Below are 265,571 nucleotides of genomic sequence, written 5' to 3'. Positions count from 1 at the left end.
AACAAATCAAGGATTTTTGTGAGGAAACTCATGTGGTCCTGTGGAGCAAGAAGACTTGTAGGAAATGTCTTTGAAATCAAAGTTTATGAATCACTAGTGTCTATAAAAATTGCCTGCAGATGTTATAAAGTGCCCCTTCTGTTTTGATTGCCAAGAAGGTAAACTGGAAACACAATATATGTAAAATAAAGGCATGCAAAGCTGATATTACGTATGGAGAGTAGAAAAAATTTAAGTTATTTTTATTAATTGTACCATCTGTGAATGCAACTTCTGCAGCTGATGTCAAAATACAGATATAGCAAATTACCTCTCGATTAATGTTAATCTTTACATATACATGTTATGATCTATCAGAAATAAAAATTAAAAGAGTTCCTGTCAGCATCTGTGATCCTCTCCAAAACTGCAACCTACTTTGTTAGAGCAGCACTCAAATCTCTTCTCAAAGCCTTGCACTACTCCATGCCTTTCTCTGATTTTTTCTGGTTTTGTCCTTCTCACAGCTGATTTTTTGCTTTCTTCTTTGAATTTACTTCCCTGTGCTTGGGCAAGACCCTTTTAGCCTCCTTTTTCTGGAAACAATAGCTAACAGGTAAAAATTTCAAAAAAGTATTACAGAAGGCAGGGAGCACTCCTGTTTTCCAGCCATGATCTTACTGCTTATACAGAGATTAAAATGCACTGAAAAATTCCTTATCTAAGTGTATCAATATTTTAAAAAATCCTGAGTTAGCTGGTGACACTAGCCTTTAGGGTGCTGAAGCAGTGCAAACTGTCTGTAATGCACACCAGGATTTCCCTTTTCTGCCTTTTGTTAGCCTAGCTAGCTGCTACTGAATGCCCTGTGCACTGATACTGCCCACAAATAATATAAAATGCCTTCTTCCTGCGGAAACTAGTTCTAACATCCCTGCTTGATAACTTTTTTCAACCCTGAAGATATTGCTTCAGCTGACTGTAATAGATCTTCACTTTCCTCAGTTTTCTAGGTCATATATTTAGGAGACAGGAATCATCCCAAGAGTTCAACTTCAGTTTAAGAGTTAAACAACTCTTATAGGCATACTTTTTGTGATAAAAGCACCAAGAAAAAAGGTGTTTTCCATTCATAGTTAAGAAACAATTTCTTTCTACAGGACAAAAGGGGACAGGGGAGAGATGTGTGTTTCCCTTGCTTTGCCCCTCATATGGATGGTTAGGTACATCTGAAAGTAAAATTTGGCGGGGAAATAATTCACCGAGTTTAAGTAAGTGATGAAACAACATGATGTATAGACTTAAACAAATGGTTCAGGCATGTGCATATAATGCTTCAAATATGTAATAGGGCATTAAGGAATCTGGACCTCTTACCAAATAAAAAATATGGTATATATTACTAAGCCACTCCCCTGAGCATCTGTATCAAAGACATTGCTTTAAGACTCTGATTTTCACTTACCCAACTGAATGCTGCGCAGATACAGAGGGGGAGAAGTTAAGCTCAGCATTTCCTGTCCTTGGTTATTTTTAGAAAGCTGAGGTACTGTATACGTCTGTGAAACTGCTGAATCTATACAAAGCACACTGTGCCAGGCTGCTGTAATATTGTGTTCAGAGGGGGCTGAAGGCAGGGTCAAAGCAGGTGATCTGCTCAGAAAGCTTTCCATCTGGCCTTAAGTGTGAGGGAAAAGGGCACAGTGTGATACAGGAGATGCAGGTGGTGTAGAGACCAGGAGCACGGACCCTTTTTCATTTTTTTCCTTTCTTGGGCTCCATTTGCACTGACGGAAGAGTCAGAGTTTTGAACAGTCTGGGCCATTTTCCAAGATGGGTTTAGTGATGTGGATGAAACAGTAATAGTTTCAAACTTTCTTTGATAGTACTGTCTACTTCAGCTTCACAATGCTGAAACATTGTGCTCTGTTTGAACATAAGAGACAGGCCACAGGAAAAAGTAGTAAAGCATGAGTCAAATTGGAACAAATTTCTTAAGCATTAAAAAAAAAAAAAGTCACTTGCTATTTCAAGTGTATTATTATTTTGGAAGAGAATCATTTACAGAACACCAAGTGAGACAAAGGCCCCTGGGACAAGGATAACTAGATATCTAAAGAAAGAGATTTCTCTTGTAATGAGGGGCAGCAGCTTTTCTTTGGACTGACAACTGATTTTTCTCCCCTACAGCTGCAGAAATCTAGTGCCCTGAAAAATATAGGTTAAAGTACGCATGGGTTCTCATCTCACTGAATATGTTCCTTCCTGTGTTCTCAAAGATCTCTATTCGAAATTCCAGGTGATTGCGAGAACTTTTCCAGCCCAGTGATTATTTATTACTGATGTTGTGAGGCTCTTCCTTTCACATGCACCCCATCACCGAGTTACCATAAGCCACCTGAAATGAAATTGTCCCATGTGGGAGCCCAAGGGCACAGACAGTGGGATCTCAACCATCACCTGAAGGATGATGCTTTTCCCACCCTCAGAAAGAGTCAGAATTTCCACTCATGAGAGATGTTGATGATTGCTAACACAATCAACCTAACAAACCCTATGTATGTTAAACGCCTACTTAAATAAGCCATGCTTTTCTCTTCAGTTTACAGTGGTTCACCTTCTCTTTCCAAAAAGGCTGTCAAAATAGTCCTGCCTTCCCTTTCACTTTGCATAAGGGAGTTTTTTAATTCCTTATTCACTCATTATAGATACTTCCTCTTGTTCAAACCTTCCTGGTATGCCCAACAAACTACACGTGCACTCACAAATGTCCCAGAGATTTTTCTAAACCCTGAAGTCTCTGATTGTGTGAGTGTTATCTTCATACTTGAATGAATGTATGCTGAATATCAGCTTTCCCAAAGACATATATTTTTCTGCTAGTTACTTTTATTTGTTGACATTGTGGCCAGATCCCTAGAATTAATTTCTGCTATTATCATGTGTGAGCTTCAACTACAGCCTGAACCCAGTGAACTGCTCTGTAACACTACAAAATGTGTTGCAAAGTGATTTTCCTTCCACAGAAGAGAAAGGCAAATCATTCCTAAACCCTTACCATAGCTAAATTATCTGATGTTGGCAATAGATCAGAAAGAAACTACAAACAAAATTATAATCACTGTGCCTTGAGTTTCCATAGGTCTGGCCAGAAAAGATTTCACTCCCAGGCCCTATCCCATTTCATCTCGTTTCCTTTGTCTTCAACCTTTTACTCTCTTCTCCATACTTAATTTCTCACACTCCAATCATTTTCTCAATTTCCACTTTAGTTTCCTCTTCCAATTATCATCCATCTGTTAACAGCAGTAGGTGCAATAAAATTCTAAATGAATCAGATTTGGTTCAAGTTTTTGGATTTTTTTTTCTCTTCTAAATAAAGCTTAAGTAGGTATTAACGTCTCAATCACATACACTAAATCTTTCATACTTGAGCATATGAATGTTGGCTCTAAATAAAAGTGACATCTAAATAAAAGTGTTTCTTCAATGATTTTGATCATCTACAGTGGCCACTGAAGTGTTACCTGCTTAAATTTAGACACTCACCTTTAAAATATTATAACTGCAAAATTTAAACATTTGTGATAGCTACAGTCTTCCATACGTGACCCACCAATCTTGGCTAGAAATAAATGCTTCACACTAATAAAGCTCAGACTGCTGTATTCCATCCCCTAGTTATTCCACTCCTTGAGTAGGTCAGAGGAGCAAAGAACAGCAAAATGCAACAGTACATTTTACATTTTTTACATTCCAGTCTGACCTGTTTCTCCCTTATGTGTGCGTAATAAGGAACTTTTGAAATAATTCCATTGATTTTCAATAATTCTAATGCTGGCATGAGATTAAAATGGACTGTAGCTTCAGTTAAGAATCAGATACTGTTTGAAGAGACCCCTGTGATGGCAAGAATCAGATTACTCCCAACATAGACCCCACTCCAGAACAAGCCTACTGCAGTCTCCTACAGCATTGGCAACATCCAAGATTTGTTATAGTAAGGCAGCAAAAAAGGTGCCATCGATGTGGAGTGACTTTCCAAAGCACTGTGATGGATTTGCTTCTTTTGGGGTTTGCATCAGTTGGTATTTTAACATTGCTGTCAATAGAGAAAACCAGTGAGCAAAGCTGAAGCTGGGAAAAATCCACTCCTTTTTTTCCAAATCAAAGTTCATGGGCAGATAGGAGACATACAGTGTTTTCAAAAGATTGTTTTTTCTCAGACCAAGGCCTATTTCATCACCCTGGTAAGCAAACAAGATGGAGACAGTGCAGAGACCTTGCCTAAGAAAGCTGATTCAAATCAGAGTGCAGAGGAAGATGAGACAAGCTCAAAACATGTTTGGGAGTTTGGCTGTTTTCCATACAGATATAGCTCTCACTTTCCTTTTCTTTGTTTTTTTTTTTTGTTTCTTTGGGGGCTTTTTTGTTTTTGGTTTTTTTTTTGTTTAAGAATCGAGCAAGGACAAATGAAGACCAAATGTCAGGCATGGCTAGTCACTAAAGGCCTGAGGCAATGTACTCAGACTAACAGAGTGAGTTACTAACAGAGGAATACAAATTAAGGACTACTGATTCATTGCCCCATTCTGCGGCAACGCGGCCCCTAAATCTCAACAATGCTCTTACCCTTGCAACTTTAGTTTGAAAGCATTTGGTCCATGATGTCAGCATAAAGACTTCAGCATAGGCACCTATCTGCTGCCATGGCCTGAACAGGAATGTCAATTATGTCACATTTCTCAAAATACACTTAGTTAGGTGTTTCTTAGTTAAAGTTTATGACATAAGGATTCAAAAGGAGCTGCAGGAAACTAATTAATAATAATTCCCATTCTAAAGAGTATACAGAAACTTGGGAAATTAGTATGGAGAGAACTATTGGTCTTCCTAATCCATGCATGTTCTTTGGACTGCTATTCACTAACCATGCCCCAAAGTGCTCTTCACTCTCTGCTGTTCAACTCCACGCTGTTTGAATCTCCATCTTCTCTTAGACTTTTCAATATCCTATGTTTCTAGTGAAAAATCTCTCACTAAACTCCAGCCTAAACTCATTTCCAATTTCAAGTCACAGTGGAAACAAAACAACGGCCATCTTACAAAGTTGGACCTTTCTATATAACATTTGTCATGTAGACACTGTTTTTCAGACTACAGATATTCAAGCTCTGCACAATGGCTATAATATAGCCAAAGGCTATAGTACCAAATGATTTTCAGCAGGCATCTTGAGGGAAGCTTTTACATTTGGAATCTTCTTTAGCCTATGTTAATTATTTAATTGTTTATGACTTCATTTTTTTAGACGAGCTAGAGGCATCTCAGTCATATGGACATCAAAAAGCTGCCTAATGCCTATGTGGGTTTTATACTGCCATTGGTAAATGCAGAGTTCTGGTTCCTAGATCCAATCTCCCCCTCTGAACTAGGGATCAAGATGGATGTGCGGAAAATGCAGGCAAACTGCTTTTGCTCATTGAAAGTGTTGAAGAACTTCCTTATACAATTTAAATGCCCTACAATGCAATTTTCTTTGTAAACATCCTGTTGGTTTGCTTCGATGAGTGCTAAATTGTCTTATCTGTACCTCAAGGGGAAAAAAACAGTTGCCTTTGTAATCTTGTGTTTTAGGATGTTTTGAAAGGCTCATTTAGATTATGAGGAAGAGGTCCTCTGTGGCAGGTTCCTTAGCTCTGGCCCCAGTAATGAGCTCAGAGGAGAGCACATGCTGGAAACTGATGGAGGTCCTGTCTAGGCGCAGCACTCATGAAGAGTAGGGCATGGGAAGAAGGCTAAGGCCACTACAGATCTTATCCTGAAATGGCCAAAGCACTCAGACCAGGGAAGTGCTCCTGCGGTGGCCCAAGGCAGTCATAATGGAAGAACTGCATTTAAAACTTTTAAACGGGGGCAAATAGAAACATTAAATGCTTCCAAAACCCATGCTGCATTTGAAATAAAGAACTATCTTCCCACAGCCCTCCTGGCAAAGAACTAAATCTTTAGTACTTATCTCTTGTGAACATGACATCAGATGCAAAGTGTACACAAGGGTTTAGTAGGTAATAGCCTCAAGAATTTTGAAATATCATGAAGGAATAAATTATGCTATGGCATGCCAATTTAACCAGTTTCCTTGGAACAACGCATCAAGAAATGCTAAAACCAAACCAGTTGTTTATCAGTAGTATCAGTATTTTGACAGAAACCCCCTTGATGCTCAGGACGTTTTAGGTGCTGGGGTCTAACATGGTCCCTGCTCTTAAAACGGTAAATATATTACAGTGTACTGTGCAAACTTCATCATTCTGCATGTTTACATAGACCTCTTGTCCATGTAGTTAGCCTACATTAGATTTTGTGCACTTACACAGACCTTTTAATAGGATTATAGTTGCACTGTATTTTTGGTTTTATAGAAATCACAGTTTCTGTAACAGCAGATGTAAGCTAGCAGACCCATTCCCCAACTGACATACCTAGATGAAGTCCCAGATCACAAGTTTGTTAAGATCAGCTTTATTAACTAAAAGACAGTGCAAAAATCCTCATATATTGCACAAAGCCTCACAGCAAACAAATGCCTGGCTTTTTTCTACAAGCTAGGAAAGACATATCTTTCTAAGTGATCTTTCCTGGATATCTTGCCACTCTGGACATTCCCCAAGCATTTAATCCAGGCTAAAAACATTTGTTCTTTACTTTGTTCTGATCCCTATGACTTAAATATATCATAAGCTAGATCCCAACAGAAAGACTTTTCCATTTCCCAAAACCAGGATAGGAGCCTGTCTTTAAAGAGCAGTCAGCAGATAATCACATAGGAGTTGAGAAGGTGACCTTTCATGTACTTTGGCAAATATAACCTCACAGCATCCTTTCCTGTGCAGGACTAAAAGCTATAAGGATAATTAACCATCTTAAAAGATCTATTGGAGACTTTCTCTGTCTTAAGAAAACTAAGCTGACAAGTTAGGAAACTGGTGCAACTAAAGTAATAGAAAGTTTTGACAGTTGCCCAACAAAATCATGTGTGGGGTATGAAGCCCAGGACAAGAATTCAAATGAGACTGAAGTCAGTCTCACCAGCTCGAGATGCCTCATTTGATGGACCACATCCCTAGTAACATGCACTCTTTTTGCTTGTGGATTGCTATTAAAAAGAGTATTTAAAAGTATTTGAAAGAGTATTTAAAAAGAGTTATTAAGAAGAATAAAAGGAAATAAGCTCAGGAGAGCAATAAAATAGGATAGAAGATAGGCCAGTGCCAAAGGATTATGTGTATTTCTGCCAGTGTTACAGCCTGCAAGCATGGAAAAATAAAGCAACAAAACTCAGTGTTGGTCTCTAAGTAGCAGGACACTACTGCTGGTGTAAAACAGCAAGTTTTCTCCGAATTTAATAGTTGATACTAATTGTACCGAATACAAAATGTAACTGGGAGATGGATGCAACTGTAATAATATTGTTAATTAATTTGTTGCTTAATACTTAAAATAAAATTTCTTTATTATTATTTGTTGTCTTTGGGGAAGGAAATTATAAATGTGGACAAACAACACAGTCTTTCTGAAGAAGACCCAAATGGATGGGTCCAACATGTTTGAACATAAATCTTCTATGCCTCTGTGCCTTCTTGAAATTCAATAAAGAGAACCAAAAATGCACACTTCCTTTGGGACACAAAAGCCTCAGCTCCACAGTTATTCTCAAAAGTGATCTTTACCCCTACTTGACACCACAAAACTAACCACACCGCTAGTGGGGCCCCAGAAAAATCTTTCCTGCAGGCTCAGTCTGTCCTCACAAAGGTGGTGTAACCCAGCCATGAGCGTAGCCCAAAGCAAGATGGGGGAGGTGGAGGGAGGAGGAGGAGGAGGAAGAGGGACGCTTTCCCCGTGCAGCAGGACCGCCATGGTTTTCTCATGCCACACAGGTGCTATTGCCCCCACCGCGCTGGTCATGAAACAGGCATGTTGCCCCATGCCAGCTCATGCGTTGGGCCGTGGCCAAAAAGAGGCGCACAGTCCCAGGCTGGAGCAGAGCACCACAGCCGCCTCCTGCTCCTGAGCCCGCACACCAGCTGCAGCTGGTGGAAATAAGGGCCAGATGTGTGAGCTGGATGCATAAAACATAAAATGTGAGCTGACCTGTCTGCTAACGTCCTACCCCCATTAATCCACACTATGTAAATCCCTCAGTAAATCCACCCAAACTACGGCAGCCAAAACCCACTTCCATCAGCATTCGTTGCACCTGAGCTCTGCTGCCCGAGCAGCACAGGCCAGCCTTGGGTGCCAGCCACGCTCCACACCTGCAGTCCCTCACCGTGTGATCACCTATACATCCCTTGAGGAGAGCCGAGAGTCACACATCCTTAAGCAAAAATCATGAGTATAAATTCTGCCCACGTAAATCTCTTGATGCTCATCCTAAACAAATAATAGTATTCCAACAGCAGTCCTAGTCTTGGCTCAAGAAACCAGCAAATCCTGTCCTTGAATGCTACTACTCCATGAATTCGTTACGTGACTCCAGTACGCTCCATTCAAAAGATAGTGAAAATAATTTTTTTTACTTTCCGAACTGTAAAATCATAAAGATTTATTTAACATTTATAAATTGATTTGAACATATTCAATGCTAGTGATTCAACACTTACCGTTATGACTAGGCTCCTGGAAGTCAGTTTTGCTGCTGATTCAGATGAAACTTTAATTTCTATATTTAGATTATCACCAGACATACAATCGCATCTATTTGGACTTTATACATATTTTAATATTTATAAATATTAAAATATGCAGGATAGAAAGTGATCTTTCTTTTCTCCACTGCCACAGGTCCCTCTTGCTATTACGTATGTAGAGACATCTACACTCACACATAAAATCATGCATATAGAATGCATGATACAGATTTTTTGTTACTGTGTATTATATTCTTTTCATTATAAAAAACCACCTCTTTATTGGATGACTCTAAAGAGAACATGAACTCTGTGTTGTGATCTGAAGGGCTTGCATTATACATTTGCCTGGAGCTTTCATTATTAATAGACCCTCCTTGAGCACCTCTTAGCTAACTGACTTTCATTTGAGACCACTGGATTCCTAAACTTCCCTGACCTTGCAGTGTTACAAGATTCATGGTCTCAAGTAGAATGTATAAATCAAATAAGATATTTTTATTATGATGGCTCAAAAGTTGCTAAGTTGACAGCAAAACAGACACATAAAATTATATTGAAAAATGTTTCTCTAGAACAATATGTCTTTTTATTCCCCAGTTTACCATATTTTCCTATTTTTTCAAATACAGGGAGACCATCATTTATGCACTTCTAGCACAGTGATAGTATTTTAAAGTAAAAAATAGTGATAACTTAATTATATTGTTTGTAGTCAAATCTGCATAAAAATATTTAAAAAAATATTTTCATGAATATTTGAACAGTCATACTAACTCACAAGCTTTTTACAGTAGCATTAATATTCAGCAGCTATAATATGTCAGTCAGTACAACTGTAATGCGAGACTCTGGTAGGGATGGGTATTGGATTTGTTTTATGTCAAGGCTTCCTTCAGAGTTTTCCATAGACTTCCTGCCAAATGTATTTTTCTTTTTTAACCTGTCTTGGATCTTGCCTCTGTTTTGAGTCACTTATTCTAAGCACCAGATTCCTTTGTTTCTGGCACTTTGAGAAGCAGAACTTGAGAGCAGACACTCGCAGAAAAATCCCGGCCCCACTGCGGACAACGGCAAAATTCCCTTGGCTTTCAGTGGGTCCAGGAGGTTTCCCTCGGCAGCTTGCAGCTTATACAAGTGAGCATAAAGTCCTGCTCACAGCTCCAGGAGAATCTCGCTGGTGAAAGTTCAACACTGGGTATGATAAATCAGAACAGCTTTTTTAATAGCATTGATGTTTTTGTTGCCATGCAGTCAAGAGGAGATCTGTGGGAAAAGATGGAGAAAATGGAGCCCTGAAACAAATGCCATCCTCTATCTAGGTGGACACATCTTTTCATGGGAGCTCTTTTTAAAAGCTGTGCTGGCAGAAGATGCATAAACTCAAAGCCATGTTCCCAGTGGCATGCCCTGAAATCCTCACATCTGTGTCATAGTACCCCATAGTCTGTGGGATAGGAATTTCTCTTTGAGGGGTAAAATACAGCATGTTTTCAGAATTACAGGGCCATCATTTTATTGTCAATATTATCATTTTTTTAATAGATTAAGCAAAGGGTATTTCACCTATACTTACATTTATAAAGGCACTGTAAAAAGAGAGATGATAAACAACGCGTAAGGGTATTTGTGTACATAAGCTTTCCGAATTTTCCTTTGAAAACCAATAACAACCCAACCAAAAAAAATGCAAATAAGAAGAAGGTTGCATCTAATGTACCACCTTAGGAATCTAATTTAGGTGGTTTGAATATATGCCTGGAAGTGTCTTTTCCCACTGACTACAGAAAAAGTCTTGGGTAATTACCTTGGCTAAATTATTCACTTAAGTTGGATTCCTTAACTTTGTCAGAATGTCTCTATTGCCAATTTATTTTATCTTAGACAGCTAAAAGTGGGCAGAGAGCTGGGGACATAAAAACATTAGTAACCACATCTGGACAAAGAGTGAGAAAATTCTGCCAAAATATTTACAAAGGAACATGTCACTATTTTTAATTAAAAAATCCTTTCAATGGTTTTGAAGATTTGTCCTACTGGGAACAATTTCTTTGCCCTGTTTAGAGAAGGACATTGGCTCTGGAAATTGTACCTCTTTTGAATCATTCAAGATGAAAATGTTGCTTTCATCCAGAGGTCTTAGACATCAGAGAGCAGTTCTTGTGTTCCATGATGGATTGCTGAAACCATCCTCTAAATGGGCCAGGCTGGGCAATTCAGGATATTCCTGTACCTGCTCGCTCTGTGTGCTCCCATGGGCACACACTAGTCTGTGGAAGAACTCGGAGATGATCAGAAAGATAACATGAGAAGCTGTGCTTTGAATTTACCCAAGGCAGGAGGTCATGTCAGGAGGTTTCAGGTGCTTTTGAATGTCCTGAAGCACTTAAAGGGGCACACCAACTTGCAGAGAGTTTGGGTAATATTAAAACAGCACAGAAATACTTAGCATCTACAGTAATAACTCCCTCCCAGAAATGATAAGATGAATTCTTCTTTTTGGATACTGACATATGCATGTGTGTGGCCACCGACTGCCCTTCTCCCTCGGAGGGTGAGACAACTCACCTTCCTGCTGCAGTGAAGGTTCAGGCTAAGCAGTGAGGGTGCAAAGCAAACACAAAGGCAGGAGCAATACCCATTGCCCTCGCACAAGGAAAGCTGGCAAATGTGGCAGTCATTGCAAACTCCAGGCTGCAGGGTAGACCTGAGAAGAGGATATAAAGGGCTTTGCTCCGACCCACTTCCAATGGAGAATAAACTACCAGGCTTGTTTGTTTGTCTCTGGAAAAACCAAAGGATTCATCCCACAGAGAATCAATTATACTCATAAAATATGAGGCATCAGGTAATATAATTAGCTCAATTCAGATGCACTATTGACGTAACACTAGTGCTTATTATTAATGAATACACTGCTAGTGAATCATTAATAATGGGAGTATCTAGCTATCATGCTTATCAATGCTTTATTGTGGAAAGGTGGAAAGTTCATTGAAGTTGTAGGATTTTGTGGGCATGTTATTTATTTCACTTTTGCCTTTTTTGATTTGATTTTCTTAACTAGGTTTGTGAACAAAAGGAAAGAATATGCAGACTTTTGAAAGAAATAGGGTGTCAAGTGTAATAGGAATGTCTTCAATGCCTTCACTATATTTTGTTTATGTAATACTTCCAAATTATCAACGAGCAGACCTGAAAGAGGCTACACTGGACTTGTTGGAAGAAGTGCACTTAAACATTCAGAAGCAAAGGGGACATTTTTATAGGTGATTTACAAAGACACAAAAACAGCTGCAGAAGTGCTGAAATATGAAGGAAAATGACTAGGAATCAGAGTCACTGCATGAGCCATACCCTGATCCTCACTAAGGCCTGATCCTAAAAACTGGATCTACTCCAACAGCTGCACTTGTAGGAGCACAGACTTTGCCTGTGAGCAGGGGTGCTCCACAGGTGTGTTGCATGTTTAAGGGCTGAAGATGACGGCTTCAGATTTTGGCCAAGCCTTGCAGAAGTTTGTTAAGCTTCAGCTATAACTTGTGACACTGGAGTGTTAAAAGTAATCCTTAGTGTGGCAAACTGGTGGCTTCACAGCAGCTCTATTTTTCAAGTCAGAGTTCAGGGAGGAAACAGCATTGTTTTACAAAGATCCTGATATCCCTTTCTCCCTTCTTCACTCCCCCTTTTTCCTCCATTAAGATTGTTTTCCCATACTGTGCCTCCCAATGTTTAACAAAAATATAGAGCCATGAAATCTCAGGTCTACTTTAGGAGTTTTTATTATTTATGTCAGTAAATCACTCTTTATTCCTTTCCATCGTTTGCACTGTTGCCCCTTTTCATAACTACTTTAGCGAGGACCAGCAGAAAGGAACTGCTGTTTTCTGCCATGCAAAACCAGTGCAGTTTGTAGGGAGGTATGCAAGCTACAGTGGGCAGGAGATCGCAGCTGTTACTGCACATTAAAGACAATGAGAGAAAACCCTAAAAGTCAAACAAGGAATATGCAAAAGCTCCCACTATGTTTTACCTTTAGCTCTCAGAAATGTCCTTGAGGCTGACTCTGGAGCAACTCGTTTGCATCCTTGGAGAGGAGGGAGAAAGCTGAGGACTGTGTACTGGGCTCACACACAGTTGTGAGTGCCCTTTGCTTCTTTGGGACCAGACCCAGTGCCCTCCGCGCAAGCCGTGGCAGTGATGGTTGACACTGGGCAGACATAATAGCAGAAGTTTCTTTTCGGGAGGGTGCCAACACTGCCTGCACAGCAGCAAACAGGATTTGCAATAGCCTCTTGCTTCATTGCTTACCTTATTGTAGGACCAGGTAGTCCTACAGAGATGGACCCGTGGAGCACTCTGTGTTGCAGGCTTTTTTCAAGACTTGCTGCTGCATCTGGGGAGAGCTGCTGTTTAATGAAATAAAACTGATGACTCCAGATGCATCCAAATTGTATGCTTTTACAGAAGCACTAGCTGGAGCCTGACCAAAACCAGAATATTTTGCAGTCTTTTCGGAATGTGGGAGGGAGAACAGGGAGATGTGGGGTCTTATCGCAAGATAGCTCAGCTTCTGATTTTGAAGAACTCAACTGATGAGGTTTTGCAAGGCCAGAAGCACCCCTTATTATGCTCTTGCTAACTGACTGAAGCTGGTCTAATATCAACATTTTTTCCATGCAAAAATGAGCTCCTTTTTGAAAAAGAAAGTCTATATTATAGGAAATACATTTTTAAATAAAAGAACAAATATATTTCTCTAAATTTCTACATTTCTGCTATTTTGAAGTATGCAAAGTTACTTCTTCAGTTCAGAGCCCAGGCCACTGGACAGGCATCCTGACAGATACCTTCCCCAAGTAGCCATAGTGTAATCTCCAGTAGTTATTTTGCATTTTTATAACAGCCCAAAAATCTATCCTGAATTTCTCAGTTCTATTCTACTGTGTACTTCCATAGCCACTTAAGACAAGTCCCCTGTGAACAGGTCACATGTAGGACACTGCTGAATGTCAGATGCATGGAAATTGCATAAACATCATTTTAAAAAGAAGAGTTTTCCCCTACAGCTACTTAGTTAATGGAAAAACAGCCTTTAACAGGGATGCACCAGGCACAAAATGAATAGCTTGGAGGAGGACGACTTGTAGAAGATTTTGTTTTAAATAGCTCCATATCCTTTGTTAAATTTCCAGCTGAAAAGCAAACAATTCTGTCATGAAACAAAATTTAATCTTATGTTTCAGGTTTGTGCATTGTTTTTTCCCCTGAGATTCACTATTTCAAGAACAAATCATATTTGTTTGTGGGTAATCTTTTTATGAGTTTACAATTACATTTTGTCCTGAATTCTTAAGTATTTATGTGATTTGTGTGAGCAGAATTACATCTCCACTGTAAGCTCACCAGCCAAAAGGACAAACTAAGTCTCAGTGTCAAGTTATTTCCTGACCTTCACCTCTGCACTTGCTTTATTAGTCTGCAGAATCAAACCCAAAATAAATGTACTCAGACTTACTTGGCCTTTCCAGCTTGGCCTTTTCAGCTCAGAGAAAGAAGGTCACACCCTACACTCAGCACAGTCCCTTTTGCAGCAGTTTTCCTCCTCTTTCTTAAACCAGATTGGCCACGTGAGCAGTAGGAACCCAGTGACTCTTTATGTACCAGACCCCAAAAGCCACACATTGTTTACAATTTAGGAATTCAAATAGTTTTTCTTTTAGAGATCATTCACTTAACAGGTAGAACAACGGCTTGTGGAAAAGCCATCGTATGTAGTTGCAAAAACAGAACCATAGGTGAACGTGTGGAACATTGACTTTCATGGACTGCATGTTAGTTTAGCACAGTATATGAATTTGCAAAGGAAAATAAAGAGACTCCATGAAGCAAGCATAACTTGTACATGATATCCTAGGTTCTCTTTCTTTCTTGAATGAAAGTAGCTTGGAGGAGACTGCAGATGATTGCCAGTTCAAAAGATGGATGTTGAGGGTCCAGTAAATCTCGTGGAAGTCAGGACACTCTCGGTTTTCCCTAGCATGCTGTACAGTAGACAGAACACTACAATCTGGACTGCAGCTGATAAAATACTCTCAAAAATAGGAGTCTTGCTCTCCATATAAAATATATGCGTATTTGCTAGCACTTGCCATGATTTTCCCCAGCAGAATGTTGCTGTGCGAATGTGCAATAAAAGGTCCCAAATCTCCAGGCAGATATGTGCATGTGAAGGGGAAAATCAACAAGGCTCTGCACAGCCTACAGCCCTGCATCTACTCTGTTGTCACTCCAATTTCAGAATCAATGCTCTAATTATCCCAAACTTGAAAAGCATGCTTAAAAAATGTTTTTTGCCAAAAAGCGGAGAAGGAAATGGAAAAGCCATTTCCAGCATGAACAGACTTGTCTATGCCATAAAGACAGTTGGAGTTAGTTTCAACACAGTTGTCAACTGTCACTGTCAACCCTGGGAGTGTTTAACCACTGTGGTAGTGATATATCCTTAAGCATGGGAGGTGCTATTAAGGTGCTGTATTTCTTTTCAAAAGCGTCTAACAATCTCCTTTCTTAGAATGACTGCCCTGGTGTTACGCAGCTGGAGTTAAGAGCAGGCATAGCACTATCCAGTATTCAGACTTTCGGTGGGTATTTTCAGCCACTTGCATCACACTGAATGGTAAAAACTTCAGAAAGGTCTGACACATAGGGAGGGCTATGTAGTCCCAAGAGTGCCCTTGTTTTTCTTCCAGACTTCTTGTCTTCCTCATCCAAGCGTCTTGTTTATCTGCGTTCTGCTCCCCAAATGCCAGATATTTCCACAGCGTGCACAGGGATGAGCTTTACAGCACGTGCACAGTAAATTCAATACTTCTGTGTCATATTAGACCTACTGCACATGTGCACAGACTACTTCTATGGTAAATGTGCAGCGGGTCTGACGCTTATTTAAAACAGCGTCCTCCTGTGCACAACATTTCATAACCTAAACACGTATATTTCTTCATGGCAAAATGCCTCCTTCCTTCTCCCTTGCTGCTATCCACAGCAGGAGACTTTTAAAAAGAGCTAAGTTTCCATTTAGGACCCCAGTGGCGGAAGGTGCATTACATGCTGACTTCCTGTAGGAACCTGGCTGCAAACACAGCATTTTGGGGCTGTAGGATATGTTGAGCTCTTATGGAAACTTGGTATCTGAATCTGGCCCTACCAGCAGATGCTGAAACATTTGCAGATCTGGCTCACAGTGGGTGTTTTTCCATCTCAGTAGCGACACGTTTCGAACGAGAAAGTTAAATAACAATATTGGAGAGGAAATCAATGCTGGGCCAGATTGCGGCTCTGCAGCGGCATCAGCTGAGCACTGGGGTTGCCGGGCCAGGGTCTCCCTGAGAGGGGACCCATCTCCCTGCCACCCAGTCCCATGCAGCAACCCCCTGCCGTGGCCACCCGCTGCCACCCTGCGCAGCACGGCCCTGTCTCACGGCGCCGTGGCCTGCGTGCAAAGCCTGGCGATACTGCTGGACTGATCTTTGCACACCTGTTTGGCAAAGAGAAAGCTCAGAGGGCTGTGTATTTAAATATCTGGATATATGGTATCATCTAATGTCATTGAAACATTCCCTCTGTTAAATAACTATGTGGAGGAGTAGAGAAATAGCCACAAAGCTGACAAACGCAATGAACCTTAGAGCTTAGTTTAATAAATTTGGGAGAATTCACTGCACTGATTTCAGAGCCGTGAATTCTGTGCTGCATTCACTATGCTACATTTCAGCACAAGGCAAATAAAAGTATAAGCTTTCGCATAACATTCTTAGGTTTTTGTAATCACGTGCTGAAAGGCAAACCAGGCTACTGACAGCAGAGTTTGGCTGCAGCAGTAAATAGTCCTAAAGGGTTTCATATAGAGTAAAGTTTACTACCCCCAACACTTGTACAAATCACAGACATCTGCATATTTTTCAATCATTCCCTGAATATCTCACATACTGCAGAAACCAGTATCCGTATTAAGCATATTGTAAATTGTAAAATAGTATTTTATAATCTTATCAAAAGAGAAAGACTTCTCTCAACTGCTTGCCCTCCCCCCCTTTTTTTTTGGAGTCTTTTGTGAATGGCTGGTAATTACAATGGTGATAAAATATAATTCTATATGTAATTATGCCCATATATTTTGAGGCATAGCTACAATCATTCAGTAGCTTTCTCATTTAGAGTTGCATTGCTGAGTACTCTTAACATTATGTGTGTGTGAAAGGTGAATATTAAGGTAAGACAAGTCTCTCGGAGTTCTGTATTTGAGAACTTTTATATATTTGTTTATAATTTCAAAAAACTAGAGTTTTATGAACCTTCTATCCTCTCTGCCCCCAGATTTACATCGACATCTCGTGTTGTTCATTACTCATGGTGATACATTTCAGTGAAGAAGACAGATTTCTAGCTAAGCAGCAGCCTGTGTGATGGTTTTGTGGTAGAATAATATTCTTCCAGTCTTCAAAAAAATGCAGGTAAGCTCATACAAATTGGTGTGGTCTAGGTCTGTGATGATTATATAATAATACAGTGATTCTCTAGCTCATTTTTTTCTGTGGCATAGCTTAATTCTACTGAAAGCAGAGTTTTCGCTCAACTGAAGCTGACTTAAAGCCTACTTTATAGCTAACTTTTGATTAACCATCTTCACTATTCCCTCTTTTCTTTTAGTCAGTCCTCACCAAATAGAAAATGGAATAATATTTGTCTTTAAGCTCATTTCTCAAACCTATCAAGTTCAAATTGGTTTCAATTTGGGGAAAATGAGTTCCTACAGGCCAGAAAAAATGGCTCCCCTAGAGAAGCACCTAAAATTACATGTGATAATTATTTTCATATTATCTGTACTGTAACTCTGCACTGATATATTTACTGCCTGTTCTGGCAGAGATATAACAGTACTATGTGGGCAAGTACATGTCTGACATGCCTGTATTTGTAATTATGGTTCCTTGCATATGCCAGATGAGCTGAAGCATGGCACACGTGCCTGTGTGTTTCTTCAGCCTAAATCCACGCACTTGCTGTAAGCTCTTACCAGGTTGGCAGAGGGATGAATCTCTTGTATTCAGCCTTTCCTCTTAACAAGCATACAGAAATTTTTATTAAATCACAAGAGTGATGAAACGTTGAGACCATCTTCTGCACATCAGAAGGCCAGATTAGCTGAACTAATGAGCTTAAACTTCAATGACATCCTTTTATGGATATAATATTCCTTCCTGGGTGGATAAATATTGGCAAAAATTGAGACTTCATTTTTAAATTATACTTGCTATGAATGAATGTGACATAGCTGTAACAGTAGGAAGTGAATCCAGTGAAACTGTTATGTACCACAAAGGGTCCTACCAGGAAAATCCTGGTTCCAATGAAATTAATGGGAAATCTGATGTATAGGACAAGCATCAGAAATATGGTGCAAAACCACAAGAATTCTTGGGCATATGCTCTTAGTTAAACGGTTTAGAAATTTAACAGAATTTTACTTCTTACATAAAATTTAATATTAAGAATATTTTTGTTAGCTTAGAACTCAAATCATTTGAAGTGCTCTTCATTTCAAAAGATCAGTTTTCATATTTTTTTAATTTGTAGTATAAAAATTTGCTTCCACTGCAGAACATAATTGTGTTCTATGTGAAGTAGTGTAGGTGAATTGGGAATATGAGATATTTTTTATAATTAAAGACAGAACTTTTGCATAATTAAATCTGAGTAAGGATTTCAAAACTTGGGTCTGACAGATTTTGTGTGTGCGTTAATTTTATTGTGGCAAATAAATTAGATTCAGTCTTATGAGGCTGCAGTCATTGCAAGATGGGAAAACAGGACCAAGACAACTTCGTCTTTGCAGCTGTTTTAAACTCCCTGTGCAAGTTAGTAGTCTCAGGCATATATTGAAATAATGTCCGAGTGCCTGTGTCTGAGTAGTTCTGGAAGCTGCAACAGAGGATCAGAGTTGCTCCTAGCTTTCCCAGCTATAGGCTTATCTTCAGATGTGACTTCTTCAGAAAAGCCTAAGGAGACAGGGAAATTAGAAAAAAAACAGAGAACACTTGTTATATGTGCTGCAGATTACAGACATGCTTTTTATATACCTTTTAATAAATATTGGAGTTTTCCTTTTAAAAAACAGCCAGAAACTATTTACAATTATTTTAATTTGCCCATACTCTAAACAAATTTACTCACTAAAAACAACTGAGAAATAAAAACAAACATACTCAACCATGTAAACCAAATGCAAAACTTTACCAGTCATTTGTGAAAATGGTTTCGATTTGCCTATATCTAAACTGGTAGGGGCATTTTTTTTACCTCAGTACCACTGATGTGGTTTTACATAAGGGGCTTAATAAAATAGGTGGCATTAGTGAAATGCAAAATGTGTCTGGGATGTTAATACTGCTTAATAATATTGAGAAGAAAGAGCAATAGACATTGTTCATTTTTTCAAATCAAATGTTTTCCATATCATCTCTTATAAGAGGAAATCTAGAGCTATGGTGATAGATGCTCAGTATTGTGTAGTTATTTATCAAAATAAATAACATTAACTGTACTGTAATATTCTGCCTTTCTGATGGTACGCAAGTAGTCTGCTCTGCAGTGAGACCAGTGAAGCAAAGTGCCAGGCATCATTACATATTAATACAGCAGTGCCGAGAGGCCCCACTTGCCATGTCATTGTTATTAACCAAAATAATAATATAAATACAGCATCTTTTCCGTCTGTGGGTGGAAGCAGAAGCAAAATGGAGAAATGAGGGGATTTAACAATGTATCTGTCTAAAATAGGACTTGTGCATCACAGTTGACCACTCTGGCAATGCACTGAATTCACTACTGATAGTTGCCTGAGCCTGAGCACCTCATGACCAGACTACGAGGCTTCAGGTGATCTTGATTCTGTAAAGCACACAGTTTATCGGAAGTAGAAAATACATCTCTCACATCCAGGAATAAACACTTGGTTTTCTTATAGTTTAGTTAGTACTTTTTTCTGAGTGTGAGTTGCTATATACTTCTCTGATTCATGGTAGAGACGGGATTTTGTTACTACAACAGGCTCAGAAAGTGATATCTCGTTATTTGTTACTGGACCAAAAATAACAATGTCTGAAGTATTTAGTGGCATGAGAAATGCTGGTAAATTTGGGCTCCTGATGGCTTTGACAGAAGACCAATATTTTTCATAAATACAAATATCACATCTCAAATCAGATATTTGAAATGGACCATTTCATTTCTGAAAACTGACAATGGTTCAAAACAAAACAGCCCGTCTCCAATTTTCTCAACAAAAATATCATTAACACATAATAAGATTCAATATTTCCTAGGAAATATTTTTCATTTCACCAAAACATCATGTTCTGTGGAGCAAATGCATTGGTCAAAATCTTTCAATCCCCATTTCAGAAGTCAAATTCAGAACTGTATCCAGGCTTTTCCACAAAATGCGATGGCAGTTTGGGCTTATTTTGTGCCTGCTATCTGCAGTTCTAAAACTTTGTGGCTAGCTTTCATGACACTTTTCCTGCACAGTATGTTAGTCAAATTAGAGCAATATTTACTTAAATACATTAACATAGATAGTGGGACAAGCCTGCACAAACCGGAACAAGCTTCACTGACTGCCAAGGAGTTCATAAGGATTTACATTATTACTAAGAGAGGGCAATATTTGGCCCTGCTTCTTTGCTGTATCTGCATATATAATTTATAAATCTCAGCTCTGGACTCTCTCAGCCTCTCTCTAACCATCTGCATAACAATGCTTAAACCTGCTCAGGGAGGACATGCTGCGGTTCCTGGCAGCACCGGCTCAGAGTCCCATCAGGTGGTACTTGCTCTTCCATCCGCTGGAGGTAGGTGTTGAGAGGTACCAGCACTTTACAGCACGTGGCTCTTCTGGAACTGCGGCATGACATTATAGTGCTAGAGGAGAGCTGCTAGCCCATTCCCAGACCTTTTTGCTCCCTGTCCAAGCACATGTCCTCCTTTTATGGAGTAGGTTCTCTCCTAGGGACAGCGGGGGAAACACCGGTGCTTAGGATTCGCACTGTGTCTACCAGCTTGATCCAAAATAAAATCATGGGCAGCCCATAACTGCCTCTTTTCAGGCTAGAATGGATTTAGCTGCAATTATGTTTACTGTGTTTTTAAAGAGATTTACATATGTTTTCCTGCTATGAAAAAGAACATTGGAAAAATTGTAAAATACCACGGCCCGTGAGACAAGCAAATCCATTCTCCTCCAGCATCATCAGTGACTTCCAGCCAAGTTAATGCCCCGGTTACATGTGTCTGCAGTAAATCTTCACCTTCTTCAACACCTCCATACAATTTGCTGTCTCTAGGTACGCTGACACCTTTTCTCATGTGAGAACTTTATGACTTGATAACCATAAAGGGACAGCTGGCTCAGTGGAGTTGTTACTACTTAATCTCACCTCCTAGTTAGTAGGAATTTAAATATATAGAAATGCTTGTACAATTCTCTCTTGTAACTTGATCTACAGGAAATGTTCCTTTATGTATAAGCTTATTACTGTGGGGATATGTGTCTTACATCAGCAGTGGCTGTGTAAGTCCCTTTTTAATAATATAGCAATTAGCAGTGGGCTCAGTCTGAACACTCTTGAACTCCGGAAAAATCTGGATCCAGTCCTGAATCTGACCCAACAGATCGGGCCTATTTCTACTTCCACCTGCTTCTGCACATGCTGTAGAGGAAGGAGGAGGAAAAAAAAATCTAAGGCACAGGTAGATATTATTTAGAAAAAGCATGACATTTTATAAGACTGTTATACCTGTTTTTACAATATTATTTACAATTAGCTACAACATATGTTTAAAATCGAAGGCTGATGTCAGCTTAATGTCAACAGAAGAATCATAACAGAAAACCATAGCTATGAAATCTGGGGCCTGAACTGTATTGCTTGTGCTGAAAGCAGTTTGTTGCTGCTTTTGTAACTAAGGAAAAGATCCAGGCTCTCTTCCTTTCTCAGCATTGTGCTGATTATGTTGTATTTTGGACATGGCGTGTTAGGTGTCCAGGTCGCATGAAGCTGAGATGCTCTTTGTGATTCACTGCCTGCAGGAGCAGCAGACTGTCTTGTAATTTATAGGCAAGGCAGACATGCCAGGACAGTGACTAATTACCCCATTTATCATGCTCCCGAGCCCTCTTTCAGGTAATCCGACTGGAATCTCCTCTCTGCCAGCCGCCCAGGAGACCTCTGTTTGGAGGACCACCATAGAAAAGTGCTGAGGTTTCGGCATCAATTATTGTTCTGGCTGCTAAAATACTTAATTGCTGTAATGGAGAGGGACTAAATTGCCTGTGTGTCAATTGCTATTAAAACTTCATTCTTCAGTGTTACCTTTAGAAATCTAAACTCAGCCACAGTTTTAGGGTTGTGGTTTGTGTTCCTGCGTCTCACTGTGGTGAGAAAGAATAGATAAAATAAAAGATAAAATAAGATAGATAAAATCTGTCACTTTTAGGTGGCCAGGAAGGGAAGGATGAGAGAGCAAATAGGAGCATCTCCAGGTCTGCCCTGTTGCTCTTGAACCGTCGCAGTGTCCGCAGCCACTGATGAGATTTCCCTCCGCTCACGTCCCTGAAGAGCTGTACGTGACATGGAGAGGCTGGCCACAACGCAGGTGTTTTGTAGGGACATAGAAATTGCCCTTCCTCTGCTGTGGCGAGGGGTGCACGTACGCACACACCGCAACGGAGCAGCGCTGGAGCACCCTGCTCTGGTTGTACCCCAAGCGTTTTCGCTGTTGCTACCTTGTGGCTGACTGAACCCTGGGGAATCCTGTGGAGGGGGAGGAAAAAGAAGGAGTCTGAGGCAACGAGACTGAATAGCTAGAAGCAGCAGCTGTTGTGTTTCTCAAAAGTCAAAAAGCCGACCACATCCCCCAGCAACTGTAGCGACACCCCGTAGTGTGAAAACAGAAAACTGCCTTTTCTTGATCGTTTCTATGATAAAAATTTCTACAGTTGGACTCCTCCTGACATTATTTTGAGCAATTCCTTAAAAATTACATTTTCTGCCAAATTACTGGTATATCGTCTCAAAGTTTGTCACTTGCCGGCTTGTTTTTTGTTTAGTTCAAGATGAAAAAATATTCTTTTTTATTTTCTATCCCACTTTGCTAAAATTCTTCCAAATTCATGGGATGTGCCATTCTGCAATATGAAATAAATAATTACTTCATTAAAATTTTAAGCCCCGTGCCCCTCCGCTATTCTTAGTAAAAGTCACAGTGCTCAACGCAGACCCCTGGAACGCCTTATCAAATTCTTTCCTGAAATAAATGTTACTTTGTAATTCCAAACACTTAGGAAATGTGTGTATGCACTTGAAAGCAGAAGACTAAATTTGGTGATGCAGAAGACCTTTTTAGGTCTTACCGTCCTCTGTTTTGAATTCCTTTATTACCATTTTCAAAATCCATCCAAGACTAGAATTTATCTTTAGTAAGGGAAAGTTGTATTTTACTGTGCACATTCTCTGTGCTATAGTTTTGAACTTTTTCCCCTGAAGTCCCAGGTGATTTCGGCACAAAAATATTATGCATAGGAAGATGTCAGTTTGCAGGCATAAACATGAAACTATAAAAATAATTTTTTCCAATTGCAATATTCCATAAAAGAAAAAACCTCCAATAAAATTGATTTTTGTTTAGACAGTGATTTTATTTTCCTATTTGATACATTCTTGGAATGGAAAATGTTGAATTGGTCCATTGACTTCCATAAGGTCCTAAATTTCCTTTATTTAATGTTCTAGAGCTCTGCTAAATATATTTTCAGCCAGATCAGTAGCAGTGTAAGTCTATGGCTTTGCTAGTCATGTGCTGCATGGTATTGTGTTACCTTGATAATATATTTTGTATCCCACACACATACATTACTGTACAATAGGCAAGTACTTTAATTTTGGCTATTCTCTCTGGGATATTTCCTTACACTTACAACTGACATCCTCAAAACACTTATACTGTTTGTTAAACATATTTTTGTAATTTAATAATACATTCCAAGAATGATCACTTAGAGCATCAGGTACCTGGAAAGTACGCAGAGCAAAGCCAGCACATTCTCGTACACATTTTGTGACCTTCTGCTAGCATATACAGTACTTTCCTTGACTCATTCCTTGCTTTTACAGCTTATTAAAGTAGAGCTTTCCTGAAATAAATGTTTCTTTCTAGGGTCACTTCACTATTTGGAATGTATTTCTTTGAACCAATTGTTAAGTTCATTCTACAGATATTAGTTCCTCCTTATACAAGTTCTGCACCTACAACTAGAAACCGAGTCCAGCCACGTAACAGAATTCACTACTGTCTCCCAAGCCGTTTAGGTCTCACACCTTGCTGATTCGCTGCTCACGGAGGGGTAGGAAGTGCTTGTTTCAAACGCTGCCTTGTGCTACACTGAGTAGTAACTATTCTAATGCAATACAATTTATGTTAAGGCTCTGTTGTTCCCAAACTTCTAGGTAGGAAAGAAACCTTGCAACAGTTTTCACAATAAGGATACACCTCAGAACAGTGACAGGAATATAACCTCGTCAGAAGCGAATGCAAAAATATCCCTCCACAGGCAGAAGCAGGAAAAAAAAAGCCTATGGGAATGTAATTAATGCTACAGTCCATTTAGAAAGATACTTTACTATCATCTGATCTCTTTTCTCAAACTATGATACAGCCAGAACTCCTAAACAAAGTTGAAGCCAGAATACCAGTGAAACAAGACCAAAATAAAATAAAAATCCATGTACAATGTGAGACAGTAGTAAAAGCCTTTGCTAAACCTGTATTTTATTTAATTTACTACACTATTCTTGACTACAGGAGTCAGTGGGCTCAGGCACTGAAGTTATATTTCTGCTGGGAAAAGAAACAAATGGTTAAATCTGTAGAGGAGGAAAAAGTTATGTGTTCACAGTAACCTGCAGTAAAAAAAGAAAGGTAGAAGGCTTTTTGTGTGATTCTGGGACTAGTCAAAGTTTTACTGATTTTCAAAGAGGGAAAGCACTCACATGCCACCACCTCCGCTGCCAGCCCAGGGCACGTGGTTCCCCGTGCAGCGGCATGTCACAGGTGCAGTGGGGCAGGAGCACTTTTGCCTGCGCTGCCGCCTGGGGAAGGGCAGCTCCCAAGGGGCAAGGAGATGCCTTTCTCGGCTCCGTAACCATTTTTGGACATAAAAAAAGTTTGTTCAAAATTGGTCAGAGTAATTCTAGTAGTTAGACGGATTAGGAAAGACGGATTAATGCATAGAAGCAAGGTCATAACTGATGCAAACTGGACTTTATCCCTGAGGTGGGTCTCTAGGTTATCAAAGTGGCGTGCATGTTTATGGTTAGTAACACCGCAGCACTCCTTCTGCACATAGATATTATTCTCAAAGCAAATATATTTGGTCTGATTCCAGAGCCCTGGCAGACAGAATGAGCATGGAAACTTCACATCATAAGTAAATGCCTGTAGTAAGGCTACTTTTTTTTTTTTTTTTTTTTTTTTTAAGCAAACAAAAGCAAAACGAGAGGCGCAGGGTAGTTTTACTTAAGGATGCTCAGCAGGAAGCTGCGCGCTCCTTCCAGCCGAGCTGAGCCAGACCGGCACTGCATGTTGTTTTTCTGGGGAGAAACCATGACGGCACGCTGCAGCTGCTCCCCAAGCAGCCAGCAAGCAGCAAGCAACGCAGGGCCTGCCACCGCAGCGCGGGAATTTGGCCCAGAGACGAAGTGGCTCTGGCCAACAGCAAGGTCAGAGGTCCTGGAGGCCCAGTCCATCATCGACAATTTGATTTGAATTCACCTGGCACTTGACTTCTTATGTAATTGGCTGTGCTGCAGGGATAATCCACACATATACCCCTGTAATCCATGGGTCTGAGATTAAAGACTATTACATGATTTCTTCAGGCTAGAAAATAAAAGCATGAAGCCATGTGAACACCTTCAAAGACTGTGTTTCAGGGTGCAGGTTGTGTCAGTAATAATTAATTCTACCTTTAGGCACTATGAGAAAATTTTCTACTATAGAAAAGAATTAGCAAGGCAAACTTTTTTTTTGGGGGGGGAGGACATTATCAAGGAAAAAAAATCAACAAGTAGCTGTAAACATCCTCAGTTTGCTGGCGAGATATCTGAAAACCACCTGTTGGATGACAGCAGCATAACTATGAGAGAACTTTGCTCAAATTACCCCGTAAGAAAAAAATAATTAAAGGCAGTATGTGACTGCCTGTACCCTTTTAGCATTGTCAAAGAGCTACAGTTAATTAAACAGATTTGACTTGACTCTATGACTTGTGTTATCTTTCAAACCTATCTTTTTCTTGCCAAGAAGATTTTATTCAGGAGTTTGTTTATCAAACTGCAATTATTTTAACATGATGAGCTATGAGCCATCATTACGTTAACTACAGATTTATTACTATGATAGACAAATAAAGCAAGTGCACCAGTTTTCCAAATAGCACTCCGTGTGTGCACTTAATCATCTTGCAGGGTTCTGCCAAATAATTCAGAATAATTCATTAGAAGAGTTTCTTAGCATTGCTTTAGCTTCTTATATCATCTTCAAACTTAAAAATAGATTTTTTCTTAAAGGTTCTATGGTGCATTTTAACACTTTTCTGTGCCTTTCTGTAGATTTTTTTTCAATGCTACTTTAAACTTAAAGCATCTCAAAGCAGATATTTAACAGCTTTAGTTCACCAAAGCTGTTTGGTGACTAGCTCACCTGTTGTAAACATGTGACAATTCAATAAACATTTTGGGAGTTCAGGATGATCTGAACCACTTGACTTTTGGGTTGTGCAGACATGAAGAATATATTTACTCAAAAGGGGAAACACTGGCTTTTCATATGGAAGAAGGCCACTGAGGCCTCAGGCGAAGGTAGATCAAAGCAGGGGCAGAACATCAAGTACGTGAGCACTTCCATTGACTACTGTAGGACTGTTCCAGACCCGATAGTTAAATGAATAGTTAAAGGCTTTTCAGGTCTTGTGCTTTACATCACACAGCTATTTAAGGCATGATTTCAAAGATATGTTTAATTTTTTAAAGCATTAAACAACACTTCATGGTATTGCAGGTTAATATAGCAAGATAGGTTTACCTTTTACACCAAATTAAAACATAAATCTGCCCTCAGTTTTGACCTGAAGTTGACATTTCCCTTGCTCTTTTGCGTATAATTGTAAAGTGCTAGCCTAAGGGAAGGCGTTTGAAGAATTCTGTGTTTATAAATGGTCTATATTATATTTTATATGTGTAGGCAGCAACTATGGTCTTTGCTTTTAGGCCTGGGGGGAAGCCAATGGTTTCCTGCATCATGGAGTCCCAGCTCCTGTCTGTAAGCAGGTACACAAAGCTCCCTTTAACTTGCTTAAAATGAGCGGTGATATGAAACATGCCCACTGATGGTTAACAGATCTGTCCCTTAAGACTGCTTTTCTCAGAACCTGGCATTTGTTTACACTCAGCTAAAGCTTTTAGCATTTGGGGGCCTATAAGAGGATTTGCTGGTAGCCCTGCTGTTGACTGTCATATTCCCTAGCTAGAAATGCCAGTTATCACTTTTCTTTCTTCTTCCATTCATTAAGCTTTTTGTATATTTTCTCTGTCGTTCATAGGAATTAGTGATGACAAATGTCATTTGCATATTACTGTAGTTCTTCCAAGGGATGTGACTGCACGCAGAGCTCGTGGTTTTTAAACCAGTAGGGATTCCTTGGAGGTGACTTGGAGGTACACGATATCATCTGAATATTATTTGTAGCATCTTGTATATGGAAAACCCTATTGAAACAAAATAAGAGTTGTTCAGCTATTCCTCTACAGATGACAGAAAGGCACTTCTAGACACCTATCACAGTATAACTAACCAAAAAGGTCATGCAGCTAAAATTGTTTAACCCATCCTTTTATTTCCAGGTACTGCTCAGTCTTCAACACGGCCAATTTCTCAGATTTCCCATTAAAGGACTTTTGCTGATAGCTATTCTACACTGTCTGCCTGAGAAACTGGAATTTCTCTACTCCTTCCATACTTAATATGGAATTTCTCTACTCACCTCTTGTGCTAACCCATAACATATATGACAAAACTGCTCAACCTATTTCCTTAGAAAAGGAGATCTTTATAACATACAGAATCTTCTTTAGTACAGGGCCTAGGCTCAAGCCCACGGAATTAAAGCTTCAGTCATGGTCAGATGATGTACCCCAGTGGCTGCCAACTCACCTTTGGTGGTTAGCAACCTAACTCCCTCTATCCAGCTGCTTATTCCTATGGGGATGACCTCTATCATCTGTTAACTTTTTTCTCATGATCAGCCTGGTTCATGCACAAACTTAGACTAAAGTGTGTCAACAACCAGTAAAACCAGCAGAATTGAGCGGGCCATAGCCTCACAGAAGAGGGTAGGAACAAGCAGCTGGGGATCAGCAGCAGTTGACTGAACATGCCTACCCCAGCTGCCTTCAGCTTGTTGCAACATTGAACTGGAGGGATTTGACTACACTGCTGGAGTCATTTAACTTACCTTTACCTAGCTAAAAATTAGATGTGAGCTAAGGTCCCTTTAGAGTCCAAAAAAGAGACAAGCACTTCCAGAAGGAAGTTCGTCTGGGTCTTAAACACGTATCTCAAGTGCTTTCAGAGTGCATCATCCAACTCAGTCTCCATTGGTGATGGTGAAAGCACAGATTAGGGCAACCAGACTATTTGGATTGGCTTGTGACATCCTGACATCAAAGAAATCCTTCAAACCACCATTCTGACTGGGGTTTTGGTAACACTGTGCTGGACCAGTGAATATGCTGTGAGTGATTCAGCTAGGACGTAAGTGTCTTCCTCCTTGAGATGAGTCCTAGATCCCTTATTTCTTTCAGTCCTACAGGGGGACAGCAGAAGACTTATTGCTGCAAGCCAGCACATAGGCCATTCCTGTTATAGCCATTATTCTGTGTAAATTCAGGCTATCCTACCCCAGATGACTAGATTAGACTATCTGCCTAACCAAAAGTGGCTAAGGTCTATTGAAATGAATTGCATTTTTAAAGGCTAAAGATGGTACAGAGAGAACTACACTGGCTGTAAACTAGTTAGCTCATAAAATGTTAGCATTGCAGTTACAGCAGCAGGGAGATCAGCCCAGGCTGCGAAATTTACCCTTATCAAAAACCTTATCAAATAAGCAAGCAAGCAAGCAGCCAGCACTGAGCTCCAGTCAAGTAGGGCTGCGCCCATAACAGTATGCAGTAGCTACTCAAAGGTTAAGGTCTATCACACAAGTTTGGTGGTTCTCAGCCGCAAAATGAGACTCAAAGCATTCTTTAAGAAAGATTCTAACCTAAAAGCGCTGTCATTTCTTAGAAGACACGTAAGTTATTCCAGCTCAGTCTGTGGCTGACCCTTGGCTTTTATATGTAATGAATTAGAAAGTGGACTGGTTTCTCCTCAGACTAAAGGCTTCATTTTTCTTTTCTTTTTTTTTTTTTTGAGAGAAATTCCTCTCTTTCAACCTACAAACCTGGAAAACATTTCAAAGCCTGTCCTGTTCATGTGAATAGAACGGTGTTTTTAAAAAGTTTCAGTTTTCTGAAGCACATATCCTGGCCACTTAGGCTTGTTTCTATTTGTACCACCGCTGGAATTTCAGTGACTACTTATTTGATCTTAACTGGTAAACCAGTGTAACTAAATTTCCAATAACTTGGCATCCAGCTGAACATCTACATCAGCATGAATACTGCAAAGAGAAAATCCCTTCTGATGAGATCTTTATTGAAAATGGCCTACAGGAACTTGAACAAATTGCAAGGTACAGATGCCTACTTTTTAAAAACATACTTGTTCCTCAGTTCCTAAGTCAGTCACTCAAGGAAATATAATGGACCTGCCATTCAGATACGGCACACACAGATTTCCGTGGGCACTCATACCATCTGAAAATAATTCAGGTAGAAACAGGGCATGTGTGCCTTACTCAGTGGAGATCTCTGATGTAGCAGCAACCTGAGCTGATGCTGGAGGCATTATGTGGAGGACTGTGCCCAAGCTCATTAGTCCTCCTGAACTGATATGTCCCATGCTTTTGAAGGAAAAATTATCTAGCAGCCAATAGTATTCTCTCTGTTTCAAATGCTCTGTTAGATATTTCTCTCAGTGAACTAGGCTCTTTTGAAAATTCTCTAACTGTTCTTTAATCATAAACTGTAATGTGAATGCTAGGCCGTACATCCTCCTATTATCCTCTGGATAGTCCGGTGAAATCTCTGCTAGTCACTATAAGCAATACAGCAACAGCTGCTGTCGGATTCAGTTTCATTAGCTGCTTCCTGCCTGCTCTGCACTATTGCAGGGACTCCTGGCTATCCTCTGTCCTGTCTTTCAACTCACTCCCTGCTCATTTATTCTCATCAGAGTCATATACTGTAAGGTACATCAGCTCCAGTGTCTGTTCTCAACAGTTTGTGAAAGAACTGATACTCTTAAAGCATGCACAGATGAATGTATCCAGTTGCACAAAAGTATACATAAAGTAATTGGAAAGAGGGGAAAACTCAGGCAATGACCTCAATGCCAGCAGGTAGCAGAATTGCGTTTGTAGCTTGCATATCAGCCTATTTTTTACACTGCCTGAAAGTGTGGTGAAACACTGGCACAGAAGCAAAGTGAATGCCATGATTTTGGAGCACAGGTGCTCTTTCTGTGAAATTCAAAAATGAGGGCATATGCTGAAATTGGCCACATTCTGCTCTCCGATGTATTCTGCAATTATATTAAGTTGCACAGGCTTAACAGAATGTAATTTGGCTTGCTGTATATCCCACAGTAAGTTGTTTTCAGATGTTTGTTACATTTGGGCAATGATGTTGTACCTGGTCTTCTGTATCAAAGTGCAGATGTTTTTTTCCATGACTGTACAATATTAACTCAGTGGAAGTGGGGGTTTGTCAGTCCTATATGATAAAAATAGTAATGCTACTAACTTAACAGGTGCTTAAGACTGCCTAGCAATTTTCTCCTTTTATGTTATTATTGTTTTTCTTAAAATTTCACCTTTCAAATGGAATTAGCCTTCTGAAGGATTGTTTTCTTTTGTTTTGTTTTGGATTCTTTCATTTGTCCTTTCTTCATTAGTTAGGAAAATATGGTCTTAGTCATTACAGAGTTCACAAAATAAATTTTTTCTTTGTTAAAAATATTAACACTTTAAAAATTTTGGAATATCTCTAGCATCTATTTCATGGGTGAAGACTTGAATCTGGCACAGAAATATACTGCCATGGTCAGAAATGTTCCAGCATTTCAACAGCCTTGGGAAAGTCTATTTTAGTTTGTCTAGATTAACAGTTAAATATATGCAGCTGTTGAAGAAAACACAAAGTGACTGTTTTCCTAACTATCTGCCTATCAATCTTCTCCTGCCTTTGTGCATGTGTAAGCCACCTGAGATGAATGTTCAGCCTCTGAGGCTACAACTATTCTAGTAAATTAAAAAGTGGCAAGGAACATTCCCAGGTGCTGGACTTCAATTGCCTATACTGCTAGATTTTTTTAAAAGTCCCTGGGATGTTTTTAGCTTATGTCAAATAGCACTCTCCTGGACAATGCCCAGGCATGGTCTAAGAAACTCTTTCCAGTGGGCAACCTAAATGCAGGCGCCCTGTCTTGGAAGGTAGGAGTTTAATGCGAATGCAAATGCCAGTTGCTCTCAGTGCCAGAGAACGGTTCCAAGCACATTTAGTTTATTAGTTTAGATACAACTTGAGTGGTATGAGGGGACCTCTATCTCTTTGATATTTGAAGGACCTATAAAATATCCTTCTCATTTCAAAGGAACTGTTAATGGACCCAGAGAAACTTTGATGTACCAAGATATTTAAGCAAGTAAGTAGTTCTGTGACCATCAGCACTGTAACTCATATCCTTGAGGTTAGCTCCATCCTTGTCACATCTCTGAGTCTGAGCCTAAAGCATGAAAGCTTTGAGCTGTCTCACCTCACTGAATTTGAACCTTCAGAGGACAGTCTTCTCTAAAATCACAAAAAAAATCTCAGAATAAACAAGACAAATTCATCCCAAATTCAGAAATGAGACCTTTTTTTAGTACCTCCACTCTCTTTACTCATACTGACATGTTCAGTTTCTGGCCACTGTACTGTTACTCTAGGTTTAACTTGCACAATATAAAACACAGAAAGACATTAGATGATGCTCGGTGCCTCCTGTCTCAGAAGATTGATGACAGGGCCCGTGTTGCCATCCAAAGGAGCATCCTCAAAATTGTGCAGCCTAGGAACAATGACCATATAAATGAAGACTGACCTGGCTGACTCAAAGCTGATAAGTGTCATTCACATTTTAAATTGTAAAGCAGAAAAGTTAGTGCATTTGTCACTTTGATGAAAAGGAGGAAAGTTTGTTTCACTTAAATTTGATCACCTAGAAGCTACAACCCTGATTTAACCTAGATGAGGTTCCCTTCGGGAGAGATAAGCTGCTCTAAAGGGAAATTTTAGTAAGTAGCTTTAGAACGAAAGGCTTCTGAAAGTACCTTGAAGTCAATATAGATTAAGCACTTGACTTTTATACTGCTGAACTGAGGGATAACTACAGTGAATAAGTGAGCTTTGATGAACATCTATTCCCACGAAACTCCTCTGGATATAGTGCCGTCTCTGGCAGACTCAGAGTAGTCAAACACTGCAATATCTAAGCAGTACAATTCTGATCAAAAACCAGTCATATTCTCCTAGGACAGATTGGAAGGGTATGTGATGAAGCTGACAGAGATATAAAGACATAAACAGAAGATATAAACATTTATTTGTCACCTATCAGCTATCACAGTCCCCCCCAAAAGTGAACTGTAAATCCTGAGTCCCCAAAAGGGGGGAAAAAGTCTGGGACAATATGTAACCCACAGAGAAGTCTGTAGGTTAGGACCAAAGGCAAAAGGCTACTATGAAGAGAGGGCAGACCGAACACCTGTGCCATGGAAAAGTGGCCAAGAAGAGAAGATTTTGGCTGCTTATTCAGACCAGACAGTGTGAGCTAATGAGATATCTTTGTGATGACCAGGCTGGAGACACAACCTTAGGGCTGTACAGCATGTCAGACGGTGTTCTGCTGTGGTGTCCATGTGACAGTTCCTGTAGCACCAATTACAATAGTAACAAACTGGGTAGGATGCATAAAGGTTACTGGGCAGTGTACCAGGATAACCAGTCCAGCCTGATAGAGTGACAAGCAAACAGCAAATTGCCTGAGTGCAAAGGAACAACACTTCCAGAGCTGTATAGCTTGATTATAAATAGCTGCATGCATGGACTTCTAGTATTTACTAAATACATTTTCCTTCTCCTTCTGCTTTGGATTAAAAAACAGTAACATCTTAGAAAGAAGTCCAGCAACTCAGAGAGACAAGATTTTCTTCAAGTCCGGAGAGTGCAACAGCCTCAAAGTGGGAAACACAAAAGTTAATTACTGCTTCTCTTCTACCCTTTCCCCTTGAACAATTTGTCATACCTGATTGAGGCTGGGTGATTTTACAGTGTAGATGACAGGTCTAGGCAGGCAGCGCTGCTTGTACAGTAGAGCTAGGAGGGAAGCCCAAGCAAATCTGTGCCAGCTCATGAAGTTAAAACAATTTTGCATATAAAAAGGAAACCATAACTGATTAACACCAGGCAGGTGGTCTAACTGGAAATCTAAAATCCAAAGTAGGTCACAAGGGAATATGGGACTTGGCAGACAAAACTGTAACTGAAATCATCTCCCAAGACCAGCCAAGTGAGAGCAGAGCCAACTACCCTTACGAAAAAATATGCCTGTGCCAGTCATTTCTGGGAAAAACAAGCCAAGGACAAATGACTGAAGCTCTCAAAATGAGTGTGATTACATTTAGACTTCAGGGCTTTGTTTCTAAAAGGTTTTTTTGTTAAATGCCAATCTTATTTGGTCAGATTCACAGTGAGATCAAAATCAGGCTTCATGGTGCTTTAAGAAAATCAGCAGGGAAGAAGACTGGGGGGTGTCCAATATTAAAACAGAGGAGGGTGTGAAAGTTTATGTTGAATTTAGGTGGAGCTTGGAGGAAGCAATATTCCCTGCTGAGTTACAAAAGTAAAAGCAGATACCAGCAAAGTACAGAGCTGGCTAGATATCAACTACAGTATCAGGGATTCTGGCTGTTACCAGAAGGAGGGAAAGAGTTTTTGCCTGGAGGAAAGAAATGGAGAAAGTGAGATTTGTGAGGTGAAAGCCTCAGCTGTTACACTGAAAATAAGGACTGATCAAATGCAAGTATAGTGTCTTAAAACTTACCATGAGTAGCGTATGTGCTTTGGGAAACTGAACACCCAGATCACATTTTCAACTGGTGGCCCTTAGGGATGCAGGAATTATTCCCTCCCCTCAAACTCCTGAAATGTAATCTTATGACTCACCTAAACGAGAGAGCAGACTAATGGGGGCTTATCCGCAAGTTAGAGAAATAGTTGATAGGTTTGGACTTTTAAAAGCTTATGAGAGCTTGCAAATGTGTAATGTAACATAGTATGTACAAACCCACAATTTTTTCTTTGTTTAAGCTAGATTCTTCCATTCACCTTACTAGAGCAGTGGCCAGAGTATCTGTAGTTCTGTGTGTGAAAAGCCTTACTGTGCATTTAATGCACAGTAAAAATACAGACTGTGAGGTCAATTGACTGTAGTTTAATGGAGTCCTTTGGCAAGCAATTCAAGGAAGAGCTAATTGTAATCAGTGAGCAGGAAAGCAGCTCTTAGCTTTAATCAGCCTCATGGCACCATTTATACGTACTAGCATAAACACCATTATGGTAATTCCACAACAATTCATGTTCATCTTTTGCTAAGATTATGATTGTTCTCCTTAACATTGCAATGCTCACATGCAGTCTCTCATAGCATTATACACATGCCTAAAAGACAAAGGGCCAAGCTCTTAGCCAGTCAGTGTTGGTGTAACCTACTGATGTCAAGTGGATCCCACAGTCTTGCACAAAGTCCTGCCTGTGGATATTACTCAGCCATACTTAAATAAGCACAAGGCAAGGCATAAAGTATTAAGGAATCGGGTTTTGTCTGTGAAGAAATTTAGGGCTTAGGACAATGTCTTCTGCCAGATCAAACTGGAGTACTTGAAGTCCTAACTGTTCCCAGTTTGCCGTTGCCCACTGGCTGGAGCTTCTCGATCTGCGTGACTTGGGCCACTCAGTGTAAATATAGCCAGATGAACTTCAAAACTCATCAAGGTGGTTTGAGCTAATCCACTAACCCTGTGCTGAAGCAGATTAGGAAACACTTGCCACGTTTATTGCTGAGGCTATGTTGGCATAGCAAACATCTGGCATGGTGAGTAACATCTAATGCCACCACAAGATTTGCAAGGGGTGTTATGCATATGAAAAATGCACCCAGTCATAACAACTATTTTTCCCTTTAGGCAGACAGAAAGGAGACTTGGTTTGCCATAGAAGAGAAGAGGTTGTTCCATCTAGCAAGCAGCAATATGAATGAGGAAAAAGTTAAGATTGGGAGGACATGGAAAGGGTAAAGCAGTTAATGCTAGAAGTTGGAGTGGCAGCATGAGAACACATGTTATAGGACTGAATGACATAAGATCAGCTGTCAATCTTCTGCACCAGGCCAGGAATAGACTGTGCAGGAGCTGTCATCTATTTCTTGAAGGAAAAGTGAGAGTTTATTCCTCTTTTCTTACTAATTAGCTATTCTCAAGGCACTGCCCTGTTAGCTGCTTTTCTTGTGCCATAAAGAAAAACCTCAGTTCGTAAGGGTAAAAAATAACCTGTTCAAAAAAGAAAGAGACAACTGTGTAATCCACATCTCTTTTCTCTCCATGTTTTACTTTAAGCAAAATACTGTGCTTCTTACAGGCCATAATCCTTCCTGAATGAGAATTAAAGCAGCAGAGTACCATTATCTTATAGCTCCGTACCATCAGTGGCTGGCTGGAGGAAACTGTATATGGTCTACTCAGATTGTTTAGGAATCTTGTCCAGTTTACGCACACACAGTCATTGTAATCTCTCTAGAAACATTTCTCATCTGAATCCTTTAAAACCTTTATTGCTTATATTAAAATTATTCTCTTGGACAATTATCATACCTGTTGATTTGGGCATTGAGCTGAAACGGAGCTATTATAAAATCACCCTGAGGTGATTTCTGTAAAAGTTTTAATTATTGATTTAAATAAAACATCAGTTGTCTTTTAATGAAATACATCAGTGCATACAGCCGTTCTCTTGGGTTTACCAGGTGTGTTCAAAAAAGCACTTAGAGACAGTTCAGTTATTATCATTATTACTTTTATAGTGCCAGATATGTACCTGTTATGTTCTAGACACAGAAAGATAGTAGACTAAATATGCTTGGACTATTTAGTAATATAAACGAAAATCACAGGAAAAGAGGTTCTTAGAGGATGAAATAGAACAAAGTCATGGTTTGGCTTCTACAGAATAAAACTTTTAATCTGTATTGCAGTGGAAACTAATATTGCACATCTACAGAAAAATCTGGGTGCTTTAATAAGCATGTTAATGAATGTGCTCATTACAGGTGACAAATAGCCAAATGTTACAGACTACTCTGACTAATTTCATACAGCTGCCACACCCAAAATACTCCCAAAATACGGGAAAGCAATGCCCAGGGTTGGACTGTTACTCTTCCAGGATACCACTGCTGTTCATGTGGCACTGAGCCCAAGTGCCCCGAGAATCCCGTTATGGCTCCCGTTATGTGCGTGGTGGCCGGGGAAAGAGTGTCCAAAATGCCCTGGGAATCACATTGTGGGACCTCGTGAGTTTTGCTGGAAGGCCTTAGATGCTCCCCATGCCCATCAGGGCACACGCCAGCTGCGTGCATGTGTAGTCCTGACTGCCCTGGCGGGGGCAGGGGCAGCACAGAGAAAGCCCTGCTTTGCAAAGCAGGAGTGGTCCTTGCCAGGATGAAGTGCTTTGCAGAAGTAAAGCATCTGCACTGTGTTTACCTAGCAGCACAGTGGCAGGGCTAGCATCTTTGCTGTCATAGTGGTGGTGTTCTGTAACCAGTTAAAATTAAACTAATGATACCCACAGAGGGAAGCAATATCCACTTCAAAATACGCTACTACTGGTCTTGACCTAAAGCGCACTTTGGGTGAAATCAGAGTCATCCCATTGACTGCCGCGGGATTTCAGCGATGCCAGTTTGGCTCCCTGACTACTAGGCACAGTTTGTACTGTGCATGCAGGTTAAATTGTTACCTTTTTCATCTTGATCATCTCTGCCAAAAAACAGGAACCTGGAAGGTTGAAATTTTTAAGAAGAGAAATTCATGAGGGAATCAGGTAGCTTATATGTAGTTCTCGCAGGCTATAAGCCCTGTTTTCTTGAACGTAGGCAGAATCAAGCAATGAAAGACAACTTTGTTTTTAGAAGCAAAGTTTTTAGGGCAGCTTTCAAACAAATGGTCTTGCTTCCCTCTGTATTGTGTTGGGCCATGCTTCAGCTTCCTTTCCACTTTTCGAGCTTTCTGTCACTGAATCTGCACAGCCTTTTGTACAAGAAGCAACAGCAGCAGCTGAGTCCAGCTCCTTCAAAGAATTCATGCACAGCCTGTTTCCAAACCTAGGTATTGCTGTTCCTCAGACCGCGTGATTCTCCAAAGACTCTGCTGTTCCTACATTCGGTATTGGATTTTCTGCACATTTTTTATATCTTATGCACTATGAAAATCAATAAAACAGATTGAACAATAAAATGCTAATGAATAACAACTGAGAAACTGCACCTGTTTCATTTTAAAAAGCTTTTAATCCCCATTGCCATAGCCAACAGCGTGCTCTTGAATGACAATAGTTACCAAGACAGACATACTGTCCTCATCATTAACGATAAATCGCCAAACAATCCACCCAGCTGCAGTGTTGCTGTGAGTGATGTGAATCCATTCAGCAAAGCTGCTCCTCTGAAATCAAGGAATCTCTGCGCGGTATCAGTTTCAAACAGCCAGATCCATGGAATTGTTCCATGAAGTGACTAACCAGCGCAGTCCAGACGCTTTCCATGTCTGCAGATCTGCCTAGGGACACTCGGGAAAGTTAAGGCAAATCAGCTCAAGATGGGAAGTCACTGCACATAAATTACAGCATGTTAATCCCTTCCACAGATGCTCTCATGTAGGTGTAAAATGGCTGAGGTTATTGAAGTTCCATGCCACCCTTAGCAGGTTTTATTTACATTTCCTGTGTGAGACTATGGTTTGATGTTACAAAATGGTCAATCAGTTAAAGAGAAACTCCCCCAGTTTAGAAAACAAAACAAAACACCAACAATTTTTTTCCACTGATTTATTTTTCAGACGGATCAGCTCCCAGTCTTATTCACAGTGAAGTCACACAAATAGTTGATAGTCTGTTAGAATCTCTCCTCTTTTCAGATACAGTTTGTTCAGAATACGTTGAGGTCTTATGCCCATGTTTAACCGTAAGCAGTTATGGGTAGTCCCATTGTAATCAATCTTGTTGAATTATGCCCTACTTACTAGCATACTACTTGCAAAGGTATTTTTTAATGAATAATCTGTATAACTAAATATGTTTGTGCATAATGAAGACATAAACAAAGCAATGTCCGTTCACAAGTTTTCCTCAATTCATGCTTCTGCAGACCCCTTAAGTACTTGCACTGTTGCAGTGATGTCAACATGCAGAATCAGTGAAAAACCATGAAATCAATGCAGGCAACCTCTTAGTGAGGTATAATTCATGAAGTATAAAGTTCACCTTGCTGAGACTGGTGTGTCAGGTCAGTGGGTGCATGGATATGTAGTATCTTAGAAAGGCAGGCTACCTAACGGCATGTACCTGTGCTGAAAAATTTGGCTGGGCTAGTCAGGGAATGGCAGGAAATGGGACTAGAAGTGACAGTGGGTCTAGGGAAGTTATATAGCAGTACATAAGATATTAAGTCTCCATAATCAGTCACCTAGTCTAGAGACCTATATGGAAGTAACAAAGTTAGAGAAAGAAGAGAAGAGTTGGAAGCAGAGTGTGGGTAAGTCTGTAAGAAGTCGAAGGAAAGTATGTGATGAGACCAGCTTGGAGTGGCAGCCCTTGAAATCCATTCAAGGGATTCCAGAAAAAGGGCCAGGACTTGGAAATCTTAGGAATGAGATACAGAGACTATACACACCCTAACATGAGGATAGAGAGGAGCTTCTTCTGTAGTACAGAAAAGCTTATTATTTCTATAACAACACAGCAGAAACTACCAAGCCACTATGGCCTAACTAGACAACAGGCAATGACCTCTGTTCTACACTTTGCTATGTTTGGATACACTGCAAAAATTTTGGGAGAGCTGTAGATAAGGTACACGGGACTATTCAGGAGTATTAATCTCCATTGCTAAAAAATGAGTCTACATAATCCAGGCGCATTTGAAAATGTTTTCAACCCCTACTTAAAAATCCCCTTTCACTAAACCTATTATCTATTTAGGATTATTTCAATGTTAGCCAGTAACATTCTTTGAATAGTAGACAAGTTCCAGCCTCCCTGGCAAAACTCACCTTGATCTGTATTATCATTTAGACTCCATCTGAAAACATCATTAATTTAAATAAGCAATAGAGACTGAAATAAAATTCCATTCATGCTTAACTCTCCGATGTGGTTTTGAAAACCTTTCTTCTTTAGCCAGTCTTATGTTACATGCTGGATGGTCTTTGCTTTGACCACCTCATAAAAAAAGGCTCATAAATACTTTTCATGTGTTATTTAAACTAGCGCTGCTCCCTGAGGCACCATGCTCTTATTTTTAAAAATCCTTTGTGTATTCCTAAAGCATTTCTAAACCAGTAGCAGAGGTAAATATATATTTTAACCCAGGAAAGCCATGTTCTGTCAATATCAGACCACAAATTTTCTTACTCCATGCTGATAAGAATAAAACATTTCTAGCAACTGCCACCAGATTTATGTGCTTTCCTTCTAAAAGTCATCAATTGTTGGGTATGAGTAAAAATAACCGAAATGATTGTGCTTGACTAGATGCTTTCCAAAACCAAAAATGCATTCCTAGGATCCTACCACAGGCACAAGGAACAGACCAAGAATCTCTCCCCCTGCAGTCACCTGGGAATGCCCCAAATGAAGGAGTGTTGCATAAAAGCAACACCTGGACTGGAGGCGAGTTTGCCTGGAGAAGAGTGGGAGTAGTAGAGATGTGGTGGACAGTGGCCCTGGGCCTGTAAAGCAGGTGGGTAGACGGGAATGCAAAATTTCGCCTGGCACAAGAGATGTTTTATTTTCCTTGGCTGACAAGTGTAGATATCACTAGAATTGAGTTCTAACCCCCAAGGCAGCAGAAGAGCCTGGATTAACAGTAAGTGTTGGAAATGAGAAATATAGAACAATATTGGAAACATATTTCATTTACAATGATCAAATGTAAAGGAGGATTAAAACAAAAGAGATTAGAAACCAGATAGGCAGAATAGGCATTGGGCAATTGAATAAATTCAGATATTTCAGAAAAATCTAGTCTGGGTTTCTCATGTGCAGTTGTACGCCACATTTACCTTTCAGCAAAAGAAACCCAAAACCAAACAAAAAGCCTAAAACAAAAAACCTTCAAACTCACAGCACAAGAATATTATTTTTTGCAATTTATAACAGGTAAGCTTCCTTGTATTACTGTGAGTGAGGCCAGAAATGACATCATCCTGAGTGACTGAGTGACAGGTGTTGTCATTGCAATCTCCCTGAAGGATCCAGGCTGTGATGCCCACACAAATGTGTTGATAATAAAACCAAGAGAGACAGGAGAGGATTTCTGAGCTAAATCTTTTCCCTAAACACTGCTGCTGCTGCTGTGTCTCCTTCAACACATGGAGGTCAGCTGGTAGTACTGGTAACGTCTGCATGATTACTCATAGAGTTTGTAATCTCTGCCAGGACCTGACAGGGCTTTCAAGGTTCACATTTCTTTAATGGATAAATCCCTATTAAACAAATTTGCATCCTTCAGAAGAACATGCAAAAGCACTAGCTCTCATGGAAAAAAATCACTAAGACCTACTTACAATTTTAGACCTAGCTGGCTTTCTAGTTGCAATATTTGAAAACAAATTTTATAGAAAATTGTTTACAGATTTTTAACACTTTTTTGTCAAATGCTTATACTGTTCAGACTTCCGTGGATCTTCATGCTTTAATAAAAATTCAGGAAAACAAAACACCCAACTCCCCCCACTCCTGCCCCAGCCTACCCACTTGTTTGATAGAGAACCACACATGAAAATTCTGTGGATGAAAAAGAGATTTATGAGGAATTTAGGATTATGTTTGGTAAGGGAGAGAGAAAGAAGTGGGATCATAAATGATCTAATAACACTGCAACTGAAGGAGCCTTTTTTCCTTATAAATATTTCTTCCTCCCTCTCTCACACTCTGATTATACCCTTCAGACGAAAGTCTGAAACGACTAACCTTTCACGAAACTGTTACTATTTAGCTGGCACAGTAGCTTTAGGCTTCAATTCCACTTGTCACAAAACATGAGAGGCTGGTTGAGCTCCAGTTACCTGGTGCACACCTTCCCCATGGCCAGTGTGGGAGCAATGGAAAGGGCTGAGGTGCAAGCACTGCGTAGGGAAGGATTTCTCTTCTGAGCATCTTGCCACATTTGGCAGGGGAAGAGGTTTGTCCCTGCAGAGCCGTCGGCCTGGAGTTTAGGTGGGGAGGGACAGCAGGAAGCATCATCTCTGCATACTTTCGCTGCGTGATTGCCAGGGATGACTGTTTTCTCTACCTCTCATTGCCCCCACACACCACAAGGAAAGCCAAAAGTGGGAGACAGTGACACTCTCTCAAGGGACATGGAAATTCAGGAGAGGAAGAGGAGAAGGACTGTCTCACAGACATCAGGACATCTGGCTGACCTACTGAGATCTGTGGGGAGTAAAGAAAATAAAAACAAATGAGATAGAAGTAACATTACCTTTAAACTGAAAGTGTACAAGCAGCAAAATACTGACATACACTGCACACATTTGACATTTTTTGTAGTGTCTGAGAAGTGCACAGTGCTTCAGTACTGTTAGCATGCTAATGTCCTAACAGCTATTTTGCATATATTTTCTTTAATTAAGAGGCAAGAGACTTCAGATAAAGTTTATAAGTCATTTACTTAGCATAACACAGGGAATCTGAGAATACAGCCCAGACTCCCTGGATCCTGGAGCTGCATGAATCATTCTCCTCCTTCCAATATGCTACTCCTGACTCACAGTAGATGTCACTGCTTGATATTCTCTTCCTATGTGAAATAATACTTTGAAGGTTGTAGTCAATCTCTGCCCTTCAAAAGTCACTTTTCAACCCTCAAATCCTCATGAAGTTTAGAAGAAAAATCTAAGGTTTAAAAGACTGTGCAGAATTTATGCTTTGTAGCCTTTCTGTGCAACCAAAAAGTTTGGACAGCTGCATTAAAAAAAAAAAAAAAAAAAAGCAATTTTGAGTTCACGTAAAGAATATTAAGAATTACACTTCTGGATGCTACATTGCACTTTTAGTGTCCAAGTTCCTTTTTGGATCTAAGTTTATTCTCTCCACACTTCACCTTTCCACATGGAAAATGGGAATTATGGCACTCCCCTGCCTTAAGAAGGTGACATGAAGATAAATCCAAGTGCTATCAGCTCTAACTGGAAGCTTTTCTTCCATGAGATGCTTTGGTTTGGGGAGGAAGCTTTTGAGGTAGGGGCTTGTTGATGTTGGCCATGTTCATGCTTTGCCTTCTTATGGGACTTAGGCAGGTGTCCAGGGCATGTGCATACCGCACAGTTCTGCGCAGTAGTCAGTATTTTGCTTTTGCTCTAAGGAGGCCTGTGCACACCCGCACGCACGGCAGAGGTGGGTGCACACCTCCTTGGATGAGGGAACGCCATGCTGTGGATCCACCAGCCCCAGCCGTGGAGCCCTGCCTGCTCCCTTTCCAGCTCTGGAGCGAGGTGTGTGAAGCACAAGCTAAACTTGCATGAGATAGTTCAGCTAATATGGCCTTTAAAATTAACCATAGGTGCTGGCACGGCAGGCAACAAGCTCTTTAAGCCAAGTCATTTCTCCTAGTCTGGCTGATCCTATCTCCCTGACTGCTGCCCATCTTTTAGTTTCTGGGAGATAAATAATGTTCTGTCTTTCCATCAGCTGTATTATTCAGCCCAAAGCATTTATTTATTATGCTACTTTTCATCCTAGCCTAGCCTAGCCTAGCCTAGCCTAGCCTTTAATTTCATTTTTGAAGATCCAGAATGGTCTTTATCTCCCAAGCAACCTGGACAATTCTTAAAAGAAGGAATAGTAGCATAATTGCAGACCGATTCAGTCAGCATCTGGCAAACTGAAATACCGTGGCAAAGTCACAGAGATCACAAGCTAGGTTTGTGGGTAGAGGCTGTTACCATTATCCTATTTGTTTTGGGGGGTTTGGGGGGTGTTTGGTCTCTTTCATCAGCTGGGTCAATTAGCATTACTAAAACATGGTTCTGTAGGATTTGCTGTCTGTACTACAGAGCTGAGGATATAGGAAGTTCTGGTGGAACAAAATGTCAGCACTGATGGATAAATAAAATGACACAGCTATAGGGGTTCAACTTTGGCTGAGTGATTTCAGATCATAGCAATACTTTTCGATTTAAATTTTTTTTGCCTACTGTTTTGCGGCAAAGGAAACTGCAAACCACCACATGTTTAGAAGAAAATGTGAGGATGTCAAAGTTGGTTATAATCTGGCCACTAGGACTCCATAGTTTATTTTTTCATGGACTATATCATTAATGGCATGCTTAGTCCTTGTTTTGGAGAACCTATGATTAATTTTATTTACAAAATTAATGCAATTGTTTTCTCCTGGCATTGTTTAGACAGGTTTAATTTTGCATGATACTATTAAAGAACACTTTAGTGAATTTGAAACAAAAATCTTTTTTCTCTCCATGAAGATAATTAAATGATATTTTGGGGTTTTTTTTGTTTGTTTGTTTTTTTACCCCAAGGCACCTTTGGCAAACACTGAACATAAAGAAGAAATGGAAAATTTTCTTTCAAGTGAAGATCTAAAACGTGAGAGACATGAGGACCAGACACTTGACTCAGTAACTTGGCTTGAATTTAATAGACAGAAATCCAATCTGCATAAAAGATCCAACATGCCATAACAGCAAGCCACAGCTTTGCCAGTTCACACTCCTGTAGCGTTACTACACTGATTCTGAATGTGGCAAATTCATATTATGTAGTACCAAAAGATCTGAGGAATGTTCTCTGCAGATATATGAAATACTTCTGTATATGAAATAGCTTGAACCCAGCCATGACAGAGCACTACCTGCATATCCTATGTTGAAGCTATGAATAAATAAGATGGGTATGGACACACACACTGCTGTCTCTGTCTCCTGGAGTCTCACAGGAGCAAAAGGGAAGGTGAATAGTGGCTAAAATACTGATTTCTGCATATATGTAGACTCACAACAGGGTCTATCCGAGAAGTGGTGGGAAGGACTCACAGCGGCCCTGGGTCTGCCTGGGAACTCCACATGCCAGCACTGATACTGCCTGTGCAACTGGTGCTGAAAGTGAAATCCAAGTAACTGGGAATGGCAATGCACTGGTTAGAGATCTAGGCCATAATTGCTCCACGTGTTTAAGTGTGTTCACATACCAGTTCAGCCACAAACATATTGTGTCATGGCTAACTTTTCACACTGAGTTATCCTTTATTATATTAAAAGCAATGTCATTTTGTTATAGATGGATTAGTAAATCAAAGGGCCCACATCCAAATCTCAGTCTCTCTACTGAATTGTGGAAATAATTGGATTGAACCTCAGACTGAAGTTGTCCCTCAGTTTTTATTTTAAGTAAGATTGAAAGGGGTCTACTTTCCATTTCCAGATAGAAAGGAATGGATTAAATTATTTTTTCCATCTGTGAGAGCCAAAATCTCGCAATGCTTTATGCCACTGAATTAAAACACAAATCCTTGAACCTCACCTATAAGTCTAATACAAATCTAATGCTCAAATTTTAAAGCAGATTTCATATCTCATGTTCAGATTTATGTTTCATAATGAAGCATTTCTAATAGTTTATTCCTCTTTTACATAACAGTTAGGTCATCATTTCAGATATGATTATTATTTCTATAACGTTATTGGCAATTAGTTTGTCATTTGGATAGTAAAACCATCTGTCCAGAAGTATTCCCACCAGGAAACTGAGGGTTTAGAAATCCCATGTACTTCAACGCTTTAGAGCAATACCACAAACATTCAGCAGAAAGCCACTGTCTAAGAATTAAACCGGTGTCTTGTGGAACAGACTCCTTTGCCAGCATGTTTTCAAAATTACTAGAATGGTTTTAGAAATCAGACCAGAGACAACGTAAGTGTTCGCAGTCCTGCCAGAGACCTACACAAGGTTTGAACATCAGTCTATATTTGGTACAGATGAAAGAGCAATTAGAAGCCTGTGGAAAATATTAGTAGCTGAACTGTAACTTTTCTGCACAATTCAGGTACAGTATTCTCCATCTCAGAAAAGAAGGAAATAGATTATGCACTATTATGGAAGCATTAAATAGTTTTCGTCTCACATGTCAATGTTTAAAACATTGGGGTATAAAATATGGAGGAGGACATTGCACCCAGTTAGAAGAAGTTAAAATGGTAAGAAGACTATAATAGATGTGCACTTTATAGACAAATGAAAGAGAAAAGATGGTTAAAAAAATAAAAGTGGGGTAAGGATCTGCTGTCATCACCCAGTGGCCCAGCTCAGGACTTGGACTGCTCAGCAGGAAGGAGCAAATAAAATCAAACGTTTTCAAACAAAACAAGGTTCATGAACCATATAAAAGTCTTAAGGAAAAGCTCTGGCTCAGAGGTTACTATAGCAATAGTCTGGCTTGCCTATTTCCTATTCCTAATGGAAAAAATGAACAATATTAACAAAAAAATGCCAATAAACTTTGAGGGTTCAGTTACAGATCTTACAGGATGCCCATAACTTTTATAGACACCAATGGGTGTCCCAATGTCTGGGATTTGTAATAGGTAGTTTAGATGCAGGTTTTGATGGGAATTTAGTCTTTGACTGTAATAGAAATAAATTTAGCCACTGCAAACCAATTCTGCTTATCTGTAAGAAAGGGAAGTACAAAAAATAGGTCATAAATTGTAAAAATTATCATACTTCTCTCTAGGCACTCATCTTCTGCCTTGGGTTTTCTACAGGGAAATTCCCTGTAGAGAGTTCCTCAGGGAAATCTTGAGGCCTGCTGGTTGATACAATAAGTGGAGCAATGGGAGGAGGAATCATGCTGCAACAAAGCAAGTAGTGAGCTACATCAGAAGATTATAGAAGGATGGATCACAACTAGATTGTAAGAGCACAAAAAGAGATCACAAACACTTGCAACAACCTATTTTTTCCTTACAATTTCCATATCGCAAAAGGGACATTGTAACCTTGATTACTTCCACTATCATTTTATTTTGCTGATCTTTCTTTGTCTTCTGGAAAGCTTAGTATATAATTTAGGGTTTTTTTTCAGCTGCTGTTCAAATATTTTCTGTCTTAAAACCAAAAACGTCCAGGAAGAATGTTACTAGGGATAAATCTGGGCCTTTTTAATGGCTTTCAAACTCTCATTTCATAAGGAGATAGCAGCAGCAGTCCTAGAGAATTTACCTGCTATGTAATGGAAATATTACCGGAATAAACTTCTGTGACCCCCCAAATAAATGGCAAGTACCAAATGGCAAGTAAGTAGACCTCTGATATCTGTGACAGAGATGCACTACTGAATGTTGAATAACATGAATACTGACTGCACAGATAGATAGATTTAGAAACCTGAACTTGAGCTTAATGCAAGGTTACTATTCCCTTCTGGAATTACAGCATTTATTGAGGTAAAAAGGAATGCCATTATTTTGTTTCATGGACTGCATTCGCTCACTTTGGAGAGGAGGGAGAATGGTTATCTTTACTCTCTCCTGGTGAATTTGTTTCAGTATATCTAATAGATTTTGCTAAGGAGGGTAAAGAGCATGATTATAATTCAGTGGCGAGAGCACAGGCCTAGTAGGTAGGTAAGAGCTCCGAACTGTTCCCAGGACCTTCTGTACTTTGTATTAAGCAGCTCTACAGAGGCAAGATGTTCTGTCTCTACAAAAACCATTCTTGGGTGCTTGTTTGAGAGCTTGCATGCTCTATCTCCCTCCCTATTTTATTCTTTCACTCCCACAAGAAATATTTAATTCATTGAGAGTATTAACAGCAAGGAATACGAAGCACAATAATCTCTAGTCCTGTGTTTAGGGTGGCTTCCCAAGAGGTGCCAAACAGAGATTTGGACAAGGTAGAAAGTGGACTTGAATTAAAGTCATGTGTTTCCTGAGTGAGTTTTCACTAATTGGCAAGCTTTTGCACAAAAATGAGCAGGAGGAAAGGAGTAGGAAATGGAGCACTTCCCACCAGGTGCCTTAGCACCGGAAGCCTCTGCTCCCCTTTGCTTAAGAAAACAAGCAGACGGCTACCTTTGGGAAAGAGCTCCCAGCTGTCAATCAGCGCACTGAGAAGGGCCTGAAGCTAGACGCGGTACCCAAGCTCCCAAGGCAGGCAGGATTTCACACACTGCTCTGGTCCTGGTAGCCGACTTGGGCAGCCCCCCACCACAGCAGCCAGCGCCTCCAGAGAGGGGACACAGGCCTGGCCGAAGCTCCGGATGTCCCCTTGTTCTGCTGAGCCCAAGTCCTTTCAGGACAGGGGCCCTAATGATGTGCCCAGCGAGGGGTCTGTGGCAGAGCTGGGAAAGGAAACTTGCCTTCTTAAAACTAAAGCTACTTTCCTCCATGCTGGACGGCTCTTTGTTCTTCCCCACCCCTTGCTTTGGATTATTTTTTCCCAGATTTATTATCTTACATTTTTTCAAATCAAATTACATTTCCTCTTTCTCTTTCTAACCACTCTCCATGTCCTCTGCATTATTTCTTCTGTCTCTGCGGTCTCAACTACACAGTTTAGTGGTATCTTTAGATTTCATCTCACTTCCACGTCAAATCTGACATGAGTTGGCAATGAAGAAAAGGAAGCAGTCCAGGGTTTCCTTTGCAAATGCCTCAATTCCCACTTTAGAAAAGTAATGCTGCGTCTGTACCCAAGACTGGAAAAAGCACAGTGTCAAAGGCCAGCCCCTCAGGGAGTGGTTGTCAGCAGTCCACGCAGAAGATGTCAAAGAGCAGGTGAGAAATAAAGACTTAGTCACAAATACCTCTTCCCAGAAAATAACTGTCAGTAAGTGGTGAGACAATGGAAGGGGCATATCACTTATAATATACTTGTTTGTTGGGCTGACTTCCACAAGGTGTTAGTTGGCAACATCATGTGGCTTACATGAGAGCTGGCAGAGTGAGATTTTTTTTTTTTTCCTTTGGATTTTTTGTTTCCCTTCAACAGTTATTGTAGCACCATATATCACTACAGAAGAAAAAATACATTTTTCCCCAGTGTATCAGAGTGTGAAAATTTATTTGCACTACCATAAAATGAAAAGTTGGCAAACAGTTATAAAGATGGATGATTTGTGTAGGGAAATGTAGTAGTTCTATTTATCTCTCACAACTCTGCTGGAGAATGAGAGTAAAGAGCTTTTCCTTTTGCAAACTATTTGCTTTAGCGGACCAAGTTACCTAAATGACACAGCCTTCTAGTTCTCCTGTCATAATCAAGCTTGGCAATATTTCTATATATTACAAGAAGGGTCACACAGTTAATACTCATTGGACTTCAGAGCATGTACTGCACACGCATTTCCATGTCATGCTGCGGCCCCCCACATAGGGTGAGAGCTGTGCAGAGGTGAGGGGACAGTGAAAGAGGATCTCAAAGAGCCAGGAAAGGGACTACCACCAGCATCCCCTTTATAGACACACTCCACATCTCAGGCCTGTATTGAGCTGCAGTATGTCCTTGTGAAATTCCTCCTTGCCCTGGCCAAGCTGGCCATCCACACCATGATGCTGATAGGACAGGGTGCCTGGAGACTGTGGGGCCTCTAACCAGTTCCTTGCCCGCTCACATGTCTGGGCAGAGCACCATGCAGCTCCAGGGTCACCATCTGGCCACGGTGGGTGGTCTGCTCCTCACAACTCTTCCCTTTTTTCAACCTGGGAATTGACTGTTTTCCTCTGCATTTTTCCTTTTTTCTTCTAGCCTTTGCCTTAACCATTGAGCTAAGAGGGATTTTCTAGAGCCCGTCCTGGGCTAAAAGGAGCCCGACAAAAGCAGTGGCCGTGCCGCCTTGCTGCTGACAAAGAACAGAGGGAGATGTGTGCCTCTCCCTTGTCAAATGACATGAAGCAACAAGCCTCTTGACACCCATCCTCTATTCACATTGCAGGACAGAATTCAAGAATCACAACACTGAGAGAAGCAGAAATTTGAAGAAACAGACAAAGGAGAATTTCTAACAGTATTTATTGGCCTTCATTGTAAGCATTTTTGGGGCAGAGATACTGCATACTAAGCATGCTGTCCAGTCATGAAAGACATCAGTAATAATAATTACTATTACTAATTTCACTTCTTGGCCCTACCCCAAAATTACTTAGCTCCAATGATTTTGATGTGTTTTATTCCCAGAGCTAAAGCTTTTAAACCTGCACATTGTTATCAGTGAGCATCTAAGAAACAGAAACTTGAAGCAGTATCGATGTTCCAAAAAGCAGATCTTGAGCAGATCTCTTGCTTCCTACATAACGCAATGCCCTTCACTCTATATGAAACCCTGTTCACTTTTAGATTTAAATAGGGCCTTCATATTAAGTTCCTTTAAAAATAATTGTCTTACATTTATCATGGGCATAGTTCTCCCCATTACCACAGTTATGGGCATTGAGGTGCTCAGAAAAGGCAGCCTTGGATTTCAGAGGGGATTTAGGTGATTTTATCTATGGACTAGTTCCTGGAGTCACTGGTGCTGCACTGAAAACTCATAGACAGAACTTAACTCTAAGCATCTAACTTCCATGATGGTGCCAAATATAGAGAAGCAGTTCCTTGAATGATCTTGCTTTTGATTTCATTTGTTAGGCTGTCAGCTTTCAAACAAAGGGAGGGAATATAAACAAAAAGCTCAATTTCATCTCCGTGTTACAAGCAAAAGTTTGTACTGCTGTATTTGTGATCTGTTACTGTAACCTCAATGCTTTAATGGATTACTACAGAATAATATATTGCATCTGGCTTTTCTTGCCTCAAAAATATCAAGAGTACTGTACGTATAATCATTTTAAGATGTGAAAGTTTTAAAAACTGAGGGACCTGAGGCAGTATTTTTTTAATAAGAGTATGTGTATTCATGTATCAAAGGAGGTGATTCACAGTGCAGAATATTTAGGCTACATAGCCTCCATCGGTAATGTCAAATGATGTAAACCTACAGGCTTGGTAGAGTTCTGGAAGCAAATGTTTGGAGCTAAGCAACACTTGCCACTTAATGTTCTTGGTTTAAGTCTAATTTGAGATCAGAAACAATCATGAAAGAGGATGTCTTTAAAGTATTGTGATCTCACAGCAGCCTGAACGCCAAAACAAACTCAGCAGAACAGACAGCACATTTTCCTTGGGAGTACACTCAAGCACCTCATTCAGTGCATCAAGGGAAGGAGATTACTTTAAACTTGGCTTCTTAAAGCACGGCTAGCTGGCAAGTGGATTCAGTCTCCAAAAGATCTCCAACCTAAGACCTAGTAATCACAAGAGAGCAAATCTTAGAGGCTTTGTTCATCACCTGCAGAAGCAAATTGCAAAAACTCACGAAATGACAACGACTATACTTGTTCCAGAATATGCTGAACTGTACTATTTAGAAGAATTTGTTTAATTTTTCTGTAACAGAGAAAAACTCCTTCTTGAGCTTTTTAAGGGTAAGCAGCTTCCTAAAGGAAGACAATTTCTGGCAACAAGTGGAACAGTGGAGCTGACAGTCCTTCACTATATAGCAAGACTGCAGATCTTGCAATAAACGCTGCCAAAGACAACACTCTGCAGCAAAACCCACGTAAGCATTTGTTGGAAGAAAGGAAAAAGGGTAGAAGATACAAAAAAAAGGTGTTTGGCACATGCAGGTTGATAATACTACAGCTTAGCTTGTCGCCATACTAGCTGTTATTCAGGTCATTTCGACATCTTTTTCTCTTCCACTGAGGCAGACACTGAAAGCCAGATATAGAATTCAAGTTACCTGAAGTGGGACTCAGGTGGGCTATATGATGAAATTGTCATCCTGTTCTTTACGTAAAATTCACAGATACTGCAGTTTTCAAAGTTAGAGCTCCTTGCATTTAGACGTTTGATCTCTTTACATACCCAGTCTTTGTTCCCAGCTCACTTCCAGTGTCAGCAGAGAGTTGGAAAGTAGACATCTCTTCTCCTAGATCTGCTAAGGACTTGATTTGCCAGGGACTTCCAGGGCCTCAAATACCAGTAGGATCAAATCCTTCCAACAAGGCAGACATAAAGTAACTCTGTAACATTCAGGCAATAGGTGCAATGTACTCCTTTTGTTCAACACTATTGTAATGGTACAATTAGTTCAAGAAAGAAGCTATGTAGACTGAATCCTTTATCTCTCTGAGAAGATTCAAGCCCTCACTTGACTAAGCCATGCGTTTCCTAGGCTGAGACGCTGTCCTTTGCTCCATTTGAAGCTGTGTCGCAACACAGCAACAAAACCAGGCCTCCCTGGACTAGAAAGTGAGCACAAGTGCCCACTAAGTGCCTGCCCTTCCAGGTTCTCCCTCATGGGGTGGAGGAGAGAAAAGGGTTCTTTAGCAGCCATTGTACCAAATACATACACGATTCATCGGCTCAGTTTCTCCTCTCAGCTGATTCTGGTTTTCCCTTCAGTACAGTCATACTTGCTCTTTGGCCCACTTACTTCTTTCATGCAGTCTCTGTCTCGACTAATCCCTTTGTGCAGGGTGGCACAGCAGTACCAGGAGGAGTGGAGGACACTTCTCAGGCAGACTAGCTTAGGATGACCTTGTGGAAGGTGAAATGTGGATTTGGGCATACCTGTCCCCCTCATTAGAAGAGTGATTCAAACCCACTTTCTGGATCAGCAATTTATGGGTCTACTATGAAGTGATCTGGGCCTGCTATAAAAAGGTGGACACTATCAATCTTTCCCTGATTTAAAGGGTAAGCCTTGTTCCGTGCTTGCAAAGAACGAATGTAAGTGCCAAGTTCCCAGAGACATTCAAGTCTATAGATACTCTGAGAACAGAAGACTTTCTGTAGCCCTAAAATGTCTGAATGATGGGATTTTCAGCTTGCTTTCACCCTTTGCCTGTTCCATAAGCAAAACTAACTTTAGAAGTTCTCCATTCAGCAAGTGAATTATTTTGGATCACATTCTGAAGCACTGCAGCACCTAAATTTTAGGCATTTACTTCTATGAGGAATATACTTCGGCACACATTTCAAAGGAAGAGGACATCATATACTAATTCCCACTCACATGGCCTATTATGCACTGACCTTCTCTAGCTCCTCCTGTTAAGTGAAACAACTGCTGACCATCTAGCTCAGCCTTTCGTAAACTAGATGCAAAAGTTTTTACTCTATCTAGCTTCTCAGGTGGGCAGCACAAGCAGGTGAAGGGCTTCTGCCTTGGGACAGCAAAAAGTGAGAGATGTCTTCTCATTCTTGACTTATAGGGGAGAAATATCATACACTTGCATCCAAGAGGATTGTTTAATACGTTCACAAATCAATTTTATTAATTTAAAACAAAATTAATGAAGAAAAAATCTGTACACAATTGTGGACACAACACACTTTTTTTGTACAATAAGGCCAGATAAACTGTTTTTTTCAGTCTGCAAGTGACTAAAAAATTTAAAAGCGCCCCCCCAAAAAAGAAAAGACAACCAACTCCCCATCACTGTCTACTTTCCTTGAAGAAAAAAAGGCTAATTACAGTCTCCATTCTAAAAACTACCTACCAGGTGCTTTATGTATGTATGTGAGTACCATGTGAATTCCAATACTCATATTGTGTAAAGTAAAGCACATGTGCAAGTCTTGGTAGGATAAAAACCTCTTTGCTGGTTATAGCAACAAATAGAGCAATCTGCAAATCCACAAACATTGAATTCTAGCAATCTGCAAATCCACAAACATTGAATTCTAGCAGCAATATGATTCCTCCAATAGAGAAAGGTGTTGCTTTGAAGCTACGTTGGTGCTTTGTAGCTTTGCAGGTAGCTGTTTCAAGGCTGGTGTTTTTAGCAAAAGAGAACAAGAAGAAAAGCTGGAGAATGAACTCACAAAGCCAAGGTTTCTTTTTAATGTAGAGATTTAAATCAGGTAAAGGGAATTAGTACAATTCAAGCCAAAAAGTCAGACTCACAGTTTATCTGACCAAGTAGCTCATGGCCTTCAGGATTAGAAAAGTCACAAGTCACAGACAGACACAGTCTAAGGTTGTTCTGTAAATGGATATAGACGAAACAAATTTCAGCTCCTTGGCGATAACTATTTCAGTATTTCCATTGCCGGCAATGGATGTTATATCTTAGGAAAATCTGACTCCTGGTGGAAGAGGATTATAAGACTTAAATGTATAGATCAGGATATGAGTATTTCTTGCTCAATCTCTCGAAAATATTCCCAATTTCTAAAAATAAAGAGGATGATAATTTCCTTTGTTTTTGCACGAGACAAAAACTATTTGGTACCTAGATTCCAGTTTAAGTCATATCTTAAAATATATTCGTGTTCTCTATATACTTCTTTATGGAATGAATCTGTAATTCATTTTTCAGTACTCTAAAAGCGCATTAATATGTTAACATTAAAAGAGAAAACAGAAGATATCAAGAGACTCCTCTTCACTTATTTGTTTTATCTGTGTTTGCTTAGTGGGGGGATAGAAATCAATCCTTTCATAGTCAGAGTAGCTGAGAGATAAGAAGGTAGAGAAACAGCTGAAAAAGAACAAAACCCAACTCCTATTGACACTTGACATCCATGCTTTTGGTCTTGACAAATTTATCTAAAAAATCCATTATCTACATATTTATACCCAACGCATTGATAAGGCACTGCACAATATTTTGTGCATACACGGCCTCATTCTTCACCAACAAGGCATTACTATCTTTCAATAGCATTTACCTTAACAATATGTAAAAGAATCATTCATTATTACAAATTTACACAAAAAATTCTTCCTGTACATGATTGTCTCAGTGATGTACCTATTACTTTAAATTAGACATATTTTAAACTACTCTGTAATGTGCTAAAATCAAAAGTAGTTGCTGTATCATAAGGCAAAGGCTTACAATAGCCTTTAATCCTATTATACATATCCTCAGTTATATGATGCCAAAATATAGTCTGTTCATAAATAAGTAAAGATGTACAGAGTACCCTGGGTATGAGAAACCAAAAAGTAAACTTTCTTTACAAGAAAATTACTCCACTGGTATTTTGAAAATCTCAGTCTTCATTGTGCAATCAAGTTTGCTGTGTTGAAGAAACGGTGTGTGTCACATTGAAGAGTCTAAAAACTACAAAGCATTTGCAGGTCCTTTTTTTCTTCACAGGTATGAACCTTTTATTTCCTTGTCTTTCGTTTCTACTTCTTTTTGGTAGCAAATATGGTAAAGATGAGTTGTTAAAACATTCGCATGGCTTATTTTCGTTGGACTCGCAGTACCAGAGTCAACAGCTGTTCTGAAGAAAAAGACGTGCTCCTCCGTTTACTGAAAGGGCAAGGGTTAAGACCAATTGCAGCTGTACGTCAACATGCTGAAATCACAAAGTTCTGTAGTCCAATGCTGACACAAGACACAGGCATACTGTCTGCGGGCACAAGGAGGTTCTGGGGTTTCAAAGTGCTGCTGAGCTGCTACAAGTACTCCAGTTCCAAGGCATGATGAAGGGCCATAAGGTCAGAGTGGCTTGAGATCCTCCAGAATGGCATAGCATGCTGTGAACAGCACAGACAAAATGTAAAAATAACCCCAAGCATTCTGGTATGCAGACCCACCCATTGTCTTTTGCAAGAATAAGATGATACTGCAAGGAGAATGCAAGAGTAGAAGTGCCAGCCCTTCACATTTCTCTCTCGTTTACCTAACCCCCCCATTCATTCAATTCTCAGTAACAGCAAATTTAATTAACAGCAAGAAAAACAACAACAAACATCTTAAGGAAGGGAGGGTTTTCTCATGTCTTTTTCAGAAAAGGATTTCAGCACAGCGCAAAAGAAAATATTATTTCTAGAAATAAATTAAGTAAAAAAGTCTATGCACGAAGCATGTGGGGAGCTTGAAGAAGAGAATAATACTTGGTTAAAAATAAAAAGAGAGGAAATGAAAGTATTATTTAGTATCAAAACCAATTTATTCCTTGTGGAACTATTCCTGGCAGGTGAGTTAAGAGCATACCAGTGATGATTCAGAATAGCTCATATGTTGCTCACATCACTTGGAAAGGAATTTTATCCCAGTGGTTCATATTATAATGGTCATTGTTAGCACTGATCTTAAAACATCTTTCCATATGGAAGAATTTTAAAATAAATTCATATTTTTTTCCTATTAGCTGTAATAAGATCTCAGTCTGCAGCACAAATATGTTTGCAAAGAACCTGAATAAACCAAAGACACAAATACCAGGAAAAAGCACACATTACCTCATCCATGAAGGGTAAAAAGCTGATTAAGAATACTCACTATCTTTATATTGCAAAACAGGGATTATAGTATCAGCAAAAACTTTTTCATAAATAAAAGAAGATAATTATCAGCTTTCTTCAGGAAAATATTCTACTGGTCCCATGGGAAAATAATTTCAATTCAACAATATTCTGAAGCCTAACTTGATCATGCTTACTATGATCAGTAATTCAGCTTGTGTCTTGGCACCTTTAGGATGCAAACCACAAGCAATTCACTATCACAATAGCTGAGGTCCTCAAGCATTTTATCTACAATTTCTTAGATAGGCCTCTTTCATCCTGCTTCATCAGCTCCTGAGTAAATTCCTATTTCTATGAAATCATTGGTAAAATTCCATTTCTTCTGATTATCATTTCTACGCTGACCTCCTTTTTTCATCCACATCATCATTCCCAAAATTTAAATTAGAGAATAATATTGAAAACTAACAGGATACCAATGTGAAATCAACACCAATGTGAAACCTTCTGTTCCCAGGTGTCTGTTTTACTGTAAATGTTTAGAAATTACTGTATCTTAGAAGACAAACTCCTTGGCACAGAGCCTATGATAAATTTGTCTTTAGAAGCTAAGGTAAACAACAGGTACTGCATAAGCAGTAATTATTTTTAGGCTGCTTCAACTGATAACAATGAGATGATGAACTGAGTTGGATTTAAGGAATAAAGCAGAGATTTTGAAAAGAAATATAACCAGCTAAGTAGACAAGTCTCTGAAGTCAAATGGCAACTGTAAAGGAGCAATCAACTTTTGCCCTTGTGAGAGATAGCAGAGATGATGCTGAAAAAATTAACATAAATCAGCAAGACCTCGCTAAAGAGTGATATATGATCATCAATGGAGCACTAGAAGCAAACTGGAAAATGCACACCAAATACAGGACAGAATATGGGCTAACAGAGGCTGTTTGTCCATTAGCAAGTCCTGTTGCACAACAGGAGTGGATTGTAGAGTCAAAGAGGTGGTGCTGAGCATCCACTGTCCACAGTATGCACATTTTAGGGTTTTCACCTCAGAATAGCTCTAGTCCACTATCATATCTGCAGTTGAATTGCACCTGGTGAGCACCTGGACTCTACATTCTTGGTTCGTTATGTGGATGCATCAGCAGATATCCATATTCAGATAATGCCTAGCTTCTAGAGCAAAGAATCTTCTTTACGAAGAAAATAAAACGACCCACAAGGAAACACCACTGGAACAGTTTCTGATTTGTTTTATTTTATTCTAGATTGTCACAAAACCTAGAGAAACAGCTAACTGAATCTCAGCCTGAAAGACAATGGGGGAGCCACAGCTGCTTACAGAGAGAACTGAATGCTTATCTTTCTCGGGGAAAAGTTCAGAGACAAGTGAGATGATGTTGGAGCAAATGCTTATAATCTTTCCAAAAGACTTTTCCACGTTACTCCCTTCCTTAACAAGGAAGTGTTAATATCAATTGTGACATCTGCTATCTCTGCTTCTTTGATCAAGACTTCCATTGTATTGTTCCTGTGCTCCACCAGCAACAGAAACTACGTGCAATTAGCTCATCAGGTTACATATCCATTTCCCAGTGTCTTTCCTGCTACACTGTGCAGATAGTCTGTCCTCTCCGCTTTGTCAAGCCAGACACCACTGCTTTCCAGCTTAAGTCTTCCCTAAAGATTCATTTCTTGCTTCATGTTCAGGAAATGAACCAACACTAGCAAAAAGAAATAAAAATTCCTATTCGTGGTGCTCTCTGGGCTCTCCAAAAGCCTCTGCATACCTATCTCATTTGGGCCATACGATCTTCCTGGCAGAGTCTGTAACATCTGATAGGGGTATTACATCAAGGAAAATATGGGCACAGGCTGGTGCTTGCTGCAGGTTGTGCAGCACTTGCCAGGCTGCCTGTCCATGGCTGGTGCTGCTCAGCAACACTGCCTCTCGCTTCTGTGGCTGCAGTTTCCCTCTTAGATAGCACTGAGTTGTTCTCCCTGGTACCCAGCCATAACTCTGCTTCTCGTGGTCAGCTTGGTACCAGATCTACTTGAACCACTGCGTCAGAGATGTAAATAACATACGTAAGATGTGGCATGGTGAAGAGCTTGGTGGACGTCTGCCTTTGAGTAGTGTCTATGCACAAGCCAAGAGTCAATGACATGGAAGCTGTCCAAGGTCATACAGTGAATTAATGAATAGGGAGAACTGTAGCAGTAAATTCTTGGCTTGCAGCTCCCACTTCACGGAGCTCCCGCATTATACTGCTTCCCTAGTAACAGCCTCAGCATCACAGAGAGTACACATCAGGCATCTAGGGTGCTTACAGCACCTGATTGATTTAACAGAAGGTTAAGCTTCTGCTAAATCAAATCACAGTGATTCTTGTTAGATGTCCATATGCAATATCAGTTTTGGATTAGTCTCAGCTGTTTACGGTCAGGTTTTAACCCAAAACTTTAAGTGGACATTATTTTGGCTGTACCTTTGATATTCACTTAAATGTCCTTTGCTTTATGTTCCCTGTGAAAGGAGTATACCTCCGTTTACTAAAAGGAGTGAGGTTTGGAATGATTGGGCCTGGGGAGTCTCATGAAAAAAAAAAGGTTGCGTAAATCTTAAGATTACAACTATTTTCAGTTCTCCTGCATATAGGTCAAAGGGCCAATACTACACTCCCAGTAAATAAAACATGCTGGGAATGCAGTTGCTGCAAGGGAACCGGAATCTGCACAAGGGCTCTGCGCACAGGTCTCCGGCGGCCCAATCAGATCTGTATCAGTTTGATCCTACGGCACATACCGCATAGCTAACAGGAGGGGAAACAAACTTGATACTTATCTATATATATCTATGTGTGTATGTGTATATATGTACACACACGCACACACAAATGTCTACATATATTTGTGTATATTTTGCATGTACAAAGATTTTAATGTTATTTAAGATAACAGAAATGATTGTACAAAACCTTACGCATTATTGGTTTATTAGCAAGCCTCACTATCTGCCTTGTCAAAAGTGACAACACAGCCGTGAGACAGTGGCCCATTTTTCTCACCGGAAGGTTTCTCACAGGAAGAGTTTCTTTTGATAGATATTTGCCCAATATTGCTTTTAGAAAGTCATCCCTGCCAACACTTACCACACATCTGATACAGAACAGGTGCCTTCTATTCTGAGCACACTGAAAAACAGTAATATCTCACTTACTACTGTGTGAGAATGGATGACAAATGCTAACTGCTAATGACATGCAGTGTGACTGGATGCATTAGTGTATAATGAAAACATGAACAAGTTTTTCTTATTGCTTACTGGAGGAATGCATATCCAGACTTGTGGTAAAACAACAATTTTCTGTACGATTTTAATATTGTCCAAGTAAATCTGGAACTGTCAATTAAAAACATGAATTGATCTGCAGATGTTTAACGACACACGATACTTGATAATAAGTACATTTATGAACTGTTTAATGATTTAATTTTGATGACATTTTGAAATTAAATATGGTGGGAAAACGTTGAATTTGGTTTTGTTTGGTGTAAAAAAACATCAAAAGTTCACTCTTTATTAAATTATTAAAACTAACAGTTATAAAATTATTAAATAACCGTAAAATTATTAAAGTATTTCCTTCCTGAAATAAAAACAATATTATTTTTACAGTGTGTATTTACTAAAAGAACAACCCCCCCCCCCAACTATTTCAAAGAAAATAAAAGAAAGTGTTTCTATTCAGTATGTGTGCATGCAAAACAAAGCTATTTTTTGACTGGGCAATACTGAAAAGTGCAGACTATCTTCCTTCCCTTAAATGAGTACATTTTTATACAAAAATCTTACTCCTGAGATTTGTATCATATCTGAGTAGAAAACTCACAAGTTTCTGTCACCTTTCCTGGTATTTTTGTTGTCTTTCTGCCAGATTTTGCTAAGCAGTCGTCTTTACTTCCTATCACAAACCTGAGCAGCACAGTGTGACTGTGAGCTTTAAAACAGTGGCATATTGGATACCTATTTATATTCTATTTATTGCTCCACAAAGATTCATGATTTTTCCTCCCAGTTTCCCTCCCCGGCAGAAAAGCAGCCTGACCACTGCAGAAACAAAGGCAGAAACCGCTTTGCCCACGCTCTCCCAAACCACCTGATCTAAAGTCCAGCTCCTGGACATAGAGACCCTCCTCCCTCACCCCACCTCCCGCACTCAAAATCCTGCAGAGGACTCTGCGAAGTAGAAAAACTCGAGAGGTTTTTTTTGCTTTACGAGTATTTCACGACTTTGTTTCCGAACGCAAACCAAAAAAAAAAAGAGCAGAGCCCAAGACAACGGCGTTTCTGGCAGAGAAACCCAGCCAGCGCAAACTTATCCTGCTGATGGCTACGTCACCCGAGAGGTATTCGGGGAGAGTGGCTCTGCCAGGCGTAGGCGTAGGGAGCCGGGGAAGGACGTGCCCCTCCGGCGGGGCGCAGACCCCCGCGCGCCCAGGCTGCGCCCCGTGTTGGCGCCAGCAACCCCCGTTTCCCTATGGGGCTTTCGCTTGTCCCCTCTTTTTGGGAGGACACGGATGCAAAGGCAGCAACCTCCCCATGAACTCGGGAGTTACAGCTGCCCTGGCTGTTCGGGGAGCCGAGCCAGAAGGGTACGACTTTTCCGCAGTCTCTAAAGCAAATGTCCTGAGAGTTTTAATTGTCTTATACAATATTTTGCAGGAAATGACAGTTAAACAAAGGTGTTGATACCATGGCTTGTCCCACGTTACGTGAAACATAAGAGTGTGCAGTTTCCTCTGCGTATTTTATTTATTTTCATCAAAAGAGGCACTATTCTTCTTTACAAAAAAAAGTCCAGCCTCAGAAGATTTCTTAAAAGAGCGTAATCTTTTAAACTGTATTAATAAATCTATATTATTACTTTTCTACAGCAACAACAATAATACAAAAGATTCTCAGTAAATAATGGACATAAATGAAAATCTTGTTTTATGATGAAGCAACTGGCTAAATTGTTGGTAAGTTATTTGCAATAACAAACCTTAAATTCCTTACTTCCTAATCTGGAAGTTCAGCACTTTTCACTAAAGGAACACAGAATAAAAACCTCGCAAATGAAATCAGCTTGAATTTATACTCTCACTTCTTCAACAATATTCATTATGTAGTTTATATGTAATGAATGAAGTGATATTTAAAGATGAAAAAAAGACAAGCTCAGTGTCTATGTCCTGTGTAGTGTAAATAAATCTACATAAACTAGGGGCTTCACCACACAGCAACCCCCTTTCGCTAGGTGCTGTAGCAGGAGAACAGCTTGTGCATAGGAAGGAGCGAAGGAAGGAAGCAGCTACCATGTTAAGCGAGGCAGTGGGGTACTTCTGTGGGCTGTTATATCAGTTCGTGTTGGTGGGTTTGGGATTTTTTTGTGGGAGGAAATCCTCTATGTTGTTGGTACACTCCCTGGAGAAGCGCTAGGCTTTTACTGTACTCTGATAGAGTAATGCCATTTCTTTGCTGGGTAGGGCATGTGTTTCTGTACTGAAGCATGATATACACCGGCATGCCTTCCCATGCTTGCTCCTCCTAGTAATGCTAAAAACAATCTGATGAGCAGACAATAAATAAGGCTTAATATGAATTGGGAGCAGCTCCTGGTAGAGCATGGCAACTTGTGGTTCTTCCTCTTGCATTGCGTGAAGGCCAAAAATTAAAGGCAAATCTTACTTTCACAGTTTGAAATACTAGGGTCTTTTGAGGTGGAGTAAGCAGCAGGACGAGAACCACAGAAGCATTTTCCTTAATCGAATTAATAGTTTCTGCAGAAAGTATACTTCTGCAGGACTGCTGGTATACTTACTGACTTCTCTAGCATTACTGTAGCAGAAAATTTAATCCAGAGCATCTAACATTCTTTAAATCTGAAAATTCCTTCCACTAAGAAAGAATATACAGAAGTAATGGCACAAAGGAACTTTCCATGCTGCTACTTCTCATAGCAACTGGAAAGGCTCTTTTTCTTATGCTTTTCTGAATCATGTTTCCTGTTGAAAAAAGTACCAAATTAGATAATGTTACTGAAAGGACTACTCCCGCCATTATCATATACAACACTATTTCACCGAGAAACAGAAAAGGAACAAAGAGAAGACTTTTTTCCCCTGATCTTAAATGCAGCTTTTAAAATGTAATCATTTACAGCGGGAAAACATTTCTCTGCAAAGATGAAAGGCATTTCTGAAGGAGAAAGGAGCAAACTGTTCCCGTCAGCCTGCCAACGGGATATCTGAAACTGACACTCTTGCAAAGTGCTGAGACGAGCCGGGGACCTACCCGGAGCCCTTCCAAGGCACAAAACCCCGCATTTCACGAAGCAAAACCAGTCAGAGGCGCATCTTGCAAAACGCCAGGTGGACTGCTCAGTTGCACTTCTCCGTTTAGAAGGTTACGGTGGAAACAGATAGAGTAGCATCAGAGAGATTTTAATGGCACAAAGAGAATTTGTGTAAAAGCAATCTACCTGTAAAAGAGAGCAAGAGCAGAAATGCTGTTTTCCTACTCTTTCTCCTGTTATTCAAATAGGCAAAATTATGCCTCATTCCTTCAAGTAAAGACTCCTCCTCTGCTTCACTTGAGTAGAATAGCAAGTCTAGGAATATTGCCTATTATTTGCCATTGCTTTTTCAGGAGATTTGCCATTGCTTTTTCAGGAGCTCACTCCACATTGGGAAAAAAAATGTGATTTTCTCCTTTTCTTCCAGAAGAATGTGAAAAAATATTAAAGACATTTTCAAATAGTATCCTCAGCTCAGTTAACCGAGATTGTGAGTGCTGGACAAGCCATGAGTATTTATCTGACTGCAAAATTCAAATCAGGGACCAACAAGAAAACTGAAATTTATATGTGATTAATCCATTCTTACGTACCTTTCAAAAGTGCAGCTATTTCATATAGTCAAATAGCACAATGTCTTCGATCAAAAGAATCACCATTTTTTGCTTACATTCATAACACCCTATTTGGTATTTTGGGATGCCAACAAAAACAGAACTATTAAATCTTGGCACAAAAGTCAGGGTCCATTTTTCTGGCTCCTTTTTGAACTAAATCAAACATACATAGCTAACCTGAAGTGTCCTTTGGAGAACAGCAGGATCCATAATTATCTACAGTTTTATGCAGTCTTCTACCAGATATGACCAAAACATTATATTTCATAAAGCAAAGATAAAAAAATCAAATTTCAGCACATACTACACCATAGCTAAGAAAGGACATTTTTGCTTTCAGCCTTTTGAAATCAACCTGCACTGAAAAAGGGCCATTACCTTTTTTGCGCCTTGTTCTTCTTCAACACCATCCCCTATAACAACATACACTACTTTTCTTCCAAATCTTTGAATTATTCGCTCAAAACAACTTTCCTTTCCTGAAAGAAAAAATCAGACTATTCAGGATAGGTGGTGATGGGATACAATTAAATCATTCTTTTATTATTTTAGCCTGGACCTCCCCAACACTTCCAATATATAATCAGCACTACTGAGAGAGACAAGAGGGGAGCCTCTCTCCTGCAGGATGAAGAGGAAGGAGCACCACTGGTGTGATGACGTGTAGAGGCCCACTGCAGCTTTACTGCTGCTAGAGCACCTGACAGGCAACCTTAAAATCTGCTCAGTAAGCTCCTTTAACACACACGACATGGTAGAGAGCCACAGTATCACCTTTCTTGTCTCCTTTACTAATCCGAGACAGGTTTCAGAGGGAATTTCACTACCAGGAGAATTCTCTACTGGCTATTTACAGCCAGGATCCTGAACAGAGCAAATTGATTGAATCAGTAGAAATTCTAGCTTTTTCTCTACGACCTGTGACAAGATTAATCACAGCTCCTGAAACAGTAGTATCCTGACTTAGAAGGTCATCAAAAAGATTTAGATTTAAATGCCTGTAATCCAATACATGGACAAGGTCCTTGATCCTGCACTGGGATCCATTAATGTGGCTCATTACTTCATTGCATAGACCTAGCAAAACGAATCCCAATACTCTAACTCTACACATAGTTCCAGGTGCTGATACCAGGAATCCAGAAAGAATGTAAATGCTTACAGTAAAATTTTCTTAAATGTTCCCATTCTGAAAGATTTCTTCAGTCTGCTCATAATACATGCTTACCTGTGTGTCTACTGTATGTCTAAAGCATCCAAAAGGAAAAATAGCATTTCAGACACAACTTATTTCTACTACAGGACAATGCCAGCTCAAGAACAAATAGGTTGGAAGTTAAAAAAAGGTTTCTAACCAACAAAGGAACAAAACTATTCAAGAACAGCCTCTAATAGTAGTACAAGACATAAGAAACGTCCAACACTAACTAGGTTAAGATAGTGCCTGAAAATTATAAATCTTTTCATGTTACAAAAATCTCATGATTGCCTGTGACAGTCAGTGACTGAACTCAGTATTCCAAAAATAACCTTCTCTCCTGTGCACTTAAAGTCACAAATGAACATTTATCAAAAAAGTTTTAATTAAAATGTATATCTAAAGTACTATAATTCAAAGTTTTAATTTAAAGTTCCCACAAACAGTACAGCAATATTTCTATCTAGGAAGTAGTTTTAAATCTTTTAAAGCAATGCTTTCAAATTTCTGCATAAAATTCTCAACCAAATTTTTTAAAAGCAAAAACAAACAAAAATAACCCACCATTTTTTCTTGGCCATTTGAGCTTCCTGTATTATAGATATTTAAGAACACATGAAAAATGTTTTCATGTAGCCCACAATTTTGAGGAAATCTGAGACAGAACAGATATGTCATAATCATGTTAAAAACTAAAAGCACCCTTGCCATATGGTACTATGTACTTCTACATGCTCAAAATAACATCCTTTATACTGAAGCAGAAAACAGAAATAAACATTTGCCTGGCTGAAGCTTATTATATTCAACATGCATGAACTTAAATAATTACCTTCTGCAGCAAAACATTCTTGCTTCTGGTAAATTATTTATCAAAATTTGCTTCATAGCATATGGAAACGAATGCAGTCAGGGCTTACCATTATAGAATTTCCTCAGTTAAGCTAGGATTACTTGAATGTTCTGAATTTACAGCCTACTAAAAATTATCTAAACTGCTACACAGTCTCACAGTTCTGAGAAATGATGTCAAAAAGCTATTGTATTGCTTCCTACCAGAGGCTGCCTCAGTGGTTATAGAGCTGTATGAAGTCTTCTGTGCTGGACCATGACATACACTTATAAAGCAGATTTAGGATGCCTCAGTATGAAAAGTGTTTCATGAGATCAGTTATTATTACCCCCATGTGCTACACTGAATATATGTTAAGAAATAAATGTAGACTACCATAGCTTTTTATTTAGAATTACAATTTCAAATATATCACATTATAGAAATAGCTCACCTATTTTAGTTGCACTGTAAATATTCTCTATGGGAAATACAACCCCTAATCCATACAACAGAACTTTTGCCAGAGCTGGAATAAGCTGAGTAGTTGTTACGAGAATGTTCACACAATTTGTCCTGTAGAACAGAAAACAGAAACATCCTTTTTAACAAGACAAAATGAAGAACAACTCAGGCCTCCCAGCAGAAACCCTCACCATTACTACTGCCACCATTTCTTTTCAAAGAAGTTAGTTTTCCTCACCTGGGAGGAGAGCAAGGCACTAAGTGGCAAGGTCAGACTAGAACAGGGAATAAGGAGAAGGTCCTCCAGTTTTGACGTTTTGTCCACCAGAGCTGGCAGCCTCTTCTAAAATATCAGCAGACATCCGAAAGTTTCATATCTAGTCCTTGCTCTTGGTACTCACCTCGAATGAATAAGTGTGAGTGCTTTCAGTGCAAGCGTCAACCAGGAATCTGTCAAAGCTTCAATTTCTGCTCTTAGCTGTAACCAGGCCTCTCTCTTGGCTGGACCGAGAAGACCTGTGGAATAGATAAGGCCATGTCTGCACTGAAATTAAGTAACATCCTGTCATTTTCCTTTGCTTTCATTAGTTCAGAGAGAATTTTACACACAGTGTAAGCTAAACAGCTCAAAAAAAACCCATCACCAAAGGACATTACAGAACATTACAAAAGGAATAGAAAACAAGAGGAAAGTTTTTCCTTTGTAATACTTCTAATTTATCTTTGTTATATACTCCATAGTCACTTGCCTCCAACATTATTTTTGTAGGTGTTATATATTTCTTTTACTCGTCTGTAGCGGAAAGCCAATTTTCTCATCCAGTCCACTCCTCCACGCACACCCGTTGCTAAGCACAAATTAGCACTAGTGGCTGCTGCAGGAAAGCCGTCCGTTCCGAAGTTATAGGTGCTATGTGGATATAAGAAAACCCCCAAATTAACAAAATGTAACAGGCAAAGTTCAACCATGAGCTATTCACAGCTAAGTTGCAAAGGCAAAGATAAAAAGACAATGGGCTACTGTAAAGCTTTACAACAGTTTAGCACTTTCCCAGGAAAAAACTTGAAAAGCAACATTTTATCTTGTTCAGTTCTGTTGTACCTTAAATCTTGACCGTTGTCATCTGAAGATACGTCATCAATGTGAACCTGGTCGCATTCCTGAGGTGACAGAAAGACATTATGATTTTCTGTATCTTGCAAACCTTAAAAAGCAAGCTATAAAAAAATGAACAATCTACTCATCAGGATTATTTTTAATTGTGCAAATCAGTAGATGGCAGTCTTGTTAAAACAACTATTTTACCTTTTCCTTGTGCTCATTTCTTAAAATAAAAGCACACTATCATTAACAACTACTGTTAAATAGCTTTCCAAAAACACGTTTTTGTGTTTAGAAAGGAAAGTGGTTAAAAACAATTAGCATATGTGTTCCATAAACGTTCTTGTAGCCTTTCAGGTACCTTAAAACATCATGCTGCTCAAAGCTGATTCAGTCAGTGCATAAGTGTAACTGAAACCAGACATTTCGGTAAATGTAACATATTAGAAAAATTAAACCTGATGCTAACCGCCAATGAAATTATGACCTCTGATTGCTGTTGAGCCACACACCAACACAGCCTGAGGCCAGTTTTTCAGAGGAGTGCAGACAAAAAATCTGTTCCTAGTTTGCCATTCATTTGAGAGTTGTGAGTTTCCTTCTCTCTCTTTGCTCCGAGTGCATGAAAGCAGCACGAAAAGATGAAGAAAATCTGAACAGAAATAGCCAAATCAAATTGTCTTTCTTTAACGACTTGTACACAAACTAACATGGCACATTTATAATTAGCTTTATCACTAAATTAAAAATCATAATGCATACTGTTTCTCCATTAAAAACCATTAGAACATTACTACTAACAATTTGACATTTGGCAGGAAAACAAATAAACCTGTGGCACTGTAGATCAATTTCAATCCAATCCTTGAAACAACAATGGATTGCAATTATTTTAATAATTTCCTCTTCTCTCTCCTAATGTGAAATCTTATAACAAACATGGTATATTTTAAAAATGAAAATATTGGAATCCTTTATTTTTGTGTTACTGCTCTCCCCTGAACAAATTTTTTTCTCTCCATGGATTTGTGAGGAAGGGAGGGAAGATAGAAGTGGAAAGAAACTCAAACCAGCTGTTCCCTAACAGAATTAAAATCATGACCCTCAACCCTTTTTCTAAAACATCTATTTTCCAGCCAACCCTCTCCCAGCAAGCAGCAAGCTCCAAGGAGGAAAAGACTTTGACCCTGTAACCTTCTCCTCCTCTCCTGAGGTCAACGACCTCAGATAAGAAAAAAGCAGAAGTCTATTTGGCCTCACATGATGGCTGTGGATTCTAGATTTTTAAAAACATTGGTCTATGAAAAATACCTCAGGAACTTTTCAAACTTTTTTGGAAGAACAAGGGGTGGTCTTTTGGTCATGTCCTTAATCTTACTGTAATACACACTGGTTTGTATTTTATAGAGCAGTAGTTTGCATTAGAGAGAGAGAGAGAGAAAGGAAAGTCAGACTACTAGGATAGGAAAGACCAACAATCAGGATATGAAAGACACTACTATATTTGCTCATATTCAACCATCATCAAGTGAATTTCCTTCTCAGGCAGAAAAAAATGGATTATATGCACAGACAGAGCAGAAACTATGAGTGTGAATGTATTAAGGGCTTGAAAATCAACCTGGCTAAGAAAAGCAGGGAGCGTCTGCAGCAAGTTATCAAATTCATAGAAATTAAGTTTTTTGTTTAAAACCAAAAGGAAATTCCCAACCTATATGCAGGCAAAGTTAATGACTCAAATATGAACTGAGAATATGTTAATGAAGTCACATCCTCCTGAGCCTGCAAGTTTCCCATTTCAGCGTCTCTCCTACTGCTCAGTGATTTTTCTAAGTCTCCAAAGACAGAAAATTTAATCTTGAGTTGTCACCGTAGCAATGAAAATTATCAAGTCAATAGCTTCCTCTCCCAGCTTGGAAACGATGAATGACCCCTGGAACTAGCTGTTAAAGAAGAGGATTCAAAATTAAAATTAGGGAAAGAGACACTTTTTATAGTAACCACAAAAATAAACCAAAAAAAAAAAAATCATCTTCTCACAGGAGATCCTGAAAGAAGGAAGAACCCTAAAAATGTCCTAATTCAACTCTCTTGGGCAAAAGGTGGAAACAGAGAGGAGGAGACTGCTGTGTCTTTGATCGCACAATTAGAGAGGGCCAGAGGACTTGGAACTTTAATTTACACTGCAACATCTTGGGACCATCACAAATCTTGGGACATCATAAGCTTTTCCCCCTTTTGTCTAACTATGCTCATTTTCCACCTGCTTGTTAGGTAGAAAGTGAGAACTGAAAGGATACATTTGAAATAGCAATTATGGTACTGAAAGAGAGAGAGGTTTTTGGAGAGAAAAACCCAGAAGAGAGATCAAAGACTAAAAACTGGTGAGGTAATGGTAGAGAAACTGTGTCAAGAACGAAAGTGAAGTGAAGAAAAGGTCATGAACATCACAAATTTCAGGTGAAATACTGAATACAGTAGAAAAGGATACTGTCATCTTTTGGAAGGGGTAAAAGAAAAGAAGAGTTAAGTCAGGATGGGAACGAGGAAAAATAAAAGCACAAGAGATACACATTATAATTTGAAAAGGATTAAAGACAAACGTGATTGACGCTACATTACAACTAAAGGAAGGTCACAAACAGTGCACAACTGTTTCGCACCTCTTGAGTGGCAGGACATGGCTTTGAGGCTAAACCTGAGATTGGAGTGCCAGGTATTTTTCACACTGTCTGGCTGACCTGGACTTTGGCTTGGAGAGTGATAGGTGTGTTTTTCAATCCCTGAACATGGGAAGCAAATACATTCATCTGGCAATTCCTCTTCTAGCAGTGAAGTTATTTAGCAATAACTCTTATCAAAGAAGTCAATTACCTGCCCACTGTTAATGGACTGATACCAACTTTCCATTTGAACCCCCGTCTTTGCTTTCACCTGCTTGCTTTGCGTGGAGCATTTTGTTTATAGGCAAAGGCAACCATCTGAGGCACTGTTCAGTGCCTTGATTAGTTATAAGCAAGCACAAACAAGTTGAAACTTTTAAAAATACTAGTTTACTCAATGTGCATCACAAACAGGGGTATGCTAAAATGAAGCTTGACACTGACTGATAAATAAGATATGCACTCCCAAACAGTGTATTTTTGCAAAGGTATATTTTAATAAAAGTACAAAGACTCAGAAAATCCTCCAGTACTTTCCCCAAAAGCTCCTGTGACTGAGAGCTAAGTTAGAGCTAAATTATTCAGGAAAAAAATGGTTTGTCTGCAGATTTACCTTTTTAATCCTTTACTTCGTACTTGATTATAAGATTTTCATAGGAAATACAGTATTAGTATTCTCCCCCTAATTTCTTTGGCAAAGTGATACCTGAAACTAATACTGAAAGTCCCTTTAGAAACACTATAAATACATGCTATTTAGGCAGATGTATTTTATTATGATAGAATCAGTTTAGCAGTCAGCTGTAAAGCAGCACATTAAAATTGTTCGATTCTCTTTTGAAATAGGTTGAATTGGCAAGTGAGGAGCAAAACAGCCTGTGGCTGATGTATAAAGATTATGCAGCAAGCTGTGTTTTGCTCCTAAAGGTGTTGACCCTGCAACTTCAGTGCATCTAGTTTGAAATCTTCATGAGGAACAAGTGATGACATGTTTGCAGTAAAGGTTTGGATTTCAATCAGACAGGCTGAGATTCAACTCTGCACTGTGACAGTAATCACAGGAAAGCAAAGTGCCCTCTGTACAGTTTAGGGATCATACTTTCAGAAGTGCAAGGAATGTCAGAAGTCTAAACCTCATTCTTATATAGGTCCATCTAAATTGCACTGATTTTAATCAAACCATCTCTGATGCGCTTTACTCACATTTGAAAATGGGATTTGGGCTCCTAAAACATACAGAAATTTGAAAAGATGCTATTCATGGTGTCACATGCACTTTCTGTAGATGAGGGGCAAATATAAGACAGGACAGGTAATCACAAGAGGTAATTTAGTTAATCTGGGGAAGTGAGGCTGCTCTGACATCCCCCCCTCAATGGAGACAGACTTGTTTGCAGGCTCAGACAGCCCAAGCTGGACTCGCTCTCAGGTCCTCTGCCCAGAGGAGTTTATTTCCCTACAGTTACAACAGTAGAACTAATCAGAGGAACCAGCAGCCTTAGATTAAAATTTAGCATGAGTAAATAACTTCCGAGACAGTCAAGAAGGCTGCTACCATACCTTTACTTGGCATTGCAACTGTACACCACGAGAAGGAGAGAAAACGTCCCTCGAGGGGAGGGCACGCTGCTGCCCTGCTCTCCCCCAGGGCTCAGATGCGTGTTCCCCTGCCTCCCTCACAACGGAGGCTGGCAACCCTGCGGTAAGCTGCTCAGAAACCGGGATGGACTCTCTTTCTTGCTTGCTCTTCTGTCAGATCCGCATGCTACACGGAGCGCCACTGTGGGAAAAGGCAGGGCGCGGCGGGGCGGTGGGAGCGGGATTGCCCTTTGCGGCAGCAGCCCGTGGTGACACTGCACCCTCAGAGAGCCACGTTCAATAAGTACGTGCCATGAGCCAGGGAGCTTTGTTCAAAAGGCTGCATGGAAAACTACATTTTAAGAAGGAATCTGGGGCAGAGAGAAAATTCATTTTCTGCAAAGGGCGAGCGCAGGACTTTGCAGCACAGGAAATGGCAAGAATGAAAGAATGAAAGCCACGAAAAGTAGGATATAAAAGCTTTTAGGAGGGAGGCCTGAACAAAAGCTATTGTCATGTGAGAGAAGGGTGAGATTTCCTATATATCTTTAAAATAAAAATGTGGATGAGGAGAAGGCACTAGAGAAGGGATCTGAAAACATCAGTAGCATGCTCAAAGCAGTCCAAAAGAGATGTTAGCAGTGGTCTGGGGGCTGTCTGTGGACTTGTTGATTAGTCTAGGGGAAAAGGAGAGTGTTGGCACACGTAACTTAGCAAATCTACCCATAGTAATTTAAGAAGTTATTGTCCATGCTGTCCTTCTGCTGGGACTTCCTGTGCTCTCAGCAAAGTTGGCTGCATGGGACCACACGCTCGTGTCCTTCAGCCACCTCAAAGCCACAGCTGATAGCTTCGCTTGAAACACATCTGCAGCAGTTAAAATTAAACCAACAGACTTTGCACTTAATGATGGAGATTTACTTTTCTATTCCCTTCCATCAGCTCTGCTTTGGGGCTTGAACCAACAGGAGATAGGTACCGGCAGGAGCTCCTCGCTGCAATCATTTGCTAAGTGAAAAAACGTCTCCAGTGAAATGCAGTGAGCCAGAGAAAAACAACAATCCAAAAATGAATGAATAGATGAATCTGGCGTAAGACCTGTACATGGAAAGCTTGTGTCTTCTCCCTCCTCCATTCCCAAAGCGTTTGCTAACTCCTTCCTGCTAACTTTTCCTCCTTCTCTTTTCTGTTTTGCATGATGGGCCAAAAACTCCCAGAGATGCTCCACAGTCATCATTCACAGCTCTTAAAATGCCTGAACCTATGTAGACTTCTGGACTTATTCCTTTAAACTAACTTTGGATCTTTATAGAGATTCATATGCAAAGCATTAAGTTATGGCAGAAACATTCTGCAAATATTTATATTACTTTGCTCCTTCGCTACCACCCGTCAAATTGTGCACTTCTGCCATAATTATGTAAAATTTGCCTTACTACTCAATTTACTGTAGGAAAATTAATAATAATAAAAAAAGAGATTAAGGCTGTTGCAACAGTTCCTCTTATCTGTGCCAATAACACATGCCAAGTGCAGTGATGTAACGGCTAGTATGCTGATCCTCTACATTTCTGTGTTACAAAACTAACAAAAATAAACCTAGTAATTCTGCTGTCTTTGAGTAAACACTGAGTATAAGATAACTCTGGACAAGTTTGCACATTATGAAAAAGAATAATGTGAATAACATTATGAACATGACCTCAGAGGATGCTGAAGTATTACAGTCCCAAATCTGCTGATTATAGCTAAAATACATTTCCACATTTGCTTAATCTTCTTAATTTACTGTGAGAAAACTAACACCATGCTGTCAACTAATTGTTTCAATACCTTAGTCTACAAAGTAAAACGAGAGGAAAAAAAAAACCCTTCAGAACAAGCTATTTTCATTTTGCCTTTACATCAGTGTGTCCATTGAGACGACCTGGAAGTTAGCCAACTTACAGGAAATAATTGCTGGGATTCTCTGTTCCTCTCATATCTGTCATTATGCAATTATATCCACTGCTTCATTTTCCCTACTGAACAGTAGAGAAATTTGGTCATGTACATGTGAGAACAGATCTGGCATAACAAGTTAAAGCTGCAATCCTTTATAAATGTGATGTATCTGGAAAACCCTTAATTAAAAAAAATCCTCGAGTGTACACTACTGTGTTTGTTGTGCAGTTTTTTTAGGAAAGGAGTATCTCTGTGTATATCTGTTCCAGAAATCTGAAATACACCCCTTCAGATGAATACCTACTCCATAAATACTCCTCATTTCTATAAACCATCAGAACATGTTTCCTTGGTGAACACATGTTCACAGACTGTCATGGGATGTTTTGCCAAGCAGCAATTGAATAGTCCAAAGCTAGTTTGTGAATGTCCATTTTTTGTTAAGAATCTATTGGTTTCTATATCTTTTTTACTTTTACTTATGATTATCTTTCTGCAAAATAAAAAGCCTATTACTCCATTTAGTCTCTATTCTAAGTTTAGAAAAATAACATGAAAGGATCCTAACATTTTTTAATTCTAGTCAATAAACTTCACAAGTAAATCTCCATTTTTCACTTGACTAGAAAGATAGCAAAATCTCCAGTATGTGCATGCAGGTCAGAAAATGTCTATTAAATAGAATAATGTCTATATCCCGTATATATGCACAGCCTGTGCCAAACGCTCCTCTACTGTACTTGCTAAATATACAGAAAAACCTGCATTACATTTCAACCAGAGGCAATAAAGGCTTAAGTGCTGAACTTCCTAACCCATCATCATGGAATGCCTGTTAACATACGACATAAATCCATGTGAAAAAGCAGAGACGACGGTTCGCAGGTTCTCAGCACTGGCAGTCAATTGGCAGGACCTGTCATCTCTGTCTAGCCTGCACTTTGTGACCCTAACATTTTCTCTTCTTTCCCACCACAATTATTCTGTGCTGAAGAAAAAGGTGCAGATTACCTGTGGGTCAGGCACAGGATATGAAGAACAAAGAGAGTTCTTCAAATCCACTTCTTTCTGTCTGACAATTTGTGGATGAACAGTCAAGGAATTAAAGCAGGCTGTGAAGGCTTTCAAAACTCTCCCATTTTAAACTTTGAATGTAAAGAGAAGCTTATATTGTTAAAAAAAAAAAAGTTTATATAGCACACCAAATAAAGAAATAAGAAAAAGATGGAAAACTAATATTCTAAACACTGAGGACTTAGAACTGAAATAACTTAACAAACCCATTTTTCACAGCCAGTGACTTAGGAGTGCTTTACTGCCCTGAACATGTAACCCTTTTAGAACTCACATTGGATCCCATTCTTTTCTACTAGAGAAAGTGATTAAAATCCTGTTTTGCTTGCTCACAAGAACAAGTGCATTTGGATTAAACGTACTACTCCCAAAGTAAACAGTATTTGTTCCAAAATAAATACAGATCTAATTTTGCAATTTGTGTTCATTGGAGTAGCTACACTAAAATCAGGGTTTACATTTTCATTTCAGCTATACCTTGTAACTGGAAGAATCCAATTTAAACTAAAATTTTATTGATAGAGCAACTATAATGCGTGAGACTGAACTGCCATAAATTTTTGCCAGTTTCATTCCCACAGCAGAGGAAAATTCTGTTTTGCTAGTTTTCTTTATCTCTTTAGTGTAAGGAAGCAGATACTTTCAGAACTGATACGGTCTTGATTCTTTTCTAACATTACTTAAATACACCCAATACATTGAAATCTTTCTATTTTTTAATGAAAGGGAAGATCAAAATGTAAAATCGTATCTCTAGCATTAGACTGTAGCTTTATTATTCAGGTTCCAGTTCAGAGATACTCCCTATCATCCTGAATATGTTCATTACATTGAAACTGTTCAGATAATATAAAATATAAAATTATTTTATTTCTGTAATGTATGGTTTTACTCAGGGAAGTGATTTAGAGTAACAGTCTAACAATCAGTTCTTGTTAGAATTCCGATAAAAATCACTTGTTAGTCTATTTTTATATATTTTTGGGAGTTGGAAAAGGGAAGGAGTGGGTGTCAGAAAAATAATTTTAGCAATAGATAGAAATGACAAAAAGCCACTCAAGCTTATCTAGTTAAAGAGTCTGTTATGCCTGGAAAGGACGGTGTTAGGTTTAAATGTCAAATTCACCTTATTTTAAAAGTTCAGCGCTTCAGATTGTAAATACCTTCTTTACGACATGATTCATGTTATCTGTGGATATATACTTTTATAAAAAGAAAAAAAATCTGTGACTAATGAAAGCCAGTGAAAATAAAATACAAATGTGTTTAAAGAAGGAACAAAAGCCATGAACCTGGTCAGTATGGATGAATTATTCCCAAGTGTACTAACTTGAAAGTATACTTTTAGGAACATATACATTTTATTGAAACTATGTACTAAGGTTTGTTTACATATATTTAAATTATAAACAAGTTTAAAATTAAACCTATGAAAAGACTGAACTTTCCATAGAAGCTCGAAAACGATGTCTCATATCTCAGGAAATGAGAGTATTCTTGTGGTTCAAGTGGAAACTTTTCACAAGAAGATGTAAACTCTCTTTCATTTCTGTGTGACCGAATCATTTAGATTTGCTGTGCCTTGGTGCTGTTTGCTCATCTCCAAAATGCGCATTTTTAAAAGCAAGCTATATTGCTTTGGGCTAGTGAGTGTCCCGTCCTTGTAATTATCAGCTAATGGGACAAAGACTGGGATTAAAATTCTCTCTGCTAACCTTTTCGGTGCAGACTTCAAAACTTTTGCTTCTACAGCTTGAAGAGCTTTGCATAACACTTTGTATGCTTCTCCTTCCCTTTCTTTCTCTCCCCAGATGACGTGGGGCAGATGCAGACCCCTGTCACACTGCTCAGTGCCAGAAGTAGGGTGCCAGCTGAGATTACACTACCGTTGCCCAGCTGAAGCAGGTGGCGGTGAATGCCACGGCTGGGCACGACCAGTAGCTAAACATTTTGTGCCATGTTACAGCTCAGCCATTTAGAAAAAGGAAGAAGCAACAGGCAGGTAAATAAAGTGGATGCTGTCAGCCTGGCAGGCTCCTGCATATTTCAGCTGTGCGAGGTCTGTGCGTAAGGACCACTCCAACTGATTTTCCTGAGAAAGGAAATCAAAAGGTTTATCTCCAGTGACACCTAATATGAAGGTGTGCATCACTGGGAAACAGGTGAAAGGAAACAAGTTATGTGGTTAACATGTTGCATAAGCCCTATAGGAACAATCTTCTTGAGTGAGCTAACAGACTTATCTGTTATTATTCGTAACTCCAGGACTCATGAACCGCAGCCGCACATCGCCAGGCATTGTGCACTTGGGCTGGGTCAAAGCTTTTAGCTTTCAGCTCATATACAAAAGCAAAGCCACAGCTTCTGCCTGTGAATACCAATTTTGTTTTGCTTTTCTGTTCGGTCACCTGCAGGTACGTGGGCAGTGTAATTTAGTTCCATGTTTGTGAAGTGCTCGTTTTTATGGTTATATTATTCCACTGAGCTTTTTGCAAGTTGCCCATGGTTGTAGTGTCAAGCAGATGAGAAACTATTTCCTGTCATTCCCTCATACACATATCAGGGAAAATTCCTCACCATGGTTTCTATTCCCTTTCTTTTTGTTCCTTCCTTCCTTTCTTCCTATAGGGAAACTGAGCTGTTCTTGGATTGTTACTGGGGAAAACCAAATGCTAACAACACTGCTGCACTGCCTGCTGGAAGGGAGTCCACAACCACTGACTTGTTCATTAGAAAGCAAAATCTGCTATACGACTTAAAGAGCCTTAAAATTTAGGATTACATCAAAAACTGAATATAGTGATGTAAAAAAAAGCATTACTGAAGCTTTCGGAATAATCAGATTCTATTTTCCCAGAATTGGAAGGTCTGCAAGTTCCAGTTACAGACATTGCGAACAGTAGGATGAGGTACACTCCTATTTCAGCTGGAAGGATAAAAGGCATTTTTGAATAGGTATTCCTCTGCAGGACCCAAAATGACGCAGACTGTATCCGGGATTAGTCCAGCGGACATCCTTGCACTGTTTGGGGATGAGGGGAAGATAGTTCAGCTAGTTCTGTGTGGAGTTTCCCTCTTCCTACAGCCATCCCTTGCATCTCACTAGGAATAAAGCTTATTGAACAGGCTTTCCGGTAATTACTTTTTTTTAGGGGGGGAAGGGGGGGGGAGTTTGATGGCCCAGAAATCTATTTTCAATATGTTCCACAGTCCTTCCTGCCTGTTTTTTGTAACAGTTGACTACAGTTGTTGCTTATTCAATATCCAGGTACACTTGGGAAGTGAAGGATCAAAGGTCTGCCAAGACTTTCTAGGATCCATCTTACAATCACAGGCAAATCAGAGTAACTTTACCAAAACCAGACAGGTCCTTCATGAAAACAGCTATTTCTCACTGTTGCAGAACCAGACCTAATGTTCATTGCTAAATTAAGGTCATCTGGCAAAACCTGTCATTTTATGACAAGCTGGACTGTTAAATTCTCAACTTTTATGTTACCAGCAATAACTAATCACATGACCAACATGAATGATCTCATTCAACAACCATGAAGAGTTAATTCTGTTTTCAACTACATCTGTACTACCACGCTCTTTTGAATATTATTTTCAAACAAAAAATATTTCTCTTAGATTGTTTTTTAAATATTTCTAATGAAGATATTTAGAATAGGTAAGAATGCACTTTTTTTCTTCTGGTCTGAGAGAATATTAAATGTAATGGCCTTGTCTTTGGCATCATCTCAGTCAATATTCACTTTCGGGTCAATAAAGCCATCTGTTCAGCTCAAGAGAAATTAATCTCCACCTATCACCAACACTGTTCTTCTGTACTTGATAAACATTTTTTTCTGACATCGGCACAGCCAGGCTGATTTTCTTCTTTGCTGGTACATCACTGATGATCTCAGCACAACAAAGGAAATTCATGCCCCAATGCTACGCTGAGGTCTTGTAAAGCTCTGTGACAGGTCTGCAAATGAAATGGTTTAAATAGAACTGGGGTAATTGTGCATGAGAGAAGCAAAGAGCGGGAAGCATTCAATGTTGCTGTGTTTATCCCTTAAACAGCTGCTAAGTATTTCTTAAAAAAAAAAATCCTAACCAAAACAGTAACAAAAGAAGATAATTCAGCAACTTTATTTATGAATGAGCGAATGATTAAGACCCATGCAGTTGCTGTATGGTTTTGGGGGAATCATTAAATTCTATGTAACTTTGTAACTCCTCACTTTAAATGAAAGATAAAACCAGTTATCACGGAATTGCCACTAACTTAATCAATTGTTAAAAGAGTATTTTGAAAGCCTACGACTAACAGAACCTAAACGCGATACAGTTAAGTTAATACCAACTAAGTTCATTAATATACTAATGTGTCCTCTATCACACTCTCCCTCTAGTAATATTTCAAAATACATCAAGAAGTTTATAAATAAAAAATTCATACAAAGAATACTTTAATAAAAAATCTAATCAAATCAGAAGAATTTTATCCTAACTCATACATCTCAATATTTTATGTTATGAGCCAGACTGTTATCTCAAGGACAATGGTATAACTTCGCAGTAACTTTACTTATTTCTGAAGAATTACTTTAGACTACTGCAGATCAAAGCCTAAAAGTCTTACTTGCTTTATGGCTAAGAGAAATGGGAGCTATTAAACAATGCACATGATCACAAGTAACTTGTTTTGGAACAGCAGTACTCAGAAGAGCAAAGCTCTGATTTACTGTTGTTCTGATTTCTTCTTTTTCAGTGGGTTAACCCATCATTCTGTAAACATAATTTGTCACCAACACCAGCCAGAGCTCTCTGTAACTACTTTTTGCCTTTCTTTTAGATCTGTTATCCCTGCTGAGAGAATCTACTAAAGAAGAATTTTTCATACTGACACCAACTGTAGTCTTGCTGTGAATAACCACATTCCCATAAAAATCATTCCATTTATTGCAAAGTTGTTGGCAGACCATAGGAATAATAGTCAACTCAGGAAACCTTTTATCCTGAAATCACACGGCTTAACCCTTTGTATGACCATATAAGTTTATATATAAAAGCTATATTACTGTATTGCTGATTTAACTTGTTTTAGTAAATGGGTTTTTTTATTCGCAAGTTTTTAAAATCATCTTTTCACAGTATTTCATTTTTAATTTAAAAAAAGACATAAGTGGATTCAAACAAGCAATACTCAGGGTTCTTTCTTAGTATATAATACTATATTTTAAATTCTAGATCCTTTCCCCAAACCCAAAATATTACATTGGCATAGATGCTTGAATCTATTTCTGAAGATAATCTAAAAGTTTCCACTCAAATGAAACTTTTTCTCCTGTGTTCCTCCCTTCCTATGATAAGAAGCAAGATGTGTATGTTTACAACATAATGAATAATTAAAAAAAAAACTTTGCTGTAAGAGTTTTGTGAAAGATGTTAGTCATTATATTTGCTTTATTAAAGAATAGACTAGTGTAGATTAGATTCAGGAAAGACACATTTATTTTGTTAGTCAGTCCTCTTGATAGTTTGGGAGTCAGAGGTTGCTTGTATTCAAATTTATGTCTGAATTTATTAAAGTGATGGAATAAAAAAAAGCCAGTGTATGTTTTCATTGTCTTTTTGTTCTGTTTGTCAACCCTTATTTATAAGCAATTATGGCTTAATTTATGCCAAGCCACATCCATAATAGGAATTTGGTATTTGTAACTACCCTTTAAATATGTAATATATACGCACACACATTTTTGTCCAATAAATGAATATTAAAATATTTCACCAGTATTTTTAAACATTTCAGTCAGAGCAAATACTTAGAAAACCTCCCACTTGAAGTTTGCTGCTACAATTGGCTCTTCTCTGTGTCTACCAATGTTAAGAAATGAGTTGTTATCTCCCCGTGCATCCATCTCTTACACTGCCGATGGGAGTTATTCAAATGCACAGAGAAAAACAGGAGATCCTTCAACTGACAAACGATTTTTTAGCTTTCTGAAAGCATCATTTGTTTAGATATATCTGATTTCTTTCTTCTTGCAGCAACAATATTTTAGCTAAGTTCAGTACTCGTGTCAGCAGTCTGTATTCCACTGTCACGGAATATTTAATAGTTCTAGTCTCATATCTGCATATTAGTTAAAGTAACATTCAGAAACGGTGCAGAGAGAGAGTCCCTGCCAGGACTGCCCTGCTCTAACTGGACAAGGATCATGGAAAAAATAAAACAAATACTTCATTACTTCAATACCTCATTGTTTTGTTGCTGCTTTTCATTTATATTTTTAAAATCCTTATTAAATACTCATGTTTTAATAGCACACTTTAAGATAGCTTTGGTTCACTACAGAATAACTCAGGTTCACAACTATATCTAAAGACAAACTTTTAAAATACAGACAATTAACAGAAGTCATATTTTACTTTAAAACATAGAATATAAAAGTGGTACCACAAGGAGTAAAGGGTAATCCCCCTGCCCCTTCTTTAAAGTTTCATTAGACCATTGAACGGGATGAAATTCACATAGAGGCCTTATTGTAACCACACTGAAACAGTAGAAATCTCCTGAGACTGTGAAACTCAAACATTTTGGGAAACAACTTCAAGCACTACTTTCATGCTTTTAAAAGAAAATGAATGAAAGACACTTAATTTTTCTCCCTGTAGCAACATTTTAATACAATTCCTAAAAAAAAAAAAAAAAAAAAAAAAAAAAACAGCACAAACAAATCTGCTTAAAATACATGTATGTGCATATTTTCTTACAATTTAAACTACAATCACAGCAGTCACAGCTAGGCTCACCACTGCAAACTCCATGACAGCTCTTGAGATGCCAGAAAACTGCACCGGTAACACTGCAAATTCATGCTAAAACCAAACCTAGGCTGAAGAGGTTGATAGTAACTACCTATCACACGTACTACTAAGATGCCCACTCTGTGATACCCAATCTTTGTACTTAAGTCTTAGGATTGGTTAATGTGATCTCACCCTGAGAAAGTCATAAGAAGATGACACTTAGCTTCGTCAAGCTTTCCTAAAATAAAAGGCACAATATTTTCAGAGACTAATCCACTTAAAACACCAATGTGACTAATGCAAATCTATAGTTTCCTATCTAAGATGGAACCTAAAGCAATGTGAAGAGATTTTTTTTAAGGTGACTGTTACGCTCTCTTCTCTGGTTTATATTCTGTGTTTTGCATTGGAAGAGTCTGTTAAGGAAAAAAAAAGTTTGCCTCAAAGTGGTGGAATCAGCACAAAATAACTGCTTTACATGAACAGAAAGGGTGGGCTGGGAAAGATATTTGAGTGTAAATTAATGTTGATCTTAGCTGGAATAACTTGAGCTCTTCAGCATATGCAGCTGCACCAGGGAGTTGACTGGCTCTATGAGATTTTACACATCTGTCAGCTAAATCAGAGACCCAAACACAAAATCTGTTGCTCAGGAATGTTATTTGAATTTGTGAAGCTTCTTAGATTTTTAGGTTATAAACCAATAATGGATTACTTAGAAAACTTATAAATGTGTTGTATAGAATGAGTCATAACTATAAAATTTACATCTGTAGTAGATAGATATCTTGTTCCAGCGGTATTCATAATGTTTAAAGAAAATGTAAAAAACACTTTGTTCACGCCAGCTCCCTGAAATATTAAAAGTCAAAGAGAAGCCTCTCTGTGCAAAAATAAAGTGAAAGCAATACACTAATTAGTAGTAACATTAGCTGCTTGTACCGTGAATATCAACTAATTACACATTCATTTGGCACCATTGTTTTACTATTACAGACTACTGGGCTGAGTTACATAAAAAGGGCCTATTCAAATCTGAAACGGCACTTCCGGCACTGAGAGGCCTTCAGGATGAATCACGTCATGACCTGGTTTGGGATCTAAAGTGTACTGAGCCATCACGGATCGAGTCTGCATGTGATATTCATTAATCATGTTGCTATTTTTATGTTACAATTCAGAGCCCGAGATTGCAGCACAGCAGCAATGCAATTAAAGCAACCATACCCGGGGCAGATTTGAGATCCCAGCAACAGACTCTGTCTCTGTACTTCTCTGATGTGGGACTTTCAGGTAGTACCTCACCACTGCCCTTCAATACAGTATGTCCTAGACTGGCAGATCTTTAAATCTGATGCTTCAGGCTCTACAGAACCTAGCTGTCATGTGGAGGTACCCATGTTGCTTCCCTGAAAAGCATGTAAATTTTGGTATTTTATTTCCTGGGAATGGGACAAGAACTTTTCAAGTCTTTCACTTGAAGGAAGACCTCTGAATGTGCAATTTGGTAAGTGGGCAAAACACGTTTTGTTTTCTGCTAGAAATTATTTCCAAATACCATCTTGGAGATGGGATTAATACCACTAAAATTTAATTTGCTATCTATCACAAACCCTTTTTCATTAGCATGGATGCCACCGACAAATGCTCTTTACTATATTGAGTAATTTGACATACCAATACATTTCATCACTAAGTGTGCCTACCTACTCTTTTGGCTCATTTGTAATACAGCAAAATCTTGGGAGTCCCAGACAGCCCCCTCTGCTCTCCAAACAGTAGACTACATGGACTTCATAGTGATCACTGGGCCACAGCCACCATCACCTGAAATACTGCAATGACTAATGGTGGTTTTTAAAAGAAGACTTCAAATGGTATGCATGAATAACTCAAACTTGAACAACTCCAGCTTATCAAAAATCATCAAAAATGAAAATGAGATACAATAAAAAACAAATAAATAAAATGCAATAGAAAACTGGGAAATATTCTTGGATGACTATTTGCAATAATTTTTGTTACTTTAGATTTTTTTGTAAGTTGATTGTATCCACAAATTTTCTAATTGTGTCAGCATGGATGGTATTCATGCCAGTATGTCCCTGAGGAGTAAGATGTTAGAGACTGAACTGAAGCACTCTTAGCAAGTCAGCTACAACTGTGCACCGTAAAAACTACTACAGCCACCAGGCTTAGCATTTACATAGCTTCCCTCCCCCTTGTCTCCTTTCCCTCCTGAGTACTGTGTGACATAATTAACATCCTTCTATCTGTCGATACCACCCTTATCATCATTATTATCATCCTTTCTGTAGATGAGGAGATGAAGGCATAAAGAGTGAAAAAAGGACTGATCAGGATTTACAAATTAGTGGCAATTACAAAAATGGACCCTGTATCTCTTCATTCAACACATGTATATGCAAAATGCGTACACCAGGACCTGCAAGTGTTTAACTTGTTCAGAACTTGGAGCATGGCCTCAGATACAAAACAATTTTGAACTGATGTTTCTACGCAGAGAAGTTCAGAAGACTTTTCTTTCTGGCAATTGTGTTTTAACAATCCTTTTTCTCCTTGGCCTTTCTGGCTATATCTGTGCTGCTCTGCCAGTTCCCATCACTGACTATGGGTCTCTGTGCAACTTGGTTAAAGCTTGCATCCAGATGACATCAGACCTGTCACGCCTGCCCAGAACTGGATCTATGGCACTTCCACAAGGCGTGAGAGAATATATGATGCAAGGGTACTTCCACATGCTAACAGTGGCCATCCTGCTCTCCAGCTTGCTCCAAGCCTGCACTTATGTGCTAGCTTGCATCCAAGCAGTTCACTTGTTAGACTGTTTGACTCCAGGACAAGATGTGCTAAAACACTTTGAGAAAGTCACCCTACAGTGACTGTGGTTCTGTGAGATGTGCAGCAATTTGCACACAGTAAGAAATCTGCTGAATGTTATTATTCAATAATATGGGTTATCATAGCGCCTATGAACCCAGATCGGAGTGCTCAAAGGTATCAACCTGTGTCTCTGGCATACTAAAGTATTAAGTCTGAGAGGAAGCAGATTCCCTTCATCCTTCAGATTAAAGTAACAGAACATTTATTGCTTCAAAAGCATTCCTACAGGGCACCGTGTGGGATACTGAGGACGTATCTGTGTGCACGGTCACTGAAGGACCTGGGAGGGGAGTTCCTTAGTGGAGACTGTGGTGTTGCTGAGAGACCTACAAATAAGGGAATTTGCAGACTGAAGATGAGAAGCACACATGTCCCCAGAAGTGATTTATATGGTGCTTTCGCTTCAAGTAACAGGGAGCCTAGTTTCACACATAGGAGTTGAAGCCAAAGGGACTAATGTCAGGAAAGTTTTGCTCTGTGATCAGGCTTCATTGCAGCTGTGCTGGGTTTTAGTTGTTCTCCTTCTAAGGCCTGCAAAGTCCTGTTTTGCTATCGCCAAGATCTGCCTGGAGCCTCAGTCCGTGGGACAATCCCTTCCAACGGCCAGTGTTAGCATAGGAGACATCGCCCACTGCTTCAGTGCCAAGGGGGTCTACTTTCGGGTCTGACTATCGCAGTGTGGGCCTTAGAGAGCCCGTAAGGGTTCCCTGGGGAACAGAGGGACTCTGAATACTGCTGGGTCTCAGACAACCCAGTTGCATTTCAAGTACTAAAAACTGCCCTCCACACTCTGTCTTGAGGTCATAAGGAATACAACAGAGAGGTGGTCTTGATAAATACTGATAGACAAAAACTGAGAGCTACAAACAACAAGCATGAATGTAACTTATGCAGAAAACAATCCACAAAGGGAAGGTTTCAAAAAAAAATAACGTGCAGTTTATATCTCCCTATCATTCTCTACATCTGAGTAAATCCAAGCTACCAATTACAGACCTACAGGAGTCCCACACGGATTTGTCACCGTATCGGTAGAGGGAGGAGGTCTGCAGGCCAAACGCAGACTGTGAGAGTGCAAGGATGAAATTGCTATTTATTCTTGGCTTTAATTTTTCAGAAGTGGCATTTACATAAGTCAGTATCTGGATGTTTTGTGAGAGCCAGGTACATTATCATATACTAGTGAAGATAGTATAGTATACTATGTAAAGAGTAGTATTTTTAAAAGATATCAGGATTAATCTAACTTTATTAACCCTCCAACAGATTGAAAAGGCGGGAAGGTCAGATCAGCACAGACTGCTGCTCATCTGCCACTTCTCCGGGGGGGGCAGCTACACCGCCAGTGACAGCAGCCGGCAAGGACAAGGGAGCAGCAAAGGTGCTCAGCAGCCAGGCCTGGGGAGCGAGCCATTGCATCCTAGACTCCAGGCTGCAGCTGCATCTAGCCTGGAGTACAGGTACCACTGAAATTACCTGCAGCCCTAAAGCAGGCAACATTTGAGAGGGGCCGTGCACAATAATACATTAATGCAATTATTTAAAAGTGAATTAAACTGAAGTAACACAAAGCTTATGTTTTAATCATAAAGCAGTTATGCAGCTCTTTTCTAAACATAGAAGAGACTATGCTCTGAACATCCATCAAGAGCACAGTAATGAACATCTGGGTGGATTTTAAGTAAGAATCTGAGGAGAAATGAATATAAATCTCTATTGTATCTCCAAGCTACTATCTATCTCATGGACCTTATTTCTTCTTTAATTTTATAGTTATAATGGCAAATGTAAATGAAGTAGCCGAGTTCAGTAATGCTAATTGTTAGAATATAGCATTAACTATCTTTTATTTTTCCTGAAGAACAAAAGTTAAGGCTTTACGGTAATGCTTATTAGTCTTCCCTCTTCTTTTTACCATTAAGAGATACTAAAGTAGCCAAAAAACTCATACTATACTGCCATTCATACCAAATGACTTTCATAAACATATCATCACTTAGCATATGGAGACTGCACAAACAAAAGTAAATTGCAAAGCCCTGATTATGCATCATGTATCCTTCACTAATGGAAGAAATTGAATGCCAGTCATCATTACTGTGCTGTTATGCATTGTTTCCTTTCTTAGAGGTGTCAAAATGAAATTATTTATAGTTTAATAATATACAAAACCTTATTTTGGAAAAAAAAAACCTCATAAAAACCCACACCAAAAATCTGAAATGAACAAAGAGAAATAAAATAAAAAGTCTGAAAGAGAAAAAACAAATAATTCCAAAAGAAAACTACAAATTAATTGGATTTCTAATGACTGTAACATAATTCAATACTTAGATAAACAAGCAAGGATCTTATTCAAAAAAAGTATTAAGTAAGATTTTTAAAAAAAGGCTTCATGAGCCTGGGAAATGAATAAAGTGATATTTCCAGCTTCAATAAATAACATTATAACTTTCTAAAAGAACAGAGCCAATGAGACATTGTCATTTTAGAATAGGGTTTGCAAAGCACTGAATTCACTTTTTTAAAAAAGGTGTTCATAATTATTCACGAATAGTAATTCTTCCTATAACATATCAAGCTGTAATGTGCATCTGATATGTCAAAGAAATGAAAAACCAATTTTTAAGAGGGTCGATATAAATACTTAAATACATAGAACCTTTAAAAATGCAATAGGTAGATGCCACTTTCAGTTCAATCATGAAATTGCTAATTTCCATAAAACACTTGAGCATACTTTCTAAAACACCTAATACTCCATACCTATCATAAAAATATTATATCTTATGCTCCCCATCACAGCATATTTCTAATTGGAGTGTAAAATCAGACATGATTCTGTGGTGATATAATTCTAGTTCTCTTGAGAGTATTACATCGACATATTTATTCCCTCCTGTACACCATTAAAAAGCTACTAAAGGACAGAGTATAGCATATTTAAATCACGATTTTCAATACTGAGAAACTAAACTTAAATTTTTCAATCTATGCTTAGCCACATTTACTTCCAACAGATGCCTGACATTTTTCAAAGTGAAGCTGCCTATTCTGGATCCCAAAGATGGACTTCAGAGTCTATGTTTGAAAACACTGTACTTATTTTCTACTTTTGTTTAGTCTAGTATAGTTCCATAATTCAACTATAAAATTGCAATTAATACAATAAATCATTGCTTGTGAGTGTACTTAGTTCAAATTATACATTAGTAAAAATTTTCCTTTCAGTACGTAAAATACTTGTCATACACATTTAACACACTGCATAAGAATTTATAAATGCTACTTCAAGATTTGAAATTATTTAATATTATATTGATTTGGAATTGGTTTAATTACTCCAAAGAAATGAGTACAAAGTGAAACAAATAATCCATCTCTCCCTTTTTTTAAAGCAATAATAGAAGAACTAAAACAAAGTGAGGTGCAGTAACTAATTGGAAATCTGAATATAGGTCATCTATTCATATACCGAATGATTACTTCAGAGCTAGAGGGTGAGATCTGACTAAATTTTTTCATCAAGTTTGAAAAATACTAAGCAATGGATTAACAGATTTTTATACACTAAAATTTGGGATATTCACAGAGAACAAAAAAGTTAACTTCCTTAAAGCACTTTATTATTATTATTATTATTATTACTACTACTACTACTACTACTACTACTACTACTACTACTACTACTACTACTACTACTACTACTACTACTACTACTACTACTACTTAAAAAGCAACATACAGGAAATTAGCTAATTCATTTACCTGGCTGTGTCCCTTACTAAATTAAGATGGATAAACTGGAGTTCTGAATGCCACCGATATGCTTATTGGCATTGATTCACTTTAGGCAGACTATAGAATGACTGCTGAAGTTTATAATGTAACCTAATAAAATAAGATGAATGTCTAGTTTGAGATATGAAAAGCCGGTTAAGTAAGAAACAAATGAAGTGATTCTCTGGCGATCCCTACTGCAACTCTGCCCTTTGCATTCAAAATATAAGGCAGTCTTTAGCAGGGTATAAGAGGACAAAATATTTTCCCCCTAACTTGGGTGACAGAAGTACCATTCCAATTAGAGCCTTCTGGAAAGTGACTGATGGAAAGAAGAGTTTTATTAAAAAAATAGTAATTTGTGGTGTCTGGAAAAATGTGAATCATAGGCCAGAGTTATGACAGATGACTGTCTGCCTGTAAGCCTGTCTGCCTCTCTGTATGCCAGGAGGGGCTCCCTGAGAGCTCGGCGGCAGGGGCACCAGCTCTCAGGCTCCCTCTTTAGATTATGCCTAAGCTGAAAGACGTATCTACACTGCCGGTTAGACATGTTCTCAAATCCAGATTTGCTTATCTTCCACACTGTTTGCAGGCAGGAATGCTCAAGCTCTGGGGCTGGTGAGTGGAGTTACCTCTCAGCCCACAACAGCCCAGACTCTGGTTCATGCAGACAGGACAGATCAGGCCTGAGTGGGAGCACCAGTAGATGTTCCCAACTCAGTCCTTCACCAGCAAGACAGATGCTTCGAGCTTGAGGCATAGCCAAGATGATAGCCCACAGTTTTGATGGAAAGCTGTCAAGCTGTTGGGGAGCCTGAACTTCCAAGCCATGGAGCCAAGAGCTTAGAGTGGCTGGGGTGGATGTGGGGAATCTCCTCCAAAGCCACAGGGCCTGAGGACTAGGCAGGCCCTGCTAATAATGGTGACACTCACAAGAACGACAATCAGCAGCTCCAGGAGGGTACGTTCTTTCAAAAATACCATGTGTCTGCAAGATATTTCAAAAAACTGAAATTTCCAGGGAAGTGAAAGCCTCAGTCTTTGGCCAGGTCTAGGCCTAACGTGCTGCTTCCCACATAGTACAGGCTCTCCTCTTGCTCCTCCCTCCGTACTTTTCTGTAGACCTATGACAATCCATAAGCACAACCCCACTCTTCAGCATGCAGAACCTGCTCTTCAGTCCCTTGGATAAGACATCATCTTTCAGATTAGAGTTCACGTTCCTCAGCAATAAGGCAGGCAACTACATTCCCCATGTCTTATCTTAGTAATGAAACTTCACTGGGGTTGTGTGGCCACCAGGGAGTAACATGCACATTTCCTTTCTCCATTTTCCCACATGCTCTGTTATCTATTTGTATTGTCTGAAGATCTCAGATGAGATCTGAATATTACCATCCTAAAAGCTGTAAGAGATCAGGAGGATAAGACAGTTGCCACGACGCCCTGCGGATCAGCTGATCACACAGGAAGGATGGTTTCCTTGGTCCCCCTCAGCACACCCAGGACAAAATCCAGAACTTTGTCTTGACATATCACCTGACATGAATACAACTGCTCACTTGCACATGGGCCACATATGAAGAAGATACTGTGCTATATCTTCTCCTTCATTTAGACTACTATACTTGTGACTGGAGATGTCAGATAATTCCCTCATTACCAGGGAAATGCAAAGAGCCGAGATCATTCTATGAGCTCCCACGATTTAGCAAAGTACCTGCATCAGTAATTTTTCCATACATAGCTTCAAAGTTCTCCAGTGAATAAGCTGCTACGATGTAATGTTAAGGCCATAACATACCAATTTACAGAAGATAATCTACTCTCCCTAAGATGTATATGATTAACTTCCATTAAAGTCAGTGACAGTTACATTCATGTATCAAGAAGTAGCTACATGTCTATTAAATATCTGGTTATGCACAACAAATGAAAACACTATGAACTTTATTGAACATGCTGGTAAGATATGGTAGTATTTTCTCTTCCTGCTCTGGGTAAAATGCAATACAACCATAAATCAGAAACAGATTTGGAGAATAACTAACATTGTTATTCTCTTCTACAAGTCTGAAAATCAATCCTATACATATCACTCACTAATGGTATTATTTATATCCAAAACAATAACATCTTTACATACCCTTAATGAAATAAAACACTTTTTTTTAAATTTCAAGAAATCATGTCTTTTATTGTAAGTATAAAAAATAAATACTTCACTAAGGAATGGAAGAAAAAATAAAGCATATTTAAATAATTTCATTACATTGCAAGATTCCAATTCATCTGTGAGTGGTTTCTTTTTAGATGAAAAGAAATCAAAATATAGGACAGATGTTAGACAAACCACATTTGAGGTCTATCGCACACTGGCATTTTTCAAATGATTTTGGCTCATCTATTAAATAAGGTGTATTTTGCTTGATTTTGAAAAGGGAAACATCAGGAAATATTTAAAGGCCAATTGCTGCCAATTAACTTTGATCAGCAAAAGTTGCATTTGAATCTTTTAGATTCTTTTGCCTGTCTGGAATAACACACATTTCTAAATTCTAGCAAAACAACAACTTGATGATTAATGTGTGTTGGCAGCCCCACCACAAGCTTGCTTAACAGTTGGGTTTTAAATAAACAGCTGTCTTCATAATGATGGGAAAGAAATCTGACTGTTTTCATGTTTTCTTGTTATTAAAATATGATCAGAAATTGCTTTTTCCCTTTCAAGATGAAACAGCCAGGCATTATGGTGACAGTCTCTTTCAGCAATTCAGATAGTTTTAGAATGATCTCACACGAGTCGCCAAACCAGAGTCTGTGTAGGCTGGAAAAGCCCTTGGCATGCCGACACCAGCAACTCACAGCATGCCGCAGGAGAGAGCCAGGAGTAACACAGAAACCCGAGCACATAACAAATTGTACCTGCCACTGGGGAAGGCAGAAGACCCAGTGTAATGAGCCACTGAGACTGACAGCATATACAACATTAATGATTTCCTTCGGGTTTAAGCTAATACTTCCTCACAGTGGGACGTAAGTGAGAAATCTGTACCCAACCATTAACTGTTTATAGAAGCTGAAGTTTAATATTTAATGGCCTGTACAGACTATTGAATTCTAATGTTTATAGATGGGCTTGGTGTATCCACTTCTACAACTTGTCTACTGTGGTCATAAATACAAAGACCTGTGAGGACAAAAAGCTACCGTCCAAACTACTGGAACCTTTCGGTGCCAAGGTGGACATTTTGCATAGACATTATTATATATTTTAATGACTAAATCATATAGGGCTGTTTTCTAACATTTCCATAGTAAAACAACGAATCCAAAAATGTTTTTCCAACTATCTAATAACTCCTAATCAGGAATAAATGTTAAATAACCATTATGTGTTTTAAAATAATGAACACTTACTTCTAAATCATTAAAGAATAGGTGCGTGTCTGCCAAATTGAAAATCATCTCTTCCATTCGGAGTCCAAGGGAAACTGAAGTGGGTGGATCCTTAAGGAAGAAATTAAAAGAGTACACCGTCACTACCATTCATAACATATACACTAGAACGTACACTAGAGGAACTATGTTTCAGGAGAAATTATTTAATATGTTAAAAGTAACATCCACACGTTCGGTTTAACTTCAGCTGCTCTCCAACTCTGTAGTAAAACACTTATCACTAACACTTTGAAATCTGACTTTGGCTTACAGCGTGATTGTGCAGCTGGACCTCGGCTGTCACCCGCGTGTATTCATGCACAGGTTTACTGCCCTCAGTGTAGCACTGCAGAAAGGGAAGGATTCCACCAGCTGCAAATCCAATTCACCTAAAACTTCTTCAGATTTTACAACTGTTTACCAGTTTTATGATCAGCCAGGGGCATGATAATGGTATCGTTACTCGAAACAAACTCTCAGTGGCCACAGTGAAAGGAGTCGATCTTGGGAGTACCCATCAACTTTAAAGACAATCTCCATTAATATTTTATTTACAAATCACAATTATATTTAAAACCACTCCTTGATTCTCCACAACACCATGCTTTAATTACTCTTTCAGTTTGGCCCACCCATGCAGAGTGAACAAATCTATTGTTTGTTATTAATACATAACACACTTTAACTTCTCTACAGAAATTACCATAACAACTTATTCCTTACTGAGCTAATAAACTCCAAAAGCATGTTCAGCATTGTGGTTACCAAATGCATTACAGATGTTTTTCTTGTTTTGATTTTTTTTGTGTGTTTTATATATTTTCAATCTGAAAAATTGAAAAGAAAGCCTAATATGTATATTTGATATACAGTTTCTCATTTATAATGCCAAGTACATCCAAGTGCACAGAAGCACGAGCTTGAAAGAACATGTTATATTATCTCATGATGCCCTCCACTAACAACATTAGTTTGTTTGGAATTATATTTTAAACAGAACTGCAGAAGTGACAGTCCATACTTTACTTAAAATAAATGAATATTCTAAAACTGATGACAACTCAAAGTTAAAAATAAAAGATGAAATCTTTAGTTTCTTTTTCCACCTTTCAATCAAATTAATAGGTGTTTCAGCACGATCTCTGAACTTTCAAACTTGTTTCTATAACCACTGGTTAAAAGGAAAATCATAACAGTAGCAAACAGTTGGAAAAGTGTGGTGATTTGTCAGTCTGTCTGTCTTCTGGAAATACCCAAAACAAAATAAAGCTAACCAGAAAAAGAATTTTGGAAAGAAGCATTTAGAAACAGAGCTACATGGCACAGAGAAAACATCTATTCTTGAACTGACACATGTTAGGAGTAAACAAGTTTTCTAGTATCAAAAAATAGCCCTTAAATAGGACAGAAAAAGCGTGTCATATTATTTTGTTGATAATAAGGATTCTGCCCTTAAAAATAAGTCTTCTATTTAAACTGGTACCACCAAAAAATAGTGTTTGGATTCTTAATTCAAATGGAAAGACTTTAAAATATGAATAAAAGTATTCTGCCACTCTATTTTAATATTGCTATATTTGTAGACCTATGTCTTGCTTTTTTTTTTTTTTTTTTTTTTTTTTTTTTTTTTTTAACTTTTGTAGGCAAGTGAGGTGGAAAGCAAGTGACATTTTCTCAGTAGAGACCTGAGGCTACTTTTCCCTCTCACATTCCTGCATATCTTTTTTGCCCAGTTACAACCCCAGCATTAGTCATTTTTTAAACTGATGACGAGAATTTGGATTTCTCCTGAGCACTAACAGAAATCACCCAACAGAATTCTCAGCTCTAGTTATTAAAAGAAGTTAGATGCTGGATGAGGTGTCTAAGATGCAAATGAAGATCACTGGCTACATCTCAATTATCGACTTCTTTCATGATATTATGGACCTAATTCCATTCTGATTTTCCATTAATAAATATGAACATTATTTTGAAAAGCAGGATAGACTGGCAGACAGTGCATGATCTTTGTTATGAACCCATGTGGTTCATTTTAAACAAATGCCTGTAAATACATTTTAAGTTTCAATTTATACAAGTTTTAAATTAAATACTTTACTAAACTTTTTTATCACACATGTGGGTCTGAAAAGATGGCTTTTTGTAATGCCTTTTGTGAACCATTTTAGTCAGTTATTTTTTAAATGGTAGACAAAACAAAACGAGGATTTCTCCAAAGTAATATTAAAAGAATGTCATTTGCTAGGTTAATTTAATTAGGAGAAAAACAAATAAGAAAATCATTGGCACCTACTGAAAACGTCAGATTAAATGCCATAAAATCTAAGAGAAGAAATAAAACAGGTTTCTTTTCAAAGAAACCTTAATTCCTTCATTAAATGCAATCTCGTTGAATAGAAAGTTCCACTTAGCATAAAAAATGTGTTAAAATGAAGCTCTGGATGCCCACATGCTTAACAGAAGCAAAAGCCTTAGGGTTTTAACTATCTATGTAGTTAAAATCTTGCTACTGCTCCAGTAAAATGCACAATCTACAATTCAGTGCCCTAAGGCACTGCGGTGGATTAAATTCTGATGTCGGCAGTGGCTGAAAACTTTAATGAAGACAAGGCTAGAATAGGGTTAAAAAAAAAATCCCATGCCAAGCCTTCTTTTGCAATTTTAAGCCACTAATTGCTAACTAATTATTGTAAGGTGTCACACAATGCGAAGGAAAGCTAACAATCTGTTCTAGTTTATTGGGATTTGCAGGTTCAGCTGGAGTGTCTTTGCAGGTATGGTCAAAATCAGGTACAAATCTCTGAGGGAGGTACGGTTTAACTAAAGAAAAGAAATACCAATGTCAAACTGCTTAAGCAGGCCTCTTGTTTTGAATACTGGTATTGGAGCCAAAACATTGTCTGTATGTCATTTCTAAATTCTACCCACTTGATCTCATTGTTTCGTGGAGAAACAAGAAGCTGAAAAACAGGAAAGTTCACTTTGGGTACAAGGCTTATTTTCCACTTAAGCCTACAGGTCACAAATGAAGGGTTAAGTGAAACCAGGCTTTGTTTTCCTCAATCTCTAATATATAATAAAACATGTTAAAGCAGCTTATAATCTAAAGGAAAATTCCTTTAAAGCATCTGAATATAAATGTCTTCATGGAGAATGGAAATTCATAAGACCACAGTATTCTAGTGCCAATATTCAGAAATATTTCCACCTGCTTCAAGATATTGACACTAAATAAGGCCTCAACATTTTCCAAATTTCAAAACATTATGAATAGGCATCTGGCTCAAAACATAAGTTTTCATAAGTGTCTAAAGCATTAATGTCAATTAAAGTAACTGATAACTTGAAGTATTTGGTCAACAGATCTCTCTCTGTACATACATAAAAAAATTTTTCCAAATGCTAATAGAAAAGTTGTTCCCATTTTTTTTTCCTGGAAGTACAACATCATAGTTCTAGAGTAGATTCATACATTTCCACGAAATTCACAAAATTTAAATCAGCTGCAAATAAAAATGTAGCAGTTTATACTATAAGCAGGCAAACTGAAAAATAAGGGTATTATTTTGTTGAAACAATGCTGAATGACAAAAGGAGGAAGAAAACAACACAATAGCAGCAAAAGGAAAGAAAAGACGAAAGAAGGAAGAATATACAGAAAACAGTGGCAAAAATGAGAAGTTAGGAGGAATGAGGGAGAGAATAAGGAAAAGAAAATCTATCCCTTCAGGAAAAAGGCTGCTCATCATTTGTAGTCAGTCATCAAGAAACTCTTTCAGGCATTATGAAAAGAGCTGAAAGCCAAGTTGCCAAATCCCCACTATTTAATTAGGATATTTTTGTTTGTTTGATTCAGCTTTTGTATTTTAACGGTTATGTGAGCAGCCCAGGTTTCATTTTTATAAGTGCGTAGAGAAACATGAAAATGTGATGTTAGATGTTAGAAGACAGGTGAAAACAACCAAAATTTCCCTCAACAATTTTTGCTCTTTTTTAGACTGACTTACGATTTAGGACTTCTGATTTTAAAGTTCAGAGATCAATAGGAAACTCTCTTTAAAAAACTGTACACCTCCTGTTGCTGCAAATAAACCCTAGAATTCCTATATGACAGATACATGTTGTTTTAGTATGTTTACTTAGTACATTTGACACTATCTTCCTCTGATGACTATGGATGTTGGTAACTATTGCCTGAAGCTGTGAATAAGGCAAGAGAAATTGTGGTATGAATGAAGCTTCAGGGAAGCAAAGCAAGAACGACATATTTTTTTGACCAACACTGTAAGCCAAGGATGGGTATGTTTCTATCCCTATCTGAAAAGACCTAATATTTATTCACAGTGCTCCATGCATTCACTCCCAATGGAAGCAATCGTCCTTTTTAGCATGAAGCATGTGATGTCCAGTGTCGCTGTGTTATGTATATTTGCTTTGCAGTGCAGCAACAAGACTCCATGGAGCAAATGCAGAAGCATTCAGTCACGTGCTGCACAAGTGGAGGCAGCTGGGCTAAAGCTGCACCTCAAGCACAGAGCTTGACAGCAACAGGACTGCAAGCAGGAGTTGTGCACCTCCTGTCAATGCACGTATTTATACCTCTGTGGGGCTGAATACCAGCTACTGTCCTCAATCTCATGAATCCAGCAATAAAGGTGTTTATGTTCAGGCCCCAATTAATGAAAACACTATTGGGAACTACTAACAAATGGAAAAAATATGCTGGCACAAGCACTTCTCGGCAGGGACTAATTGCATGTTTCCAGCACTGCTCTGCTGCCCAAAAGCAAGTGGTGAGCTTCTGTTGGCATGGAGCTGCTCATTAAGACTGGCACTTTTCTCCTCATACTGAACTGAACTGAACCGCCAGATTTTTGGGGGATCTGCAAAAGCTCTTCTTGGAAGGAGTTTGTCATCTATTAAAAAAAAATTCTAGCTTATACCTCACGTGATGTGAATTTTGAAACAGCAAAACACAGATTTTGGTGCAAGCTGAGACATTAGCTTTCAAAAGTACTACCCCATAAAGCAAGATCTGATTTCACTAGGGCATTCCAATCATAAACCATTTTTATTCACCTAAAATTGTTTTTCTCTTCTGAGAATTACTGAGAAAAACCCAATCTACAGACATTTTCATAACTTTCATTATGATTTAAAGATCGTGCATAACAGAAAGATGCAACACACAAGCAGGCTTGTAAAAACATCAATCAATAGGGAGATTAAAAAAAGATGAGGAGAAAAACGTTGGACTTATCTGTCTGTGTCCAGAAGTATTTTGCCTTTTTAATACACAGTATTCCAGTACCAACTGCTAGAATTAAAATGTTATTTTAGAGCTCACTCCTGAAAGTTCTTAATTTTTTGAGAGGAGCCAGGCCTTTGCAGATTTTGGTGATATCAACAGGTTTTCACAGGCACTCTACCTACAAACAAAACCTCAAGTGGTTAAAGTATTACTCCCAATGATATTTAATTATTTATTGCATACAGCAGCTGAATAAATGCAAAAAAATGGAAATGTGAAACAGCTTAACTCTTTGATCTTCTTATGTCTTGAAAAACCAGTACTAGTATGTCTCTGGAAAATTAGCTAATGTTTTGGTCTTTCCATAAAACAGTAAATACTACTGCAAATTAACATCAGTTTCTTGACACTTACCCTTCCATATCTGTTAGCATAGGACCCTGTAAGCAAGGAATGGAAAATGATGATTGTCTCATCCAAATCCCAAATGAATACTCTCTGTAAAAAGAGAACCAAATCAATGCATTCCTCTGTGAACTGATACTTCAAATGGAAAGTTTAAACTTGAATCAGTAAGTGCGCAAATAAGAAAATTGTATTGAAATGGTTATGTATTAAATAGTTTCCTTGCTATTTATTTTCAGAATTAACAAGTTTCTTCCAGAACAGTGTAATACAATCTGTTATATTTTTATTACAATTGCTATTATATTGAATTATTCTATTAGAATGAAATTACAGTTATTGTCAAATACACACAGAAAATGATATTGTACAATATATTATTTTAAAGCCAGATGTGAGATAAAAACTGAAATATACGAAGAAAAGCCTTTTGAAATTAAATCTTTTGGGTTTTAATTTTGTCTTTCTGCAAGACTTGCTCACAAAACAAAGTTCATATAACTGTTCTTAAAAATGAGTAAATTCCTGCTAAGTGCTTAAATCCTGTTAACCTGGACTCATTTTGAATGGGATTTAGGCACCTGTAGGATGTAAATGGTGAATTTAGATGCTACATATGTCAGAACCCATGGCAACAGTAAATAATTCCTTCATTTATACCCGGCTTGAAAATATGTATGTTTTAAATTTGTCCTCTGACCACACACAAAATGATATTTTAATGAAAAATAAAGGGTTCAAATATAAGTATTTTAAATCCTGGAGGGATTGTATTTCCCATGATGACTAATGGGCTAAGCTTTTGGAAAGGAAAAGTAATGCAGTGTGGACCTTCATAGCTGTGGTGTGTCACTGGAGATGTGTTCTGAACATAAAGTTTGGTCCACGCAGTGGAATGTGAACATAGCATGAGTGAACAAAAACCGCTATTGTGCTATAAGTGTCTGCTGTCCAAACTGAAACCTTTCTTTGACTTAGGAAAAGCTTTCTTTTTTGTCAGGAGGAGAAAAAATCCCATTGTTTTTCAGAGAAAGTAGGTCCTCTTCATGAAAAAGGCTGCTTAGGTGAAAAATCCAATCTTTCAGGAAAAAAAAACAGAAAAAAATCTCAGTTAGCTCTAATGCCACTAAATTTTTGATTTGTATATAAAATTTCTCTCTGCAAAGTAACAGTAAAAATAGCAGAGTCTGTAACAAGTGAAAGACATCTAGTATAACATACCTCTAGATCTGAATCAGGTGGCGGTGAAGGATTATTGTTTCTTCTGCCACGTCCACGTGATTTCCCATCTGAGCTGCGACGCAATCTATCTGAATCCGAATCTTTAATTGGTGTTGATGGACTGTGGATTGTACTGTACTCTGCTGTAGTAAAGAAATTACATTTTTTACCTTTCAGTTTAAACTTCAAAATGTTCAGCTTACTTGCTTTTTGGATGTAACATTAAAAATAGGATGTTCATTAAAAAATCCTAATTAAAATAATCAAATCTATAACTGCTAACTGGCAGTAGTAATAAATAAATTAATTAATTCAATCAAGTACATGTTATATGTAATCAAAGAATTATTTATTTCAATCAGCAGATAAAAAATGAATCTATAACATCCTCATTCTACCAAATCATAGAAAAGATCATATCTCTTTGCACTCTTTTTAAACCCCAAATGAACAATTTTAAGGGATATTAATTAAGAATACTTTTTAAGCTACTTTGATTTCATTCTAAGTCAAGTTTTCAAAACCTTGCTCTAAGAGAGAGAAGACATTTTTCTATTTTTAACATCTACAGACTCAGTAACAGTGAAGTGACTGAACATTAACAAAGCAGGTATCCATAGCAAACTATCCTTCCTAACTCATTTCAGGACATGTGAGGTGCCCCTCAAAAAAGCAACAATACATTTTTTGAAGCTCTCTTCAAGACTTCCTTTCACAGTCTTGAGTTTCCAGAGAAAACACTTTCTTTTGTTTCCATGGCTATTATTCAACTTTTTTTCTAAAAAACCCCTATTTTTGTGAAGCTCGCAGGCATCTTCTGCACACAACATATCTGTTGATTTCACTTTTCAGTTAACATAAATTACTCTTTAGAGTTCAATAAATGCATCAATAATTCGAATTGATACCAATTTACTTTTTAAAGCAGTCAAGGCCACGGTGTTCCAGTTTGAACAGACAGGTATATTTCTCACAGAAGTTATCCTTTCTCCTAAAAAGCATCCTGCTGAGGTCAAAGGGTAGATTAAGGTTGACACCAGGAGACTCGGGACATCTGTGTAACTTCACTTATTCAGAATTTCTCGAAGTAATAAGGATTGCTTGTACCGAATTTAAAAAAAAAAAGCCTTGAAATGATTATTTTTTCCCTAAATATCTCAGGTTACATTAAACAAAGCAGAAAAACTAATTACTATGTAACACCATGTAAAAAAAAGACTCTTCAAAAGAGACTCAACCTATACCTCAAAGAATGTTTTTGTGCATGTGCTGAACAACAAAACCATTCTGCCATCTCAGTCTACACAACTAACGACAGAAGAGATTTAAACAAAAACCTGGAAGCCATTGTAAGATACTGTTATTTAAACTTAAAAGACCATGTACATTCTGATAGCATATATACAGCAGAGTGTGGTGAGGGCGGGGAAGAAATAAGAGACATGCAGCTTTCCACCTTCACAAAGAACTTCATTTCAGTACATTGCACTCATTCTCCAACACAGGCATGAGTCATTTGTCCGACCAGGCCAGCTCCTCACTTGCTGCAACCACTCATCACCCTGCCTGGGGACCCTGACTTGGCTGAGCACACGAGGTCATTAGCCCACCTGTATCAGCATCATTCCCAATAGAGATTTGGCTAACTCGTTCTTACAGATCTCTCCAGGCAACCTCTTCTGCTGCTTTAATAGCCATACCATTAGAAAAACAGTACGCAACCTCAGCGTTCCTTGCTGCAATTTAAGTTCAATCGATAAAAGCAGATACAGCAGTCACTGTATCTGTATGCATTTGAAGACTGTTACCATATCCCCTTTGTTATTAGGTTAAGTAACCCCAATCCTTCCTTGACAATCCTGCTTTTTAGGCTCTGGTTATTGTTCTCTACAGTCTCTGCAAACCGGACACACTGCAATCCAAAGCAAACTGTTGAGCAGAGCAAAGCTTTACCTCATGTGCCTTGCGAGCTACCCTCTCCCGGGTACCACTTGGTGGGGGGCATTTGCCTTTTCTGCAGCATTTTCAATAAATATTTATGTAACGACCCCTCGACCATCTTCTGAAGAAGTGTCACCTAACTAGTTGTTTCTCAAAGATTAAATGCTAATTTAAGCTATAAAAATACGAAGTTTAGCTGTTTTAGCTATAGAACTGCTGGGACAGAGGGCTTTCAATCTACCAAAAGAGTAATGGAAATCTATACAGGCATCTACCACATTTTCTGAGGAAATGAGAAGATGGCCAAATATTGCATATGAACTGGACACACAGCACTGCTAACAGCTGGAGCTTCTGAGCATACTTTGGAGAGAGCTACAGCGATCAGTCAGTTACAGATGGTAGTAACCAATGGGTGAAAATGTGATACAGTGTATAAGAAACTTATTCTATGTACGTAAAGAGAAACCATAGCAAGTATTCTTTGGATTAAGGCTGCTTGACAGCCAAGCCAGTTGCTCTCAGGTCTTCATAAGCAAACCCAATTAAAGAATCGAGTATCCATTCAAGCTCTGAGCTTGGACAAGCCCAAGTCTTGTCCCTGACAAATTCTGGAGCAAGAAAAACAACAGCGGGTGAGGGTACTTGGTGTGCCACTAATATCTGGAGTACTGAGAGTGGTCTGCAGGGAAAGGTAGAGGCTGGAAGGAGCTGCCAACATTCCCCATCCCACATTTGTGCAGTTCATCATTCCTGCCTAAATGTATACCTCACACCTGCTCCTGTTCAGATCAGATCTGCATTTTTTGAGTTCTCATTCTGTCCCCAAAGAAATTGCAGCCCCTCTCAGCATGGTGTCCTCCACGTATTTAAAAGGCAAACACATTCTGTTCCGTCATCTAAATGACTAATTAAAATGTGGTCTGGTACCGGGCCTAAGACAGATGCTGAGGAATGTCAGTGTAGCTGTCCTTCTACTTTACCGGTGGGCTTTTACTGGCTACTCTCTGAACATGGCTTCCTAAACAGCTTTGTGTCATTCTTCTAGACCACTTTACCCCAGGTCGTTTAAAAGATTATTAAGTGAAAAGGTATAATTGTTGGGGCAACAAAAGCCTTGCTGAAGTCATCCTATATAGCCACAACACGTTAGTGGCATACCCATTGTTCTATATGCGCAAAGCCTGCTATACGAGGAAGTTGAACTGTTCTACCTCAGCTGACTTCATAGTATAGGACATAGCATAATATTAGCTAAGGGAAAGTATCATGTTTCTAAAGTATTGAATTTACTTTTATTCTCCTCTTGAGCATCACAAAAACAGGGATGTGCAGGAGAAAATCCAAAACTCTAGAAAACCACGAGCAGAAAAGGTGGACAGGATCAGCTCTTCGCCGCCTGTTCCAATATGAAAAGCACCACGTCATCAAATGAAGCTAGCAGAAGCCAGGTCAAGCAAAAAAGGGGTTTCTTGCCAAAGAATGCTGGGTTCACACTAGATGACACAGGTTCAAGAGGAACGTGGAGATATCCTCAGAAGGGATGTGTTCAGGGTTGCTACAGCCGTGCCTGCTGTAGCAGGTAGTGTTGCTGGTCTGTAGGACCAAACAAGTAGTGCCAACCACCACCAGGCCACACGCCACGCGTTTCTGGGAGATCCTTTCAGCCTAGGTCTAGCCTGGTGGCCTCAGGGCCCTCATTAGTGGCTGGAGGAATTAGCTGCTCTCCAGGAGGACATCATCCAGCTGATGTCCTCCTGAAAGGCCCCAGCCGGTGTGCTCTGGGACACTCTGCTGAGCCAAAGCGCAGGGAGAGGGACAGACTCCTGGTCCAAATTAAAATGCTAATGTAGGCACACCCTAAACAGACAAACAACATCAGCTTAGGAAATCTCCCGAGAGGAAAATATCTGGAAGCTGGAAAAGTGCTCAGGGCAAGTCTTATATAAGTTGAGCCTGTCCTCACTGCTCCCTTAGCACCTGCATACAGCCACACTGTGGCAGCCAGGAGAGGGGCTGGGTGCTACCTGTGTCTTCACAAAACTATACTAATATTGTAGCAACAGTTATTCTTTTGCATCTGTTAATGGATACACGTAATTTTAGATCTCTCTACTGTGGTACCTTTCCACACTCTGCCTTAGGCTTTCTAACACCAAATGTTTAAGCTTGTTTCAGCTTCACAGACTCTTCCTGTATCTTGATCAAATCTAATAAACTCTATTTTCTCCAGTTAATAAGAAAAATACTTTTAACCCAGATTCTATTAATGTATATCTCCTTTCCCAAACCAGACAAAAAGTATACTTAATTGTGAAAAATAAAATGTTTTCATTCTGTTTTACACAAAAGATATGAACCATACTGTAGCATGATTTTCCCCTATGCTGCAAAGCACACTACTGTTGCAACTTGCCATAAAATGTCATAGGCAAATACTTGCCCGTTATACATCACTGCATGCAGTTTCCACAGCATTGTGTCACACAGAACAATTTTCCATCATCTCATAAATTAGAATACTTTTACTATTTTTGAATAGACAATAGAACCACAGAGATACCATTTGCAACATCATATTTAGTAATTCCTTTCTTTGTTACAGAAATTCTCCCTTTGTATTTCTGTAAGAAGAGCAACTATTTTCATTTTTAATTAAGTACTAGGAACTAAGTAATTGTTGTATTTTCTTACTATTGACTTCAATGTACTCTACAGAAATAATATGAAATGATCAACTTTGGGGAAACCTAGCTGTCCCACAAATCCAAAAATCAAGTGTAGCCCATCTTTCTTGGTAACTCTGCTTAGCCTGAGGGTAGAGTGAGGCTCTTGCTGTTGACCAAACCATTGCAAATTTCATCAGACTTTTTTCTTACTTCATTAAAACAATATGTAAAAAATAGTAGAAGCATGCTATCAAAGTAATCCTATCCCAGCTCACAATGTAAATCACATTGATGAGATGGTCCTGGTATAGCTTAGTCAAATGTCTCTGCAAATAGGTATATACAAATATTTTCCATTTAGATTATGCCCTAATTCATGGTTCTCCACAAAACTTTTCATTAAATTTGAATAAATATCTTAAATGCTTAGTCCAGTGTTATTTCAACTTCTGTACACCAAAATAATAAAAAAGCAGTTCTAATATACCAGTCTCATGCTATTATTTTCTTACTTTTGTGTAAATAAACCTAAACACAGAATCTCATTAGCACCTAAAAAACTTCTTCCTATACTACTCTTATGTATATAAAATTGTATCAGAATTAACAAATGCAGCAGAATCATAGGGGTATCTGACAATTTTTTTACTTCTCTATGAAAAAATATGTTATTACTACATTAGTAGTAAGAATAAGTAAGAAAGAAATGCAATAATACCTGTTGACAGGATCAGAGAGGATGTCTTCAGTGTCATTTTGGAAAAGAAAAAGGTTAAATCTCTGTTTGAAAAAACTAAACGGATATTTGTCTATTGAAGACTACTAGAGTATTATTGTAACTTTGACAGAAACCCTCAATATTCTGATAAAAGAAGCTATTAGAAGTATTGGCAAGAACTCCTATTTATTTCAAGGCTTGGGTGACTTTTGATTTAAGATAATATATTCAAAATAATGACAAAATAACATAATAACTGTATGTAGTATAAATAAAAGTGTAACAGTATATATTGGCAATATAGCAACAACTATACTAACAGACTCTGCAGTGGTCCAGAATTTTTTTCTCCAGCTTTCAATATTGAAGAAGAAAACAAGGATTAAGCAATCCCATAATGGACAGATAGTACATCTCTCCATAGTAGGCCTTTCTTCGCAACTCACTTTTTGTGGTTTGGACACTTTGAAATTATTATTACTTTTAATCATACTGAAAAAAATGATGAACATTCCATTTATCTGCTTTAAAAATTATCTATTAAAAATGTATTGAAAAGTGTTTCATGTTCTTGGCCTCAACATATCGTGCAACAAGGAGTCAGGTTATAATATTATTAAATAAAATTCAAAAGAATTACAAATTGTAGACTCATTGCCTTCAGTGTAAAAAATGGGAAAACATCCAATATTAGAAAAGCAAAACCAGTCCTGTAATTTATGCCTGTCATTATTACATCCAATCTCATTTCCATTTTTACAGAATTTTTATTGTGCCTCCTTTCTACACAATATACTTCTTATTTACTTATCATTTATATTTATGAAAAATAGCAAATCTAAGAACACTACTAATTATTGTAAATACAGCATACAACTGCAAACTAACATGTTCCTGTACAGGTATTAGTCAAAAGTTGTCTATATAGTCTCTCTGCTCAGTTTCACTTTACTATTTTGATTTACTGTGATGAAATATAAGGAGAAAGCATAAAAGTAGCTTTCCATTCTGCAATACTAAATGTGATACAGTGTTTGAGGAAAAGGTAGTTTAGCCTGTAAGAGCAAAATGGTGACCCATGACTGAGAACAATTTTTGTTGAGTAGAACAGATCTTGTGGGGCTTTTAGTCTGCATTGTAAAGTACGTGAGTAATATGAAAAACAACTTCTAGTAATGTTTTAAACATACTTGTTAGAGAAACCAAGAAAACAGAGAGATTAAAACTGAAGAACAATGCAACTCTCTTGCAAGAAATCCAATCTAATAAATCATAAATACAGCTTCATACAAAATAAAAGGATAAATTTGGATTTGTTGATTATATCTCTAAACCAAAATTTTCACAAATCAAAAAAGTGTTATTACCAGCTATGATGATAGAGATGACGTATTTCAAGAGAAAATTATTACAGCTTTAGAAAAAAAAATACTCATTTTCTTCATCAACTCTTAGAAACACTAATATCGATGTTCCTCAAACTACTTTAGAACACAGAGTCTGCCATAATGGATTAGGGAAAAATTCCATTTAGTCCAGGATAAATTTCAACACCGGCCAACAGCAAGTAGCTCAGTAAGAGAACACAAACAGGACGAGCACATATAGTGCTAATTCATCCAGCATCTCCAGTGATTTTTCGTATCAAGACTTCTTGAATCAAAGCTGGTATCTGTGTATGTCTAAACTATGAGTTTGTCTATGCAATGCTCAAATCTGCCCTTTTAGACTCCACAACATCTTGCAGCAAGGAGCTGCACAGCTGAACCAAATGCAGCCTGAAGAAACACTGCCTTTTGCTTGCTCTGAAGCTACATTCATTAACTGTCCTCCTGTGTGAGCATTGGAAGGGATAGTGAATTATTGCCACTAGCCAATTTTCATTATTTTTTGTTGTTTACTTATTATTACGTGTCTTGCATACTACAGCTCAAACGATGCCTCAGAATCTTCAGGCTTCTGTGGAAATCAGCAACTCGCTGCTCATACCTGGGATGATCTGCTCAAGCATGCACTGAAAGCTCATCCCAGAAGGAAACTGCTATTGTACTGCTACTCTGAAGAAAAAAATTTTTTATTGTAAACCGAAAGTTAGAACTTTACAAGCAAAAAAATGATTTTAAAATTCTTACTTTTGATAATAAAATTTTCTGTGAAATCTGAAGCAGAGTACAATCATGTCATACTAAGTTTTATTATACTATTTAATAATTTTATGATTGCTTCTATTTCCACTAGCAAAATTACAGATTTCTGCAAAAAATAACATGAAAGAAAATAACATTAAATTGTATAGCTGATTTTTGCAGAAGGGGACTACCAACCTTTGCATAACCAGGAGGCTTTGTCATGAAATCTCCAAGGGCAAAACTATTCTCAGTGCAGAAACTCCTCTCCAAGCCGCACTGAAACACGCACGCTTTAACTGAGGTTCACGAAACGCCTTTTTTCAGACCCTCAAGGAGAAAAGAAACGAGAACTACTGAGCATGGAAAATCTCAGGTTCTTCTGCAAGCGTTTCTGCAAGTATCGCTGTATGTCCTGGAAAACCTGGACATCCCTAGCATGGGGAAAAATTGCTTATTTAACTAGGGACTGTGGGAAACCATAAAAGGATTATTTTATATTCAGACAAGGAATTTAACATGAAGAAAATTATCTGAGACTTCTGAGTCTGCAAAATCTACTAAAATATCACAAGAGCACAACATTTCTTTCTTTCTTTTCGCATGTTCCTTAACAGACTGCTCTGTTTCACTTCCTGGCCAAATGCATAGAACCACCAATGTCTGTGAAGTGACTCTGGTGCCTCTGCAAAGTCTGAAAGCTGCTCTGTGCTTGTCCTGGCATAGTTCAGAACCACACAGCTTTTCTTTTCTCAAAATACAAAAGATGTCTAGGGATATTAACATCTAGTAAGAACAGCTGCAATTCAGCAGCTGCAGTCTGCAGTCCATCCTAATAAAGGGGTATAACAACCTAACATGATAGCTCCGCACTGCTCTCTGCCATCCCTCGTACACAGAGTTCAAATTGTGGAGCAAAGAAGGGAATCGTCATTCTAACTTGACCAGATATGCTAAGATATTCCACAGGAATCTGAATAACTGTAATAAACTTAATCACTGTTAAAATTTGGTTACTTTGCTCATTTGTTCTGTGTTTTTGATCTGTGAATTTCATTCTAATGTGCCTTTCACTTGTCCCCATGCCGTCAGAATTGCTTTCCTCTGTGCTGTTCCTCCTTTTCTTTGACTCAGTCCTTGCTTTTAGCTCTCTCTTACATTCTATATTCAATACAGGAGCACCCAAAGGAATGCTAACACATCCAACCCAACAAAGCCTCACTTCAGATTACAATTTATTAATTTGTTACTAGCTTTACCCACACGATGAAGCTCATTGCCAGTCCTGAAATTACCCATGTACCAAAGTAAGCAATGCCCGTATATGCTTGCAGATGCAAAAACTTTGACTCCTTGAAGATCTGGAAAGAAAGATCTCTTTTGGGGAGATCTTCAACATTTCCTTTGCTTTCTAAAAGACCCATCACACTTGTAGTCTCAAATGAGTTATTTTAAAAATATTGTGTATTTATACACATACACATACATACACATATATAAAACAAAGCTCTACTGAGCAAGAAGAAATTTAAAAAATTACTTTGTCCAAGGGAAAATACCAGGCACAACTCTGGATTTACTGACTGGTTTTTGGTTCCCTTCTTCTAGGGTTCAAGGTCTGCAAGGCACAGAAAGGTGCTATATTCTTCCCACCTAATTTTAACATAGGAACATAGCACTGGTGGGTCAATCAGCTTAAACTCCTTTCATACCAGTGGAGAGTCTGGCATCTCTGGATTAAGAATGTAGTTAAATTGAACTCTAAATATTGCTCTAGAGCTGCTTGTCTCTTTCCGCTGAGGAGCCTAAATGGGTATGTTCTTAACTTAGGTGCCTCATTTAGGTGCATAAAGACAAATGGGGAAACCTGGGCCTAACTATGGACCTTCTGCAACCATTTCCACATCAATTAAGTGGAAGAGAAACACAGCTTCACTCCTACCGTGCTCCTGCTAATTGAGAGTGGTCCACAGGAGGTACTCTCCCAAATGTGCCCTTCTCTGATAGACCAAGATAATCCACAGCCACATTAAGTCACTTGTTCTTGGAAAGGCTTAGAAGAAACTTCTTCAGAATTATTATATCAGTAACATAAGTATCTCCAGGACAGAGATGCCAGTCCCAATAATGTAAGACTAGATGTGCACACAAAAAAGGAAGGGGTATGTGTAAATGGAGCAGTCGTAAGACACTAACATGTGTATAGATTTCAATACACAAGAGAGAACTCAAATTAGAAGAGGGTTTTGGTCCAGGACCTATCTGTGAGAAAGTCTTCCAAATTATTCAAGTTTTTGGACCAAACAAGAATTTACCAGATCTGAGTGAGAAAAGAAAGACTTCTCAAAAAGGAACTGATAGAAAAACCCAGTGCAGGCTTGTGTTTTTCCAAGCAAAAAAAATTCTCCTGTTTCCACAGAGAAAACTATTTAAATATGAAGACACTGACTCTTTGACTCAGCTATTAAGTTTGAGCTTGAGAAAAATATTCCTCCTCTCCCCATACATAACTTTACTGTTGCTTTTAGAAAGCATCAAATAGTTCTTTAAAATGCATACATATGTATATGAAGATTTTGCAAAAATCAAGACCCATATGATATAATAGTTCAATTTCAGTCGCCTTGATAACAGCTAAAACTGGACCACATTTGTTTGTTTGGAGTAAGAGGAATTTATTGCTTCCAAATGAAAAAGAAAAGCAAACAAAAACACAAGAAAACAAATCCAAAAAACTAAAAGCAAAATGAAAAGCAGAGTAACTATGCAGACTCCAATACGCATTCATATATTTAAAAAGCTTCCCTTCTCAAATACACAGATGTACATATATGTGACTGTATGCGCATACACACATGCAGAGTCTGCCTTTCCTATCCCATTTACTATCACCAAATGTATCAAAAGACACAATACCAGGTATATTTTCTTCAGGTACACACTCATGCATAAAAACAGAATGCTAGCAAATGATATTAAAAGCTCATGTTGCACATGCATAACAGGTCCTGTAAAGTACTCAAAAAAGGAAAAAATAAAAACAACCCCTGCCAACGAAGCGCCAAAACAAAACCTTCTCATAACTTTACCAAATCATAACTGCTTTTTACCATGTAACCCAGAAACACATCCGCCCCCAGCACTTTCTCTTTGACAGATTTCAAGTTTCTGCCATCTAATAACTGCTGATGTGCTTGTACTGTTTTTTTGGGTTTTTTTTTTAAGAATGGGAAAGGTATTTTTCAACCTTCATTTCCAAAAAACAGCTGGAGCAGTTTGGCCTAAATGTTCAAAAAATATCTCAACTACTAAAGGACTGCCAAATTCCAGCAAGAAAGGTAAAATGACTGGGAAAAAAATACAAGCCACTGAAAATCTTTTCTTAAAATGGAAACACTTGTGCAATCTCAACTACCCATTACAAGCATTATTATGTCCTTTGAAAGTGAAAAATACAAAAGCTCTCTTTCAAGTGGATAGTCGTACTATGGTCGAGTTCAGCCTTGCTTAGGAAAAGCCAGAGGAATTGATCTTAATAAAGACAGGGCTTAGAAGTGTCAGGTTTTGGTTTGTTGTAAAGACTTTCCCATATCCTGCAAATTTTAACAAAAAGGTTTGCACATCAATACAAACAACCTGTATTTTGCACAAGCCTTAAACCTCTACTGATCTCTGTTTTTCTTTAGTCTATGTTCTACTAGAATCTGTGCAAAGACGTGCCACAGACCCAGGATTAAGCAATAATAATAAAAAAATCAACAACTAAACAAAAAAAACTCCAATCGAAACCCTTTCAACTTGCAAAAACGTGCCTCATAGGGACTGTAAAATCCATGTAATTACCTGCTGCAGGATCTGTAACCGCTTGACTGGTGACGCCAGATGGTGGTTCTTGAAGCTGGTATGTTGCATTTGCGGAGGGTGTCGTTGGGCTGGTGTTGCTGTTTGTCATGTAATGTGAAGGATACGGTGAACTATTATAATACTGTGCATATTGGCCCTGGCCAAAACTGGGATAAGAGGGATATTCCTGCAAGACAAAAAAAAAGCAACTGAATAGTCTATCAAAGTTTTGCTACTTTTTCGTATGAATTCCAAAATATAACTGCAAACATACGTCAGACTTTCGGCACGTATGCTTACTGGACTGTATGCTGTAGGACTAAAACTGCGAAGCAGTAAAACTAAATCTAAATTACACATAACTTAGCATATCTTCTCATACAAATAGATTATTAGACACATTTCTTAAGATGGATAAATAAGAACATAAGATAGACAATTAGCTTTTTTATTGGAAGATGACAAACTGAAGAAAAACATTTATAAACATTCATTTAGCTTGAAATTATGCTAATTCTTACAAAGAGCTATTTGACAAGTAAATTTTTTCCAATAAATGAGAAGCCTAAGTTTACCAAAATATCCTCAACTCCTATTTACAAATTTACCTGCTGTGAACTATTAAATCCAGTAGAATTTGTGAGTGAATTATTTCCAGCGTATATTCCTGATGATGTCGTAAAACTGCTGCCTGAAATGAAATGAAAAATTATATGAATTACTACAACACATTATTGGAAAATAACTTCCATCACGTAATTATATCATCAGGATATGGCATACTTGTAATATTTCCCATATGTTGATTGATTTGGTTGTCATCAGTTGTATAACATGTCAGTATAGGGAAAGTGATAATTCATTGTTCCTATAACCTGTGTTTCATCATTTCAATAGAAAGAAAAACTGCTTTCATGGAAACTTGAAATTTAGAGTGGGATCAGAGCCACCTCAGATCTACACCTCAGTACATTTTGCCTATCAGGTTCCAGGTATTCTGCCCTCCTTGTCTTCCTGCCCCTCTGGATTATCCCCAACATTGTGGAAGTCATGAGGGTTTTTTCACTTGCATTTTTTGTTCAGCCATAACTGCGAGCCTTGCCCTGAGAGATGCCATGTCCCCTTGCTGAAGCCCACAGGCTGACTTCCTCCTACCACCATCCAGAACTGGGACCTCTCCTATCCCTGAGCCGCAGTGCTTTACAGCAACAGGAAGCGCCGTAATTCCCTGCTCTGAAAAACTCCATCCGACTGTGAAGCCATTAGGATTCACTAATCGATCATAGACAGCCTTGGGCCACAAACCTCCATCTTCTCTGATAGAGTCTACCAGGCACGACACAAAGGAAAAAAAAGTACCTCTCTTAAAAGCGAGACCAAAAATTGAATTACTGTCTTCACCCCCCTCCTCCTCTCACAGCCCCCCCTCGCAGGCCGACAAACATAGACAGATGGGTCTCTTGTTTAATACCTAACCTGAGACGCCGTTCCACAAAAGGGCAGTAACCCCCTTTCAGCTGTTTTGCCCTTGCTGGTTGTAACCCAGGAGCGACACAGTTACCAGCTGAGACATGGATGCACAGGGTGAAACCACATAAAGCCACAAGAAAGTCTGCAATGAGGCAACCTATTGAACTCCTGCAGCAGGAGACAACCAGGGAGCGAGAAACTCGCATTAAAGCACACTGCTTGTTTACAGCCTCCCTCTCCACGGAGACCTACCTTAGGACAATGATATACTGAGATCTGTGGAGGTGAGCAAAGGAGGTAAAGAGACCGACAGGGATGAAAATCAATAGGGAGCCAGGTGTACAGATTCACTGATCCTCTGATATGCCCAGCACAACTCCATTAACAACCAAATCCTACAAAATGGTTATGCATTTAGAAAAGCAATGGTCCTTGCAAATCGAAACTGCAAGGAATGCAGGGCTGTATGCTTAGTACAACCCATAAAGGGCATTTGTGAGCCATTTACTTTTTTAAATTAAAAAGAAAAAGAAAGAGGCATCCTAGCTATAGGAAGTCAGATTGCTTTGACTGCAAAAGTCACTAAAAACATATACAGCTTAAGCCTCAGAGTAGATGTGAAGTATGTCTGACAGCAGTGGGAGTAAAAAAAATGAGCCTTAAACTTAACATGTGATAATGACTGTAAACATTTCTCTTCTATTTGCTATTAGTGCTAACGTTCTGTGGTTGTTGATAGATGCTACTAATCCTGTGGACTAAAATCAGATTACTTCAGCAGAAGAGTTGACATCCAAGTTTAGCAGATAGTACAGATAAATAGTAGTAATGAGAAAAACATGTTGTTTTAAATTTAATTTAAAATTGGAAAACAGATGTTATTTTTCATTATAACAAAGCCCAGAGCAAAATACAGCTGAAAAATATTTTAAATTGCAAAACTTTGAAATGCTATTTTATTTCTAAGAGTGCTTTGGCTGGAAAAATGTAAGTTACTGTCTCTTTTCATTTCTGTAGTTATTTCTGAGTGATGCAGTAATACATTCAAACATAATGTTTATAGGTGTGTGGTATGAACAGTTCTAAAAAGATAGAAAAGATCTCTCATAGTTGCAAGGGAAGAAAAAAAAAGAACTTTTCTGGATGAATACATTATTTTTCCACTGAAAGTTTAGCAAATAATTTGCAAGAGCAAATGAGAAAAGTAATTACATGCCAGTCAGCATCTCTGCCTCTCAGACAAAGACACACACATACTAACACACAGATCTCTCTCTTTCATCTTATGGTCAGCACTGGCTCCTATGGAGGAGGGGTAGGGGTCTCCTAGACCGTAACAAACATGAAGCAGGTTTCTCAGAAACTGCTCCGTGGGCCACCCAGAACTACTGGCCGAAAGCTGTTTTAAAAATACTTCAGTTTTGCCTTTTTTCTTTTTTTTAAATAATCAGCTGCGAGATGGCAGAGAGCTGCTCTTTCTGTGTTAGCTGAACTCACGCGAAAATAAGAACCTTTATGAAACACGCAAGTTTTACTGCAACAAGTTGGCCAACTAAGTAGCTTTTAAACGTGATAAAAGCTGTAAATTGCAGGTCAAAGGTCTATTTTGCAAAGAGCAAGGACCCACATTAAAGCTGGGAACCTCCGGCAGCCCAGGAGGAATGCTGAGACCTGCTGGGACTGGCAGGCGGCTCCGGCGCGCGGGACGCTCTGCCGGGGCTCCGGTGCTCTGCAAGATGTACTCCTCCCCTGTGTATTTTCCACAGAAGTCCATTTGCTTTCCTAGCTCCGACACTTTGCCATGGGCTATGTCTATCATCAGGGTACAATATATGTGGCAGAAGTTTAGTGCAGCTCTCTTGGGAGAGCCTAAGGAGGCCAGATGGGCTATTTAAACTCAAGGTTTCTTCCGTTCGCTTACAGTGTTTAAAAATCCTTGGCAAACTCCCCTTTGTTGTCCTAGTAACTGCTTAGCCATCCAGCACAATATTTTTATACTGTATAATAATAACCAAATACCTTAACGTTTACTTCTTATGGATGAATTCCCAAACCGATCGGTTAGTATATTCTGAAACATAACAATCTTTGTAACTAAAACAATACCGGTGCTCATCACAGGTTTAGTGCCCTTCCAGCGGTATGACAGAGGGATGCGTGGCAATAACCCCACTTTTATCACAACAGCAAGGCGACTCAAGCAGACAGCTGCAAATCGAGCTCTTGCCTTGGTTTTCCCCTGCCCCCTCTCCACTCCGCTTATCCTCACGGAGCATTCCTCACGACTGTGCCAATATAGGAACAACGGCCCATTCCCACAGCCATTAGTCATGTAAGTGGTCTTTCAACATCTATGAAGCAGCTTATATGAAAAACAGCTTAAGGAACACACTCATTAAAGTGCACGTCGGGGGAAAGGGAACAGTGCAGCTTCTCTCCCTATGCTCTCCCCCCCATTACAGGGATGAAACACTCACAACAAACAAAAAGCCAATTACCAGAATAATCTTAGTAAGGAGTCACACACAGTGACTTTCCTAACGATTTCCGAAATTTGGCCGTCTCTCCCGCAGCCATTGCTCAGTGACTAATCACGCTGTAATTTTAGCAGGGCCGGGAAAAGCATCGGGCTTAATTGGCCGCACACGCGCGACAGTGCAGTGCCTCTACGTCTGGGGGAGCCGTCCGCCCCGGGGAGGTGAACTGGAATAACTCCACGGCTTTGGAGCGCGAGGTAGCCCCGAACCAGGGAGCACAGGCACAACAACTGCTAGGCTGCTAGGAAATCCCGTTTACTATGGGCAGGAATGCCAGCAGGGCCTCAAGCACGCTCTCGGTAATGCTTGTTTATGATGTAGGTTGCGGGACCCAGTATCTTCATTTAGCAGCTTGGCAGCCGCACACAGGAGATGAAGAACTGCTATTGCAGACCCTGTGATAAGGCTGAATCTGCACCCTGCCCGTGTACTGCTGGAGGCAAAAGGGAGCATAAGCTCATTTCCCGCACTGGAGGCTTCCGCACAAACAACTGAACAGCGGCAGCAGCACCACCCTCGTTTCCTGTGAAGAGAACGAGTCCTATCCTTGAATAAAAGTTCAGACTATGAATAGTTTCTCCTTCCAAAATGATAACTCTGAAAGGGAAACAAATGCTCCTGTTTACTTTTAACGTCTGTTCACTCAAAAGGAGGAATTAAGTCAATTTAAAGTTGTCTGAAATACAAAAGTTAGCTTAATGAAAGTATTAAAAAAGGCATATATTCTAGTGTATAGTATAGGTATATACTGAGAACATTTAACAGCAAGAAAGACCTGGTTAGCAGGTTTTCTCCTTCACCTTCTTCTACCTCTACCAGTATTTCATTTGAAATGCCCCCCTCGTTTCCATTCTTATATTCTCTAAGGTTTCTACAGCAGACCAGTCTTTTCTCCATCCATACGCCTCGCTGTTCAGAGAACATTGCATTCACGAGCACGACAGAATGGGCATACGCATCGCGGGGACTCCCAGACCCCCCCATCGCTGACCTGCGGCTCCTCTGCCCAAACCAAACTCTCGGTTCCTCTATCTGCTACCTTCTGCGGACGCCAGCTCTTAGCCTAAGCTCAGGGCGCAGGCTGAACTCAGACACAAACGACGTCCTCCTGCAGCATCGGTCAACAGTACTACCATGAAATCAATTATTTGGTGTTGCCGTTGTCCCTCCTCTTTTAAGGCTTCACAACTGGGTAGGCTTTAATATGTTTCTTTTGTATAATATTTTTAGATGCCAGTCTTTCAATGTGTATAGCTGAAATGCTTTCCAAGACCTTACTGTTCCATGTCTTGACAACTGCCACCTTTTTATGACCTTGACAAGTCTCATCTGACTTTTATTTTGCATATTGCATAAAAGAAAGCAATATCTCTTATGGCAAGTCTCTATGTAGTCCATTGATGAGTCCCAGCTTTGCTCTACTAATGCCAGAGTTCACTGCTTACTCTTCAGATTTTCCAGCAAGCACTCTCTCACATTATCCCATGCTGCTCCCCCTTTCCTCTCTCCATTGAATGAGTTTCCCATAAACATCTGCAAAACCACTTCATTGTCCTCCCTAAAATCCCTTTTTAGTGACATCCCTCTATTCTGAATTTTACAAAAAAAAAAAAAAAAAGAAAAAAAAAAAAGAAAAAATCTTTACAATTGTTAGATAACCAATATGGGGTGACTATTGTTTTTTATATCTAAGCAGCATCAGCTTTATTGTTACTTTAGGCTCTCCCAGCCTGTGTGTTTTACTTCAGTCTCCAACTTTTGTTGGGACTATATTTTCATATGGCTACGTAAGTTAGAACAATAGGGTCCCAATACCTGACTGTGGCATGAAGGCACTGCAACAATAGAAATTATAAACAATACAGACATGATTTTTCAATGTCTGTATTTCCTAGTGACCATGAATATCACTTCCTTAAAAGCTGGAATGTCTATCCAGGAGCTCCTCACAATCACTGGTAAGCAGTTTTGGCTCTCTCCTACAGACAATCCGTGTGTGTGTGTGTGTGTGTGTGTGTGTGTGTGTGTGTGTGTGTGTGTGTGTGTGTGTGTGTGTGTGTACACACACACACACACATATATGTATATATATCGTGGCTATGAGCAGAAAGCAAAACCTGGTTTTGGTCTGGTTACAGTTATATCTACTCAGACGAGTAGAAGTTCACTCTTAATCAGTGGATAGATGAAAGGTAGCATACTAATCTTGTATCATCCTCCTCTTCCTTGCCGAAGTGCACTACAAATAAGCAATACTTCAGATGTCAGATGGTCACTTCTACCATACTGAGCTGCACAAAAACCACAGTTCAAAGTGGGGTTAAAAAAAAAAATGAAAAGGTCTCTCTTGTGTCTGAGCAAAGGACTGGATCAATATACCCTTAAAGCTGTGGAACAAAAGCAAAACCTCATTCACTTGATCTCTGAATGCACTTCTGCCTCAAGACATTTCATGGAGTGTTAATATGATGATGTACAGTTTAAATGAAGCAGATACTATAGAGAGGAGCTAAACTTAAAAAAAAAAAAAAGTGGTCCAATTCTGTGTAAAATCTGGAACCTGCAGAGCACTTATTTCAGCAGTGCTAAAATCTCTATCTGCAATGTTCTCCAATTCAGGGGTAAAGAGTCCTAAAGTGGACATCCAAAATCAGCTATTTGTATGAAAAAAGATTATTTAAATATTTGCAAAATAATGAAAATCCAGAACCAGGCACACCCAGGAGTCTACCAATATGGAGGGGTAGGGAGGAAGATGAGAAAGAGTAGAACGAGGGGGAAAGATTTTTAAAACATTAAGTAAACCAAGCAAATAAGTAAGACTACAAAATATAATTGATAATAACAGCCAGCATGTACAAAGACTTAAAGCTTTTAAATAGACCTTAAAGCTTTTAAATAGACTTCAAACAAACAGACTCCAATCATTACTTAGCTACCTCCACAGCTGCAGGAGGTATTTTTATCTTCTTTTCCCTCCCCAAACACACTTAGGTGTCAAATTATATTTGGCACGTCCTAAATTCATAATCCTGACACATTTTCCAGGACTCACTTTGTCACATTCATTATTTTTTAAACTACTGCTATTTGGAGAAACAGTTTTTGCTTTAATAACACTAAAACACTTCAATATTAAAAAACTAATGAAGTCTCGAAGTGAGGGATCTCCCAAACTGCTGAGAGCTGGCCTGTCGCCGCTCTCAGCAAAGGCAATCATTATTTCAGCTCCAGCTGCAACAGCATCAGAGGCACGCCAGTGCTCAAGCAAACATGCATTTTTACTCTAGGAATGTAAAGAAATTAGGAAAAAAAACCACACACAGTGTTAACTATATCTAATTAATGGTAGTATCTATTTATACAGACCTTGCATCTGGTAGCTATAGGGAGCCTGTCCAGGTTGAGGTGTGCTAAAGCTTGCACCATAGCTTAGAAATCCTGTCTGTCCAGGTGACTGTGACTGTGACAATCCACCTTCTGTCTTGATGCCTGCCCACAATGCACCTAAATCAGTTAGTGACAGCAAATCTATTTGTTCATATTCAAACAGGGTTGGAAAATTAAATCACTTCATTAACAGCACTTTTAACCACTGCATGCATGACAGAAGGAATACTGAGAGTTTACATGAATAGATGGGGTAAAGGCAGTCTAAAAGTACACATAAAACTGAATTTCACCAGGGAGAGGTTAAATTCAAAACTGTGTTTCCAATAACTGCAAAAGAAATTTATACATGAACAGGAAGTTGCATTATTCCTTTTTTCCTTTCCTGCCAGAGGCTAACTTTTCCATATATTCATGACATTTCACAGAGGTAGATTAGCAACTTTATACAATTTTAATGAAGCATAACACAACCAAACTCTCCTGCCATCCACTCATTAATGACATAGCTGAGATTTGCATTGTATAATATTCCTGCATCAAAATTACGTGGCTCCAAGTTCCATGGCATTTTGAGGAATTAAGTACCTCTTTAAAAGCAGATGAAAAGAACTACCAGCATAAAGCACAATGCGGATTTTCAAAGTTATTTAAAAACTATAGAATACATTCAATCTTTTAACAAATAAACACACATAGACATGAAATATTCCTGAAGCAAATCTCCCAGACTGGGAAAAACATAGCAGTCTCATTAATCTGCACTGACAGGGAAATCCATTACACATCACCTTCTCTTTTCCAAATTCAGTGATAAAATAATCCAAAGGCCAATTAAATGGATGACTTGCCTCCCAACTTCAGTGATTTTTGCATAAATTTGTAAATGAGTAAGCAAGTAAATATCAGCAAATGACATACTGAGGAAATGCACACAATTCAGCCTCTGTCATTTAGTTTTATTAATAACAATGTCCCAACATGAACTATTATTTAAACTATTTTAAAAAATAATAGCCAAAGAAATGCAAAAGTAACATAACACTTTTATGCTTCACTGTGGGGTTCAGTGATACCTCATTGTTCAGAAACCACCATTATTTGAACTGAATTAACTAAGTGTGAATTAGTAACATTCCTCTGAAAATGACCGTTAATCCAAGTCCATTTCCTGGCTGGATTTTTTCTTTATTTTAAACAATGTTCTATAATATTTGAAGGTGGGAGAGGGCTTAGAAATTACTGTGTTTGCAAAACTTCAGTATCTCCCTGCACACAAATGGAAGCATATTTTCTCGTGGCATTTAAATGATATTTTCCAACTGGGGTCATTAATTATCCTTAATTCCTGCTGCCACACTCGCTGACTGCCAGACTAACCCTGTTTGCTTGTTTTTCCCTGGTGCTTACTCTCCTCTTCTATTTCATATTGCAATTAAACAATCACACTGATGAATCTGACACCTCGTTTCCAATGGGAAACTTCTGCTATGGATGTTTTGGTATCAACGATTCCCATTTGTTGTCTGTTTAAGGACCTCTGAAATGCTAGTTAAATATTGCTTAGAGAAAGTTTAACTAAATCAAGCTTTACAGTGCTAGCCCAGCTTTAACTGTCTGATTCAGTGCTCAATCCCAGATGAAGCGAGGGGAGACGATCAAAGGCGGCGGCAGGAGGATGCTGCTTGAGTGAAGACGACTTTGCACGGACGTGCCCTTCTGCCAACCTCCAAACCGTGAGGAGCCTTTCATCTCTGAAGACCTGCTCTGCTCACCTGCTCTCCTCTACAAGGCCTTCACTCGCTAAGTTCCAGTGTTTCCTCCTCCTTTTCTTTCTACCAGCTCTAATATGTGCAAAGAAGCGGGAAGGGTCAGTGTAAGAAAACCTAATGGAACCGCCAATATCTAGAAGGAGAAGCTGGTAAACGAGGCCTTTACGAGGCTCCTGCAGGAGCGGGCAGGAGGAAGGAGCTTCAGGAAATTCTCCAGCCTCCTCAGCAGCTTTGCAGATGAAGTGGAGCCAGGAGCGCCCTGGCAGGCAGCTGTCCCTGGCATTCCCCTCCACCCCCTTTCCTGCCTTCACGACTTCAGCATGGTCAAGGTGTAGGAGTGGAGAAACGAACGGACAAGATGCATTCAAGAGAGCACCTTCCCAAATTCTGCCCTAAAGAAAAAGCTTGAGGGAGGTTGGTATGTGAATGTGTAATTATAGGTGACATTAAAAAAGAAAAAAAAAAGAACTTTAAAGAACATTCTTCCCCCTCAATTAAGTCCCAGAGTCAAGAAACAAAAGCATGAGAATTCCTCCCATTCCAATTCAAAGTTTTTCCTTTTACATAAATCTCCTCCCTTTATACCTGCTGGAACCTTTTTACCTGGAAGAGAGAAAGGCAAAGCATATGATACAGGAGATCTATGCTACAGACCCAAGGGGAGAATTTTGGCTCTAAACAAGGTTCCACTTCTTTTTTTGCTTTGTGCAAATGAGCATCTCACTGTTCCCCAAGCAGTTTATTTTGGGAACGTAGATTATATGATGAGCCTTAAACATGCAAGAATATATATGGTGATAGCTCCTAAAACCTTTTAAAGGTTATTTGCTTTTAAATATCGCTGCTAGATGACGAAGTACACCAGCAAGAAGCACCTTAGCCCCTGTCATAAGGCTCCGTCTGAAGAGACCAAAATGCATAAAAACCCATTTGGCTCAGCAGCAAAAGCAGCTCTGCAATGTAAAAATTATCCAAAGTCTTAGGCACAGGGGATGGACTAGGTAAAAATCAAAACAAAACAAAACAAAAGAGCAGGCAGGCATGTTAATCCCCAGCTAGCAATTGCCAAGTAAAGCAACTCTCAATTATAGCCCCGACGACAGGGAGACAGCTACGCTGAAGTAGTGAAATCAAGGCTCTGCTGAAGTCAGTGGGAGTTTCGTAGCTGACTTCAGTGAGGTCAGGATTTCATCCAGAGGAACCAAGCAAAAACAAAAAAGTCACTGTTTGCGCTAGCCAAGCCACCAGACAGCCAAATATGAATACGAGGTGTCCACAGGACAAATGTGTCAAGAAAAGCATTGTAGGGAGAGGTATTGTCTGTTATGAGACCACCTGATACAGCTGGAAAAAAAAGACAAGCACTCATCAGGAACAAAAGCTTTCTTTTTGGGGGGGAAAGAACCCCCATCTTCTTAGTCTTGAAAATGTAGTTTAAGTATTTTTAAAGAATTTTGTTTGTGTAAGAAGTAAGTATGTAGAACGGAACTGAGACATCCAACTAATGTTTATAACCATATTTCTGGCACTAAGTAATCAGGATTGAAGCCATAGGAAGAATGTTACTTTGGGTCATAATTATTGACGATATATGATGAAACACATATTTTGTAAAGTCAGGGAATACAATAATCTATTTATTCTACCTAGTGTCCACAGTAATCTGCTGTGACACATGCTTATGCCTCTGTGGATTTCAACTTGCAGATTCAAGATGAAAGATTCACCAGTCTTGCACCTAGACCTTTTAATAATTTTAAGGTGCACAAGCCTACACTGTGAGTTCTGTCCCCTTGGTATAAAACTTACATTACCTGAATGTATTTTTACAAAATATGCTGCTAAAAACATGTGGATCATATGTTTTCAATATATTCCCCCAGAGGAATATAAGACCTATTTTCTAATAATGCATCTTCGCTGCTGAACTGCTATGTGGTCTGCCAGCAGACAGTCTGGCAGCACAATGGTCTCACCCACAGCAGCTTGTTTTTAAATTAAATTTTTGGGGAAAGATTTGTTACTTAGTACTATCTTCTTCATCATACAGACAGGGCTTTAGTGGCAATTTGCCTCAATTTTCACCTCCAGGGAGTTCTGTAGCATTGCAAGCAGGATTTTGGGAAGGTCTTTTGAATCAGGTCTTCATTCCATCAAAATCACTGCAGCTTGACTGATTCACTTGTCCTGTAATAATCTAGGTCAGCCAAAATTTATTTACCAACTTACTCTATTACAATGCTGGAGAACACAACTCCTTGGAAATTACCAGGAGCTGTGCCCGTGTAATGGAAGTCCCTAGATCTGTTTCCCCATTTCAGCGCTGCTTTTTTATATCACCACTAAAAGCCCGACGAATTTCTCTCCTTGATCCATCAGTTTAACTCAAACAGAGCTTCTTAGTTCTCTAACACACAAGTTAAACTGCACTCACTCCAATAGGAAAACTATATATCACTTTTCCACGACAAATGTTCGAGAGCACGGCTGTCCCACTAAACGCTGATGCAAAGGCCATGTAATCTTCCTCTAAAAAATGTTTACCTCAGGAATACAGTAATATGGATGTGGTCTCTTACCATACGAAGGGATTCCATAAGGCTGGCCTGGCTGCGGGTAGGTGGCATAAGCGGTAGCTTGCTGCATCCCTGTCGTAAACTGCGTCTGCCCATATGCAGCCATCGTTTGCGAAGAGGGGGTAGGGAGAATATGTGGATATGGTCTGCTATTGATTACAAATGACAGAAAATAGGACAGACACTGCATTAGACAGACATGCAAGTACTTATTTTTAGCCTTATTATAATCCTGCTACTTCATTAACACATAATCGTAGGCTGCACTAGAGAACAGAAACTGTAAGACAAAGACAAAACAATAATCAATAATAAAAGAATAAGTAACATAAGGACTTTTCCAAATATTTTTTTCAAATACATTCTTAGCATTAAAAAAAATACATCTTTTTTCCTAGAAGCTGCTGTGGTTTAAATTATGACTTAACAGATGGACCCAATTATTATTTTAAATGAGGTTAAAATCTGCCTATTCCAGTTATTATTATTACTACTATTATTATTATTTTTAAAAGATATCATACTTGGAAGGGTAAATCTGTGGTGGGGAGAACTGATGTGTTTGTCTTGGGCTGAAACCACTGCTTCCAATTGCTGCACCGAGGAGAAAAGAAAGCACACAGAAGTGTAAATACACACACCAAAGATAAATATTATTTTTCCTAATAGAATTTCAGAATATTAACAAGACTTTAATTAAATTCAAATATCATTGATACCTGAGGTAGAAAATAATATTTTATCAGGAACTATGCAAGGATGCTTAACATTAAAATCTTGATTACAAATTTCAAATACTAAATTGCCCCTTTGTACAACTCCAGAGCAATAGTTGATTCTTTGCTCGCACACAGACAACATTTTCAATGCAAACAATCTACTTCCTAATGGAAACATTTTCCTTCATATTTTCAAAGGATTATGATATCTCAAGTGCAACATTTTATTAACTTTTAGAATTTTTAAGATCTACATTTTATGAAGGAGCTTTATGCATGCCTCTATTGAAAACATATGGTCAGCTTCAGTGCACGTGCCTCTTTTTAAAATAATTCCATAATGCATAAGATGCATTACCATATTGCACCTCCTTCTCTTCTTCCCCATGTTATCTACTTATTTCTAAAATGCTTTCGGACCTTCAAAACACTCAGTATTATGCAAAGATATCACAACAAATGTGCAAATTTTCTTAGTGAAACGCTTTATACCTACAAGGCTAAATAGTTAACTTCTCTTCCTGCAGTTCAGACATTGAGGGTTCCCCAAAAGCAGCCACTGCTAACACGTAGTTTTTGGTAAACCCACATAAAATTCCTCTGGTGTTTATGGGCGCTGACGCGAGCGTGTGTCGGATGCACTTGTGTGCTCTGCTCTCATCTTTGTTTTCAGGAGCTCCCTACAGAGAGCATTTTCCTCTCTGATTACCATTTGGGTGCCATTTCTCCTCTGTGTCCCGGGGTTGATATCGAAGCCTTGGCCAGGAAGGGGTCGCTTGCAGGTTATGAGACTACTGTAAAATCAGACAGCCAGAGAAACAACAGGCCCTATTGCTAAGTCCCTGCAAATAAACAAGGCACAGATAATTGCCCTTTGCCAGCTACCCCTTTCCTGGCCAACTACAGGGAAAATCCATCATCTTTACACTCTTGGAGTGCTTGGAAAGCGCGGACTAAAGCAGAGAATCGCTCTCTAGTCCTTCCACACTTGATTTTTTTTCGTGGCCTGTGAGGCTGTAGATATTTCAAATGTTATGGCTCGGGCTTTAGTCACATCACGACAGACCTATGTAGCTACTATTAAGCATACGACTTCCTCTTCTCTTAGAGATTTAAAATATTCCAGAAACCTCATTTGCCTTTAAAGGTCGACGCTTTCATACTCCACTGTGTACGCAGAAAATGGAGACTATCCCGAGATCAGGCAAAGGCTGGTGGCTTGGAAGCTTACTGGTTGCAAAACGTCAAATTGTGCTACTCTGGAAATGTAATCCCACTACATATTATTAGATCCTTTTTTATTTGATTTGTGCCATAAAAACGATGTGCTAGAAATACCACAGTTAATCCGAAGGTATGCAAAACCATGCAAACATCTTAGGATTTTCTCACAGTATTTGTCTCATGAATGTTAGCAGCTAAGATGTGTTTGACTTCCAGTAAGAAAAAAAAGAAAGAGACTGACAAAAAATACCTTGATAATAACAAATTACAACAAATGAAAAAGACCTTCACCTCAATTACCACACAAATCACAGAGGCGGATATGTTTACTCACAGAAAACAAAAGAGTAATTACTTTGGGCCAGAATACTCCCCAGCTCCCCAGCGAGCCTCTTAATGAAGACACCAGTGGACATCAATAAGCATGATACTGTATGTTCCTCGCTCAGGGAAAACTCTTACTGACTTACACTGCCTGAATAAGATGAGCAGAAATAGGTATAAGCTGCAAAGTGCACAAAACTTTGTAGCAGCTGTGCACAAGTTTAGACCATATGGGAAAAGAAAATAACAAATGAAAAGTTGCTGAGCATAAAAACCTTTGTTTATTCCTTACCTGATCCTGAGAAATTGTCTAAAGACCCGTCTGTGGTAGTAGTAGTAGCAATCTCACTGCTGCTCATTGGTTCTGTTTTAACTATAGAAATATAAATAAAATATATTCTATATGCACCTAATATTCTTCTACGCACATGCACACACGCTCACAGTCACAAATTCAATAAAACAAAAATCTGCCAAAAATATTTAAATCATGGCTATCGGTATTTTGCATTTTATGTATTTGTGTGTACAAACGATGCAAAATACTGGCAGCTATGATTCACACATACATATAAAATGATTAAGAGGGTTATTTCTGTCCCCAAGGAATAGGAGCCACTGTAACAAACGAAAAGTCCCCATGCAACTCTCTGCACCTGTCCTGACTCCTCTTAATCCTACAGACCCAACAATAAGGGGCTACATTTAGATCAGATCACAGAGACATTTACAAGCTTGAAACACAATGATTTGAATAAGATTTTTAAAAAAGAAATAATTTTTAAATGGTTTTGTCTGAGGGCTAGGCAAAATGTTCCCATCCAAATTACTTTTCAGAGGAAAAATTAAAATTTCAAATAAATTAAAAAAAAAAACCCTTTCCTTGCAGTGGATTTCTCCTCTCAAAATAAAAAAAGACTTCATATTCAGCAACATTGAATACACAAAGGGGGGACAGTCCTCAGCAGATACTTAGATATTTTACTAAAAAGAATGCTTTTACTTTTTATTCTCTTTGCAGCAGAGACTCAATGCTGCTGCCAGAGACTAAAACAGGATGAGAGTAAGAGAGATTCTCTCCTGGCTCATGCAGTACTGTAATTAATTGTTGATTATTGACTTTTAATAAAGCCTCAATGCAATGAACAAATTTCACTTTCTGTTTCTACAGTGTAATGTCAATAACAACAGTATTCCCATCCACAGACCAAAGATAGGGCTGATCTGGCGTGGATTTAAGCAGGTGCAATACCTATTCCCAGGGCGTTGTTAGAGCGGCGTGGCAATTTCTCAATTCCATTTTCACGTACCCAGCTTTTGGAGTTACGGCACACAAAAAGCAAGGATGAGGATGGTGTTTCACAAAACAACTGAGCTGATTTTACAATCCACATCCCAAGAAGGATGCAGAGCTTTTGCTCTTGTTCACATACAGTCACTGCTTCCTACGCACCAGAGTGGGCGCATATCTGACCTTTCAGTGGTGCAGTTCAGTTCAATAAGATGATGAAAATGAATCCAGGAAAAATAAGGTAAACTACATCCTATTTGACACACAAAGCCTTAGTGTCACCTTGACACTAAGTGTGTGTGTGCCTGTCTGTGTAGGAATATATATAGGAATATATTCAGGAATTGCAACCATCATTAACATAAACCCTTTTGGTGCTGGATTTGCAAAGGGCAAAGGAGGAGATCTTTTCCCTTTTGACGAAGAACCTTTCTTTTTCTTGCCAATACAAATTCTCACTTCCGCATACCTCACTATTTCTTTCACCTGACCTCATCCAAGGGATTTGCATGCAGCCTCTCAAGATTTTACTAATCACCCACTATTCTCATTTGATTCTCACGCAGGATGTTTTGTCTGCACTGGCTACCTCAGGAAGCCAATATTAGCTCCACACAGAATTCAGCTACGGCTACATTAGCAAGAAATGCAGCCCAATGGGAAGAGATCTGTAGAGAGAAACAGTCGGTGCAGAGAGTCCAGTAGCCACCGCATGGGTGTTTTAGAGGGGGTGCTTTACTTCATACGAGGTCTAGCCCTGTCCCAAGGATGGAGTGCCCACCAGCAGCTGGAGCACACTGCCTACACTCTTGGTTTCGTTTCATTTGCAAGGAACGAAGGCCAAGGGCTGTCCCCAAGGCGAGCCACACCGCGGTCCCACAGCTAGTCAGGAGGTTCCCTCCAAGAGAGCACAGTCTAAACTACAACTCTGATCCAAACCTATTGCCTAGGAACACAAAGGATCTCATAAGGTATCCAGACACCCATTGATTACTAAATACTTAAAGTCTAATACACAGATGTGACAAAATATTTGAAGTGTCTAGTCCAAGCCATTTTCAAGAAACTGCCAAATTTTACATTAAATGGAGAGATCCAGAGTTACACCTACATTATCTTCTGCTTTTTCTTAAAAGAAGTTTTTCACCACTACATTTCACAGTCAGGCTCCAGATTACTCCATCTTCATAGATTACTCCAGCTTTCCCAAAACTTTGCAAGTCTTCCTAGCCTAATTTCCTTAATGCAATTATACTTTTGGGAATAACCACAAAGGATGTTTTTCTCTATAGCTGACAGCTGAGAGGGGGGGAAGAAAGGAAGTGAAGAAAAAGCAACCCAGTTTGGGGTAAAGGTACACAGGAAAGAAGATTTCAGTATCTGCCTTCTCCCAACTCTTCCCTTGTTTCTTGGGGAAATGATTTTTTTATTCCTTGTAAAATAAAATATTATTCTTTTGGATCGCTGTAAACTAGCAGCCCTCGAACTATGCTAAGCCACCTCTAACAGTACAGAGACCTATTGTACAATTTGCCACTTATCTGGATCTCAGACCTTTGTTAAAGATACCAGCTGGGGAAAAACCCAATCAAAATGGAATGACTCATGAGCAGTATTTTGGTATAACAATGGTTAGAACTGAACTTTGTTTACTTAACGTACTGCTTCTTAAAATATAGGGAAAAATATATGAAATACACTGCAGTGCCTTCTTCATGGAAATTAATTCTATTTGCTGATTGATGTGCTCACAAAATTTTGATAACAGCTGCTCCGTAGTCCTCCTCCCTCAACTGCTGTATTTCCTGAATATATGAAAAATAGGACAAGAAAGGCCATCCATGTTGTTCCTGATTTGGATACACGTTAGTAAGGTCATAATAAATAAGCCCTATCATTCCTTCTTTAGAAACGACCGTGACCTTAACAGACCTTTGTGCTGCAGCTAGTTGAGAATTTAATAAAGATGGATAGAGACTGGAAAACCCTCCATTCCCCAAACACTTTAATCAAAATGCCAGAAACCAACTATATATTTCCTTCTGTCTGCAACCTAAAAATATTTCAAGAGGATGAAAGCTTGCTACACAAAGAAGTGAACTAAGAAACAGCCACAGTTTTACCCATCAGAAAAATCTACCACATGGATTCTCACTGCAAAGGAATATATGTCATTCACCCAAGACAAAAACTGACCTGCAACATAGCAGATTTTCCCCCAGAACCACGGGGAAAGAGAGCTGTGAAAGTAATCCATATCTCTTATGTGAAAATATGGAGCTGTCCATGCAAGCACGGCTTTGGAAGGCCACAAACTACGTTGTGTGCAGCAAGCACGGACCCAACCCTTCCCTAGCACACGTCATGTCTCTTCCCCATGGCCCAGTAAGACACTCCTTAAACACGCTCTGGATTTTAGCTCTCCCTAGTTTTCCATGACAATTACATTTCTGCAACATGCTCTAAGCTTTCGCAGTATGACACTGGTAAATCTGTGCCACATCTACACAGAACGTGTTGCAAGTTTTCCAGTAATTTCCAACAGCATGATTAACTGTGGCAGACACCAAAGAAAGCAAAGCAGAAGAGTTCCCATTTCTGCTGCTCCATTATCAAAGCAGAACTTTGCAGAGGCACGACATCATCAGACTTGCATTAGAGGGAGACTTAATTTTATCAATATGCTACTAAGTTTTAATGCTAGCAAAATCACTGTGTAATAAAACAGAATATCAACAAGAAGTTCAGTAAGAAATCTGATGCATTCCTCATCTGCTGCAAAAATTAAACACTTAAGAGCTACTAATTTAGATTTGTTTTGGAGACTTAAATATCTGTGTCACTGGAGAGAGCTTTTTCCCCATTATTTTTTTCTTCCTAGTTATTTATGAGATTTTAAAAACAAGATTTAAAAAGAGACTGTATAAGAAAACAACACAACAGAATAATAGGGAAAAAAAAGAATAAAAAAAACCCAGGACTAGCAGATAATCTATAATACACATCTAGCCCTGGAAAAAAAGGACAAAAATTCTGAGATAGCATAACTGCTGATCTAGCATTAAACTGGTTGTCAAAATACTTCATCTTAAGACACTTTTAGAACGTAAGTGCCAGGTGCCTTGTTTTGTCAGCAATATTGCAAAAGGTGGTTAGTAATGAATTACAAATTAGTTTCTGAACTCCACTAACAGAGAGTACTTGATATCAGAACCCACAAGTTCATGTGGTTATATTATATGAATAAATGAGCAAAATGAAATCAGTCCTGGCTGACAGCTCTCAATATTCATGGGGAACAAAGGTCTCAACAAAATAAATGATGCGATTCATTTATACACATACATCTAAATACAAATCTTTGGCCCTATTTTGTTTTGTCTCAAGGTCATATGGTATGTGAGAAGAATTGCTATAATATAATTGAACTAAAAATCAAAAGTTTTGAACAGTTTTAATACTCTCTAACGATGTGATTCCGCTGTTGGTTATACTCAGTGAAAAAAAAATAGCACTGGTATGTCTAGACATTACAGAATTTAACAGCATCATTAAAGCCACATAAAACACATCCACCTTATATTCTTCAGATTCCTCTGATATTCCAAAGTCATTTTTTTAGCAGGGTAAGTTACAACACTTAGATAGACTGATCTATTTTTAAAATAGTATAGTTGCAATTTATATTTTAAAAGACCCTAACATTTTGCAGTTCCTCCAGTCTGCAGATTTTATCCACTAATCATGGCTCCATCTTATTTTCAGTTTCATCTGATAATCTGATTCTTTAGCGACTCTCTCACCTTCTCCCCCTTTTCTGGCCCTAGCATTAAGCTAGTGCAGCTATTAAATGTATTACTGCTTAAAACCAGAAATTTTCATAATGCTCACAAATTCTCAATCTTCAAACAATATTAGTAGCTAAACAGTACGTCGATACAGGCTTTCACCTTTTCACAGCCTTGATAGATCTTGATGAAGTATTTCATATGTCAACTACTAATCGTACACTATTTTGCTTGATACTATGCCCTTTCTGTACCCAACAGAAGCCCAAAGCTCACCTGAAAGTTCAAAGATCATTATTAGTCACTAACAACAGCACAAAAATGCTACCTTCAATTTCTAAGCCAATGAGGCATTCCAGTATTTTATTCAAACTCGAAACTGGAGCTGAATCTTGCAAAATTTGCATAAACAGGTTATCATATTATACCAATTGCTACTGAGGGCATTATTCTCTCCTGTTGTCACAGACAATCAAATCGTCAGCTCTTGGCCATGAAGCCTGATAAACTTACTTTCTCCTGCTTCTCCAACCAGAAGATTCCTCGTGAATCTCATTTGTCTGGGAATTACCAGAAGGTAATTACTACAAGGTAATTTCCAGACTAAATTTACGTTCAGTTTTCAAAGAAAGTCCCCACCCAAAGCAGCACATTCTAGTTCAAGCCCAGACTACATCCTGCTCTACCTTCCTCTGATGTGAGAAGTCTTCACGAATCCTGTGGTATTCTGGCTACTGCTAGCCCCTAGCTTTCACTGCACACGTTTTTCCCCTATAAGCCTCATCTTCTTCTTATATTATGCACTGTAACTGAAAGAGCCTTAACTTTGTTTTTGCAGCTCATCTAGGAGCAAAAAATCTTGAATTTATGAAGAAATGGTACCACCAGGACAATACAAAATCTTAAAGAAAATTCAAAACCTGTATTGGATGGAGGCAAGTTTTGATAATATCTGTAGCTGCTAATCAAGTTTTAAATCTGAATATTTATCTGAGAAGCATAGTCATGAGCTAAAATAGTTTCATTCACTCTGGCTAGGAAATCAGAATACCTGAATCAAAATAACATTCTTAGCCCTTGATATTCTCATGTCAATTTATACCAAATAATTGTATCACCTCTCCTGTCCAAATGGAGGCAGCATATATCCATAAACAACCCTTTTAGAGGCGTTATGTTTTTTTTTTTTTTTCCTTATTAAATCCTCTGTTGTGAATCTGGCCATAGAAACTCCCTTACACATGGGTAATAGTTTGTTCCACGTGTGTGTAAAATATCTGTACTCTTTCACCAAAGCCCGATAATCACGCCATAGAACAACCACGCAGGGTACCTACCGCAGCCATCAACAGCAAAGGGGGTTCACTTCAGCTACCTTGCAGAAGCCTGAAAGGCCTTCAAGCAAACAGAGGGCCTCATGGGGAATTCAAGCCTGCTCTGCCTTTTTGGTGTACAAGATGCATCCCTGAGACACGAAGCGCCGAAGCAGAATGATGAAGCGGGCAAGGCCTTTCATAAGCGGAAAATCATTTCCCCCACCCTTAGCCAGGCTCTGAACTCCAGAGCTGACGGAGCTGGAGCCAGATTCACCCTGATGAGGAGTGACAGCATCAGCCCACCTTCCCCTCCCGGCAGCAGCAGCAGGAAACTCCCAGGCTATCCAGTCAAGCAAGGTGGCACAGGTACTTCTCGCCAAGTTTCGGCACTTGCTGGCTATCAGACGATCCACCTAACCCTCAAGTGCAACTAAGCTTCATCTTTTTTTATCTGTCTATGATAACCAAAATCCCTCAGAAGACTGCAAGATCCAAATGGAAGTACTGTAATGTCCACAGGGTCACAGGTCCCTGAAGATGCTACCACCCTATTTTCTATCAAGGTGGGATCTTTTACCCTACACTTGGATGTCCTGTGCCTATTCCCTGCAGTTTCTCCTGGTACACACAGAAAGAGGGGTTTGGATTTCCTTCTGTTCTGTATTATTGGCCATGCTTATGATATTTCTATCTTCTGCTGTGGAGGGTAACCCACATTACAATGTGATTGCATGTGAGCAGATCATGCATCACAGCCTAGACACGTTGGAGAGATGCTGCACCTAATGCAGCTGTGTTGTGGGCATAGTTTTCAATCAAGCAGTGAACGTCCTCACAGGTTGCTGGCAGCCCACAGCCTGTGCGGAGCCACCGTGGCTTAGGGACCTCACGCACCCTCAGCAAGTGTCTCATGCCTCTACGCTCCACCCACTGTCGGGAACAGCACACGCTGAGAACAACATGCTTATGAGAAACTTGTGAAAAGGGCTTACATTAAAATAATGACACTTCCAAGATGCTCCATTCATTTTTCTTTCTTAAATAGTTTTATTATTTGGAGTGCTTTCTTTCTCTCAAATGGCTCTGGGAACCAGTATTGTTACTGGCTTTGTTTTAAAGCACTCCTTTCTTTCAGGAAAACATTACGGGGGAAAATAAAATGGTGACGTTTTCACAAATAGATGCACATACATGCAGAAAAAGTGATGAATATGTAAATATTTAGAGGCCAGTCTCCTCACTCAAGACCTTGCAAAAGGAGCTGCTGGACTGAGGCAACAGAAAAGTTATTTCATTGGCCAAAAAGCCATGAAAGAGGAATAATAGAGCATTATGCTACAAGTGCTCAGAATAGACGGAAGGACTCTCGGGGAAGCAGGAGAACAAAAGCACAGATAAGACAAAAAGTCTGGAAGGAAGCCAATGTAATACAGCAGGAAAAAGGTAAAGAGCAGGGAAGAAAAAGGCTGTCCAAGTCACCCCCTTGCCTTCACACAGACAGACGGAGTAATGTGTATCTGTTTTCCAGTTTCCAGAAGTGGCAACAGGTCAAAGACTAGCCCCTACAACCCCCCAAGCTGCTTTTGCAGGGCTGGTTGGACGGGGACTGCTTGCAGTCTTTGCCTCTTGCCACACAACCGCCCTCTTGTGCTCTTCCAGAGCTGAACAAAGACACTCCCAGACCAATAGTTCCTGATACTAACACCCTACCCTGAAATGCAAAGATTAGTTTCATCTTCATAGGACTATTTATTTCAGGATGTCCAAATGTGGAGGTGCCTCAGTTAAAATTCTCACACCATTGAGCCCTTCCTCACAAACACAGGTCTAGCAACTTGAACACATGTAATTGGCAGTAACTCCAGAAATGAGCAGTTAAAAGATACCAGAAACCAACCATCTCCTAAAGGAGGATCATTTTGTCTGATCATCATCACCTACCACAACTCTGCACCCTAAAATATACAAGAAGTTGAATAATTACTAATTCTTAAAAAAATGAAAAACGATTCATTGCCAATGCACAGGATTGACTGCAATAATAAAAGACTATTTTGAGTGCTGTAAAGTGTCATCAGAAGTGCAGTGACTACCCAGCATCTTTTTTACTTGTAGAAATCTACATAATCATATATAATCAACACGTGCCACAGTAACAACCAGCTCATACCCTCTCTACGGATTTCAGTATTTTATTCCACCAGTTTATTACACTCCTTCATAGGGAGAGCCTCACAGAACTACACATTTAATAAACGATGTAACACCTCAGCAAGCATACATTCAAAAATAACATCCGTTACAGAACCAAACAAGGTGCTGTAGTTGTCCAGATAGTGAGTAACTCAGGAGAGAGATGAAATGATTAGTTACAAAGAATTAGGACAGGTGCATGGCTTGAATAGTTTTGGGGAAGAAAACAGAAATCTTTTGGCTGTTTGTTGAAAAATGCTGTAAATTATAGCTTCCTTTTTAAATGAAGGCTTTTGTTTTGAATATGCTATTGACTTTCAAGCATCTTCTGTATATGTAAACCCATTTTACAAGCATTATTGTAACATTATTTTCTTCTTTCATTAAGGAACAGACAGACTTAAGAAAGAGCACACAACATTTTTTTTGAATGCAGATGAACAGTTGTACTTGCAGCTCTTAAAGCTGTCTAAAATGCTGCACCAGGCCCAATCTGATATACCCTGATGCTCATTAGAGACATCTACGTAACTTCACTGCTGAGTATGGATCACAGGCACAGCGGGCTCATGTTGGTCTACTGAACAGACAGACACAAAAGCCTTCAGAAAGTTGCCACTGAAGCCTTCAAATTAAAGATACCTCTCTTTTAAGAGTTTCTGGGAAAAGACAGGTAGGATTTTTTTTATAAGTCCTCAGACAATGCCTAATACAAGTTCCCCTCCACTCTATAATATTACAAATGGACAGCAAACATACTGCACAGTGCTGCCTTTTGAACCCTGAAGACGGATTTACATTCACCAGAGTTAAGGCAACCTTTCTAATGGCCACCTGCCTGGTAGTCACATGGTGGGGAACTCTGAATGCCTTTGTGTGGGATCTCATTCTCATGTTGCAGCAGGTACTTTAAAAGCAAGAACTTTTTTTTTTCTTTCAAAAGGAATTTTGATGTCCAACTCCCTTTGAAGCCTCCCTTCCTATTTATCTTTGAAAATCTGATCTTCAATTTGTTGTTCATCTTCCCTTCCCACTTGATATGAAAATGCCTTCTCTTCTTCCTTCTATATACTCAAAAATGAGGGTTGAAGCACCTCCATACACCTAATACAAATTAAGTGTAGTTGCTTGGAAAATCACTCCTCCTTCTCCCAGTCTTCATCTATTCTTTTCCATTATAGTTGCATAAACCACCATAATAATGGGTCACAGGCTTCTGTTTCTCACTATATGGAATCCAAGAGAATTGATTCACATTCTTAAGGTAAAAGTAAAGATCATTCTAAGTAGAAATTGCATGCAATTGGCCATTCTGGAAAACAGCTTTATACGTCCTTACAAATTTTTGAACTACTCCCAGCCTTTCTCCTCAAAGTCGACCCTGTTGTTGGAACAGCCAGGAGCTGTCTGATGAAAATTAATAAATGGCAATTCAGTTATTGTTTCTTTAAGTCATTCTGTACCAACTCACCACAGCAATTTGCTGACAAAGTAAGTTTAGAGATAAAGCATGACTTTTAAAATTTTGAGCCATACTTTGATTCTCTACTTCGTTCCAGATTTTCTTAGGCAAGTCATGCAGGGTCAAATTTTTGAAGGTGTCTAGAGCGTCTGCTGTTCCCTAAGACAGAGGGTATTTTGAAAAACACTTTAAAAGATCATGAAACATTCAAATACCGCAGTATTTATGATAGACATCCTATCTCTCTTGGCATGCCAAGACTGCTTTTTTCTGAGTATTTTTAGCCAAACATTTTAGTGTTACTCTTCTACATTTGCACTTGGGAAATTACTGACTGGGCAAGATCTGTAATTTCCCTGTTACTTCCCCATCGCTGGTTTGAAGACCATGCTGCCTGACTGACCCAGAGAAAAGGAGGAAAAAACAAACACTGGCAAAGTAATTTCTTATTATTAGTATTTTCCTGTTATTATTTATGCTATTTTACCCAAAATGCGAAGGAAATTTTATTTTCCCCTCACCATGCAGATGCCCACAGCTATGAAGACCATCTCATGACCTGAAACAAGCTTAAAAGAAGTTTTGGTTTAGAGAACTCACTATACTCTAAAAGAATCTCATAGAGGAACTGCTGTCCAACACAAGAAGTAGTCACTTTGATTTGTTTGGAAAATTTTAGATAGAAGGAAACAAATAGCAATTGCCTTAAAAACCAGAATTTCTCCAGTTGCAGTCCTTGGATATCACTACCTGGTCAGTTCTGCACTATAACAATTTTGTTCTACCGATGAGAGATTAAGCACACCAGAGTTACATAAAAGCTCACACAAAGAGTTATATAAAAGCTGCATGCAGAGATTAAACTAAGGTTCGATCACACAACTAAATCCCCCTTCAGTGCTTTGAAAATTTACCACTAAGTGTGAAGCTTAAAAATTTAGCTAGTAACAGTGAGCTATCTTCCAACCACATCCTCTTGTAGAACAACACCAATAAGAGACAAGTCTGAAAATGTGCCTTAGAGGAATCAATGAACATTTGTTTGAAACAGGGCCATTTCACTTTGGGACAGATTTTTTTTCCCCCCCTAATCTAGTGAACATATTCTTCACTTTGGGGTATGGAAACCTGCCTAAATCAGACCCAGAGTCAAATCGAATTTAACATATCTTTACAACACATTTATAACATGCAAATACGTATATACCTGGAGGCCCTGTTTCTCATTCACATGACGGCCCATGTGCCAAAAAAGGAGGGCTCTTTTATATTAGCGAGAATGAGTGCATCAATTAGAAGTCAGTTTCCCATATTATATTTAACGTGAATGTTCAACAACACACATTTCCATTCCACATGCAACAGACAAGCAAACCACACTGGAGCATTTTAAGAAAGGTGTTTGGCAACCCCACACACGTGCATCCTTATAATGTCATTTGCATTTCAGCGGGATTCTGCTTCAAGAAATTCAGAAAAAATAATTTTTCTTCACCCTTCATTAAAAAAGAAAGTCTCGCTACATTCACTCCATTTTTTCTTAAGCTTCTTTAGCAGCTAGAAGAACCCAAACCAAACATTTTCTCAAGATAAAACAGATGATTAACAGCAAAATTCCACCTTTGGATTCTTAAGCATTTACTTAGCTCATACAACGTGGCTCTTAGCACACATCTAATTCAGAAATGAATGATTCTATTACGTTTCTTCCTGTTTTTTTTTTTTTCTCATTATTTGCCTCTTCACAGCAGCCAGAGACAGGAATTGTAAGTTTAAAAAGTTTAGACCAGATTCATTGAGCATGAGATATTCCTCAGGACTCTTTTTGGACAACATCTTAAAATGCATGCTAACAGCACACTTCTGGTGTGTTCACCACAGCTACACAAACCTGCCGCGGTTTGTGTGCTAGTACTTAGTAACCAGTCTGCAGTGCTGAGGAGAATCATGTCACCTGGGGGAAAATTGCAAACAAAAGAAAACTTTGGCTTCATCTCTGATGGTAAACGTGTATTTCAAGTTATATTTTTCTTGGTAGAATTTATGCAAAATGAATAAACCTGAACTTTAAAATTCTAACGTAAGAAAAATAATTTACTATAGTTTAATTTACATTCTTCAATAAACTTAGATTGACAAGTAGGGACACTACTTCCACAATTATTTGCTACATAAGGTCAGTGCATGAACAGATACGATATATAACTAATTTCTTGATAAAGTAATATCAAGAACCCAATGGTCAGAGCATATGCCTGCACACAACAACTATTGGGAACAAAAAGAGTAGCCAGATGGTGAATGTCTTTCAGTGTTCCAAGGAACACTTCCCATTTCTGTGCTACTAAAGAACCTTCAAGTTACATGGAAGGTAAAAAACTGATGAAATTTACAGCAAAGGCCTTAGCGATCAAGAGGGATTTCAATTCAAAAGGGCTGAACAATTTTATCCTGATACTACAATATAAAAATATAATAATACACTTGATACTATAAAGGAAAAAGACTCATCTGTGGACATGAAATATTTTTCTGCTTAAACGACGTTAACACATTAAGCACTTTATTTATTCTTTGAAAAGCTACACTTTTTTTTTTTCCAAATTGCTTAAAATTCGGACTTGCAACAATACTTTTACAGCAATAGCAAAAGTAAGTTATACACAACTCTGGCACAAAAGCCTGTTAATCTGATAACCCATAAGCCCTCCCAACTACAGAGGACTCCAATTAGAATGAATAACAGAGATGTTTTGGGAATTGAGGGGGGACGACATCTGTTTGATTGACATGTGCCTTTCCTGGAAGAATGCAATGCATGTCCAAAATCCTAAACAGCCTGACAGCACTAATATGATCCAGTTTATAGAAAAAAAGGCATATCTTTGCTACAACAATTGCTTAACTATACATTTATATCAAAAAGTTGTATTTGATGCATTACTAGTAGAGTCATGCTTCTTTAAAGTGTCCCTCTATACAGCTAGCCAAAAATCATATATGATCTTTCCTATCATTGCCAGAGCAATGTTACTCTAAAGAGCATTTTTCAGTGCTTATTATATAAATCCTTCTGTATTTCATTATATGTCATTACTGGCAAAGCAGATAGGTTGTTCTGCTGTTAGTATTCTACTGAGAACAAACATAACTTATCAATCGGCTGACTGTTTCTTGAAAAATAGGTATCAGTTTACCCCATTGAATTACTACACCTGTTTGAATTTTGGCCACTCCATCAGAGCAGCAAGCTAGCCCTAGGAAATTTCAACACTCAGTTTTATTAGCCTACTTGACAAAGCTTTCATAGCCTTGGGAGCTTGCAAGAAGTACAAACATAAAGAAATACTGAAATAGTAAAAAAGATTGTAAGTTTGCATTTTATAGAAAAGACAACTGTAAACACTTCTGTTTTTCTCTTCACTAAAGTATCTTTTTGGTTTCTCTAGAGGGGGGTTGTTTTAAGCACTGCGCATACTACCTACTCAATGCATTCAAGCTGCGTGAAAGGAGCATAAACCTGGAACGAGAGCTATTGCGGAAAGTTGATAATAGTAACTACTGATAAACATTGAACATAGCTTCTATACATCACAGTACATAACAATGTAACGCCTAAAATAGTAAATTATCTTTTCTCTCTCTAGCTTACTGACTGCAGGAACATCGATGGAATAAGGAGAAAGAACAAACGATGAAACACTAAAAAATATGGTAGCTCACCTTCTGTGCCATTGGGTGTCATGGAATTATTATTTAGATGAGAGTTATCAAGTTTTGGACCACTGGGGGATTCACTACTACCACTTAGTCGGCTATGTGGGCTGGCTAGATCCTGCATTTCCATAGACCTGAAAACAAGACGCAACTACTTTTAATGACATATTCAACATGGATTAGAGAGGAATTGCCTATAAGAAATGCTGCCCACCATTAATGAACGTCCTAAAAACACTTAGTGAAAAATGAACAGCCTCTCCCAACATGATCTCTTCTCCTGTTAACTCTTGTGTGGTTGCTCCATATACACAGTTATTGACCAGCTATCACGACTCTTTTTGCAACTTCTAACAGAAAGAAATGTAGATAGAGTGCTGAGCTTTAGACATTCATGCCACCAGATATTTTTACGGCATGTACAAAGACAGAATCACCAACATATGAAGAAATACATTCTCTTAAAAACAAATTAGCCCTGTGCTTCTTCATGATTTACTGCTCAGTGGCAATATAATGGGCCTCCAAACCAAATAAAACACTTGAAGCAATTGTTGAAACCTATCGTCTAGTGACAGGGAATGAGATATTCCTGATGTATGTGTTTACTCTGGCAAACTACTTAATTGTTCCTCTGTTTCCGCTGAAACAAATGCAGCATTAAAACATTATTACGTCTGCTCACTTGTTTGCTTTGCGGATTACATAAAGTGTGCCCGATTGAAAAGGGATATGTCCATTATACAGTGAATCCCTATAGGTGTTAGTATGCCTTAGCACTCTGCACTATCTCAGCTGTCATTTAGTCAAAATAGTAAGAGAGTAATTCAAATTCAGCGCAAAAGTTAAGCATTTATACAGCACACGAGCAGCTGAATATTTCCGACTCGCGTTTTTAATAGCCTTACATAAAAAGGCCAACAGCCATCACCACCATGACATATCTCTTGGTTTATGTCTGGGAAGCTTATAAATACAGTGCCCCATACTTCTGTCTCTTTATACCTAAAACGTCTGATAATGTTATTTGATGTACTTATTCTAAGTAATTGCTCCCAGTAGAAATTTCATAGGTTACTGTGCCTCCAAGGCATTTGAACCAGTAATTTTTCTATTTAAATGAAATGGTTAGGCTCTTTTAAAGACTTATTAAAATTTATCAAAAATTCTTTCCACAGTAATGGTATAAATACCCTTAAACATAAGTGTCACTTCAACCATCCAGTTTTCACCTTGAACTGAGATTTTTATCGTAAATGCTAGACATAAATCCTTAATTTTATATTTCATTACTTAAAACCGACCTAGACATGAAAAAACAGGATGATTCCACAATGAGTTAAAAAAGTCAATATCTTATATAAAAGTAATATATTTAGGGAAAAAGCGAGTATGTTCACATTTTACAGACTTTGCTGCATGTATTCAAGTACGCAACCCCGACATTCACAAGTTTGCTTGTGGTGGGAAACAACAACAAATATTTACTCATCACCTGAATTAAAAAAGAGGAGACTTGCAGAAAACCAGCCGTTTTTGGTCATATCCTTACCTGCAGCTTGAGGAAACAGCAACATCTGAACTGGCTTGGGACTTTTGCACCTGCAAACCAGGGAAACAAACAGAAGCCTCTATTACTCCGCTTTGACGCGAGGCCTTCGCTTAAACAAAGAGTATCACTGCGGATGACAGTCCTGTCCTTTAAACCCAAACGAAGAGGAGGAGGGCAGGGCGGCCGTGAAAGGCATATTGTCTTTAAATTGAAGGCTCAACTGTTGTTCCCTCGGCAGGTCTCTCTCCCTCCTCCCCGGGCTGGGAGACGGCGGCCAAATGACGGGGCAGTGATTCATCAGGGGCCTGTGACAGCTGCGGAGGGGCTCCCTCCTCCCCTGCGCCGCCGCCGCCACGCGCCCCCGCCGCGGTGGCCCCCGGGGCGCGCGGGAGCTCCCAGCCGAGCCCTCCCGCGCCGGGGCCGTTCCGGGGGGCCAGCGGGGGTGAGCGGGGGAGATGCTACCTGCCGCAACGCTCTTCGGCGGGCGAACGGCAGCGCGACGCCGCCACCTCCAAAAGGAGCCCGTCTCCGAGCGGGCGGATGGCAGTGAGGAGCGCCCACCGGCCACGAGGGCCGCCTCGTAAAAACTCCGGTCTCTAATGAGGTTTCTGATAACATGGCTTGAACGAACACTTGTGGTGACACAAGCAGGAGGAAGCCACGACGCTTACCTCCAAGCCAGCTCATCACAAAGGGTGTCTGGTCCCACTGGAAAACCCAGTAACAATTTCCCAGGTTGATAAAACAACTCCTTCCCCAACTCAGGTGGGTAACAGACTCTCTCATCCTATTAGCCAAACACTGCCGTATTTGCTTTGATAACAGACCCTTCCCTGTAGCCTGTGAGGACTGTCAGCAGGTGATAAAACTCAGGTGAAGCTACACTGGGAGCTTAAAAGCATAGGCAAGGCTCTCCGGGAAAGGTATATATCGTCTTAACGTCCACATGGAGAATCTTTCATGTGTGCTTCCAGTCAACCTGAACCGACATCTTCTAAATGATCACAGAGCACAGACAAGAGAGATGAGGCATTTTAAGTGCCATAAAAATCGTCCAAGCAAACCCTGCTTATGTGTCTGTAGTTTTTTGTTATTTTTAATCACAGACAGAATTACTACTAGCAAGAGTAAACAACTGTGAGGGGAAGCCAGGCAATGCATAACATCACAAATGATGTCAAGAAGCATGCAATAACGCATGCTGAAAAACATCAATCCTTTTACAACTGGGTACTTAAAGTACTGCATAACGTGCTTTTCAATACATCATAGCATGCCAAATCAAACCAGAGGAGCAGACACATTCAAAACTGTGCATTTTGTTTTGAAAAAAAAATTAAGATGTAAGGGGTTTTTGGGTTTTTTTTTTTTTTTTTTTTTTGGCAATTCTTTACCCCAGAAACTGCAGTAGAGTGCCTTAGGATATGTTTCTGCTCTTACTTCTAAACACCTGGAAAAAATTATAGGTGAGAACTAAGTTTGCTTACAGAGCTATCTTCACTCCCTCTTGCACAGGATCACTTAAAACATATATCTTATACTAGAAAAAGCTTCCTTTTTCACCTATATATTTTAATTAGTTGATATTTTCCAAAGTACCTTTTAGTATTATTCACACTACACCAAACTCTAAAATACATTTAATCCTCACTATTTTATCTATCCAAATTAAAAAAAAGTAACTTCCATACATATATATATTTTTATGTATGTGCATGTGTGTGCATGCATGTGTGCGCGTGTGTACGTGTGTGTGTACAGTGAGAGAGATTTAATTTAAGGATTCATGGGAGAGGGCAGAAAAAAAATCCAGCTCATTCCTAGTGAATTAAATATATACTTTATATGTCCTTTTACACTCTATGATTTGTGAAAGTTCATATCCACAATCTTCATTTTCATTAGACATATTTTAGATATATTCCTTTGTGTCTCAAGGATTATTTAAACCATGTGTTGCACGTTACCATATTTAAAAATGACTCTTTAATCAAAATAACTTTAAAACAACTAATCCTCACTTAGGCTGGTCAGCTGAATCCACATAGTGGTCCAGGAAAAATAAATCTGCTCTCAAGAATGCGAATGCAGACAACAATTAGACACAGATGTGAGTGAAATTAGTTACAGTTTACAAAATGCTACACTTCACATGCTTTCAGTTTTTTATGTGTAGTACAAAATTACAATGTAGTAAGAAACCACACTTATGACGACTAGTTCTTAGAATAAAAACATTTCTGGGTGGCGTGTGCTTGTTCTCATACATTCTCCTATTTTGCCAACAGATTTCTGGATAATTGAAGTTCTGCAACGTAACTCACATATCAAACAAAATGTGAAAAAAACACAGTGGCCCTGCCCGTCCAGTCAGAGAGGCACATAAAACAAAATTCAAAAAGAGAAAAAAGCAGCTGCCACTCACACGTGATACTCTGCGCTCTGCTTAAACTAATTAAACTAAAAATGCCCGAAATGATAAGGGATGTACACATTCTCCTCAATACATGAAAAATATGACTTTGTATAATTTGATTGTTTCAAGTAACATTCTCATCTTTCTCTTTAATACAGTCTGCAGATACTGGCGCTAGGTAGTGTATGACCAGGAAAAAAGGACAATGACAGCAAAGCTACTTAAAATTCATCCACGTAAGAATCTTAAATCAGTAACATCAAATTCAGATTAGTTAATGAGGTCTTTTAAGTTTGCCTTTTTTCTAATTAAATTTATAATTCTTCACAGATGTAGGTTTTGTTGATGTTCAATTTGTCTCTCTCATTTTGTTAAACCTCACATAGTACTCCACCAATCCATTGAATAGCCACATTAAATCTGTTAATACCATGCTCTTCAACCCCAGAAATTATTTCCAGAAGGCAAACTTGCTTTGAGAGATCATCAAACAAGACTTAAGGTACACATTTTATCACATTTTCCCTACCACAGAGCTCAGGATGCGGAGGAAAATTCATGACTTTTGCACTGTTTATTATACTTTGCTAAATTACAAATCAAAAGCATCTGACAGAAGATCATGTATGAAGCCAAAAAGTTAATAATGTTCTGTGAAAAGTAAACTGTAAATGGGAAGGGATTCTAAATTTCAGCAGCACAGAGCAAATAAAATGTAGGTGCTTGTCTGGATTACAGATTTTCCACAGTATTTTTGCTTGCTAGAAACAATTTTTTTAATGGCTATAATTTAAAACATTTTTCCAATTGAAAAGAAAATTTTTAAGTGAAAAGAAATCAGTTAACCCAGAAAAATACAGCCATCATAAGAGCTCTTTTTTGAAAACACACTTTTACTTTAAGGAGTCAAATCTCAGAGACAATCACAATTTTCTAATCAGAATATTTCTCCTTAGGTGGAAAAAAAAAATCCCTGTCATTTTTAACCGGGGGTGGGGGCAGGGAGGAGGGCAAGAGTGTTTTTCCCCAAACAGCATTCTTTTCCGCCTTACAAGCGCTATGCAATCAGTATCTACACACAGAATGGTTTCAACAGCTAAAATGTTAAGAAATGAAACTACAAATTGGCTACAAAAAGGCACCTTGCTGACAATGCATAAAACTTCACAATACTTTCCCTCTCCATACAATCACATTGCTAAAGTGCGGAGGTAGACCTTTCTCACTAGCTACTTACTTCAAAGACAAATTGCACTTATTAAAACAGAAGCAGATAATTACAGTTATTTAATTTTTAATTACCAGTTTAAATTCTTCTGAAAGTACTGTCCCCTATGCTCCATCCGTGCACACGAGTGAAACGGCCTGAGACGTGAAGCAGCTCTTCAATTTAAGCAAGAAGTGCTACAATGTGACAAGGCTTCCGTTATGACCCGAAATTTAAGAATGACTTTCTGCTTTTCCAAGATATTTTTGGCACCCACAAAATATTTCATACTTATTGAAAGTCAAACAAAATGATTACTCATTCCCTTTTCTGTGCACTCCAAAGACCAACCGTGACTCACACGGTCTGTCACCGCACAGCATTTCGGAGAGGGGATGGCTGCTCATTTACAGACCCTACCCAGGCCTTGGGAAAGCTCATACGGCAACGAGGAGCTGGGCTAAATACTGCACTTCACCTAGTTGTGAACATGTAAAACAGTGTGCGTGTGTATGTATACATGTGTGTTTATATGAAATACATACACACACACAAACACATATTATTTATTTATTTTACACATCAAATCGGCAGCCTGTGTCCTGGCAGGCACTTTCCAAACTGTCTCAGTACGGGATGGAAAATAAAAGATTCTTTATATATGGTATCTAATGGTAAAAACTTCCAGTGATGCACTAAATATTTACACTTGTCTCTCCAAATCCCTGCCATTATTTTAAATTCAAACAAATTACATGAACTATGCTAGTCTTTCTTTCTGAGAGCTGGTAACTTTTCCGCTTGCCTCTTGAAGATTTGCTTACCAAAAAAACCCCAAAAAACAAAAAAATCCCCCCAAAACCCCAACCACCAACCCCCCAAACTTCCAAGAGACACTTTTAAATGCACTGGCACCTTTACTTTTCCCAGGATAAACCTTTTATTACAAAAATCAGTCATCCCTCTTCTTGATGTTTGTCACAAACACCTAGGGAAACACGTACTAGCGAATGCTTTGGGGGTCTCGGTTGCTCAAAAGCAAGATGTAAAGTTTCATGGGACTTCAAAAGATCTTTAACTTCCTAGCTCTGAGCTTGTAGTTCTAAATAAGCCACCTAAAACGTCAATAAATGTCAAATATTTTAGTTGTGTAGATGTTTATTCTGTCATCTTGAAAAGTTCTCCTTTGGGGATCTGTGTATTTTGCTTGGTGTTTGGAAAAATTAAACATATTAAGCAAAAGGATTTCCTGCTTCAGAAAGCGCTGTCAAAATCTCTGTCATGCATTCTTCCTTCCAATCTTTTTATTATTTTTCTCACGCTCTCCCGCCTCTTGTAGAAAGATCTATACATTTCCTACATCACGTATCTTTTCTTTTCTCCATTTAACATCTACATCTCGCCATCACGCTATTCACATTCAGCGAGCCATTAGCACTCTAGGAAATCAAACAGGAGAAGCGAAAACCTGGCTGAACACAACAAACAGAACCCCGTAACATCTGCTTTGTGGGAAGCCTGCAAACCCGCGCCTGAAACCCGGCCAAAATTAACTGCTGGACCTGGTGATTTATAATTGCGTATTACTCTTATCAGGGGAGGCAGCAACTACCGCTGCAAGTCCGCGCGAGGTTAATCCCCGCAGCTGAAGAATTACGGGCTGTTCTGCAACTCGGCTCTTTCCCCCTCTCTTTTTCTGGCTTCGGGGGTTTTGTTCCTGTTGTCGTTTTCCGCCCGCTCCTCCGCCCCCGCGCTGCCCGCCCGGCCGCCGCGCACCGCCGCTGTCAGCGCCCGCGCCGCCCGCTCGCTACTCACGGTGCCGTCTGCGCGCTGCCTCCGCGCTCAGCGCGCCGCGCCGCCCATGGCGCGCAGGGGCAGGGCGCGCCCCGCGCCGCGGGGGCGGCCGCTGCGCGGAGGGGCGCGGAGCGGAGGCGGCCGGGCCGGGCCGGGCCGGGCCGGGCGGCGGCGGCGCGGCAGACAAAGCGGCGGCGGCGGCGGCGGCTGCAGCCCGCCCGCGTGTTTGCGCAGCCGGTGGGTCTGCGCGGGCGCTGCCTGGGGGCACGGCGGCTCTCCGCGCCCGCCCGCTCTCTCTCACCCCCCTTCTTTTCTTTTCTTTTCTTTTCTTTTTTTTTTTTTTTTGAGGTCTTGTTTTTGTTTTGGTAACGCAAACAGCAGCTCTTCTCCTGCCCCAGCCTTATTGGTTTAAAAGCAGCAACTGCAATGAGGCTCTGCTGCCTCAACTCAACCTTCCCGCCGCGGAGAGGCGGCGCGGGGGCTGCGCGGCCGCGGGAGGCGCGCCCTGCCCCGCCGCAGCCCCCGGGCACCGCCGCAGCCTCCCCGCAACGCGCGAGCGGAGCCTGCTCACGGCCAGAGCCCCTCTGTCCCCGCCGCTAAGCTGGGTTTAAAGAAAAGCCCTGCTACTAGAATAACCCGAGTTAAACCAACATCATATCAATGAGAGAAGCTAAACCAGGATACTCACGGCGGCTCGTAAGCGCACGGCCAACATGCACGTCTGGACATGCCGTTTTGATTGGATATGTAACAGATTTGTTCTCAAATATCTGAGATTCTTGCAACCTTGTAAAGAAAAGGTCTGCTAAAACTATTTAAGCCAGCCTTCTTCAATTTAAAGGTATTTAAATAAAGTATCTGGAACTTTTTAAATAGTTTAAACCACGCAGGTATTTGAAATATCTGTGCTTCTAAAAACAGCATTATAGGCAATTTATATTTCAAATTGCTGTTCTTCAGCTATCAAGATTAAAGCTCTATTATTTAAAACTGTGCAAAGGCTATTTCCATAGACCTTAGAAATACTTCCAAAGATGAGAGAAATGGCTGCACAGAGTTAAATTTGAGCATTAACAGGAACTGTTAAAAGCTTCGCTTCTACCAATCAATAAGTAATTAAATAATTTAATTAGTAAGTCATTAAACTAAAACTGGTTTATCATACATTTCTATTACAGCACTTTTAGTTGCTCATAATTCAAACCACTGATTTAAGAAATACATACGCCAAGTAAAAAACGTTAACTATAACACACACAAAGACTAAACTTGACCAGGGCTCTCTGGAGCATTTCCGCTTCGCACAGAGTATCTTTCAATTCATGTAACGCTTATTTTTCTACACTTTTTCAGTACACGTAATCCAAATATGATGAGGAAAACAGTCTAATGATTTGCAGTACCAAAAAAAAAAAAAAAGTCTTAATACTATGCCACTCTAATGTACTAAATAAAAATAACTCTACATTGTATAAATAGATTCAAACAGAACTTTTTTCTTTCAAAAATCTGACGTTATTCGCTGCTAATATATCCTTACCTTCAACAAACTAATCTGTGAATGAAAGCAATACTTCTAGAGGAGAAACATCTTCTGGCTACTATATCCGCGTAAGTGATACATTATTTTGCAGAAAGTACATTGGGAATACTTCAGGAAAGCAGATCGTTTTGCAAAGCTACAAGTCAACCTCCAGCTGAAAATGCACCTAGGATTTCATTTTGTTTAGAGCAGAAAAGGAATCTCGGGATAGTCACATACCATATATGGGAACTCATGTCAAAATAAGCAGATTTCTATTGGGCCTGTCCTTGAAGCCAGCACAAACAGAATTCATTTACTTCTTTATATTCACAAAACAGATCTCATGCCAAAAAGACTATTTATGATGTTCTATATTAAACTGTGAAAGAAATACAAATTACTTCTTATGAAGTTACGCAGTTTTGTCAGGTAAAATTCACTGAAATTTGGAAATAAAAGGAAATGTAATCATTCTGAACTACGTACCTTTTGGAACTGCCGTGATCCCCTAAAGAATACTTACCTCTGAAGCATTCACTAGTGTTAATTAGATCATTAAAAAACAAAAATCTACTTAATCCTCCATACATTCAAGCACATGTCCTCCTTCAGTGTTTCCAGGCGCTCCATCCACTCATGCAAAAAAATCAGGCACATACTTTTATGAAAAAGAAGCTCAGTGTCTTCTGAAAAAATATCAAAAATTAATCACATTGTTGTGACATACTATCTCACACTGAAAAATGTAACTCAAAACCTCTCTCAAAAACAGTGCTATTTAAATGAGGCTACGGAAATGCAAAAATGATTTAAAAATCAGTGACTGGGACTTCCGTCAAAGAAGATGAATTTTTACAAGAATCTACTTCATTGTATGTTTGAAAAAAGCAAACATCACAAATATATGCATAAATTTTACGATTTCGAAACTAAAGCTTACTGAAACAGGCTTACTGTTGGAGTTTGTAGTCCCTAATGGAAATTTTGTCTAAGTAATAACTTTAGGAGTCTGCCCAGTCTCTGTATTTAATTAAACTAATACAGATCCCCCTAAACACATACAGAGCTTGATGATGTGATGATAAATATGGGATGAATTACACTGAGGCTGAGATGATCAGAAAAAGGGTGTTGACGATGCAGTGCAAGAGAAGAGTCGGCTTTGAATTTTTAATCTTTTCTGTAGTATGGCATGTGGGTAGTATGGGAACTGAAGCCATATAAATGGACTAGATGGAGGAAATAAGATAAAGTAGGTCCTCTGTGTTTACACAGCCATTAAACAGTGCCTTAAAGTTCTTTATCTGATGTCTGAAGATTGGACGTCAGATTAGTCTATATCATTACCTCATGGCATGGTCTAACCTATGAACTTACCATATAGCTGATACCACGGACGAGATCCTCATTTGGGGTAAGTGAGTGCAGCTTTTTTATTTCCATAACAATAAAGCAATTATGCCAGCTGAGCACTTCACCTATTTGAAACCAAGTTATGCATTCGTTGTGCCGAAAGCAGAGATTTATTTACTTGGCTTTTTGGTTTTGTTCTTCCAGCTAACTGAATACCAAATCAGTGCAGACTGGGTTGTTTACCACTGCCACCCAACATCAATTTTAAACCACAATTACACTAACACTGGGTTTGGAACAGAGATTTCAGGGGGATTTGTATATGTTTACATCAGGTCTGAATTTGCCCTGATTATGCATTCCAGTGGACTCAGCTGGCATCTCAAGAGGCACAAGAAGTAAAGGACCAGGCCCATTACATAATATCAAGTGTACAACAAGCTATTGGGTGTATTTTTATAACTATTACTCATGCGATACAGTTTTAACTGCATAAGCGGTGTCACCAGTTTAACACAAGTTAAATGAGTCCATTCTGAACATGGTATTTACTGGGTATTTAGATGCCACAACTACAGATGTACTAATAATTTTAAAAAAAGGATATAAGATTGTGGTATGGAATAGTGGAATGCAGTAGCTGAACGTTTGTCTCCAAATAGGAAATGCTACTGAAATATTTAACATTAAAAATGTGCGCAAAAAGACCACACTTTATTAAAGCAAAAGGTGCATTCTGATGCTCATGGAAGCTGCTATGAGGCTTTTCCCATAACAATTGTAATACAGCGTCGAGCCCTCTGAAACAGGCAATAGCTTTCCTATGTCTCCAAACAAGTTTTATCTTACACATAGCAGCTGTTGCCTAGATACGTGCCTGGCTGTAGCAGAAGTCCGCAACATTTGACAGGAGTCCTTATTGTCTCCTGCTACTCATGTGAGCAGAAGTAGGAAGACCTTGGTAATTACAAACAAGCAAAAAGTGATAGAAATCAACCATTTAAACCAGTTTATCTAAAAAATATCAGCATGATTGAGAAGGACAATTTTACATTTCAGGTTATACCAAATTAAATTAATAATGAATTAAAGTATAAGTGTAACATATTATAAGAAAGTGTGCAAACTGCTGCTCATAGTCCTTAGTCTAAAGGTATATGAACTGTTAGCCTAAATTACATTTTCACTATTTTGCATGGAAGTATGCTTGTTTTAAGTCAACAACTTCAATATGAAGTATGGGATCATTTCATATAATTTTAAATAGGAAATAGTAATCTTTATTATCTTCAAGTAGATATTGCTTTAGTTTTTTACAGGAATTCATGACTTTATATTCTGAAATAATCAGATACACAAATTCAGAGATTTTACTCCAAAGTAACAGTCAAACTCTGATAGCAATACATTGGCATTTCTCAATTTTTCACTTTCCAAAGTCTAGGTATGCATGGTTTTTCAATACATTCAAAGCGTCTTAAAAGCACTATGTAACAAGAAACAAAAATACATATACCTTATCTATATGTGTATTTATACACACAAACAGTGTAAAGTATAAATATACCCAGTATTCTAACTGAAAAATAAATAAGCAGCTTGGCAGTGGGAGAGGAAGGTTTCCAACATGAATGTAAGTTTTATGTGTGTCCAATACTGTCCCATTTCTTTTGGTCCCTTGTCACACCCAACTGAGCATCTCCCATATCACTTTTCTCTTCTAGAAATCTCATCAAGGGAATTATGCTTTTGATTCCCACACAAAAATACTGATTAGTTTTTGTCTCCAGATCATCTGAAGCAGATGCTCTACCCATAAGGGATGGCATCGCTTTTCCCTAAAGACAGAGAAGACCAGGGCTACAACACGCTGCTGGCACAGCAGTGAGATCAAGACTCGCCTCCTCATTTAGGAGTCATGTTGGTGTAGCTCTGCTAACTACAACAGCCTTTACTGAAGCAGTGTCTTATCAATTAAATTGAACTACTGAAAATTATTTACCATATTCCAGTTCAATAGCCTTAGAGTACAATACTGAATACTGTTTCAGGTACCTAAGAATCAGAATGTCACTTTTTTGAACAAAAACTTTAGCTTGAAAGATGCATAAACATATTAGTAACTGTTTATAAGTCACACTGAAGGCCATGTGATTGTTGCTGAAAAAAGGTTATATGGAGAATTAGATGTTTGCAAGATAGGGGATGAAACAGGAGTACATTGGAAACTGTGAGCATCCTTGGGAAAGGGCTAATTTTTCTCATTTACATTCAAGCTCTTACTCCAGCTTCGCACAGAAACATAACTGCAAAAAATTCAAAATAATCATCCTTCCCTCTGATTTGTGAATAATAATTCATTTTAAAAAATGTGTAAGTCAAATCAAATGCATCAGTGATGATGAGGAGTAGCTTGTTATCGCTCTAATGGGTGATAAAAGCTATAATCAGTAGTTCCTCAGAAGACTAAATCGTATGAAACAGCACAGTACTAACGAGAGATTACCAGTTAGCTAACAAAACAGCTGTTCTGTAAAGACTATAAAACACATCATTTCACACACATGCAATTTTTCCATAGTTTATCCTCCCACAACTATTTAAGCCTTCCTCATCTTTCATTTAGTGCTACTAGAAAAAGATAGAATTAACAAATCATTACAAGTTTGTTCACAGCAATAACTTAAACTTTGCTAGCCGTATAAATACAGTACACTGTAAAGCATGAGTCAGCTCAGTAATGCTAGACTGTCTTTTCTGCAACTATTTTCCATTAACATGAACAAAACTAGTTTTGTCAGCACCTCCCGTAAGGTGAAAAGGGAGATGGAAAGTTCCTCTTTGTGTTTCAGCTCTGAATTAAAGTCCAACTCAGAATTCTTAATTCCGCAAGAAAAATATGTTTGTTCACTAACCACAGAAACAATGGGGTTTATTTGTTGCAAATTCCATTTTGTTATTATACCTAAACATGTTCCATATTTTTTCCTGAAGCATTATTCATGTCACTGTTCAACAGTAGATGGAGCAGTCGATCATTACTGTATTTTAGTTATTTGTGTCAATTATTGCATAATTTTTCAGCTGCTGACACATGAGACTAGTCAAGCAAATAAAATAATGATATAGAGAAAATAATAACAAAGATTAATTAAAAACATTTGGAATTATGAAGAAAATGGATAGGACAAGAATCGAAGCTCACTCTGACAAATGGTTAAGGAAAGCCTGCATTTATAACTTAATATAGATGATCCATAAACACGCATTCAGAATCACAAACCTTGTGTTAGTTGAATATAGCATATATGTACGTCCTTAACCTTGAAACACTCATCACACATATTTTTCTTATGATGCTCAGGAAGGGTGAAGTATCTTCTAAAAGTGTTCATAAATATTCTATATTTTGAGCCTTGTAATGAAAAGGAAAAAGTGCAAGTCTAAGTTAAAATAATCATTACAAGGGCAATTTATTTCACACTTGCATCAATGGCTTGTCCTTTAAACTGTTTATATGAAATTTACCACAATAAATGGTTTTGAACTTTATAGTAATTATATCCTGACCCTTGTTTGTTCAGCAGCGGTTAGATTCCTCTCACCTAACTGTAGCCACATAAAATGAAGCGTTTAATTTAAGATCCTCATCCCAGCCCTTCCCTTCCACAGAGATACACAGACACCGCCAGGCGATGTGTCTAGGGGAGGCACAGTTAACTTTGGGGTTTCGTCCCTCCATAAACACAGACGATCAGCTTAAACTAGACTTCAGGTCTGGATGGCTTTGGCTCCTCCAAACACCCCAACTTATCCTTTGAAACCAACAGTAAAATTTCCCTTAAAATCACTGTAAGCAGGACTGGATCTCAATAGGAATCGCATCCACAACATTTCAATTGCTGCTTACTCTATTTTGAAACTTTGTATAATTACTTAGAGTCAGACTGCCAATATTTGTTGTTACAAATCAAGGTCAGAGGAAAACTTCTCAGATGGCTTCAAAGTCCCAGTTCTCATCTACAAGCCCCCTTCCCTCCCCCGCTTCCTTCCAGCAGCATTAACTTTTTCTCTGCAATCTCACAAATCGGAAAAAGAGTAACCTCTAAAGCTGTTTTAGACTGAAGGTCAGAATTCAAAGGATTGGTAACTTTATCCACAGAGCCCTGCAATCACATTGCTATTGGAAACACACCCAGAAGCACCAGTACTTGAGATGTTTTTATTAAGCAATGTCAATAGGTACAAAATTTGAAGTCTTTTTCCATACTGTAAGGTTTATCGAGACTCATATTTGGAAGAGATCAGATTGCTTTCTGCCACCGATTTTTAGTTTAGTCTTCTCTGTGGTAAGGAACCTGGGCTCTGCATTACAGGCTAATGAAAACAGCAGCTTCGGTTTGTTTATCTAAATACTTAAAGAGAGGCATCTCTTGCAGCCAAAATGTAAACAAAGCTTAAACTCTTTTTACTGCTTGGATACTTCCGGGCTACTAATACTGATTTTTTTTTTTTAATTAAGTGCATCATACAGACTTTCTACCTTTATTTCCTGCTTGACAATATACCTTTCCAATGAAATGTTTAATTCCTAAACCAATTATACGTAATTACACCTATATTTTCAGTTGATGAACACAAGATAACAGATCCCTTTCAGACTTAGGCTCAGGCAAAAAGAAATCACAGAGGGCAGTCAGTAGTTTTGTTTCTGGAAAACCTTTAATTAATTTAGGGGGAAGTAGGATAGAATAAAGATTTCAAGAGGGATTCACAAGAATTTAGGAAGGGTCAAAGTTTGCTTTCAATATCTGGAAAAACAAATCAGGTATGTTGCTGCTCTGTCGTGTGCCCATAATGCATTAGACAAAGGACTGAAGCAGTCGCATCTGCCCAGCAAATCACCTGCCGAGGTTCTGAAAATTTGTCTTTAAGGGTGTCTCGTCTTTTATAGTATAGGAATTTCTGTACATGACATACTCCATTAAATAATATTGCTAAATTATTATTTCAGAGAGCCACAGAAAAATGAAAACACGCCTTACTCTGAAACAGCAGAGGTACTGTAAACCGAGCAGAGGCAGAACGCTTTTGCACTCATAATACCAGAAGAATGCAATGGCATGATCAAGAACAGGACACACACATACGAAATAGATCAAAATCGTTTGAAGAACTTGAAACAGAGCTGAATGAGCAGAGCTCAATAGCTTTTAATTGTTATACTATAATTTGATTTTAAAATATTGTAATGTGGCCACTATCGGTATATGTAATGAGTTGAGTGCCATTCAGGAATGCTTATTTATCTGCTGTGCATCTATTACCACATTCTTCTATTCATAAGCAAAGTACCTTTGTATAGGTAGGCTGATTTTTAAGAGTTCTTCTGGGTCCCAACAAAACCAAAATTAGAGACATCTACGAAAATTTAGCCTAAAATGTATTCCACCAGTGTATTTCACCATCCTTCAGTTTGTTTAAGACTAGAAAGAAAACCAAGAAAGCACTTACTGAAAACATTAAAACAAAAACCAAAAAACAGAAGACCGCTTATTGAAATAAAGTCAAAACTATACTGATAGGGACTGATTGCTTCAAGTGATTCATTACAGTCCCTGGGAAGCACACAGCGGAGCCAGTGCCCTGGGCAAGGAGCCTGGTGCTGCTGCCATCACGCCAACCCCTGCGGCTGCTCCGCAAAGCCCAGGTTGGCTGGGGCCCCACAAGGGAGCATCCCCGTCCTGCCAGCCGCTGGGAACTGTACCCCGCTGGTCACTGCAGGGCAGAACGGATGTCCAGGAAGAAGGCTCCACCTGCTGAGCCTTCCTCCACAAAAGGGAAGGATTTTGAACTCAGTAAGAGTAGCAGGAACTATCTGGTGCATACCAGCCATCAGTTTAGGTCAGAAGGGGAAAATCCAAGGGCTGGAGAGTGACAGCCCCACAGCTGGGTACAACCCTGCCAGCATAAGGCTCTGTTCCCTCCACGAGACCTGCAAGACCTGTCACAAACCACCACAGCGCGTTCCTCTTTCATCCTGCTTCTCCCCCCTCATAAAATTGTCATTATTATTTTTCAGTTGTAATCTTTTATCAAATAAGAAAACACTATTAATATTTTCACCTTCCAAATGCTATAAAATATCATATATGCATCTTGAAGCCTTAACTAAAATAAGTTCAATTTTATGATGAGTTTCCTTTTATGGAATGGGCCTCAAACGTAAGTAGTGTACCAGGCACAGCAGGAGCTTTATCCAAATCTTTCTCTATTAATTGGTGAGTTCTGGGATTTGGCTTTTGTTCTTCTGGTCAATAAGTAAATAAAATATTAGTTATACAGTATGCATCATAAAGCAACAATTGGCAGATCAAATATTTTCTACAATCACATGATAAGATACAATTCCGCTGGCCCCAAGTTACAAGGTTCCCGTCGGCCAGTGTTGGGGACTTGAACAGAAAGAAGAATCTGCTTCAGCTGTGGCCACAGTCCTGCAATCTGATCCAAAAGGTGAGCGAGTGTACCCATTAACGGCCCTTTTGACCTCAAAAGGACTGTGTGCCAGTGTCAGAGCCTTCCCCCACAGCTCAGATGGCACAATCAAGTCTAGTTATCTCTTCATGTCTGGATGCACCAAAGTCTGCCAAGATGCTGGTTTCTCAAAATTTGAACGGGTACCATAAAATGACCCGAAGTCATGACTTGAAGCAATGAAAAAATAGCTGAAAGTTAATACGCAGTAAAAATATTTCCTATTAATTTAGTAAGAGAAGTGGACTTCAGAGACCCTGAATAAGAGATTTGAGGACTACTGTTTACATTTGGCTTAGAAATTCATGACTATGAGTAAAAAGAAGAATAAATCACAGTGATTTAGGAGATTGGTTTAAAACACTGATTTGCTAAATCTTTGCCCTCACCTAAGCTTGCTTGTAACTTTGTAGGACATAAGTTTCTTTGTTTTAATAAAGCTGCACTGCACAGTTTAAAGATACATGCTAAATTTCCAAGTTTAGCTGCTGGAACATCAAAAGTTTAAACACATACACGACTTATCTTGCTAGAAAGATGCATGTATAATACCAATATACCTTCCCTCAAATGCCTGAGAACTAACAGTACTCAGAACTATTAGTAATTAGAAAGCAATGCTGTCATTTAGCAGTCAAAAAACATGAAAGTACCTGCGGAGATATCAGTGGGACATAATAAATAATAAAAATGGCAACATAAAGACTTTGTAAGATTCCCACTTATCAACATGGCATAAGCACATAGGTGTCACTTGCTCAAGGGAATGATTAATTCATTTAATATCCCCTTTAGCTAATGAAAAATGTGTCTCTTTCCTCCCATCCTAGAAAAATTAATAAGCCACAGGCATTCTTTCCTGTCTAACAACAAATGCAACTATGTCCAGATTAACACCTCCACAGGGCTGATTCTACTGAAAGCAGAAGTAAATTGAATAAATTTTGCTTGCTTCACTGGATCTTGGATGATCCCCATCATTTGAAAATCCCAAAGAAGGAATTTATTCCTTACTCTGATTTCTTTCTGAAATGTGCAAATGGATTCACACACACACACAAAAAGTTTAAAATATCCTGTTCTAAAGTCTTAACAAAAACATGTATGCTTTGAAATGTTCAAATTTAAGTTCAGCTTTTAAAACTGCTTTATAATACCTGGTATTCCAGTCACAGCTGGAATGCCAGGTAAAGGTTAACATCTTATTAACGACTGTCAGCTAACAGTTACAATCAAAAATAAAATTTGTGACAAGTTATTAAGATTTTGAGTAATTACACTGGCTAATTATAAATTGGGTCAATAAAGTGAAAATATTTTTTTTTCTTGTTTGTCAGAAGAAAAAATATCCCCAAACTACTCCAACTCCATGAATTGGAATTAGTTTTTGACCTAACTTACAATTCAACCAAAGCAACCATATTGGACGACACCTAGGTGAAAAGAAGGAACTAATGATGTCAGGTAGTATCTTTTCCAGTGCTTAAACTGTGCCACTGAGTATACTGAATGCCATTTCTCTTCTTGCTGAGCTGAACATTGCACTTGGGCTACCATTTTTTGCTGCCTAAGGCTCACTGGGATTCAGAAGGCATTGCAGTGTCCACGTCCTCGAGCAAATCCAGGTTGCTCAGCACAAACCCTGCATCCCTCACGGCACAGCAGAGCGAGGGGCGAGACCCTCTGTGCCGTGTGTAGGACAGCGCAGGACAACACAGTGCCGAGGGGCACCTCTGGGACTCAGCACCTCAGTTGGACTGAGCAGCCTTCAAAAGCCACCCTGTGCTATCTGCGCTGTGTCTTGCACTTCCCAGAGGGGCACTTCGATTACTCCTCTGTTTCTGGGAGAAGCAGCAGCAGCCTGCCTAAATGAAGGACCCAGGCTCAGATCAGAAACCTTGTTTCGTGGGGAGGCTGCAGGGCAGCTCTCGGACGTGCACACAGCAGAAAAGCCTGCAGCAGAAGAGCACAACCTCTTTGCAGTTCAAGTAGACTTCTGGGATAGGGAAGGGTGCAGAATTCAGCCCAGTGAGAACTTGTGCATCTTCCTGATGACTAATAAAGCCTGCCTTTAATCTAGTTTTTAACAAACATGGCTGATTTTTCCCCTGAAAAAAGTTTCCTGAAGAAACTGAATTTCACATGAAATCATGAAGATTTTTCTCACCTGGTGCTTTCATAACATTTTCACAAGATTTTAAGCAATTTGTGTTTGATCAATACATTCACTAGAATGTTTATCATACTTGTTAGAATGTTTATCAGAGTTATTGAATATGACGATGGTAAAAACAGAACAATAAAATTGTTTTTAAAAAACAGAAAAATGAGCTTTTCCTAAAGAGGTTATTTTCAAAATTTCTCATGAATATCTTTTCAAGCATTTAGGCTGAAACACACAAAATCTTAACTTCCTGCAAGTCTAAATGAAATAGAAAACATAAATACTGATTTATTGTATAAAATCTGTTCATTTTCCTCACCTGCCTGCAATCACAAGACTGGCATCATCAGTTGAAATCTGCTAAATGTATCCCAGTCATCTTTTCATAACTGCACCCTGAAAGACTGTTTAATTTCTTCAGTCTCGATCACCTTATCTGATTATTTCTCCATTTACATAATTCCCTGTTAACTCCAAAATTACTTTTCAGACAGTGTTTACCAGAAAAGTCAGTGCATCATTCAATGTGATGGTGTCTAGCCCCTAACCACATTATAAATGCTTTCTGAAGAGTCAGTTCTCCCATGTAGAGGTGACTGTCTTATTGAGTTGAAGCTTATTCCCCTTTTCTTGAGTCTGAAGATCAGAGAAGGGAGTGGACGTATTTATAGATCTGTACTGTGTTCACTGCATCAGCTCTCTTGATACGAATCACCAAAGTACTAACTTGCAGATATTCTGAATTATATTCACAATGGAGACAATCTCTTGACAGTACATGCTGGCTGGCATTTTTTCATAAGAGATTCTACTATCCAGGTGCTGAAGAGCTAGTGATCCCCACATTTACCTAGCAGGATTTTCCAATCCTTTCTCAACTCACCTTTTGGCGAATTGCTTTACACACTGTGTCTTTCTTTACATAAGCTATTTGAATTCTTCTTCAGAGAAGAATCAAACATATTTTGCAGGGCAGCTACTTAGATTCTTAGATTTTCCACAGAATAGAGTGTGTGCTCAATTTTTGCTTGAGACACATATGGGAGGATGAGGACTTTAGGATCGTACTCTCTGCTGCTGATCAGTTTGCTCTATGCTTCTCCTCGCACGTTAAATCATTACTGTGCCTGGTCTCACCAGAAAGGGTTGGAGCAGCTTGGCCATACTGGAATGAGACTCAGGAGACATGACTGTTTCTTTTTTCAGTTTGGGGTCTTCGGAAGGAATTTCACTGCTTCGCAGCTTCAGGAGAGGATGATATTTGGGTTAAGGCAATGTTACACAGAGAATAAGCATAACATTTCTTTTCTCTTGATCTTTGTTTTATATCCAGCATTCAGTCCACAGCGCAGAGAAGTTAAGATAAACTGACAAAGCCAGTGACAGACTAATTGGTGATGGAATTATTTTGCGGAGGATCATTGCTCAGTTTGACAAGACTTCAAAATGTAGGAACTATTTGGCAGACAGGGAAGCACAGAGGAAGCTGCAGAATATCTAGTTTTCCACCTGCAGCCATTTTGGGAAAGCAAAGGTGGTACAGTAATACTAGTAGCTGAAATTAGGTCGGGGGGTCTTCAGTTTTGGATGGGGTGCAGGCAGCTTAATTTTATTCAGACATAACTCTACTGCTTCATCTTTCCCTGAAGTGAACTGTTGTATCAGGAATCTGGAATTAGTTACCTTTCTTTGCATTTATACTGTCGAATGGAAGATCAGTGGATAATAAAATTAACACCATTCATGATCTGATCAAATATTAGCAGCCTATGTGTTTTAGTAAGTCAGTGGTAACTGGTCAGAGGATGCTGTAGGTCCTTAAAAAGAATGCATACCCCTTTCCTTTTACTTGCTCTCCTCCTCCTGTACCTTCCTCTTATAATCCTTGGCCCGCTTAATGCAGATACAGTCTTCAGAATACATAAAAACAGCTTAAATCACTGTTGAGATTGCTTTAGACTCACAGTATAGTACAAGAAGATTGTTTTAACAGGGGATCTGACTGACATACCTCTGCCCTTAAGTGATGCAGTCATCTGTCTTTTTTTTTTTTTTTAACATACTTTAGACTATAACTTTTAAATATTTTTGTTCAAAGTGCAAGCAGGTTTAGTGGCTCCTTTAGAAACTAAAACAGAAAAGCATTACTACTTCTAGTAATTGCTGAAACTAGTTTTTTTGTGTTTCTTTCTTCAGTCATATGTATATTTTATTACTGGACAAAAGTGTACGTTATGTAAACAATTAAAACGTAAATTCTGTGATCACTTTGTATTTACATTGGTTTCGCTTCATTGTCTGCATTTTATTTCTGATTGCATAAATATTCATAGCAAAACACCTTGGGAAATTTTCAAAGTGGTGCACAGAGACTTAACTATGCAGTTATTATTAATTTAAATGAGTCACTTGGTTACATTCTCAAACTCTAATTTGAAAGTTTGTCTCCTGCTTTTCACATCTAAAATTACTGCATAATTCCAAGTATGCACTGTTTGCATCTCCCACTCTACAATCTTTGAATGTACAAGATACATTCAGTCTTTTCATATAGATACTGATCAAGAGGCTCCAGCAGCATTTTGTACCCAAAGAAAAGGTCCCCAGCCTAGTCAGAGTTACAAAACTCCTCATGCAGCTCTTAATCCTTGTCTCTAAAGAGGTTTTCATTAATTCCTTTGCTAAAATGCTTATTTAGATACATTGCAAATTACTATCCTGGGAACCTCTGACATAATTAAAAGTACAGTTACCAAAGAGTAAGATCAAAGATATCCCTAAAACCAGAATAAGACATAATCAACCTGATAACCCACCAAACACCCAGAAGCCATGTTTTGACATTTCTCCTGCCAAAGCTAATGACAGCAGGTTATAAATGAAAGATTTTTGCCACTTGACTATATTTGAACTTTTCTCACAACATGCCAGAAAGGCCAGACAGGGTATTTTAGAGCAAGGCTGTCAGTAGACAGAATTATAAGCTTAGAGTTACTTACAAGGTCTTGCCAGAGATTCCCTCTATTTCACAGCTCGCAGGCTTCAGTTTTCACAGTTGCTGCTTCTTACCAGCTATTTTACATCTCCTGGAAGCTGAGAGTGGTGGCAGAGGAAGAAATTTTGTTTCCTGCACAGAAAAGCTAGTGAGGTCCAGCGGGCCTTAGTGACCACGGAGAGAGCGGTGCTGAACACCCGCAGCCAGCAGGAGCACAGGAGGCTCAAAGCAGCGCTTCCACAACAGGCAGAAATGAGGTGGTGAAGTAGCTGCAACAGGTTTGAAGGATCTATGTTGGGAAATTTGAAGAGAGGATTGTGGGAGGGCTCAAATGGGGCATAATCAGGAGGCAGAGAAGAAAATGAAGTCTGCAAATGAGGATGGTGTAGCCCTAAGTGGAAAAGGCAGGGCTTCCGGGATGCGTGTTGCTCAGAAATGAGATCTCTGGGCTGGGAAGCACTGGGGATGTGTGGCTTGGAGTGGGAGTTGTCGTGGGATGACTCCGCCATGCACCTTTTCCGAAACCCCAGTCTGGGGAGAGGGACACACAAAGCACTGCCCCACCAAGAGCCCCCAGGGGCTGAGGAGCATCTAGCCTGAACTGAACACCCACACACCTCCAGCCTTCCTGCCAAAACGGGGCAGCCCTGTCTTATGGATTCTCAGCTTAAAAGACAAGTTTGTCATCAGCCTTTCTCTCAATCAAGGATGTCTAGGTGCCTTTCTCCATGACCATCTGCCTGTTTTCATAAAACTTGTAGGAGCATAATATTGTTGAAACTGCTAACTCTTCATTGGACTTGGCTGAGATTACCCAAAAATCAAAAAGTTAGATTTACAGCTAGAAAGACATGTACCAAGAGTGTAAATGCAAAAGCCCTTTCTTCTTTAGGAAACCAGATTATAACAAGAAACTTCCCAATTTCCGTTTCCAATTTAGTTATTTTAATGAACTTTTTCATTTTGCTGACATTCATTTTGCTGACAGAGCAACTTCATTGTATCTAGAAAGTAATTCCCTGAGGGTAAGAGCTGTCAGATGTCAAGGGAAATCCTTTCAGTCTCTACCTACATAAGCAAAGCTGTAGCTCAAGAAATCAGATTCATTTTATAGAGCTACTGAAGGAAGGAAAACAATACTACAGAGAAATCCTCTACCCTTTGGTTGCTCTTTTCCTGCTGTCAGAACCCAGCTATGTCTTTGATCAAAAAGCTGCTTCTTCCATATTACAGATCATTTCAGCTTCTTTTTTCGGACCAGCATTTCAGACTTGATTTTGCACACAGTTCTGACCAACAGCAGGACTGTCCTGTCTCATATGCTGGCCAGATTGACTTTCTCTTCCTCACCACGTAGCACGTGGTCATAAGTAAGAGTGATATCACTGAAGAGGATCTTCCTTTCTAACCCATTCTTTCGATTTACTTTGGAAAATAAAATCAAAGGCAGCATAGGAATGTAGTGAGGGATGAGACCACTAGAAAAGAAGTAAAAGCCACAAGAATGACACCATCTATGAGCTATGATGGCCTTATTTTATATCAGGTAGTTGTTGAAAGAGCTTTGGTAGACAGCCTACTGGAAATTCTCAAGGCTATCAACTTGCTTCAAGGCAAATGAGAAGTGCTGTCAACCTGAAGCCTGAAAATGAGGAAAAAAAGCTTTACACAAGGGATAGTGAAAACAGGATCCTTTTTCCTTGACTTAATGACCTGACATCTTGGCAATTTCAAGCCATGGTTACTATGTTGGGGAAATTAATGATAATCTGTCAAAAAGGAATCTTTTCCTCAGATGATCAAATCTCAGACCAGAAATCTTTTCCCCCAAACAAAAGTCTCACTTATCTAAAAAATACTTAAAAAGCTGAAAGAATAAAAAAGCTGAAGAATTTTTGCATTTAATGTTTCCTACAGATTTTATTCCATTCTATAATTTTCTGAAAACCCAAGTTCACTGCCATTGTTAAATGATTTTTTCCTTTTTAGCATAATTTCCATGATACACCATATTTTTTCTCTTAACCCTTCTGCAGAAACTTATTTCTAGTCAATGAGCTACAGCAGAGGAAAGCAAGGAAAGCAATAAAGAAGCAACAAAGGTTTCCACCACTCTGGGCTTCTAATTCAAATTTCTATTTAATATCCTTTTAATTTTTCTTTTAAAATATTTTAAAAATAATATTAAATGCAGAACCATACTAAGTCCATGTTGTAGCTGTCCTTTACTAATTAAGTCCAGACCAAAGGTTACAGCAAGCTTAAGTGGGCCACACTGTGTAGATGTTTGCACCGTCAGTGCAAAAAATAAAGCCTGAAAAAGGTACAGAGTCCAAATTAATAGCTTTTTAACATTTTGAGACCTATTCAATATCCTATTAATGGTCTTCTTTATTAAATATAACAGCCACAGGATGCTAATGATATTAAATATAACAGCCAAAGGATGTTAATGAAGGTTTTTATGCCTTATGTTAACAAGCTGTGAATTAAAAGCTTATAGCAAGTTTTTGATATCAATGTTGATATCATACCATTCTATTTTTCCTCATAGATCATGCCTTTGCCCATATGAAACTGTTGAAACTTTTACCCAAAGTACTGAAAAGCTGCACCCAAAAAACTTGTTCCACAATATAAGCTGGATGTACAGTTTCTTTAGCGTTTCAGCATTTGAAGCTCTTAGAAAGCTCACCTTCCTGGTACCACTTGAAAAACAAGATATTGTCACGTGTAAAAGGAAAAGAGAAGCACCTGGGGACTTGCAACCACTGCCAACTTACAAACACTGAAATCTTTAGTTTATACAGGATCGAAGACTGAGAACACTTACCAGTGCATCAGTCCTGACTGGGTAGCTACAATTTAAGCAGGTGGCCGAACACACACATTTTCATGCCTGAGCTCTTCATTTCAGCTTATTTGCTAATATGCAGTGATATGTAGCCTGCATGTTCCTTAAAGAAGGCTTCAAAATAAAGTTCAAAGCTACCAAATAATTAATTAATGGAAAAAATGGGAATAACTGTTGTCAGTTTACCAGCCCTCAACATAGATTAAGATGGACTGTTCCACAACTGACAGTGCTAGCAGCCAGCCAGTGCCATATGCCATGCATTTCAGAGCGCAAAATATAAGGATCATCAAGTCTTTGCTAAAGTTTATGTGTTTTTAAATACTAGTCATTCCTAATAAATCAATAGTTAGGTTTATTTATCTTCATGAAGAACTGTGGTCCAAATTAAGAGTTCTGAATATAAATGTATGTACCATCCAGATACTACTCACATAAGCTATAGAATAAAGCCACCCAGCCTTCAATGGACTCTACTACCACTTCTTGTTCTCTCTTCCAGACTCCTTAGCAAACTAGATTTTTGTTCTCCTCTACCTGTAGGTTGTAAGTATTTTAAATGACATCTATGGAACTGATTCCTGACATCGACTCCTCTTCTTCTACTCAGTTTCTCATTCCCAGCTGTTTTCGTATTCTCAGCCTGGGCTGTCCTCTACTATTAACTCAAGTCAGCAGAGTTAAAATGAAGTTATTGCTGTAACTCACTGGAAAAATATATGAAAATATGATTTTAGGATGAGAAGATGTTGAATATAATTCACTCTTTCACCATTCAATTGTTGGCATATGGCAATCTCATTGCAGTGTAACATGACACAGGTTTTGGTCTAGATACTATTTTTCAGCTTCATTTAGAGGTTTGACTCTGTGGAGGACGTGTCAGAGGCCAAAACTACAAGTTATGGCACTGCCACGGGCTTGGTGTATGATCCTGGAGTATCGAATGGGTCCAGGTTTTTCAGAAGAAATATACTTGTATGTGAGCACTTGCCAGTATTTGCGTCTATGCAAGATCTGAATTTATATGTGAGCACATCTATATAAGCACAGGATGGGTGCATATTCTGGAAAATCAGAGCTAGATCCTTAGCTGGCAAAGGCAGCATACCAAGAAGTAAAATTCAGCTCTGAACATCATCTGGAGACCTGTTCTAATGAATATAATGTCTCTCTCAGGAATAAAACTATCTTACCAAGCCCACAAGGGTGCTCTGAGATTTAATTAGCAGTCCTGGCTCTCAGGCAGAAAGTGCCAAATAATAAAAAAAATTGCCATTGAAAAAGTCATATGTACAGGCTATGAATGTTTTTGCCAAATACAGGCAGTACTCTTCTATTGTTATCAACAGATGAAGCATGTCTCACTCCTTGAAGATGAGGACGGAAATTTTCAGTAAGTAATTTGTCTGAACTTTGGGGCACATTTGCTGAAATCCTCTAAAATATGCAGTCTGTTTGGCCAGTGAATTTCAAATTTAATGAAGCAAGCATCCTCTTATGTTCAGAAGTGAGGAAAAAGGGACATAAATCTTCCTGTTTGACCTCCACTCACATTAGAACACGAAACATGAGCACTTTTAAAGCAGGGTAAAATTTTCTAATGTATTAAAAGCATCTGCTAAAGCCTACTGCTACTAAAAAGCCTACTGCTCCTAACTTTATCACTGCATTGCATATGTCACCTAGCAGGTGTCCATGAACTTTTATACAAATGCTATTTCTAAATGAGAAAAAAAGGGAAGAAAAAAATGTAGAAACATTATGATGACTATGCAATTTGCAAAAGAAAGCTCTTTGAAATCCTGCCCTGAGCCACACAGAACTCCAGCTGAATAATTAATTACATATTGACAAGGTCTTATAAAAGAAAAGCTCAGAGCTGTATTGACGTTTATGTCTTCTTCTTAACATTCATCAGAAAATGTCATTCTACTTGAAACAATTATTGGTAGATTATATGTTTTTTGACTCTATATCCAAATTCTTAGGAAAGATATTTGACTGATGATGTTTTATAGGTATGCACATTAATGATTTCCCTACAATTTAATCTTTACGATCAACTAATTTCATTAAGAGGTTATTAGTATCTTCAAGAAATTCATAAGAAATTCTTCTATGTACATAGCTACAAGCCTCGGGTGTCACAAATATTTTTTGAACTATTCTATTTGAGCACTGCATTTGAATTTCTGTGCATTTAGTAACCTTTAACTAACCTACATGGAAAATACAACCAGAAAAAAAAAGAGACAGTTCATAAACTTTTTAGCTAGACTGACAAAAGAGCAAATAAACCAAATAATTACAAAATCTGCAATTCTGTCAATGTGCTGTATTTCAAAATGAGAGAGAATACATTTTCATATCTCTGTTTTCCTATTTCATTTGCTATTAACTGAACTAGGATGGCATGCACATTTCTTGTAGAGCCCCTCTGTTACAGTAGTTCAGATGCACTTAATAAATTGCACCTTCCATGAAAAGAAAAGGTGATGGATTGAAAAATGTTTAGCACAACCATGCATAATTGATAGGTTCCCTAGTGCAAATAAGTGTCTGATAAATAATTAAATTTAATCTCATTATAAGAGTTTTCATAATGGGATAATTTAATTAAATGAAAGCCAAAGGGTTTCTAGGGGTTGAAAGATGCTGGTGTTGCTATATTTGGCTAATGGTCTGGGGATAATATAGTGAAGAAGGGTAATTCACATGGGTGCATGCATTATTTAATGAATCCCTCTGAGATGGAGGAAAGGACAGATCAATGATAACTTGTCATTTTATCATTGCTTACAATGCACATTTAAACAACCTGGGAAATGTTAAAAACAGAGACAGGGTCTTGCAACTCTTTGAAGGCATCAGGCCTCTTTGCCATACAAATACTTTGCTTTTTCTTTTGCAATACACATTTTCACTTTCATCTGACATTGTTAATTTTTTTGTCCCTTCAAACTGTAAATAAGAGCAAAGCCTTACAAGCTACTGTACAGTTAGGGCAAGCCTGCCCCTAAGTGAAAGTTATAATGGATACAGCATGTATATCTGATACTAAAATATTGATAGCTGTGTCACGTGGGACCCATTAACAAGCTTTTTGAGTGGGCAGAGTTTTGAGCTTTAAGTCTCCAGAAGCACTTAGCTAGACTAGGATACTAAAACCATACAAGTCTAAGTAGTTAGCTCATTTGTAGGTGATCAGTTATGAATTAATATGAATGGTGAAGGTTAAATCTTTTCAGATAAGACAAAAGTGTCATCTTGCACAGAGTAAATGTGCAAGATCCAAAAGCTAAATGGAGTGATTTTACCGTCTACACTGCCCTTTACTAATGACCTGTAAAAATAACCATTTTCTCTTTCAGAAATTGGTATCCTTATCTGTGAACTGTGAACATAATGACGACAGCAGTCTTGTGGTTTGCCCATTCTAGAGGGTCTCATCCATCTAATTGTACCAGATACTTACCAGCAAGATACAAAAAGCTCTTCTAGAACAACTATGGAGAGATACAATGGGCCATGGTTTTGCCTTTTAAGATATGAGAGCTAGGTAATATTAAAAAAAAAATCATATTTTCATGAGTGCTCTTGTTACATGTCTCATCCTTGTTAATATTCGATTAAATCCTTCTGAACTTACAAATACATTTCTCTTTTATGGGTAACACAGGTTAATTACTTGCACAAAAAACATTTTCTAGTATCAACTTGACCATTTTCATCTTGGACTGGTGCCAGGCTCTGAGCAGAAGTGGCAATGAGGTAGGCACAAGGATGCCTGAAGCCACCCAGAAACTCCAACCACAGCAGCTCATGTGATTCTGCCAAACATAGTTTACATTATATTTGCCAGTTCTACCAAGTCCCATAGGAGTTTCTCCCACCTTTCTTAACCTTCTTCACCAAAATTATCATGTCTTAAATTTGCCACTTCTCTACTCATTCTATTTTTTAGTTCATTTATCAAAGTAATTGTAGTATAAATGCTGAAGAATGCTGAATATTAATTTCTATTCTTTCCTTATTATCTGTGCCAGTTTTCAATCCAAGCAGAAATTTAGCATAAACACATTTCTTGAATTACTTCTTGTGTGAATCTATAGTTTTTTGAAAACCCAGATATATTGTATTTGTCTGGGTTTTGTTCACATTCTCAGGGACACATATGAGGAATGCAGCAGTCTTACTGAATCATATAAAAGTTCTCCTAGGTATTTATACCTCTGTATTCACTATCTATCTCATACAGAAATATGGCTCAGTGCTCTGTGCTTTCCAGAATTGCCATTCTTTTGTTTACTCATTCCCTTCTTAAGCTGAACAAACACAATGCAATTTGGCTTTCTTGCTGCTGTTCAATTAGCTGGTTTAGCACCTCTTTCAGCACTGTAAAAGCAAATAGTTCCTCAGCTTTGTATAAATAGTAGCTTTCTAATTATACACTAACATAAATGAATCATTCATGAATCATTATAAAGATATAAGGCTTTTCCCCTTTCAACTTTTATATTTACTTTCTTAAGTTTAATAGCCTCACAGATTCTTGTTTGGGCTTTTATAAAATGAATACTGAGGCTTTTTTATTTTAGTGGGAATTAGCAAAAAGATCCCAAGAAAAATGACTCTAAATTAGTTTTCTGTTGCTTATAAAAGGTAACCTCGTCCATCTGTTTCTCTACAGGCAAAGAATATATCATACATAACTTGAGAAAATACTACGGGCCTCTCTTTTCTGACTTGGATGCCTAAAATTCAGTAGCCTGATTTCTATGAGAGCTCAGTATTCTCAGTGCCTATTAAATGAGTTTCAGAGCCAGTGGACTGAAATTAAGATGTTCTTTTCTATAATTCTACTTCCTCAGGCACAGTCATCTACTTACATCTCTGGGAGGATTTGTGTACATTTTATTACAGCTTATTTAATTCACACAGCTGGGAGGTAAGATCTCTGCTGATTATTCAATAATCTACTTCGTTCTTCAAGAACTAATGAAGTTCTCCATCTAGTTCTCTGCTTCTCCAAGGAGACCTCCATCTATTCAAGCTAAAATATACAAGCTTTATAAAATTAAGATTTGCCATGCTTTATATAAAATACAGGAACAATATAAAACACACTTATTTCCTCCTTTTATAAGCATTTCCACAATTATTTGATGAAGTATACCTTAATTCTGACTTAGTCTGGGCAGCGTTCAAACTTTTAGGGGTTGGGAGGAATGTTGGGATTTGTTTGTTTAAGCGGGAACTTCTATTTATTTTTCCTATTGAAGTTACAAACTCCAATTCAAATAACTTTTTGTCTCCCCAGGAACTAGTATTCACACATGAAAACCTTAGCCAACAGCTATATCCAATGTTGCCATGGCTATCATAATATAAAATTCTAAATATAAAATATAGATTAAAATCTGCAATTTCTACTCCCTGTTACAATGCCTTCCCAGACAGTAAGAGAAAAATCCAGTGAGTCATAAAAAGGATAAAAGAGTCAAATGAGAAAATAAGATGGAGGTTGGTGGGAAATCAAACTATACGTATGTCTACTCAGTATAATTCCCTTTTTCTTTTCTTTCTTTATGACAATTCCTGCCAGCCACCTTAAACTACTAACTTTGGCAGTCAGTGGTTTCACGCAATACTCCTGTATATTCAGAATTTAACACTGCCATGTGGCTGAATAATGGCTCCATGTATTCTAAAACACAGTAAAATAACCACAGCACAGCATGGAAATACTGTAACTTCAGCTTGCAAATCCACTTTTTGTAACCAGTGGTTCTATATGTCAACGTCTTCTAGAAAAGAGTCAGTATCCAGCACTAATGAGTAAACCAATAAATGTTTTCATAAAGCTCTGCTTTTTGCATACATGTGTTACTGAAGCTCATGTACAGGCATTATGAGGGAACAGAAGAAATATATGTAATATTCATCCTGTTAAATGTATTCCAAAACGCATTTTAAAAACTACTATTGTACCTAAGCTATTGTGCATTTGGGGCATATTTGGTTTATGTAATTTTTCTTCATTTCTTTTGAAATGTAAACATAACTTTGTTGTGCTACTGTCACTTAAAGTAGGAGTGAATCTATTTTACGATGACACTGTGATATACTTCGGGTGACTTATTCAAAGTATATAAATTAAATCTGAAAATGACTTCCCAGATGAGCAGTCATTTTACTACTTTCACAAAATTATGTGAGTCAGTATCCCAGCCTGGCTTTTATATAAAACAATGAACATCAGCACACGAATTTACACTTTAAATTGCTAGAGCTTAAAATACAAGAATGACCCCAAAATAATTTTCTTTTTCTCAAAGTACCAATTCATATCTCAAAAGTGTTCTCACCTAAACGTAAATTTAATAGACCACAACGACCAATCAAAAGCTACAGTTTTACTGCCATTTCTGGATTCCTTCCTGCTGCTGTGAAATCCTTCCCCAGCCGATTTCCATGACCTCAGTTCTCTATGAGACATAGTAGTTGGCATAATGAACAACAAAACTTCAGTTACACTGGAGACAAAGTCTACTTAAAATAGAAAGAAACCAAAACACTAATATTTTTCCTGCTTACAGCCTGGGACACATGCTCTGAATAGAACTGTTCAAAACCTGTGGAACTTGGATGGCATCTCACAAACCAAAGCCTCCAACATCGGGATGCTATCAAGCAAAATTCAGCACATCTGCTCAAAGAGCTATCTGTTACTCTATGCAGCACTGTCTTCTCCATCAGTATCTATAACTAAACCTAAATGAATTCCTTCCTCACTTTTCCTTCTATTCAAAAGGACCCAATGATCTACTCCCCCCCGTTCCCGTACTTTTCTATCCATCCATCCAGTACTTCTTTCCACTGAATTTCCTGGAAGTCTCTGAGGATGAGTAGGAAATGCTCCACCCATAAATGCAAGAAAAAAAAACAAAAGAAAGAAAAGCTTTCCACCTCTACTTCTAGCCAAAGTAAATTGGGCCTTTACAGTAGGAATACTACATATGATGGGAAAAAATCTCCAAATACTATGTATAAAACTGTCAGGGAATCTCAAGGAATTCCTTATGTGTCTTGCCAAAAGTTTATGCTCTAAACGCTCTGTTGAATATACTTCACTAAGGCTTTATGAAAGCTTCAGCCTCATGAATCCCAGCTACAAGTCACCAGTTCCCCTAGAAGGATACAAACACTGAGAGCCAAGCATAAAGTTGTGACAGATGAGAAAGGCTCTGAAAATAAGTATGAATCTGGTCTTTCCAATATTTTACACACACTGATTTCTGGTGTATGAAAACTAGTTAATAAAGCTGAACAAATCATTTCCACATTCTTGGAATATTAGCCAGTAAGTGACAGATTTACACTTTTATCTGTAGGCGCACACAAGATTTCTTCTTTCAAATGCAGCAAAAAAATAGGAATACTATAAACAATGCTTATTTTTGGTCAGTTTTGGTATTTTGTGAGGGGCTCATCTTTGAGTCCCCTTGGAGAACGTGAGGAAATGTCCCCAAGTACTCTCTCTAGTCTTGTCTTAATACAGCTAGAGGAACAAAATAATTTTGCATGCAGAGTAATCAAAACAACTAATAGCAACTTTGTAACACATTCTCAGGAAACTGAGATTCATTTGTTTGTAAAAAAGAAACTGTCCATCAAAACAGATAGACCACTTTTCATAGTATGAACATTTTCAGACACCTTGCACTGAAAATTAAATGTCACTAAAGAAATGCAGAGCAGACTATCTAAGGCTCTAAGAAAAGAAGAGCAGGTCTTCCAGAAGTTTTATGAAAAATCTTAAGTAGTAGGATAAATGTTCTAATTTGGTGAAGATAAGCTAAACAGAAGTTCTCTGAAGAGGAACTTGTGTTCACAACACCTTTGTGAATCTGGCTTTCATTCTTCTATTCTCAATCTTTAAATTTAAAACCCATTTTAGAGCTAATAGACCCTGCAAAAGGGCAGAAAGCAAAAAGGATGCAAAGAAGAGGGTATGTCCCTCTTCTATAATAGACTAAAAAGTTGAAACAAGACAGGAGAGGAGCAACCCACTGACCTTTGCAGGAACCTTGGGTGACTAGTGCAAATAACAAATTACTCCCATTATATGAAGAGACACTCAAAACTAAAACCCTCTGCAGCCAACAGAGAACACTGAAAATCCACAACCTCAAAAAAATAAAACTACATTTTAGTTCACCCTCGTTGAACATCTGGGCACAGTGTGCACAGAGAGGCACTGCACTAACCAGTAAAGAAGATGACAAATAGTCTGAAGCATCTAAACATGCGTTAACAGGGAGTTGTTTGAAGGGAAAAACCTTACTCCTCAGAATAACATGCAGCTTGTTCAGGGCGTTAAATTAGGCAAATTTAACCAAGTTTACCAAGCTTAAGGGGTACCTGAGAGCAGCCTATCTACAAGGAGGTTATCAAGAAGACAAAGCCAGGCTTCTCACAGTGGTACATAGTGGGGGGATGAGAGACAGCAGGCAGAAGTGGAAACAAGAGAGACTCAGACTGGATAATAGGAAACCTTTTTCACCCTGAGGTGAAACCTTAGAGGTTTTTTAAGACCTGACTAAATGAAGCCTGCACAACCTGGTCTGACCTCATAGCTGACCTAGCTTTGAGCAGGAGGTTGGACTAAAAACTTCCTGAAGTCCCTTTCAACCTGAATTTTCCTATATATCTAAGATCATAAGTTATTAACTATCTAAACAGAAAAATAGTTAAATAATTATTAATTAGAGATGAATTAATGCACAAAGTGAGACTGCGTACCTGTAGTATATTGTGTGGCATTAGCCATAGATGGCAAACTAGTCTTTCAGGTCTATTATAGCATTATATCACAGAACAAGTGTCTTGATAAGCTCTTACGTAATATATATTAAAAGGTCAGAAGAAAACTGTCGCAATTTTTTAGTAAATAACCCATAAATTAAACTCTCTCCAAGTAGACCTTGGCATGATACGTTACTTTCTCCTTCAGTAGGCAGGTTGTAATGATTCATATGCCATCAGTGATCCATGCAATATGCAATAGGCACACTCCTAAGCTGTGTTCGGACACACTGGAGAGGGGCAGCTGCAAGAACCTGGCTATTCCTCCCTGTTCTTGGCTTCCTGACTGAAACAACAGGGAGCCTACCTACTTCCACTGATACAGTCCAGTGAATGATAAAGCACTGAGAAGTTAGCTCCACCATGACCTGCCTCTGCCTTCAGTTCCACTTCTCCTAATAGGAAAGGTAACAGATGGCATAGGAAAATTACTTACATCCTTTCTAGGGCAGAGCAGGGATTCACATTATCTACCAAGAATTCAGCAGAGCATGCACCACATGCTGCAGCAGAATCTTATGACCTAGAGATATCACTCCTAAAGCAAAATATTGTAACTTTCCTGCATCATTTCTGAACATCTCTGATTAAACCCTTTCCTTAATGTCCAAAGATAAAATTCATTATTTTTACACCCCAGCAGTGTCCACGAAGTTCTGCTGTAGGATTGCAGATCCACGGGCGTAACAGGAACAGCTAGTACCCTCACTTCATTGCTGCACGTACTTTACGAGTCAATAAGTATTTAAGGTCTAGAGTTTATATACAATATATTGTATATACATATATCTTTCACAATATATCTCTGTATATCTAGGTATATATTGATATAGATACACATATAAACACTGCAACTAATTCTTCCACAAATTTTTAGTTTCCTGCCAGTGATTGACTTGTCAGACTTAAGCAGTCGCACTAGAACCTTAAGAATGGATAACTATAAAAGGGTATTCACCATCTATTAAATCAGAACAGCTGAAAAAACTGTATTGCTTCTGGTGCAGTGAAAGGGTAAAGAAATAGTTCTTTTTTGTAGTTTTTCAGTAATTATTTTGCAGAAATATTTTCTGTTTACCAAGCAAATTGTGTTACAGACTTTCTTAAATAAAGAACAGTACTGTTCAAATCATAAAATTATGGTGCTACAGGTTGTTATTCATATCAGTGATGTTAAGTATGCCATAAAGTTTCAGAAAAGTACAGGAACGTACCTCCACAATATTACCTATTAAACATACAAAAAACATGCATTGTTCTTGGAAAGAGCTCAGCTAACCTTGTTCCCTGTCCTCAACGAAGGTACAGTTTCCTCAATCTGAATAAAAGGGTTACTACTGAAGTTAACAAAGAACATCTGTTTTTCATTTGAGGTTCATTCAAGTGTTCATTAAAGTGTCCTTACTGGTCATTTTTGGCATTTTTTTCCCTGCTTCACAACGGTTTGTCTCCTAATACTGTGGCAATTTCAATGTGTTACTTAAAACAGTCATTGTCATTTTACCATTTCCTTTGAAAAATAGCAAGAGAAACATGAAAGAGAACCAGAAATGGATCTCATCTGATTTCTATGTAAAGTGTAAGAGCAACTTCTACAGTTCACCTTTTTCATACTTCCTAGGGGTGTTTATTCTTTGCAATTATTCATCTAGGCTTCACTGAACTTGAATACTAATAAATTTTAAGAAGTGAAACTAGAAGCCTTCATGTTGTCTGCAGGGAGGCACAGAAAAACTCCGAGTTAGGCTGTGAGTTATTAGTATTAGCACATTTAGTTACAGTTTTTTGTTACTTTCCATAGCAAGCCAGATCAGGAAAAAACACCTGAAAAATAAAACAAAATACAAGTTTGTTTTCATTGAATACATGATTATCCTTTCATGCCAAATGTAAAATGAATGGGCTCATTATAATCTATAAATATTTTCTTTAATTTGTGTTGTCATGCTCTGTAAAGTTATTGGCTGCATTTTATAGAGACCTGAACTGTAAAAAAAATCTTTACTTAAGTTTTTTAGTATTTTTTAACTGTATTTGGGGACAATTACTAATTCTTGCATTTCACTGTGTGCACTATTTATATTTTTGGGTTTAAATTTAAAGAGACTACTTCTGTGCTTTAAGGTTCTGTATTAACGCTTGACTAGATCAGGTCAGGATCGCTGAGCAGAGTAACTGCATCCTGAGTAAATGAACTTTGGGCGGATTACAAAACCACAGGCAAGCATGACACTAGACAGGCAAGTATAAAGACAAGATTGCCTTTAAGCCCTCATACATCTCAAGTTAGACTGAAAGCACACTGAAATGGGCAAGAAAAGACAGTAAAAATTAAGAGGATGTAAATGGGGGCTTTAAATGCAGGTAGGATGAACAGTCCTACAGTTTTTTGAAACTAAGATTTTAATAGTTGCACAGGTGGTTCTGATATTCAATAAAGGTAATCAAAGCATTGTCTGAGTGACCTGGACTATAAAAACACTTAAAAGGCCTTGTAGCCTGTCAACAAAAGGGTAGCAAAGACATCTGAGAACAAACGGCTTTCCAACTTACACTCTCTTGGCTGCTAGAGCCTAGAAAACTCAAGTATTCATGGGCTTTAAATACTAGGAAACCAAGTTCCACAGCAAATTCCAAACAAAGATCTGCTAAAACAATATATGATATATAATAACAAAATATATATTACTACCTATTAAAGAAGAAATGTGTTACTGAATGTTATTTTTCACATATGCTGTTAAATTTTATTTTAGCAAGTAAATGAAATCAAATTCTAGGTAAGATGATAGCATTCCTATAGAATCTAACCACTATATATCCCACTTGAGGTGTTCATAGCTTTCCCAAGCTTAAGCTGGTTGCTGTGAAATGTCATGTCTGGCAACAATTCGATCAAAATAATTCAGCCATTTCTAAGAAGGATAAAAAAGAAAGTACTTCCATCCATATTCAGAATAATGACTGGGGTTTTTTTAAGATGAACAGAGCAAGACCATGAAATTTAAGTTAGGGAAGTGATTTTGACCTTCCCTATGAATTTGGTAATAAGTAATTAAACTTGGAAAACTGCAGCTCATGGCAGCTGCATGACTTAGCAACAGATTACATGTTAGTAGGTTAATGTATGGATGCTTCTACCCACACTTGGTGTGCTGTTGGGAAGTCTAAGTAGGATGTTCCCTAAAATTAGGATACTGCTGTGTTTTAAACTTTTTTTTAAATGATCTTTCCCTTCGCTTCTGTTTTTTTACATTGTGTCCAGAAGGACAGAGAAAGAAGCTGATTTAAATGCAAGGAAACAAGAACTGTTGAGAGAGAAAAGAAACTCTGGGGCTAAGAAAAGCATGAAGAACAAGTGAGCAGGCAGAGGAAGAAGAAAGCTAGGAATGACTAGACAAGGATGGAGCGATACAGAAATATAACAGGCCACGTGAGAACTGAGATTAGATGAGGGAAGATGGAAAACCTGAGGAATGAAAACTAGAACTGACCATGCAAAAGAAAATGTTACCAGGAGGACCCATCAAGGGAGAAACATCAGGATGACCTGAGCGACAGTGCTGAGATTGCTGGTTGACAAAACACAAGGGGAGCCTAGGGGAACAGCTCGGGGTCAACTGCAGCCTTCCCGGATAGACGATGCCAGTGGACGGCAACTGTGCACTCACATTACAGTGTTTTCCTGGCCACCCCGGTGATACAGTTATGTAAGCTAAGGGCAGGTAGGAAATAACTCTTTGATAAGCTGTTATTAAAGCAGACAAACATATCCCAACAAAGCAGTCAAGGAAGGAAAAAAAAATCTGACAAGAGAGGATAGCATGGGAAATACGTGCATGATTCCAAAAGAGGGTTAATGAACAGAAGTCCCATTTGTAGAATCTACCTGTGATTGCTGCAGTCAGGCTAACTGAGATACTTGTTTAAGGTGGAATCACTTCCTAGAAAAAAAAATGGCTTCTGCATGAGCATAAGACTGTTTTGCTCAGAATAAAGCCCTTTCTGCATTGTTCACACTCTGGCTACCTCCCGTCTTTCTTTCACCTTCTGTTTACTTGATCTGACATTATCCTTAATATACAAAGTGCCAAACAGGGACAGTCCAGAGATCATGCTTTTCAAGTCTTTGACAGCCCTTACCTGCAACAATATCCCTATGTTTGTTGAATGCACCACTTATTTAGGAACCCTTTAGTAGCAAAGATTAACGTATAATAATGTAGTATTTTTCACTGCAATTACTTTAACTCATTAAATCAAGTATCCAAGAAAATTTCATTGCTAATGGTGATCCTGACCAGGCTAAGTGATCTATTCCCCTAAGCAAAGCCTCATTTGCTGTGGTTACTAAGCATATCACAAGACCAAGGTTCCCATTAAACAAACAGCTATAAATGCCATCATTCACATTTCTGTGTGATGCTTTTTAAATAAACCATACTTAAATATATATTTTAAATTAGCTTTTAGTTCTTGCAAATTCTACATAAACCAACTATTTAATTTCTAACTTACATGTGATCCATGTAATATGGCATAGTACTGTCTGCCTAAACACTCCCATTTACTACAAACAGAAGAATAATTTGTTTAGCTATATAATCAGCAGAGAGGCAGCACACAATAAAAGAAAGCATTCTAGCTTTAAAATGAATAAAAATTGATTGTATCCCTATAAAAACTAAATTGGCAGAGTGTTAATTGCATTTCACATAAACATCTGTAGCAGTCAGTGACTCGTTACTGTGCTGTAATGCAATACAGGACACTTAGGAATAAATGCATCCTCCAGATGAGTTCATAGAGATTTTCTAAAAGCGCCTGATGAGATTGTAAAAATCTGATTAGTCAGAACTGCTAATGACAGTTAAAACAAAGGGAAATCTTTAAATAAAATTATTTTTTCTTTTCTCTTGATAAATTATATGCAAATTACTGTTGATTGAAAAATGCCTGCCTTGAAGGGAAATTCATACTAATGAAGGAAAGGTCATCAGACAACAAAAGTATTTGCTAAAGAAATCTGCAGGCACTTACAACTTTGGAAGAACCTAGTTTTCTTTGTGTATAGTAATCTGCTGGAATAAGCGAATATACTCATTCCTCTTGTTATTTATTGTTATTATAATGCATGAGACACTCTCCAGGGAGGAAAGTAGACTGAATTGCTTCCCTGAAGACCTCAAAGTAAAGACTTAGTACTCAAAAGATGTAAACACATGCTCAAGTGTATGCAAGCAGTATGCAAGCAGTCCCCTCGACTTCAACCACATCAGTTAAATGTAAATGTATGTCTGCAACACCATGGTCTAGAAAGGCAGGGGTATGGGAAATAATCAAAACCAACAGTTTATGTTTGAACACCTGACAAAAAAATATTAATTAACTTACAGAACTTTATTGTCAGAATAAATATCCTTCCCAAACTTCCACTAAATATTTAGGAAAAAAGGATTGATATAGTTACAGGACTCTGACAACAAAAAATACTCAAGAGTTTTAATCATTTAAAATACAGACTGTGATTTCAGTCTAGCTGTGGTATAGCTCTAAATGTGTAGTGAATATACACTTCAAGCACCACATGCATAAAATATAAAAACCATCGAAATAAAAAGAGTTGGATTTAAAGATGCCAGCTGAAAGCTTCTATAATACCCTTCATCTGCCAAGTCATAAAATTGTGCCCACATTTTTAATCCATTTTAATTACAATAAACTAAAATTATATGTTGATATGTAAAACAACCATTGGAACATCTAAACTGGCAGCTGCACAGGTTTAAGAAGGTAACTACAGGATACACAGCAATCCTAGAGAAATGAATTTGGAGCAGATCACAAATTCAGTCTAAGAAACTGGTATGAAAAAAGTGTTCATTGTATTTTGACAGATAAACTGAGATGTCAAATGCAAGAAATGCAAAATAATCCTCCCACCCATCTGCAGTCCAGTAAGGCCTCAGCTTGTCTTAGGTAAAACACTCCAGTAAAAATGTGAACCAACTGGAGACTCTCAAAAGGAGACCAAGAGACAATCCAGTAAAGGAAACATGAGTTATCAGGGATGACTTAAAGAACTGTGCTCAGTTGGTCTAGAGAGGAGAATATTAAGAAGAGGTAGGATAAATCCCTTGTAATTTGCAAAAGTCTATCACAAAGAGGGCAGTGAATTTCTCTGTGAGAACTGGGAATGTGGCAAATGCCATCATCACAGGTTTTCCACAGCAAGTTAGATAGATAAACATCCACTGGCACAAAGTTAGGTAAGGTGTTTGGTCCTGCTTCAGAGCCAGTGATAGATAAAACGATTTCTTGAAGTTCCCTTTCATTTATGCTTCTATTAACATTGTTTAATTTACAATTAGTGTGATTAAAATATTGTGGTAATATGCAATGTAGTAAAAATGTCATGAGGAAAAAAAAGCCTAGCAAAAGTGCAAAAAGGCTGATTTCTTCTCATTCATATTTCAAAAATTAGTCTCAAATGGGCCTCAAAAACATATATATATATATATATATATATATATATAAAACTAATGTCCTTTACAGCTAAATGGTAAAGCAACTATTGATAACAAGAGTAGGAGTTCTCTTGTATTGTCTTTAGTATAACCACTAAGACTACAATGTTAGCTGAGAATGAACTTTATCTTCTTTGGCTTTCTACGAAATGGTGTCCCACGTCCGATAAAACCCTCTGAAGAACACTCTAGTTCTAAAAATAGCAATGCCCAGCTTTCAGGATACACGAGTTTCAACTGAAACAAGCATGCTTTCACTCCACTGCTATGTGGGGGTGTATCTTTTCAAATGAACAAGGCCTTGAGCCTTACCTCACTACACACTGTATATTCCTATTTCCAATGAACTTTTCTAATCTGTTGTAAGCAATGTGGTCTGAATTGTGGCTGGTGCAGTACCTTTCAGTAAATGAAAGGGAGGGGACATATGGAACCACTACGATCCATTCCATTCATTAGTGGAAGGTCCTAAATCATGAACCACAACTTCAGCATGTTGGTAGCTGCACTGATTATAGTGAGACAATTTACTCCTGAAGTTATCTTAACTTCAATCCTAAACTCATTCAGATTCTTAAAACAATCAGATAAGGCTGGCCAAAATGTGGTTCTTGACAGACGTGGATGTTCAGAGCAGTGCAAAGTGTTTTCCCTGCAGTGGGGCTAAACAGAAAGGCCAGAAGCAAGGTTTCAGTTGAGCTGCCAGGTAAGCTATATCCCCAGTAGGGTTCAGCTTGCAAAAGTGGACATTGCCCAGTTACTTCGGGGCTCAGATGCAAGCTAGGTCAGTGCTAAGGAGCAGTGGGACTCTTCTGTTATTTCTTATCCGGAAATCACATTCCTTCTGTCCCTGATTCTCCTAAGTAAGAAATGTGCATGATGGGGCTTTTTATCCACAAGGATTTTAGGATGTGGCTCCTAAGATGAAGTTTGGCCTCCTCTGGTTTAAAATTTGCAGCCCCTGGAAAGAATTAAACTTAAGTATTCACAGTTCATCTGCTCATTCCTCAGCAGCCTCTCTCCAAGGGATTCAACTGGGCTGCTTCCTCAAAAACATCAGAAAGTGTAAGACACTTTTTGTGCTGTCTTCCCTTACTGAAATCATCACAGTTGGTGGTAGTATGTAGCCAAGAAAAGATGGAGCAATCACCAAAGCAATCACCAAAGGACAGTAAAGTCCTTCCTCTGAAATATCAGCACAAAGTCTTTGCTTTTATGTAAATCACTGATAGAAAGTGTGCCAGAAAACACAAAAGAAGCCTTTCGATTCATATTTCTGTTTCTGTACTTTACTCCTAAATAAGTAAATTTAATTAAAATAGTTTCTGTGGCAAAAGTTTTAGACATTATATAATTACCAACTATGTGCATCTCGATGAGGGAACTCATTCTTTTCCAGGATGCAAGACTGGAGAATATCTTTCACCTACATTGAGAACTAGTGAGTTGTTACCATGATACAATCCACATGAAGAAGGTGGACTGTACAGCTGAACAGGCTGTTTTCTGCCATTCTCTCCCTGCCCATCTCAAAATACTTTGCTCTAACAGTTAATGACATTTGAACTGGTAAGTTCTACGTGCAGCAATGAAATCTAAATGCTTTTGGCATTTGAAGATGGGAGATGGGCTATACTTTTGTGCTGCTTTCTCTGGTAAAGTAAAAGCTAGTATTTTCACAGCAGCCAGAAAAGGAGGATGACTAGAAGGCAACTCTATCAAATAATTTTTTTTTTTTTGAAAATGGAACAGAAGAAAATAAAACAGCTGGTCTTCAGCTCACTACTCTGGTCTGATATATGTTAAAGTGTTTTCCAATTTCAGTTCTTTAAAAACTGAAAAAGATGCCTTTCTGACTTTTCTAGATTTACTGGTAACAGATAATTTCTGTTCTTTAAAATCTATCATAAAGACAAACTGCAAAATACCCTTCTGACACTGTGTGTTGTAGCAGAGTCTGGCATGAATACTTACTAAAATATTTCAGTGCATCATAAAATTATGTGTTCCAGACCACTGACTCCTAATTTAGATAATACAGTAAGATCTGAATTCAGAAGGTTGGTTGTTATGTGAGGAGAACCCTTTAAGGGACTTAAATATTAGGCTATTAAGACTTCAGTTTTAGCAGGACTGCAGTTATGTCATCTACTTGAAGTGAAAGCATGATTGAACTTTTTGGAAAAAAGTGCTCAGCAGGGTGCTTATATGTGCATTTATGAGGAAAACATTTAGACTTGTTTACGCAGACTGTAAGCAATTTCCAATAACATCCACAATGTCTTCTTTATGAATAGATCACACTTTCTTCCTTTATAGATAAGCATTTAGATAAGAGGAGCAGAATTGTCTCTGGGTTAAACATCATTACAAACGAGCATCAGACTTAAACTGAAGGATAAAGTTAATTGTTTCCTAGTTGTACATAACTGAATCATCTTGTTCCATGGAAGGAATAACTCTGAACGTATCTCTTCATGTCAAAAATTTTGCATTTTGTCAAGTCATTCACTCCTCTCTGCTACATTTTAAATAAGTAAGTTCAGTGAGTGAAAAGTCTATTATAGAGAGCTCATTTTTAACAGTGTTAGTTCAGCTGCAATTTCTCCTGATTGACTTAATACGTGTAATTATTATGTAACTCAGAGTGTCTTCCAATGTTTTAATTTATTTAATCATTTCCTTTTTAAAACATGTGCTACATGGGTACAGCATACTTCCCAATTGTGATTTTGAAAGCTTTCAATTTATTAGTTATGTTTCTGAAATTAAAATATTTACTTAAAAAGTGTAAAAAGTTTTAAGAGTTGGAAACCATTGTTTTAATATTTTACCAATGTCCTGTACGGAGGATTTTTGTCCCAAGGTGAACGTGTTAGTGAAGTCAATGATGTGATTTGGACAAGCCCTATATAAGGTATTTTGTTTCAGAAACACACAGTAAGAAGTTTGTCAGTAGAAAAAGGAAAATTTATGAAAATCAGAGTGACCCACCAAGGATTAAAGGAAGGAAACTTGGAGCTACCTCTCTTCTTGTGAGCACATATGAAGTAGTCCAACTCATTAGTTATCTTATTCAACCTTGACATTCATTTATACGGAGGACAAGGCTACAAATGACTTTAGCAGACATGCAGAGTCTCTTCCTGAAGAAATACAGTTAGGAAAAAAACACAGTAGTCATTTTACAGTAACTTGCAAGAGGAATGTGGTTCATGTTAGGAGCTTATCTCAAGACATGAATTATTTGTTTCCCCTAATAAACATCCTATTACACTGGCTACTATGTTTAGGTTCAAGATTGACAAGGAGGCCTGGCATAGCAAAGATTTAGCTACTGTCTCATGGTGCTGCAGACCAGATGCTGAAAAAACTCGTCTCACACAGAGTTGTTTTAATATTTTTGTAGCAGCCAGGCAGGCGAGTTTCCTGTATAAAAAGAACATTTGAACTTTAGGCGTCAACACTGGAAGAATTCTTGTTCTTTAATTAGGTCACTGATCCCTCTATATTTCCATGTCTTGACCAGCACAACTTTTTTTGGTCCTCAAGACAGCCAGCCTGTCCCCTCTGGTTCATTTGAAACAAGATGGTTAAAACTATCTTTCTGGCACATTTCTCCAAATGCCTTGCACCTTACATAGTCATTTATGTAAGTACAGAGGGATTATAAAGGAATATAAAATCCTACCAAATAAGATCAGTGATGTTGTATACTCCTTTCAGGGGTGTTTGTGATGGAGCATGGCACCTGGCAATAGAGAGTGTGGCCCACAAATCTCTGGATGAGGTGTGACCAATTTGGACTATCTGAGAGTTATAGATGGTTGCAGATTTATTAATAAACTTTCAAAATTCTATTGGTCTTTTAGCACTGTTTAGTATAACAAAAAAGTTAATGTACAATACAAGACATATCAAAAGTTTTATGGTTCTCTGTCATTATTAAGTGTTGGCTGGGACCTGTTGATTTTTTTAATTATGTCATCCTTCTCTTAATCACTTTTTAGCAAGTAAAGATTAAGAAATTTCATCTACTATTAATATTAGCTTTTACTTAGATAATTCACTTTTAGGGGAGGAAGTGGCATCCCTGAGAGAACTACATTCCTACTAAAACACGCAGGACATAAAAGTCAAAGAGTAGAGGTTATGCTTCCATGTTAAGCTTCTCCACACTCCCCATCTCAGTGCTTCCCAGGATCTTAAATAACTACCTATCACTTCCCCCAGATTTCTTGCACAGGTTATCAATCTCATAACAAAATTGTGTAAAAGCTCTGCAATCTTATTTTAATATGTGACATTTAAAAAGACCCTATGGGATACTGCATGACATTTAATTTCTTTAACTAGAAAGCGTATTTTGGTACAAGATGAAGCTTAAGGATTTACATTGCACAGTGACATACCTGGTATTTATATTTCACATTTACATTTGAACAAGAGGAAGATATGTTTAAAGCTCATTGTTTTTACAGGTTTGGTTGTGGATTTTGCTTTTCCTTTTCCATGTGAAACCAAAATCAAATTTCACATCAAAATAAAAAAATCAAGTATTTTTAGTCTCACGTTCTAAAGAAACAAAGCTTACTATTGCACAGGCTGTCTGTCATTCTTTGCTTGGTAACATTTGAACCTAGGGGACAGAGGGCAGCTTCTACAGTACTAATGGAAAAGCATGATGAGGTAGAAGACAGATCCCCATAAAGGGAAAGGCTATATCAGAACCTCAATCTGATTTTTACACACTAGATTTTTACACACTGCAGACATGCACTTAAAAAGTGAGCTTCATAAATTTCACCATTCAAAGGTTTACTTTTAATCTGATATAATTCAAAATAATAGTCTTTGAAATGCACTATTGACTAATAGACTGATGCCATATAGACAAATTATCAACTAGTAGAAACTGACATACCTCACAGTGGGACTCCGGCAGTTACGAAAAAGGGAGATATTAGGTCCACCAAATTATTTCAAGTAAGAAAAAAATGAGAGTTGTAAAAAACTGAGAGCCTAGTCTCTCTGAATTCACTAGTAATACTCCCGCTGACTTCAGCATGGTCTTAGTTTCACTCACAATCTTCGTATTAGGTCTGATCATTAAAAATAATTATACATTTCTTCATTCATCTAGGCATATACAGTCTGTGATTAGTGCCCCTGGACACTAAAGTGAACTATTTATATGTGGTTATTACTTGTGCAAACTAGTAATAGTTAAAAAAAATATAGAAACAAAAGGTCTGCAAAAGCACTACTTTGGTAGGAAGGCTAAAATGTTCCATTTACCCCTGGTTTATGCTGAAGATCTTCCCTATAGCCTTAAAGCTCACAACTGAAAATCAACTTCTAACAATGGAAAATCAAAGAGCATGACAAATGACCAGCCAAATCATCACCTTGGCTGTGTTTCAGAAATGTCAATCAACTTAAAAACGAGTCTTGGCACTAGCAGAATTTTCTCAATTTTCTTTCAATCAGATATCTAGAAAAGGTAAGAAGTATAAAATTCCCTTTCGTAAGTCCACTTCTGGGAGATGTGATCTGCTAAATCAAGATTTTTGAGATTTTTAGTGATTACAATATTTTGCTCCTGCAAAGATTAAAAGATAAGTAAAGAAGGAACGAAAGTGGGGGATTCAATATAAACATTTCTAAAATTTGATTAGCATTTAGAACAAAATTTACCTCAATTTTCGTGTAAGTTTAGATCAATTTTTGTGTAAGTAAACTTGAGATCCATTTACAACAGATGACAGACTTATACTCACAGTACTAGTGGGAAGATTTCTACACATCTTTCCAGTTCATTTAACTCAATTACTTATATCAATTTATGGAATGCACTTTTTTACCCAAGTGTGTTTTACCAAAAAAGACAAGTCACTGGCATGAAGGAGTTTAAAATGAACAGGTCCACTGGCAGTTACTGAAGAGGATTCTTGCTGATAGTTTATCAGTAAATTCAGTCATTTAAGTATTTTTGTCTTTTTGTGCAGACAGGGGACACAAATGGAGTCCGCACAAAAATCTTCAAAATAAAGGGCACAGAATCGAAAGCATCCAATGAAGTAAAGATTTTTTTAATCTTGTGGGTTTTGAATTTGTTTTGATCTTCACATAATGAGAATACATTTGGGCCCTGCAGTTCAGCTGCGTTAAATAGTTTTTGTGGTTATCAAATCCTGTAGCTTCGCCAGAGCTTTTAAAAGTTGCCACAAAAGTGGTTTATTGTTTTGTACACTCCACTGGCATAAGCATTATCAATTAGATAAACTGACATAAAATTACTGGTCATTCAAAAGGAAGAACTTCCCCCAGGAATTGCTACAATTTTATCAGGCTCTCAGAAGTCTGGGGCTCTGTTTATGCAATAAGCATTACACAGAAACAATAGTCATTCAAAAGACAATAATTACTTTGCATTCTTCTGTTAAAAAGAAACACTTAAATCAATTTCCTCTTTCAGCCTAACAAGCTATGTTTTACATCTACAGCCTGCACTCACGTTTACTATTTTGTTTCTTTTCGCATTTAAATGGGCGTTCAGCCAGCTTTAAATGTTGCCCAATTCTACGCAAATGTCCACTTATTTAAACCAATTTCCTTTGAAGCTCGTGGATAAAAATGGCTATGAAAAAACGTTCTGCAATCGTAAGAGAAAAGAGCAATCCCAAATCCATTAGCATGCCAGCGGCAAAGCTGCCGTAGGGAGCATCCTCCTGCCACCAACACAGCACAGCCTCGGGAGAGGCGGCAACAGGTACCGCACAGTTGTGGACGGGACTGAATCCTGACACCAAGGACGCAGCACAGCCTCTTCTCTCTTCCAAGGGCAGTTTGGCTGATCTGCGTCTCTCAGCCTCAGGCACCTTAGGCACATCCTGGCCCCTCCAAATTGCAATGCCGCCTGCGCTCTTCCCAGCTCCCTCGCTGGCTGCGCTCTGCAGTGCTTCCAATCCGCTTTATCGCTTCAAAGAGCACCCCAGTTACTTTATTTCCCTATTAAAATCTTGCTGGTGCCAATAAATCGGCATTTATCCCAACACTGAGAAGGTTTGATTGCTTATTAGCAGCATGACTTGTAGACTGCCTTTCTGCTTCCTCATCGACTCATGCAAAGACCTCAGTCTGCGCAAAGAACAGCTACTCACATAGTTGCACATTCAAGAGAACCATCAGAATGAAGCCCTGTGGACACAGTAAAACTAAACAGCATTAAAACAGCAAATTCAGGAGTGTTTAAAAATGAATACGGAGAATTTTTATAATGCACAGTATTATAGTGATAACATACCTTCTTCTTCCTTCTTCTAAGTACTTTTTCCCCTTCTTCTGATTTAATAAGTCAGCAGCAACAACTAAAACACAAACTCTTTTTCTTTGCTTCAAGTCTCTCAAGCCGTATGTTTTCCCAGTCAATTTACACTAAAATAAGCAAACTTATTTTCATGAAAAACTGAGAAAGAAACTAGAGTCTGAACAAATCAATTACTTCCTAAGGCTTAAAATGTCTCCTGACTCAAGCAGTAAATTAAAAACCATGTGAGGTCCTGTTTCTTTGGAGGATCTAGAGCTTTCCATCTTATTTGGGCTCTGTGAAAAAATGGCATCTATACATTTGGGTTCAGCACCAAGTTTAAAGTGAGGAAAATCTTATATGGTTTTTCCAGGAACAGTGACAGAACAAGCATACTAAGATCTACACACTCCTCTTTTCTTTTTTTCTAAGTGGGTTTATAATGTCAGTAAAGAAATATTAACTTGATATTGGGGTCTAGTATGTCATTGGTATGCAAGCAAGTTAACATTAAACAAATTAAGTATAAGCTTATATAACATGCAATTTCCCCTTATTTATAGAGAGTTTAGTAACAACCACATACCTTCCTGTATTTGCAGTGTATTACAAAATCATTTATTCTGAAGAAAAGAGAAAAGGGGGAAGAAAACATATTTGGCAGACCATCTTTCATTTTTACCTTTCTTAGATTTTTTATATATGCCTGTAGAGTCCCAGCTGTGTACAAAGCCAAATTCAAGAAAAATAGAAAAAATGAAGAAAACAATTCAAATGACAATTTTAACAGCAATGACAAGTTTATGAATGAGTCTGCCTTTAATCGGTAATAAAGTTAGAGGTCCCTGATGCTGATACAAGAACATGAAGAAATCTGTGAAAAGAGGACACGAGAAAATTTAAGTTCCTGTCTCCAGCATAAAAGAAACAGGAATTATATCTTTTGTCATGTGTCAAAGGGTAGGATTACTCTCAGTGAAGTCCTAAACTACATTGCTTCTAATGCTCATAGCTCTGCCGTCTCCCACCTAGAGATATGGTCCTGTTGTCTCTGCTGGTGGAGCATCTGTACAGTGCTTGGAGTAAAATGGGAGTCACAGTTCAAGGAGAAAAGTTCATTAAGCAGCTCTCAGAGCACAAACGCTTCTGTGTTTCCTCAGTACATCTCATCAGGGTGAAGACACAAGTTGATATGTCCAGTTTATCAAGGAAAGAAACATTCCCAGGTTTCCAGTCCTTTCAGCTGTGGAGCATGCAGGGGCTCTGGGCCCCATGCCACATTTCAGCCAACAGTTGTCAGAAGACTGCGGCCAATCTCAGTCTTTTGAGCTGAAGTAAGGGAGTTTTTGTCCTAATATCTTAACACGCTGTGCTGACAGTTACTGCCAGAGGGTCCTCTAGCACTTTTCCCAAACATTATAAATACGTGCTCTTTGTAGCAACCAGCTTCTTCATTTAGTGGGTTGTCTAAATCACAGCTCTAAAATTTATCTTGCTAATGCCACCAGCTAGTACCAACAGCAAGTCTGATGATCATCAACAGTAGTCCTCAATGGAAGTAGTGTATCTCTATTTCTTCCCTTACATATTCCCTGACAGTGCTGCCAGCTTGGAGACCAGACCCACATCCTCCCTCTCCTCTTCTGACACACCCCACAGAGAAGCCAACTCCATATTACCAAGAACACTCTCATCCTGTAGACATGACTCAACCCTACTCCCTCATCTGTCCAAATCTTCTTATCATGCAGAAGAGCAGATTTTGTCTTGTTCAGGGACCTGCCTGGCAGGGTCCCACATGGCTAGAGGGGTCCAGGAAAACTGGTTGATCCTCAAGGACAACCTCTGCAACGCACTGTCCATTCCAACAAGCAGGAAGCTGAGGCAGCATAGCAGAAGGCCAGAATGGCTGAATGGGGCACTCCTGATATAGCTCAAACACAAAAATTAAGTACATAGAGGGTGGAGGCAGGGCCAGGCTACTTGGGAGGAGCATAGAAACATGGCCTAAGTGTGCAGGGATGGAGATAGAAAAGCCACAGCTCAGCTGGAATTGAAACCAGTGAGGGATGTGAATGGCAACAAGAAGAGCTTCCACAAGTACAGTGGCAACAAAAGGAAGGCTAAGAAAAATGTGGGCCCATTGTTCAAAGGGGTGCAGGACGTAGTGACAAGGGACAAACAAAAAGCTGAGATAACTGATACCTTTTGCCTCAGTTTTCCCTAGTAAGGTTTGCCCTCAACCCTCCTAGGACACTGAACAGAGCAGCAGAGTTTGCAGGACTGAAGTATTACTCACAGTAGAGGAAGATCAAATTACAGAGCACTTATGAAAAATTGGGTGCACACAGGTACACTGGACCAAAGGAGCTGAAAGAGTTGTTCGATAACATTGCAACACCACTCAATTGTCTTTGAGAGGTCAGGATGATCAGAGGAGGTTCCTGATGACTGGAAAAGGGCACATCCATCTTCAAGATGCACAGGAAAGAGGATGTGCGAAACTACAGGCTTGTCAGTCTAACCTCAGTCTCCAGGAAGATTATGGAACAAATCCTCCTCAAAGCAGTTTCCAGACATATGATAGACAAAAATAGGATTGGGAACAGCCAGCATGGATTTACCAAAGGCAAATTGTGCTTAACCAACCTGATTGCCTTCATGATGAGATGACTCGCTCTGTGGACAAGTGAAGAACAGTGAATGTTGCTTAATTTGACTTTAGCAAGGCCTTCAATGCCAACTGCCATAGTAACACCATAGCCAAACAAGTAGAGGATAATGTGGGTGGAAAATTGGCTGAATCTTTGGAGTCAAAGGGAGTCAAAGGGATCAGCAATATAAAATCCAGCTGGCAGCTGGTTGCTAGTGGCATCTCTCAAGGCACTGATAGTAGGGAAAATACTGTTTAAAGTCTTTGTTAACAACCAGAAAGATGGGATGGAGTGCGCTCTCAACAAGTTTGCAGATGACACTAAATTGGGAGGCAGGGCCACTACTCATAAGAGCCTTGATAGGCTGAAGAAACGGGCCTACAGGAACCTTATGAAAATCAACAAAGGGAAATGCAATGTCCTGCATCTGGGACAGAAAAGTCCCATGCAGCAGTATAGGCCATGGACTCGCTAGATAGAAAGCAGCTTTGCAGAAAAGGATGTTGGGGTCCTGGTAGACAACAATTTGAACATGAGTCAGCAGTACAACCTTGCAGTGAAGATGGCTAACTGCATATAGGGCTGTATTAGCAAGAGTGTAGGCAGCAGATCAGAGAAAGTTATTTCTCCCCTCTGTTTGCCACTTCAGAGACATCTGGAGTAGTGTGTTCAGTTTTGGACTCTCCAGTATAAGAGAGACACGGCCATACTGGGATGAGCCCAGCAGATGGCTACCAAGAAGATTAGGGGGCATATGCCATGTGAGCAGAGGCTGAGGGAAGTGGGTTTGGTCAACCTGAAGGAGAGAAGGCTAAAGGGAAATCTTATTGCTGTTTACAACTGCCTAATGGGAAGGCATGGACAAGATGGAGCCTGATTCTTTTTGGAGCTGTGCAGTGATAGGACAAGAGGCAGCAAACATCAGGCTCAACAGAGAAAATCCAATTAGATATAAGGAAAAAAAATCACCATAAGGGTGATGAAACATTAGAACAGGTTGCCCTGAGAGGTTGTATAATGTCTATCCTTGGAGATGTTCAAAACTTGACTGGACAAGGCCCTGATGTAGTTGGATCCACTCTGAATGGACCAGATGAGCTCCAGAGGTCCCTTCCATAAATTATTCTACGATTCAACAGCTAACTAGCAATAAGCATCTATGCAACAATAAGCACACTTGTCTGTATCTTACAGGGTAACAACATAAATCACTTGCTTTCCTTTTTCACCCCAAATAAGAACTGTTTCTGTCATTCTCAGAGAATGTCCACCTCTTCTTCCCCATTGCACAAGAGCCAGTGCAGCATCAGTTTGTGGTATGCTAATCCCATTATATAATGAAAAAAACAACTCCATAAAATCTGATTCATTTAAGCTGTTTATGCAAGTAGTAATCTATGGTTAACTGAAAGCTCTGCAAAGCCTGTAAGGAAAGGGTAGAACTTACTGAAACTCAGAGTATGAGTATAAGGTATTTCTGCTGGCTGTCATTTTGTTCTTTTGACAAATTGAACACAATTTATCAGTGGTATAAATGAATTTGGCAATGCAAAATTTTATTTGTATGGCTATTTTGCAGTACTTTATTGTTCCACAACTGGAATTCACTGTGACTGAATGGCAACTGCTCTCAGCAGTACATGACTTATTATAGCAAGACTGGCATAGCAAACGTTGGTTTCATCCTATAAATGCTTTTATGTGCATGAAGATCACTGTCACACCAAAATGTCTCTTTCTTCTTAGTTTAATTATTGAACATAAATTATACAGTAAAAGAAATAACTTTCAATAGAAACATCAAAATGTGACAACTGGCTACACAACCAGGCATGTTTCTATTTGACGCATCTGATGTAAGGAAGCTATTAATTTTCTAAATGCATGGCCAAACTTCTTCATAACACCTGACACAGCATTTTGCTAGGGTAATAAAAGAAAGCCTGACAGCTGCAATTTTCTGGAAATATAGATAAGCCTTGCACTATGCTATTGGGAAAGTTTTCTCTTCTATAAGCCTCTATAATTAGTTTTAAAATGACTCACTTCTGATCATTCAGACCTAGAATTCTCCTTTCCTCTGCTCCAGCTACAATTTATCTTTTTGGCATGCATAAAGACTGCACATATCAAAGCACTCAAAAAACAAACATATATTCTTCTAAATATTCTATCTGCCACTGCTTTAAAAATTATTTTTTAAGAACAATTCTTTCAGATACTCATTTTACTCCAGATTACAGTCAAAATCATTCTCATAGTCTTGACTAAAGCTTCCTCTAAAAAAACCAAATTATATTAACTGAAGAAGAACACTGTAGTGAAAGTAGCTGGCTTCCCCCTCTGAGAACGAGACGCTCTGGTGCCTTACGCTGTCTCGTGACAGGAACTAAATATATTATCTGCATTCTCCATGACATTCCACTTTGAACTTAACATGCCAGTAGTTATAGTACAAGTGAATGGACAGCTGCCATGAGGAAGGCATTTAGTATTTGAAATGTAGATTAATAGAGGAACCATAGCTAAATATAAAATAAATATATGATGTACATATAAAAATACATGCGGCAACCAGTTTTATATTTATTGTTTTAAAATCCTTATTCTAAATTTTGCGTAGTTTAAAAGCCATCAAGCTACTAGATAGTAGATTCTTGTACTATTAAAACTGCATCACATAGCCCTCTGTTCATATTCGTACATAATTGCAACAGCAGTTTTCTAAAAGTAAGATCATTAACTTTGTCTTATTTTAGAAGGAGCTAAAGAACAAGTTTAAAATTTGCCTTATTTATCCTGGCATTTCCTTCATTTGTCTCTCAGTACCACTTGGTATTAACTAAGTAAACAACTATGACTAAGACTAGACTAGACTAAAAAAACTACTAAACATATTCTACAATGTTGGGTTATCACAAAATATCTCCATATTATATTCTGGTTAGGTGTGAACAAAGGAATGCGTAAGCATTCAAAAGTGTCATTTAAATATGAGCTCAGTATCTAAAAATGTCAAAGTCTGCTATAGAAAATAATTGTTCTAAAAATTAAATAGTTCAAAATTATACAAATCTTCATAGCCTATATGTCAGTCTTATGATAAAATGCGTGTGCACTCACAGAGGGGAAGAAACCATACACAAGAACATGCTTTAAGAGAAATTATTACATTTCCAGAGTGGAGTTGAAAAGTCTGGATTACATTCATGGCTTTGGCTGTGTACACATAACTCCCACTCACCAGGAGCAGATTACACAGTGTTCAAATCTAGACTTTGGATCTTTATCACTGAAAAAGCACAGAGTCAGTCCACAGGTGCTTTGGATCTGCCCAATGGAATATAGTTGCTATGGGCCTCGACACAGAGATGTTCACAGGAACAGTATTTTGCGTTTCATAATTTTTTTACTAGTAACAAAAGCTTTGAACAGTTCAGCTTTTACATTTGGCACTCTCTCACTCAGCTTTCAAAAGGAAACAAATTAAATACTCAGGACTATAAGACAGCGCTTAGTGCACCTAAACACAAGTTTATTACAACTAACTTGAATGAATTAGAGTAATAAGGCAGAAGTAAAGAATTACTGTCCCATGTTTCAGACAAAGAATAGGCAGAGAAGGACTATGTGGTATCGCTACAGTTATGAAAGGAGTTTACAGGACTCCAAAGCCACAAATGGGATTCATATATCCCGAATCTCAGGTCAATACCTTAATAACAAAACCCTCCTTGTCATGTAAACATTATATCCAGCGGTGAGCAATCCTCCAAAGATAGATGGCTGAATTAGACAAGGGCACCTCAAAGAAGAGAAAGTTAGGTTTTTCCTCACTGAAATCTTAGATCCTTAAAAAATGTCGGCAGAACAATCCTGAAATCACTAATGAAAGTTTTGAGCACACTGGGACAGCACAAAGATTTTATATTAAACACACTGAATGTTACAGCCAATTAGACTACTCCTTCAGTTTTGACAGATTTAAGGCTGTTAAAAATAATAAAGCCTTAAAACTCCTTTGTGAACATTAAACTGAAAGTCTGTATTGAAACAAGATAATCCCCAATTCAGAAGCCCAGCACCTGCACCCTCCGTTGTAAGCCAGTTTGTGTTTCTAATTGTACTTGCTTAGCATGCCTCTAAGACCTTCAACAGCTCTACTAATACCACTGTCACCCACTTAATCACAGCCATGTTTATTTTTGTTGGCAGACCTACACAAATCCTACATAACACTTCTTAGCACTTAATTCATTTAAATCTTATTTTTATACCTCCAAATGACTTGCAGAAAACAAATGTTAAATTACAAAACCCACCAGGTTTGTCAGCAGACTTGTTTCTGACAATTCTCTTTGACATACAAAGGTAACTCTCCCAGTTCTTCAGTGGGGCTCAAGACTTACAGGCAGAACAATAAAAACCTCTGAACTAGTATCTTACAAAGATTTTGGGTTAAAGATAGTTAACCATAAAACGTTTGCTAAGTAACCCTGTATTAAGAAATAAAAAGAGAAATACTAAGACAAGAATTCTGTGACACTAAATCCCTTCTTTAACAGAGGGCACAGAAGAGGTTCAACATCCTCTCTAGGTAACAGCAGTAACAACCACATAAAGTTTATTCTCCGTCTTGCACTTAGGAGTTAGTTTGACATGAGCTATCCACAACTGCTCAGCAAAATCAGGAAGGACATGAGTTCTATTTCTAGCAGTTGTCTCTAATGCCTAGTAACAGCCACAATGTACTGTTCGGAAGGAAAAAAAATGTTTATCTACTTAGCCATTGACGAGGAGAAACCAGAGTTTCAGAAAACATCAGTTGTTGAATAAGATGAGTGCAGAAAAAAATATTATCCTAAGAAGACTATTGGCCTTTAGTCAAAACTAGCTGAGATTCACAGATTATTATTAGCACAAGCTGACAGCGGATGGGAAGAAAGCCAAAGGTGCACCAGTGCTTAAAGAAAGGACTCAGGATGACATAACAACCATCAGTGTAAATCTGGCATTAGCTTGAAGTAAGCAATAGTCATCAAGCTAATCAGCAAAAGATAGGTATATATTATATTGATACCTCTCAAAGTCATTCTGGGAAAATGGTTAACACGCATTTTTAACTTTATGACAAGTCATACAAGGCTTGAGAGCTCAGAGGCACAAACAATTTTTAAAACATAAGTTGGCATGCTCCTTGGTCATGTGTCAAGCCTCAGCTGATAAAAATGACAATATTGTGCTGGGAAATATGAAAACAAAGAACAGAAGTCTAAAGGCTAGGAAGGGGAAAGGAGTGAAGGAGATTTTTTCATCTGGACATGCAAGGAGGGAGCAGAAGACTTGCTTCTTCTTCCAAACTTACTTGTCTCTGTTGGAGCTGAGCCATCTTCCACAGCATTTTGTTACCCCCTTATGTCCATTACACCAAATAGTGGAGTTTCCTCAGAACCACTGAATGATTGAGGTTGGAAGGGACCTCTGGAGATCATCTACTTCAACCCCACTGCTCAAGCAGGGTCACCTAAAGCACACTGCCCAGGATTGTTGCCCACTACCTTAATCATCTTGGCAGCCCTTCGCTGGACTTGCTCCAGTAACTCCATATCCCTCTTGTATTGGGGAGCCCAGCACTGGACACTACTCCAGATGTGGCCTCAGCAGTGCTGAGTAGAGGGAGGATTACCTCCCTCAACCTGCTGGCAATGCTCTTCCTAATGCAGCACAGGATACCATTGGCCTTCTTGGCCACCAGGGCACATTAGTGGCTCATGGTCAACTGGTTGCCCACCAGGACTCCCAGGTCCTTCTCTGCAGAGCTGCTTTCCAGCAGGTCAGCCCCCAGCCGGTACCAGTGCCTGGGGTTATTCCTCCCCAGGTGCAGGACTTTGCACTTCCCTTTGCTGAACTTCATGAGGTTCCTCTCTGCCCATCTCTCCAGCCTGTTGAGGTCCTTCTGAAAGGCAGCACAGCCCTCTGGCATATCAGCCTCTCCTCCCAGTTTTGTATCATCAGCAAATTAGCTGAGGAGCCACTCTGTCCCTTCATTGGTGTCATTGGTGAGTAAGTTGAACAATACTGGACCCAGTATTGACCCCTGGGGGACACTACTACCTACAGGCCTCCAACTAGAGTGCACCGCTGAACACAACCCTCTGAGCTCTGCCTTTCAGCCAGCTCTCAATCCACCTCACTGTCCACAGATCTAGCCCACACTTCCTGAGCTTGCCTATGAGCATGTTATGGGAGACAGTGTCAAAAACCTTACTGAAGCCAAGGGAGACAACATCTCTCCCCTCATTTATCCAGTCATTCCATCATAGAAGGTTGTCAGGCTGGTCAAGCACCCACCTTCTCCCCCAACCTTTAACTTGTTTACCAAAGCCTTCTCCCCCCCACCACCGCACCTGAATGCCATAATATGCAGATAACAGCTGTAAAACATAGGAGAATGGACATGCTCTGTAAGGGAGGTTGCTTTAAATCATATTAGAAATGACAAATCTGAAGGACTAAGAGGTTCAGGGAGTCAAAGTCGTTATCTGGATCCTTCTCATGCCGCAATGACAAGCAGTCAATACAGCTTGCCATTCTAAGTCCTGACGAGTCATCACATTGTCTCATGGCAACCTACCCCCTTACAGACTGTCTAAACCTTTAATACAGAAGAGGAATACTGAAGTATTATATACCATTTTCACTTTAATAACACTGCTCATTTGCAGCGTATTCCATTTAGATGTAGAAACATTTCATGGGGAGGGTCATGAGGGGGATAAAATTTTTTGTGGTGTCATTATAACCCAACTGTCATTGGATTAACTCTTCACTGGAAGAAGACTAGGAGGAGGCAGAAACAACTGCTGGTGTCCAATCTTCTATTCTTGAAGAACAAAGAAAATACTCATAAAAGGAAAGAAAAACACAGTTAAAATAAAAACATAGCTTCTGTGTCTCCCGCTCACTTTTAATTGCAGCCTGGCTGATTGAGGATGGGCTCAGCTCAAGATCTTTTTAGCCACACTATATCTAGCAAACTGTGCTAGCACCCAGCAGTGTGAGGCTTGCTTTCGGCAGCTTCACCAGTCAAGGACTGACAACTGAGTTGCTAAAAAAACCACATTGGTCACTTACAGCAGACTGCTTGAGCAGAAGACAACAGAGATAATGAAGATGAGAAATAAAGTGGAGGAAGGAAAAACAATGCACAAGGTAAGAGCAGAACCCCATGTTTTTCACACCAACTAACTTGTTTGTGATTTAGCCACAGCTGATGGAAGTGATGATGTAGATCCCCTTTTTCTGTCCTAGAAAGACTGGCCCAAGCTCTAGGATTTCACCAGTGACAATGGAGTAGTGCTGGCTCTAAGGACACTAGGCGGACAGAAGTCAGGATGGCTGAATTACCAGTCCATGTCAATGGTTCTAGACCATGTCAATGGTCTAGAATTGTGATTATCATCTCAAGCCAGGCTCATTCAATGCATTCTTAATTTTAGAGATTCTGAAAAGCAGAAATGAATGCAATACTCCATCTTCTCATTATTTTCTCAAGAAGTAAGGTGTGATTTCTGGCATTTTGATTTTGATCCATGATTCACCCTTTCCATTCTAATGTTATTAGACCTGTTCTTGACTCAGACCTTTTTGTCTTGGCTCACTCAGTCTTTTTGTTCTTCACTTCTGCCAAAAAGTTTCTCATAGCAGGCTGAATGTGATTTATGTTCCCTTGGACAAATTCAGAATCCTCACTTGAGAGTCAATAGATGTCACTGACTAGTGATATTTAACAACAGGAATGAAGCCCTGTATGAGAGCCAAATTTCAATTAGTGCATTGGTTCAGCCAAGAGAAAAGAAAAAAAGGGGCCACTGGCTAACTAATTAAGGGTATTGATTATATTTATTTTTAATAAAAACATGAAAAGAATAAATTTTCAAAAGATTAAATTAAGTAATTCAGCTCTCAGAAGACACTTTCAGAGCAGGCAGCCTCACAGCTGTAATATTTACTCTTCCACCAAGTCTTGCTATAAAATGAACTCGCAAGTTCTTTTAGCCACAGCCTGTTTTTCTCTTTCCTCTCTCCGTGCCACCTACTGGAATGAAGCTCTGATCCTTCTCTAGATTTGAAGGGTAAATATATGTTTGTATGTGTGTGCATGTGTGCGTGTGTGCATGTGCATGTGTGTATGTGTATCACAGAGCTAATAATTGACCTTAAAATAATATTACGTAAACAACAGAATGTTTCCAGACATCTTCTTAATCAGTGGGATACAGATTCCAAAAAGAATGAAAAACACACAGCTGCAAATACTGAGTGTCTGCTTGAAGGCTATGTCCCCACTCTCCCAAAATCTAACCATTTGGAGTGAGACCAAAAATCAAAACTTTCCAGAATTTCCATGAGACTGGCAAGGTGAGGAAAAAGCTTTTGAGGAAGAGCTTTTAACAAAAAGATTGGATCACAAAAGGAAGCAGGAGAAGCAGGTGGTTAGAGCTAGTGTTTCTACCACTCTGACTACTCTACTATCCAAGGAGGTCAAAATAGAGCTTAAATCCCACTTCTGCCTGATTAGGCCTGGAATTTAAACTTCCCTCCCACAAAAGCATCTTCCTTCTTGCTCATCTGGGACAGGTTGCTGTAAGACCTCCCCCTTCAGATATCTGTACGCAAGGGGCTAGGACACCCCTAGCAAGTGCCAGGTGTTGATTCACATCTCTGTTCCGAACTGATCCACCAGTGAAGGCCCTGTATCCCACAGCAAAATTACTGGGGAACTGAGTAAAGAAGGAGTGGAATCGTATCTTCCCAACTTGCCACTGATGCCAGTGTTCCCAGTTTCTGGCTTTTTGGTCAAAACTATTCACCCAAATTCAGCACAAATTCATAAAGAGCTTCAGTTTCAAAACTATTCTTTTTTAAACTGAATAAGTGAGAAAGATCCTCAGTGTTTTTGCATGTAAAACCAAGTCTATTTTACCTCCTTTTATTCTATCATTTTGGTCTTAAAGACAGACGCTACTTTTTTCTGCAAATGAGGCAAACCTCATTTACCTCTTTAGACTGTCACTGCTATTTCAGCGCTTCTACTCAGGTATAATTAGCTCTACTATGCAGCTCATGCACCAAATGTGACACAAGCTGTGTGAAAAACAAAACTTTGTCACCTCAGTTCTCAGCTGGAGAAGGGAGCCCTTTTAGTGACAGTCTGTGCAGCCTACCTGATCAAACAACTGTTTCTAACAACCACAACAACAAACCTTTCTCAGATCTGACACTAGTGCTGTACTGTCACATCTGCAAGGATTACAAAACCTCCCACTGTAAAATTTACTGCAGGATAACAAGTTCTTTTGTAAGATATTGGCACATAATACAAAGTTTTACACATTGTCACAGGCTGCTCTTGTCTCCTGTGAAGTACTTCTGAAAAACAAAACTAAAAAAATCTGGAAAATCTCACACAGATAAAGCAGATCCATTAAGAGAATCTGATGTCTCAAATAATAATAATAAAAACATACTTTGCTTGTTTTGCAGCTTCATTTCAGTGGTTATTTATGCTGTAAGAAAACAGTCTCAAAAAACCTATCTATGTACCATCTACCTAGAGTTTTGTGATCTAATTCTTCCTGCTATAGTTTGGAGAGTTCACCTTCAACGAAAAAGCAGGAGGATGAAATTCAAGAACTGTTCATCCTGGGTTTTTAAAAACACTTCGAGGATGCTGTAATACCTTTTTTTGTTGTTGTCTTAGCTTTGAGAGAAAAAGAAGTCCCGTTGCCTGTGTGCCCTCCCTTTCTGTATAGATTTTAGACTAGCTCACAACGGTGCCTTATCAGCGTCCACATCTCCAGCAGCAGAGTGCCAGTGCTCACGATGCCTTAGGAGGGGGCGCCCGGCGAGGGGTGAGACACTGAAAAACCCTACTCTACCTTACATACCCGTGCGACTACGGCTGCACACCTACAGGAATCATGTCACCACAATCCTCCAAAAAGCACATTAGACAAACTAAAGAGGTACCTAGACTTCTAGTTAAAAGTTTGAGTAAAACTGTGTGGGAGATGACTTTCTGAAGCATACAATAAAACAACAAAAAAGAGTTAGACCGATTGTTACAAGAGTAGGACTTCGAATACCGGGATTCCTGTTGGCCTGTGAACCAGGAAAAGTTAATAACCAACTCTTATAACCATTGCCATGAATATTTTTTCATTTACCAAGAAATAAGAAGGGGCTCCAAAGTTGCAAGCACACATTCATTCATGCTAGCAGACATACTCAGAGGACTGACAATTTGACTCTTTGAGTACGCTTCAAATACACCGTTTCTTGGAAGATGGCTTGTGTTTCTTAACTATGTCTCCTAAAAGGCAAGATGCAATTCAACCTCCATGTTTTCTGTTTTCTTATTTTTAAACATAAGACCTGTGATCCATAGATCTCATTAAACCAAGGATTTTTATAAACAAAATAGTGAACAATACTTGTAGGAGATGAATGATCTGCAACAGCACATTCGCTCTGCTCTGCAAAAGTAACGACAAGGATATAAACAGAACAATTAAATAGCAGGGTAAAAGACTAGTAAAATAAAAAAGATTCTGGGAGTGATTCTGATGCCTGAACAAGGCGTCTAGTGCTATTTTAGACATCAAGACATCTGCACAGGGTGAGCTGCCCTGCACAGAGCCACAGAAGTTTCCGACTTCTTGTAGCAAACCTGAAGGTCCAGCCATACGCTGAGCACTATGCACTACAGCACAACAGCTAAATATCTGAAACAGAAACTGGAAAGTGCTTAAATTCTGTAATTTAAATGCAAAACCAGGAGAAAACAGGCCAAAAAGACCTGAAGAACTCTTGCTATTGCACAGATTAATATTAAAAACTGTGAAAAACATGTGAAAAGCCAACATTTCCCTGTGGCATTAAAATCATGCTCCGTCAAGATAGGGCCATTGTAGAAAAGCTAAATGAATTATCTGCATGATACTCACTATGCAAAAAGTTTAGGGGATCCCTGACAACTCTAAAGCAAAGTATTGGCAGAGGAATCTTTGGGGAAGATTGACAAAATGAAGAGACACAACACCCAGACCAAGTGGTTTTCACTCGAGAGTTCTAAAAGAATGGAAGCATGATCAAATCAGCTGTTATAATAAATAAGAGAACTGGTAGGCGCAAGGGAATATTATGTTATGGGGAAGAGAATGCATGGCTTTGTAAAGATAACCTAAAGATTACTAGCATTTCTGTAAGGAGTTAATGATTATTTGGTTAAGGATGATTTGGTCACTGCAGTATATTTGGAGTTCTGAAAAGCTCTCACAACCCAAAAAACTCTTAAAACAACAAAAATAAGTTCTGAGACTATGCATAATGAACTTGTGGAACTCATTGCTACAGCAGCACAAAGTATAAGCATGTTCAAATAAAACTGACCATGAAAGACAGCATTAAATACAATGATTTGGATGCAACTTCCATCTAGCAAGGTCTTAAATACTGATTATCAGGAAGCAGGGGATATTAAAAGCAGGATTTCTCCATACTTGTTCCATTTCTCCTACTCTTCATTTAAACTTCTGTTGCTGGTCCCTCTTAAAGGCAGAACGACAAGCTAATTTACTTTGTCTGACCTAATGTAGTTGCACTTACACAACCTATTCACATCACTGCCAGTCCAAATCTGAATTTTCTTCAAGCTATAATTCAAGGGTCTTGTTTTCCTATCCAGCCCCAAATGAGCTTCCTCCTAGATATTCTCTTTGTCCTTAGACCAAAATTTAATTATACTTGTCAAACACAATTATTTCCTTTAAAGTTAGGGATGGAGAAGAAATAGAGGAGATGATGGAGAGTCCAGCTACAAAGAAGTACAAGATACTCTTTGCTCCTAAAGATCAAAAGAGGATGCAATACTGGCAAATAAAAGACAATCTTTGAGCAACAATAAACAAGACAAGCTAAGAACAGAAAGAGCTGGTATCCAGTGCTGCAAAGACTTGGCAGCGTGCTTCTCTTCTGTTTATAGAAAACATAATGGCAGTATACAGCCTTTCCAAGGACTGACTACAGGATTTATGCAGTGTGTGCACTATATAAACCTGCTTGCTATGCCACTTAGCGTTTACAATGCCTTACTAAAAACAGTCCTGAAAAGAGAAAAGTAAAACACGGATCTTACACCTTCTCCCTTCCCAAAACATTGTTATAAATCTCACAATCTGATGTACATATCAGCCTACCTCTAAATATACCTTGTTACAAACCACCCACCCCAAACTTATACTCCAGTCAAGAGTAGAAAAATTGAAACAAGACATGCTTAAATTTAGATTCCTTTTTCATGTACAAATAAGTGAAGGTGAAAGCAAGGCATATAAGCATTTAACTAGTTGATTCAGAATGCAGAGGTACTTTTAGATCCTTTAAATTATTTACAGGCATAAAAGGGTAGTCAAACATGGAAAATATGTGCAATTATTAAGAATAAAAATGAAATAAAATATAGATCATGCATACTTTCCTAAAAATATCTAAAGTACTAAAAACCCATTCAGCAAGGACAAAGGCCTGAATCTACAAGCACCCAAATACTGCTTATTCTCAAAGCTCTCTCTTTTTGAAGAATGTTGCATTTCAGCAAAATGAATTCCTGTTCACTTTGCCCAAATGTAACATTTAGGTTATATTTAAAAAGACTAGGCTGCATGAAGATAGTGTGAAAGTGTGCCTGAAATTACTTCTGTTCCTACCTATTCCTTTAAAAACAGATTGAGATAAAAAAGATTGAGATAAAATAAGCAATTGTTTATCTTTAAGCATTTTCATTCGTTGACTCAAGGCCATTAACAACATTTATAGCTCTGTAAATTATGATCAGGATAATCAAATCTTGTGCTTCAGGGTATGAGCTGATCACCACGGGAGCTGGGAAGAAATTTTATCCCATCTGCTGCACTGAACAGCTGTATAGGTGCATTGTTGCTACGATGGAAAGTTCGCCCTATGTGAATGCTGGTAGCAGAATATGAGGCTTTGAATACCAAAATGTCAGAATGACAAATTCTATGTGATTGATGAGAAATCCCTGTGAAGTCTCTCCACTCTCTGGCAGACTTCGCTGCTGCGTTACATTCACAGACTGCAAAACGAGTGAGTCCACCTCTTCCAGGAGACTCTAGACAACATAGCTAAAGCAAGGCAGCAAGAAACAGAGAAGCAGCTCTTGCCTACCAACTCTGAATTTTAACTGCTCCTGTGGTAAGCAGGTCCTTGACTGACTAATTTTACCCCCAGCAAACATAATTTGATTTTGCTTTAGCCATATATGTAAACATAATATGAGAAAAACTTGGCATTAACTTTATTAACTACTAACAAAATTATATTCCTCAAGTAAAAGCTGGAACATAACCTAATTTAATCTAATATATTCCATGCACACAGAGAGACACACACACACATACACATATACATATACATACACACCAAAATAACATTAATTTAAACATCATGTTTCAGAAATGCACTAATCTGAGGTCAGTAAATATAAGATTGAAAACTGCATCTAAACAGGGTTTCTCTGTCTTTCTATCATATTTCACTATTACCACAGGACAGTACTAGGTACAAATATTTCAGAAAAAAATGGAATCAAGGGACTTGTATCTCTATCCCTTGTAAAATAACTGAAAAACTAAAATTAGGAGTTGGTCACATATATACAAGCAAAACCAACAACAGCCATATTCCAACCAGGTACTGTAGAGGTTTAAGTGCCAACTATACATTGCCATCTTAAAATTGCCAACTCTAAAGCTATTAAGACACACATATGCGGCCCACAGCAATGTTTTGCAGAGTCCTAAGCCCGTAAGCTCACTGCGACTGCACAGGAAATGGCATTTACCCTCTACCTTAATCGAGAGTGTTATTTTCTGTACAACTCCCAAGAACCACCAAGGATGTCAGAAGGCAAAGGGGTGAGTCGGTGACAGACTTCCTTGTCAAAATAATGTTTTAAGAAAACATGCTTTTATGAAGCATGGGTAGAGGAGCTTCTCTAACAGCTTGCAATTCCTCCTTGTAGACAACACACATTCGACTAACAAGCCCCATCTTATCTGTGAGTCAATGTCATGGAGAAAAAGGTCAGAGCTAGAGTGAGTCTGTGTCGTTAGAGTACCTAAATACAGGACTGGACCTAGCAAAAAATTCTGCATGGTAAATTTGATGGAAAATTCTCAAGAGTGCATCTCTACAGAAGCTGCTGAAATCAGGCGAGATTGCTCAGCGCTTCTTTGAACATACACGTTCAAGCAGCTGATGAAATACCTGTTCTGTAATGTTTTCATTTTGTTCCTAAATAGTCACATTCTCTCTTTCTCTCCCTACAAGTGTTCACAGAGAACTGTGTTTTTATGTATGCATCAAAATACTTCTCCCTTGTGTCGGCAAGCCTACTTTATATTGGAAAACTTACTTAAAAATCAACAGGATTTCTTAGTTTACTTGAATGGTGCCAGGACAGGAGGTAAAATATGTCATTCTAATTAAAAATGATCATTTCAAGAAAAACAATGTGTACTTAAAGACAGTGTTTCAGGTAATTTGCCTAATACTGCATAGATATACCCTGCTCTATTATAAAAATGAAATTAAAAAAATGTTTTAGCTATGTGTCCGTGTAAGTAAAGCAGCATGTATGTGTGTGTGTGTGTGTGTGTGTGTGTGTAAATACTATACATGCAGACACAAACCCTTGATGCATTGAATAAACTTCAGCTATATACCTTAGCATGCTATTCTTTGTCTGCTTACCTTCCGGATGGCTAAGTCTTTCTAAATTAGAACAAGCAATTTCTCTTTGCTTTACCTAATATTCGAAAATGGCAAAAAAGTCCCATGGGTCACTGAAAATTATCCCTTCATTCCAGCCGCCTGTTTCAAGTCAGTCAAAACATTCCAGACTTCAAAAGGGGGCTTTGCCTGCTTAGGCCATTTTGGTGTCCTTCTACGGTTGGCCTATGAGGGATTGGTTATTTGGATAAATTAGTTTGTGGAGCCTGCTGGCCTTCTAGAAGACCTCAGTGTCTGACTGCAAATTAGTTCTACCGAACATGTAGAAATCCCTGGGCAGATGAGAAGAAATAAATGGTGATAAAATCTAATACTACAATGTTTGTAATGCGATTTTATTCTGCTCTGTAGCTTGTAAGCAAAGCTAATGTTGAATTAAAAATTTAAAAATATAAAAATGTCCATGAAAGCACAAAATCAGATCAGTATCCAAGTCACAGCAGAGAAGGCTAAATGCCAACTTTAAAGTTAAGCTTCCAGCAGGAATCTTTTACAAGAACAAACAAAAAAGTCCTGGTTTTCCACAAAACCGAGTAGGTATTTACATTACGGATGCACCCCCGCTTAAGCCAGGAAGTTACACAGTTGAATTCTGCTTGAGCTTAGGCTGTGAATAAACTGCTATGCAGTCTTTTAATGCATAGTTGTACAACTGCCGAAGGAGAGTTTATCCTTAAGGAAGAAAAGTCTGAGAGCCAAAACCAACAAACATGGCTCCTCAAGCGGAACAATGGTCCAGAAAACTTAGTAAAAAAGAAAATAAACTTCACTGGCAGTTTGCTTTTTACTGTTAAGGGCTAAGCTACAGCTTTATCATAATTTTCAAGAAGAGACTTCACACAGAACGGTGTAGGTATGTAGCTGCTGGAAACAGTCAGACGATTTAACCCATTTCTTTATAAGGCAGTATGAAAATGCTTCACACCGTAATGAAGACAAAGATTCACCATTCTGAGGAAAACAGAGCTTCTAAAATCTGTGCATCTAAAATCAGTGGTGACACTTGCTGAATGGACCCAACCGAATGCATGCTAGGCCTTTGTCCTGCAGCGCCTGTCCTTCTGAAGCCATGACCATGAAGTTAGCACTGACATGTGTGTGTGCAAAACGCACTAAGAAATACCCTGGCTATGGGACTGGTTTCTCATATAACTGATAGTAAACTACAAATATTCAAAAAAAAAAAAAAAAAGAAAGAAAAAAAAAGAGCTACCATGAATACTGTATTAGGGCTCTGATTCTGCAAAGCCTTATGCCTGTGCAGAACCCTGCGAACTGCAGCTAGGACGTCTTCTTTCGGTGATACTGCTGTTGTAGCTGAAGGCAGGATTTGTGCCATGGGTTATGAAAAATACGTTTTAAGTAACAAGAGTTCCTATGTGGTGTTATTCTAAACCCAGCTGAATGAATAGTTTGAAGTGAATAAGGTATGCTTTCCTGTCTACAAACTGTCCACAAACAGCTTATAATTTTCATGACTATTTCCACTATAGATTTTGTTAAATAAAAAAGTTTACTCATAGTTACTGATCTATTGATCAGTTACCATAGACTGACTCACAGCAGCTCATTTAGATTTTGTAATTCAAATGCATCAGCTAGCTCGGGCTGTTCATTTTTTTTGACATTTAATGAGTGTTACAAGTTACTTTTGTGTGTTATATCTTCAATATCCTACCAATTTCAAGTAGAGAGGGGAAGGGGAGAGGGAGAGGTGTGGGCAATTAAGGAGGCTGAGCTACAGATCATAACTGGATAGTGTTTGTCACTTATTGCCTTGAAGAACTTTCTAAAACCCAACGTTCTGTATTGGTTCAGAATAGCAAAATAACACAGATGGGAATGCAGCGAGTGTCCATCTTCAAAAACCTGAGGTAGCACAAACGTGCATGATTTCCACAGCTGAAGGTGACAATACTATGAGTTTTCAACTGAAGCTAAAATATATGCATTCTTATCCATTTTCCCGGTAGACTTTGTACCCTAATGTGACAAACAGATAATAGCAGTGGGTGTGTGGCGCATGACGTTGCAAAACGAAGGCTATGCCTGGTTCCCGGGAGCTGGGCCCCGCACGCGCTGCAGTCCCACCGCCGTGGTGCTTGCCGCGGGATCCGCTCCTCGTCTGGGGCGCCACGCTCCAGCATCTCAGCTCGCCCTGAAACAGAATGAACTTTCTAGCCCTTCTGGTCGCAAAGATAACCTTGAAAATGTGAACAGTGTGTAATCTGATGCCTGACTAAGACTGCAAAGAGCTTGAAACAAAGACAGAGAGATGTGAACTGCCCCAGCCATCTCGCTCAGGGCCCCATGGACTCAGCATTTCTGTGGTCATGGAGCCTGGCATGGCTCCAAGATTCCACAGAATCTAGCATGTTTGCTGCAAAATTCATTATTTTGCTGCAGCCAGGTGCTGGATGTTTTTTCCCTTTCCTTGCTGAAAGCAGCTACTTGCTCTGCATCTTTCTGTTAGCAGAGGAATGAAGTGAATTTTCGGTGCAAGCGCCATTCTCTGACACAAGGAACCAAGCAGCCGGGGGTAAGTGGGATAGCGGTGTCCAGTCAGGAGCAAGGAGGAGCCAGAAGTTCAAAGTATGCAGTTCGGCTGCCCAGAGCGCGGAGAAATAGCTGAGGTTTGGGGGGTGCAGGGGGGAATCTGAGAAGATTAACTGCTGAAGCAGACTATAAGCACCTCCTTTCTTGGCTCATTGGGTACACACTGTTTAGATATAACTACGACTGCTGAGGGCCTCCAAGGCTTCGCTGTGTTTTCCAGATGGGCAAGTCCCTCATCAAAAAAACTCACTACTGAAATACTTCTTCATGTACAATTTTGCAATGAGACTTTTCAGCTATGAGCCAAAGCTGTGTGTGGACCTGGGCAGGATAGGGATGAAAGGTATGTTAATAATAATAACCTAACATCACTACCTAATTTAGGCCTCACTGTGTTATACAACCCAAAGAAAGACTGATGGGGAAGAAATACCACCTGAAATTTTCCAGTAGGGTACAATCGTTGCTGAAAACATGTTAATATTTCTTCTGAAAACTGCCTTTTGCTGAATCTTGTCAATGAGTAAAAAAAAAAAAAGAACTTTAAAAAAAATCAGTAGACAAATAAAATGCCTGCCTACCTTCAGAGCATCTCTTCAGAAGTTTTTGAAAGGTTGTTATCAGGGTACCCCTAACACAGGTGTATCCACCTCCAGCACACCCAGCCATGATCTTCTGAATATCAGTGTTTGTCATGCTTCTGAATATCAGTGTTTGTCATGCTTCTAGGGCTTTGCCATACCCTGCTGGTCCCACGTTGATGACTCTGGGGCTCCGCAAAGCACTCGTGCCAATGCCAAGTTTGAGACTGGGAGAGATTTGGCCTACCACAAATGCCACAAAAATTTTAAATCAATTTTTTTCAAAATTGATTCGGCATAAGACTTACTGTGACCCATTCTCAGTTTCCTCATAGTTAGACTCTCTCTAGTAGCCAAACTGACATTATCATCTCCAAGAACATTGAGAGGTGTTTCTTCCTCTCAGCTATGTAAGAGCAGGGGAACACAACGTAAGTGACTTGCAGGCAGAAACCCTGCTCAGGATGGTGAAGAACAAGGCTTATCCACAAATAGAGACTGGAGCATGCATATACCAGATCTCGCAGGGGACATGATAGACAAGGCCTATGCATGCCACTTCAAAATGTAAATGTTTTTGCTATGTATCAGACTTGCAGATTTCAGTAAAAGGCCAAATAACATTACTTTGGCAGTGTTTGCTACGGAGTTGATCAAGTGAAGAGGTATACCCATAGAAAGGCCAGTGAGGACAGCAGCACTGCATTTTGACAGTCTTTGAGATGAAAGAGCTCCATCACTGAAGCAGCCAAATCAAAGGAACTGGTAAAATCTGGGTTAGCTTTGAGATCTCTGCTTCACTGACAAATTTGGTTGAAATCAATGACCAATTTAAGAGTTACCACAGAAACACTGGGTATACTGATGCACATTAATAAATGCCTCATTCTGAAGGTAAACCAAGCTAAAAAAAAAAAAAAAAAAAAAAAGAAAAAAAGAAAAGCAATACAGAGATATAAACAGAAAATAGTCCACAGTGAATTTATGAAGACTCAAGAGCCCCTTTTTCAGTCTGATAAGACATGAAGGGAACATCTTATGTAGGTGCATACACCATTAAAAAATGGTGAACACATCACACCTTGCTAAGTATTCTAATATAAACTTCAGTAATCTTTTCCCTCTCTCCCAAAAAAAGCAAAACCAGCCACCTCCTTGACTGTTCCTTGACATAAAAAAAGAAGTTATCTGAAACTGAGATAAAAGTAAAAACTCCAGAGTGTTCCAGTAGCGATGTTTCTGCACAGGTGCTACAGCGTGAGCTGTAGAGCTACTACCAAGTGACATACATAATTCCAGTCAATACGACATGGCCTTAACACCACCCTCCTCCTTTTCAATTACTAATTGATCATTTGGGAACAAACTACCTGTATCTGTTATAGAAAAATGTTTCACAACTTCCGTTTTTGCTGTCGTCCTTCGTCTTACACATTAGTCACAGCTCGACCACTGTCACAGATGAGTGAGGCACAATAAACGAGAAGAAAACACTCCACCTTTCTGTGAGAGCCACTCAACGCTTTTTTTCAAAGCCTTTTCTGGACTTAGAAAGAAAGAAATTGAACATTGTTGACTTTTTCAGGCAGGGTAACACAGTGATATCCTTTGCCTAGCCAGCACTGGATCTGTGTTATGCTTCTTTCTCAGGCATCTAGTAAGAGGCAGAAGGGAGCAAATGCAGTGCTCCAAGTTTAGAGGCACATAATGGAGCACTGTGTAAACCACTTGCTACCGAATGAGAACCAAATGCATTACAGTCCTGCCAGTGCTATCCTTCCAGGTGACCAAAGTGTTACTTAGATGCTAAAATCTCGTTTCAGCTGTACGAATATAAGAAAGCAGAATTTAGCCTGCTGGGGCTCCTATGGCATCCTCTCGTGCCTGGTACCTGACAGGCTGCATTCCCAGGTGGATGACCACCCTGTTCCTCATTTAGCAGAGCAATCTTGGTCAAAGAAAGTGGCAAAGTATCTCCTCACCAACTCTCATAGTGCTGGCTGCTCAAGCTTTCCCTTCTCCTCTAACTTCTCCTGGTACTTCCTCTGTTGTCCATCTAGCTCTATTTTCCTAACACATAGTGTACTTTCAATTCTCAGTTGCTGAATAAAGCTCCTACTTTGCCCACAGGTACTTGAAATTGCTACTACAGTATAGTTTGCATTGGCCAGTTCCAAAACTAAAGTATCGTTCACCTGGAACTTGTAGTTTTCCTCTTTTCCTACGGACTACTACCAGGTTTCAAGAGTGGCTGCATGCGTCGGGGATCTTAAATCACAAACAGCTTTTAGTTTGTGTATTGTGATTGTAGAGCGTTAATCTATCTCTCACCCTGTCTTTCGTGTATATACACACACAGAGCAGAATAAACAAAAACAGTGTTCATGCCTTCTTTATTTTCAGAGATTATTTTGGCTTCTGACTACTGGCTTTAAGAAATCTCCATGTTGATCTATTGATCGTTGCAAATACAGCAGCCTGCCCAGTTAGGAATGAAGTGAATTAAAGAGAGGCCTAATTCCAGGATTTGACTCACCAGTGTCAAACCTATCTAATGACATCGCAATCAGAAGTCACACTGGCACAAAAGTGAAATATTACAGCGGTAATTCTCCCCTGTGTCGTATACCTTTGGGCTGTCCAGGTCTCACAGTTACAGAAGCCTAAGTGCTTTTCAATACAGCCATTCTATTCAGCAGTTACGATTTTAGATTTTGATAATCCTGATAGCATCCATGGCTACCACCCACTTGGGTAATGTGACGGGAAACTCTGAGCAGATGAAGTGTTTTACAGGCTCTCTGGACTAAGTGGTGAAAAGCAAGAATGGAATGAATAACCCCAACAGGGGTGCTGGCAGTGCCAAACCATGAACAAATATTTCCCCTAATGCTCCTGTTATGTTAAGTGACAGTTATATTTGTCACTACACACAGCTCCAGAATATGATTCCCTGACTCAAACCCAGTGCAGCACACAAAGCCCAGGCTCCGCTGGGTGCACGGAGAGGCAGCGTTGCAGTGGAAGCCACAATAAATGCGGACAGCTGCATGGCAAGATTTTTTATGAAAAAACCCCTGATTCAGAATGTAAGAAGGACGGGGCTTGCGTGGTGCTGCAAGCGCTCTGACTGCAACTGCAACTAGAGCCACCGCTGCTCAGCACCAGGTTGTAACCATGACCACTCCTTTCTCCAGCGCTGGGCTGAATCGGTCCTTTTCACATATTGCTGTGGCAGCGATGGATAAATACCCAAAAGGACACATAGAGACAGACAGTGGAATAAATGAATATTGGAAAACAATTGAAGCCATATTGCTTCAGAGAGTAAAAATGAAACCAGAGGAGAAGTATAACAAAAACACAAAACAAAAGGCTTATTATTAGGTGGCTTATTTCTTTCTCTGTTGCTATGTGAAAAAACTAACACAAGCATCAGGGAAACGGATTATAGAAGGGAAACAGTGAGAGATGATACAAAGCACTGTCAAAAGTAGGAACTAAAAAAACTGGAAAAAATATAATAAATAAATCTAATCAACTTTAGTAAATAGTAGTCTTTGCAGTTATTTCACTACGCGCAAAAAATAGGGCAATTTCAATGTGCTCTGTTTCTGTTAAAACGATCTAGAATAATAACACATATATAGCATTGTGATGTTCACTGGGTGCCAAAAATGATATCACGAACTAAGCTAACAAATCTACAACATACATTAATCATTTGACTGTGCATGAAGTATTATTTTAAAACATTATTAATGATATCTGATAGTCAGTTTTCAAATTTTGTTACCATTGTGACTTTTTAAACAACCATTTACAAGAAACAGCAATGCTGCTAAAGACTTTTTTTTAAAGAAACATGAATTCTGCTACTGTACATAAGATTTGGCAGCCAAAAGCTGCACCACCTTCTCCCAAAAGCAATTTTTGCATGAACTCACACAAGCAAAGAAAGAGAACTTCAAATACACTAATGGAATGAAAACTCTGTAACAGATTAAAACGTTAAAAGCAAATAAAATGCACAAGCATAGAGAAAGCAACAGTCCTCCTTCTGTAATGCGAATTGCTGAAGACAAGTATTTGTAAATATGTACACGTTCTCTTAGGCAATGTAGCTTTAGCATAAGCATAAGCATAAGCCTCCACCTCTGAATTAATTTAATCATTCATTGTTTCCAATCATTAAAAGCGCATGTAGCTTTCTAAGACTTTCCAGCCGCTTTGTTACAACAAAAATAATTACTACTTTAAAAGCAGTAACTCTTTTCTTAGGACTGACAAGTTGTTTACTTACAGACTTCCCATTTTTTCCCTGGGGGACTTCCATTGAAGACTTCTTCTTCCAAATTATATATGGGCTATTAGTTACAGGGAGGTTCAAACAGTCCTAGTACACACACACCTGTGGAAAAGACAGTGCCACATAGCTGTATTAATTTGTTGGCAAGAATTTAGGAGCTGATCTTTACATCTATACCTTTCCATTAACTAACAAGCATTCACAAGTTGAGAGCACTTATCTGCAATGGATTGAATTAATCCTTAAAATAAATACATGGTTGAGCTGTATATTACAATCTCACATGGGCCAAAAGCAGGAAGCAAGAGCCCTGTTGTGCTTGCTGTCAGCAGACAAATAAAAGGCAGCCAGGAGCTCTTATAGCTGTTATTTCTGCGCCAACAACGCATAAGGCCTTTTTTTTTTTTTTGTGAAGTTCTGCTTCTCCCTGATATCTATCAATGTCAATCATACTATAATGCTAAGAGGAAATAATAACAAAGAAATATGATTGTAGATTGAGCCAGGATAAAAGAGAAAATCCACAAAGTTTTCAGAACGTTGCCCTCAAGCTAAGGATATTATTATACTAAATCTCTTTGAGTTTACATTAGGTCACAGTCCTAGCCCCTATAAATTATAAATATGGGATGCTTTGTGTTCTCTCACCTTTGGAAACTGTGTTCTTTGATGTTAAAGATAACAGTGAAGTGCTGAGACGAATTAACAACGGTTTACTCCCCCCCGCCCCCGACAGACAGCAATTCAAAATATGGTTTCCCCACAGAGACAGTTTTCTTTAGAAGACAATGTTCTAACATTCTTACAACTTAGAATTAATCTGTCACACCATTCAAACAAACCCAGCTAAAATCCTCATTACAAAAAAAAAGAATTAACTTCTGAAAGACATGGAGCAAATACAATCTGTTAAAGTGTAATAAAAATGTAAATCTGAATTTTTAAAGTATATCTGTGCTAAATACACAGAGATGTAAATAGCACTTTGCTTATCCGCTACAAGCGAAGATCAAAGGGCCTGCAGATATTCAATTTGTCCTAATACAGTTCTGTACACTGAAACACATGTATGCGTGTTTCAGGATCAGGATCCAAAATCTTGTTCTGCATTCTTTCTACCTCAATTGGATTTTTGCAAGGAAAAAGAATCCCTTCAAGCCCAGTTTTTCTGTGCACAATAAATCCATACTAGGCACTATTCATTGCACAAATTCATCTACTTTTACATAATTTAAACATTAAGAAAGTGTTAACAGGTCCACTCCACACCCTAAGGAAGATGCTAATATGAAACACGTTTCTGTGATGCCTCCACTCCCTTTTTTCTGGTTTACAATTGAGAGATCTAATCCAGCCCTGCTCCTGCTGAGAACAATGGCAAATGTGAAATATTTCTATGAAATCAGGGTTTGGTGCTCATATTTGTTCTGACACCAGATTATAGGTTAGAAAATGAGTCAACGCTTTAAAAGTGACAATTAAAACTAAGGGAAAAAAGAGAGAGAAGGATTCCTCTTACTTAAAAAATAATAAATCGCAAAGAGCAGAAGAAAAGAGTTCTCTAACAATACCCCACTCCTAAGCAGTGACTGACATCTGTTTCAAAAAGTCTTTTATTGCAAAATTCAATAAATGGAAAAACCACACAAACTGAAAGTCTGCCACTTCAGTGAGGGAGTAAAATGGAGCCTTTTCTAATGGAAAAATATTCAAAAGTCAATTGATGCTGGTATGTGGATGATCTGACAGATTTTCAGATCAGAAGTGCTCTCTTTACCAATACAAATAAAACTCTACAAAGACTGGTAATCTTCTACACTTAAAATGCATTTTGTATTAAGGCCCAGAAGGAAAAAAACAGATATGTTTTATTCTATATCACAGTCCAATTGCAATTAAAATGATCTAAACTGCAGAAGTTGTTGCAGTTAACATAACCTCTCTCTGGGAGGGGTTCCTGTAACACATCGGCGTCAAAAGAGCTCATTATTGCATATTCTAGTCTCACAAAACACCCTTCCAAACCACTAGAGATGTATGATGATAGCTAAACAGATTTAAAAAATGGTCCTGTGTACACCCTCTCTACAGCCACGGCAAAGACCTGTCTTCCTCTGCAGATAGTGGAGACCCCTGGCAGCAGAACCAAGCTAGCAGTAGCATAAAGGCTTAAATGTTAACACTGAAAAGCTGATTTACAATGCAATTTTACAAAGTAATTTTAATTAAAAAAATTAAACTTTTGAACTTAAACAACAACAACCAAGTTATCTTTATTATAATTGTCATTTTGGATTATTTTTAACTTTTAATAAAGGTTTTTGAAAACTAATTAAATTCCCTTGAGTTGTTAATGTATCAATAATTACACCAAAATTACTTAGAGTATCTATTACAGAGAAGTTGTTATATGCAAAACAGGCCATCCAATATGAGGGAAAATACCTCAAATTATTGAAAAAGACAAGATCTAAATTGAAGGGAAGTCATGAAAGTACATATCCCCTTTTATTTTTCTCTACTACTTTTGAAGTCATTTGCTTGGTTAAATATTATTATTAAATACATGATGGTAACAGTCCAACCAGATAAAGAAGCACTATTGTACCAGGCATGATAAGTCGCCGGCCCCTTTTCCAAACAGCTATTAACATTTTGAAGGCAATAAAAATACAAAGACCAAAGAAGCAGAGAAAGTGTTTTACTGTGGATTATATCCCTTTCTTTCTGAAACGTTATCCAATGCTGGGCAATTTTCTCCACACATATGGATCTAAATATGCGCCGTTGTAGTCGGCACAGCAAGGTTGCCAAGCGCTCCCCGGCGGGACTGCGGAGGTGGGCCGGGAGCGCCGATGCCCTGCTTGCCGCCACAGGGCTGCCCGGGTGTCAGCTCCTCGCACGCACGCTAAGCACCCTCCCGAAAATCTGACCAAAAAAAGCAGCCTATTACAAGGCAAATGGACATTAAATACATTCAGGGACACTTTGAAATAATCTCTTAAAACAGGAAGCTACCAGCTACGGGTGATCTCTTGCATAGATGTCACTGAACACAAGAATTACCAAAAAGTAACTCTTGCCATGGCTGAATCCCAGCAGTTACAGACACTCCTCTTTAAGGACACTGAATGTGATTTCTTTTGCTTGCCGAGCTACTCTCCGCAAGCTCTGCATTTCCCTGCAGCTAACATCTGCATCTCAGAGCTGTCTCAGGGTTACCGTAACGCGCATTCGGCTGCAGCGCGTCTCTGCTGATGCCAGCCATGATCAAAACCAGCAGGAATACAACAGTGTCTTGGGCTACCTTCCTATTCCCATCGCCAAAGATGTCTGAAAGAAAATGGATTCAAATTTTTTTCCTATTCCCATGCCATTTGTGGAATTGCTCTATTTTAGAACTTCCCAATTGATTATGCCATTACAAAGTCTTCCAGATGAGATCACTTTTAATATTATCAGTGGATATCACTTTGCTCTTTTCTAAAACAAAAAAACTTTTTCCAGACTGATCATGCTTTCTCATTAACTGGTAGGATTTTCTAACAACACATAGATAAAACTGTAACTCTCCAAACCATACTCATTTGCTAGGAAAACAAAAAGAAAAAAAGCCACACATGCTTTATCATTGGGTATAGAAAGAAAGAAAGAGGTTATGATGCAGAGTGAAATGGTCCTTTTTTATCATTTAGGTGATAGCATGTGATATTTTACGGCTAATGTTAAGGAACTTCAAGGTTTTGATTTCAGCAGTTATATTGGAGAAGTTTCCTTTTTAGCACTTGGTAAAGGATCACTACATTCACTACATTCCCAGGTAGGTCTCTCGCCCCCCACCCCTCCACTTCCTTTTAAGGTGTTAAATTTGGCAGATTTCCTGTGTAGCATTTAGAAAACAATTATTTCCAAATGCTAGCAAAGAAATTTGCCAAGTGTAACAGCTAAAAACCAAAAAGAAGAAAAGGGAAAGGAAATAAAAAGGAAGGAGGAAAGATTTTTAAAAAATGAAATTTAGTAGGGACCTTTCAGCAGCTTTATAAACAATTAAATCCAGTGCTCAGGCTGAAGACCACCGCCGTTTCAGCCTGGATCTCCTGCAGATGCAATACGGCATCGTCCCTCTGGGTGAGCCTTAGGGATTCCGGCAAAACGAATAGGTGCCCAGATGTGCGAGACCTAACAGATACATCTCTTGGGAAATATGGAAGAAATACTGACAGAATGCTGGCATCCACCTAAACAAAGCTTCAAACATCACAGTAGATGTGCAGCCTGCAGGTAACGCTGCACAACAGCAGGTGAGGGAGGTCCCCAATCTGGCATGCCCATCTCCACGTCCAACCCATGTCCATCTCAACAGACCTTTTTTTCCCACATCACAGACAGGAAATGCATGGAGTGTCAGGACTTGGGGCTGGCGTAAGCTTTCGGGGAAGAGGTGTGAAAAACTTCAGGTTTTTCGGTAAGCTTCCCTTTTTAAATACAGAACACGCACTCCTAGTGTCCTGGACAGGCCTATGTAAAACACGGCACTTAAACTCACTGTGATGTCCAAGTCAGTACCAAAGTAATCTCATCCTTTGTAAATCAGTACCATAAATTAAATATCCAGATGTTTAGCTATTAGGGATGATCACTTTAAACTTTATTTTAAAGAGAAAAAAAATCAATTAAAAATTAAAGCTATGTTGTTTCCTTAATATTTTTAATCTCACTGAAAAGCAATACATTTCTGGTAAAGAAAAAAATGATGTTTTATCAATCTATAGGGAAATCTTACTGGGTGCTGGATCAGATTAATAATCAAAGGAGACAGAAGAGCATGAGAAAGAGGGAGAGAGGGAGGGAGAAGGAGGGAGGGAGGGAGAAGAAGGGAGAGGGAGGGAAAGAGAGGGAGGGAAAGAGAGGGAGGGAAAGAGAGAGAAAGAGAGAAAGAGAGAGAAAGAGAGAAAGAGAGAGAGAAAGACAGAGAGAAAGAGAGAGAAAGAGAGAGAGAAAGAGAGAGAGAGAAAGAGAGAGAGAAAGAGAGAGAAAGAGAGAGAAAGAGAGAGAGAAAGAGAGAGAGAAAGAGAGAGAAAGAGAGAGAGAAAGAGAGAGAGAAAGAGAGAGAGAAAGAGAGAGAGAAAGAGAGAGAGAGAGAGAAAGAAAGAGTACTGTAATCACAAAATATACACTACAGGCAAATGATACTGGTGACTGCATGGGAAATAAATCTGTGTTACATTTAAAGTCCTGATTATAAAATTGGTACAACATTGTATGCCTAGGTGTATCTTGAAGAAGCCATTTGACAGTAGAGATTATGTCACATTTCTTTCATATATGAATAAGCCTAACCAGAAAAAGTAGGTGTTGAGAACACAAGGACCACCATCCTGGTTCAAACCAACAACCCATCTGGTCCTGTCTCCAACAACAGCCGTAACTGGACACACTAGAGCAAAAACAGGGTAAGCATATGTCATTTCCCCAATATTTTCCCTGATTCCTGCTATTTTGATTCAGAGGATTTCCTGAGCCTGCTGTAACTCATCTGTCTAGTAGCCCTCAATAGAGCTCTCTCAAGTACTTGTCCATCTTCCTCTTGAACCCATATAAACTTTTACACTCCTAACACGTCCTAACATTCAATTTTTTGTGGGGGAGGCATTATTGAGCATTGAACAGATGCTTTCTTGAAATTATCTTTCATGCCAAGATCTCATTTCTGAGTAGAAAGGGTCAGGTCTGAGCCCATCACTCTCCATGTACAGCTGCAACTGTTTTGGCTGAGTTCCAATACTTCACGTTTATCTATGCAGAAATTCATCTGTCATTTTATTGCCTAGTTACTTGTCTCATAAGGTCCTTGCACAGTTCTTCACAGTGTGCTCTCATTGCTATTCACCCTGCTCTCCAAGTCATTTATGAACGTGTTGAATAATTTGCTAATTTAAATTGCTAACTTGAAATATCTTCCATTCAAGTGGAAGCAACCTAGAAATTACCTGATTTAGAACAGATTATTCAAACCAAGCTATCTGAAGAAAGTGGAGTTAAAATAATAGAGAATTCCCATCAGAGGAAAGGAACAAAGACAAGAGCTGTCGGGAGCGCCTGCAGAAGACGGCGTGTTCACCGAGGAACGGGAATCTCCTGACTGCTAATGTCACCATGAGCAGAAGAGCTCTTTGCTCTCCTGGGACTACAAGAGACCTGGTCAAACACAAAGAAACTTCTCCCAAGGTACAGAAAGAAACCGCCAAAGCAATGACCAAAACTCCCAGAACTCTTGGGAGAAGCAAAGACTTAAAGGAAGAGAACTGCGAAAAAGGGGCTTATTATTTTGCTGTTACCTGTACAAGCCCCATAACTGAAACATAACTGGTTCAAAGAGTGTCTTGATAAAATCTTTCTGTTGCTTGCTTCACCCACCAGGGCCAGGAATGGTTTAAACTGTGAACAGGAATGAAGCCCTGGTGAGCAAGGGCATCAGGTATCAAAACTGGTGCCAAAGATCGCCGGATCCCCTGGTTCAGCTCCCCAGAAGAGCTACCAAACCAGCAGGCTGGATTAGGAAGCACCACGAAGGACCAAAGTGAGCAACATATGTATATATATAATACTAAAGCAAAAACCTTATTCCAAAAGCAGAGTTGTCCAAACATAGCAGAAGATCATATTTTTCATTGAAGACTAAATACATAAGAAAGTCAAACTGTAAAACTATGTTGTTAAAATTATACTGGCAACTTGCTTGCCGGAATTTTTTTAAATGGCTTACAAAATTAATTTGTTGTTTAAACTACCAAATGGGATCAAATTTCAACCTGAAATGTAGGTTGAAACCATCCAACACAGAAAAAACCCCTAACAGTTTAGGAAAGGAAATAAAGCGTATTTTTTCATGTGAAAGCATAAGGGGAACTTAATTACAGTAAAATTACCAGTTACAACCTGAATTCTGTGCCTTAAATGAGGATTAAACAGCTTTGCTCTTAGCATTCCATAGGACCCCTATTATCGACAAGTGACAAGGATCACTACTTTCCCTGGAATTTTTTGATATATTACTAGCAAAGAGAACAAAAAGAGAACGTAACAGCCAATTCCTTTTCCTGTGAGGTTTTTGATCACTGCATCCGTCCTTTGCTTTTTGTATGTCAAACACATTTAAAATAACTAAAACTGGCCAAGGATTCCACACATTAATATTGATTATGGGACAAAGTGTCATCGTTAATAAATAATATGAACTACATACTAGAAAAATGTTGAGCTGTAAGCTATGCAGCTAGAATCTCACCTAGCCCAGGAAAGAAAAAGCAGAAGAAGGTTTACAAACCAAGCTTACTTTCAACCTCTGTGGTTCTGTACAGTGCCTCTAATGAGTAAAAATTATGCATGTGCTCAAGGAAGCCTTTCTACACCTATTACAAATTTAGAATAAAGGTAAGGCATTACTTATTATTTTACATGGGCTTTTAAAGTACTTTGTAAAACATATCCAGTCTATAAATGTTTGTGGCCTAACAACAAGCAACTGCACTGCTTCTGCATAATTAAGTGCAAACAAGTACAGGTTTGCTAATTATAATTAGTACAAGTCACATGTAAAAGTTTTAATTAAAAGTAATTTTCCTCTAGCTGAAATCAAGTTTTATTTTAATCATTTTTTTAACTTGAATTCATTTTTAAAAATAAATCAAATAAATCTGAGTTTGAAATTGTAACGACTTTAAAGCCTAGGCTTCCACCGATCTATTAAAAGCACTGAAAAAAGAAATACTAGCAGCATGATTTTCAGTAGGGGAAGCCAAGCTGTCCCAGATAGCAGAAAAATATACACAAATAATATGGGTTAAAGTAAGCGTGAGTCAGCCTGGTTACGGAAAGCTAACACTCAACTGGAAAACTCACAGGCCAAAACGGTCTCGTGTGGGTCACGGCACCTCCGTGTACTGGCTCTGCCCGTGCTCCCACCTCTGGGAAGGCAACGGAGGGGACGCACGCTGGCTGTGAACCCTAACTGAGGTTCAGCCAAATACGCCCATCGGCAGCCTTCCTCCCACGGCAATAAGTGAGGCTAAGGACCCTGCTCTTACATTTACCTACCAAACAAGGAGAAATGCTCCCTAACTCTTGAGGTCAACCAAAATTTTAATGGTAAATCACGACATTCACATACGGCAAGAAGCATTGTATTCACAATCTTTATACCAGACCAAATGCCAGAATTTACCTTCTTTCAACTAGAAACACTTCCATTTCTCATCAGGCAAAAAAGTTCTTGCTTTATCTGCAGTAGGTGTGAGCTTAGCTAGTAGGTGCAAGAAGTCTGTTTTCTTTGTTTAGACTCATCCATGAGAATAGAAAAAGGAAGACAGATTTTTTTTTCTTTTTCAATCACTATTAAAGTCCAAGCAAAAGACCATGACCACTATTAAGCCTGAGAAGATGAGAGGGCCGTAGCACTGAACTGTCAAAGTTGTCAAGGTGAGATCCAATGGGATTTTTAAAAGCACTTAATTGGGGTAGACATCTATATCCATTGATATTTATTTATTTATTTATACTGCAAGCACTTTTATGAAGCTAGAAGCGGTAGCGCTTCCAGCCATGAAGCACCCAGGTGCACCTAAACACCTTTAGTCTGACCTGTGATGCCCAGAAATACCAGCAATTCACTAACAAAGGTTAATTTTAAAACGCAAATAATATTCAATTTATCTAACAGTGATGCCAGCTTTCCTTCAGGTTTCTGTGCTACGTCCTCTTGTTCTTGAGAGCAACCCCAGGTCCTCCTGGGGCCCCCGTGTGCCCCCCGCACCCCAGGGCGCTGCTGCCCCGTCCCGTGGCCCTCGGCGGGACAGTGGCCACAGCCGCGGTCCCCAGCCCAGGGCCGGAGAGGCGCGGGCCAGTTCCGACGCGTCTCGGCTGTCTCGCCCCAGCCTTACCCGTCCCGGGCGCGCAGAGGGTGCAGGCACTAGCGGCAACCTCCCTCCTCCAGCCAGCCAGCAGCCCTCGTGAAGCAGGAAAAAACCTCCCTCCTAACTGTCTGCCAGATTTGGACAATTGGTGTGAATATTACAGGGGAGGAGAAGAAAGTGATTGCAAGAGCATTTTTAGGACTCTCGTTTTCTTTGGAAAAAAATGCTAGAAGAGCAGTTTGAAATGCTGGTTTGTTCATCTTTGTCATATTTATTGCTTGACAGATGACATTCTTTTCCTCCGGTTTCTGCCAAACTGTTTTTCTATGAAAATGAATTCAGTAACTCATCATTTTTAACATAATAAACTGAATACTTACGGATTAGGAACCTGGATAAATATGCTCTGCTTACATAACTACATAAATGTATTATATGTTCTTGGTTAGCAAAAAATGTACGAAGTTTAGTCAAACAGCAGCGTTTAGTTGCAGTTCTCCATGTTCTAAATCTGGATCAATCAATGAGAAAAAATAGTATATTTTATATACATATACGTATATATATATGAAAAAACAAAATGCACAAGGGCAAAAGACAATCAAAGTTATTTAAGCTGTTAAATCAACCTGTCCTGTAGCAACACCAATATTTCTTACAAGTTTGCTTAATGTTCTTCCAATGTTTTTCACCATTACAGCTCCAGATAAAGCTGCAGTTAGTTATATAATATTGTTCACAGTAATATACTGAGCATGAAAAACATAACAGACAATAAATAATTTTAATTCATACAATATTATTTTTTCAATCTTTTATAATAATAAATTGTTACTGTTTATTTCTCAAATGATGTTATAACTGAATTATCATAAGTCATAACTCATAATAAAGGAGAAAGCAAAAAAGGTACTATATGCACATTCTGAGCATAACGTTTCTTTCTCCTTTGAGAACTGTATAACCTAGAAGCCTAAAAAAAAAATCCTTATTCACACAAAACCATGCAATCTCCTTCGATATTCAGATAGGAAAGTGTCAAGCCATTGACTTGAGAAATTTAAGTCAAAAATTTCAGGAGTTAGGCCAGATGCCTAAAGTGGCAGTAGGTGTGACTTGCTATGGAAACAGCACAGTAAGGCAGAGAAACAACGCAGAGCCAGAGAAGCCTTTAAAGGCAGGCGAAATACCCAGCTGTGACCTCCTTAAGGACTTTACGAACAATTTCCATTCTTATAAATAAAAAAGAGCTTCCTTCTAGCTCACTTCATGATGAGGATAGCTGCAAAAACACAGTGTGATCGCACAGGACGGGAGCTCCCATCAGCGATCCTCTGGGCTCCTCAGGGCAGCGGGTGCCCGCAGCAGATCTGAGCACCCGCCTCGGCCACCCGCGCACCCGCCCCTCTCCGCTGGCCTCCCCTCGCAGAAAGGCCGGCGCTGCCGCCCTGGCACGAACCCTTCCACCTGCCTCCCGCAAGCAGTCACTTGTCACAAAGTCCCTCTGCGGTCCTGGACAAACCACTTAAGCCTTCTCCTTTGTGAGACAGGGGTATCTTCACCCATTTCACAGTGCTTGAGGGTAAATTCACCTTTGTGCTTTCTAAGGCCATGCAGTAGGATTATCAGGAGGCAGTGAGAAGAGCTGACATACCACAAAGAGGTTAAAAAACACAAAAGAGTATTAGGAGTATCCAGGCATTAGAGAAATCATAATCATATGATGTTTGATACATCAGATTAGGCATTAAAAGACAAAAAGAATAAAAATGGAAGGAAGGAAGGAAAAACTCAAGGCTCTTAATTAAATTTAATGCCGTAATTTTGTATCACTCTCTCTCTCTCTTTCTAAGTCTAGAAGGAAAGGATATGGTGGCTATTTTGAGTAATACTATTTATGGAGTCTACAATTAAGTAATTGAATAAAAGAACCAGAGAAAATAACCTAAAATTCTCTAAATGCACAGGATGCAGGAGGTCCCCTGTTTCTAGTTGACTTGGAGAACTCTTCAAATGCCCTTTGAAGAGTTTAAGATTCTCCTGCCAGAGGACCCACCTCTCACCTTAAGCAAAAGTGACAAGATTTGCAGCAAGAGGAGGATAGAGCCACAAACAAGAGAGAGAGTGACTTGCTCCCTCCTTTTAACTCCTACCCTTTTAATGAGTCAGTTAACATGCGAAGATGCAAATAATCAAGTAAATCAGAAATGTAACATCAGGCCTGGAGTAGCAACGCAGTCGTCAGGCACCAGTGACTTAGCTTCTACTTAGACGGGATGTAAACATTTTTTATCAGTGCATTACAAATCCTGCAAGGGGGTACTGCCTGGCAGCTTGAGATTGCTGAACCATTCCTGAAGGCTAATCTATACATTCATAAGAGTTTGTTCAAGGACAGATAGTTGCAGCTTACCTTAAACTGAACTTCTATGGTAGAAAAAGATGTTTGTAGGCTAGGGCAAAGGCTTTGGGGGTATCCAGACTAGCCTTTACAAGATACACCAGCAGTCTCTGCGAGCTGCTGAACTCAGGTAGTGATATTTCCATATATATTGCCCACCCATCTTTTATTTTCTGGTGCAGACAGACTACCTGTTCCATGCCTGCTCCGTGATCCTACAACTACACTCGTTATGGTTCGTGCTTACACAGCTTTTGGCAGAGAGCAAACAGCAATAATCTGGAAATTGTTTCACAGGGACTTTCCATACTCCACATTCTCTTTTTAAAGAGAGAATCACACTTCTCGCAGCACTGAATGCCTGACTCCTCTCCCTATAACCATATTTTTACTTAAAATGACTATGGAAAGTGTGAGTCTTCAAATGCAGCTACTGTTCAGCACTGCTATTCATATAGCATTTCGCTAGAGCATGTGTAACCACGAAAGAGGTTTGCTACTTCAAGAAAGTCAATGTGAACTACTCTTCTCTTTGCAATTTAATCGTAACACTATGTTCCTCGGAGCCTAAAAGAAAAAAAGAAAAGCCTAACGTTGTGTTTTAATAATTGAAGAAAGCTCTGATCTTTGACTCCATGATATAAATGCAGCCTACTTAATTACAGTGTTAAAGAACAGAGTATTTTAAGGAAGAATAACCTTCCTTTGACTCCAAGACCAGCAAAGCAGACAAAAATCACCTCCCAGCTAGCCCCATCCAACAGCACTTCCAAATGACGCGCAGCCTGGGAGGGCGAGGCAGAAGGTGCGCTGGCGGGAGGGGCACCCGCGGGGGCTCCGCGCCCGCGCCGGCGCTACACGCCGGGGCGGCGGGGCCGCGGCGGGCGCCCGGATCTCCGCCCCTGCCCCGGGGGCGCCGCGCTGCGGGCACCGGGCCGCTCCGCCCCCGGGGAAGCCAGGGCAGCGAAACGCGCCCATCGCAGCCAAGCGCCTATAGATTTTCGCCCTTTGCCACAAAAACGCACGTCCGGCCCCGCCGCCGCACCCGGGCACCCGGCCGCCCCGCCGCGGCGCGCAGCAGCCCCCGGCCGCGCCCGCAGGCCGCCGCGCTCCCCCGCCCCTTCCCCCGCGCCCGCCTGAGGCTCCCCCGCTTCGCCCCTCCCCGCCGCTGCGCGCCCGCGCAGCCCCCCGCCGCGGCACCTCGGCGACGCACGGCCGGCGCCCCCCCGCCGCGGCACCCACGTGTCCGCGGGCGGCGCAGCCTCCCCGCGCAGCCCGCGCCGGCCCCGGGGGGCGGGCAGCGCCGGCCCGCAGGCGCTGCGCGGCGCGGCGCGCACTTACTCCGCGGGGCCTCCCCGGGCGGCGGCGCGGGCGCGGCGGCTCCCAGGAGCGGGCGCCCGGCGGTAAGTTGCGAGGAGCGCGGAGCGCAGCGGAGCCGCGCGGGCGGGGAGGGGTTTCGCAGGGCGGCGGGGAAACTTCCCCGGAGCGGAGCGGCGCGGCGCTGCGCTGCGCTGCGCTGCGCTGCGCTGCGCTGCGCTGCGCTGCGCTGCGCGGCTCGCCCGCCCCCGCCGCTGCCCCCGCCGCTGCCTCGCCCGGCGGCGGCACCGCGCCGCCCCCGCCGCCGCCTCGCCGAAGGGCGCACCGGTAGCGCCCATGGCCTCCCCCCCCACCCCTTTTTCTTTATTTTTGGAGAGGGGAGGTGTTTCTAGGCGGGGGAGGGCTGGGCCCCGGAGGCCCCCGGCTCCCCGCGGGCTGCAGAGCGCCGCCGGAGCGGGCGGGCGGCCCCGCCGCTTGGCCCCAGCCGCAGCTCCAGCGCAGCCCCGGCAGCGCGGCGGCCCGGGGCGGGCGGCCGGGAGGGTCCCGCAGCATCCCCGGGTGGGGGGGGTTATCTGACACCGCTGCCTTGAGCACGCGGGGAGATCCGGCTGCTGCCGCGATGGGTAAGGCAGAGGGTGAGTCAAGGAGACACGGATAGCGTGGCGACACCGGGCTGGAAGCAGCTGTGCTTTGATGGGAGTATGGCATGCATCTGCATCGTGCTAAGCATATGGTACCCGGCCCCGTGGACCTCGGAGTACCCCCAAACTCATCACATCATCCCCTCCTCATTAACTGTGAAGAGAGGAAGAGCACGGGTCTGATTCCTCCTTTCTTATACTTCAGGTATAAGGTCAATACAAGTAGTGATAAAACTCTCTTTGCTTGCCCATACTGGAAGTATGAATTTACTGGAGGTAGGAGCTCACCCATTACTCAGCATGAAGCGCTGCCATGTGAGCCTAAAGTAAAGGGATGCAGTCCTGTTAATTTGACAAGCTGGTCCAGTAGGAATCAGCACAACCACTGATCTTTGTACCTGTGCTATAAATGTGCACGCTGAAGTCTGTGCCTCATCCTCCCTTTCTTCTTTCTTAAACCGGAAGGCATGCTCCCATAGACAGGCAAAGTGAGACAGTATTGCAACTCAGTTGCCACTTCTTCAAACTCTTCCATTTATTTCAAACATTTCTGTTTCTTCAGTGCATGCTCTTCCGCAGTTTTCCCTTCCCAGCTCTTCACAGTCTGCCTGTATGCTCATTTCAGAAGGTACAAAACATACAGGCAAAATTAACTCTAGGCAAATTTAGATTCTCTTCCCACAGACATTTGTGATCTTTCTTGCCTGTGAGTACACAAGCAATGCCATCTGAGTCAATAGAAAAGCTAGATGTTTGTCCTGAAGGACCCATCAGTTGGAATCTTCTCCCTTTTAAAAAATTTAATGGCTTTTCTCCAGTTGTTTCTTCTCCAGTGTAAAAATCCTGCAAATTCATTAGAGGGTGAACTAAACTGTCAAGCACAGGACAATGTACAAGCATACTGACAAACTGAGATGGAGGGCAGATTTTTTAAAAATTAGATTAATCCATTAGTCCACACTTTTAAATTGCTGGATACTGGATTTTTATGTTTTTTTCATTATACTATTTCTAGTTCAACACAATTCTAAGATATTAAACTGAGCTCACTTTAATTCCCATTAAATTCAGTAGCCAAACTCACCTTAACCCATGACAATGGGATCATACTGGTAAATAATGGATGAATACTGCTTCCTCAGGTGAGCATTTTTATACTCCAAGGAGGCAGATTAAATTGCTCACACATACCTGAGGGGAGAATGTGATCTGTGGGTTGTAAAACTTGTGGTCCGTAGATTAGAATGACCAAGAAAGACACGCTCAAGAGACAGTAAAGTCACAGGTCCACCTACTCCCTTGCAGAGAAATATGAAATGGAAAGGAGCACATGTGGATACAGAAAAATCTCTGGAAGCAAGAAGGAAGAAGAGGATCTCTGCAACATGCTTTATCCAGGATACAAGGGATAGACAAGTCTTATCATAAATTCTACACTGCACAAAATTTTCTTCATAAATTCACAATCTTTGACTCAACATATGATTGAGTGTCTGCTCTGTGGTATGGCCTTTCTTCTAAGTCAGTTGAAGACTAATCATATGTCCAACTTGTGTCTTTTTCTCACACTGAAATCTTGTCTGGTAAGAATTCAAAGACTCAGGTTTCCTAGGTATTTTCTAATTTTGAGCAAGTAGTGGAGTTTTCAGAAACCCTACACATATCCAGTGTATGTAAGATCTTTGCCAGAGCAAATCTAATACTTCAGGTAAGCACTTTTTTTTTTGCAGGAAACTTCAGAATAAAATATGACAGCCAACTCAACATTGGGGTAAATGTTGCATAGACCTTTGAGAAAGCTGGCAATGCAGAGAAGAGAACCGCGATCTCACCAGAGATGCAAGTGCAGTAATCCAAGTAAAAGAGTGAACCGCCCTCCCGTAGCCCTGGTGAACTTTTACAGCACTTGAGTACTATGGTGGTAAGTGCTTTAGAATTTCTTAGATTTCACTTTGCAGTGTTTCCGTTGACTTTCCCCTTCTGCAGGTTTTACAAATTGTTCATCTTATAAGAAGAATCAAGGGAAGCCTATATCCTATTTAGGCATTGAGTAAGTCCAGGAAAATACCATTCACAATAGGTGGCTGACAGGCTTATAGCTCAAAATGTTTATGTTTAAAATATTACCATATACTCATATTGCCATATACTACTTACAAGGATCCAAGCTCATGAAATGTCAAGCATCTGCTATTTCCATTGGAATAAAGGCAAGTTGGGAATGCTCCCTTCCATCCCAAGAGTTGTCAGGTCACTTCTTGGAATTATCGCTTTACCCATTGTAGAAACATCTGAAATGTTAAGTGGCTTATAAGACCTCTGGTGTTACCTAAAAATAATATGGGGCTTCCTTATACATCTAATGAATTTCTGTAGGAGCAGTAAGGCAACTTATTAGGACCGACAATTAAAAGTTCTGAAATTTGGAAGACGAGTGCCTTTGAGAACTGACGGTAGCTCCAAGCTAAACTCTTTCTTTTCTGTTATTCTTTCACTCCTCCAAACAAGTACCTCTCCAGATGTGAGAGCTTCTGGCAGGTATGATGAATGGCAAATCCTAATGAAGGCTATGGTTTGGCTAGAAGTGTTAGGACTTAGCACACTGTACAATTCTCATCTGAAATAGGAATATCAGGAGCCAATTTCTTGAACATAATTTATTCCAGACACTAGCTGGAATAAACAGCATTCTGTAACCTCCTCAGATATTTTGCCAGTGGGGAGCTGTCTTTACACTTCTTTCAGCTAAGTTAGTGTTCCAAATACAAAACTCATCACTCAAGAATACAGTGTGGTTTTACAAACTTGAGGATTTGAGTTCATTACCATAGACAGGATTGTGCCCTATCTATGTTTTTTTCTTCTGCATCAGATCTAGAGTAGCATGCTGCTTGCCTTGCCCTGAAGAGTAAAAAAACTCCCCCAAAACCAAAAAAAACCAAAAAACCCCAGCACTCAGTCATGATGAGGTTTAACTTCTAGAAGCAACTTGAGCATAAATAAGTTCAGTTTCTAAAATATTCAATGTTTTACTTAAGTGAAGTTTCATGCTAAAAGGGAGTATAAAAATGGGACCTTCTTAGTCAGTAGATGTTCTCTTGTGTGTTCTCAGTCTTTTTGGTTTCCTTTAGTAACAGAAATATTTTTTTAATATATTTTTACCCTAGTTCCCTGCACAATGTATGCAGCTGTGACAGAATGAGCTAGATTTTGTTCTGGCACATGCACTATAAACAGAAGTACTGCCATGAATATAATCCTGACTTACCTGTGCAAACAAGGACTCATAAAACTCAGCTTTTCAGTTCCAGAGTCAGATGCTGTCCTCGGCTACACCTAGATGTAACTAAAGGCAAAATTTGACCCATGGAATTTTTACGACCAGGAAAAGACAAGATGCAAAGGGGGAATTTTCAGGAGTGGTTTCTAATGGAACATGGGAACATTTTTGAGGCAGATGCTACTGGGACACAGTATGAGCTAGCCCTGCAATGGCATGTTTGTAAGCCACTTGTAACAATAGAGCTTCACTTGCTCTTTTAGAAGATCCATGAGAAGATAAGCAACAAATAGTCCACTGAAAAGTGACAAGTGAAAGTGAATCCATTTCATCTTCTAATTCCTAGTTATGCTTTCTTTGGCTCCCCCAAGGAACCCATTTTCTTCTGTAGTGCTTATGTTTTCCATACCTGAAATATATCTTATCCTCCACATTATTTTCTAATCTAGAAAGTATAACTTTTGATATGCCTCCTGAGAGATCCCTCTGCTCTGCTGCTCGCTTTTTTTCTCATATTCTGTTAGTTTGTGAATATCTTTTTGATACGAGGTTGTCTAAAACTGATGGAGATGAAAGGATGGAGTGGGGAGGAAGGGAAGAAGCAATTCACCATTGTATGGAGCAGAGAAAAAGATAATCTTCCTGCTTCATGATGTGGTAATTGTGTCACATCTTCCCACGCTGCAGATAGAAACTTCCCCCAGAAGTCAATGGTAGACCTCCCTCTGATTTCCAAGGATGTTGATCACTTTCTTCAGTATCTGCAAATTCATCTCTATTGCTTTGTAAGATCTAATTCTGTAAACACTTCTGTAAAATACTCACAAAGCTATTCATGAACACATGGACTTACAGAATTTTCCTCTATGAAATAACTGTCTGAAACCAGATTATAAATTAGATTATCAATGAAATCCTATTTTATTACCTTTTATATTTTAAACTCTCAGATTATTTTTATTGCTTCTTTTTTTTTCCTGCTGTTCATTCTAATCTTCAAGCTGAGTAATGTATGTGAAAAGTATCCTAAGCTTCAGTCTCTTTAGGAATACAATTTTAGATGAGATTCTTCAAAAGTAAAGGCCTGAAATTAGAACCCTGTTGTACATAACAAAGATATTAATGGAAGGCTGAGCCATTCCAAGTGACAATCCACTTGTTTAAGGTCATATTCTGTAAACATGGACTTGTGCATCAGTTTTCTGTGGGACTATTCACAGAAGCAGTTAAGCACAGAGTAACTATTGCAAATTTGGAACTGCAGTTTACCAAACATAGGTGTTTAATCTAAGGTGCCTTATTTGGAATCTTGAAGAGTTTATATATATTTAATGTTCCTCATTTTCCTTAGAACATTGTGGCTACATTTAACTCCTTACAGTCAGAGAGGCTGATCCGTGTAATTTAATCATTTTGTTTACAATTTAACTCTTCCTTATCTGTCATTTCTATATACTCAGGAGGATTATAAAAGAAAGCCATTTAGTATATTCGAGAAAATTGTGTTTGAAATGAGATGTACGTATGATTTTATCATTTTTACCTTCTAAGTGCCTTGCGAATACTAACTCACATGACAATTAAGTATTTATTGTAATCATCAGAATATAAAAGAACTGTTTTTATGAGAAAGCAATGTGAAGACATTGCAACACGTTTCTGACCTACTGGAATGACAGAATAACATCCTCTGAAGCTGGGGGGAGCAAATGTTGGGATTTAAGATTACCGTCTCCGAGTTTGTTCAGAACATTTTTTGAGCGCACGCCTGGAAAAATTCCAGAAAGCGAATTTAGTGTCAAGAAAGTCAACGAAACAGTGAGCTTTAAGTAAATATTGTCGCATGGGCACATCTGAGCGTACAGAGGCGCTAAGAAAAACCCGCGAGGGAGGAGGACGCTCCGGGCGCCTGGGCAGAGCTCGCCGCCCCGTCGGACCTGCGGGGCGCCGCGGCTCTGCGCGCAGCGGCGCGGCCGGGGCCGCTCTGCGCCCTCCCGCCTGGCGGCGCGGGGGGCCCCGCTGCCCCCGCCGGCGCCGTGACCCCTTTCTGCCGCAGCTCGGGGCCCCGCGGCGCTTCAGGCGAGGCAGACGGGGCAAAAAAGCCTGGTGGGGGAAGAGTGCATCGCTCGTGCTTAACAACGTCCTGAACGCGAGCAGCTACCGCGTCTCTGATCCCTTCGGCGATCTGCGGGGCTTGAGCGCAGCAATCGCCAATAGCCACGTTCCAGCTTTGAAGTCGCGGAAATCATCCTCACGGGCATCAGCCGGTATTTTAATAGGGCTCATTCTGGCCCACTTTTTACAAGGTGTAAGAAGGCCAAAAATTCAGCACTCTTCCGGGGCATCTAAAATGTTAGGTCCCTCCTCCGAGAGACATATTTCCATGTGAGGCCAAGCGCGGAGAGACAAATTAGTGCGTATGCTCGAAACTGCATTTTCAACAGAAATTCGGATGCGTCCGTTCGTGTTTAGACGTGGAGTGGGACCGGGGGGGGGGGCGGTGTTCAGTGTGCAGGAAACATCACTGGGAAACCTGGCATGTAACAGCAAGGATCAAAAGTAAATGGCCTATTTGATGTGAAAAGTGAGTTCGGGGATGCCTGAAACGGGGAGAGAGAAGAGCGGGGAGCGGCACGCAGGGCGCCTCGGAGCTGCGCTGCGGCGCGGCGAACCGCTGCGTTAGGGCCTGGCTCCCAAAATGCCAGGAAACGGCCTGAGCAATGTTGAGGTAGTCAAGCAAAAAGATACAGCGCAGGTAGGAGCGTTTCTTTGTGGACTTTTAGGCGGAAACCTGGCCGCCGGCCCCCGCGCCCTGCCGGCCCTTGGTGCGCTGCGGCTTCCCCTGCAAACGCGCGTCCGGGTCCGTCACCACCCGTCGGGTGACGCCTGGAAAGGCACCACCAGCTTCTCCTCCTCTCCGCCCGCAGCAGAAGAGGCGACGGCCGCGGCGCGGGGCTGCGGGGCGCGGGCAGCGGGTGTCTGCGCCGAGGCGGAGCGGGGGCTCCCGCGACCGCGGGGCTGCGCGGCGCTGGGTGAGCACCGCCACCGCCACGGCTGCCTGCGCGCCTCCCCTTGCTCGCATGGCGTGTGTCAGCCTCGCCAGTGCCTCCCGAAAATGCAGAGCCGCATGTGCATGTAACTGAGACTCCCCGGGACACAGCCCGGAGCAGACCGCTCGCTCCTCTGTATTGCGAGGCCGCTACCGCAGCGCTAAAATTACGGACCGTTTCCGCACGCCGCATCGAGCCACCTTGTTGTTGATAAAGCGATGGAAAAATACCAGCCGCTGGTACAATCAAAGTATTTCATCCATGCCAATGTGTGTAATTATATTTGTGTAAAAATAACCTTTTCCCTTGTACCGCTTAGTTTCTCCTGCTTTAGCATACGTTTTGAGTTAAAACCGTTGACAAGATTGTAACGAAAATACTGATTGATGCAAACACGGCCTGAAACAAATCCACACCTGAGTCTGTTTCTCTGGCAATGCTGATTAAAGGCGACCCGGCGGCTCGCGGAGGTCTCCGGCTTCCAGGGAAATGCTGGATCGGGACGGCGTGGTGACAGCGTGAGCGTCCGGGGAAACGCACAAACGCGGGATTTAGGGCTCCTCGAAGATGTTTGAAGCGGCACGAAAACAGGCACATTGAGCGCAATGCATTTTTCCCCCGCTAGCTCCCGTCTCAGCCCCCAGACATACTCAACTGCTGAGAGAAGTGAGCCCACTGCCAGCTCTGGGATGCACTAGAATGAAAAGGCTAAGCAAAGCCAAAAATGCCTGTGGTCTCCGTAAACTACATTAAATCACGGGGGGTTTATATTTAGGTGGATAATGAAGCGCGTAAAACGGTAGATAAAAATCAGTTGCTAGGGCCTGTCTAGGATTTCGTATGTTATTATTAATTTTCGTAGGAGATTTGGAGCTGTACATGACCTCTCCCGCCGGCGCTGGTGCGGGGAGCCGGCCCTGCGGAGGGGGAGCCGCGCTGCGCGGCCGCGGGAAACGCTGCGGGAAACGTTTGCGGCTCCTCCGCTCCGCGCCCGCGCCGGATCCGACCCTCGCGGCCGCGGAAGGCCGGGCGCCCTGGCCCTGCCCGCTTGCGCGCACGGACTGCGGGGGCGGGGGGATGGATGCGGGGAGCTGGGCGGCCCCGGGAGATCCCGAGGATCCTCCGTCCGGCCCCCGGCTCCGGGCTTCAGGCAGAGACAGTGCCCGACCCCGAGGGAGCAGCCGCCGGGGCCGGCGCGGGGGCGACCGCTCCTCCCGCCCGGGCGCCTCCGCGGCCGGGCGCCCTCAGCCCTCCCCGGGGCGGGGAGCGGGGGTCTCCCCCAGAGCAGCCCTTCCAGGGGGTTGTGTTCTCCTTTTCTAGTAACCACAGCTTGGCCGGGGGGGGTGTATTTATTTATTTGGGGTTCTTTTGTTTTGTTTTCCCCAGTAATGTCACTGGCAATCTGTGCCTGTCCCACAGCAGAGAGAGGCGCGGAAAGCCGCGTCTCCAAGGAGGAGGATGCGCGTTCCCACAGCGGTGCTAGCCCAAATCACGAGCCCAGGCTTAAAACCCCGCTGCGGCCGCCCCCGCCCCCCGCCAGCACCGCGCCCCGGAGCCGGCCCCGCGCACGTCGGGGCTCCGGCCCCGCGCCCCTGCCGCGGGGAGCCGCGGGGAGCCGCCCGTAGGTGCTGCTGCACCGCGCGCGGCGCGCGCTCCACCCACGCGCTTGTCCTCTTGTTTTCTTTTTTCTTTTTTTTTTGACGTTTTTAACTGATTTCACGGGTTTCCATGCAGCACAGACAGCGATGCTGCGCCTTGCGCTTCGCCCCGTGCCCGCACCGCCGCTCCGCGCTGTTCACAGCCTCAGTTCCCCTGCGCCAGCTCCTGTCCGCGCCGAGCGGTGTCTATAGTCCATTTTCCACGGGGAGATATACATATATATACATATATATAGTATGTACGTATGTATGCACATGCCCACGCTCATTTCCCGGCGGCCAGCGAACGGCACCTCGCAGCAGGCAGCCGCCTTTGTCCAGCGAAGCGGCATCGTTACGTCCCCCTTGGCCGCGGTGACGTCACGGCGCACGTCATGCACCCAAGGCGCGGCGCGGGGCTCTGGGCGGGCCGGCGGCTCCGGCGGCGGGGGGAGCGGCGCCGCGCCGCAGCCCTTCGCACCGCGCTGGTGTTCAGTGTCTGCCGAGGGCAGATTCAAACGTGCCCTATTACGATCACGCCCGAAACGCAGTCCAGGCGTCCCCTCGGCTGCGAGTCACCTTCGCCGCTAATAATTAACAATAAGGTGCATTTTAATAGCGACCCCCCCCATTCTTCTGTGCCTACGTTGCTTTACATGGCGCTCTGCTCCATGCGTTGGAGGAACAGAAAAGACCCTTTCTGTGTCGGGGGTAAGAATGACACCAAGTTATCATTTGGGGCAGGAACTATGTATAAGTTCAAGGTCAGCAGTTTTGTTCCCTTGGCACTCGGAAGTGTGCAAAAAAGCAAGCGAACAACAGCAGCGGTAAACCGAAAATACCAAAAAAAAAATTTTTTTAAAGGCAATACAGTTTAAGGTCTAACTCAGAACACAGAAGCACTGTTACGGTAAACAAAAACACATCTACCCTTTTTTGTCTTTAAGTGGCGTCTTTAAGCCACCCGCAAACGTTTCTCTTAATAAAGAATAAGAGCAGGGAGAGGGAATTGTGTTGAAAATATGCCCGTCTCGTACGCTCGTACTTCTTTCATGGCTAACCCTTCAGCTCCCGGGTTTTCGTGGTACCTAATCATCCACCTCACAGTGGCCAAACAAGGCTCTAAATAGCCCAGCTATGCAGGTGAAAGTGCAGAGCATTTTACTGATTTATTTTATGCCCTGTTTGGTATCGCGGACCACGGTGTGTTATCTCATAGCCAGAGTCCGCGCATTTCTCCTTTTTCGCTTCTGACGTGACGCCCACGCGTGACCTGTGCGTGTGCACCCGTGTACACCGCAGAATATGACGACGCGGAAAATGCATTATTTCCCTGAAATAATAAACAACCATCTTGTTCAAATAATCCGGCTTTTACTGTGTTTTGTGTGGGTAGGAATGCTTATCTCCAGCCTACTCAGGTTTCCCAAGCACAGAAAGTCTGTGAACATTGCAAATCATCTAGGAGAAGGATTTGGTTGAATTCTGCGAACCTAGGAACAGACACGTACTGCATTTTACTTCTCTTAAAAAAAAAAAAAAAAAAAAAAAAAGATTAGCAGGATACGATCCTAAAGAAAAAATACAGTGAAGGGGAAAATAAAGGAAGAGAAATTGAAGGGGTATTGGAGAAGTCTTGGCTCTGGTAAGAAAGGAAACACTCTATCTTCTTCCAGCGTCACTTGGTGAGACCATAAAGAGACCGATATTGTGCGTTTTCTCGGGGTTTTTCAATATGCCACACACACACAACACTAGCAAGTTTCGACAGCTATTGCCAGCACTCGAGTTGGTTTCCCTCAAGTGAAGAAATGCATCTTTAAGTGGGAAATCTGCCATTGGCTAACCACAGTCAGAGATGTCTGCTGGGATAAACAACATTGTTAATTCCTTCAAGCTCCATCTGTGGAAATGATAAAGTGCAGCCATTATGGAAGACTGCAAGGTTAAATTAATTAGGTTCCTCCATTATGCTGCAGTCTTCTGAAGATGATTGCTATTTCCCTCTTAAATGCCATTATTCCTAGATCTCTCTAGCAGCTGATGCAATTAAAACGAACATAATGTAAATTTAACAACAGAAATAACACTTTCCTCCATGTACGTTTGAATGGTGCATACCAGGGATATGTCGCGAGCTTCAGCTTTCCCCAATAAACATCTGATGTAACCTTAAAAAAAATCAAACAAACCAGTGTGTATTTGGATACTTTTCTTCTGCGAATTCTTGGATCAATACTTTTGTTTCATGTTTTCATGTTCTCAGTAATGTTAAGGGATCCAGTTACAAACTCTTGCCAGTAAGAAAGAAAATATGCCCCGCTGTGCACCCTCCTAAACACTTCTAAGAAATCGTGTTTTCTTTTCATTTGGAATGACAATTTTGTTTGTCTGCTCTGCCCTGGCGAGGGAGACTATAGATTATTAGTAGACACATTTAATTCCGCACCATAACGCAGGCGGCTGCGCCCGGGCGCGCCGGCGGCTCACGCGCCCTCCCGACGTGGCGGGGCCGGGCCGGGGCCGGGGCCGGGGCCGCCGCGCCGCCTCCCTCCCCGGGGCCGCCCGGCAGCCCCGGCCGGGCCGCCACCGAGTTGCGCGGCGACTTTTTTTTTTTTTTTTTAAGGAAAAAAAGCGGGTTTTTTTTTTCCAAGTCTTAGCAGTCCTTCATGGGTCGTTATGGCTTAATGCAATTAACGTAACCTTTTGTAACCCAATATCGAGCACTTCCAGGACAAATCTTTGAACAGATCACTAATCGTAAAACAAGTTATGGTGTCCGGAGTAAAAACGACGCTATTTGCACCGATACTTTCGGGCTTCTCCCCTCCCCCCGCCCCGCTTCCCTCGCTTGGATCTCGAGTTTATGAGCTTTGGTGAAACGCTGCCTCACGTTACCTCTGAGGCGCCCCCCCCCCCCCCCCTTTTGTAATACTCTTTATTCAGCCAGTAGGAAAACAGCGTTGGCGTTGTGCAGTTTTCGTGGCGAAGGCCGACGGCAACGCGCCCAAAGGGCCAGGAGGAGAAAAAGCCGGCGAGGCCGCAGGGCGTGGGTCTCCGCGGGCGCGCAGCGGCGCGGGGCCGCGGGCAGCGCGGGGCGGCAGCGCGCAGAGGCCGCCGGCGCGCCCCGACGTGCGGCCGCGGGCGGCGGGGCCTGCCCGAGGGGAGCCGGGCACCAGTCACCGGCCGTCACTCAAGCGGGCGGCCGGGCCCCCTCCCCGGGCTCCCTCCCCCCAGTTATTAATCGCTTTTGCTTTTCTTCCAGCTAAGGCCCGCGCGCTTCCCCGCGGCTTGAGCGCGGAGCGCTTTCACCCAGGCTGAAAATGAGGCAGGGGAGCCCTGCGCGAGGGCAGATGAAAGAGGAACTGTAAAATGTGTCGCTACATTTGCAAACGCTTCCCCACCCCCCCACCCCCACCTTGTAAAGCTTTCTGCAGCACGTACAATGAAACAGGTTTGGCCGAGAAGTTTATGTTTTATTTAATGGCGAAAGGAGTTTTCTGGCCTGCTTTTTGGTTCCCCCTGTGCAGTTTGGGAGTAAATCCAGGTGGGATATTTAAATTTGGTTCAAATGTTACACAAATTTATAGGTTGTTCATGCTAGAAGCAGATCTCTTCCCCAAACTTATGCTTATTGTGGCACTTACATGCATATATTTCTGGAGGTGATTGTTATGTAGATAGTGTCCATGCAGCAAAAGAGACCCAGCTGAGTGCTGTGGTACCTGATCCAAAAAAGGAATGAAAAACATGGAAGTAACTCATACAGGAATTCCTGGTTCAGCGGAATTACATCTCGGTACCTAAACTGGCAGATTCTGTTTGGACAGATCGTTTAATCTATCATAGCCCATCTCTATACTTTAATTTTCCTGATTATGTGTGTAAATCGATCTTGTCCTGATTTCAGTTTTACAGCTGAGTTTTCCTAGTACAGGTTTGAGTTTGTATTCCTAGTTACCCTCGAGGAAAGACAATGAACCTGACAATGCAAGAAACTATTTGCAATATCACAGGTACATTATACTACGTTTTAGGAAGAATGCCTTTAAGATGTGTCATCTCTCACTGTTTTGCATCGTACTTTCATATGTCAGGAAGAGGAGTTAGATCTGCACTGTTATTACAGTGATGCAAAAAGAGAATGTGACAAAATAATATTTAAAAGGTCTGAATTGTATGTTTTTGAAGGGGAAAAAAGAATCACTGTGCCCTGTCTTTGGAGAGACTGACAGTTATTCAAAGAAGTCCTGCAAAACGCACAACGCATTCACCTTGTCTAGTTTAATAAAAGCAGAAAATGATTAGAGTGCGTTTTAATGCTTGCTGTACATGTGACGTAAGAAGCCAAGCCTCAGAACAGTTTAAATGTTGATATACCCAGCTTGAAAAAGCTTGTCAAATAAATCAAGCCGTTCTGGGGGCAAACCGGTGTTGTTTTTAAACCACAGAGTGGGTCAGTGGGCGTGGTTACTCACATGGTTGAATGGTGAATGTATGGATTTAAAATACATTTTGCCACACTGGTTTCCAGAGGATTGTTTTGGCCTCCTATTCCACTACCATGAGCCAAAACTCTGGTCAATGTTTTGACAACGGAGCCAGGAAAAACAAAAAAGGCTTAGCCTGTGAAAAAGAAATGAAGATGTAGTGAAGGAAAACAGTAGTCTCTCTGCCACTGCCTTACTCAATCCATATGTGGACTTAAACACAGGAAATACCCACCATTCACCGCAATCAAGCCAGAGGCTTGTGCATCAGAAAGTGCCTTGTGGAACTAATTGGACTCTATTAAGATTGTCAATGACATGGGAAAGCATTTTGAAATTTTAAATCAGAACATTTAAAGAATATAGAAAAAATACAATCTGCTGTAAGAGTGATAATTTTTTAAAAATATATTCACCACAACATTAAAATCTTAGGGAGAGCTCTTATTGTGGCTCTTTCTTAGATTAATTATCATTTAGTGATGTTTGTGTTCTTACACTCTCTCTACTTGCCTTTAATCTAAAATCTTTCCAACACAGGCAAAATTCACTGAGAATGCTCTGGCATCACTTCAGAGTGGAAGAAAATCCAAACTCTGCCAATTTAAAATGACAATCAACAAAGTTCACAGCACTTCTCACACCGGCAAGGTTTATGCAGAAAACGTAGCTCGAAATAATGGCTCCTAGAATTAACTTTTTCATTCTATAAACTTGAATGAAAATGACAACACTTGTCCTTGACAACCAGTATTTGCAAAGTGTTTATTTTAGCACTTTCCTGCCGGTTATCTCCTCCAGAGATTTTGGTGATGCTCTTCCTGATTGCACTATTCTGCTGTGCCGTCGCATTTGGATTTTTAGCACAGTGAGTCACTAGTAGAGCTGAAAACAGCTACAATGTTGAGACTGCCAAATTCAACCTCTGGGTAATTTTCACTGAATTCAAATGTCCTGTCAACTCCTGTGATCTTTGCCTGTTTGATTTTTATTCTTAGTGCTTTGCATCAAATCAGTGTGCTTAAAACAGTACAGGCTCTTTAGTATACTGCTGAATTGTGGGTCAAGTCACTTGGCCTCCTGATAAGTGTTTGAGGGGATGACATGTGTTTTCCACAGTTTTCAAGTCATCAGATAGGGCTGCTGCAGAGCTTTCTAACAAAAATAACACGTACAATGCCACATCAGCCACACAAAGTACTGTGGTAGGATCTATGTCTATCTCCTTTCCCTCCTTCCTGCTTGCTTCTTTAGGGTCATGGAATTTAAGTGTTCTGGATGCTGTCTGCACCTGAAGTACCTGATGCTATATTTTTCATGCAGTTTGCTCCTTTGATCCACTTTTTTTTTATCCAATAAGAAGAGGAAAACATTATCTGCTTCTTAAATAAATAAATATGATTGTAGAAATAAGACCTGGGAACGTGTGTGTTGCTGGAAATTACTTTGGATTCATCTGATTAGGATGGTGATTGTGTTATTTTAATTAGGAAGCTGTCTAATATGTGGTTGAGTGATGGAGCTTAGGTTTGGTATGAGGGCACCATGATCCCTTTCTGTATATTAATCTTCATGCAAGTGAACAGAGAATTTATGTGAAACATAGTAAGTAGGAACAAGAGCAGAAATTCGGACCCTTGCCCTTCCTCTATCACTTCTATACTGAGGGGAAATAAAAGCCTAACAGCCCTGTAGGAGACTGAAAGGTGATTGATTTAGGAGAGGATCTTGGGCAAATAGTCATGAAGTCTTTTAAGAATAAGTCACTGGATGCAATGCACACCATATAGTTAAAATGGGGGCTCCACTGTGTGTCCCACTGAATGCCGGCACAGAGGGGCTCCACCAAGAGGCAGATCACTTCACTTCTGCTACTTCTCTGTGCCACTGGAAGATAGGGGATGTTATCCAATGACAGATCAAGTTATCTGTATAAATTATCCGTTACTTGAGGATACAGTGTAGCTGGGAAAAGGAGTTAAGACCCCAGACTGAAGGAACAATGTTACAGGTCAATATAGTGTGATTAGGGCACAACAGAAAGGATCGTTTGATCCCTTACAACAATCCAGTGGGCTGAATATGCAATACTTTTATTTCCTCAGCCAAAAACTACAGTAGGGTTTTTGGAGAAAAATGGTAACACCAGTTCTTCTGGTTGCCTGATGCTGTTTCTGAGAAAGAGGTTGAGGAAGAAATGTTGTTGACTGTGTTAAAAATATCAGAAAACTTTTTCTCTGAGAAAATTCAGTTTTGAAATTGGGTGATTGAGTGGCCTTTGTATTAGAGATGTGCCTTTTGCCAGCCAGCTGGGAATTCACCCTAACTTGGCCAAATTATAAACCACTGAAAAACTGCTGTTTGGCTACCTCCAAAAGGCTTGCAAGAGCAAGTATTTCACACAGCAGACTTGCAGCTGTAATTTCCACATGCTTTGGAATCCCAGTGCTAGATTTTTGGAATATGGCAGCACGCCTGTTCCTAAACTGCACATTCAAGCCTTACATTTTAACTCTATGTCTATGAAAAACATAAAGGCAATAGAAGCTTGCTCTGTTTTGCTATTTCTTACAAGCCCTGAATTTTCCTTGCTTCCTCCACAGCCTGGAATGAGACGCAGGGTTCCCCAGGGTCTTCTTTCTCTCCTACCCATTAGTAGTGCTACAACTCACTGAGTACTCACAAAGTACCTCAGCTTCTTCCAGAGTATGTCCACAGACAACCACCACCTAATTCCAGCTATCAGTTATCCTTTTAGCTCAAGTGGCTGCCTTATCCTGGCATTTTGTAACTTTTGCAGACTTGACTCCACAACTTATGAAATGTTCCTTGCATATTATGTGGTGCACTGGGGGAAAGGGTGGGAAGAAAGGCTCCATGCAAATACACAAAATGTGATGACTTTATAGGCATGACTCAGGCCTGACTGTAATGTAAACAAAAGTGATTATTGTGTTGGTAGAAAAGTCTGCAAAGTGTATTTGGAATACAACAGCCCATATGATATATTCAGAAAGCAATATAATAAATTAAGAACTGACAAAAAAATTGTATTTCCCTTTATATAGTCTTGTTCGTTCTCCACATATATGATTTCTGTAACTTGTTCACTGTGAAACAGAACATATGTAAAAGGTTGATCTGAGCAGCCCCACCCACACATCCACCCACATTTTTGTGGGAACAAAAATGGAAAAAGAAAAGAGAAGTTTGGCATCCTGAAATCTGGACTATTGACCAACGTACTATCATCAATCTTTAAAAATGAGAGAAAGGGACTATGGGCACTAACATCATATTTTGAATTTTTGTATTGCTGGCTTTGGAGTGACAGCAAGTAAAAATCACGCCTGAAGGTACAATGTAATTAGATTTTTAATTTATCCATGTTCCTCCCGATGCAATGAACATCAGGCTGGCGTGCATTGGAGCCCAGGAAACTTAAAAGTTTTGTGTTCTTCACTGACTTTGCAGCAGAATTTCCTTGGTCATTACTCATTAAAGTTCTCTGCAAAGCCAGCGTTTACACTGATCTGTTTTCTTTTGCTTTCTTCACTGCAGACATCGAAACATATAAAGTGGCAGAATTATTTAAGGAAACAAGAACAAAAGATCAGAAGAGATGCACTGAGAGAGAGAAAGAATGAAACAAATAAAGGAGAAGGGGTTAGGAAGAAAAGTAGACACAAATGTGTGTGTGTGTATACATCTCTCTTCTTTGAGTTAATCTTGATGAAAACTATAAATTACAGCATACATAACAGCACAGTCTTCTCTAGATACTTCTGCATTTCAGCCACTATGCCCCGGTCTGTGTCCTGAAACTCTGTAGCATTTAATCTGATGTCATGGAGATAGACAGGGAAGACAAGAGAGGAGATATTTGTAAATAAGATGTAGTAAGTCAAATTGAAATCAATGTGGAAATATGAACTGAAGAGAGGATTATATTCTCAAAAATAACAATTGATATTCATCAATGAAATCAGGATACCAAAAGTAGAGGGTATTGTCCTGGACCTACTGGATCTTGGTTTTTGCATTAGTGTGTAGGACCTGAATCTCATTCAAGCCCATTAGTACTGTCAGCTCTATCTGTGGACCAATCTTGCGGGTCCGGTTGCTTCAAATAACACTTTTTAATCCCACAAAACTATAAATAACTTCAGTGATGTGCAGTGTGAGGACAACAGCATAGACTACTAAAAAATCAATCCTTAATTTTGTTAATACTTAGTATCAGTGGGATCTAAAGAATAAATCAGATAGACTACTGAAGATAGTAAGATTTCTCTTATGGCCATTGTAGAGTTCTGAAAATAACCATGTAATCAAGTGTTACGTCCAAATCAGTCAAGCTCTCTTGGGGAACATCCTACTACAGATAAGTGATAGATCCTCAGCTGATGTAAACAGATGTAATTCTACTGATGTGCTCCTCACACAGCTGTGGATTTAACTCCTTAATACTCTACACACTGAAAAGTTTTCTAACCTCCCTAGGCTGTTGTCTGACCTTTTGGGAGATCAAAAATACGGAGCTCAAAGTGTACATATTCTGAGCTGAAGAAAATGCAGCTGTTAATATGTATGAAAATGTATTACCGGATCATCATCATCATCATCATCAATTTATATTTGCTACTCTGTGTCTTTAGTGAAAAAAAAGAAGGAATTCTTCTACATATTACATTTTTAAATACTCCAGGATAAAGGCCTGGAAAAATTCAAACATGGTTATTTTCAGCCCTGTTTTCTTTTTCTCTCTCTTTTTCTTCTTTCTCCCTCTCTCCTGCCCCCACAAAATTCTGTCCAACTTCAACCACATTTGAGAGTGGAGGAGAACTCTCAAGGATTTTTAAGTTCTAAAAACTTCCATGAAAATTTGTGATTGGATGGAAGAGAGAGATCATATTTGTTATTCAAGGTAACTTGGCTGTCATTTGGCAGAGCCAGATTTGCTTCTGCTTGGCAACAGCCAGATACACACTCAGCGCATACTGGCCAGCTAGTCTGTAAACCCAGAGCTCTGGACCAGCTTCAAGTTGTATTCACTCTTGCCAAATGGGATTATCAAGGAGGCACATGAGATGAATAGGGTTAATGCAGTAGTAACATATAGAGGATACAAGACACAAATGTACAGGGGATCAGGCTCTGCTAGCTACTCACAGAACAGCTTGTTTTTTAGATATATTGATAGTTCTTACATTTTTCCTAGAAATCAAGTCCCATGCTTATGAACTATATCCCTTTGATAATTTATCACTTTCAATAAACAGTAGTATTTGATGTTCATGCTATGGTTCTTTCAATGAAGGCATCTAATTGAAACAGGATCTATGGTATTTCCACACCAAACCATGGAACATTAGCTTCTTTAAAAGAAAAAAACATTGCACTTCTGTTCATGCTCTTCTCTGCAGAGTGCATGCAATACTTGTACAAATCTTCCTATTAATTTACACATATATATTAAGCATTGCTCAATTCAAAGTTTACCTGTGCTTAATATAAACACCATTTAAAATTAATCGATTAAAAAAGGGGGGGAAATCCTGATAGACATAGAGGATTTGACCTTTAACTTCTCTTTACCTCTAGCTTTTCTTTGCAGCATAAGACATCTGGAGCTGGCTTGGGATACTCAGTAGTGGAGCTATCCATTCCCCTTCCTCACTGGGGTCTGGGCTCTTTAGGTCCCCTGTACAGGTCAGAGAGAAAAAACTAACTTCCAGAAGACAATCAAGAAAAGAAGGTTGTGCTGGGTGCTCTGAATAGCAATTCAGTCTGGAGGCGGCTTTCTCTGCTGACTGTATAGGGAAGCGAGAAAGACATGACGTCTGGTCTAGGCACTGAGCTCAAACACCTTCAGATGGATGATGTGAATGCCCTAAGTGGAGAAGGAGCTTATTCAGAGTGTGCTCTCAGCATGAGATCAATTGCCACAGTAATACAATAAAAGGTTCATTTTCCTCTCAGGGTAGGCCTGAAGAAATTTCATTTCTCTGTGAAGGAACATGATTAGGCCCCTCAGCTCCATGATGGTCATGCAGTCTGAGATTGGTTCCCTGTGGAGCCCATGCTAGAGGGGCAGAGGAGGGGGTGACTGACTGCATGCAGAGCTGACAGAAAGGTCCCCTCACGGACTCCATCATTTCCCATCTCCTCTTCACTCCCTAACTCAGGGGCTACCCCTTCTACATCTTCTCATGCACCAGTTTTCCTGGAGTGAAACTGTTATCATCACCTTCTCCAAGCTAATTTCTCTTGCTGCTTCTCCATCACTGTCCTGTTCTCACTTGCTTCTTTGGACAACCAAATTACTTCCATCTCTGATTTCTTCATGCTTCTGGAACTGCTCAGTAGTTTCCTTTCTATATTCTCTGCTCCCTTTAATGCCTCTCCTCTTCTCTGCATTTCAGTGTCTTAGGGATTTCCTCTTTCACTGCTCCCCTTCCAACTCATCCCTTGGCAACCAAATTCATTTTCACAGCTTTATTTACCATCTCTATGAGGGTGGCTACCAAGTCTAAGTTTTTGTTCCTGACAACAACCTTCTTTTTTGTCTCTAGGATTCTCAGATTTCACCCATCCAGTCTATCCAATGCACAATTGCCAACATTTCCTGGCAAGCTCTCATTACAATTTTCTCACTATTTAAAAGAAAAAAAAAAAGGAGGGGGGAAATATGGTTCTCCTTTCTGAAGAAAACGAAGGGGATGTTTATATTCTTGGTGTCTTACCAAGTATTAAAGATAAACCTTGATTTAGTCTAGTGCAGACTAGACTCTCTATACTCATATGTAGCCTCTCTGGTGGCACTGACACCAAATCATTATCATTCACATGGAATAACCTGTCAAATATGCAGAATTTAAATATTTTACCACTAAAAATTGCCTGTGCTTTTCTTAGTTTTAGGTTGAAAATTGCAAATAGTTCTTAAAACAACAATTTCTCCTCCAATATACATTTTCCAAAGCCATATTATTGTAAATTGCTTTTAATCATCATCATTTGTAGGGGAGAGGAGGATGGCAACAGGAATGCTCATTCCACCCGGACAGCCATTGTTTGAACTGGCAGAAGACAGTCAAGATCCTTCTACTGTGTGAATAGCACAGGAGGGGAGAAAAGAGAAAGAGGGGTTTCTCTGCTTCCAGTGAGTGCTTCCAGATTTGGCTTTAAGTGAAGAGATTTGCAAGGCTGAAACTGGGAAGGTGACTCCTCCCCAGAGAATAACAGAAAATAATTCCATTCAGTCTCATGGAGAGTGAGGAGCCATGGATAGGATGGATAGGCCAGGGAAAGGGAGAGAACCATAGCAGGGACAAGCAGATAGCATGAAGCAACAGTCTTCTTTTTGCTACTGATGATCGGAACTGTCTATTGGCTCCAAAATGAAACACCTGCATTTCTTTCTATGGTATGCTGGACACCAGGCTACATAATGCTGTCCCTCTAAGGTGAAAGAGAATGAATCTCTACAAAAAGATCATGCTAATTTATAGGTCTGCCGACCTTTTCCTACAGTGTCAATTCCTGGATGTGTACAGCCAAATGACAGGGATGGGCTGCCATGCCGCATGCCCTCTTGTGGTGCAAGGAGAAGGACCAAAGAAGCAAAAGATATGAATCTACCCATGGATGAAGAGGAGAGGGACAAAATTAGAGTACACGCTTCATTGTCACTAAGACAATGAAGTACATACGCAGAAATATATTACTTTTTATGTTGTATTTAATCCTTTGGGTTATCACCAGAAAAAATAATTCTTTTGTTTGAATTGAAAAGCTGCTATTTTCAGCTGCCAAAAATCCAGGATTTTCTTTTAAAAATTCTCAGAGAAATGAAAACAATAATTGTTCTGTTGCCTCAGATCTAATGGTGGAGAATATGGAAGGACTTGGAGAGCTGATATGCCAATGTCATCCTCATTTTCAGGAAGGATTTCTGCTATGTTTGTTTTCCTATTAGTAAGGGTAGTAAAGTTGAATACATACTGTAACACATACTTCATATTTTTGTTTCGAAGATGAATCTAAGGCACATTTAATATCTTCTGGAAAACCCTGAAAAATATGATGGGCTAAATTCTGGCCATGCACACAAAGTCTGTACCTAATTTAACAATGCAGAAATCAATTTTGTAGCTGTTTCATACAGCCAAAAGATTACTTTTTCTGCAGATCCTACATAAAGCAGACCCAAGAACAATTGTAACAGAGGATGGACAGAGGATTGTGGTTTTGCAGTGTACATACATTGCCACTGCATTTAGCCAGGGTCCCTGAACACAATGACTTCATCCATTTTAGCGTGCCTGAAGCGTGACCTCAACTCACTTTGGCTTCAGTTTGTGTTGAAGGTTCTTAGCAGGTGCTGGCAGCTCTGTGGATGTGACACAACATATATAGCACTCTTTTTCATCCAAGATCCCAGATCAGTTTCATGCTGACCCTGCAAATTACATTTGCGCTATGTGGAGCTTGTCCTGTTGTTGTAGCTTGGATGATCTAAGTTTACAACCAAGTCAAGGCTTGTAAGGAGAGGTGGTATCTTTTACTAGACATAGCTGGAGAAACAAAACAAGAAAACAACTGATGAGCTTCCAGGCACAAAAGCCTGCCTGGCCCCTCTCTAATGGCAAATCAGAAATGCTGAAGGGTTTGTGTCACTATCCAGAGATGTACCATGGCTTGCTACTTTATCACTATGTGTGTCATTTTTTCCCCCGGTATTCTTTCCCTGTATTTTAAGAGGCATTTTTTCACCATGGACATTCACAAGAAAATAGGGCTCCAGTTTTAAATACAGAATCATTTCATTTTGTTTAGTCATGCTCACAAATCTCTATTTTAATGATAAGCGACAGACTTGGTGAGAAATAGCAGCGTGTGGCAAACAGTCCTGAACAGAAGCGTCAGGGTTTTCTCTGTACATCTCCCAAGACGCTTTGCTTCAACTGAAGTCCCTCCTCTTAGCAAACCACCCATTCAGCACGCAATGTTTCTTTTTGAGCCAGAAGATTTTAATCTGCTCTGAAACCCACAGCTGTGTTTTTATTCAAGTAACCTTCCTTCCATATGGCAAAACTAGTGCTGGTCACAGAAGCTATGCTTACAGTAGCAAGTAGCACAGTCTAGTAGGAGCAGATCAGTGGAGCAAATCTGCTGGTGCTGAGGACCAGATGTCCACACTACGCATGTGTCAGAGGGTTTTTGCTTTGGGTGAATTCCTGCCTGGTTCTGGGAACTAAGTGCCCGTTAGCTGTCGGAGTGCATTAGGTACAGTCCTGAGGCACATCTTCTGGTTTAGTTTCATCCAAAGGCATTTATTTAATGTGCTCTAAGATCACTCCATGCTACGAACCGAGGCATAGTGAATGGGAGCAACCAGGAGATTTGTTCAAAAACACACTTCTGATCTAAAGTCTGATCTAAAATGCTGTCATAGATTCACCCGTAGCACACTACACTTTAGTGTGGCTAACAGAAAGGCCACTTCCTTCAGAGTACCTCAGCAATTATTTAGTATGGCATTGTATTTAATTTTCTTAAAGAAGCATACATTCCTCCAGGAATTTGGGGATGTGGATTGACATTTTTGCTTCTGACATTAAAATAATGATAATAAGCCCCTTTACCCCCTCCAAATCAAGGAGTCTTTCAGAAGCCTGTACTAGAATGTTTAAGATAAGAGAGAGAGAAACCATGGCATGAACTGACCATACTTCTGCTAATGACAAAAGCTTTCATTTCTGTAGTGGAAGCAATGTGCTTTAAAAGGCTAAAATGCTTAATCATCTCATCTTTGCTAGAATGTTTCAAACATCCACCTGAATTTAAAATATAGAAAGTACTGGAAATGTAATTGTTTCAATAAATGTGAGGTTAGAACTAAGTGCCAAGAAGTAGTTTCAGAAATTATTTTCTTGTCTCAGTTAAGAGAGTACAGCTGTCACTCTTGCTTTGCTAAGGTCTTTCTTCTGGAAGTCGTCCCATTGATTGCAGCCAGAAGATGCTGTGATTTTTCAAACTGTGCCTTTATACAGACATCTACGTGAAACTAGTGTAAAACTTAACAAGAAGAAACTTCATTAAAAAGTTGTACTATTGTTTTATTATTTGGGGGGGGGGGGTCATATTCCTGAGAATGATTTTGCTTGCTGATTCCACCTTAGGAGTTGTATGGACAGTGTGAGATCTGGAGCTCCAGTGAGCTCAAAGAAGAAACTTTGCAAAGGTTGATTGAAAAAAATGATTTTGCACTAATTCCAACCTAATTCTGAAGGCCTTCCCCATGCTCCTCAGTTTCAGCTGCACACTGACTACACTGAACTTCAGGACTTGGCTTTAAGTGCAGTTTAAACTATAGGAAGGGTTGGAGCAGACAGAAAAAGTACAATGTGTGCCTGAACACATTGTAAAACAAGAAATGTAAACTATGAGTATGGAAGAAGAAAACAGAAAATAGATTTCCAATGTCTTCATAACCATAAAATATGTCCTAAAAGTAAAATAAAATCCTTCAAATAGTGCCAAGTATTACTTGATGGTAATTTTTCATTACATTGTATGCATTTGCATGAGCCACTAACTCTCGTTTGTAGCCGTCCACTGGTCTAGACAGACAATTCTTTGGAGATCTATTCTTTTTGATGGGTTTATCAGATTTCCAGCCCCATTTTCCCCTTTATAATTTCTGTTCCTTCCTCTCTGTTGTACTGGCTGCTGTGAATTGCTGAGGTAGGTCCAAATAACTAATTCTGCGGCATCAGGGATAGCAGCTTGCTTACTTGTCTTCCCTTTCTTTCACTCTTCTTTGAAGTGACCCCCCACCAAGTAGTTCTTCCAATATGGAAACTAGCTGCTTCTGTAGTAAATTTAAAGCCTACACGGTACACACAATATGCTGCTGCCTGGGAGCACAGAAAAATAGCTCAGTCAAATTCTTGTACTTTGAATGCTTCAGCTCCTTTAATACAATGAGCGTTCTTCCCGTGCACACATTTGTACAGCATCTACACTGTGTATCTCGCAAGCTTAGTATTACATGATGTGAAAAATGTTGTTGAGAGAAGATTGCTAAAAAGCGCTTTAATAAAGCTGTTTTCTAACATGGTAATTTTTGTTTGTTTTCAGAGTTCAGGAACACAGTGCTTTGGTAGTTCTGCAGTCCCGGATGTGTAAGGTATTTAAAAATCAATTCCAGAAACCGAAGCATTCTATCCAAGGTACATCAAGGGCTAGATTCCAGCCACACATTCAGTATAAATAATGTAAAGCCATCAGTCACATTTTATAGTAAGCAAAGTAAAATTGAAGAAGTAAAGACAAGCTAATAATATAATTAATATTAGTGGAAAATAACTATTATACAGTAACAAATACATTTCTGTAGACATACCACTTAACTCTAAAAAAATATATATATACATATATGATGGCTACAAATGAGCTTGTGATTTTCTTCCAAAAGTATTTGAGCAGGAAGTAAAACATTTTCCCAGTGGATGAAATAACATTCATTTTTGCCAATCTAAGCAAGGCAGATTTAAATTTTATGTGTGTCCAACTGCTTGTTCCCCCTCAGCTAATAACCTGCCTGCTGGAAACATTTCAAATGAAAAGGAGTTCACAGTTCCTAAGCCCAGCTCTGAATATATCTGCCATGCATGTAAACAAGTAAACCATTATGTTTCTTGTTGAGATAAAGAATATCATGATAAGTGGGGACTTTTACAAAACAAAGGGCTTCCTATTGCGAGTGTGGATAATCTTCCAGAAAACCCTGTGTTTTGGCAAATCACACCAGGTTAATCTATTAGGCATCTCCTTTCATCATCAAATTTCCGCTGCCTATCACAGTGGCTGCCTTATCAAGCACCCTTTCTTCAATAGCAGGCCCATTCCTAAGATTTCAGGTGCTGGCCCTCCACGCTCGGAAAACAGGTGTCCCCACTGTTTTCAGGCAGGAAAGGTCCCTGCACAGAAGCCTGGGAAAGGGCAAGGGTATCAGCCGCTGTTCTACCTGAAGGAACAGGTAACAGGAAACTGTTGATTCAATGAACTGAACTTAATTGGCACACATTAGTCAGCAGTGAGTGTTTTTGTGAATTAAAACTCCTTATAAAAATTCTTCCTGACAACGGTTTTAGAAGGGGAAAGATTCACGTCTAAAGATGCCCTCCCGGTAATAACCAATTCTCGTAATTCCATTTTGAATGCTGCGTTCTCCCAGCGTACTCCAGAAAATACCAGCTAGGAGTCGAGGGCAACATGTCAAGCTTTACGTGGTTATGTATAGTGCCTAAGCTGCTGGGCAAATTGCCTATATGCAGGAGGAAATGGATTTCAAATCTCAACTAAAGGCTAATATTCCAAACCAATTAGTATGATGGATCAGGTTTTCAAGCTCTCAGTGCCTTCACTTGCCAGGCGCTTTTTTTTCTAGCTAATGAAACTGGGCATATGGTTTCTGACCAGACTATTCATCTATGAAACAGGGCTGTCCACTTGGTCACCCAGAAATGCAGCAATGGGGAATACAGACAAAGCTGGGGATGTGAAGAATGTCATTTCAAAGATGACAGAGAAATGTGTTTTACAGGAGCCAATAAATCCTTGCTCCTCTTGTTTAACTTTCAGTTCTCTCTTCTCAAGACAGCATCAGACAGCGGGTGTCTCAGCGCATGCACTGTCTGCATTCTTAGCAGAGGGACCTTCATTCTCTGCTCTGAACTCAGTTCCTGGAAAATTGGCTTGTACAGACTTTACTGTAATAAAATAAAGGCACTCAGGAAGGCCACCGTAGTGACAACAGGAAGAGCCAGTCTGCTTTCAGCTCTTTAGTTTGACAGCAGGACTGCTCAGAAACACAGAGATGAGTTCCTAGCTATGCTTCGTGGGTCGGAAGCGTTTGATAAGCGCATACCTTTGCTTCCGGTACGCCACAGCACAGGCTTTGTTTCATCTACAAATGATTAAATGGTCTATGGGGCAATTATGAACTGAAGGAAGGAACAGTCAACTCTCTCCAGGTTTCCTCAATCAGCACGATTGAATTTCTCAAAGGAAGGCAGCAGTAGCACAGGCAGTCTCAATGACTTTTCCTGAAAAATGTTCTCCAGCTTAGAACTGAGCTTTCATTTAACTACTTGCTGTTTCATTTTATTAAGTGCAAATTGTGGCTTAATAGATTTACAGTTGCCATAAACTTTGGCATCATGAAAGCTGTCAGAGTAGCCAGTTGCACTGCATAATACTAGTATGATGTTAGAAAAGGTGAACCAGACAAACCAGGCATCAAGAAATCCTGCAGAGCATTTTAATGGCTCTGTTCACAGTATTTTGAGAGGCAGATATGATCCCACAGAACTGAAATACATGCAATTGCTCACAGTAGTTTCTTTTCATTCCTCCCTTTTCTACGAATTAGAGTAGAGGTGGAAGATTTCAGAAGTTTATCCACAAATGAAAAATTACATATTTTGCCTTTTAAAACATAAACTTAGTAAATTAACTCTGCCACACAGTAGTTATCAAAGTCCAAAGATATATATTTTTTTTCTGTGTACCTATTACACTGTAGCTCTGTTCTGTACCCATTACACTGTGGTTCCGGATACATTACAAGCAAAAAATGTGGACAAATTGGAGAGAGTTCAGAGAGAAACATCAAGGCTGATTAAGGGGCAGGAGGGACTGACTCCTGTGGAAGGATTAAAAAAGAATTAAATATGATTCGTTTGGTTAAGTAATGACTGGGCAGTGGGCATGACAGCCACCTACAGATGTGTTTGCAGAAAACGAGATAGGACAATGACAGTAGGCTGTGCAATTTTTAGCAGTGCAACTCCAGGTAATCTCCCTTCTAGTCAAGTGACTGATTTACCATGGTAAAAAGGAGCTGATTAGCCTCCTCAGAAGAAACTAAAAGAGAAGGGCTAAAGACAGGGAGAGAAGATGTGATTTCATTCTTTTTTCTTGTTAATAAACTCTCCTTGGAAAAGCTATTCATTTCAGAAGTCAGCAGCTTTTCCCACCAACTATATATTTTTGCAAATGCCTGGAACCCCTGTGTGCATTCCTTAGAAAGTATTGACTGGTTCACTCAAGGAGGAGCAGCAGATGGTATACATAGTGATGTGGGTTACCTCTCACCCAGGTTTGTACAAAAAAAAAAGAAATCTTTGAGGTCTTCAGGGAAGTTTGCTACTAGAAAAAAGCAAGATTGCTACAGCTCTACCTTATCCTATGCCTGGGCTAAGAACAGAATGTAGGAGTATCAGCATAGGGGGAAAAAAGGCTCGTGTCCTAGGAAAGGCAAACATCTTCCCTCTGCATGCACGTGGGGGAATTTCACATCCTTGGCTTACATCAGTAAATGACTTCACAGGCAAAGATGTACCCCAAACATGAAGTGGCAGAAGTGAAGCCTACAAGTCCAGGTGGGAAACTATTTGTCCTGTTACAGCATTCTGAAAAATGTTTGCTTTCATGACCAAATATTCAGAGAAGTATCAAGATGTATTTGCTAAATGACAACTGCTATTTCAGAATACCAAACATCAGAGGACCCAATAATTGTCTAAATAGTTTAAGTTTCTTGGTGACAAGTTGCTTTAAAACAAATTTAAAGGGCAAGAAATTGTACAGTGAATATACTGGGAGAGTTAAATTGTCCACAGAATGTGTATGCACATTGTTTTATAATGACTTGTAAACAGGCACAGACCTACTAATAGAGATTGAGGAGACTTTAGCCCTTTCATTATGCCAGCACACTTCATGAGCCCACAGCTTACAACATCATTGTGTCCTTACAACCTATTCCCACTCCTTTTCTGTCAACAGTTCTGTCCCATCTCATAACATGACACACAGATCACGTCAGATGTATTAGAACAGAATTATAATGTGTTGCTGTACGTTCAGAAGCACATAAATCATTACCAATAAAACCCAAACAGCCTCTGAAAAAAGAAAAAAAAAAGAATTTTATGTCCTAGACCTTCTTGTGGTCCAGCAGTTAAATCATGTTTTAAGGGAACCCAATAATAAGTCTAAGGCAATTTTTCGTTAACTTGCTGGTACTGTGAGTCTGTGAAATGCAACCTATTCCTTCCAAGCAAAGATAAAATGTGTGCTTTCCTTGTCCTTGTACAAGAAAACACAGCTTAATAAACACTTGTTAGTATATCAGCAAGACTTTTTCCCCCCACTGACTTCATGGGTAAATTCATTCAATTAATTTGTTTTTGTAAAATAAAACCTTTACTACATGAATAGGAGATAATGGTTTGAAAGCTCTTGGTTCACACAGCTGATTATAGCCTAAAACACTGTCACTTGCTGTGTATTTGTTGCAAAAGATATTTTTGAAATAGTCCAAATATCTCATAAAAATGCCTAATCCTCTACTCTTCATTAGCAAATTTCATATGTACAGATCGTCAGACTACTTAATGGAGACCATGCTAATAGACAGCTGCCCACGTGCTGTGGTGAGCGGGGCCATTTGTAATTCTCATTAACAGTTCTACCATTTTCAGTTGTATGAAAAGTGATAACACACTGATCTAGCAGTCATTAAGAACTTTTTCTTACTCCTTAAGGATTAATTTGCACTGACCCAGAATTCTGTATTTGCTTAACACAAGCAGTGGGCCACTTTGATGTTATCTGCTTCTATAAACAATAACGTACAGTTCTCTCCTGGGCTAAAACAGCTCTTATTCTACTGAGAATTAGCTGTATTAATCATTCTGAAGTCCAAGAGTGCATGATCATAAATTGTGTGCAGGGACCTCACTTAGCAACTCCCAAGACTCTCATTTATCAACATTTTTTTTCCCTTCCTGGATATTTAGTAGGTAGAGAGTAATTTATTTCTGAGCTGGTGCTTTGTGATGCCTTTAATGCTGAAGTAAAGTTGGAAGACTTTCTGCAACAAATATAATTTTTCTTACTCCCTTAGTGTAAAAACAAAAATTATGGACCACAGCTACAGACTGATTCCCTCAAGTGGCCATAACAGAAAACACAGGCCAAACTTCCAGTCATTTAACTCTAATTTGCATGAACTAAACAATAAGAACTAAAATTAGGAGAACTGCACACTAAATACGTCTTTTACTAGTTATTCTATTAGAGTTTAAAAAAATGTGTGGCATCTTTAAAGCTGGTACCTGCAAAACTTTTTTTTGCCATTTCCAAACTAAATTGCTAAAATATAATTAAGGTATAATTAAAGCAAGATGAAATCTTCAGAGAAGACTAGCTCAATTTATATTTTCCTGTAAAGATCTGGCTACAAATAAACAATGCTTGTTTTTACCATTTTTTGGTAATTCTCTCACCTCCAAAAGACAATACAAATCTGTCAAAAATGTAAGGAGGAAAAAAGCTGTTCCATATCAGCTCAGTGTTGTACGTTATCTATTTCATATTTCAAATGTAGTCAGTAAGAGACTTTTATTTAAATTCCCCTCTTCACTCAGAAAAAGACTTGCAAAAGGATGCAGAGTCAGAACATATAGAAAGTAAGGATAGAGGCACGGAAAATATTTTGAGTAAATGGATGGAAATGTTCAGTCTTAGACGGCTGTCTTTTATCCATGTGACATAATTTCTTCAAATTTTGGGATTTTCCATCACATAAACCAAAAGTGGACACAGAAGTCCTGATTCTGCTTTCCTTGAGAACAGCGTACATCTGAAGTATCTCCATTGACTTAATGAAGCAAATCCAGATTTAAGTCATTTTTGATGAGAAAAAAATTTGGCCCAATTTAGGCAGAATCAAACTTACGAGCACAGAGACATTTCTAATTTTTTTTTTGCTAGTTTCATCCTGAGCTTTACTTAGATTTCAAAGCTCTCACTGTTTTATTGTAAACATGTGGTTTTTAAAATACTGCACTGCTCCAAAGTTATCTACATGTGAGTTTATTTTATATTAAGTACTTAAAAAATGTCTGAACATAAAATGCCAACAGAAACAACAAAAATATAAATAAGTCACTGCATTCAGCAGAAACACTTTACTTCAGAATGTAATAAAGACAGTCAAGGTTTAAAAAGTTTATGCCAGAGTGTAAACTGAAGCAATTGGTATTTTTTTTTCCTATAGACAGTTTTGCTGCTGCAGCCAAAAGATTCACAAAGGTTGTTAAAAAAGAAAAAAAGACAGTGGAAAGATGTTTATTTTCCCTCAAGAAATTCTGGCTTCTGTGATTTGGCATCATTCTCAGCCATTTAGAACATTCGGTTTGGGAAAGGCCAAGCACTGCTGTTATATTCACAGATTCTCTTTCTCCTCTCCTAACTAAGTGTTCAAGAGCTCTGATCTGTCCTCACCTAGAGCTGTGCAGTCTCACTGATGTCAGCAGAAGTGAAGGGCAGGTTCTGTGAAAGCTCCTCGTACTTCACAGGCTGTCCCAACTCTTTCCGTCTTTCAAATTATGAAAGAATTTGCTTCCAGATTCTGGGGGCAAAATTCTACCAGCAATAACTTACAAGCAACCTGGCTGATTTTGACCCAGTAAACTAAGGTAAGAACCCATGGAAGAATTTTGCTTTAGGACTATAGCCACATGTTGCATATGTATACCAACTAGTACCTATACAAAGAGACACAGGTATGCCGGAACCAGCCCTGCCTCAGCATAGTGAAGTTCTGGGCATCAGGATTCATTAGGCTGAGTGATGTGCCACTTTGAAGGAGCTATAATTTTTTTTCCTGCCTCAGGAAACATTGCATCTCACCCCACAGAGCACCACAGACAGGCTTATGATATATTTAATCTCCAGCACATCAGCTCTTCTTATTTAAAATGCTGTGGATGCTTGAGGCAATCCTCAAGAGTAATTTTTGCATCACACATACATTGGCAACTGTAGCCCTGGCTGAAACATGGGTAGATTTGGGCTTTCAAGTGCCTGCTCTTCAATGCATCGTCAGCATGCTTTCAACTGCTCATTCTCTGCTCCTTTGTATACTGCTGCTGCAGTGAGATTTGATCTGGGCTTATGCCTTGAGCATTATCTACTGGATCCTGTGTCTGTAGCCTAAGAGAATGAAACTATCTATCTGCTTAATTTAAGACCCATTTTAAGAAGTTACAGTGCTTCCACTATCCCTGTCACTCCTGCCTCTATTGGCATATCTCTAAAGAATTACACAATTTCAGTACTGCTATTAATCTACTGAAGTCTTGCTACTGTTACTAACTCCTATGAGACTTAATTCCTGATTCTAATTTTGCACTTTCCTTTAGCTGTCACACTGTATTCATTCATATCCGTTGGAAAGCTACCTTTTTCTAAAAGCAGATTCCCAAAATTTCCAAGGATGAAATATGTGTTAGCTCATGAAAGCCCGAGGTCCACATTAGAGCCTCATCTAAGTGTGAAATTATGAACACAAATTATATTTGCTAGTGACATTACAAAGAATAAACAGTAACCTTAAAAGTTCATTTTAGTCCTTTCCTTTTATGGCTGTATGTGGTGACTTATTGAAAAAAAAGGTAGAAATTTAGAAATGTTAACATTTTGCATTTCTATTGTGAGAGCTTTGAATTTTAAAAGAAGAACAGATATTATCCTTGCTTTAGGTCCTGGAAGCCAAAATAGAGAAAGTAAAATAACCAAGGAGGGCAAGATACAGCCAGGAAGAAAGTAAAAGGATCCCCAAAATCTGATTTTAAAACTCTCCTGGTTTTAAGCCAATCTCTTTATTTCTTGAGTCCTGATTCATGATAATTGCTCTTGCTTGGAATATGTTAAGGAGTTGGTATAGAAAGGCCTCACCCGAATTAATAATTGCATGATCATATGAAAGAGGTCATGTAGGATTGAAAGTCTTTCACTAAGAGCTCCCCTACTTCTAGCTGCTAGACATCCCTATGAAGTTGGCTGTGCTGACAGGCAAAAGAAAAGGTGTCTGACAACAGAAACTCATGACACAGATAATGCCATGCTTATGTAAGTCTTTTTCGTATGCGTAATCCCACCGTCAAAAGGATTCAGCATCTCCATCCAAGACACAGAGAATAACAAAGCAACCTCACTTGAGGAAGGCCTCCTTCTAAAATAAATGTCAGCAATCTGTTTAGACTATAAAATATAGGTAATGAAATCATATTTAACCTAATACTAGACCCACATTCTCTGTAATAATTTAAGAATGTGTCAAGCAGCACCTGACCTTGGGAGCCAGAAGTAGTCCTTGCAACTGGAGCTACATCATGTTCTGGATCCCTAACAGGATTTCCTTTAAAAGCTTAAGAAGGGGCCAAAAGTAAAACAGCTGAATTCAATTACCAAAAGCATATCTGCTACTCAGGAAGAAAGGGTGGCTGCTCCTGCTAGGATAGAACAGCTCCCTGTTCTTTGGAAGCAAACTCTGGCAGATCAAAAATATACAGTATTTTATTTTGGTGGGAACAGTGGTTTGAATAAGCAAGGCAGAAACTGGAGGGGCCTTTGAAGAACTTGTGTTTTGCGGAGGTCCCTCTAAAATAAACAAGCAGAACTCCTTCCAAAAATCAGTGTCTCTTTATAAGCTACTTCTGCTGTCATTTGGGGGCGCAGGGGTAAGAACTTTTTGATCAGGGCTTTTCTTGAACTTGTAAAAATGAATGGACAAAATCTGATTGTCTGTGTGGGTCTTTTGCTCCCTGAAAGTTTGGTTTCTTTCATAGTGGAATATTAAAGTGATAAATGGGACTTAAGGAAGAGATCACTTGATTGGAAGATGCAGCCAGATCTTAGTGACAGATGCAAAATCAAGAGCTTCATTTTTGATCCTTTTATATGTTGAACAGCAGGAAATGAGGAATCTGCTTCTTGTCAGCAGGTACTCTACATACCAAAAGCAAAAACTCAGATGAAACCACTTGGATGGATATTCTGTTCCTCAAACACGGGCTCTGCTTTTGACATGGTGTATCAGATTCTTCAAGAAAGTGGAAAGGAAAGGTTGAACGTGGGAGGGCTTTAAGAGCGGTCCACAAATACTGTGCTCATGACAAAAAACAAATAGGCGTGTTTTTAATTCATGTTGTTTTTTCAGAAATGCCTGCTGACTACTTGATAAAATTGAATTGCTTAAGACTGCCAAACTACACTGAATTTAATAGAGCTCTGAAAGTACACTGAAAAAAAATATACAGGTTATGTGTTGTTAAGTTGGAAAGTGGCCAGCATTGTTCTCAGGATTGGTGATCTCAGATATTAGAGCATTTAATATTTGATTTGTGTACAGTCTCCAGTTCATTTATTGTGGGATTTAAAAAAAGAAAAGAAATCCATAATACAGAGTTCAAAGATTTTAAAAGTAGAGGAAGAAGATTATAATATGATTAATCCTACAATTTCCTTGCTAGTAATGAGTTATGGGAGGACATACAGCCTAGTTATTCTAGCTTCTGAACTGTGAAGGGCTAGCAGGAATACCGACTCTCTTGCCCTAAAGCAAAATCCGGCAATTCTATCCTCAGGCCATTATGAATGTTTGTTTGTGAAGCACATTCTGACTAAGGGCTCAATAAACATATCCTTTTCAGAAGGTGTAGGCTTTTGAAACTGCTCAACAGGAAGAAGAGAGAAACATTTCTGCTGAATCCATACACACAGAAGTCAATTAAACTTTGCAAGTTTCTTATCATTATTTATAGATAATACATCCGCTGTGTCCACAGCGTCAAGCAGCACACACTTGTGCTTGCTGAGGTTTTAATACACCTTTCCGACAGGCTGAATGGGACTGGTCACAAGCAGAGATGCGTGTTGATGCGGGACTGGTGGATGGGTCAGGAGCACAGCAGCCAGCAGGAGCAATGACAGCCAGAACTGTGTAACTGCAGTTTCTGCTCTAGCACAGGCAAATGGCTAATTTAACACACAAGGGAGGACACTGCCATGGGTTGAGCTCCACAAAAGAGTTAATGTTTCTCTCATCCAAAGTCTGAGACAATGTGAAGAAATAACCCCTGACATCAAAGGAGAAATTTTTCTTATATAATGAAGAAAAAATTTCCCTTGCTGTTCCTCCACTGCAAGGAGAGACAATGGCAGTGGCACATGCTGTCACTGCTTTGGTGGAGAAGGAGACAGACAAGACAGAAGGTGCTGATGCTAAACCTGTGACCAAGAAAAGCTCATGAATGTGATGCTCATGACAGAAGATGAATGAACATCTTGTTACCTTGATGCTTTCTGCCTGCACTCAGCTTTCTCTGGATGCCAGGCTTGGCTTCCCTAGCAATCCAGCTGTCACTGGCATGTGTGGGTCGTGCTCTTTTATCACATGAAGAAGTTGTGGCCATGCAATTGTGCAGTAATTTAGACAAGGACTGTGTCTACCTCTTGAAACTGGGTACCACCAATTGTTGTTATTTTTAAAAGATAACAAATAATCAATTATAATTAGTTCAGTGCAATTTTTTTTAATCATTTCCTTAGAACATTCCCCTCTGCCTCACATCTGTTTAGAGATACGGATACGTAGTTTGCTTCTGTCTCCTTGTTATTCCACCTGCAGTTGCACAGGTGAACATGTTCCATGTGCTGCTGCTTTGCTTAGCGACAACATTTAGATTAAGTTATTAATTCTTCCTATTGTCACTGTCCTGATATATGTACATTTCTTTTCAAACCCACCTAGGAATCAGGAGTGAAATTATATCTACCTCAGTATGATCTGCTACCATTAAGGACAGACAAACCATACTTTTCCTTTGAAGTAGTTACTAATTAAATACTAAGTCTTAATTATTTTGATTTTAAAGTTAATTTTTATCCGCGGAAGATGATGGTGATGAGGTTATTCAATTTTGTATACCAAGGGCATAAGTGCTACTAAAAAAGCTTTCAGTCTTTAAAGACCCAGCATTGGTTCAGGGACTGAATAGAAAAACTGTGCAGCTGAAGGAAAGGAATGCTGGAGTTTCTCTCCAAGTACAGATGTTTTGACCATTTTAACAGACATGGCAATATCTCAGCCATTATCTTTCTGTCATATCACAGCACATACTCAAAGTATTCAGTAGGCTCCCAGAGCTGAAAAAAACCCAAAGCTAGCTACCAGATCTGGTCTGCGAGAGACATTCACTCACTTCAACACAAAAAAAGAAAATGAAGAGAGTTTATTATCATCAAACCTCAGGACACTGTTGCCATTTGAAATGCCAGTTTAACATTAAGCCCCTTTTTGATATTCTTACTTGATGAGAGCATACGATGCACATAAATCCAACTTGGCAATGATTCTGAAAGATCACCTGTGGATATTGCTTTTCATGGTGTTAAATAGACTGTAATGGTCTCATTATTTCTTCAGAAGGACAAGCGAAAGTCCCATTGGTCTTCTTGCTGTCTCATAAATAATTAACAGGGCATAACCTTTGTACAGAGTGGCTGACTTCACTGCAAAGCAGAGATAAAAGAGATTGAGAAAAATATCATCCATCACTGATAGTACTAAAACATTCAGGTAATCTAGGAATAATAATAAAAGATTAGTAATCAACTGATAAACAACCAGTTTTAGAGGCAAGGAGGACATTGCCTTTCTGTACACATTTGAAGATTTTTAACATCCTCCATTATTCTGGTCCTTCTTAATTTTTGTAGATCTTTCCACATGACCACTCAGCTAACTTTCAACACTGGAAACTTCAGCAGCTGTGGAATATCACTGGGTGAGAAAAAGTTCAGAATTTTTTTTTTTACTTCTGTCAGGATAAAAGTCTCAAGCTTAAATAAGACGGCTAAAAGAGGGACCAAATTCTTTTTATTAATTACCAACATAAAACTCAAAGCTTTCAATTGGGGATGTTTGAACCCTGGACTTGAATACTGTAATTACTTCCTGTTTAGATAAAATGGTTGCCTTCAACCTCCCATTTTGAGCATCTTCAACAAAATATCTTTATCAGGGACTAAAACTTGCACTAGATCCAGTATCTAAAACACAGCACTGAAATGTGCCGCTTCTCACCTGGAAACTCACCAGTTTTCCTGGTAACAACAGCTGGTGTTAGTAATAAAGAGCCAGGTCTGAGCTTGCATAAGATGTTTCATCACAACATAGTGAGAAGTTAAGAAAAACCCAAAACAAAAAAAAAAAAAGTGCTTTCAATTGGAAAAAGGAAAGGTTGTCTGGAAAAGAAATGCTAAACTCCAGCCACAAAGTTGCAAAAAATAAAATAAAGAGAATTAGACAAACAGAATCAGAGAGGGAAAGAGAGACAGAAAATACAAGTCTCTCAGATCTTTCAGTTTTACAGAAAATCAGACACAGGTGGACACACAACTCTAGAAAGTTTATATCTCTAATGAACCTAACTAAAATCTTCAAATCTGAACATCCCTATTCTCTCTTTGCAAACAAACAAACAAAACTGTCCCAAATTTCAGACCAATACAATATTCTTTGCCTACAGTGGTAAGATTGAGAAATTACTATATCTGAAGTAACTATTTCCTTTCTGGTCTGTTTTTAAACTGAAACTTTAAAAAATGAGCTGCATGTTTCCACCACAACTGTTCCTCTTGTCTGCTTTGTTCTACATTTTAGGAAATGAAAATATCTTTCATTACAAGTCATAGCAAGTTCCAGTAGAAAAAATAGTTAAAAAATTCTGCTTTTGAAGTTCATTTCTGTGTAACTGTATTCTCTTTTTGAGCCTTATAGACTTGGACTGATGAATACAGGATAGTTAGAGGAAAGGGAAAGCTCTGAACAGTCATCACAGGAGGAGATGTGGGAAAGATTGCCCTTGAATACATGACATCTGCCTGGATGCTTGTAGTATGTCTTTCACAGCACCTCTACAAAGTGGGAGCCTGAAATATGGACATGAGGGGGTATTTTAGAGCAGGAGGTAGCAGAAGGCTCAAACAGCATCTCTCGGACAATCGGCAGCTCCTATTCCAAGTCATTAGCTGCTAGTGGCAGCATGTCTCTGAGGAAAACCATGGTACGAAAGTCAAGGGAGTCCAGAGAGTCAGACCGCTTTTCACAAGGAGGCCAGGGGAAGTTTCAAGCCGCTTTGCCCTACTGATCCCTGATCTCCATGGGTGTTACAGGACTTGGTCTCCTGCCCTTCCTGCCAAGAAAACAAACCTTTCCTTTCTAGGGAGACACTCATAAAATCCCCAGCTTAAAGAAATTAAAAAAAAAGATCCAACAGGGGAATCTTCATAGGTATCTTTCTGGAAACTCTTGACAGTGCCTAGGAGCCCTTTACAATTTTGTAGTAATAATTTTTAAAGCGCTTTTTCTGTCTATTTTTAGCTGTTTTTCTCATCTTGCAACTAATTTAAAGAAAAGCGGTGGAAGCAGAAAGAGCAACAATAGCATTCAGGTAATTTTATGAAGCACTTGTAACGTGTGGTCATTAGTTGCTAGTTACATGCCACAGAAACTCAGTGATACAGTTCAAGATGTCTGTGAGATGAAGGGGGACTCCTTGGAGAGATTTATTAGATTCTTAACCTCAAGTTAAAAAGGAAAGATAAATAGAGGGAAGTCTCCTCCCAGCAGACCTCAGCTCCTCACCAATAGTCAGAAGACACTTTGAAAACCCTATGATTTTTATCTCAAGTTCCATTGTATTTTTACGTAACTTTTCTTAAAGCTGAACTGGGGAATCACATTCAGATTGAGGTACAGAGCTCACTCTCATTTAAGAAAAAACAAAATGAAAACAAAACGCAAGAACATTTCTGCCTGCTCCCCCCACTCTGCCCCCTGCACATGAACACACATGCACTCGCTTTCCTGGTTGTGGGGATGTTCACCAGTGTGAACCTCTGTGCTTTGCCCTCCTGTTTGTCTGAGCCCTGTGCACTCAGTGGACTGATTCAGAGCTTCATGAAAACAAAATGGTTTTACCAACTTTGGGAGGTCAAACCTCATATATAAGCCATTTGAGGAAAGAGAAATGAAAACCTACACGTGCTTACTGACATTTTTTGTGCCCTGACAAAAATTTGAAATTTTCATTAATTCTGTGTTAAACTAGGAATACGTAAACCTAGAGGTGACAACTTGATTTTTATCAGCAGTCCAATGGCGAAACAGCAGCACTTACTGATCATGCCTCAGTGTCAACTAATGTGGTTTCTGTGCAACCCGAGGGCATAACTATGGGCTCTTTGCAATATCCCAAATTTCCCCCATGGTCTCTAACGTTTATTTAAACTCTAGAAAATGCGATGTGAATTTTCATTCATTTTAGCTTAGAAAATATTGTGTTCGTACTGACTGTTTCTATTGTCTGCTGAATGCAGTCATGGGATAGAAAGCAAACAAACCCTGAAAATGCAGGTGTGTGATGTGTTGAAATCTGATACCTCTCACTGCCTGTAAGTAAAATAAACAGAATTGACTTAAATTAACTTAAGTGTTGACTGTAACCTCAAAGTCATTTTTTCCTTTTATCTCTTAAATATATACATTTTGGTGACACTTTAAAACCCTAGGCCTCAATTAATTTTCGGGGGAGTTCTTCCTAAACATACAGGACAGATTCTCATCTTATTTGGTTTTTGGTGTGGTGTAATGACAGAGGAACTTCATCCAGTTTCATCACTGGCTTCAGGGGATTTCACAAAATTTCCCTGTGTTATAACAATTGTATAAAATAAGATCTGGATCTGTCTTCCTAATGCCAGACTGCAATCATCACAGAAACTTTAAAATAAACAAAGAGCCAGAGGCTACCTGTTCCTTTGCAGTTACTGCAAACTGCCAAGACTGGAATGAAGCCAGCCTTCACGTCAGGTTTACATTATCACCAGCACAGAAGAAAAATCAAGTCCTGAAAAAAGGTACTGTAGTTAATAAGAAATGAAAAAATCTGATTAGCACATCTGTGATTAATCAAAGCAGTCACAAAGAATTCAATAATGTCTAACTCTTTGCCGAAATCTATTTTGACTCAGTTTACAACAACCTTAACAAATGTGCTGTCCTTTGCAAAAACAAACAAACAATTGCCCTGGCAAACATGGCAGTATTATTTTAACCATACACTAAATTACAGCTTTTCTGTGTACGTATTGCTACAAGACGAAGTACATATAACATCGGGCATGTTTGTGTACTGCTTACACAGTAGATTTATATGTTTCCTAAGGGTCTGCGCTCCCAGCAATGGGTTGAGAGGCTGCTAGCCTGCACGAAATAAAGGTGCCTTTGGTGGGTAAGCACCTGGATGAGAGGCTGCCAAGGGAAGCTTGGGGCCTACTGGAAATGTTGTACATAATACTTTTTCTAGACTCTGTGTTTGATCAAAGCTCCCATGTGGTTTCAGGAGAAGCTATGTCCAGAAGGAAATCCCTTTTTCATTTTGTTTTTGTTTTATTTTATTTGAGTGTAAAACTGAAGCTCTGACAGCTTATTTTAAACCTTAAAGATCCCTTGCAGCCTTTCATGAGAAACTATAACATCAGTAATGGTGCTCTGGCTTCCTGAATTTCCCTCACAGTTTTCTTGGATACATTATTTGTCCCTTTCCAGGAAAAGAGAGCTGGCTCTGTGGTACAGAACGGGTGTCCTGGTCTCTTCCTGAGGCGGAGGGGTTTTTGGTGGTGAGCAAGCGATCCCCATGGACCCAGAGAGGCCGTGATCCCATGTGCTATCCAGCAGCTCTTGGAAGAAGGGGAAAGTGGTAGCCACAGAGATTTGATAACAGTGCTCCAATTCCCATCTGTCTAGCTACCGCAGAAGTTAAAGTGGCAGGAGGTCTACTCCTGCTTCTGTTGCAAGAGACCAAAACAGCTGCACACAATTCAGCTTTGTCTCCCGCATCTTTTAGTGCTCCTACCCCAGATTACATTGGGTATCCACCACCTCACCTCCCTACTTTCATGGCAGGGCAGTGACTGTCTCCACATGGAAAATTCTCTCTTAGGAGCCCTCAGCCACAATGGAGCTCCTGCACAGCAGACCCAGAGAACTGAAATTCTGACAAAAGCAAGCACTACCTGGGTGATCAAAGGGCTGTGTTTGTACACATATAAAGCACTGACGAATCCCAGACAAATCCCAGACATGTCTCCTCTTCATTTTAATATCAATCCTTTGACAGAAATGATATTTTCAATACATGCATGTAAACGTGTACCAAATCCTGCTCTAGAACTCGTGTTGCAACTATAACTCCTATGGACAGTGTGCACAGCTCTGTCTTGGCTCTGCACAATCTTTTGTTCCTTTCTTTTCTTATTTCATTATATCACATCATACTTCAAGGGTTAGTCATAAAAGCTGCTGAAAACCAATGTGTATCAAGGGCAAGTCTGTAGAATCACCCCCCCAAAAATAGAGGTTTGTGTGGGAAAGGACTATGCTTTTCATGTCTAGAAAGCATCTTAATCACTAATATCATTATGCAAAGATAGGAAGGCCAAAAATAAATACAGTGGTGATGACAAAGTACATGTACTTTATAGCACTAATTTTACAGAATCCAATGGAGTATTATTATGATGATGTTTTATATCATAATGGCAGGTTAATCTCAATTAGCTATGGTGTAAATAAACTACGCAAAATATAATGGAACTCTCAATATGTTGTTAACTTGATATGACAGAGTGCAATAAAATTTGATATAGTGTTGCTACACTTCTCTACAACCACAACCTTGGATGTTGTACAAGTCCTGGAAATAGCACTGCTTCATGGATAATAAAACAATAAATATCTGATCCAAACTTTGGTGCATAATTACTATTAGAGATGTGAATATTCCCAAAAAGGAGGCCTTTATTATTGCTCATGGATACGTTCTGTAACTCTTTTCTTATATATTGCTGGCAAAATGTCTAGCGTGGAAAATCATAGGCAATTCACTTCAAGTAAAATGTGCAGGCCAGGAGTTTTGCATTAATGTATCCGCTAGGCTGCAGTGAATTTATAACCCCTTAAAACAGTACAAAGGGTTTTAGTATTGGATATAAATTATGTATAAAACACTCAGTATGAACTGCTGTCCCTGCATTAAGGTAGATACACCAGGCATAAAAAATAAACGACAAAATCTACATTAATGTTAAGAGGTCAACTTTAAACTGACAAAATCAAGGAAATGCAGAATTACTGCTGAATCCTTGTGTCACTCACTTTACCCCCTACTCAGTTCACACTGGGTCATCCCATTTCTTACACAGCCAAAGTAAAACCTCTGCTGACACAGAAGAGCAAGATGGAGTCACTGTCTTGAGTACACACAGGGCAGGTGATGACTGGGGACCACTACTACTGATCTGCATATTCTTCTGAAGAAAGAAATCATCCATTTATGCAATAGATACAATTCTTTTCTTTTCCTTCAGGGAACATTCTGCCCCTAGGTGTTCCTCCCTCCCCTCTTGCTTTGCCAGTGCTTGTTAGACCCAGTCAATATTTAGCCTGTCATTCCCATTGCAAAAAAAAATCTCTCTTCTGGCAAAATGGAACCATGATACATTTGGGCCCTCAGGACATTGCTAAGTTATAAGTAATAGTATTTCAAATCATTCAGAGATATTGGGGTTCTGGGATAAGTGGCTCTCACTTCAAAAGAGATGAAAATAAGGAAGGAAATAAAGGAAATAAGCAGCTATTGCCGTACGAAGAAATATACGATATTTGATAACAAACTAAAACATCACTTCAAGGCATATCATGTTAGTTTCCTACGAGCTAAATAACAAAAGCATTATTAGCTGCAAAAAGTGAAGGGTGAATGTGAAACAAGGTTAATAATGAGAAATAATTACAGATTGTGCCCCAATAATTCCATCACAGATCATCACAGTTACAACACCACTACCCACTAAGACAGTAACATTTACATTTTGGAATAGAGATAACTCCTTATAAAGAAGTCTGGACTGAAAAGTGAAATTACTTGCTCTAATACAAATATTACCCCTCCCTAAATAAGAGAGGTATGCACATATATCTATAGACACACAAACAGCAAATACAAGATATATTTTTATAGATGCAAGATGTAAAACTTGACTTTAGAAAAGTCAGTGGGAATATGGGTTGCATCCATAAATTTCAAGTTCAGAAAGGACTAACGTGTTAACTCAGACTAATTGGCAACTCCTTCTGGACTACAGAATTTCATTCTCCTCTAATACAGAATTTCTCTCTCTTGTGTAACTCTTATTGCTGATTAGATCAGCACCCACTTTAGTGAACATTATAACCTGTGACTGAAGAAGAAAGATGTTCAACTAAAAGGCCTCAAGTGACAAAGACCATATTTCTTATTTTGCTTAGGGACTAATTATGCATTTAAAAAGTCATTTTAGTCCCACCTGTAGGCATTGGACTGCATTATGTTCTAGTCTTGGAGACCAAAGAGGTCCCTATTGCCACGTGCAAGTAATTACAGATTGTGATCTAGCTGTTTTTGTGAACCTAATAAACCATAACAATCTAATGGCCACAGTTACACATGGAAGGATTCAGTCGTCTCCTCCTATATCCAAGTCAATAATTGTCAAAGCAAAAGCTTGACTTATTGCTGGAACCCAGTGTGAACTCACTCAGTGTTTTAAAAGGTGTGGACTTTTTTCTGCCTCAAAATATTTTGTAAGGACAAATAAACTTCAGATCTTACTTGCAGTGCCTCAAATCTATACAGGTGAAAAAATGCTGACCTATTGGTAGGGTTAGTTGCCAGCGAAGTTTCTGTAAGAACCTGGGCTCATACTTTCAGATGGGGCTATCTGAAGATGTTATCCAGCTGCTGTTCTTGGAATGGTCTTTCAAGTTCGTTAAATCCAAATGTTTCTTCTTCCTGCTCTGTTTCCACAGGGACATATACACCCGGCATATGTACCTCATTTCAGAAAGATCATTGTTCATCACATTAAACTGACAGAAAGGTAGGTAAATTCCAGTTAAACCACTTTTGGCAAAGTGTTCAAGTACAATTTTCAACACAATTGTGGCACTAAAATAACAAAGTTTGTGGGGCCCTAGAGAATATGCTTCCACCTATTCTTTCGTCTTGATGATAATTTTTTCTAGTGTGATGTATTCATATTTCTTGTTCTCTTCTGCCTTATACTACTAATCAAAAGGTGGGTCCTACTTATATCCCAGGATAAAGGAACAGGGTGGCCTGTAGCTAGCCCCATGGAGGCTGAGCGCACCAGTTCCAGCATTTCCTTTCTACAGACATTCACATTTTGTTCTTCTCAGAGTACTGTATACAAAGGAAGGGGGCATTTTCTGCTTCAGAGTAGTCAGGTCACAAGGAATATTGAACCAAAGACTAATTTTAATCCCATGTAGTCAGTAAAATTTCACCAGATTTACTGATGAAACTCTATGTCAGCAAACTCTGCCCTGTTGTGTTCTGGAGACAGTATTATTGGAAATAATTGCTGAAACTGGAAAGGTACAGGGCTGGGTAACAGAACTTATATCAAATATCTACCCTGCTTGGCTTTTTAAGGCAAAAGAAGAAGAAAAAGGTTATTTTCAGACTATTGTAATTTTCAGACTGTTTGTAATGACATGTAAATTGAGCAGTAATTTTGGTGTTTGCTGAGAGCATTTGTGCCTTTCCAGGCTTCCAGTGCGGAAGAGTAGCTTAAACTGAAGAGGCTCCTGAAAATAATTAAAAAATAGCCCAGTGATTTCAGCCTGTGCGGGCCAGTGAATTATGAGGGGGATTAGCTGGATGTACTCTATAAACATTTAGGAGGAGAAATGAAGCTGTGATTTCAATTCGAAAGAACAGCAAAGGCACAATATGATGTAAAAAATTCCTTGAAAAAGTAGCTAATTAACCTTCCCTCCCAAACCTAGAGGTCATGAACGCATTATAAAAAGCTAACGATCCCCAAACAATAGTTATATGGCAATGACGGAAAAGCATTGTGGTAGGAGAGGAATGATATCAGCAGTGAATATACTGACAGTAAGTGATACAAATAGCCAATCTAGAAACATTCACAAATTGATTACTGTATGTGTGATTTTTAACGCCTGAGCAAGCAGAGAGGTTTAGTTATATTCTGGACTTTCCTTATTTGAAACCTAACAACACTTTAAATTCCGAAATTTAAAATCTGTTCTACAAATGTCTATTTTGTTACAGTCTTTCATGAGGACATTATGGCTTTCAGGTGCAATAAACTACCTCTCTTTGTAACAACACCCCTTTATAAGCACAAAGCAAATCATTATGTGGAAAGGGGAGAAGTTAAAAGCCCTAAATCTTTGATTCCCAAGGATACTGTTACCTTCAGTTAGAGTGTATTTTTTATGTATGTATTTACTGCTCAAATGTAGTATATTTCCATCGGGTTTAACTGACAAGATTTTAGGGAGTTCTTTATTACTGATTTATATATATACATATAGACACATATATGTTCAACTACCCATAGGTTTTTTTGCTCCTGTTTCCCAACATAAAATTATTAC

General features: G+C 39.4%; 1 protein-coding gene and 1 long non-coding RNA gene across 13 annotated transcripts; one reads left to right on the top strand and one right to left on the bottom strand.

Annotated features, from left to right (window-relative positions):
• Window positions 1-52,630: 52,630 nt before the first annotated feature.
• On the bottom strand, window positions 52,631-221,187 carry EYA1 (EYA transcriptional coactivator and phosphatase 1). 10 transcript variants are annotated; one of them, XM_064507402.1, is made up of 19 exons: window positions 221,033-221,184; window positions 208,373-208,480; window positions 137,850-137,899; window positions 136,304-136,431; window positions 122,823-122,903; window positions 120,788-120,857; window positions 120,267-120,409; window positions 115,895-116,032; window positions 109,127-109,209; window positions 108,519-108,705; window positions 97,222-97,364; window positions 96,010-96,093; window positions 90,321-90,410; window positions 66,154-66,212; window positions 65,801-65,961; window positions 65,453-65,567; window positions 65,041-65,162; window positions 62,935-63,035; window positions 52,631-54,881 (listed from the first exon to the last, which is right to left on the bottom strand). In XM_064507402.1, the coding sequence occupies exons 2-19, from the start codon at window positions 208,403-208,405 to the stop codon at window positions 54,801-54,803; spliced, it is 1,869 nt and encodes a 622-aa protein (XP_064363472.1). In that variant the 5' UTR covers window positions 208,406-208,480; window positions 221,033-221,184; the 3' UTR covers window positions 52,631-54,800. The 10 variants fall into 10 exon arrangements, with proteins under 10 accessions (XP_064363472.1, XP_064363476.1, XP_064363471.1 ...); XM_064507406.1 differs by having other exon boundaries at window positions 115,895-116,017; XM_064507401.1 differs by having other exon boundaries at window positions 120,267-120,412; window positions 221,033-221,183.
• LOC112992275 (uncharacterized) lies at window positions 220,404-228,392 on the top strand. Of its 3 annotated transcripts, XR_010387942.1 has the most exons (3): window positions 220,404-221,094; window positions 222,955-223,232; window positions 223,380-228,392. It is a non-coding gene; the product is annotated as an uncharacterized LOC112992275 (long non-coding RNA). The 3 variants fall into 3 exon arrangements; XR_010387941.1 differs by lacking the exon at window positions 222,955-223,232; XR_003261485.2 differs by lacking the exons at window positions 220,404-221,094; window positions 222,955-223,232 and adding an exon at window positions 221,275-221,854.
• Window positions 228,393-265,571: the final 37,179 nt, after the last annotated feature.

This window comes from Dromaius novaehollandiae, chromosome 2, assembly GCF_036370855.1.
Source record: "Dromaius novaehollandiae isolate bDroNov1 chromosome 2, bDroNov1.hap1, whole genome shotgun sequence".
NCBI lineage: Eukaryota > Metazoa > Chordata > Aves > Casuariiformes > Dromaiidae > Dromaius > Dromaius novaehollandiae.
Note: the sequence above shows the minus strand (reverse complement) of the source record. Positions and strands in the feature narration are given on the sequence as shown.

Coding starts and splice junctions, on each gene's coding strand:
- EYA1 (XM_064507401.1), bottom strand. CDS start 208,405: ATGGAAGTCCCCCAGGGAAAAAATGGGAAGTCT. Junction 109,210..115,894: donor CTATAGCTACCAGATGCAAG/GTCTGTATAAAT, acceptor ATTTCATTTCAG/GCAGCAGTTTTACGACATCA. Junction 90,411..96,009: donor ATGCTAACAGATATGGAAGG/GTAAGTGTCAAG, acceptor TTCTTCCTTAAG/GATCCACCCACTTCAGTTTC.